Here is a 221,435-nt window from a genome sequence, read left to right as displayed (position 1 = left end):
TTGGGGACCAAATGAATCCCTGTCACTCGTAAACCACCATCGATTCGAAAAAAAAACATGGCAGTGCACTTGGCGCATTCGAGGTGACGGAGAAGAACGAATCTTCTGAAGGAGAGACCGCGAGTGACACCACGATGTGGTCGTTTCAAAAATGTGCCACTGATAGGGCCCGCAGTTAACGTGAACTTCAACGATGCTGCTGCTGTGCGATGACGAAAGTTGCCTTCTAACGCCGTTTCAACGTGACTGCGGTATTGTCGCCGAAAGGTAGAGGTAATCACATGACAGTTATTTATGGTAACAAAGCTTACGGGCCGATGTGGACGCTTCAGTTCGAATTTTTAACTGTGGCGTAGTTGTGAAAGAGACCGAAGGTAAGCAATCAACCATGGGCGCTCTAACTTCTTGGAGGAACGTGATGTATGTGTATTGCATCGCTTGCATAAACAGTTTGCGGTGAAGTGGATAATTATACCAGTGAAGTTTCGCGCCTTGTAGAGATCGCCTTCGCTCTGCGACAATGACTTTGCACCAGTTCGAAAACGTTGGCTGACGTTTAAAGTGCCTTTTACTGCAAAGTGTTAGCGTTTCAGCAGAACCTGGTAAATATTTTTAAGCCAATAATATCGCTGTACGGATGGCTTCTTTCATCATTGTACGAACAAACTGTCAGAACATAAGCTGACCTTCTACAGGCAGTGAACTGGCGTGCTCTATTGTGGGAGCATGATTCCCCTCAGTGAACAGCAGTTGCGCCAACTAGTGCATACCGAAGAAACCAGTTAATTTAGTTTGCTTCACTGTCACCAAAACATCACCATTTAGCTTTTCCAGTTGGTCGTCACCGAAGACAAAAACTTAATGACGCAATTAGATTTTGGCGTGGATGAACTACGTTACCGCTGTTGGACTGTAGCCCCTCTTTGCTGCGAGGGTAACGTTTCAATTTGTTTTCGGCGGTAAGGAATGCAAGAGATGGTCGATTTTACCCTCGCTTTCTTTCCACAATGTTTATAACGGCTAGCCCCAATCGTACAAACCGCACAACATCCTGAATAAATAGCTCATACCAACAAGAAAAAGGATATTCTTTAACTGTTAGATAAGCAGACAAAAAGTGACGGTTCCTGAAGCGGTCAATTGCGATACTTCTGTCACATTATTGAGTAAAAAATACAGCGTGCACGAGCGGGAAAAAAGATGTCTCCTTGTGCGCAAAATGACTTTTGTGATACCAACCAGCGTCCGTTCGATGCTCTTTCTCTCGCAAATGCCAATTAGTGATTGTACAACTGCCAACACCGATCCAAATGTCATAAAGGCGCTTCGCCTCTTTACATATCCACTAAGTTTTCTCAGCAACTCGAAGGAAGTGTGGGTAAGAATGCTGGAGGCGCTCGATGGCGAGTTCAATTTCCGAGAAATTTCGACCACTTCTGAGCCACGCGGCTACCAATAGCGCAGACACTTTCGAGACTGTGATATCTGAGTTGTAATCGCCACTTTTATTGGAAACGCTAATGTGCAACCCTAACGTTGCTTCGAACGATAGGACAACAGAACTGTAGCCGAAGGCGGAGGCTGGGCTGAAAGACGCTGCAGATGTCCCCAGCCTCCTCGCACAAGTTACAGGCAGTGTGGCATACGTAAGGGTTGCTGCATTAAAGAAGGGCTCGCTCATTTGTTTGCACTTGCGTTCTATTTGCGTTGAAAGGTAGTCTCAGGGAATTTCAAGAGTGAAGGATAGGTGGTTGCTGAAATGGTTCAGTAGCTATATGCTAGGACATCTTTGCGATAAACACCGGAGAGGACAGCTCCTCACAAATTGGTTTCCCAGTACTTGTGGCGCATTCAAATTGAAAAAAAAAAAATTGAAAAAAAAAAACTTATCTTTTAATAGCGAAGGTTATACACAGGCTTCAGAAACTTATCCACAAGTCAACACAACATGGTAGCAGGTTTATCCATACCCTCATCCGCATCGTATTTTATTCAGATCGACGTGAAGGTGACGGCATATTGAATGTTCGGAGCGCTAGCGAAGCTTACGGTACCTCTTTAGTGCTAGGTCAGCCAAAACTCTTCACTAGCAGTCTTTCCAAAGGAAGACTCCCGATACTATAAGCCCTCATCTTCCAAGTTCGTAGGGACAGAGTTCTCGGTGAAGTTCTTCCATCGAACGCAGTTTGTTTTTCTAGACGACACGCTGCCCGCCTATTTACTCCTCTGATGCCGTTTACCGAAGCCACGATACCGACCCCTGTGTCTAAACTAGACCGCGTAAGCGGGGTAAAAAACAAACAGAAAAAAGGAGTGACGACAGCGAATGAAAAAAAAAGAAACTCGTCACCCGTGCATAAATATCTCGTGTTGCGCCTACAAAAACCGCGAGGCATCACACGCATCTGCGCGTGAGTTCGGCAGCGCTGGAGCACGTAGTAAAACTCTGCGGTGAGTGTCAGTAATAAAATAGTGCTTCTGTGTACAACAACGACATAAAAGGCAGTTTCTTGCGGGTTCTCGCCAGCCGCCTCTCGAAAAGCGGGGTTCCACACGCAGTGAGTTTGGGCCGCACGCCGAATGCGTCCATGCTTTATACAAAGTGTTTCGCCTGAGACTTTACACAATTTTAAAGCGAGAACTCCACTACGCCGTGTTTCGCCAAGGTCATCGGGTGTTGCAGTTCGACCTTCAGCAGGAGGAGCGCCGGAGGTGTTGCTGTGACGTCAGAACGCGTGGCCCGCCGCAGCTGCAGCCGCCCCGCCGCTGCTCCCATAGAGTTAATATAACCAAGGCTGCTCTGACCGCCGCTTCGCCAGATATGGTCATGTGATTATGCAGGTGACTCGACGTTCGCTTAAGGAGGCGACGCCACTCTCGCATGCAGTTTCGCCATGGATGAGAGCGCGGCTGACAGTAGCCTCGTTTACATGAACCCGACAGCGGCGGGTCGAGTCAGGGGATCGAGCTGAGCAAGGTCAGCCCAACTCGACGACTGCGTGTTTACATGAACTCTATTTCAGCTAATTGAGACCGGTTCAACTCTAGCGACACCAGGTGTCGAGGAACGCAGCGGGAGAGGGCAGTGGCAGCCTCCAAGACTGCGGCATCCACCGCTGTCTCGGAGGCGCGGCGGCGCAAGCGAAGAGCAGGTTCGCATTTATAATCTAATCTGCCTTCCCGCTAACCTGACTCTTCGACTCGATCCGGTTAACATGCTACCTGCCGTTGGGGTCGAGCGAGTCAACCCACCTCCTGCAGCGGAGTTGACTGGACTCGCTCTCTCGACTCCCGGACCCTGCTCTGCGGTGCTTACATGAACCCAGCAACCGGTTTTCAACTCAACTCCTCAACTCAACCCTGTCATGTAAACGCCGCTAGTGTTCCTGAAACACCTGTGAGGCGTTTCAAGTGTCTAAACAGGCGTAGTCACGCGTAATGGAGCTTTCGCTCTGTCTAACTAGTTTCAGAAGAGTTAAACCACTGCTAGTTTTTTAAAAGGAGACTTTTTGAATTAGAAGAGCGCTTTTTTCGGCATAGCATTGTCAGTGGTGTAGTTCCTCAGAATGCAGCTAAGGTGTGCTAACCAGCAGGCTGGTTAACTAATAGTGAATAGGCAACTTTATAACTGTTAATGTTAAACTCCTTAATTATTGAGAGGCTTGTAGCCGCCCACCATAAGTAGTATCCACATCAGTTTTTAGAATTTCGAAAATGCGGTTACACTCGGCGCAGTGGCAAGAAAAAAAGGCTATTTCGACGAGTTACGTGCACTGGAGAGGTTGCTTTGCCTGCAAGCTTCTCAAAGAACATGTATTTTGGCGCGATGTAGCCAAAATTTGTTGGGCAACAGCGCCAAGGGTAACCGCGTTTTCGAAATTCTAAAACATATGGATATTACGTACGATGGGCTACACGCCTCTCAGTAATTAAGAAGCCTAACACTAATAGTTAGAAAGTTAGCTATTCAGTACTAGTTAACCAGCCTGTCAGTGAGCACATCATAGCTCTATTCTGGTGTACCACACCGCTGCCAATTCTATGCCGAAAAAAGTGCTCACGTAACTTTGAAAGCCTATTTAAAAAAAATTGTGTAAAGTCTTAGGCGAAACACTATAATAGTGATACGGGAACCAGGCCAAATGACGTAGTCGCTATTATTTCACAACTTTGACAACTAAAAAAACAAGGAAAAAATTTTGACGCTACTTTCCTAAACGAATGAGTCAGAATACACAACTCGTATGTACTAGGTTAACGTGGCGGGTACTGTAGCCCGCGAGCGAAAGCCGACACACACAAGGTTGCTTGGTTCCTTCGTGTGCATTGCGCGAATAAAGTAAGTTCAGAACCCTGCCGTTCGACCGGCGCTGACTATATGCGCGGAGGAAGACTTGAGATTACGGGAATAACATTGACGAGGTGGCAATAGTAGATGACAGCGGCAATCTTTGACAGGAAACTTCATCGCAGTGGCTCGAGATGATCGTCCGTGCTTTCATTGCGAGATGACGGTGAATATTAGAAAGACGAGTTAAGCCTTGAAGTTACTGGAGGTCTCCCCGGAACTCGGCAGCATAAATACAGAGCAGACGCACACAGAAGTCGAGTATAAGCCTGCGTCTGATTGTTAAATCTACGCGCGTCTTCCCAGCAGCAAAAAATGCTGGCTAAGCTCGAGTGCCTTATCGTTTACTCGTCTTAAAAGCTTCCACAGTGCACAAATGTAGCAAGCAACTTACAGTGTATTCCTCACCAAACAGGTCAAGCCAACCGGCGGCAGCAAAATTTTGAATTATTGCAGCTTGCTGGAGACTGGCAATCATAATTTCCGTAGTTCGGCAGTTTTTCACAGAGATAAAAACGTGATGATGTCCCTACTCCTGAACGTTTCATGACACCCGGAGAACTCCAGCGACCTCAGGCTTTCGTTGAGCAATGGTGGAATTGCGTACAAAAAAACATCCCTTCCACCAAGCATTGACCGACTGGCAAAAAAAGCCAGCTCGTCACTAAAACGCGTATTGTAACAATGTTTGCACTGTTTGCCTTGCATTTTCCTATAAGGCAGTGACGAATCAGTGGTGAAGACCCAGATGCCCAGAACGCTAAAGTGCGAAACGTTTGCGGCTTTTTCTTCCAGGATGCGCAGCGCGCCGAACACCTTCGAGCGTTGCGCACTGACGACGACCCGCTATACTTGCACGTATACTGCGGGCGGCCCCACTGTAAGGAGGAAAAAAATGCACTTGCGGAGATGATGGAACAAAGACTACCCGCATGAAGTCACACATAAGCGGGCGGCCCGGATGAGAAGCCAACGCGCCACACGCACTCACTCGCACGCACTCAGCACACACTCACGCACGTGGGTCAGTGTGTGTGCAGAACAAGGCCTCTGTCGGAGCACGACGTCGCACTCCTCGCGTACTAAGCTACACCCAGTACTGGTTTTTCCTGAGCACGGTGGTGGGCGCCGAGAAGCGCACGTCACCGTTCCAGTCGTCGCTCTCACTGGCGCCCTCTGAGGGCGTCTTGGCCGCCTCAACGTGTCCCAGAGGCGTCACCTTGCACGTAGGCACCGCGGGACTCACTTCTGTCCCCACGGCGCCGGAACCCGCGTAAGGCGGCGGCGGCAAGCAGTCCAAGTCCGCGTGCGCCGTGGCCGCCGCCACCACCGTCGGGGGCGGCTCGCTGCTGCTGCTCGACGGAGACGTGGGCGGCGGGGCCGGAGGCGCGGGCAGCTCCTCCGGGAACGCCTCTCGCGGAGGACCGCGCGACGACGACTGCGCGCTGCCTCCGGACTTGTCGCTGCCGCTGCGCCGGGAACGACACGCACCGCACGCGACCCCGGCCACAGCGACGACGGTGAGGAGCAGCAGCACGCCGGCTGCGACGCCGATGACCACGAGGTGCTCGTTGGTGAGCAGCGGCGCCCTTGGACCCGTCTCGACGACCCCAGGGGGCCGCTCGCCCGCCGTGCCCACACTCGTGTTGTCCGCGGGGGACAGAGTGCCGGTCGGCGCCGTCGGTGCGTGTGACGGCGTCGCCGCCCCGACGCCCGGGGAAAGAGAGCTGCCGCCCGTCTGAACTTGCACCGAAAAGCGGCTGCTACCGGGCTGCACTCCGGGCGCCGTCAGCTCGAAGTCGAAGTGGTCGTTGACGACGCCGGAGGGGGTGTCAGCTAGCGTGTCTCTCCGGTGGGCCCGGTAGAAGACTGTCTCGTTCAGCACGTCCTCGTGAGTGAAGTGCAAGACAGCTGTCTGCGAGGTGCCGTTGGAGAGTAGCAGAAGGCCGTGGACAGGCTGCCGCGTGACGCTGTACCTGCGTGAGCGTGATGTCACAGAGAGGTGTCGGCAAGTAGCTGGGTGTGGGGTGCTTGAGTACGTCGGTAGCTTTAGGAGTCGCCCGGTGTCAAAGAAATAGACAGGAAGCTGTCCTTAAATCTGACCTGCACCTGCAAACCGCCTTTACTGATTTGATATGAGCAAGACCCCAGCAAAAAAAAAAAAAAAACGGGGACACTTAAGCGCCGCTTTAAGGGTACGGCGCGATAGGGTTGTAGATGTAGCGGGCATCTGCAGCATGAAATTATACTGCTCACCAGATGCGAGACGAATACAGGCGGTGATTGAAAGCGATGCTCTCAGGACAGAAAACTGATTCATGCAGCCAAGGTGACTGCGCACGCTGGGCGCGAACACGGACGGCGTCGAGTAGCGGCTCTGTCTCGTCTTCCACTGCGTTGCCGCCGGCTATGGTGCTGCTACAGCTTTGGCGCAGAGACGCTCCGCGGCGCGTCTCAGTTATGGGGGCCGCCTCATGTCAGTGAAACTACACCAATCAATTGCGCCAAGCTGCCATGCCAACCGACCAATAGGGTTTTAACGTTTGCGCTCACGGCCAACGCACGGCCTGTGCCGACGACGCCGAAGACGCCGAATTTTCTTCATAACGGGACCCTTAAAGCTACGGCTCTATGACTTTGATAGCATAAAGCTAAACTAAGCAGTTGTTTTCACTTGCCTATTTTTCATGAATCATACTTGATGGTTTCTATGAGACGGTCACCTGGCGTTTGGTCTATTTACTTCAATTTGCTGATTTCCTTTGCCTTACAAACAAAAAGTAGTAAGAAAAAAGAACGCGAGAGACAGTAGGCTATGAGGCTGCTCCTTAACAGGCCGCATATCAATGGCTTCAGGCGAGATTTTGTGTCTGTGCTGTGAGCCCTCACGAAGAACCGAATTACAGAAGTTAGCGAAAAGTATCAACTTACCGTGGGTTTCCATTCGACCGAGCCGCCAGCTTCGATGCGTCCAAATGGTCCACAGTTATGAGTACCGAGCGGCCTGCCATTGCCTGTAGCGGTCGTTGTCTCACAAGCGCCTCAACTTTCACTTCCACTCTCCGAACGACGACTGGACTCGTACCGCAACTCACAGCGATTGCAAATGCATCTTTGGAACTGCTGAGGTCATGCTGTTCGTAGATGACGAGCCCTTGTTCAAGGTCTCCTTGCGTAAAATCGTCCACAGCCGCTCCGTCCGGAAACACCAAATTCCCGAAACGCGGCGCAGAGGTGACGTTGTAGAGCAGGTCGTCCATATCGGCGTTAGTCCATGCCCCAAACACTGCCGGAGTTAACACTGCCCTTAGGTCACCTTGTTGCAGAACGAGGTCGGTACCATTCGCCAGACGCACCTCCACCGGCTCTACGTTTAAAGTTAGAATGAACGGTTTGCTTGGGTGAACGCCATCACTGACAATAAAGTTGAATGTGAGGGGTGATTTCGGGGATCCGTTGTGGACTACGTATATCCTGCCATCGTCTATATCTTTTTGCGTAAAGTTTGTTAGCGATGTTCCGGAGTCCCCTAGGACAAGGGTTGCGGCTCCAGTCTCGTCATTTTTTACCACTCTGTAAACTATCTGGCTGGGTGCTCCGTCGTCGTCAATAGTTCTGACGACGTCGCGGGTGATAGCAGTTCTGTACCCTTTTGTTATGCGCATGACAGGAGAGGGTGTCTCTAAACTGAACGGCTTATCATTGACTGGTTCTACCGCTACTTTCAACGTGCTGTTGTGCAGTGCCATGTCGCCATGATCCCCTTCTGCCGCAGTCAGAAACAAGCCCACTCCAAAAGAATCGTCTAAAGTCTCAGAATCATCGTGCACGTAGACCACGCGGTCCAACCTGTGCGCTGATATGCATATTGGTACGCTGGCGTTTTTCTGGTCCACTTCCAGCCACCCGCGCACTGGCTGAGAGAGCAGGCAAACACGAAGCCTCGGAGGCACGTCGGGCTTGCCACGCCAGAGCGCTTCCAACGCTCCCACGTCCAGCGCTGAAGATAACGGCACCCTTCCTCCTTCGGACACCCGGAGCTGTCCGAGAACCGAAGCCAGGGAATCGTCCAAGGCAATGCGGATAGCGAACAAGATGTTCTTGACGGGAACAGCGTTGGGAGTCTCCAAATCGACCACAAAGGAGTCGTACTCAACTGGGGCGGACATGGGGGATCTGTGCTCGTACAGAACCAAGTAGTTGTCGATGTCCGCCTGCGTGAATCGGTTAAGCTGGGCCAGAGTTCCGTCACTGGGATTTTCACGCAGAAGCCGGCCCAGGCGTGGCGTGCGTACGACCACGAAAGAGACGTCGCGAGTGTGGTCTCCGGTGCGAGCAAGGAGGTGGTCGCGCGTGATGGACTGCTGGCTTCCTGGAAGTACACTGAGCGTCTTGTTGTGCTCCAGGCGGATCTTGAGGGGCCGCGCATTCACGGTGAACACGTGTGGCGAACCTTGATTGAGGCCATCCGTCACCTGGAATTTGAAGCCTCCGGCGGGTGAACCTGCGTGAAGGTGAGGCGTGTAATTTGAGGTTTCGCTCCCACAAGGTGCCACATGTAGGAACCTGCGCGTGTTAATCCTGCGCGTATTATAAGCGGCTCGTCCCTTTTAAACCACTGCCAGTATGGTGTTCTCAGACCTGATTGAAAGCTTTCAAGAGGTACTGTTTTTTCGGAGCTGTCAGCGTTGAAGGTAGAAATACAGGGTGATCAAAATTAAGCTGTACAGATTACCTAAAAGTAGGCGCAGAGAGGTAAGGGAAATCCTCCGTTGCGCATAATTTATGCGGCCAGGGGGAACAAACTAGAATGATTATTGTGGTCTTTAGGTACCTAATTAACAAACGTCATTAATGAAGTTTTTTAGTGAGTGCAGTAAGCAGGCATGTTTATATTGGGAACTAGGAGGCAGACGTATACCAACCCGATTCCATTCGGTACAAGTCTAGCTCGCCTGTGCTCCGAAATATTCGCGTCTAAATGTTCAGCTCGATCTATCTGTGAAACTGTGCATGCAAGGCGGTGATAGGATAGGATAGGATAACTTTATTCGGCTCTAGCACAAGGTTTTTTTATGTGGTCAGATGAGTCCATCCGCAACGGTCGGTTGCCCCTATTCCAGGGCTCCGCTGGATGCTGCCGTCAGCTGAGCTCGCCGTATCAAACCGATCTGGTCATCGCGGCAGTCGCTGGAGAGCAGACCCTCCCATTGCTCCACACTTGGGTTTTGTATAACTGGGACGATGTCGACTTTTTGACATGCCCATGTGATGTGATACACGATCGGCGCGAAACTCCTCCCGGTGTAAGGCGGCCTTTCGTCTTCCAACGGCGTAGAGTGACAGGTGAAGCTGATAACTGCTACCCTTTCACTTGCGGCTATCGAAATGAAAGAATCGTCCGACGCAACAGCTGCTTCACACTGGGCAGGAGTTTCGCGTCGACTGTCACGGCCTTGCATGCGCAATTACGGGGAATCAGTGGAGACTTTTGGAGAGAATATCTTGGAATAGGTGTCTAGAGGAATCCTACAAAATGGAGTGGCCTAGAAATGTGACCGGCAAACAATCACGCTAGCCGCAATGGCTAAAAAGCACATTATAATAGTTTAGTTAATTAGGTGCCTGACGAGGCTATGTTATCATCTCACTTTGTGTCACATAACTGACCACTTAAAGGTGCACTGAAGAGGAATCTGAACTTGTCTTTTTGCCGCGGGAACTCGATCTACACGTTCCGAGCTTTCTTAGAAACTGCGATTTACTGCCCTGTGTGGCCGATTTCCCCAATTAAATCGAATTAACGTCCGGCTCCCGCCTTTTTTTTTTTTTTAATTCTGCCTCGTACGGTGGGCGGAGTCGACCAACGCGTGGAGCGCCTTTCACCCAGTCCCGTGGTGGCTTGCCGCTCTGCCATCGGCGGAGTAATACGTAGTAGTCCGTAGTAGCAAATAGCCCGCGCGTATTTTTATTTCTTCGGGCTTATTTTGCGGCTATATTATTTGCGAATGAAACTATTTATTCATGGAAACCTAAAAAACAAAATAAAGCGAAAGCAAAGCCTCCACGGGACTGGGTGAAAGGCGCTCCACGCGTTGGTCGACTCCACCCACCGTACGAGGCAGAATTCAAAAAAAAAAAAAGGCGGGAGCCGGACGTTAATTCGTTTTAATTGGGGAAATCGGCCACACAGGGCAATAAGTCTCTGTTTCTAAGAATGCTAGGAACGTGTGGATCGAGTTTCCGCGGCAAAAAGACATGTTCAGAATCCTCTTCAGTGCACCTTTAACTTACGTGCAGAGGGGGATTTCACTTACCACTCGGAGCCGTGTTTTAAGAAATCTGTAAATCTTAATTTGATTATTCGGCACAGGAAGCTTTCAACGAAGGAATGCTACCCGTAGAGCAAATTTTGAGCACATCAGTTAGTCGACTACAGCAAGCTCTTCTCGTGCAGGTGCGCGCACTACAGAAACGGTGCCCGGCTCAAGGGACGGGTACCTACACCCACCGGTGTGTACGAAGACGACCGCGCCGCGGTTGAGCTGGTCCTGGGTGAACGACAGCAGCGGTGTCTTCGTGTCGTTCCTCAAGGCCACATATCCGTTGCTCGGTGTCGAGATGTGGAAGCGGAGCTGGGACGCTTCCGAGTCGTCGTCCAGCGCCGCCAGGTGCGTGGCCGAGATGGGCGCCACTGCGCCTTCCCACAGGTCCAGACCCGTGTTGTTGGCGATGTAGGGGGCCTCGTCGTTGACGGGCTGCACGGACACGTGCACTGTTCCGGGCAAGCTCTCGCGTCCCACGCCCCGGGCGACGACCGTGAACCAGTCCCTGATCGTCTCGCTGCCGTCGTGCTGGTACGTCAGCTCTCCGCCGTCCAGCTGCTCCGGAGAGAAGGCCGACGACGAGAGCCGGCCGTGCTGCGGAGGCTCCACGACCAAGAGCTGCGGCAGTAGTTCCCGCAGAGCTCCCGCGCTGATGTGCGAACCGTCGAGGGTGGCTTGCCCGCCCTCCTGAACGCTCACGTTCCCTGTCTCTAGAAGGATGACCTGAGGCACCACGCGTACAGCGAGGTCCAGGCGATCGCGGGAGGAGATGCCGTTGGACACCTCCAGGCCCACGACGTCTTCGGTGCCGTTTCCGATGTGCTGGTACCGCAAGCTGCCGGCGTTCACGTCGGCCTGTGTGAACGTGCTCGTGGCGTAGTCACCCAACAGGAGCCGCCCGGAGAGCGGTGGCTGAATGATGGTGAAAGTGATGTTCGCTGGGTCCAGTGCCTGATGCCTTACCAGGAGAGTTGATGCATTCAAGACCGCTACGTCACCTGCGTTCGTAGTGAGAATTCGGCGCTTCAGGGGGAAACCTCATTTAGTGAACTATAATGCAGCACACTTGCGCGTTGTCAATATGGCAGCGAAGATATGTGATATTGCCCTCCTTCTGCACAGCGCAGAGAGACAGGAAAGCTGAACGCTACTGTCGACATTAGTCCAATATATTTAGGGGAACCCCCAATGTGGAGAAGATTTAGATGAGGGAGTAAACACTGATTAGCATCTACCTGAGCGCAGCAAAATGAATACACATTAAAGCTTTACAGCTTTCTCGGAAGCTTAGCAGTTATATAAAAATTTGTCCTGGCCTGGGGATCGAACCCAGGTTCACCACTTGTCGGGCGCCGCTGTTCTTCCAGTAAAGTTACCAAGATGGATAGAGTGACTGCATCGCAGCTGTGCTACCAGCAAAACTAACCAGATTTGGTAAAACGACTGCAATGTTCAAGTGATGATCTCGGGCTTGGTACTAGGACGAGTTTTTTTTTTTTCCAACTGCAAAGCTCATGACCAAGTTGTATAGATTCTTTTGCCATTTTGTTGCACTCAGGTGGATTCTAATGACAATTGCACCAGAAGCAGGCAAACACATTGCTTACTGTAGGCATGTTAACCATTAAAAGCAGCAATCCCTGTAGTATTGCCACTGGTTATCTGGCGGAAAAGAAAGCGATATGCGGCCGCGAGCATCTTAAGTGTCCAGCTAAACAGTAGATACCTGAGCTATTCTGCAGTCGAAAAAGAACAGGACAGTAAAAAGAGACAATGGCAAAGTGGGACAGGCTATATAAAGGCTGCGAGGAAAGCTTCGAACACCTCTGCGTATGTCCTTGCATTAATTTTCAAAGTCTGACACTGTACACCTCCTTAAGTTGGTTGCGCAACCACCCATTACCCGCGGGGTGAAGAGCTTGGAGCCTTGGACTTGACATCAATAGCACAGAGAGCTACGCGACTTCTGCTCCAGTTGTTACAGTATACTAAATGCACGCACTCTTTTGTGTGTGCGATATGCTCTCTAGGGTATGCTTTTTTTTTATGCCTTTCTTCGGTTTTGTTCAAATTTTCTCTCCCCATGTGTAAGCATGCAACATTCACTTCAGCACAGTTAGCCTCCCCATTTTTCTTTCTTTTGCTCTTTGTTTGTTGCGTAAAAGATAGCAGCCGGCAGCAAACCCAAGAACCATTAAGATAAAAAGAACGGAACAATGGCACCAATGTAATTTCATTGGGCGCTACTTTCATTTTAAGCAAGAATACATACTTTCGTTTCCACGCCTGCCGGCAAAAAGAAAAGAAAAAAATGAATGCGAAAAGAGAAACCAAAGGAACCATATCGAAAGCTATAACCAGAGTCCTTTAATCTATAACGCTAGATTTTGACTAAAAACGGTAGCAAGAGCGAGTAAAGAAGCTAATGACATCGTTCTTTCAAGACGTTCAGCCCTCGCTAACATGCTCCAATCAACAACGTAATAACGGGGAACCTTTCGGGCTCCCGAATAGGTAGGGAAAGGCAGGGCGAAAACTTGAGGGAGCCGCTGCTCACCATGATCGACGAACAGCGTAGAGTTGCGCAGCACCTCGATGGGCTCCCAGAAGCTGTCCGGGTAAACGGTGAGTCGAAATATTCCCGGCGCCGAAGTGGTGTCCCCAAGAAAGGCTACGAAGCCGAACGAGTCCTGGTAGGCCGCAGTGGGCGCCGAGTCTTGGCCTCCGTCCACACTCTCGTACTCAACCTGCGGTTGTGAGAGTCGCACACCGTGAGTGGAAGTACAGCCACTGAAGAACGACTTCCCTCTCCACAAGTGAGCTTAATTAAACATGCCTACAAAGCTCAACGGATGAAGATCGACACTGTGCGAGGTTATAAGGGATGAAGTGAACGCGGTACTGACAATGCTAGTAGTGTGAGATAGCTACCGGCCACATCTGAACCAATATGACGTCATTCTAGCTTAGTCATTCCATTTGGGTTTCGCGCCATAGTGTGGAACACTATACTTGCCTCAGAAAAAGAAAAGACGGTGAAGCGGCGTGAGGAGCGGACGAGGGAAAAAAAAATAGAGGGGGGGGGGGGTGCGACATTTATCAGTAGTAAGAAAAAAAGTAGTAGGGTTTAAAAGCAGGTAAGGTGAGTAGACGTGCGAACGCATGCGTTTAGCCTAGTCGGCTCATGGTTTTGGTTTGCTGGATCGTCTGCACGTCTGGCAACAATATTAGACTATGGCGAAGCTCTGATCGAGGTTAAGCCGATCTGTTCTGCTCGCACCGCAGATAGGCGACAATGTGCAATGCACAGCGCGACAGTGTTGAAGTTTAACACGAGGCGTGATCGGCTGGGGCGATAGCATAGTGCCCTCGTGCAATAGCCAGCGAAGCTGATCTGTTCGCGCCACCGCGGGTTCGAAACCCAGTCGCGACAGTATTTATTTTATTTTTGCATGGGCTGTTGCTATGCTAGGTTTTGCCAAGGTCACCTTCAAGGTCAAGCTTCACAGAAACTCGATGAGCCGGTTAGACCTCGCAAAGTAGTGTTTCGCACTAAAATTCTTCACCGCCTGTGTGAATTTTCACTCTGCTATGCAAGTTAACTATTCAGATGCTTTTGTATACCTTCCGCAGCTCTTCAGGATTTGCGCACGTTATGAAAAAATGTACTGTTTCACTCGTGCTGCCAGTTCAAGCATGAGACATTTTTTGGAACGACCGCAAATAAAGTGGCTTGAAGCCGCCGAAGAACAAAGGGCGAAACGTTTATTACATACTATAGGTTGTGAAAGGCACGAAGGTGCTCGGTGTTAAAAAAGAAATCGTTTGATGATATGACCTCTCAGATATAGAGGCTTTATAGGTTAAGGAAGGTGCGGTCACAATGTCCTAGTTAGGAACAGATAAATTTTAATTACAATATGGCATGGGCGGGGATGTGGTTGGTGCACATGGAAAGAGGCAACCTGTTGTGCAGCCTTTACATTTTCCTTGCCATTCGCATTGGCCCGTCCCTTACACACTCACCATATCGGGCACGGTGCAGTTTCCTCAATGAGAGCATTTCGTGCACGTTTCCTATGTTGTAACAAGCTCGGAGAAAGTCAGAGGGACATAACATAAAAGCTTTACCAATGCCAACTAACCACTACTGTTTTATTAACGCCTTTTACTTGCAGAAGAACTTGCTTTGGGGCTAGTTGGTTCATGATTGAAGTTCAGAATGGCGCAAAAGACACACACACAGGAAAAAAGGGGATGACACAAAGAGCGCCTACTACCAACTGAGTTTATTGCGGAAACACCCTCTTTTATACGGCAAGACATATCAACCACGAACCGGAAGCAGAAAAAACACCTATTCATGGTTTGAATTCACATTTCAAAACACCATCAGCAGAAAAGAAAAAGCCACAAGAACAAAAAACAGAATCTAGAACTACACGTGACCGTCTAAGAAACCCAGCTCTTAGACGGTCACGTGTAGTTCTAGATTCTGTTTTTTGTTCTTGTGGCTTTTTCTTTTCTGCTGATGGTGTTTTGAAATGTGAATTCAAACCATGAATATGTGTTTTTTTCTGCTTCCGGTTCGTGGTTGATATGTCTTGCCGTATAAAAGAGGGTGTTTCCGCAATAAACTCGGTAGTAGGCGCTCTTTGTGTCACCCCCTTTTTTCCTGTGTGTGCGTCTTTTGCGCCATTCTGAACTTCAAGCCTTTTACTTGACTGGCAAAGTTTTACAACGGTGTATGGCGACTGGTGTCAGCACCACAAGAAGAGTGCACATCAGCGTTGTCGCGTATCGCGTCACTGCAGCTTATACAGAAAGGAGTAAAAAAGGAGAAAGCTCTCCTCCAGTGCACTCCCTTTCGTAAAAGGGAGTAGTCTAGAGGACAGTTTATTCCCTCTTTACTCCTTATAGGCGTATTCCTGTTTAAAGTGTACGAGACCACTCCCCATACAGGCGCGGTAGCTGACTTACGGCCTGAGCGTCGAGGTCGGCCTGGCTGAACTGCCGGGCCTCGGCTCCTCCGACCATGAGCAGACCACGACGAGGGTGTGAGGTGACCTTGTAGGTGATGGCACCCGCCCCGGCGCGAAGATTGGTCTCCGCGGACAGATTGGCCGAGCTCAGCGGAGCCGCGTCGCCACGCCGAACCACTACTCCCGTGTTGACGGCCACCTGTAAAGCGGCGTGCTCTCACACTCTCAAAATGACAGGGAACTGCGAACCTTGCGTAAGCGACAGATTGAACAGAGGACAAGATGTGGGTCAGCCTTTCTTTGCTGTCTGCAAAGCAGCGGCGCAACTAGTACTCAAGCATTCTTTTGGTGTACATTCAGAGGAAGTGGCTTTACAGAACGGCTGAGATTAAAAAACCGCGCTGTGGCTACGGACACAGAAGCTATATACGAATTGTTCTGCTCCGTGACCAATCAGACGAAAGCAAAAGGAGCGGGGAGCGAGGGAATAAAACACCGAGGAGTACGAGATAACAATTATTTCCAAGATTTTTCTACTGCCCCGCACGTAGTTGCTTCTCGTTTATATTTCTGCAAGCCGGGAACAGTGGACAGCAGGGCAGCCTAGCACTAGGGCTACCGTCGCTTATAGAGGAATTGTGGAAGCCGCTGGGAACGCACCCTGACAAAGGGCTTTGAGGCGCGTATCTCGAGCACACCGGACGCGTAGTACTGTCCATCCGTCACCCACAAGACAGCGCGGGCTGAGGGCGCACCACTGTGCCTGAAAAGAAAAGAAGGAAAAAGGAAGGGGTAGAGAAGAATGGATTTATTCGCTGGGAAACAGCAACGGAAACAGCAGCTCTGGTTTACGCAGCACAGTAGCAGTCAACACAACTAGAATAGTGCAAACTATGGAACGACGTTCAGACATCACAAAGAAATGTTTTTTTTTTGTCAACAACTACATATGGAAGAAGCGTATACGTTAGCAAGCTATACCTACCCTTGTAAAGAAATCTTTATGGTGCGATTTACTACGAGACGCAAAAGCAAGTATAAATTCGTGCGTTTAACCTTCTGTTGCAAAAAAAGAAAACTATGTGTGTGTGCGTGGGGGGGGGGGGGGACTTAAAGATATGCGCGATGACGTTAATGGGTTAATGCTCATATAAACGGAATTAAGCATTCTCTACTCTACATTCATAGACCGCCGGTAGTTGTTAAACAAGTGCTTGCGCAGTGGTGCAGTGGTCAAGCGATGCGCCACTACACTGCGATGGAGGCGCTGCCATCGGTGAGGAATGTGCGACCCAAGGTGCTCCACCTGGGCTACTTCTCGCGACCAACCATTAATTTTACTGTCACCTGCCCCAGTGGGCAGTTTGCTCACAATCAGGAGGGAAGGTCGTGATGACGTCATAAGGTGACGTGACCTAGGCGGCCCACCTAACCACTAGGCTGCTCCTCTGGATATTTTTCGCGAACTTTTCGCTCATGGCCAACGACACCGACGCCGGCTTTTTTGTGACATGGGGCCCCTAACGCTTTGACGTTAAAATACGAACCAATTCCGCGCAAGGCCAAAATTCTCCTCCTCGTGCTAGCGTCATGACGCCCTCACCACGTCATCCGCTATGTTCTGCACTAACTATCGTAACTTCTTTCAAATGTTTTTTTTTTCAGCTCGGAATCTCAGCATGACTGCGCCCACATTCATGCTAATTTTAGATTTTTGATAATTTTCTTTACAATTCATCTAGTGTTTTTTCCCTCAAACCACTGTTCTAACGTTCTAGAGGCCCGCGTACTGTTGGATGCCAGTGCACATTAAAAAACCCCAGGTGGTCGAAATTGCCGGAGCCCTTCACTACGGCGACCCTCATAGCCCGAGTCCTTTGGGACTTTAAACCCCCTAAAACAAACAAACATTGCCCTAACATCATAGTTTTAATGTGCTAGAAGTCTTGCATTTGCATAACAAACGAGGAACATCTACTGAGACGGCGCACCAGTAACACTAAGAAGTCAAAGGAAAACGTAGCCTTGTCAAGTGTTGGCACTACTTCATGTTTCGCTCTTCTTGTCGTAAGTCATATGCCTTTTAACCGAGGCCTGATGAAGTGCACAAAGCACTATTGAGACTAAAGAAATGAAACGTAAAATCCCCTTTTTTGAACTTGGCTTCTAGTCCAGGGACTCTAAACCAGGTATCTTTAATCTCCCTAGTTGTTTGTCAAATGTGCATATTCAGCGAGTATGCTCAACTCCTTCGTGAGCATTTCTCTCGAAACTGCATTATTCTTCGATGTTCCGTCGCATTAGAAAGCCGTCGCATTAGAGAGAGCATAAAGTAGTTAACCGGCTCGCAAACATAATGCTCACGATCCTGAGAACTGCATGCACCCCAGTTGCTCACACGGGAAGAAAATTGTAATAAAATAGTGGGTAAAATAATAAAAAGGGAGCTGCTATCCTGGTAAGCTATAAAGGCTTACCAGTACGTCTATGGCGAAATGAGGGATAACTTTTTTCGCCTTCGTGTTGTCGTGCTGGAAGGTGTGTGGCTGGCTGCTATATTGTACATAGAGTCTGGCCAACACCAATTCTTTACAGCCGAGTGCCAACGGTACACTTTCGCGTATAGTTCCTGTTACTTTTTTTATTTTTGCTTGAGGCTGTGACCAGCTTGTCTATCTTTTTTGTGCGTGTGGATCAATGTTCATGCTTTGCTGCCACTTTCCATTCCCTTTTAAATGTCCATCCCGCTCCCAGCCTTCTTCTCTTTTCCCGAAAACGAAGCAGCGAGCGATGTCTCACCGGAAGATGATCTTGCCGCTGTCCAGATCGGCCTGCGTGAAGCGGTACACCTGTACGGCCATGTTGTCGGCGTGGAAGAGCGCCCCGTTAGGGATGTCGCGGCGCGTGTACTGGATCTGCGAGGGCGGCGAGTCGGCGTCCTCGTAACGCAGGTCCTGTGACGTCAGCGGTCGCTCCGAGTCGGCCACCACCTGGAACACCCGGTCCACCACGCGCACCGGCGGGTTGTCGTTGCGCATGGTCACCGAGATCCTGCGCCAACAGAGGGCACGACATGCGCGGAGGAGTCAGCACCGTGGATTGCATTCAATCTATACCAGAGTAATGCAATGCTAGGAGTGCGCGTTGACATTGGAAAAAAAATGGGTGCCAGAAAGAAACACAGGGGATGGATGAAAAGTTGCGCGCCAAAATATCAAAACAGCCATGGCGAAAAGACAGCATTTTTGTCTAATGAGAGTCAAATCATTATGATGTGCTGCCCTCTGTCAACAGCCGTGAACTTCAGTGAAAATGGTAAATCCCAACAGAGACTACAGCGTTGCAAATCACACTGTGATTAGTTTCTTTTTTTTCTTAAGATGTTTACAGTAATCTACATCTACGTGGAATCGGAAGTAACATTGCAAGACTGTGTTGTAAATGGCGCGACAGAGAAGAGATGGCTGGCTGCGCTGAAAGGAGGACCGCTGTCCACCACGCATGTGTATCTTACCGGTTGCCCGCGAAGTGCGACGACTGCAGACAATGTGTAATGTATCCAGTGCCCATGATCTCATCGTGAAAGATCATCGAGTTAACTTGCATTAACAGTAAAACAAGTAGGAATGTCGCATGAACATGTGCATGTCACTACACGCTCTGCGTTGTCCGCGCTATTGGAGCCACGAAATTTGACTGCAGAACAAAAGTAACATAAAATATTTGCTGTTACTCCCTCGCCAGGAGTGGGAATCCTCAAAACACAGCGCCAGGAGTAGTATGAGGACTCCCAGTGGTCCATGAATGAAGATAGTGAATTATCAATTCAGCACGTATGGGCATTAAACCATTAGCGGTATCGCGTCATACCCCTAAGACAGAGCTTAAGTGTCCTTTCCAGTTCTTGTGCTCCTTCGCTGGCTCAGAGCGATGCTCCGGATCTTCGAGTGGGAATACACCATTACACAGGCCCGATATTGTAGCTTGTTCTTTGAAACGAGAAAAGAAATACTTAAGATTATTATTATGCTTTTACAGTAAAAAGCCATGAGACCATACTTCAAACTAGAGTGCGGTGTACGGTCGCAGTCACTAGTTCTCCAGCCGCTGAACATGCTTCACTTCACCACAGGGCACAAAAAAAAAAAACGAACACGTACGGACCAAAAAGAAACCCCAATGAGCTCTTGTGGTGTCTTTCTATCCACCCACATTAGTTTTCCCCGCAGTCCACGCCTCGACAGCTCTGAAACATTCCCTGGCTACCATTGCTTTCTTGCGAGCCGTGGCCTGGAAGGCATTGCAAAGATGGTATGCGACAATGTACCTATGTCGTGTCGAACAGGGTTCTCCAAGAGAAATGTAATGCTTTGATCGGCACGAGTCACTTTGTTCTCGTGGCGTGTGTTGATCAAGACCTCCGGTGTTTTGAGCACAAATCTTCCGCCACGCGTTCTCGCTTCACTCATGTTGGTCGTTAATCGAAAGCTGAGCACACGCGCGGCCTTGCAAACACGCTGAAGAAAATGCTCGCGACAGTCGTATCCTCTCGAGCTCTCGACGATGTGATGCCCGATGTGACGGTCGCGCAACTGCTCTCAGCACAAAGAAAAAGGGGCACAAGGCTGCTAGTTGATATTAAAAGACGCCAAAATACCAGGACACAGAAAAACACTAGATCAGTGGCGGTCATGTGTTCTGGCCCTTCTTGAGCGTTCTCAGTGAATGTACACCAGTACAATGCTCTAGAATATTGGAGAGCACTGTAACACCAGTGCACTCACCTCTCTGCCTCGCTGTTGGAAAGAAAAGGGGAACGCGAGCTCACCGGAAGGTGCCGTAGAGCAGGCGCTCGCCCTGCTCGTACGCCACGAAGTCGAACTCGTCCCGGCTGTTCTCGGAGTCGTCGTGGCGGTACACCAGGCGCCCGGCCTCCATCTGCTCCGAGGTGAAGTTGCGCACGGCCCGCTGTTCGACGCGCTCCCCTGCCGCGTCCAGCAGCCGCAGCTCGCCGTGGCTGGGCGCGCGCGTCACGTTGAAGCGCGCCCGGCGTCCCTGCAGCAGGGGCCGCAGCCCTCCGAGCGCCGTCTGGCCGCCCTCGGGCACCGTCAGCTCCTCGCTGACCAGCACGGCGTCCTTGGGCATGTGGCACACGCGGAACTCCTGGTCTCGCGCCTGCGCCCCGCCGTCCGTCGACACCCGGAAGCGGAACACGTCCGACACCCGGGTCAGGGCGCGCCGCTTGAGCTGGTAGCGAAGCAGGCCCTGGTCGATCTGCGAGGGCACGGTGCGCAGTCACGGAAGAGTGCATGACCGAGGCTTAGTTACTGGAGAGGGCTCTGGTCAATTTGTGACCGTTCTGTGGGGCACAAAGAGAGCGGGTGAATGAAAGAGATATCGAGAATTACTTTTCTTTTAATATCGGAGCAGGCTCTGGTAAATTTCTGACCGTCCTTCGGGCAGAAAGTGAAAAAGTGGATGACTGACTGTGGCACGGACCATTCCTCCTCACTGCGCTCCCATGAACAGCGTGCGCGCTTCTTGAGCTTTCAGCACAGTAGTGTCTAGTGAATCTGTGCGCAAGACTGTAAGTGAATGAGTGAGTAGAAGAAATGAAGCGCAAGAAATCTCAATATTTTTCTCCTGCCTTGGAAGTGAAGACGGGACAGCTGCACTACACCCCAGACACGACCTCTTTAATGCACCTTCTGCGAGAACCGTTCGGTCAACTTGACCACAGGTGACGGCTCCTCGAGGGCGCACAATCCCTGGCGCAAGCGTCCCTTATCGCTCAGACACCGCCGGGCCAGACCTTTTTGATTACGCCAGTTGTCAAACTCCGCTTAGAAACCCGGCTATTCCTCGTGGACACATCCTTCAAGTATAACAGACCGTGTCGTCGTCTATGAGCCCAGCAGCCAGCTATTGGTGGCGCCCTGCAACTATTGTTTCTCCACTACATAGTCTCTTATGTATCATTGGGCAGTTCGGTTGAATGCCACAGGTGGCGTGACAATCTGCTATAATCAAAATTTAGACCAATCAGAGCGCCAGATTTTGTTACACGGGTTTTATGGGGAACTCTGCAACTGGTCTAGCCAAATGGAGTTATCACCTGGGCAACGTTTGACTCGGGCAGCAGGTGTGCGCCGGAGTTTCCGGTTATGACATACCATGGCGCCGATTCCGTTTGCTTCGGAGAAAGTCCCTCGCAGCATTACTGATGTTGAATGAAAGGTGGCGAGGTTAAATAGACTCGAGTCTGGTGGACTACAATGCACATCGAGAAAGGGCTATGAAGAAGAGCGGACATACTTTGCGCGATACGCGCTAACAAGAGTGCTTACTCTAAGGATATCAAGTTTTCCTCAGGTCTGTCAGCTTTAAACCCTACAACAGTAGTGAAAAGGCTTTCTGGGCCATTTCATGACGAGGCTAGCGTGTTCCAATTTGCTTCCGTGAGTGCTAAGGTTCCCAGCCGGCTGGACGTGGTCTGCAGGCACTGTCTTTGTTAAGCTGATGAAAACAATAAATGAAAGAGCGCGTAATTAAGCGAAGGAGCCAGCAAGGGGATTCTTAGTTGTGCTAATACACAAATGAGTAAGAACCATGAATTGGTAGTGGCAATAGATTGGCACAGTAGTGACGGTCCCGTGTACTGTCAAGCGTTGAGGTGCATTAGCCATACAAGGAGGGAAAGATGGCCCCCTTTAAAAAAGCGATTTCTGGTGGCGGTCGCTGCCAGAAGTCACGTGCTCTGGCTTGCAATAATACCGATGATTATTATTAGTGAAGTTTTTTGTGCAGAAATCGAGTGAATCGCTATGAGACGCGCGCTTCTGTGGACGGCTACCGATTAATTTCGACCGCCTGGGGTACTTTACGAGCATCGAAATCTCAGCGCACGAGTGTTTTTCGTATCGCTTGCATCGAAAGGGTGACACCGTAGCCGGGCATCGAACCTGTGACCTATTCTTCAACAGCAGGACGCCACAGCTACCTAGTCACAGCAGAGGGAGCTTACAGCTGCTCAGGCATTGGCTTATACATGTCACCTGCTCAGCCAGTTGTGTTACTGCTCGCTGTCATCACAGCTGTATTGTCCGTGCCACACTGTAAACAAAAATATACCCAAAAGGGAGTAGAGTAAAAATGGTGGCGGCCACCCTTTTTACTCCATTTGTGAAAACATTTTTCTCCATGAGGGAATAATGGAGTAAAAATGAGGATTTACCAGCATTTACTCCAGTCTAGAAAGGGAGTTAATTGTGCCAAATACTCCACCAGTGCCGAAATGGAGTAAAAAAACACCATTTTGTGCAATCCGCCCCGCCACCTAGCGTCTCGTCTGCTTCTGGTCAGTCGTCTGATAATGGCGGTGAGTTAAGACCGCTTGGTTACCATCGTCGCTGGATCTCCGTTCACTACTGCTGCTTCACGGGCGCCTGCCGCGGTACAAGATATCGGCTTGTCGCCGTTTACCGCTACAGTACGGTATATAATTGAATTGCTCCTGTGAAGCCTCCAGTGCTCTAACCATACCTAACTTTCCTTTGTTTGTGTCGCCACCCCGTTACAGCCCCCGCTTAGGCCTACTTCTCACAGGCTTTTTTCAGTGTGATCCTCGCAATGTATACAGCAGATTATGTGTTTCATAAACATGGAACTGTGATAGAACATAGCGTCAACCCTGAGCTCTTGATTGAGCTCATGAGGCTACATTTTTCCTCAGTCATATTGAAAAGCCAAGCCGATGAAGTGAATATGGAAACAAACACTGCCATTCCAAACTACCATCAGGGGTGTTTTCAACTTTTCTGCTCTGATTTTTAGTCAAATATAGCGTGGTGCATGACCGTGAAAACTACCCAGCGACTCCTCCTCAGTTTTGAACTATTGATTATAATGTTACATCTCTTTATCTACCAACACGGCCAACCAAACGAGCTCGTACAGCAAAAGGAGACGACAAGCAGACGACTCCTGCCGCCTACGCCGCCGCTGGGCTAGCAGACGGCGAATAGAATGCGAGACGCGGAGTTACATTAGGGCAGCGCAGTTTCCCAAGTTGGATTGCCGGCTGCCCGCCGAGCTACTGTCCGTTTCCACCGCTGTCACTGTAAGAATGAGCCTGAATGAGGATACATAAACTATAAACATCACGCCATTTTTGGGCTCCATTTCTATAAGGGAGTAAAAAATTTACTCCCTTTGCACTCCTTAATAACTCCCTTATATAAAGGAGAAAATAAAGAAACACCATACACATGGAGTAAAAAAAAACCTCCTTTTGGGTGTGCGTTAGAGGACAAGCCATTTACTCCCTTTTGGGTGTTTTTTGCTAACAGTGCGTACAACACCGGTGCTCCAGAGAGCAGAGGAGGAGATTTTTTAATATATACGTTAACAGGAAAAATGCTGCTCTAAACCGCGGCCGTTTGCTCCCTTCATGCTATGTGAGAGTGGATGTTCATTTGGGCGAACCATTTCATTTTGCTAAGCTAACTAGCCGCCATGAAGGCTCAGTGGTTATGGAGCACGGATGCTAACTCGAAAGACGCGAGTTCGATCCCGGCCACGGTGGTCCCATTTCGATGGAGGCAAAATGCTAGACGCCTGCGTATTCTGCGATGTTAGCGCACATGAAAAACCTCAGGTGGTCGAAATTTTCCGCAGTCCTCCACTACGGAGTCCCTCATAGCGTGAGTAGCAGTGGGACGTTAAACACCCTTAAACCAAACCAAACATGAGTAAGCTAATTAGCTGGTGCTAGGCTTCAGGTACCACGTAAAGAATGTGAGAGATGGGAGGTTGTTTAAGTAAGATAACGTTACCAGTTGGGCTGAGTCACTCAGGACACCGCTAACTAGTTTCTCGCAGTTAGCACGTTCAGCAAAATCCTCAATCGTACAGACTGCGCCTCATGGATCATTGTGCCGCGGGATGTAATAAGGGAGCCTCGTGCGCTCTTGACATCATCATTAAAAGCTATCTAAAGGCTACCGATAACATCCACAGAATAACACAGATAACAGAGGTCACAGAAAACAGATAACATTATTGCCATCACTTCAAACTAAAGACCAAGGACCGCGCATATGCCGCTAACCTAAAAAGCTACAGTAAAACAATTGGAATGATAAATTGACAAGAGAAGGCAGAAGATATCTGGCCCTCGCTCATGCAGGTTAGGGGCAAAGAACTGCATATATGCCGTAAACCTTACGAAAGACTAAAACAACTGAAACGATAAACTGATAAGAGCAGGCAGAAGCTCTTCTCTCCTGCCGCCTAAGAATCGCATGTTTAAACTAAATTGGCGACACCCTGTGTGAGCAGTGCTTAAAAATTCAATAGAGATATTTCATAGGCGTCTCAAGTGTGCCGTCTCTTTTAGAATTCACGCCTCCAAACAAGCCAGCAGCAGTGTACATCCTCCAAATACGGGTAGCCAGGCAATGTTCTATTCATGTGACAAAAGCGCATGCGGCACTGTTGAAAGCAGAATAGGAGAGCTGCGCATCGAAGAAGGGAAATAGAAGAAATAAAAAATGAATGAAAGACTGCGCCATCCGGGGAATAACGTTCGGCCCGGTTCGTGGATATATCCTTCGTGAACTGTCCAGTCAACAGTACTTTGTGTGTGAAATTTTGTGCTCCTGACAAAATCACCCGCCATATTTTGCAACAACTAGAATTCGAAGTAAATATTCCGTTTCTTGGTCGTTGGTCTTTGAATATCAGAGACGACGAACGGCCCTGCCTACCAGATACTGCAGCCTTGACTTCACTCACGACTCAACTGCTGCGATATTGCTGCCCTACCGCAAATACCAGGAAGCAACTCTTCTCAAGCTGCCAAGCTGTTCCTTCTTTAGCAGTGCCCTTAAACGGAACTGACTGAGAATAGACGCGTTTTTTTAAGCAACCAGACGTCACAGACTACAGCGACGAATGATTCGCGTACGAACGGATCTATACAGGGTGTTTCAACTAATACTTTAAACAGTTAAAAAAATGGAAACTTTCTGAGCTAGAAGAGCGCTTTTTTTGGCGTAGATTTGTCAGCGGTGAAGTGCATCAGAATATAACTAAGACATGCTAACTAGCAGGCTGGTTAACCAATACTTAATAGTTAACTTTTCAACTACTATCGTTAGGCTCCATAATTAACGAGGCGTGTAGCCCTCCGTAAGGAATATCTATATCAGTTTTTAGAATTTCGAAAACACGGTTACCCTCAGCGCTGTGGCCCAACAAATTTCAGCTACACCGCGCCAAAATGCATGCGCTTTCGAGAAGTTTGCAGGAAACGCAACCTCTCCATGCACGGAACTCGCCGAAATAGACATAATTTGTTGGGCCACAGCGCCGTTTCCGAAATTCGAAAAACTGATATAAATATGGTGAACTAAAGTGGCTGTTTGGGTTTGTTGGTCAGTGATCATGGTTAAAGAACGCAGCGCGAAAAGACAACGACGAACGAAAAAGTGGACAGGACTGGCGCTGCAGCGCCAGTCCTGTCCACTTCTTCGTTTGTCCTTGTCTTTCCGCGCTGCAGTCGTTAACCATGATATAAATACTACCTACGATGGGCTACACGCCTCTCAATAAATAGGGAGGCGAGCAGTAATAGTAAAAAAAAGTTAACTATTCAATATTAGTTAACCAGGCGTCAGCATGTCCCTGCTGTATTCTGATGTTCTTCCCCACTGACACTGCCATGGCGAAAAACAGCGGTCTTCTAACTCGAGAAAGCCTACTTTTAAAAATTGTGCAGTCTTATGTGATACACCCTGTACACCCCTTCACGGTCTACTCTTCGACCATCCTCACCTGCAGCTGCGTGAATCGGCTTCCTGCCGACAGGGCGACGGGAGCGCCGGCGCCGTGAGGCAGCGTCGCGAGCAGGAGGCTCCCGGCTTGCGGCGGCTGCTCCAGCGTGTAGATCACGGCGTCGGCCGCCGACGGCTTGGGCCACGAGGCGTACGTGAGGTGCGCGGCGCTCACGACGCCCTCCAGGACGCCCTCCAGGGTGAGCTGCTCGTTGTGCACCGCCTGCACGCTCTCGAACGACAGCCGGAACTCGTACGGTCCTGCCCGGGCGCTGGCGCACGAGATCCAGAACTGGAAGCTGTCCGAGGCCGCTGCCGAGGCCGGGTCGTCGGGTGTCCCCACTGCCGTTGCTCCTTTCCCCGGTTCGGGCTTTGCGAGGTCCTCCTTGGACTTGTCCACGTATCGGACCTTGCCACGCAATATGTGGCGCTGGCTGAAGTGTCCCACGGGAGACCATCGTCCGGTGCTCTTGAGTCGCTCCAGGGTGCCGCGACGAGGCGGTCTCGTCACCTGCGAGGCAAAGGGGCGGTCACGAAGCGAAGGCGCGCGCAGTACAGATAAAAGCATAGAGTGAACAAGAGTGATTTCGGCCGTGGTCAAATATAACACGGGTGATACTCTTATCATATAGGGTCTGCGACTAACGCAGTTTCGGTTTCAAGTACTTCAGCGCACCTCGTGACTGGAAGAGAACTGATGCTTCAAATTAAATGATTCCTACTTGCGCACATAGCACAATAAGCAACAGCGGTGGCCGAATTGTCTCAGGCACCGGGATACGAAGCTGCATGCACTATTCTCGCAGGCGGTGGCTACTAGCCCCGCTTGGGGAAGAAGTTTTTTAGAGTGCAGCTCTTGGGCGCCCGTTCCTGCCTTCTGCTTCGCAGTCGTCGGCGTCTTCGGCCTAGCACGACATCTTGCAGGTTGCAGGTCACCCTGTCACCTGACAGGTGGCACTTATCAGCAGAGCGAAACACCACCTGCCATGGCGAGAGCGGAGGAATGGACAACCGGAAGGCGGCTCCCATGGGAAGATCCCGGAGGGTGGCTATTAGCGTAACACGCCACCTGCAGCCGTGCGCTCAAATTTCGCAAAACCGCCCCTAGTAAACGTCTGCTTTTTTATGCGAAGCATACTAGCCGTACAACCGAGCTCTTCCTTGCTGCGCCGCGCGCGGCCGCGTAGCTACCACTTGACCTACATCGGCGCACCACGTGATATGACGTCACAACAGCTGTGAAAGCTGGGGCTCAACTCGTGCGCTCGCTTGCGGACGCGCAGCCTCCACCGGCGGCCTAACTCCCGCTCCTTCCGCTAGGGGCGTTGACGTCACAACAGCTGTGAAAGCTGGGGCTCAACTCGCGCGCTCGCTTGCGGACGCGCCGCCTCCGCCGGCGGTATGCTTCGCATCCTAGGCTTAACCATAAGCTAAGCCAGGCCATTTTTTTTTTGTCCTGGATACCGCTGTCGTGACAAGGATTATTATTAGGATTATTGCCGTTATAGGAGGAATTCGCGCTGACGTCTGTATTGGCTGGACAGTGGTGTATATGAGGTGTCCTACCCCTGACTAACGCTTCATTATTTTTCATTATTTTGTTTCTTTGTCACGCATGCGCATTATTAGAGATACAGAGAGGCGATGCAAACAGCCACAGAAAGGACCTAGCCAGCAAAAACATCGTGTCGAAGCGCTCGGAATTTCATCACCCATTGCTACCTTCACATGGGATTGAGACATCCATGGTCTCTTCACCATTCCAGCTACTCCAATATAACGGCCGTGTCTTCAATGCGTAAACTTCTGAAACACTATGCATCTAGCGTTGGAAACTGCGGCGCCGCAGAATGGTTCGCTTGCATGCAGAAGCGAACGAGAAGGTGGGGCCCACCTCGTAGCGTATCTCGAGGTTCTGGTCGGGGGCGTTGGTGGCGGCCGACAGGTTGGCGGCGCTGATGGCGGCCCACCCTCCGCGGGCCACCATGAGGCCTGTGTTGTTGACCAGCGCCAGCGTCAGCTCGAAGGTGACCACCCGCAGCACCACCGTCTGCGTGTCCGAGCCTGAAGGCCCGCCGCCGTCCGACACCCCCAGTGCCACGTGCGACTCCGCCTCGCGGCCCCGGTGCACGAAGCTCACCAGGCGCCGATCGATGTCCTCCTGCGAATGGCGCAAGGACACACTTGCCGACACCTTTCGTGATTTTTATTTTTTTTTTTAGTGAAAGCTCGGCGACAAGCCCGCACGATCCTGCAAAATCACGGAGCGCAGCTTAAACGATGCTGTAGATCGTGGTACTCCTCAGGTCTGTCCGCCCGTCTCTCAAGGAACCGCCTTCTATAAAGCCAACTATATGAATGAAGGCTGTGTGTAAAGCTATGGCCATCGGAACTGCATGTACAGTCGTCAGCACGCTTAACACGAACGCTCGAGAGCGTGTCTTCTATTGACATTAGCGCCGCTGGGCATCGTCCGCTGCGTCTGAGACAATATTAGGGTGGAAGCAGGGCACGAGCTGCCTCCAACCGCCGCAAACAAACCGTGCAGCATGGTCTCCGACTCAGCGCCCAGCTTTCACGGGCTGTAATATCAGTTCAGGACGCGCAGTCGAGCGTTCGTTTTAAGCATGCTGACGACGGTACAGCTCACAGTGCTCTGTATTATCACCTCTCATCTTCATTATCTCTTTCTGTTTCTTCTCGTTCCCCTCTAACCATTAGCGTGGAGCAGCATGTGAGAAACGTGTTACTCCTGCCCACCTCTCTCCTTTCCTCACATTACAGATTTCTCGCTTGCTTTCTCGCTCTTTCCATACGTCCTTTGAAGCCGCCGCGGTGGTTTAGTGCTTATGGTGCCCGGCCGCGGTGGTCGCATTTCGATGGAGGCGAAATGGTAGAGGCCCGTGTATCGTGTGATATGAATGCACGATAAAGGACACCAGGTGGTCAATTGGCCGGAGTCCTCCACTACGACGTTCCTCATAGCCGAGGTCGCTTTCGGACGTAAAAACCCGCAAACGTACGTCCTTTGAACATTCACCACCATTCATGACACTACCACTGCGTTTACATCTTTACTGAAACTAAGGCCACGCCCACATTTCCGCCTTCGTCCGGGAGAAACGGTGGTAGAAACAGCTGTGCCCAAGCTACAGCTGTCGAAAAAAGCCTACAAGAAAAGTTTGCGCACCACGCACTACAAGATGTCCATGAGACCTTCAGTAGATAACACAAAGAAAAAAACGCGCGCCACTCCTACAATGCTGTGCACTTAAGAATGACTGAGGTTAAATGATAATAACTGGGTACAACACGATGAGCCTGGATAGTACGGAAAAAAGTTAAATAATCGCAACAATGCGTAGTGGTCTGAGCCTCCGCCTCTGATGCGGGAGGTGGGGAGTCCAATCTGCGGTGCCACTGGGTACCCAACACTGATACATTTGGTTCGGTACAAGCTCTCCCCTGGTCTGGTGTTCGGCTTATTCAGGGTAAAATGCTTGGAAAATGGGTCTCTGACCCAATCTAGTGCAAAAAAAAAAAGCTACCTTGTGCCATGGCACTCCTTGGCCAAAGCTGTCCTGACGCCATAAAAAATAATAGTCATTATCAAAAAGTACACTAAAGCCATGAGCACCTGAGGATTATACCTTGCTGACTGGAAGGATTTAATCAAGTGAAAGCTTTGATCGTACTGATTACTACGTCCAAAACAACGATACGAAATCAAAATAAAGTTCACTTGTCTATTAGTCGAATAGAGTCTCAATTAGAAGAGGCTTTACTATCAGAAGAATGTAATAATATTGTCATGTGGCTGTGACCGGAGGCACGGTAGCAGATAAAAGGCACGCAGGCCGGTGAAGAACTGAAATGATTTATCGAGCTAACTTGTGTACACAAGCAGCTGAACAAGTCGCCGACGGCGATAGCAGCAACTGTGCTTGTCGGCCGTCGACGATCACCCTAACCGCTGCTTTCAACCGCGCTCAATTCAAAGGTGATTAAGAGTCCTTTAAATAAAGCGCTGAAAGTACCTACGGCCGTATCGACCGCCGTAGAAGTAGCTGCGCGCGGATACAATCATTCAAGAGATATGTGGTCGCCTCTCGCGTCACAATGTGGTAAGGTTGCACGCCGGTAACTTCGAGCACGAAAAAGCATTACAAAGCTTCGTGGCAATATGATGATTGCCAAGATGACAATCATCACAGGCACTCACCTATGGGACAGAAACGTGGAGGGTTCAACCTAAACTGATAACAGCGCTGCGAGCTATGTAAAGGAAACTGATAGGTGTAACTTTAAAATATATGAAGAGACCAGGGTGGGTCAGGAAACAAACGCAGGTTAATGACATCCCAGTCGAAATCAAAGTAAGGAATGGGGCTCGGGCAGCGCATGTAATGCGAAGGCAAGATAATCGATAGTCGTCGAGGGTAACGGAGTGGATTCCAAGAGAGGGCAAGCGTAGGAGATGCGGAAGGGGCAGAAATTTGGGTGGGCGGATGAGATTAAGAAGTTTGCAGGGATAGGGTGTCAGCAGCTGGCATATGAAAGGTTTAATTGGAGAGAGAGGACTTTGTCCTGCATTGAATGTAGCTGGGATGATGATGGTAATGATGAAGATGGCGACGTTCAAAGATATAATTATTTTACGATGGCAGGCGGATTTAACGCATCGTTGCGTTTGCAGAAAACAGTACAAAGAAAGAACAGAGGCAAGAAAAAGAGGTAGCGCAGAAAAAAAAGAATAAACACGAACATATGGAATGTCTTATCGGAATACAAAGTAGGAGGTAAAAATGAAAATATAGAGAAAGAAAGTAGACGTGGTGTATAAAAATGTATTAGGTCGGATTACGCGCACGCTGCACATTCCTTTCCTCACGCTGACTAAACGAAACAAAAAGAGCGAGGTTTAGAAGACAGTCTTCCTAGGATTATCGAGGACCACAAAGTTTTGTGCCTCTACGTGCGCGTGAGTGTGTGCGCTTCGTCGGGCATTCGTGCCGCTTTTGTGAAAAACATACCGCCCATAAGGCTTGCTTCTGAACCATTAGGTGTTGCATGGTCAGAGTTCCAAATTTCTGCAAGGTCAATGCGGCTGTCTTCCTTATTCCTCCGAAGCTCAGTGCTTCCAGAGATGTAAGAGGGTGCTGCTGCACCGATTGGAACCAGATACCTTTGGCTGCATATTTTTGACAACTGCTGTGCGTGAGTGCTCACCTGTGTGAAGGTCCTGAGTGGCTCCCCCGGTCTTTCGGCGTGCTCCATGAACCCGTCCTTGTCCCCATCGCCGAGGCTGAGCACCGTGTAGACCAGCTGCGACGGTTGTGTGTCCTCGTCATCCGCGTGCAGTAAGTCGGGGGAGAGGACCTTGCGTGTGCCCTTGGCCAGCCGCAGCTGCTTGCCCGGGGACACCTGGGGCATGTAGGTCACGAAGGTTTAATGGCCACAAGGAGCAGCACGACCATTAAAGTTATTTCAGTGTCCCTTTAAGGCAACCGGTTCTGTAGAAGACCCGACGTTGTCGTCGTCGTCGACGTTGTGAGCGAAAAATCCCCGAAGAAGCCACCTAGGTCACGTGACCTTGTGGCATCATGTCAACCTGCCCACCGCACTGTGAGCAAACTCACAACCGTGGCAGGTGACAGTTAAATGAATGATTGGTCCCGAGAGGTTGCTCGGGGACAGCAACGTGGGCTCCACAAGCCACACCGGTGACAGAATTTGCCATCGTAGGGCAGTGGCGTATTGCGTAACAGCTGCATCACTGTTCCAGCAGTGATAAGATGACTACCAGGGTTATACGAATGTAAACTTGAGAATGACCAATCACGTCATACCCCTAAGGCGGAGCTTAAGTGGCCCCTCCATTTTTTTTCTCTAACTTAGCAAACCAGGCTTCCCGCGCGTCGGTCCTGCTTTGTAGGCGCACTACCCAGCAAACGAAGGACCAAAGCTTTCAAAACGTATGAATGACATACCAACCAGCCCCAGTCGTTGCTATTTTAAAGCTAAATTCCACTCGTAACGCATGAAGTGATACAACACTCCTGTGAAGTGAGTATACTGGAAGTGTCAGAAAAATCGCTGTCAAACGTGATGTGCGCAAAGAAATAAGGGAAAAGTTGAGTGTAAATGTTTATTTAGCTTTGTTTAAAAGTCAACAAAAGAAATGATGATCGATTTGCGTAGTTACGCCTAATGTGAATTAGGTGTGCTAGCAGTTCAGTTTTCACTTCGGTTTCGGTGTTCAGATCCAGTGTTCACGAATGGCAGTTGTTCGGATAGCGATAACGGGTTAGTGTCCATATATGCGGAATTGGCCATTCTCTACATTCATAGATCTCTGCGACTCTTCCTTCCCGTGCTGGCGCTGTGGTGCAGCGGTCAAGTTAAGATGCGCCACTGATCTTCTATGGCAGGTGCTGCCATCGGCGGGGCTTGGGTTGCGTTGCGATCCAGGTTGCTCTTCCCAAGGAGCCTCTCACGATTAATTGAGCTGCTGCCTGACAGGCCCGAGCACGTGAGCAGCCTGCCACAAAACAGGCTTTAGACAGACAGACAAACACACAACGGTTAAACGCGGGTAGTGGTCACTATAAGTGCTAGGGCACTAAGAAGGAAAGGTTACAGATTCCAGAGTCGCAAATGCGATGCTGGAACATGAAATCTGAATTTGCAATACTTAGCATTGCCAGACGTTGCTTCTGTCAGGTGGTTTTTACCACCAACTTTTCGTAGGCTGGCAGCCAGCACAGCAGCTTTGAAGCCACCACGATCAACCTGGGCTCGGAAGAACATTGCGCTTTTATGCATAGAGCTCTAACGGTTTCTTAAATTTTCTTCTTAGTCTGAAGATATTTTTTGTACAAAGAGGTGCTCAGTGCTCGGTTTCCGGTGCCCATAACGCGTTTAAACTGAAGCAATTAGGAAAAGAAACGCGGATACCAGCCATGCACGCAACAACGCAAGTCATGAACAACAGTTCCGCACTAAGCTTCGAATTGGGTTGAACTATAGCGTAGTCAGGAGTGCAGTAGCTTCAAGAAAGACCGCGCACCATCCAAAGGAAGGTTAAGGTGTTCTCCGGATCTAAAATTAACCGGATTACTGCAAAACTGATCGCCCGTTAAACCAGAAATCACCCGTAACGCATTAGGCTCGAAATCTTGGCTCTACCATTATATGGTTTCAGATCGTTCGAAGCGTTGGTAAGGCCGCGGCCACATTTCATCCCGCGGGATCTCATCAGCCACATTTTGTGCGATTACCGCCCTAATCGTCCTGAGCACGCATACGTGCGCCTCTCGAAGAGTGGGAGAGTCGTTCAGGCTGAGTAACGGACACACGGAGCAGATGAGTAACAAAGACCGTAACGCCACCCTCGTTCCTTCCCTATTATGAATCTGCCGCTATTCCTCTCGCGAGCCTTCGCGTATAGGGACAGCGCAATCAGAATAGCCACATAGCTCGCTTCGCCCGAGCGGATTAATGATTTTGTTCGCCAATGGGCCATGAAACAGGCTGCTTTTTCTTTCTTCTCCGGTCTGCTGCCGCCATATCCAGCCAGAAAGTACCAAAGAAGTGTAGGTGGAGAGAAGACGGACGAGGAAAGAGGAGAGAGAGACTGAGGCGGAGAGATAGGGAGTGGACTACGCCCAATAATTCCGAATGCACTCGGCTCGTTCCCACGAAGCTACCAAGGCCTGATTCATTGCACAACAGTAGGCATGCTCCCCCCGCCTTACCACTCCCCCGACTTCACACCCTTTCTCTAGTCGTATCTGTCCAGAAGGGATGAAAGAAAAGTAAAATGAGAGAAGGGGTAGGAAGAAAGACAGAGAGAAGGACAGAGAGCTGACTGAGCCGAATCATTCCGAATGCGTTCGGCTCGTTCCCACGAAAACTACCATGGCCCGATTCACTGCACAACAGCAGCAAGGGAAGACATCCCCACCCTTGCCTCTCCTTCTCCTCCCCCCACTTAACTCTCTCTCTTTCTTTCTAGTCCACAAAACAGCCGTTCAGGAACGCCGCCATGCGAGGAACATTACTCCGCAGTGGGCGGCGGCGCGCTCACCTTTATTAGCTCGCATCAGAAGTGAAGCGTTGAATTGTGGGCGATTCTATTTGGCGGATTAGAGAACATAAAAGCAAGACGCTCGCAAGTACATAGCGAGAGAAGAAAAACAAAAGGAAAGTTCTCCGGGCGGTGCATTACTTCTACTGCCTAGTTCTTATCCCATTAAGTGCCGCGCCTATAACAGTGTACTGGGAGCGGGAAGGAACGATCAGGGCAACGCCGCTCGCTTTACGAGCACCGATTTAGCGCCGCCTGGAATGTCTATAAAGAAGGCGCCAGTCGCACCGTAGCGTCGTAAGCGCTCGATGAGCACACGCCTCAGCGCGCAAGTGACGTGAGAAACAGGTGAATTTTGTCTTCGGTATCGTGCCAGTAGCTACGTCCTTGAAATCTAGTTAATTGCATTAAGAAGTATTGCGGTATACGAACCATAAACTGAGAGAACCCCTTTGTCCAAAGGGGGCAAGTTTTTCAGCACGGTAATGAGACCGGACGTGATGAGCTCAATGGTACAGTAGAGGAGGTTGTTCGAACTTGGCCGCGTGGGCACTGCAAAGCGTCGTCAGCGAGCGTTGCGCTCACACCAAGCTGCCTACTTGCCTCATGCGCTCAGTTTCGGTTTGTGCGGGGAAAAATATAGCGGCAGTGCTTTAGAGAACGTTTTCTTGGTTTCCAAAACTGATATCCGTGGTTTCGAACTCGCCGTTGTCAATAATCAGGACAACGTGCTAATTAAATCAATCAAATAATTTCAACTGATTAACTAGCTTATGTGTGTCATTCCTTGAAAAGATGACGACCGCCGCGGCTGACACTGCGTAAGTTCCAGAAAAACTTCCATTTCTATTTGAACTACTCTATAATCTTAAGAATTTCTGAAAGTGCTCGCTGAAACACCCGGTATAGTAGATTACTGGTAAGCACAGTCTGATAATGTGCCAAATTAACGAGATCGGTTGGCTAACGACGGGCTCATCGACTAGATTACGCAGACGTATAGGACAATCGGGTTAATGTGCGGCCTTTGCTCAGACAGCCTGATTAACCAGGTTTATTGGCCGCTTAAGAGAACGACTGGCCAACCTGCATTGCACAGGACTGATTAGAGCAGTCCACAAGGCGAGAGCCAAAGCAGCGGCTAGTCATTCATAACCCAAAAACACAGGTAACCCTCCTAGAACGGTACCGTAAATACCGCAGAGATGCAAGAACCACTTCTGACAGTGCCCGTGCGAAAACAATGAAACCTTTGTTCAGTCGCCACATTTTACTGCTAGAGCTCATCAGTGAGCTTTTGCAGCTTTAATGGCATCGTCACGATAAAAAAATTCAGGGGGCACTTTGGCTCTCTAAAGTGCTGGAAGGAGACAGCCTTTCCTGGCGCACTGTTTGACATTGACTACGAGACTGTTCGTGCTGTACTAGTGCTTTATTTGACTACACAATTTGACCACACATTACTACTAAACATTTTGACTGCCTACTTTGACTGCTTCTTTAGCACGACTATCTCTCTGCCTCGATGACTTCGCTTGTATCTCTGTTCGTAGTAATGAGGTATGTAATGTGGGCACCCACGGACGCCTTACGTCCCCTGTCGGAGCAGATGACAACTATTTTATTAGTCGTCGTGTGCTTCAAAAGGGGGCGCCAGGCATCTGTGGGTGACCTCAATACTTCGAATCCGCGCACTCTGACGTCATAGCCATTTCGACCAACCGAAAAGCGTGACACCTCTGCTGACAACGTTCTGTCGACACCGATGATGCACTAAAGGCTCTCGCCTTAATAGAGTAGCACGAGAGAACTCGCAATTGTAAGGTTTCGTAAGGGGAAACGCGATGACGTCATCGCTCCGGGATCACATGGTAACCTTCGGAGCCTTTAGAACCTTTAGAATATCGCCGCGTTTTTCTGCTAGCCGATGAGAATCATTACACGCTGTGCCCACGTGACCCATGTGCGCAGTCCATAAGCCTGAGAGAGAACCCTGTTAAATAGGAAGACGGGGGGGCCGCCAGTCGCTCTTTTCAATCAGATCTATTTTCGTCAAGTAGGCCCTCTTAAACGGGCTCCCGCGACCGCATTAATCACGCTCATGAGTCGTCAATGGCGTTGGATGGCGTGACAGCTTGCGCTGCATCGAAGCTACGGTGGCGCCACGCATCGCATGCACGCAAATACGCGTGGCCTTCTCCGACCTCGACGAGAGAGCGAGCGCGTGGATGACCCGCTGCGCGCTCGAATCCCTGAAAGGGCAAAGGTGCGCTTGCGCGTGGAGAAGTGTAACGACCGCGCCCTCTGTTGCGTGACAAGCCTCATCTCGGGAGGAGCTCCCGAGTGAATCGTCTTCCTTGTTTCCTTTTCAATGAACTCACGAAATGAAGCCCACATTGAATGTAGGCCTGCCCGGAACAACGCTCCTGAGTAGTCGTTCCGCCCGGAGAGGTCGCTTTTCAGATTGTTTTCTCTATGGGCCCGGAGACAGCAATGCAACGCATTCTATGGAATCAGCCCCACTGTGCCTTTGTCGGCCTCGGCCATGCTGCCCAAGTTTACAGGCTTTGTAAGTAAGGGACCGTAGGGCAGACTACAAGAAGAAAATGTAGGCAAAATAAAAAGCAGAAAGCAGCGAGACACGGTTCACGCATACAAACGCAGGCAGGAAGGATCACTGCATAAATAGGCTGAAAGTTTACGTTTCTCCCCTTCTGTTTCAGCTGTCGCCGTCAAGGTGTGCGTATCGCAGAATCTCAGTTCAAGATACCTCTAGCGTCCTAATAGATGACCGCAGGTGATATAGCAGGGGGCAGAGGAAAACTTCGGTATGATGTCAGAGTCGTGGGATGTACAATGATTTCTTCGCTATGAAGAGTGTTTCGTGATATTCATATACAGTCGCGGACGAAAATCTCTGGGCCACGTGTTCCTCAAACGAAGCTTATAGCGATGAAAGAACAAAATTTCGACTTTTGCCTGCACAAGTGTGGTCTCCAGCCGCCGACTAATAGGAGAGCTGTCGGCTTCGTTAGAGGAACACGTGGCCCATCGACTTTTGTCCCCGACTGTGCAGTGTATTGGTGGGCTGGGTTTTAAGTCCCAAAGCTGAGAGATACCGTAGTGGAGCGCTACAAAATTAATTTCTACCATTTTGGACTCTTTAACGTGCGCTGGCATCGTACAGCACACTGGCGATTTTGCATTTCGCCTTGACCGAATAATGTCTGCCGGTGCCGGTATCGAACCCGCGACATCAGGCTCAGCAGCTCAACGCCATAGTCTATCAGCCGCCGAGCCGGTTTCGTGCGCAATGGTGATCTAACAGCTCATAAAGGCAGAAAGCATGGTCGCTCATGCAGTGTGTCCTTATATAGAAGAATACGAAACAAAGCTAATGAGCAGGAAACACAGTGCACATCAACAAGGGTTGACCTCGCTGTAACTTGAGATGGTAAGAGATGCGAAATACGGATGAAAACCAAGGGCCCCATGATGGTGCAAAGAAAACTGAACATGGCTACTCCGAATAGCGCTGTCATGTGTTCTAGTATTAAAGCACTGTACGCGCACAATCAGAATAAAAGAAGAAGGATGGAGAGCTGGGCGAGTTTGTAATAATACATCGTGGGAGGGAACAGCGCGAACAAGACGACAGACGAAGCAAGAGGACACAAAGACGAGCGCTCGTCTTTGTGTCCTCTTGCTTCGTCTGTCGTCTTGTTCGCGCTGTTCCCTCCCACGATGTAGAATAAAAGAGGACAGAAAATTCGCACACGGAAACATATCTCGAAGTGTGTTGTACGTTGGCACGATGGTCACACAGCCAAACATGGTCACACAGTGCTGACGCATATATATGTTATTTCATGGCAAAAATTGGCAAATATTAACGCGTCAGAAAGCTTGTGTTGACCATTAATCGATTTCCAATTGCTGAACTGACTCTCTTGACTAACCATAACGTGCTTAGAGATAAAGGGGACTGTTCTTATTTCGAACCTCATTCTGGGTGCGCCTGCGCAATGGGACCATTGGAATATCTATTCTTGATTCATTTTTTTTAATATCTGAGAACCAACTCAATCGAGACCTCTCCATTAAAACTCTTTGTCTGCTTTTCTTCTTTTCCGAGGTTTCTTCAAGGGAGCTCTCGCAACCGTTTAATGAAGCAATGAGCATGAGCACTGAAAAGACGGCACTGTGCTTGACGTAAGGTAAGCGAAGCTACGTGGAGCGTTTCTCAGCCATTCCCAAACGGAAAATGAACTGCGGTGAAATTTCTGCTAAGGTCTTGAACAATACCAGTCGCTCTAAAGGAAGATGAAACGCAATGGTGCTGCTTATTGGCCGCCGCCGCCAAGCTCGCGATGAAAATGTTAAATGAGCAAGCAGTGAATACAAAATCACGAACTGGGAGCTTATTGATATGCTTCAGTGCTAGACTTTCTTTCGTGGGCAGAATGTCCGCTTAGGTACCTAACCTAAATAAGCGGTTGTTATATTTAAAAAAAAAAAACTATGGTTGCTTTTCATTCACCTGGCCTGCCTCCAGCAATTTTCTTATGGCAAAACATAACCGAAAGGCATTCGACATTAATGAAGAAGTTTTTCAGCTTTAAGTTCTTCCTAAGCCTTTCTCATCTCTCAACGAGGCATTTCTGACAGAAGAGTAAAGTTGTGCTCTAATTTATGCTTTAAAAGTAAGCGCCTACGATACCCCCTAGTGCGACGGTCCTCCTCCTGGAAAAAAAACTGTTGGGCACTATAGCACATTTATTAGGGCAATTTTTATTAACAGAACAAAAATGAAAATTGAGCAATATGTGTCACACTTTTCTCTTCGACAGAGCTGGCAACTTAGAATAAAAATGGCTTATTTCACTTATCCTCACGCCTATGTGGGAAAAAACTCGATCTTGGCTCACAGCACTACTCTGCATCCGAGACACGGGCTCTATATACGACACACAGTCCTTGTCGACAGCATTTTTTTGTGCGGTCGAACCTCCAGAGCACCGCAGACGCACTTTTTTTCGCGTTCAGGACTCCGCTGTGCCCTAGGGCTGCCCACGTAACGAGGCCATGGCGGTACCTTCTGCTTCCATTCCAGCAAGATATCACTTTTAGATCATCGCTGTGGAAGAGAGAGTAGAAGGGTGACAGGGGGTCCTCACTAGCCAAAAATAGCCCACGCGGGGTAGGGAACGCCAGCAGAGCCTCGCGAGATGACATTCTCTCCTGCCTGCGACGCTAACGATCCGGAGAAAGGTGAGGGCTTGCAAGGCTGGGGGGTGGGGGGGGGGGGGGGGGAGGGGAGAGGAAAGAGGGAAACGTGAACGAGCACGTACCTTGACCCTGGGCGCGTCGTTGACCGGAGACACGAGCACGTGCAGCACGAACCGCCTGCGCTCCTTAAGCGCGGCGGGGAGGTCGAACGTCCGCGACTTGAACTCAAGCTCGAAGACAGCCGAATCCCGGTGGTTCTCGGTTCCATCATGCGTGTAGCGAACCTTGTGGGTCGACAGGTCGGCCAGCGTGAAGACATTGTCGGGCGTACCGCGGTGCCACACCTCGATCTCCAGGGCGCCATGCTTGGGTGCGTCGATCACGTGGAACAGTACGCCGGTGTCGCTCACGCCCAAGTCGCGGTAGTCGACCAGCAGCCGGATGTGTTCGGTGGTCACCAGGTCGCTGCCGCCTTCGGCCACTCGAAGCGGAGACAGCGCCAACAGCTGGTCCAGCGACGTCGCGTACACCTTGTACGGACCCGTGAAGTTAGTCCTAACACAGTCGGCGCGCTCGCCGCCACCACCACCCCCACCGTCGGCGGCGGCGGAGGCGGCGTCGCAGAGGCACTTGAATCCGTCGGTGCCTTCCTGCACGCAGCGGGCTCCCGGCTGGCACGGGTCCTGGAGGCACGGGAACTCCCAGACACAGTCGGGTTTCAGCCCTCTCGTGACGACGGCGTCCGGGAGACCGACGGGCGCATCGTTGACGTGCGTGTGGCGTAGGCAGCCGCGAAGCGACGTCTCCGACTGCAGGCCGTGCTGTAGAACGGCGCGCGACTGAGCAGACACGTCCAGGCCGCCGAGGTACAGCGGGCCGGACAGGTCGAAGAACTGGTTGCGGCCCAGGCCTGTCCGGAGGGACTCCACGCTGCCGTCGACGCTGAGCTCAACGTGGGACGAGCCGAACTGAAGGCCGAGCCGGTGCCATCGGCCGTCGTTGACGGACGCTTCGCTGCGCAGCGTCACCACCTGCGCCAGGAGCGTCGGTATGAGTGACGGCACGTGAGATTCGCGGAGGCAGAACTCAGCGTGTATTCAATGACCGATCTGCAGCAGCATGTTCTATATGTACAGAGGAAGCGGGAGGATGGGGCAAAGATCAATCATTTCAGCAGAGCTTGTACTGCCGTTACTCTGTGGAGGCCAACCCTCCAATTCTGGCCATTCGAGCCTCTGTATGTGACCTGAGGACATTTGACGATTACGCTAATCCACTGCCGCTTCAAGGGGGCCTTTCTGTCACTCCGTGAAACCTGTATCTTATTCGCAGCTTCGCAGAATGTTGCGTAGCCGCTACGCGTCACCGCAGAGCGCAGGCCATGATGACTCCCTCTTTAACGCGGCAAGGAATGCGCCTGTCCAAATGAGCTTCGCTGTGGTTGTTTCTTGGGGCCGTCGAGCCTACGTGATACGCTATGACTTTGTCCTGAAGTCCTTACTTCCGTTTTATACTTGCCCATTTTCTTCTTCCCTTCACATTCCCCCGTACCTTCCCCCCTGTGCACGGTAGCAAACCGGTGCCGGGCACTATTAATTTTGTTCACGCTTGAAGCTCTACTTCGAGGATCCCGAAGCTTAAAGCTGATGACGACCGTTACGAGGAAGACGGTGTACAACCGATTTCGTACATTTATTGGGAACAAAACTTCCTCCCCTGTTCTGGGCTATGGAAAGATGAAAAAAAATTGAGATAAAAAGAGACAGCAGTATAAAAATTCAGTGCACACCCCATTTCCCTGGTTGAGCGACGCCACGGGGTGTCCGTCGATGACTTCGAGTGCCACGAAGTCGTCCTTGGAGGGCGGCCCGGCGCAGTAGGCGACCAGCGCGAACGGCGCCTGCGAACGCACCTCCACCGTCAGGGATCCCCCCGTGCGGGCGTTGAGTTTGGGCAGCGCCAAGTAGGCGTCCGCCTCCACCAGGCTGAAGGGCTGGTCGCGGGTGGCCGAGAACTCCTCGCTGCACTCTCCCCACACGACGCCCACCGACGACGCGGCCGCCGACTCGAACAGCTCCACCTCGTTGAACACCACGTCCGCCATGCACCTGCGAACAGGTAAAGAAAAGCACCCCTTCACGCAAACCATTCAGACGACGTCGTTGAAGTAAAAAGGTCTGCGGGTGGTAATGATTCAAGTACTTGAACACTCTGTGAGCGCAAACGTTGGATACATAAACAAAGGAGCAGACAGGAGAACCGCTGTACGTCCATACATAATCCTTTCCGTTCCTTACATATCTCTAGCCTTTACTCTGGTGCAATGTTTAAAAAAGAATCAAATTAACGCCGTCTCACACACATACCACAAAATGGCCCATCGCCATCCTTAACGGCCCATTAAAGGTTCTACAATCGGGTGATAAGAGCCTTACACGTGAGCACAAGTTCAAATTAAGTGCATACTCTTGCCATCTCGTCGAAATAGGATGCCAGCTTGCTGTGCCGCTAAAGTACGTATTCACTTGGTGCAGCATATGGTTTGCAAAGCTCTGCCAAAGTTTCGTGGTGCAAGAAAACTTTATTCTCGTGGGTTTTCTGCGCTCCTACGAAAAAATTACATGCTCACTGCCGCTTGTGATCAAGTGCGTTTCAGTAAGGGAAGTTCAGTCCAGTTTTTCGTCTTAAGATGTTTCATGAACTGTGCCCTCGAAGTGCGGAAAAAGAAAAAAAAATGCATTTCATAATTGGATGCAGGGGTCATACGCTCTCTCGATTTCGATGTAAACGTTAAGAAATCAGGGTAATGCGAAAAAACAATCTGTTCTTTACTAGGTAGAAGAGAAACGACCTCCCTAGGGCTTTTCTCGGAATACACTGGCAATACGCTGCCAAAGATGAAATATTTCATCGATAATACCTTGGCATACAAGCACCAAGCAAATGGGTCGTTTATTCAGAGGCCAGGGCCGTTAGAGGAGGAAGATATCTGCCGTATTTAAAAAAAAAAACGAAATATTCGTAATATTTTGAACGGCTAATATACACAGCGAAACGAGCAAGGTACCTTGCCTCACATTTACTGCGCATGTCTTGACCATATTATCGACCCCTAAACGTGTAGGGAGGCGACCGAAAGACTACCGCTCACCAGGGAAAAGAGCGATAATTTTTGCAAAGAAAGCGGGAAGAACGCCTCTATGGCCAGTAAATACAAACGAAGATACGATAACATTCGGCCTAGCGGTAGTTAGTTCGCGAGGAACCAGCCGTTCTGCTGAGCCACGGAGCCGATCTGCAGTTTGTGCTTTTTGCAAAACCGAAGTGCCCGTACTTGCAGAGGCCGCTCATTGCTTTACTCTGGATTTTTAAAGCGCAGGTGAAGATAAGGAACGACAGAACTGAAGACGGTTACACTCTAAGCCTAAATAAGAGCCTACATGGGAGTGAAAAGAGAGTAAAAGCTGTCCTCTAGCGCAATCCTTTCTGTGGAATTGGTATTCTGGCCAAGCCCTGGCGTAGATTTACATCCCTAAAGATGGGGGATACTTATGGTTATCAATGTAAATCCCTCTTCTAAACAAGCGAAGTTCTAGTAGTTATAAAGGTTTTAACCGAGGTATCAATATCTTGTATTTGGTAACTTCAAGACCTACGGTGCCGCGTTTAAAAGCCTCCTCCCATTGCTAAGTGCATCAGGTTACTATGCCTTGCGACGGAAATGTGCCTTTGCTGCCAAGGGTATACCATTCCTTATAGAGATCGAAATCTACCCTGACACTTGGATAGCATACCCTGCCCTTAAAAGATCGATCACAAAATGAACAAGGGAGGGGAAAACCTCAGGTTGCTAGAGCCAACGTTTCGACAAGGGGACTTGTCTTCGTCTGGGCAAAGCGTTCATCATCGGCAGGGATTAAATAGGGCCTTCGCTCCGAGGAGGAAGGCCCCGGGGGTGGGGAAGGAAAGTGGTGTGGGAGGGGATGCGTGTCAGGAAGGGGAGGGAGGTGACTCATGATTCGTTAGGCTGCAATAGTGGAACAACTTATATCCGGGGGGTGTATAATGAACAAAAGGCTTTGAAGGGGCTGCGACGGGGGAAGGGGATGAGGCGCTGGGTGAACCTGCAAAACTCAGATAAAAGGATTAGTCAGCGTGGTACAGGGAAATGAGAACAAGGAAAAAAAAAAATAGGCTGGCACTGGGAGAAAGGAAGGGGGGCATTTCCAAGGAAGGACAAGGCGGGGGGGGGGGGGGGGGGAATGGCTCGTGTTCAGAGAAAGCCAAAAAGTGGGGGCGGAGGGGGTAACAGGAGTGTCATGGTTTCCGAGAACTGGTAGCAAGGGATTAGGAGAAAAAAAAAGGTGAACAAAGGGAGAGGGTGACAAGGCCGGAAATGGGGTGGAAGATATGACGTGGGAAGGGTGCAAGGAGCGACAGTATACTTATGTGAGGTTCTAGGAAATAGTCTGACCACGTGCAAGACATTTGTTAATTTAAAATTATGCTGACCCTGTAATGTACCTGAGAGATTCCAGGTTTCCTCTGGACATGTTGATCCCTGTTGGTTGCAGTGTTTTAAATTTGTGGATTAGGAATGCTTCTCTGTATTTTCTGTCCCTAGTCGATTTGAAGCCTGACTGAAGAATGAACAATTTGAGTTCGTCGAATTTGTGATGGCGTTGATTAAAATGGGTCGACACTGCCTTCTGTTCATTCCGTGTTGTGTCAGCCCGGTGCCCGTTTAATCTGGCACTCATTGTTTGTCCGGTTTCTCCGATATATTGTTTCTGGCAGTAGGAGCACTGGAGCATGTAGATAATATTGGACGATGTGCAGTCAAAACTGGTCTTTATATCGAAACTGAAATCGCTTGCCGTACTTTTAACCGTAGTGTCCCTTTGTAAATGTTTGCATGTCTTGCATCTAGGTCGAGAGCATGAAGTTACTGTCGGTGGTGGTTTCTTACCGAGCCTAGCATGCACCAGGATGTCCCTCAGGTTTGTGTTGCGTCTGTATGTTACCCTTGGTGCGTCGGGAAATATTTTCTTGAGACGGTCGTTACCAGTTAAAATGGGGTGGTATTTCCGCAGGATATTGTTTATGTTTGGAAGCGCGTTTGAGTATTTCGTTATAAGTGCAGGAGGTCGTTGACTGTTAGCTTTTGTTCGTTTTTTAAGAACTACATCTCGTTTCAAAGTGGTTGCTCGTTGGAACGCATTATTAAGGGTTGTCTGTGGATGGTTTCTGGTGATTAGTGTGTTTTTTAGCGAGTGGAGGTGTTTCAGGTAGTCATCGTCGTCGCTACATATTCTTCTTAGTCTCGTTGCCTGTCCTACGAATATACCTTGTTTGCAGTGTCTTGGATGATGGCTAGTGAAATCTAAGTATTGTTGTCGGTCAGTAGGCTTCCTGTAAAGTGTGGTTTTCAGCTTGCTATTTTCTAAATGGACAGTAGTGTCAAGGAAATTGACTTGCGTTTTCGAGGAGTTGAAGGTGAATTTAATGCTGGAGTGGAATGAATTGAAATGTGCGACGAATGCCTTCAGGGTCTCAGCCCCATGCTCCCATATCATGAAAATATCGTCTATGTACCGCAGGTATATGAGTGGTTTTTTTAGAAATGAATTTAGAAGTTTAGATTCGCTAGAGGAAAGGGTATTCGCTAGAGGACAGCTTACTTCCCTTCTGCTCTCATACAGGTTTATTCAGGCTGTGCCACTGCCTGACGCTGCACTCTAGACGGGCACTGTACCTTTCACGGTTCGAGAATAAACTTCCACTTTTCAATCTCGCCAGTCGTATAATGCATTCGTATCTTATTTTTCAAAACATGCCGAAGCCAAAGCGCCGTGTGAAATGGGGCTCCTGTGGCGCATCTACATCTTAGAAGCCCTTGACGAGAGTTCTCTTTAGCCCCGAAGCCCCGAAGAGCTATCGGACCTCCACCCCAAGTCTAGGGGACAAGTGTTGCTACGAACTGGGGAGGTCTACTGTGAAGGCGAGCCTTCGAAATGAGCAAATGGTCAATGCACCGACCCCCGGAAGGACTGCAGGTGCCCCAGGAAGAGGTCCTGGAAATCCCCCAGGCCCCCGGCGAAGAGCCCCCACTTGACGTCCAGCTGGATGAAGCGCGGCGGCAGCTGTCCTCGGGCCTCGTGCACCCCGTCGAGCAGGAGCAGCGCCAGCGCACCCCTGCGGCGCAGGGCCAGCGTGTGCCAGGCATTGTCGTCGAGGCGCACTCCGGCGGGGCTCTCGAGCAGCGCGGGCTCGCCGGCGCCCAGCTCGAGGCGCAGCCGCAGCCGTCCGGCCGACAGCTGGAGCAGGCAGTAGTCGTCGGGGCCCGCGGCCAGCAACAGCAGTCCGTCGGGGCGAGCTGTGCGGAAGCGCAGGCTCAGGTCCGTGGTCTCGCGCGCGTCCTCCAGCTCCAGGGACACGAAGCCGTCGCCCAGGAACGACGCCTCTGCGCGAAGATGGCAACCAATCCCATTGAGTGACTCAGTCAGTCAGTCAGTCAGTCAGTCAGTCAGTCAGTCAGTCAGTCAGTCAGATAATCAATCAATTAATTAATTAATTAATTGTGATTGACTGATCAATCAATTGATTGATTGATTGATTGATTGAGCAAACGCATAATGTGCACTTCTCGATAGCAGCGGGCGTCGCTTATGGCTAGTTCTGACCTCAACGTACAGCCTAAGTTGATCAAAGCGGTCAAGAAGGCTTTAAGAGACAGTGGAGTCCTGGACAGAGGACCCAGCCCTGCTGTCCGATCCATATGCTTTTGTGATTTCTAATAAATGTTTTCAATCGACCAGTCAGCCAAACAATCAATCAATTGATTTATTGATTGATCCCAATCAGTCTCTGTCATTCTCAGTCAGTCATTGACTGACTGACTGACTAAATGGGGTCAATCAATGAATTGATTGAATGATTGATTGATTGACCGAGTGGTCGATTGAAAACATTTATTAGAAATCATAAAAGCATTTATCGGAGAGCATGTTTGGGTCCTCAGTCCAGGACTCCGCAGTCTCCTGCGGTCTTCTTGACAGCTTAGATCAACTTAAGCTGATCGCTGAGGTCAGAACTAGCCAGCAGCTACTCCCGCTGCTTTCGAGAAGTGCATATTATGTGTTTTCTTAGATTTGGCTAGCCTTCACATTCCCACGTAATATGGTCTGGAGAAGGATGGGAGCCTTCGCCCTAGGGAATGTCATCCCTATACCTAGCCGGATGCATGCGGTTATATAATATTAGAGTAAAAAGCAGTCCTAGGATTGTTTTTCGTTTAGGCCTTTGTGTGGAGGAGCATAACGCAACTAAGGTTACGATGGTGTTCTAGGCGATCAGCGGAGGACATGATGATGATGATGTCCTCAGGCATAATGACTCCCGGTCTTGAGGGTAGTGTAGGTGTCGCATGGTTGGCGTAAGCACGAGCAAGCCTATTTTCTTCCTCGTTTCCGGGTAATCATTCAAGCCGCGGCATCCAATAATTGTATACCGGGATGGAATTTAGATATGCTGCCTTCGCCAGAATTCTGAGAGCGTTCATGTTGATACCGCCGTTCATGCAGTCCCTGCAGGCTTCCTGCGAGTCAGTAACAATTGTGAGGCTTTTATTGGTCCGCCACCTGTGCACAGTCACTAGAACTCTTTAGGCTAACTCAGCTGCTGAGGGTTTCTCTGTGGTGATGGAGACGCTTACTGGCTGACGCTGCAAGTGGTCGACTACCGCTGCCTCCGACCCCTTCCTGTGATGCGGAGATGAGTCGGTGTACACTAAGTCGTTTCTGTCTCTATTCTATTGAAAAAAAGCGTTTAACCACCCTGTGTTTCCTGCGTCCTGCATCCTGCTCGGGGTGCATTCTCTTGAACAAGGGGCTCTTATGGATCGCCTTACGCACTGGGCTTGGGATGCTGCCATTGGACCGTATATCGTCTACGTCAGTTGGCATGCTGATCTTTGGCACGACCTGCCTGCCCGTGGTACTTGTTCTTAGTAGCCGCAGAGTGATTTCCGTAAATTAGACGTAATCGTTCCTCGCCACTATTGCAGTTCGCATTACAGTTTCTCAGTTTGCCTGCCGTGGCGGTGGTTCTTTTTCCTCATCATTGACCATCTTTTCATTGACTGATGTCCAATAAAAGCGGCGAGACTATAAAGGATCAATAGTCTCGAGACTATCGATCCTTGATCGGCCGCTAGCTTTCGCTCATTAATGCGCTAAGTAGGCAAGCTTAGGATGGCTCAATGGCTTAGTTACCGAGATAGGAAGCTAGGAGGTATATAACTTGCGGCTGTCGACGCCAATAGCGCGAACAAAGGCCCACAAGGTTAGGAGTGTGTCTTTGGCGCCAGCAGCGTTTCGGGGCATAATTCAATCCTGCAGGCAGCGAGTATACGGGGTAATGTGCTTGGCGCGGATTCGTTGTAGTCCGACACACACCCATAAAAGATGATGGATGGTGGGGCTCGCGCTTGTGTAGCGTGTAGAGCGAGACACTTGTGGTAAGTGTGAGGCATCATGATGGGCATCAGGCAGTCACCCTTTCTAGACAGTGTGTTTTCTTCATTTAGCAGGAATGTCGGCTGAGGCGCGCGCCCTCTGAATGAGGCCAGAGCTGCTATAGCTTTGTACAAGCTATTAAGTCGAATCAAGTGTAGGGGTACAACGGCAGCCTTGTTAGAGGTACTCGTAAAGGTTAAGGTGGACTCCACCGCCGCGTAACCAAAAGCGCGACTGAGGTGTCCACTGACCCAGAGAGCTTGTTATGAGCCTTTCCTTTCCGCTAAACCAATGGAGGGTTTAGACGGCGAATAAGACAGCACTGGGAACTAGACTATTTGCTTCGTGCAAAGCGTACCCCGGAGTCTGTGAAGTGTGCAGGGAATGGGATCCAACCGGAGACCGTAAGCAGAAGAAAAACGAGTATTTATGTGAGCCTATGTACGCCAAAACTGGCTTCTGAGACGGCCAGACGGAAATGTCAAAAGCTTGCCGGCCGGCAAGCTCAGATCTTATAATTTTTATACCATCAAAAGACCAGTTCGCGATAACTTCAAAAAATCATCGCTTTTGTGAATTTAACTCGTAGGATTACCCTGTGCTTGTGTCAGCTTCTTCGGGGACCATGACTTCGGCAGGCACTATTAACGTGAATACTCAGCTAGCTACGTCCTCAAAAAGTGTCAAAATATATGCCTAGCCTTGAAGAAAAGTCAGCAAGGCATGGATAAAAGGGCGATCTGAACCTGCCTTAGGTCACTTAAGAAAGGCATTACGAAACGTAATCCCAGGATTACCATGGCATGATTGAACTTGATGGAATTTGTATGCAAATAAAATTCCGGCCGATTCTGTCTTCTTGACTCGTACTTACTTCGGAGCTCTTTGAAAACAAATGTCCGCAGTCATGCACGCGTTTCGTTGTGACAGACAGGCTTAGTCACGCTATGTATGTTCAGAACACGAGCGAAATAAGCTTAGATCTTCTTTTCGGTCTACTGATAGTTCGTATACGCTGTAATCCTCTCACTGTTCATTTCGAAGCAAGTTCTGTGCTATAAACGTTGATTTGCTCCGTCACAGGCTGCGACTTCATTTGCAGATTAATAAAGAACCAGTGATGCCTGGAAATAGCCAGGTAGACTTTTTATATATTCAAATGCAAAGATGGCTCCGCGCATTTTGATTGCAACGAAAATAACAGTGCAAGTGCCGATGTATATACTAACCCATACATATAAGCTGCTCCAGTTACGTTTGCAGCTGGAAAACTATATGGATCCGCAGGTTGAAAGTTTCTACATAACGGCTCGCAGTGCCTGAGAATGCACTCGGCACCCAATCCGCGCGGTCGTGTGTGTGTGCTTCCATTCTTCCTGGTTTCTTTTTTCTTTATTTTTCGCCGTACTTTTTTTTCGGAGAGCGGCAACAATTTGTGGAATTTACGGCATTCTCGCGCGGCCTACCATGAAAAGGCTGTACATAGCTAGCGATCAATAAATTCTTCGGCGGCACTACGGCTTGGCGCGTACGCCGCCCATGGGAATTATTGTCAAAACGCTCTTTCACCAACCCACGCGCAGGCGACTCGCTCGCTACCCTCTGGAAAGGAGGCTTCTCTGCCTCGCCCGCCCTACGCTGAGAGAGTTTTTGCGCTGCGGCGGAATGAAGGCCGCGACATTGTCCTCTGCAGCGCAGAAACCTCGAGGGGTTACAGCTACTATAAACGCGACGTGACAGCACTGAAAAGTCGTCCGTCGCGAACTTGGGGAGACCGCTGCGGGCGCCGTTTTCAGGCTATGCGGAGCGTTAATCGAATTTCTGCAGCGAAATCGTTGCGTCGTGAAGTTATGCTCTCTTCGGCTGTGTCCCATTTCTTCTTCCCTTTTATTGCGAAAGCCATACTATTTGCACTTTCACGCCTTTGTCGTGCCACGGCGGTGACCACCATTGACCTTCATTTGACCTTGATTGCATTACATTGGATTAGATTAGACTGGATTGGATTGGTCTGGACTGGACTGGATTAGATTGGATTGGATTAGCTTGGAGTGGGTTGGATTGAATTGGATTTGATTAGATTGGAGTGGGTTGGATTGGATTGCATTGGATTGGATTGGAATGGATTTGATGGGATTGGATTGGATTGCATTGGTTTGGATTGGATTGTATAACCGATGCATCACCACAAGTCTAACCACAAGCACCACCAACAGCTACAATACCAGCTGAACCATGGCGTAGGTACGGATATTGCTTTCGCAATTACCGGGCTTAACCAAGCGAATTTTTTAAATTTCACATGGACCCACAATCCCTGCTTGCCGGGCGGCCGTTGACGCTACAACTTGTTTTCCTAATGTAAACTCATTAGGAGCTTTAAATGTACAGCGGGCATGCGCCTGTTCTCGGCCTGGCCTTTGCTATTTTAACAGAAGTCATCGCTTCGCTTTATCACATCACGCCGCATTTACTAGCTCCAAGGCTCCCTTTTTCGAGCACCACTGGCTTAACAAGAAACACTGGTACCCATGCTTTCCAAATATATTTCGTCACTCCCTGCGTCCTTACGGCCGAACACCTGCAAGCGACAACCGGGAACGAAGATGGCATTTCGCTACGATCAGGTCGTTAAAAGATAGGAAGGGAGCAATGTAGGCTACGCATAAAAATGAGAGTTTGAGATAAACTATAGCTGAAATCAACGAGGGAAAAAGGACATGGTTGGGGGATGTAATGTAACCAGCGGTGCGTTACACTCTACACAAAAAGGAGTAAAAAAAGAGCAAACTTTCCTCTAGCGAACAACCTCTTATACTCTAGTACACACCCTTTTATAAAAAGGAGTGCGCTGGATGACAGATTACTCCCTTTTCACTCCCATATAGGTGTATTCGTGGTTAAAGTGCGGGGTAGACGGAGTGGACATAAAAAAAAACATCATAAAAGAGGGTGACTGCGTGACAAGTCAGAACACGAGACGACGATCTTAGAGGAGACAGGGTGGCAGCAGATTTCACCTGACAAGTCTAGCTTGTAGATCAGTGCACGTGGTTTTGTTCTGCAGCGATTGTAGCTGCTGGTTATGGCTGGTTACTGCTAACGAGAAAGCTCGGAGAAATATTGCGCCCCATGCGGTACGCAGAAGTGGCAGGTCGCACAGAAGTCGGGTGAGAACTGTCACAGGAGTGACAGTTTGCACAGAGCAGCCAGAGCGACAGCTGCCCACAGACAGGGGGAGGATATTGGCTGCACGCCAGAACAACCCGTAGCCAACGGCCTCCTTCTTCTGTGTTCACGGGTTAAAACAACACAACACGCTTATTTTGTTCTCGCCTGCTGCTCATCGTGACATGTGCAGAGTGTACTATACTTACCGCCTTCTTGCACTTACTGTTTGTTGCGTATATTTTAAACAGGCCTCAGCTTTTTCATTACAAAGAAACAAAAACAAATTTACATCCAAGACGAAAGGTAGCTGATAGGAAAAAACAGCGTAGATTCGGTAACTATCATATAAAGATAACTGACTAAAAGCAGACTTTCAATGAAGTCGCCAGTTTGGAGCGAACTAATACGGTACGAGTTCGCTTTTTTATAATTAAAAGAACTGTATTCACTTTTTTAGGCCCAGACTGATTGGTGGATTAGAAAGTGAGATCGCGAGCAAGTTAAAGAAAAAGAACAACGGAACCATTCTTTTTTACTTTTGGAGCCCGAAAACGCAGCGATGGAAAACTGAGCCTTTCTTCCGACCGCTCAGCATCGCGATGAAGGGCCTAGATTCATTCGCGCTAATTCAAACTTCCTCACAATGACCACGCGCTCGAAAAAAAAAATAACGAGGAAGTACGCTGCGAGAGAGGAAATCGATCTGAACACAATTCAAAGCAGCGCTTACGCACGCGCACGGCGCACGTGTCTGGGGCGGGCATGCGTGCGTGCGTGCGTGCGTGCGTGCGTGCGTGCGTGCGTGTGTACGTGCGTGTGTGCGTGCGTGTGTGTGTACGGGGGAACAGGCGCTGTCCGCAGGCGCTGCGCTGCGCAACCTCGTTTCCAGCTCTCGGTACGGCTCGGCGAAAGTTTCTACCCCTTAATCCGGCGTCAGCGCCTGCGCGCGCAACGAAAGCAGCATTCATTACCCGCCAGATCAATCAGCGGCGCTCGTTTGGGTCGCAAAGCGCGAAGGGCCCCCAAACTCGCCGACGGTTGTTCAGTGTTGAGCGGGTCGGCCAGTTCTTCGTAGCTTTTTTCGTTGCTCGTCTCACGCGCTTGTATTGGGGCAGATTGGGTTGCGAACTTTATGTATGCGCTGCGAGTAGCGAAAGTTTCCGCCCCACAAGATACATCGCCTGTATGTTCACTCTGTGTCTTCGTCCTTGTCATTTGCGCTGTTTTCTATCCATGAACAACCAACTATCCCGAACTTGTCTTGTAGGAGGCGAATGTTTGCTATGAGGGCCAGAGAGTGTCGGCCGCTCATAATTTTTCAATCGTTTATTTTTAAACACTGTAGTTTCAAACAGAACAACTAGTGTGTTTAACAGCGCGTCGCGTTTAAAGCAACACTGGACACCGTGATGCCTATCACATTTTCATATCATTTTCCACCTCGCTCTTTCTGTCAATTGGCATAAAAAGCTGCACCTTTAAGTCACCTATCTAGTGCCGAATAATATCAACAGAGCAATGTCACGCAGGAAAGGGCGAGCCCTAAGTAAAACGACGCAGATTAAAAAAAAAAAGCCGTAGAAGAGAGTCCTGCAAATGTGAGAACGAGAAGATGGGCACCTACGGTTAGAAGCCGAGGATTATAATTCCGAGGGTTTTGACGTGTACCAAACGTCTTTGTTTGCCCATGAATCTTTGTGCTGCCATGCGCGGACTTTCTAATCTTGCCATGCTTGGCAAGATTAGAAAGATTAGAGGAAGAGTAGATTAGATTGGCATGGCAAGCCATGCTTGGCAAAGTATAAGCGGTTGTGTTTATACGAGCAACTTTTCTCCATTCTTTCACGGTTTATTCATCGAACACATTTTTCTTTACAAAGTACGCGTGGTTTAGGCGCAGGGTTACCGCGGACTGAAAGGCAAAGCTCCTGAAATAGCTTTTTCAATGCGCATTATATGAAGCCTGATTTAATGGCTACAACGGCGACAGAGTAAATGAGGACACGAATTCGGGCACTTAGCTTCAATCTAGAATCGGATACATTTTCTAGCGGTAAATAAAAGATGAGGGTTATGCGACGTCCTTGTCTTCCTGTTCTCGTCTGTTTGCATCTGGAAAATATCCCTGATTCTAGAAAACGAGAAATAGCTCCAACCCCGAGCACAAGTATTGCTGAAGCAGAGCTCGTTTTTTTTACTCTCTCTCCTCCAAAAACTTTTTTGCCTTATGCTTCTTTTTTTCCGATGGTCTACAGGAAGCAGGGAAGCCTAGACGAGGGAGGGGGGAGAAAATTTTGTCAGTGTGCCGTGCCTTTCCTATATTCTCCTTATAGCGTTTTTGGTGGTGAAAAACTTTAATCATCAGAAAGTGAGTTTGGGGGTCAGAACATCCCGCTACTTGGTCGGCATCCTTAGCCTGAGACACCGCACCACGAGGCCCCGTCTCGCGCCCGCTTTACCAGAGCCCTTTGGGACTCCAGTGTGGAGCAGTTGAGGAGGGCAGTCTCCCATGCCTCTCGGGTAGTGGTATGAGAAAGGGGAAGGTGAGGATTCTCAGTACGTGCCCACCGCATGTGAAAGATATCGTAGATCTCTCCACAGTGCGGGCAGCGCCCATCTATGTTGGGATCAAAGTTTTTGATCAAAGTCTTTGACTATGGCAGGATAGGGCAGCTCCAATAGAAGCCCGCGTATGATACTAAAGAGGCTGCCTTCCTCTGTCTTCTAGTTTCAGTTGACCAGTATAACATGATTAACCTCAGCTCCCACATACGCGGTCATATTATCAGGCGTTCGCTATATGCATGGTCACATAGCTGTATAAGGTTTGCGGAGCGCGATGTTTGGTATATGAAGTACGTAGTGCAGAGTGCGGAATGCGGAGTTTGGTGTATGAAGTACGTAGTGCAGAGTGCTGAATGTGGCGTTTGGTGTATGAAGTACGTAGTGCAGAGTGCGGAATGCGGTGTTTGGTGTATGAAGTACGTAGTGCAGTATGCGGAATGCGGTGTTCGGTTGCGGAGTGGGAAGTGCGGAGTGCAGAGTGCGGAATGCGGAGTGCGTAGTGCAGACTGACTGCGGTGTTAGGTGTGCGGAGTGTGAGGTGCGGAGTGCGCTATGCGGAGTACGGTGTGTGGTGAGGGTATTACCGGTCTTTACTGTTATCCAATTGAGCTGTGCTGTGCGGACGCCAAATCAGAGCTACGGAAATCTAGCGCGTAAGCACTAGGACGCATTTCTGTCATAAAAAAAAACAAAAACATGCGAGTTTAAATAGCATACGCGATGCAGGACTGTTATGCAAGTTGCTGGGAGCCCGAATTGGCGGCTTTTGTCAGCATATTTTGTTTCTTTTTATTTATGTTACTAGTGCAAGTCTTCAGAGTACGTTCAAGACTAAGACAGAGCTCCCCGCAAGAACAGTCTTGGTCAAAAGTCCTAAGGCCACAGCGTTCACCTCCAGTGAAATGAATGTCCCCAGAATGCCCCGTGCAGCGGATCATTCAAAACGCAAGTCAAGCAGAAAGCTTCTCTTCATCCAGAAAAAAAAAAACCTTCTGCTAGTATTTCAAGGTCCTTCGGTTTTTAATAGCGCCGTAATGGCTCTCTTGTGGGGCTGAAGCGACAAGTCCTTAGTCGTAAGACTTTTCACCAAGACTGTACACATAAACTGAACAGGATCATCGGCAGCATCATAGAAACGCTATATATGCTACACTGCGACGAAGCTGTGTTCGCTTCTAAGTAATCCGTGGTCCGAAAACATTAATCGATAGACGCACTGATGAGATTCCATAATTCATTAGGCAGAGCTCAATGGCTTTTAGCATTTGCCAGGCACAAGCGAGCAGAAATACTGTCAACTCTCCCCCCCTCCCTCTCTTTCCTCAGGAAAGAATGAATGCTAAAGCTGGATGATTTCTGGGAAAAATAATAGGCGAATTCCACTATTTTGTTGTTTTTTTTTCTGTTTCCAGGACCCTTCTTATACTTCTTTATTATCGCTAAATATATCCTAATATTCGTTCGACTTTGCTTCATTAAGAATGCTCGGCAGACTAAGTGGATAAGCTGTAAGCGCCATGGACGATGTATTAGTTTTTAATTATTCTCTCAAGGCCGGGCTAAGCAATTATTCTTGAATTTCGGCCAAGTCTTAACGAGCTAGAGCAGACGGGCTTAAGCCAAGAAGCCAGAGAGAAAAAGTGCGTCCACGAAAAAAAGCGAGCATAGGACAGAAAGAAAACTGTCTGGCATTGAGTTACCAGACAGCAGCGCGAGTACCATGTTGCTGCTATTCCGCGACAAATTTACTAATATTCTAGGGGCTGAATAAACCCCATAAGCCCGCTGTATTCCATCGTTAAGTTCCGTTCTGTGCGAAGCCGTTTCAAGATAAAATTTTTATTTTCAGTTGCTAATGGCTTTCTTATATTTTCTTTGCACTCCAGAAGAGAAAAACTCCTGATCTTGCCCGTACAACGACGGAAGGCGGAAAGCTTCGGAGCTTAATTTTGTAGAATGATTGATCTTCAAATCCACCCGAACCGAGCGCTCGAACGCTGTAAACGACTAAGTAATGGTGAAAAATGGGCGATTGTTCGAGGGAAGCGCACCACACGGTTTGCCCGCTTCTTGCTAAGGGTAAAATGCGGTCGAGAAGAGCACGAACCCAAGCATCAATATTCCAGCTCTGTGCTTTTTTCCTCTTTCCTTGGGACGAGCTAAATTATTACTCTAACACTCTATATTTATTTGTTTGAAAGCGTCTGTTCAGCTTTTACACACTGCTGTTCCTGTGTCCTACCCCTGTACAGTAAGGAATGCGAGGCATGGCGAACAACGTTGCAAATGCGCCGCGTTGCTGTCGTGAATGCCGTCATAGAGACAGCCAGTCAGAGGGGAGAAAAGGTTGCGGTCATAAATGGTTATGTTTAACCAGTTCAGGTAAGCCTGCGTGTGCGTATATGCGAGGCTCCTGCAGTGTCAGCGTGAGCATCCTCTGTCGTCCTCTGCTTTATCCGTTTGCAGTTTATCAATGAGTCACGTGCAACATCTACGAGCAGTTACGGACTTCGACATTATATTTCAAAGCCGTAGGTGAGTGTGGACCCAATCCGCTGACTCGGTATTGGCTTGCTGACTGATTGACCGACCGAAGTACCGACCGACTGATCGACCGCCTCATTCATTCATTCATTCATTCATTCATTCATTCATTCATTCATTCATTCATTCATTCATTCATTCATTCATTCATTCATTCATTCATTCATTCATTTAAATGTGTCTGCAAGGGCAGGCATCATTCGTGTGTCCGTAACTCCGGTTATTCGCAGCAGCTGCCTTGCGGCATTTGGACTCAGCACATGCCGTTTTTTTTTTCATTCTACAAGTTAGTGTCCGCCCTGTGTGTGATGATACCCTGTGTGTGATGATACTTCATATGCAGGCAGCGAGAAATTACTGCGCGCTATTTAGTGAACAGCAGGATGATGAAGGGTGGTTTGCATATTATCAGATATTTTATTTCACGCGAAGACGCAATTACGTCATTTGGTAGATTGCATAGAAAGGAGAAAAGGATATGCAGGAGTTGGTGGGACTAACGGCTATGTGCTGCCGTTTGCGAGCGGGTTTCGACACAGGCTAATCGTGACAACGTGCGTCTAATGATATATTTGCAGTCTTTGTCAAAAGTATACAGCCCAAGGCAACGTCCCAAGGGGTCTGCTTCTGAGTCCTGCAGCGAGGCTCCTCTTGCACGCTCAGGAACTCTAATCCCACGAAGGCGGGATGAACTTAAGTCCTCAAACCTTCCAATCTTAGGACTGTCAAATGTGCTTATTAAATAGCCCCGCTGCACGACTGGGAAGCAAACAAACCCCTTGGACTGCATATTTTCGATAACGACTGTACTTCAAGGACCCAGACGTTGCTTGCAGCGCTGGAAATGCTTGCAAAGTATCATGAAATCCGAGTCCCCGAACATACGGCTAAGAACGCTGTCTCCTTATACTGCTTTTGCCCATTGTCGACGTGTTGCCGGCATCAAGCAGCAATCAAGGCTTCACCGTTTGTGTAAGTCTGTAGTGAGTGAGGGTGTGAGTGAGAGAGAGAGTGAGTGAGTGAGTGGGGGTGTAACTGAGTGAGTGAGGGTGTAATTGAGTGAGCGAGAGAGTGAGTGAGTGAGCGAGGGTGTAATTGAGTGAGTGAGGGTGTGAGTGAGAGAGAGAGTGAGCGAGTGAGTGGGGGTGTAACTGAGTGAGTGAGGGTGTAATCGAGTGAGCGAGAGGGTGAGTGAGTGAGGGTGTAATTGAGTGAGTGAGAGAGTGAGTGAGGGTGTAATTGAGTGAGCGAGAGAGTGAGTGAGTGAGTGAGTGAGGGTGTAATTGAGTGAGCGAGAGAGTGAGTGAGTGAGCGAGGGTGTAATTGAGTGAGTGAGGGTGTGAGAGAGAGTGAGTGAGTGAGTGAGTGGGGGTGTAATTGAGTGAGTGAGTGAGAGAGTGAGTGAGTGAGTGAGGGTGTAATTGAGTAAGTGAGGGTGTAATTTGGTGAGTGAGAGGGTGAGTAGGTGAGTGAGGGTGTAATTGAGCGAGCGAGAGAGTGAGTGAGTGAGGGTGTAATTGAGTGAGCGAGGGAGTGAGTGAGTGAGGGTGTAATTGAGTGAGTGAGTGAGTGAGTGAGTGAGTAAGTGAGTGAGTGAGTGAGTGAGTGAGTGAGTGAGTGAGTGAGTGAGCGAGTGAGCGAGCGTAGCCCAAAGAGGCTAAATACCATTCGACAGAAAACGCAAACAGTGCCGTCACATACTGGTATGACTTGCACGTCAAGGAAAAGCAAAAGACGGGTGTATTGGCGGGGGGGGGGGGGGGGGGGTAGCCGCGGTTACCCCGGTACATTGGCCGCTCCGCACTACACGCATTTAGCGCCTTCTTTGGAAAGATGCGAATAAGAGCGGCGGCGCCGGAGGGTCGGCGTCGTATCCTCCTAGCTTCAGCCTTTTATTCCGCCGCCGCGTCTTCCTTATAAATAGAAGCGATCGCAGCTCCTTCCCGCAGGGACGCTATAAAGCGTAGCGTTCGGCAAATAATAAGACCAAAACGAGAAGAAACCAGAAGAGAGGCCGAAAGGGTGAGGCGCGGGGGGCAGAGATAAAAGGGCGGGCGCGAAGGACCCCGAAAAGTGTCAACAGTCAGGGGAGAGGGTGTTAGAAAGGGAAAGAGCGAGAGTTCTGAGAACTAAATCGAGGCGCCCGTGAAAGAAGCCGTCTTGTGTTCTTCCAAGCGGTGGACGCGGCTGTCCCCGTGCTTTGTGTTCCAGTTCTTTTTTTTTCTTCCTCAATTTCATTTTCTGACTGCGCGTGCGGCAAAGTATGCGAAAGAAGTGTCGCGCGCGGTGATTATCTCCGTGTCGTTCCCTCTGCTTTGTGTCTTTTTTTTACACCACTCATCTCGCGTTAGAACATTCGCCTGCGGGTCCCTCCTTTTTTCGCGGTTTCGGCTGCTGCTCTGCATTTCTTGTTTTGTTAATGATGTGATGGTTCCTGCGGGACGACTCCTTCGCGTCTTTTCGTCGTTCTTGTACTGCGCCAGTCAATATGAGTTCCCGAGGGGCGCGTTTCCCTCTCGTCACGCTGCGTGGTTTTCCGAGGTTCGGAATGGTTTTGATACTTATGCAGTGGGATCACAAAGAGACGCTGCATTAGAGGTCGCGCGAGTGAAGTTCATTCCTTCTGGCTGAGTGAAGATCCAGATATCGTTGCCGCTCCATTATTTAGCTCGGATCGGCGCAAAAAGTCTGGGAATGCCTATTTTATGGCAGAAGTACATATAACGCCAACGTTGGAAGTTTTCGGCGCCCGTAGCGTCGCAGGTTTGTACCTGAGCATAAGAGTCATGACCAACTTAAGCTTGGCTTAAAATAAAGGGCACCAATGTCTCCATAAGCGCACACTGCATATAGCCACGAAGAAGATGAGGTAAAGGAAGAAGTAATAGAGGGTGAAGCCTCCAGAGCAAATTGTATAAGAGCGCCTCTTTACTAGCTTACACTTTAGACATGCCAGCGTACGGCATTTACTGCGCAGGTGTATCATGGTAGCATGGCAGAATTATAGGCACAGTAGTCTTGGCCACTAATGAATGTCGACCTTGGCACTTCGGATCATTAAAGAGATTCCTGGTGTAGTCAAGCTCGGCATTAGCCCGATGATAAATGCAGTCTTGACGTAATTCGCTAACTCGCACAAGAAAGCCGAAGATCTTTACGAAAATCTTCCGGCACCACGTCAATGACAACAACAAAAAGCAGTGCTCTAAAAGATGTTCCAGAAAAAGCAAAAGCGAGTGCTTTGTTTAATTTAGCGCCAAGTAGTGCGTTACCGGTTCAGTGGCTGGAAGTGCAAAACTGCTACCCCGTTTCAGAATCGTCTTGACTATGTTTACTGCTTACAGCTACTGAGTGTCAATTTTATTGGATAAATTGCTTGCTTTTTGAACTGCTTCGAATTTGAGCTCCGTTTTAGAATACCTTCCCTTCCCTTCAGTATATTTTTTTTCAAATCCTTAGCGGTGAAGTGGATAGTCAAGGCACATAATGTGAACTTAAGGACTGCCAACGTTAGATAAGAGAGAAGAGATTAAGAATAAAACTACTGTCGTTTCCAGCTCATGCAATAGAACTAATGCGAGATCTGGTGAGTTGGCTTCCCCGCGCATCTACACTGGCGCAACTAAACCATTCAGTCTAGCGCTTAATCCACAGTTAAAGCATGAGTGCATGAAGTGATGCGACCCGTAATTGAAAATCTAGTAGGTCCTTTCTCTCTTACCTACTGGCAACCAATCTCCCGTTTTAAGTGTTCGTTTTAAGCACTAACTCGGTCGCATAACTTTCCTGCAATGTGTCTTCGGCAGTCGGGCTGCCGATAATCGCAACGAAGCCGTGTGGAAAACACAGCTTGCGGTTATCTATTTTTTGAGGTGGTTGGGGAGAAATGCGATATTTCACTTCTTCCCTTACCTCACGGAGCGCTTGAGGTGTCCGCCGCGAAGTGAGACAGTTACTGCGCCATATACTTCCCAAAAAACAAATTTTCATTTGCTTTTTGCTAGTCGCAAACGTTTTACACGAAGATGATGGCAGACACATGTAACAACGATTAAAACACTGAGAAGCAGGGAAATCTGCGGATCGTTGAATTTCGAGGATGAAGAAGGCCCAGAGATTACACCGCCACAGAGTATCTCAGTGATAACCGCAATTTTAACTTATTTTCAATCAGTGATGACCGCTTATCTCGTTATATACCTAGTGCCTAACCGCTGTACTCAAAAGTGGTAATGATTTACCTGAGCAATTGTGATAACAGTAAAACTAATCCAACGCGACGTCGTCGACGCACGGTACAGAATCAGGGTGCGAATGCTACTCGAAACACTGAAACCAGTAAGGCGAACCCCTAACGGTTCATTCCAGCTTCATTGTTCTTTTTTTCTCTTCTAAGGGATTTGGAAACAGAAGGAGGAGAAGACCATTGAAAGCCAGAAGGAAAAAAGGAAAAAAAAAACAATTTCGGACGTTATAACCTGGAGATAAATCCCGGCGCGATCTATGGCCCGGAAAAGACGATAAGAGGAGCGACGTGAGCCCGTCCCCCGACACCGGAACTTGCTTACATCCTACAAGCGCTCGGCGGCCAAGAAGAACCCGTTCGGTCGTCGTCCCTAAGCCTCAAAGCAGCGCCGAAAAGCTCGGCTGCTGAACCGAGTTAACGCTTTCAAAGAGCCCCGCGTAGCAACGCCTCAAATGTTCCAAATCGATATTCTCTTTTTAGAATGAAAGGAGGCAGACAAGAAGAAAAACAGGAAGGATAAAAAGAAGCGTGGGCAAGCGACGGAGGAGGGAGAAAGAAGAGAAGGTCGGGAGAGAGGCGGGTGAGGTTGAGCGGCAGACGCGGGGAACTTAGGCAAGAAAAGTATCGGGCCACGATTTCCGAAAACGCGGCACAGCGTAAGACAAAGAAAGAAACGGAAAAGAGCGCAGTGTATACACAGCGGCCACGGCCGCAACACATTCTACGCCACGCAAACAGCGAGTGAAAAGATTTTGCTTTCGCTCTTAGAAGACACCGGGGAGTTAGATCAGCTCCCGTGGGGTACAAAGGGAGGAGGTGGGTTGGGTGCGCGTGACGCGAGGAGAAGGGTGAAGCAGGGTGCGCCTACGAAGTCATGGTTGAGCCAGGGAAAGGAGGTATGGGCTGAGTCGGGCGGAGGAGGGGCGAGAGGGGTTCGAGCACGTGGTGCGTTGAACGACAAGCAGCGGTGCGTGCGACTCGCCACGCGTGCGGCACACACACACGCGAGGAGACGTTGCGAAGATTTGCGACAGCTGCGCCTGAGAGGGGCGCGCGCGCCATACTCCCGCGTCTGCTGGAAATAGACGAGCTCCGCGCCGAAGACTGCGCCGCGGGGTATAGGCGCAAGCACAAAAGCACGGGAGGCTCCCTGAGCGCCGGCGTCACGTGGAGGCGCCTCAGCGCGCGAGCAACTGTCGCTCGCGCGCCGAGAGGGGAGGGGATGGAGCAGCCGTTTCCTGCCGTGTCGCGACGAGCTGGAACCGGCTTTTTTACCTGGCAATCAGTCTACGCTGCTCCCGGGAGCAGCAGCGACGCGGCATGACTGACTTGCGCGAGAGGAGCGATTTCCGTTGTGTTCGACGCGGCGTCTTAGTAGATGTAAGAGGTGGCGGCGCGATGCAGAGACAGAATAATGAGGGTGGGTGAAGGGGGGAGTCGTTAAGGTGACGAGCAAGAAAAAGAGAAGAAGGAAGGTAATAATGGGGAACTAATCTTCGTTTCTCACTGAATGTGCGCGGCGGCTTCATCCGACAACAGGAAAGCATATTTGGGCTCATCTTAGCTGGCTCACTGAATAAAAATTCGAAAGCACCGAACGATTGGCCTGTTCACTGCTGGTCACGTTTACTGCGAGAGAAAATATTTCAGTCTGGGTCAGCGCAAGAAGAAGCACGGTATTAAACAACAGCAGCAAAAAATGCGAATTTTGTGAAGAGTAAGGATGTTTTACTGCATAACTTAGCAGCGTTAGGTGAAGCAGAACCTCATCACTAGTGTTGGTAGTTGAGCATTGATGATGTTCAATGTCCATAATGATGGATTTGATAGATATGACAGTGTTACCTACACTGTATAAACTTGTGACTAACTGTATAAAGACACGCGTGTCTAATAACACCGCGAACACGCGGAGACATACATGTATGCGGTAAAGTTCCCCTAGGCAGACGCCATATTCGAGGTTGTTTTCTTCTATCTGTTGACTTCTCTTTTGCTACGATCGTGGTCACGCACGCTATCTGGAGCTCGAAATGAGCCCCCCGTGGTCATCATCACCAACAACAATCATAATTTACGATACCCATTACATAAGGGCAGGGAAGTAGCACACAAAAATAAAACGAAAATATATGGCCAAAACGGAACCAATAGTCATGAGTTCCTAAAAACCCAGTCAGCAGCCCTTGTCCCCTCGAGTCCTTCCTTTCCATTTTTTTAACGAGATTAACGTTGTCTTGTAGAATGCAGGGTGGATTATCAGTGTTTCCTGCAGTTTTGTCAAAGATATATCCGGACCATAGACTGCAGCTAACCATTATGGGCTACATTACCCGAAGGAGTCTACGCTCGGAGTGTATGAGCGCAGTGAATGTGGAAAGAGGCATCCCCGGTCTTGCACACATACTAACTGCCTGCGTGCAGTTTCATTCTTTCTCAAACTGTCATCCCCCTCATTCGAAGCTACTTTTTCCCTCCTCTTTTTTTTTTTTTTTTCCTGAGTGAGACGCCGTCTTCCCCCCTAACTTCGTTTCCCGGCTCCTTCGTGACCTGGTCTTTGTTGGATGCCAAATATATCCCCTCGCTTCAGGCAGTTTTTTTTTTTCGCCCTTTCTGCATTTTCACCTTGCTTGCATTGCGAGTACCGCAAGAAAGCCGAACGACCAATCTTTGACACTCAGAGTTATCTCGTGAAATCTGTAACGCTTTAAGACATCGTGCTTCAGCTCGACAAAAGCAAAAGCATTTGTTGGGCGAGTTGGTGTTTTTGATGATCCATAACTACAGCGCAAACGACAGGACAGAGATGAAGAAGGGACACCACACAGCGCTGACTCACAACTAAAGTTTATTGGATGCCAGAAGGTATAAATACCTCCCTGGCGGCCAGAAAGAATGCAGTCCACACTTACATGCGTGACTGACATAATAGTGTACCAGTCATATGCCGCCAAGCAAATCACATGCGCGAGAATACAATATAAGCAGTGACAGAATACAATATAATCAGTGAGCAAGCACTTGTCAATATTCGCAATCAAGGTATCTTCTTTCTTTTTCTGACAACGCGACAGATGAAGCACTGATGCATTCTTCCGAGAGCCTACCTATTAAGTGAGCTTCAATGATCTCCCTTGCTAACGAGTCACGGTTCTTTTCTAACACTGCACTTTCCTGATAGTTTGGCGCACAGACGTAGGTGTCATCGTCATCTTCATTGCCTTTGCAGTGCCTGCAATGTTTCGCCACGTGGCCAGAGATAGCGACACGGGAGACATTATACTCATGCTCTCTGAGTCTTTCGTTTAAACATCGGCCGGTTTGGCCGATGTATCGCTTGCCACAAGACAGTGGCAGCGAATATATCACCCCTTCCTGGCAAGGCACGAACTGTTTTGCGTGCTTTATCGGGCACTTGCGCGATTCTTTAATCTCTGAATTGACATTCTTAATCAGGCTGGACAGTCGTTTGGGCGCCGAAAAGACGACATCAACGCCTGCATGTTTTCCGATTCTTTTCAGATTGTGCGACACTTTGTGAAGATATGGCAGCACAACAATCTTCCTTTTCTTCGTCTCTTTCGTACATTTACTATTTCCTTTTGATTTTAACTTTTCCAGTAGTTTTCCCTGCCACGGAAACTAATAATTCAGATGGGTAGCCTGCCTTTGCCAGGCGGTCTACTTTTTTGCTGAAGCTATGCTTCAACCTCAGTCACAAAGTTGTGAGTCAGCGCTGTGTGGTGTCCCTTCTTCATCTCTGTCCTGTCGTTTGCGCTGTAGTTATGGTGCTTCAGCTGACGGACACTATTGTAGTCGGTGAGGAAGAATCTTGTGAATGCAAATGCATCCTAAATCGAAACTTGACCCTAACGCATTCTTGCAGCGAATGAACACAATTCAAAAGATTTGATAGGTGCGTGTGATCACAAACCCCTTTTTCTAGTAATTATCCTCCCATTTCGCTGTGCTTTTAGTGCCATTGGACATTTTTGCGTGAAGACGAAGTCCAGAACGGAACTGGCAGAATCTGGCCTTTCGCGTGGTAAATTCGCAAAAACCGCATCAACAGGTTTTGCAGACAGCTATAAGCACTGTTCGGGTATCAGCAGTTTATCAGATGTCAACGGGCCAAGTGGCTGCATGAACCATGCCCATGCGTTTATCGATTACGCGCAGGTGTCATGCAAAACCAACTCGCCCAATAGTTCGTGCTTTGCAAACCCTTGCAAAGCCTTTGCAAGCCCTTCGGCTTGCATCATGAAAGATTAAAGTGACACCAAAATTTCAACCACAGTCACAAAGCTTAACGTACGCGAATTAGATGCGTAATCGACCGATGTGTCAACCATAGCCGTGTCCGCTCTACTGCTTGAAAGGTACTGCGGGGTTCAGTTAGTATGGCGGATCTGAGCAGAAAGTGATCAAGGACGTGATGTAAGAGGCGAATAAGCCTAACGACGGAAAACCTTTATAGGATTTAATGCATCTCTAGAATTAAAAATGAAGGATTAATTAGGAAAATAGACTAACAGGTCAGGAGCAGCAACGCAACGAGAAACAGTGGTCAATAGAAAGGAAGAATAGCAAATTCAATTCTACTAATCTCCTTCCACTTTTTCCCTTGGCTCATTAGAATTTTTTGCTTGCTGTCTGTAGCAGCGTGCCACTTTTAATAACTGAAAACCGGCTTGGATAAGGTTTATGGTTTATGTGGGTTTAACGTCCCAAAGCCACTCTGGCTATGACGGACGCCGTAGTGAAGGGCTCCAGAAATTTCGACCACCTGGGGTTCTTTATTGGGCACTGACATCGCACAGTAAACAAGGGCCTCCAGAATTTTTTTAATTAGTTTTTGAGGAATGGAAATGGCGCAGTATCTGTCTCACATATCTCGGCGGACACCTGATGTGGGACCTGGGATCTTGAACGTGCACTGACATCGCACAGTAAACGGGCGCCTCTTTCGTTTCGGCTCCATCGAAACGCGGCCGTCACGGTCAGGTTCGAACCCGGGTACTCCGGCTCGGTAGACGAGCGCCTTACCACTAAGCCACCGCGGCGGGTAATTTTGCCTCCACCGAAATGCGAACGCCGCGGCCGGGATCTAATCTGCATCTTTCGGGTCAGCAGCGGAGCGCCATAGCTCTTCCGACAGTGTTAATAAACGATAAGAATAGAATAAACAGGAATTAAACGCGTTCTGTTTGTGAACGTACATTTCAGCTCATCGCAAAATGTATGAGAGCAATCAGGCTTGGCAGCATACACGATATACTGCGCAGACATTTCGCGCTACAAGTTTCTCAATTGTCCTTCCCTTAATTGCTCGTGCACTTCTTTTATTCGTCCTGTCGTAACGAATCTCTCTTATAAAAAAATTCGGCGAGCGGAACTTTTCTTTCTCGCACGCAATTTTAAGCACCGTCTGAGTGCAGCTGTCACAGCCATCGTTCGCCTCACCGAAGCCGTGCAGAACGGCCAAAACACTTGAGTGGTGAACTGCGCAGCAAAGAATTAGAAAAAAAGTGTTAATCAATGAGCGAGTTTTAAATACATGTCCAGCATTTTTGGAGAAAAATTTTGAATACAGGAGAACTTTAAGATACTATTTTGGAAATATTGAATGTAATAGTCCATTCTTACAATGTGTCGCAAAACCTTTCTTTTAAATTGTTTCCATTGCCCGCATCGAGCAGTTAAGACTTCCACAGAAAACAAATGGCGAACGCTTTTAACGATAGCAAAAACGCTAATAGCGAAAAAAAAAATGCCAGCCTGCCTACGAGAGAGATATGCGGATATATTGACTGCTGTAGTGAAATCTTTCAATCTATGACAAAATTGCGTTCATAAACTGGTTCCAGTTCAAAATTGCTTTTGTCCAGAATTGCTAGGTGTGCTTGCTCGCAAGTAGAAAATCCCTTGAACTAAAGCCCACACAGACGCGAACATAGAGCTCGCGACGCCTCAAGAGCTGATCTCACTTAGTATTCATTGCACTGCATCGCTACAGCACCACGCACGAGGCTGGCGACGTTTGTACACATCACAATCCTTAGGCGTCAGAAACGGCTGGCTATATTCCCAGAGGGACAAATAAGCAGTCGCACATCCCTAGAGTTCCTGCAATGGTGATTACGTGCATCATAGTATCGTCCTACGCTCCACAACACGAGAGTATACGGGGAACACAGTCCCTTCGCTAAGGAGAGAATAGTGAGACTGAGATGCAAGCGGCATAAATGAGCGCAAATCGACTTAATCGCCAGCCACCATAAGAGCCAACGTATTTATTTGGCGGTGCGTAGTACACAACGAACAAGTCGACGATGGAAGTACGACAGACACTGCACCGAAGTTCCGGGGTGGAGCGCATAATGAGCGCGACGCGCGTGACGCCGGTGGCTCGGCAGACGACACGCTCGTTCGCCAACACTTGGCGCGAGCTGTTTAAACTGCCGCGCGACGGTGAGAAGTGTGAGATAGCTAAACAGAGGGGTAGAAAGGAGACGCAGAGGCGTCGAGAGAATAAGGGAGGAGGGGAACCCCTGTTTACGCCACGCATATGCTTGACGAGCTTTGCTCTACGGCGCGGTTGTAGAGGGCGTCGCGCGCGCTTGCAGCGCCTCTCGGCGGTGAACGGTCGCTTTGAAGAAGCGTCGATTCACGTATACGCGCTTTGAGTACTCGCAGCGCGCGTGCTTCAACGAGGCGTCGCGTGTTAGCGCATGCAACGACGCTGTCGTGACGCGGACATCAAGCGAGTGTTTACTGGAAGCAGTTTGTGTTATAGGGGAGCGCCTAGATCAGCGTGGTCGTTAGGGAAGCATGCGTACGCACGAGCTGTCGGGAAAGACGATTTTATGTGCAAACGCGAGAGCAAGCCTCATTATATTCCTGGTGGAATGACGACGTTCGTCCCCGCCTGTCTAGCTTCGCTGCTTACCTTGCGAGTAGCCTTTGTTTCGGTTAGCGCTTGTTTCGGGGTTTATAGGCTTTGGCCACAATGTTGTTGCTTCTGAAGGAATGACATATATCCACAGTGGAGGGTTGTGTGCACAAAGATCATTGGAGAAACGACGAGGAAGAACTGACCACGGTATCGTCCATGCCTGCAGACATCTCTGGGATGATCTTGCTTTCAAGCTCTTAAAGCGGTTTAACTTCCATGGTGTAAATTCAAGTAGAATGATTTCGCAAGGAGTGAGATGGGCCTTAGCGATTAGAAGGGCGGTAAAAAAATGATAACGGGTTGTGTACAAATGACTATTTGGCGGATGCTGTTCATTAGCACAGTGAACGTACTGGAGCCTCTTGCGACATCTTTCAAGTATGACTGCTCACAGCAGCGAGTAGTAGAGGATTAGCAGTGTGTCTATTGCGCCGTTAGTGCTCGGCATACTGCGTTGCGCTGCAGCCTTTGAAACTAATAGCACCCGCGAGGGAACTATGAAATTATGTTTGTGCTTGTAGCGCAGCTACTTAGACATTACTTATGGCGCGCAGTATATTTAATAGCTGCTCCCGATTCCTGCTCCCGCACGGTATCCCTGGCTTTCAAAATTTGAGCCTCCTACAAATAAAGCAAATGGACCTGAGAGATGTAGCTGGTGGCTTTATAAAGTGGAACGCTATCATTATATATATATAAAAAAAAAAAATTTAAGTCGCTTATTAGATTTATATGAGTTTTCACGGTTTAATTGCGACGTTGCGGTAGTCACAGAAAGACGCAAAATGTGTTTGCGCTTTGAATGTTGTCTTAAATAAGGTGCAGAATAAAGTATATCTCCGTAAAGGTCAATCTTTTCATTATCTAAAAATGCAATATTTAAGTTTCTAAATACAGTTTCGTTACTATGCCCAGGTAATTAAAAGGAGGTGATAAGAGAAAAAACGCCCAGTTTCTCCAGAATGCACCCCCGCTCCCCCTCCCCCCATCCCCCCCAAAAAAAATCATGGCTATCGTCATCGCTAATGGCTCGTCTCCATGAAGTGAACTCTATAGCAGACGGATTCAGCGGAAGTATAGCGGAAGAGATTCGGACTACAAGCTTTTTTCGTTTTTTTTTTAGAGCCAGCCCGGACAAAAGTTCTAAAAAGATCAGTTTAATGATGAGAGCATTTAGATTTGTCGCCAAAGTGCAGTGTTCCTCACGCTACGGCAGCAGACCAAATAACCTGGATTTTGTTTGTTTGTTTGTTTGTTTGTTTGTTTCAAGCCCAACCACTCTTAGTGACGTAAACTAGTGCCTTCTCCACAAGTTGGCATTGGCGTAAAAGTAAAATGTCGTAAACAACATAATAATTTACCAGGTGACCGTCAAAGATGCTGCGAATTAGAGATGGAATCTGCCTCTTTATGACGTAACTGAAGAATTAGGTGATTAAAACTACATTTACATACAACAGAAATTCACTCCTTTATATTATGCGGAGGGAAAGCAGCCGGCGCTGTATTTTATCCACCATGGAGAGGCGCAGGAATTCCGGGAAGATGAGGTTTGGTACATGGTTTGGATATTGTTGGGCATAAAATGTGGATTAAGCTGCAATAACACGACTCTTCTGGGGACAAAACTGAAAAAAATGTTGTGAAATTTTGCATACCAGCCTTACGTACACTTGTGTTAAACTAATTAGAGAACCGAAAAACACACTTATTAAAATAATTTCATCCGCGCGCAGACGAGAGCCTCGTGGCGCAGCTCCTGATTTCGAGGCAGAATAGACGTTTTCGGTCAGACGCTAGCCAAGGCAAATAAAAAACCAAATAAAGAAGCCTCATCTTCCCGGCATTCCCGCGGTGGAAAAAGTCCTCTTTAAGAAACTTGCATTGACGGTGGTGCCGTCTTTCCACCTAGGTAATATTGACAACTCTATGGAAATACCATTGCTCATCTGCTCCTTTGCTCTGTGCGCATGCGATTAATCTAATCCGTTTCGAAACTGCGATCTTTTATGGGATGCTGCACGACCATCTGGTCGACGCTGTCATGATATTTCTAAAAAATTGGAGAGGTGTACCTCTTCCAAATGCGGCCCATCTCTTTCACGTTAGCGCATGGATGTGTATATATTTTTAATATTACGCTTGGGGGCTTTCTGAGTGAAGCACCGGAGAAGTTCTGGCGATACATTAATGGCGACAAACAACGTAATGTGTCATTAATAGTTGATGGTTCACCTGTCACAGGGTCAAAAGATACTGCTGGTGTGTTTAATGAGTACTTCCAATCAGTGTATACCGATAAAACCTCGAGTTTTCCTTCTAAGCCAGACGGCTACATTTCTCTAATGACAGATGTTACTATCTCCCGCGAAGGTATTTTGAATCTTCTTCTGAAACTTGACGTTAAAAAGTCTAGTGGGCCTGATAACATCCCTCCAGCTTTTCTCCGCCGTTACGCAGAATGGTTATCACATTACTTATATATTATTTTCAACGCCTGTCTGTCTCAGTGCGCAGTCCCATCGGAACGGAAAACCGCACGTGTCGTACCTGTTTTTAAAGGCAGTGACCCCTCTCGTGTATCTAATTATCGCCCAATATCTTTGATCTCGACCAGTTGCAAAATGTTCGAGCATGTGATCTGCCGAGCTCTGACGGAATTTTTGGAATCGACCCATTTTTTATGTGATGAGCAGCACGGATTTAGGCGTGGTTTATCTACGGTCTCACAACTGATAACCACTTGCCATGATTTTTTTATTGCAGTTAATAACAAACAACAAATGGACGCTGTTTTTCTTGACTTCGCCAAAGCCTTTGATAAGGTTCCGCACACTAAACTCATACAAAAGCTTTACACTGCCGGAATCAATCCTAATATTATTGACCTTATTAGAGCCTACTTAGAAGACAGATTTCAATATGTCCGTGTTAACGATGAGTACTCTGATGAACTTCCGGTTTCATCTGGTGTTCCGCAAGGATCAGTTCTGGGGCCTATCTTATTTTTAGTTTACGTAAATGACATAATTAATGTGGTTGATTCCGAAGTTAGAGTTAAACTATTTGCAGATGACTGCGTTTTATATTCCTTAGTTAACTCCACACCCGACCAAATTAAGCTTAACAGTAACCTGCAGAAGATCTCAAACTGGTGTAACCAATGGGGTATGTTTCTTAACGTTAATAAATGTTCCGTACTTAGAATTTGTAAAAAGAAAACTGTTCTGATGCATCCATATTGTATACCACTTCCAGAAACCTCGTCTGTGAAATACCTTGGAGTTCAGATAACTAATTGCCTAAACTGGGATGCTCACATCGATATTACATGCGGGAAAGCTCTGAAGACTCTGTGGTGTTTGAGGCGTAAACTGTCAAAGGCCCCAAAACATGTCAAACTGGCAGCGTATAAGGCTTTGGTGCGGCCTCGTCAGGAATATGCTTGTTGTTTATGGGACCCATTTACGGCCAAGAATATCTCCAAGTTAGAAAGAGTGCAGAGGATAGCGGCCCGTTTCATTTGCAATCTATACAAACGAACAGATAGTGTATCTGCTATGATCAATTCTATTGGCCTAGAATCCCTTCAGACAAGGCGACTGAAGCAAGATTGAAATTTTTGTACCTAATATATAATAACCTGATTAGAATAAATACCCATGATTATATTACTCCTGTTTCACGAGCAAGTATGCATTATAACCATAGAAAAATGCTGCAAGAATTTCGTGCATACTCTAACACAGTTAAACAGTCATTTTTTTTTTTTCAAATCAATTGCAGAGTGGAATGAATTGCCGAAGTGTGTAGTGAACAGCCCAAATGTAGAAACGTTTGTTGATAATTTGAGAGCCTTTTCTATGTGAAACCAGGGTGTCGAACCGGCATTTTTTCGGGTTCGGTTCGGGTTCGGGTTCACGCCTTTCGGGTTCAGTTCCGGGTTCGGCTCCAGAGGGCCATTCCGTTCCGGTTCGAACCGGTTCGGACTGTCTCGAACCGGTTCAAACGGGTTCAAACGGGTTCAGGACAAAAAAAATAGAACGCAGATGACTTTCAGTCAACCTTGCTATGCGTTTGCTTTTTTCTGGCACATCGGTATACAAAATAAAAAAATGCAAAGATCTGTTTACGAGAACATAAAACTGCGCTAGTTGGTAATTGTTCATGCTTAAGCAGCGCTGTAAACAGGACAAAAGGAAGACTCGAGACGACACAGACGCTGACTAACAACTGTTTATTACATTCTCAGAAAAGTATATGAAAACGCAGGCCACAGTGAACAATAAAAAAAAAAATAGAAGAACGAAGATTAAAACTACAAAACTATACTGCGCATGCACATCATAGTCGAGTCATGACATCTTTTTCAACGAAATTCAAAGACTATATTCCATAGTAGACGGCACTCCCCTATATCCTGGGCCTCACACAGTTGCCAAGAAAGCCTAACTCCTTATCTACGAAATTGATGGATGATGAAGCAAAACGCTCATCTGCTTCCTTCCTGATCATAAAGGCCTCCACCATCTCCCTACAAATTCGATCTGGGTGATTAAACAGGAGACTTGTCTTTCTAAGTGGGGAAGGAGGGGGCATTTGTTCGAACATCACAAATGGGTGAAAAAAGTAGCGGTGTCGTACAACTTTGCTTTGCATTGCCGCGAGTGCCACGATTGCTTCCCCGAGTAGAGAAGACAAGTGTCCTGTTTAATAACCCTATTTTCATTTGTAGGGAGTTGGTCGAGGCCTTTATGATCAGGAAGGAAACAGATGCGTGTGTTGCTTCATAATCTGTCAATTTTGTAGATAAGGAGGCATGCTTTCTTGGCAATTGTGTGAGGTCCAGGAGGTAGGGGAGTGCCGTCTACTATGGAAGATAGTCGTGGAATTTCGTTGAAAAAGACATCATGACTCGACTGTAATGCGCATGCGCAGTATGGTTTTTAAGTTTTAACCTTTGTTGTTCTGTTTTTTGGGGTTGTTCCCTGTGTCCTGCGCCTTGATATACCTTTCCCAGAAAAAATAACCAGTTGTTAGTCAGCGCTCGTGTCGTCTCCCGTCTTCCTCTTGTCGTGTTTGCTGCGTTACTTAATCATGAATAAATTGTTTATTGCGAGATGTTCTCACTTATTGTTTTATTTTGTTATTTATTATTTATTATTTTATCATTTTATTTTATTGTCCGCAGCAAAGATGAATTTTCGGCAAGAATCGCAAAATGAAATGAACTCAAAATTAATGAAAATCGGCTATGTATACGCTATAAACCACCTTATGAGGTGCAAGGCGAAAAGCCGGTGGATTTCATCCGTTGCTGCGTGGGCAGTTCCTCATTTTCGTACATTTTATAAATATCAGTCACTTACCCATAACCTCCCCACAATACTAAAAAAATATGGACACACAGAGGGCTTGAACGAAAAACAATTACATTCCTATTTCGTGCAGTTGTGATCCATTCAATTTTGTTTGTTGTTTCCGCGTATGCGCTTTTCAGTTGTTTTATTTTGGTTTCAGTTCATTACTGGCTGCTTTATGTGATTGAAATCATTATTACTTGCCACAGTAACTGTTTTATTATTTCCTTATAGCTGTCTACTTATGTACTATTCATCTTCATTATGTTCTATTCATATTCATTACGCTGCTACCTTGTAATGGTCTCTTGGGCCTCGTCAAGCTTTTGTGTAGCTTTTAGCCCAAGATACCATCCAGTTGTTTTCTGGAAAATAAAGATGTATTGTATTGTATTGTATTGTATTGTATTGTATTGTATTGTATTGTAGTGTTTTGTATTGTATTGTATTGTATTGTATTGTATTGTATTGTATTTTGCATCTACAAGACCGTCCTGCTTGAGTAGTGCACTTTAACCCAGGAGGAATATGCTGCGCAAGTTCAACCTCCTGACTAGTTCCCCTTTCTTGACGTCTGCACCGTCTGGAATTTTCATGTGCGGGCGGAGAAAGAGAGTTATGCTGGCAGGAGGCCTTATGCCGAGAGCGCTGAACTAGACGCGGTCAAGTAAGGCATGAGGAGGGTCAGAGAGGTTCCAAATATTCCATGCAAAAACCATAAAAAACAGTTTTCTGTTGCGCCGCCATTGGTACGAATCCCACTCGGAGTGAGAGGTTAGAGTATATGCATACTCTTTCAGTTGTTCTTTTTACTGCGTTAGCAGTATAGCCTGCTTTCCCAAAAATAACCACGCTGTGTGTGTGTGTGTGTGTGTGTGTGTGTGTGTGTGTGTGTGTGTGTGTGTGTGTGTGTGTGTGTGTGTGTGTGTGTGTGTGTGTGTGTGTGTGTGTGTGTGTGTGTGTGTGTGTGTGTGTGCGTGTGCGTGCGTGTGTGTGTGTGAGAGAGAGAGAGAGAGAGAGGGGGTTGCGTGCGTGCAGCACCCATCCTTGATGCACACTCCGGAGGACGCATATCAGGGCATTCACTGGTAAAAATGCACCTTCAAAAACTTTCACCCATCTCCCCACCCCCATCACCCACCTGTACCCGATATGGCCGAGGCAGATTGTTATGAAGGCTCAACATATTCAGTCGCCCAAGCGTTCTACGAAAAAAAAAAGCCTACAATCATAAGCCTGTCATGTCACACACTAATAACCGGAATTATGACAGCGAGAAGTAGATATAAGTCGCCAGACAGAGATTTCAAGATCGAGCAGCGCGAGAACAGCGGATAGAACCGCGCGCTGGCGACTGGCAGCAATTTTTTCTTACAAGCAGAACTATTTCAACAAATCGGCATAACGAGATCACTTCATCGCAGTTACATTTCATCGCAGTAGCATCATTCTGGCGTAATAACTATCGCATGCCAGCGAGCCCATGTATTTCCGCATTGCCCTTTTGTGTAATCGGTATTTAATTTTTTTCTTATTAGTACATCTCCGCCGTTGCCAAAAACACGACTTTCGTTGCATATTTCCGTCGCGCACAAACAAGAGTATGCCGATTCTAAAAAAAAAAAGAAGGTGCACGAATTTATACATTCTTCTTTTGTTAATACTAGTAGTAATATCTTGGGATTAACGTGTCGAGTAGACATTGGGGCTATAAGATAGACGGTGTAGTGGCGGGCCCCAGATTGACGGTGTAGTGGCGGGCTCCAGCTGGGGATTTGCAACGTGCGATAGAACACATTGGTTTTTGTATTTTCGGAATCGGCAGGCGAGCTCCACAGCCATTGAGACATTTTTTTTCCTTTATTGCCACACAGACCCATCGTGAGGGATTTTATTTAGAACCTGCTGTCTGAGACGATGAGCGCCTACAAAAGTAAATGTTGCATTACCCACTGCGCTGGCTCAGTGGTTAGAGCACTCGGTTACTTATTCGGTGTACCCGGGTTCCAACACGGACCCGGGGGCGACGTTTCGATGGAGGCGAAGCGCAAAAGGTTCCGTGTGTTGTGCGATGTCAGTGCATGTTAATGGTTGAAATTATTGCTGAGCCCTCCCCTACTGCGCCTGTTTCTATTTCTTCTTTCATTCCCACTTTCCTCCCTCTCTTAAGGCATGGGTCAGTGTTCCATCAAGAAGTGAGACAGTTACTGCGCCATTTCCTTCCCTCAAAAACCACCATCACTACGTTGTTGGGTCCTCGCGCTAATATTTCATCTATTTGTGGGAAATGACGCAAAGAAAAGAAAGGCATTCTCAATCGGCGCTGAAATGACTATAGACATGCAGTTTTGTTGCGTGTTTTCTCCTTTCAAATGACGCCATAGTTATTAGATTACATGGTTCACCGTGCGGTATTCGCCTACTGCCAATAAATAATTTATAAAATAATTTTTTTCTCCCATGCTGTTTCGGTTTTATCAACAAAATGATGGCTGTGACGTGAGTTCAACATTAGGTCATGAGATGCACGGGAAAACTAATACAAACGCTGATACGTTGTTTAGTCTCACTATAGCACTTTAATCAGCCGGCGGCTCCAAGACCTATAATTACAACGAACGACGTATCAGCAGTTATATTGCCGCTTTATTGCACCTCACGCGACCTAATTTCTACTACACGTCATAGCCATATTTATGTTGGTGAAACCGAAACAAGGTCAAGAAGAAATTCAAATATAAATTATTTATTATGTGTTTGGTGAATACCACGGGGTGCTCCATGTACCCCAATGTCTAGCGCATCGTTTGAAAGAAGAAAGCACGCAAGCAAAAATTGGGTGTCTATAGTACTTTATTGAGTTAGAGCAGTCCTAACAATCTGATTAAAGATGTACGCAAATATGTAAAAGGGGAGAAGTAATAACTCAAGATTTCACATAAACCTGACGTACAAGTCTTTAGAATTGGCGTTAGTACATTACAGAAGCGTCAATTAGGTTCCCAGGCACCAGACTTCCTGTAAGTTTGCTGTCACATATAGTGGGTACCATTTTCGCACTTCCCAGCGCAGAGAGCTACGGATGGGTAAATCTATGCTCTAGATAATCTAATTTTGTCCGTAAAGATGAGGTATGCCGGGATGCAAAAAAGTGGGGGTGAACCGGCTCCCGAACCGGTTCGGAACGGTTCCTTTGAATCGTTCCGGTTCGGGTTCAGTTCCAAGATGGCGAAAAAAATATGGGTTCGGTTCGGTTCCGGTTCCGGGCGAAAATTCGGTTTCGGTTCCGGTTTCGGGTTCGGGTTCGGTTCCGGTTCGACACCCTGTGTGAAACCCTTGTCTTTTTGGTTTCATTTTTCGCATAATCGTTTGCTCTTGTATGAAGTTCGTGCATATCTTGTTTTTTCATTTGTATCTGTGCTCATGCCCGTGCTCATGCCTGCTTGGAGTCGAGCGACTCTGCAGTATTAAATAAATAAAAATAAATAAATAATAATAAATATTTGTAGAAAACAAAACAAAAAAACAAGTAGTACTAATCGTAGCGCTTTCTTCATCTCAATGCTGCTTCAGTCGTGAGAATATCGTACTTTATTTCAGCGACATTACTCTTTATCGCCAGACAATAAAGCAAAAAGTTAAACCTTTGTCGTTTATATCGGTATTTCCTGGTATTTCAGTAAATATACGTTGCTTCGAGTTCAATGGCACGCTGTTATCCAGTGGTTTTTCTCTTCCCATATACTTTCAGAACACGGAACAAAAAAAAACAATAACTAGAAAAGATGAACGACCGCTAGGAGGCCTTTCGGACACGCACAGCGCTGGAGTGAAAGACACGTCGTCGCTCCGACTGACCGCACTCTAATCCTTGGTGACGAGTGGCGAGTCGCGGCTACACATAACGTTCAATGTTCCTCTACAATCCGCCACAACTCTCTCGAAATCCAAACAGTCCTCTTCAGCGCACTCTGAGCAAGCAGGACTTCGGCGGCGAGCACATCCACCGAGTTTTCCCGCCATAAAGTATAGTTTTAGCCCAGCTCGGCCAAAGATGGGCAAAAGAAGACGGCGAATAAGATCCCGCGCAGAACATACTGCGGGCCACTCGAGAGGAAGGCGCCCAACTGAAGAGCGGAGTGCGTCGGCGCCGCGCGAGGGGTTTTCGAAGCGGGGCCAAGGGGTAGCAAGTGATGGCCGTTCCTATACTCAAGTGTGCTCGGGGGGACTGGAGAGAGCGCCGCGGTGAGTGTTTTTTTCTCTGCGCGTTTGCGCAGTACCTGAGGGGAACGAGAGAACGTGCGGAAGTGAGAAAGTTGCGCCGCTGACCCGCGAGTGTGTTTGTGTGCGTGTGCGCAAGTGCGCGCCTGTGGTACATCTTCCACTCTCTTCCCCCCTGAAACACGCTCTCTATCACTCTCTCCTCGCGGCAGCCCCTTCTCCATTCCCTCCGCCTTCCTCACGCCTTCACCGCTGCCCATCTCTTCTCCAGGATTCGATCGATTGATGGCAAGCACTGCAGCCCCCAATGAGAGAGGGAGATAGGCGGTGAGAGAGGGGAAGATAGCTCGTGGACCCCGGCCTCAAATCGCAGCTCCTCACTCGCCGCGGAGGCCGGGGTCCACAGGAGACGCTTCGCAGACTCTTCCGTCAGCGCTGCGTGCAGCAGGAGATGCCGGGCCCTGAGAAGAGTCGGTGATTCAGCACTTTCGACAGCTGCGTCCGGCGAGGGTGGCGCTTCTGTTCACATTAACCGACTTTTCTAACCCCACGAATCGCGAACCGACACACTTAAAAACGCTTGTGTCGCCACAGTGCCGGACACTTTTCTCCCATCGCGTACTCTTTTTCTCATTCATCTGTCTACTGTAACCTGAAGCGCAGCGTGGAAGCTTACACCATTGGAGCCACTTACACGCTGCCGGAGTGACTCTGGACGCAGCAGAGGGACCAGCGGCGCCTCTTCCACTATGTCACCCCGGAGAACGAGCTACAGGATGTCCCCGGCGTAGAAGGGGCTGAACACGAGTGGCGAGCGCGCTTTTAGGGGAGTGCAACGGAGCCGGGGTGCGAAGCTTTCTATATATCGCTACCGAGAGCCGCCGTGGCCGGAGTATATCTGCATGAAAAGTGGCCGTCGAAGACGCGGGTGACAACGATACGAAAAAGAGAGAAAAGAAATAAAGGGAAGAAAAAGAGAAGATTAGAAAAGAAAAGCACTCTGAAAGCTGCCCTCCAGGGTCGCGTGACGTGTGAGCAAACAAGCGCCGAGGGAGGCGTCCCGCGCTTCGAAGTAGTGGTCTGGTGTTTCCTTTTTTCCTGTTTCCTCCTCACGTGCGATTGGCTTGTCGCCGCCACAATCTGTACCTTTTTTCCCCGCATTTTTTTTTTTCTTTTTGTCGCTCTGAATGCGGACACAAACAACTACCGTGAACTAGGACCTATACTGTTGCGTCCGTGTTAGCTCGTAAATGTTGAAAGATGAAGTGAAATAAAGTGATCTAAAGGTACTTTTTTTTCTGATTACCTTCACAGAGCGGGCGGACGAGTCTCTTTATTACAATAAAGGTATCAGGTGGATCATCATCAGCCTCATCTTGATGTTCTTTTGGACGTAATACACGGAACAGCGATGGCGTAGAGGCCGAGCATCCGCCTCGCGTGAAAGAGGACCGGGGTTCGAATCCAAGTGCTGTGCAATTCTCCAGAGTATTAAAAAAACTCCCGGTGTAGATGGAATTGCAGAACTAGGCCTAGGGTGCGGCCTGATCTGGCTCACAAGAAGCGACAACGCACTTCCTCACCCATAGAGTTTCTTACTATTGCCTAGAGGGAAAGCTGGCACCCCGTCTATGGGAATTAGCATGGAGGTCCCTTAAGACCACTTCAGCCACCATGGGCGCTCAAAGCATCATGGGCCGGTGAGCTACCGACTACAGAACAACAACTTTTGGCCAAAAAATAATGCACAAATAAACGCTGTTCGATGATAAAGAATGCCATAACATACAATATCCTGTCTATAAATTGCAAGAAACGAGCAGAAAAGCGTGTAAATGCAAAGTCTGCCTAAAATAAGAGAGTGCTAGCTCTCCTATTGGCCAAGCATTGAACAATACAGAAACTAATATCTCGTACTTAACAGGCGCACTTTTAAAACATAAGTATGTTTAAAAAATGTAGTAGCTTAAACACTTTAAGAGGCTTTTTAATGACATTTCGGAAAGAGAATCCTTTTACTGGCGTCGGGTACAGTTGCGTTTTCGCTACTATGGCGTTTGCACGCCACGTTCCAGCCAAAGTCGTCTGCGCGCGGGGCGCGCCATTTGACGGCTATTCTCTGAAGCAGCACGTATGCGCGCACACATGGAGAGCAGCGTTTTTGGAATAAAAAACCTTAGTAGTGCCACTCTATGTTCCCGAAAAAATCCGACTGTCCCACACCAATTAGCTCACCGGCCCATGATGCTCTGAGCGTCCATGGTGGCTGAAGTGCAGCGCCGCCAGCTTTCAAGGTAATACAGTCGAACCCCGCAATTACGAAACCGCCGGAGCAGAAAAACCTTTTCGTTGTCGTGAGAATTTCGCTGTCACGAAAATAGACAAATAAGCACACCCATTACCTTGCAGAACGAACATTTAATGAAAAAGTCGCTTATTTTGCTCTGCTTGACATTGCTGTGCAGGAGCTTGACGACTCTGGCTTCGCAGCTTTATAAGCTATGCATAGCTTCGTCGTCGTCGTGGTCGCCGAGAAAAGTCCGGATAATGTCAAAAGCATCAAGCACATCACGCGAGCTTACTTGCTTAGCTTGGTTTTCGCAATCTTCGTCGTCACTCGCCTCATTTCCTTTGCGCACACTGCCGATAATAGCGTCGTCGCTGAATTCCTCATGATGCCATTCTTTGATTTCAGAATCGTAGAAAGTGAGCTGCACGGGATACTGAACTCTTCCGCAATGTCCGTCTTTCTGCCTTTTTCAGCTTCGGCGATGATTGCAGCCTTTGCCTGCAGCGTCAAAACCGTGCGCTTCTTTACAGGAGGCGGCATGTTTCCGACAGTCAAAAAAACAACAAAAAACACAGTACACAAGCAAGTCGCGGGCGAATTCGGCTTGCACAAGGCGGACGGCGAGATCGGCGAGATAGCGTGGTCGGCGCACTAGCGAAAAGAAAAAAAAAAAGGGTTCCTTGCTCTTCCCCGGTTGGCCGGCGGTGTCGTCACGTGAAACGTCACGTGAGTGCGTAGTCGCCAACAGACGGGCTAGCAAAAATCCGCTTTCAGCGGGCAAAAAAAGAAATGCTTTGCTATCATCATCATTACCGAACCAACCGAAAGTAAACAAAAATGGCTGCGCCGGTGCTTGTTGGCAGGTGAAATGAATGGGCCCGACTTGTCGGACGAGTGTGCTGCTGCAGTTTTGCCCATTCTATGTTCCCGACTGGCTGATGTGCCGAAAAAATGTTGCAGATCACTACCTCAAACTTTCGTTAATGCGGGACTGCTTTTTAAAAACCCTTCGCTGTTGAGAGGGGACAAATTCATTGAACCCTATGGGAGTTCGCCGGCGGTGCCAGAATTTTTCGTTGCCACGAGAATTTCGTTCTTGAGGGCTTTCGTTATTGAGGGGTTCAACTGTAGTAAGAAACTCTATGCCCTCCCCAGAACAGGATTAGGCCACAAGTATAGAATTGTGAATACGCTGTAAACGTAAATATGCGGTGCAAGCTGGAGTATACGGTTTGCGTGCCTTTTCAGCCGAAGTCAGAAAGAACACGGCAAGCTGAAATCTAAAAAGAAAGAAAACCGAGTTGAAGTTGCTACAGGCTGGACAAATGCGAGATGAAAGAAACTACGTTATACGTTGAGTGGTCGCATATCGGCTTACAATCAGATTATAAGATCAGAAATGCCGAACACGTTCACCATCCTTATTTTGCGCCATGAATAATTTTCGGATCTCTTTCTAGCTGCAAAAGCGCTTCGCGCAGAGTGCATGTCTTATTTCGTTAGGAAACCTTCTATCGTGGGGATTATTAGGAAAGTGCGCCTCTTACAGCGCATTTTAAATGGCGCTATAAACATAGAGATGACTCCACTCGAAGATCGGCAGGCGACGTTTTTTGACTAATTCTGGTGAAACGGTGCTCTTAATGCTGCGAGGTGTTAAACATACATTACATATCAAAGTGACGCAAAAAAAAAAGAAAGACTCCAAATTCGTTGTCTTGTTGCTGACTGCCTCATCTTTATAAAGTGAGTAAGCAATCCTCTATACGCGCTCTCTTTTATAAAAGGAAGTGTTGTGTAGGACTGTTTAATCCCTTTGTTACTCCGTTCTGTATAGAGCGTAGTGTGTAAGCTATCGCAATGGCATAATGTTGGCTTTGTTCTAAGTTAACTAAATACCACTCCAGCTTATTTTAGTAGAACAACATGTACGTTGAGGGTGTTGCTTCACACTCTTCTCTGCCGCGGCTGCGACAAGGCTGAGTGCTTTCTGCCTTGAGGCGCAGAGGTTCAATTCCTGTTTCATACAATATCATACCATACTCACACATAAATAGACATCCTAATCACTTGCAAGAGAGCCGACCGTATGCATAGTGGAACTCGGATGATTTTGCCGTTTTCTGTTCCCACTCTCGCCCTTTTGAACTTCAGTTTCGCCTTCCACCATACTTAAAATGAGGCGGAGAAACCGTACTGGAATATTTGTGGCACCATGGGACAATTACGAAGAAGTGCCCATTCTTTGTTGCAATGGCCGAGAGCCCAACCTGTGCATACCTGTATAGATGTGTCGAGACCATTCAGCGCATGTTTCGAGTATGTCCTCCCTTTTCTGCAAAAGGACAAGCACTGAGTTCGGCAATTGGCAACTATGGCAAGCACATATCGTGTGCTTCGTGTTCTAGACACTGAAGGCTTCCCAAACGCTGCTCGTTTTCTTGCCAGCGACCTTCTTGAGTTGTAAGCGTTAACTATACCCCGCACTTTGTTTCGTTTGAGCGCATGAAGTAAATTTAGAGCGGGATCTGTTAAAGGCAGTTTCCCAGTTCTGTGCTGTCGACATTGGCGCAACACGAAGGAGTGCGAGGAGGAAACTGGAGGGAGAGCGAAGCACGTATTATAATACACCACGCTGATTGGTCAGCATGCAGTGACGTCGTGCACGACATCACTGCATGCTGACCAATCAGCGTGGTGCAGTATAATACGTTTAGCAAAACGTTCAGTTGGGCGAGTTGGTAGATATTCATGATGTAAACAGCGCGAACTACAAGGGACAAGAAAAGAAGGGACACAGGACGGGCGCTGACTCGCAACTAAAAGGTTTATTCACTGAAACCTTCTTATATGAAGAAACAATCAAAGGGAAGAAACAACACAAAACATTAAAAACCATGAAACGCACATTCGTCAGGTGCTCCAGAGAAAATTCATCTCCCTATCGCAAAGGAAAACAGATGGTTTGCTGACGCAATTCAGTTGATCCCCTGCGATGTGAAAAGCCTTGACAACTTCTCGTGTCGTCTGATCACTGTGGGTGTATAGTACACGTGTTTGATTGAATAATGCAGTGCATTTTTTCTTTTTCTTTTTCATGACTTTACATTCTAGACAATGTTTGACCAAATGTGAAAGGTCATCACCAATGTTTAAGTTGTTCCTGAGGTCGTCAAAGACACTTCTTAATTCTCACTCCGGTCATTCCAAATTAGTAAAAAATAACATAATCAGTTCCTGCTTGCGAAGTGCTTTGACCAAATCCTGTCATCACACCATTCAAGATAGCTTCCAAACCCAGTTGTCTAGGGTTAAGTTTGCTGGATATCAAGACCAGATGATAGCAGGGGCGTGTTCTCGGTTAATTCAGTCATTAAAGCGTCAGGTCACTCCGCTTACGACAGACGTCCAGCCTGAAAAGAAGAAATTTGCCGTTTTGCCATATGTACACCGCGTCTCCCACGGACTAAAGAACGTAGCAAGTAGGTACAAAGTTGGCGTGTTTCTTTCAGCCTCCGTCAAGCTCAAACAGATATGCCCTGCCATTGAAAGAAAGAAAGAGGCCAAGAAGAAAAAAGAAGGATGTGGCGTTGCGCACAGGGATAAGTTTGTGGCCTGTAAAACATGTGTTGTATACAGTGTACCCCTTTCCTGTGGAGCGCGTTACATTGGTCAGACCGGGCGTTGCCTTAATAAGCGCCTACAAGAGCACAGGAACAACTTAAACATTGGTGATGACCTTTCACATTTGGTCAAACATTGTCTAGAATGTAAAGTCATGAAAAAGAAAAAGAAAAAATGCGCTGCATTATTCAATCAAACACGTGTACTATACACCCACAGTGATCAGACGACACGAGAAGTTGTCGAGGCTTTTCAAATCGCAGGGGATCAACTGAATTGCGTCAGCAAACCATCTGTTTTCCTTTGCGATAGGGAGATGAATTTTCTCGGGAGCACCTGACGAATGTGCCTTTCATGGTTTTTAATTTTTTGTGTTGTTTCTTCCCTTTGATTGTTTGTTCATATAAGAAGATTTCAGTGAATAAACCTTTTAGTTGCGAGTCAGCGCTCGTCCTGTGTCCCTTCTCTCCTTGTCCCTTGTAGTTCGCGCTGTTTACATCATGCGTATAATACGTGATTCGCTCTCTCTCCAATTACTCTGATTGGTCAGCATGCAGGGATGTCGTGCACGACGTAACTGCAGCGTGCTACGCTGAGTAGTGTGAGCAGAGTGACTTAATGAGTGACATCATACACTGACACCTCGCGGACTTCACCACAGAATACAAAAATAAACACTAAACAATGTAATATTCACATCCGAAAATATTTTTCGCTCAATCTCGCGTTACATAGGCAGTGAAACCGTTCGATGTTTTTTTTTCTGTTCTTAAGGGGGGGGGGGGGGGGGGGGTCTTTAACTGCGTAAGCAGTATGAGCGGCTTTCGGCGGAAAAGCCGGCGTGCGTCTCTGCGTGGCCGTCGAGAGAAGCCTCAGGCACCTACAGCGATGCGAGCACAAGAGCTACGCCTCAATGAGTGTCAAGAGGAAAATATGCATCAGTGGAGGCGAAGAGAGAGAAAGCGATGCCGAAAGCGAGAGCGCGTATGCGGATCACGTCAGGGGGTGCACGTCATCGGCTGATGCAACACGGCGCGCCAAGTAAGACGAAATGTGCACAGTGCGACAAACGTGAAACTATCAAATGATTATTAGCGACCAATAATTAAAACCAGTCAAAGTAAAGCGAAATTCATTGGCGCAACTTTCAGGCAGCGGGATGTGGCAAAAGGTAAACGCAGCAAATGGACGAGCACCTTCCTAAAAGCGCATTCTGTCTACGCAGTTTATTGCATGATACCATCTGACAGCCGATCAATTTTCAGAGCCAAAGCTCTACTTCGTGACCAAAGCTGTGAAAGCAGTTTCATCCCCGAAGCCTGACCTTGAATAAATAAATAAATAAATAAAGAGAAAAACGAGCACTATATATATGGTCACGCCGCAGCCGACCACACCTCGTGTTAAACATAAACTAACTCTACTATCTAGCTGATATTGTCGCCAGATGTGCCGACCAGCCAGCAAAGCAAGACATTGAGCCAAACAGGCTAAACATATGATTTCGCACGTCTACTCGCTTTACCTACGTTAAAACCCTACCAATATTTTGTGTTTTTTTTAGCTTCCTTCACTGCAAGGTCGGCGGTCAAAGCCTTTTGCGGCAACCCTCCTATATTTCCGTTTGCTATCCTCTCTTAACATGCTTTAATTGACGTTTCATGAGCATTTCGTCGTAGATTTAGAGAGCGGCAAAAAGTTTATCGCAGCATCGCTAATGGCATGCATGGCGTTTTTCGGCATCGACAATCCTCGGGACGCGTGCCGCAAGATAATTTGGGTGAAGATTGCACGCAATGGCCTCTGAAAGGAAGGAAGACTTCTCGCGAAAATAAAAGAGTGAAATGGGAGCTAGAATAGACTTTGACGAGAATAATACAGGATCCTCTTCTTTGAACCCCTGTCGTTCTTTACGACCGCTTGCGAGATTTGGCTGCCAGAAAATCGACGAAAATGCGCCATACGACGGAATTGCACTCTTCTCTCGATAACCTCAACAAGACAAAAGCAAGGTCCGCGAAAGCGCTGAAACGAACGGCCCGGCCTTGATCTTATAGACGACGGTCTTGTGAAAGCCTGGCCGGAGTTGCGTCAGCGGCAGATATACGACGCGGCTGAGAAACGATCGCTTCACTGCTGACATCTGCAGTGGACACCACTCCTTTCGCGCCCTTTCTTTAATATCTTCTTTTCGTGTTTGTTATACTCACTAAGCTCGAATAGTTCCAGTTTTTGCGGCCAAACTACTCCACAATCGCTAAGCCTAACTTCCACCCTCAAGCCTTCCTTTTCCGCTTTCGCTACTCGGGACAGCGCAATCTCTATTTCAACTTCACGCGTGTGCCACAACAGTTTACCTTGAGGGAATTTTCGTATTGAATGGCTCCTTCTTTCGAAGGGATTGTCAGCAGAATGCCCTTGGGCTATGCGGCGCCCCACCGAAAGCCGAAGATATCTGTACCGAGGGAGTGTTTCGTGGTATGTCGGAAAAATAGTGAGGAGATCGCAGAGCACTCTAAGCACAGATACGCCTATATGGGAGTAAAAGGGAGTAAGTTGTACTCTAGGGCACACCCTTTCATAACATACTCTTTTCTGTTCATAGTGTAGGGAAGCGCCAGTCTCGGACACAAACGGTACACGCGTAATATAGTCGGCCTTCCCATGAATGAAGCAGAACATTAGCCGCGGCATATATGTGCGCTACGAGATTACCTAGACGGAGAAATAAAGCGTGGCGCAGACCGAAACAATCGCCCTGCGGCATCGTCACCGTTCGATGTCCGACGAAGAGATCCCACTGGCATTTGATTTTTTCTTTATTTTTTTTTCTGGCTGCATGCACGCAAAAGCTGCGGTGAAAAACTCAAACCACAACAGGGTACGAACTGTTTCTGAGTTTCCAACCCTCCGGCAACATCGGCGGCGATGGGCGTTTTTGTTTTCAGTTGCGCACGACTCGCTCGATTTCTCCTAATATTTTTTGTCTTTTTCTTTTATTCTTTTTTTCTTGCAAATAGTTTCAGCTCTCTCGCTTGGTTTGGCATCCGTGTTCTCCCGGGCTTTCCTCCGAGAGGAAGATGGCTCGAGAGGCAGGAACAAAAAGGGGTTCGAGGTGGAAGGGGAGTTGGGGAGGGGGGGGGGGGTGGTAAGGGAAGACAGGGTCGCCCGCCGAATCTTTTTGTCGTCTCATCCGCGACAGAGCCGACCGTCTATCAGGAGCAGAGGCACGGCAAACATTACTCTTCCTTGCGGGGCCTCTCCGTTCCCTTTTGAGGAGTCCGCGTGTAAGGCTTTTAGTGTATCCACGCTGGTCGGAGTGCTCGGAGAGATTCTTCTCCTTCCACTCCCTTCCTTCCTTACCGCCCTCTCTCCCTTTCCCCGAGAAAGAATGGGGACCCCGTGTGTCACCCTTCCCGTGACCATTCATCCATTCGTTTTGTACTTCCCGTTATACCACGCCACTTACAGTTTCCCTTCTTACTCCCCTTTTTTCTTCCCAGATTTTCCCTTCCCCCCTCTTCCCGAAGAAGCAGTCTCCCCGTTTTCCTCTCCCGTTCCTCCATTTGTTACGTGCATTTGACTTCGCGTTCCACTGAGCTGGCGTCAAGAACAAGCAATGCTTCCTCCCGCGCTGTTGCTTTGTTCGGGCCTCGGCGAAATGGAAGGCGGCGCAGTGGAAAAGCGTACACGGGACAAGACGAACGTTCGCCGAAGGGAAGACGAAGGGGGACAGCTCGATAAACAGCAGTCGCCGGTTGTGTAATTTCGAGACGGAATGCCGGCTATCGGTGGCCCGCCGGGATAGCCTGGGACACGGTCCGCTTTCTACGTCCCCAAGGATGTCAAAGCGGTCTGGAAAGCGCGTTCAAAAAGGAGAAACTGCTCAGGAACTAAACCGCCGCAAAGGCATACTTTTCGTCGTGTTTTTCATCAGGATGATTGTATTTCCTTTGTTCCGCAGAATTCAACGTCCCATGTCAAGAGCGATTTCATAACCCTAAACAAAGGCAGAAACAGGGAAAGGTGCATAGTTATGTGCATTTGAATTAAAAAGCAAACAAAGAAGGCAACATGAAGTGCGCGTTATCCGCCATTGTGAGCGGGCGGGTCACCATAAATGAGAAAGGCAAATGTGAATTGAATGACATGTTGTCAAATGGCGTATGCTTTCCACAAAATCCTTCTTTGTCAAACAAACAGTAAACCGCTTCGAAATATTGAGAAACCACAGGTTCATTTTTTTTTTCTGCTGATTAGCGAGATACCGATGTAATCGCTTGCTCTAGTTTTCTATGAAAACATTCTGTACCCAAAGCGACATAGAAGGCAACCTCGCATTAAACAAGTTGGTTGCCGATAGCTAAACAGAAAGGCGTAAATAGGGAGTAAGCTGTACTCTATCGCACTCTCTTCTATAAAACGGTGTGCGCTAAAGGACAGCTTCTTCCTTTCTGAAGCCGCCGCGGTGGCTCAGCGCTTATAGTGCTCGGCTGCTGACCCAAAAGACGCGGGTTCGATCCCGGCCGCGGCGGCTAGAATTTCTTTGGAGGAGAAATTCTAGAGGCCCGTGTACTTTGCGATGTCAGTGCACGTTAAAGAACCGCAGGTGGTCGAAAGTTCCGGAGCCCTCCACTACGGCGTCTCTCATAGCCTTAGTCGCTCTGGGACGCTAAACCCCATAAACTAAACTAAACTCTTTCTTTCTGACTCCCATAAAAGCGTATTCATGTTTACAGTGTACGTGGTTATGCTGGATAACAACGGGATTGTGTCTGCAATACATTCGCCATGAACCCTGATGCAATGAATTTTCGATAACGCTAGCGGTAAACGGGGACAAAATACCCTCAGTGGAGGTGATTAGAGTACTGGGTCTTAGGATACAGGAAAACGGTAAGAACACCGAAACGATACGAAAACTCGAATCGAGTGTAAGCCAGACGTGTAGGCTACTCAAAAGAATAGCAAATAAACACGCGGGAATGAAGGAGACCAACCTCTTAAGACTAGTTCAATCATTTGTAATCAGCAGAATCACATACGTGGCACCATACCTACGGCTAGCCAAATCAGAAAAAAACAAGATTCAAATCCTAATTAGGAAAGGCGTCAAAACCGCTCTGGGCCTCCCCCCGTACACATCCACCCAGAAAATTCTGAACATGGGGATTTCGAACACACTAGACGAGCTCATTGAGGCTACCAGAGTAGCGCAACAACAACGACTCCTACGCAGCCATTCGGGGCTAAAAATACTAGAAAAGCTAGGCTTCGAACCTCGAGCGCGGCTCAAACACACGGAGAAAATCCCAACAGACATAAGGAACAAAATCAGAATCCCACCACTCCCAAGGAATATGGATCCGGTACACCATGAGGGTAGGCGAAAGGACAGAGCGAAAGCTCTGCAGAAAAATTAGCCAATAGACAGGACGTGGTTTACACGGACGCGGCGGAATATGAAGGCAGAACGGGTTTCGTAGCCCTAGCGACCAGGGAGGGCGGAGACCGAGTCTCGTGCTGCAGCACCCAACAGAGAGATGCAACAGCGGCTGAGGAGGTAGCCATTGCGCTGGCTTTAACTCAACGGAATGTCAGGGTGATTATAACAGATTCCAAATCGGCTATCCGCAACTACAACGCAGGCAGGGTATCTGTCGAAGCAGTCAAAATTCTGAATGCCGGCCCGACACCGGCAGAACTAATTAACCTTGTTTGGACTCCTGCCCACGAGGGCCTCCGGGGAAACGAGACAGCGCACGCATTGGCCCGAGGACTCACACACCGGGACCCCAATGCGGTCTCGTCGAGCAGAGAGCCCCTTCAGACGAGCGAGGAGCTGAACACGTACCAAGATATTCTTAGCCATTACAGATTAGGAAGACAGACATTACCTGGAGCATGCAAGGGCCTCAGCAAAAAGGAAGAGGTCATATGGAGAAAGTTACAGGCGGGAGTTTTTCCGAACCCACTCGCAATAAGCAGATGGCATCCGGCGATCCAAGACCCCCGGTGTAAACATTGTAATGAAATAGCAGACATGATCCACATGGTGTGGACATGCCCTAGCCACAACGAACCAGACAGGAATATAGAGTCCTGGGAGGCTTTAATGGCCAGCCAGAAAGAAGAAGAACAAAAAGAAGTCATCCGTCTGGCCCTGGACACCGCTGAATCCCAAGGGATCCCAGCCTGCTGAAAGGGGAGGAAGATGACGGCGATCAAGACTCGTCTTTTTCGCCCTCTGATTCCTTGACGGGTGCAAATAAAGTTATTTCATCAAGGCAACCACCTGGTTACTCTCTAACGGTACACAGGTGACGCAGTTGATTACTGGATAAGCAAGGGGAAGAAAAGCAAGAAATAACAAATTTCCTACACCAAGCTGCATCAACACGTACATACACGCGCGTTGACCGCAGTTCGGGGAAGTAGGTTCCCAAAAGTCAATTTATGGACTCGGAAAACTAGGCCAACGTGCCCTTATGCGTTTTATATGCAAAGCGAAGACCAGTCTCGACCATTGCTACGCCTTTTCGTCCGAAAAATAGGCCTGATTACTTGCGCCGGGCACACATCGCGACGACGCAAGGAGCTAAAAACAAATGCAAACTCGAGAGCTATTCGGGCTTTTGATCTCGCTATAAACGAATCCACAAGCAAGCAGAGTGTGAGTGTATTGTCGTCGGAAACTCAGTAGGGGGCAAGAAATGCGAAAGCACACAGGCACGAGCACACAAACATGCGATCACAAGAGACGGAGGCAGCGCTGATGACGCGCAGATCGAGGACGCCCGCATGAAGCGAACCATTCGTGCCTACAGTCATAAAACGACCGGCAGTGGCGCGCCACCCAAACCGAAGCGGAGGTGGGGAGGGGGGGGGGGGGGGGGGGAGGAAAGGGTCTGAGGTAGAGCGATATTGCCTAAAAAAGACGGCCTCATTATTGATTGAGCCATCGATTCGGTTTGAAGGCTGACCCGCACACTCGGCGCTTCTTGCCTGTCGGAGTGCATTGACGACTTTGGCGCGACTGTCGCGCGTTTTCGGCGGGAAGGAAGAAAAAAAGAATCTGGGGGAGAAAGGAGACGGGGTTAGAAGAGGATTGTGCGGGAAGAAAAATGGGGAGGGGAGGGAACTGCTTCATGACGGAGGTGGCCGCGTGAAATCGAAGATCATTCGAACGGGATGGCGGGACAAAGAAACGTCCGCTTCGACGAGCTTTTGACTTGAAATGAACTTGGCGATACGGGCCCGCGTGACCAAGCCTGAAGAAACGGTATAAGGCTGGAATCAGCGTGCGCGAGAGCTGCGCCGGGAGTTGTAACTTACGGGCGGCAGAAAATTTTACGCAATTTGGTGGTTTGATTTCATTTTAATAGCCCTGGAGCAGTTAGGCCAAAAAGCGTATAGGCTAACGTGGTTCCGGACTGCACGAGGTGGTGTTAAAAACGCGTCTTTCCAGAAATGTAACACCAGAGAAGCTGAGCTGAAAATAAAAGGAATGTAGAAATCAAGGAAGATGGGATACAAAATTTAGGTCTGCCTTACGCAAACAATGAGCTAAAAAGCACGCAAGATAATCTTTCGCTACAGTTGTGAAAAATCCAACCAGCTGTCATCATCACCCCCACAGCTTATTAGGCCATCTATTCTTTGATGCGTTCAATTCATGAGGGCTTGAATAACGCGAAAGCACGGAATCATTTGCCTGCAATAAAAAAGTATATAAAAAGTGCCTCTTCTCCTCTGCTCTTGTTATAGCTTCACGCAGTTGTCAATTGTATTTTGACACGCACCGCCTCGGCCAAACGTGACCACGCTTGCTTTGCAGACGGCGCTCCAGAAGTCCCTAAAGTCTCGGAGGAGTAAGGACGAGGGTTTAGAAGCTTCTAGAGCGTCTGAAGTAAGGGCAAAACATTTGGCTTCACCCATATACTTCGAATATGTGGAGCTTCTGATTAAGTCCTGGTAACGACTGTAAGTGCCTTGTTAAATATTTCAAAAGGAAACCATGTGTTCTAGGGACTTTAGGCCAAGCCCGTACAGGCATGCGGCTGCCTTGAACGCTATATTTTTCTGTTGTTTTTTTTCTGATGTACTCATATAGCTGTGCGTAACATACGCACTCTCGGCGCCAGATATTTGCTGGAGGATGGATGCGTGAGAAGTGCGAATTGCCGCGCCCCCTGCGTAAGCATTGTGGAATTAACGGTGGTATGGCGTGAGCCACACATATACAGTGCGGGCCGCACTGCTGATTCAGGGTGTGTCACTTTTCTTATTTTCTGCCAGCCCAGTATCCAGCAACCTTTAGTCGGCGACGCACTGCAGATGTATACCGCATACTTCTAGTAGCGCTGCAGTTAATTCATTTTCGAAAATTATACTGAAGCGGTTTGTTTTTAAAGTGGACCGAACGATGGGCGGGAGACTGTACAGCGAAATGTTCATATGCGCGATTTCCATTTGTTTTAGTTTAACTCTTCGCTGGTGCCCCTTGTCGTCAAAGTAGGACGAGTAAATCTTTGCAGTGCAGCGCACATAAGTGAAAAATTCGTAGGTGCACCTAATTACCTTGCGTGTTGGCAGTGTGATAGCATTCGAAGCTGTTGATGTTTTTAACAGATGTAACGCCACTTTCGCTCTGATGACGTCACTTCCTTCAAGCCAATGAAAAGTATCCGGTCTGGTGACGTCATTTTCCTTCAGCCAATGAGCAAATTTTACGAACAACGACACATTTTTTTTTTTTTTTACCGCTGAGGCTTTTAACGCTATCACATTAAAAATATCACACAACTCGCTGTCAAGACGGATCACGATAACAAAATAGCTAAGATAACACCAAGATAACCAAACATTCGAGATAATGCTACCATAACACCTCGATAAAGAAAGCCAAACGTGCATTTTTATTTTTTTCACGGACTCGCCCAATCAGTAGTTCTCGACATGCAGGCAATACCTTTCCCAGTGACACTTACGGCGGCGATAGCAAAACAGGGAATGGGCAAGAGCGGCTGCAGGAGACGAGAAGGCACGCGAAAGTGTAGAAATGCTATCCACGGCGGCGCAGTCACGCAAGCCGTAAATCTAAACCTGCGCGGGCACGCCGTATAACACCGTATACATCACCGTGCCTCACGCCGGTCGTGCGTATCCGCGGCCACCACTCCGCCAATGACCACCGCACGACTAACGCACACATCGCATGCAGCCGAGCACACACTCGGTCGCTAAACGACCATCGAAACGGCAGTGGATGCGTGCATAAGCACAAACATGACGCCGGGCAGTTTTGACGACTACGAAGACTGCTGCGAACGCACGGTCGTCGCCTGTATCGAGCGTGCAGACGGGCTGTCGCGGACTGGACCACTGACGCATTTTTATGGACTGCATGAGGACACTAGTACATGCACAGAAATTCTTTGCAGAGATCGCACTACGCAAACAGCCGAGTTAAAAATAATATTGCTGAAACACACACATAAAACGGCAGGCGTTTTTCGAGAACGTTGTATACCATTTTGTCTTTTCAGGGACACTTCATTCATCGTCAGTCTGAATTCTTTCCGTATTTGTTTCAAAGCTGTGTGATTTCTTCTTTGTTTAACACAAAGCATTTGGATCGAAGCGACGAGACAGCTAGTTCTACTATTTAGTGGGGAAAACGCGCTCGCGCCAGACGGGGGCTACTGCACGACGAGAAATACAAGCGGACTAACCAAGAACGTCGTCGTGGAGTCGTTATAAAGTGCAACGAAGCGAGGCCCATAAGAGGGTGTGATTGCACGGATGTGTACTGCTGATGGCAAATTCTTAATTACGCAGGCCGTGTTTCTTCTATTCTTCTTCCTGTATACACTGTATACATCATGTTTCCTTGCAGCATTCGATATCTAAAACAAATAAAGCTAGAAATAATGAAGCGCCCCGAAACATCTGGGCCGGTATAATGAATTGACGATAAAATATATTCCCAGAAGTTCCGCCTTTCTACAATGGGGAAAAGTGACAAAAATAACTTAAACGTACCCCCCTGTCCTTTCCGAGAGTTCAGTGTAATGCACCTGTGGTCTTGCACAACGCTCTCTTGGAAGTTGGGACACACGACCATATGATGTATTTCGGACGACATGATGGTGTGCCACTTGGTGTACACTACTTGGACCACATAGTGTACCGCATGGTGTACACGACTATAATGACTCATCAACTTCTGTTCCGAAGCAACAAAGGTCGAATAGGGGTTTAATTCAGCAGCATGTGCAAGCTTCAGACACGAATGGGGTAATATGCTTCGTCTATGCCGTCCCTAATATGAGACTCGCAGACATTGGCTTCTTGAGCGACCCATGATCGTTGCGTAATCTCTTCATGGACAGCCTCCTTCTTATATGGCACTTTCAAAGGAGCTTAGCAGCTGCTCAGCCTGCACTGTTTAGGTAGTTCGTAACTGCTGCTGTCTCTATTTCTTTTAGAGACATGGAACGCTCCTCTTTCGAGTGACCTTTGCTTAAAAGAAGAAAGTTAGGCTGGCTGGCTCTTAGAATGCTTGCACCTAGCTAAGGGCGTGAAATCACGCTGACAATGAAACTAACGCAGCAGTGCACGAAATAATAGTACGCCGTCGTGAGGCCATGCAAAAGCGATCCTTCAGTTTTTATCACCGAATAGTCAGTTTTTGTCATCGTAAATAAATTCCATGGCCTTACATGACGGAAGGAAACCAAGGATCAAGGATCATAAAAGTTTTTATGCGAAGCATACTACTTTAGCTACCACTTCAGCCCTTCACCGTGGTTATGCGCCTCCAAATCACGTGATACATGACGTCACACCACGTGACACGATGACGTCACGACAGTGGAGAAACGGGGGCCCACCTCGCGCCGTCGCTGTGGTTGTGCGCCTCCAAATCACGTGACACGATGATGCCACACCACGTGACACGATGACGTCACGGCAGTGGAGAAACGGGGGCCCACCTCGCGCTGTTGCTGTGGTTGTGCGCCTCCAAATCACGTGATACATGACGTCACACCACGTGACACGATGACGTCACGACAGTGGAGAAACGGGGGCCCACCTCGCGCCGTCGCTGTGGTTGTGCGCCTCCAAATTACGCGACACGATGATGCTTCGCATTCTCCAGGCGTAACCAAGTTAAGCCTTAGCCATTTTTTTCTTCTGCTTTCTTATCATTATATTTAGGCGATGAAATAATTTCACATTAATCTCCACATAATTAACGCCGCAAATGGAGAAAAAACATATCCCCTGTGATACTTGGTTTAGGTGACTGTTGGCTTCCATCATGTCTGTCAAAACAAGCACCTCTTTTCCTTCAACAAACCTGCTTTCCATCTTCTTGTTCACGGTGTGCGCTTACGCAGAAGAAACATATAAATGCTGTTTTCTTCATCGGAATAAATCAGCTGTAATTGCAGCGATGTTGTGTGCTTGCGTCCTATTTCTTGTCCTGCGTCCACTTTCTCAGGTTCTATACCTTCTGCGCATTACGAACCAACTAGCCCAGCAATTCACGCTATTGGAGACATCGGATACTGCTTGACACTTTCCAGACAGAGCTGATGTGTGAAAGGTATTTAAGCCTTTAATCAGCCTACAGACCAAGAAGCCTTAGTTCAGAAATCCTACGCAACCATGGGATCGGACAACGAGAGCTGTGAACTACAGTTGCTTTTCAAGGCCATGATCCAGCCTTAGCGAGAAAAAACAAAAAAAAAATGTGTATTGTAAGCACAACATGCGACCTTCGTCTTCATCTGTACATATCCATCATCATCGCTCAAAGCACAACATGCGATCTTCGTCTTCATCTGTACATATCCATCATCATCGATCATCTTCTTCTTCGAAGGGTTGGTCGCCATACTTGCGGGTGCCATTAAAGCTCGCTCCATCCTGCGCTCTGTCTCCTGTCTCACAAGTGGTGGAGTGTGCTCTCGATCCCTGCGTCCTCTCCGCCGCCAGACTGCAGCTACGTTCCGGTCGCCACCTGCTCGTACCATCCGCACCGATGGATACTGTCAGCGACAACACCACTCGTACTCCCGATGGGCCCCCCGTTCTTCTTCCTCTCGATTCGAACCGTCTGGAGCCAGCCATGATGAGCCAACCCGGTTCTTCCCAATCTTCTGGACACCCCACTTGGACCATCACCACACTCCAGCGCGAGCCTCCCATTTTTGCTGGTCTTCGTGGGGACGATGTCGAGGACTGGCTCGACCAATATAACCAGGTCAGTGCCTATAATCGTTGGGACTCAGCGATGAAACTTGTAAACGTGTCGTTCTACCTCACTGCCGTGGCCAAGACTTGGTTCGTCAACCACAAAGATGCCATCCCGGACTGGGCTCACTTCTCGGCACAGATACGACAAATCTTTGGCACATCTGGTGCAAGCCCCGCTGTCTACAAAAAAAAGCTAGATACGCGCGTTCAGCTACCCGGTGAGTCCTACACATCCTACATTGAAGACGTGCTTTCGCTGTGTCGACGTGTCAACAGCGCTATGTCAGAGAACGATCGGGTACGTCATCTTCTGAAAGGGCTTGGGTCATTTGCCTTCAACACGCTTGCTGCTCAGAATCCAACGTCAGTCCAAGACATCCGAACAACTTGCCATCGTCTTGACGACCTTCAGTCGCTTCGATTGAAAGACACCTGGGACACCCCAGTTTCACCCGACGTGGACTTACGCTCCCTGATTCGCTCCATTATCCGGGAGGAACTGCACGGCTCCACCTTACCGCCAGTTGATTCCCACCCGCCTCCAGCCCCGCCGTCCTCGCCTTTGCGTGATCTCATCAAAGACGAGCTCGCTTCGGTCACTCGCCCCTTGGCTGCGGAACCACCTGTACCGCGTTTTGTGCCTACCTATGCCCAGGTTGCTGCGACGCCTCCTGCTGCTGTTTACCCGTCGCATCCACAGCCCGTCCAGCAAACTCCGGTCTCTGTGTCCCCGAGCCCCGCTATGTGTCCTGTTTGGAGTCCGCCTGCACGTCGGCCGGTGTGTCACTACTGCGGAATTCGAGGGCATGTTGCCCGTGTGTGCCGTCGGCGTCAACGCGACGAGCGCGAGTGGTACCCAGACTTTCGCAACGGAGCTACGTACTCGTCGCCTGCTTACCGTCCGGCGTTTGCCTCCAGTCCTCCTCGTCGCCCATCGTACGCGGACTTCTCCCAAGACGCTCCGCACTCGTCGTACGCTTACCGCCCACCGTTTGCTGACCATACCAATTATCGTCCCCCCTATCCCTCTACCTCTCCGGACCGCTCCTCGACCGACAGGCCGTCGCGCCGCCGCTCCCCATCGCCTTTCCGCCGCTCGTCGTCGCCTCTACGTCCACCATCCTCCCAGACAACTGGCCACACGGAAAACTAAATTGTGCAGTTTCCGGAGGTAAAACTGCACCACACGCCGCCCTCTCAATTCCTCCTGCACAGCCATCGAACATGTTAACCGTTGACATTGAAGGCACTGTAGTAGAAGCTTTGATCGATACTGGCGCCGCCATTTCTGTAATTAGTTCTGATTTATGTTCTCGTCTTCGCAAGGTGCGCACCCCTTACAGTGGTCCTTCTCTCCGTGCTGCCAATGATGAATCAATGCGTCCTTCCGGATTGTGTACGGCACGAGTCACTATCGACGGCATCCTGCACTACATAGTATTTGCTGTGCTTCCCTCCTGTGCTTATCCCCTCATCCTCGGCTGGGACTTCCTCCACTCTGCGCAAGCTGTAATTACCTGCTGTCCCCCTACTCTACAGGCTTCTGAATCCGACCTTTCTGCCGTTTCTGTCCTGCCTTCTCATCATCTGGTTACCACCGCTGATCATGTACTTTACCCCGGCTGCGAAGATGTCCTCTCTGTTGCTTCTGCCCACGTCAACGCTGGGGATGTTTTCGTCACACCAAGCACCCGTCTTCTCTCAAGGGGCATCTTTCTCGTCGCGTCCCTGCTCCGCTTCACCAATGGGTCTTCACTACTGACTGCCTTCAACACTACGCCGGAACCCATTCTTCTGCGTCAAGGCACAGCCATCGCTTCTGTGGATACCACTCAACCTGTGGCCGTTCTTTCCTCTGCCCCATCAAGCTTCGCTCTTTCGACCCCTACCTCTGCCTCTGCATCTATTTCAGCTGCTATTAGCCCCGGTCTCACCCCGACTCAAAAAGATGAATTGCTTGCCGTCTTGACCAAGCATGCCGCTTCCTTCGATACCCAGGCAACAACCTTGAGCCAAACCACCGCAGCTAAGCATCGCATCTACACAGATGGTTCGGGCATCATTCGCCGTCGCCCGTATCGTGTGTCTTCTAGTGAGCGCAAGGTTATTCAAGATAACGTAGCCGACATGCTCAAGCGCCACATCATACGCCCTTCTTCGAGTCCTTGGTCTTCGCCTGTCGTGCTGGTTCAAAAGAAGGATGGCTCAGTACGCTTTTGTGTTGACTATCGCGCCCTTAACAAGATCACTAGAAAAGATGTTTATCCGCTGCCTCGGATTGATGACGCCCTCGACTGTCTCCAAGGTGCACAATTTTTCTCTAGTCTCGACCTAAGATCCGGATACTGGCAAATACCTATGCATGAGGCCGACAAGGAAAAAACTGCTTTCGCCACTCCCGACGGATTATACGAATTCAACGTTATGCCGTTCGGCCTATGCAATGCTCCGGCCACGTTCGAGCGCATGATCGACACCGTTCTCCGAGGCCTGAAGTGGAAAACGTGCCTATGCTACCTCGACGACATAGTCATTTTTTCCTCGACTTTTTCTGAACACCTTGTTCGTCTCGATGAAGTATTAAGCGCACTTTCTGAGGCCGGCCTTCAGATAAACACCAAGAAATGTTGCTTTGCTTCCACTTCTATCAAGGTACTCGGTCACGTCGTTAGCCAGAAGGGTGTACAGCCTGATCCCGATAAAGTGGCTGCAGTTTTGCATTTTCCTCGCCCATCGCGCGTCAAAGACCTGCGCAGTTTTCTGGGGCTAGCGTCATACTTCCGGCGCTTCATACGCAACTTTGCCTCTATTGCGGCCCCTTTGCATAAGCTCCTCTGCGCTGACCAGCCGTTTGTTTGGTCTGAGGCCTGTGAGGTCGCTTTTACTACCTTAAAGAAGGCTCTCACATCTGATCCGATACTAGCACATTTCGACGACAATGCTCCAACGATTTTACACACGGACGCCAGTGGACACGGCATTGGTGCAGTTCTTCTGCAGCGGCAGCACTCTTCGTGCGAGCAAGTCATCGCCTACGCCAGTCGTACACTGACTGCAGCGGAGCAGAACTACACGATAACTGAGCAAGAGTGCCTCGCTGTTGTCTGGGCCATTCAGAAATTTCGCCCTTATTTGTACGGCCGCCAGTTCACAGTTGTCACTGACCATCATGCCCTGTGCTGGTTGTCCTCGCAGAAAAACTTGTCCGGCCGCCTCGGCCGCTGGATTCTCCGTCTCCAGGAATATGACTTTACCGTCACCTATAAATCGGGCAAGAAACACCAGGACGCCGATGCGCTATCTCGTTGTCCCCTCGCCCAAACCCAACCTCCGCATCCGCAACCCGTGTCCTCCGCATCCTCAAACTGCCAAACTACCCCTTCGACGGCTATTTCAACCTTGACCGCCGCACCCATTGACTTGATGCCAGCTCCCAGTCTTGGCGATCTCGCCTCAGCGCAGCGGGCCGACCCTTACTGCCGGACTCTTATCGACCGTCTGAGCGGTGCTACGCGGCCACCGAATGCCCGCCTACGTCGCCAACTTAACTCTTTCAAGCTAGTCGACAACATCCTTCTTTGGCACAATTACAGCCCCTTCGGTGACTCATGGGTCCCTGTCGTACCCCGTTCTCTTCGCCGAGAAGTTTTGCAGGCCTTTCATGATGATCCCCCGGCTGGCCACTTAGGCTTTCAGAAAACTTATGACCGCATCAAGCGCCGTTTCTTTTGGCCTGGCCTCTCAACCGCTGTTGGAAAATATATTGCGTCTTGCATCTCTTGCCAACGTCGTAAACGGAGCACGGCTGCCCCTGCGGGCCTTCTACAGCCTCTCCCCTGTCCTTTCTCCCCTTTTGAAGTCGTTGGGATTGACCTCTACGGTCCCTTACCATTAACACCAACGGGCAACCGTTGGATCGTCACTGCCATCGACCACTTAACTAGATACGCTGAAACGGCCCCTGTTCCTTCCGGCTCTGCTTCAGAGATCTCCCACTTCTTCCTGAACGCCATCCTTCTGCGCCATGGAGCTCCTCGTGTCCTTATTAGTGACCGCGGCAAGTCCTTCCTCTCCAGCATCCTTGCCGAAGTTCTTCACGCCTCCAGAACCGTGCACAAAACCTCTTCAGCTTATCACCCTCAGACCAATGGGCTCACAGAGCGCTTTCATCGCACGCTGTCCGATATGCTAGCCACCTACATCCAGCCCGACCACACCAACTGGGACACCATGCTTCCCTTCGTTACCTTTGCATACAATAGTGCCGTGCAAAGAACCACCAACTTCTCCCCATTCTTCCTTGTGTATGGACGTCAACCTACCTTCACCCTCGAAGCGTCTTTCTTCTCCGCCCCCTCAACCTCTTCCAGACTCTCTCACGAACAGTTTACTTCTCGTCTTACCTACTGCCGTGCCATTGCCCGCCTGAATACCGACGCCTCCCAAGCCTCCCGGAAAAACACCTATGACCTCTCCCACCGTGCCATATTTTTTCACCCTGGTGATGAGGTACTGCTGTGGACTCCAGTGCGTACCCCGGGATTGTGTGAAAAATTTTTGAGCCGTTATATTGGTCCGTATACTGTACTCGAACAAACGTCCCCGGTGAACTATCGCGTTGCCCCTGTTCATCCTGTTAATGATCGTCGTTGCCGAGGTGCCGAGATTGTTCATGTTTCACGCCTCAAACCCTTTGCCCGTCGCCCTACTGAGCTCTAATCTGCGCCCGGGCCGGTCGCTTTCGTACGCGAGGGGAGAAAGTGTAAGCACAACATGCGACCTTCGTCTTCATCTGTACATATCCATCATCATCGCTCAAAGCACAACATGCGATCTTCGTCTTCATCTGTACATATCCATCATCATCGATCATCTTCTTCTTCGAAGGGTTGGTCGCCATACTTGCGGGTGCCATTAAAGCTCGCTCCATCCTGCGCTCTGTCTCCTGTCTCACAGTATTTCTAAACCCACCCCTCCCCTCCTTGAATTGCACATGTAAACTGAGATCCACGCTGCGTCTTCCCAGGACTGTATGTGTAGCCAGCACTGCAGCGACACAAGTGAATTCATCTCCAGAGCAGCGCCTATACACGCGAACACCCGTAGGAACGTAATGCTAGTCCTGCAAGGTAATGATCTCGTCGGCCGCCTTCAAAGGTGCCGTTTCGCTGCTCAGTTTCGTTTTCAAAGTGCAGCCAGGCGTCTGCGCGTCGCGCCGGGTCGGTCGTGCCATTCGCTCTCTCCCCTTCTCGAGGTGTCTTCATTTTCGAGCCAGCGGCCGTTTTCTCGCCTCCATATCTCGGAGATCGGCTGGCACACCGCATGGTCTATAGGGAAGAAACCGGTGCAAGGGGCGATAGGGAGGGGCGGGGGGGGGGGGGGGGGGGGGGGGGGGGTTCTCTTGCCATCGATAAACGCTCCTCGCCGAGATCTCCAGCTCGGTCGGCGCTGCTGCCGACCCTGCCGAAAGTGAGATGAAGTGCTGCCCCGAGCCGGCGCCGTAGAGACTGCCGCTGGTCGCGCCGCTCTGCGCTTCCTCTACTACCATCTCGATTTCTTTAACGCCTCTGCAGCGCTGCCGAGAATCGGGCGTAGTTGTGTGCAGCTTGGACGAAAGGACGGAGCTATAGGAAGGTCCAGCGTCATCTGGAGTTATGATACGCGGTTTCAACCCTTCCACGGCTCCGGCTACAAAATTAGCCTTAGTTGTGCTAAGTTCGCCTGAACGGATAGTTATTGCATTGGAACGTCACACAAGAAAAGAAGAGAAAGAGAGATGGGAAAGGGGGAAATATGGGTCGGCGATGATCCTTGTCAATAAGCTGCCGTGCTGCCTTCGTATGAACAGAAGTAACGGTGAAATTTATTTACGCGCATACAGACGCATGCAGATTGAGAAGTCGTCAAGAAAGAGAAACCGATTACTTCTTTCTTACACTATACATGTGGTTCGCTGGCGCCGTAAGCTGGTGACAAGCTTCATTCAAAGATGGTAGTGCCATTTATATTGTTGTTTTACTGTGCTCACCTCAGTAGGCGAGAACACGAAGAAATCCTCTTTTGATCTTTAGAGCGGCGCGTGCTAATTTTAGGAAGCCATACTTTCTTTGTCTCGGCTGGACTCAATAATTTACTTGTGCCACTCCTCTAATACCACCGTTTATCATTTACAATGTGTGAGCAGAGATTTGACCCATTCTTCATTACTGTCACGTTGATGGGGGCTGAATTAGAAGTTTGGGTTTAGAGGCCTAGTTACTATATGTAGTGCTGCGTCTATGGCTTATTAAGCAACGTAACTTTTCACTAGGCCAATATGGAGAATACCAATATATTACTGCAAGATTAAACGTATTAGAGCAACTTAGTACAGCCCAGAGTCCGACAGAAAGAAGAACCCTGATCTGTAATGGCGCCGCAGCTCAGACTCGACCTTTATAACCAGACCAATCTCAACAGCGCAGATGTCTACATAAACAAGAAAGTGGAGGCAGACGGAGACTTCACATAATATGCAAAGCTCAACAACTGTGGGAATAGCATTTTCTCAGCTTTTGAGTTGGTCCACACCAAGATTTGTACACACAATTTTTCTGGTTAGAGGGCTTCTCACTAATTCCTTCGTCCAGCAGACTCTCATTCACGGACTTCAGTGTTAAATTAACGAACTCCCTTTAAGATCCTACTAGTCTAACTCGATGCAAAACAGTCACTCTCCACCGGCACGTCGCTAGGGAGCTGCATGTATGCGCTTGCAGGGAATTCCGGCACTGCACACAAATACCACCGAAAGACATCTCTACTTCCACATACACGAGTCCAGTGGAAGAGAAGGAGGAGGAAAACCAAGGTGCTTAGCCCCAGCCGAACGTGGCGCAGGAGAAGCAGCACCGACTGAGAGATCCAGAGAGAGAGGGAAGGCAGATGGGAGAGAGGGGAAAAGCATCGACGCCGACTCCGCTGCCACCGCTGCCGATAGCCAATTTTTCGTAAAGGACGGCGCCGAGATTAGGCGAGTTGGCGAAGCGTGAACCTCTCGGCGTCGTTGCCCGCACTGCGAACGGCAATCTCGGCTCGGCACACCGCGTGGGACACATTTCGCCGCCGCTGCTGCGGCAGAAGCCTCCTCCGGGCTGCCTCAGCTCTGGGACGTGGTCGGGAAAGGGTGGAGGAGAGCAAGTGTGCAGTTCTCGGCAGCACCGCAGGCATCGTCGCGTTCCCAGGGGTCTGTAGGGACCTCGCGAGCAGCACGCGGAAAGCACCTAGAGGCGCTAAAAAGGCGGCTTAGGAAGAGCAGCAGGCGAGGGGGGAACTGCAGCTTACGGTTGCAGTGTACAGTACATGCACGTCGCGTGAGAGGGCTGCGGTGGGAAGCTCGTTCTTTGCCGAGCTGTCTAATGGCGCGCCGCGGTGCGTGGAATAGGCTGCTCGCGGCCATGTTTTGTGCGTCTATTGGGGATATTGCTTGCAATGCGAGCGTGCGAGTCCTGTATTTTTTTTTCCTTTCTATTTTGCTCTTTTTCTACTCTAACTAGTCAGTTTCTCAGTTCAAAGACATAATTTTAGGTGTTAGATGCCCCTCGCAGCATTTATTGCTAGCTCATAGGAGGTGTATACCGGAGCTTATTTATGGTGTCCTAGAAACAGTTTTCAAATTTGCCATCGGATCCACGTTAACGCCCCTAACTGCGGTGGCGCAGCCGGTGTTATGACGGTCTTTCTTTCTCTCTTTTTTTTTCAGCCTTCTTGGTATGCCAACGTGACTAATGTAGCGTGAAATATCCTTTCGGGCTTATTACTCGTACTGTATTGTTGCTTCTTCTTTAAATAGCAAAAAATCAATTTACTCTTGCTTCTACCACAGCTCACTGAGTACATTTTCTCAGCACCTTTCTTGTCTTTCTTGTAACAGGCCGGCTTCTAGAATTTATGGCAACGCCGGGTGTAATCAGCCTCTTTTTCAGAGGACGAATTTCCGGCACCCAAGTTTTTTTACTGTATTAAAGCTCTGAACTAGCAACGTGTCGTTAAGTTAGGGACACGGTTTCCACCTGACTCGCGCAGGAAGTTAATGAGATGCGTGTGAAAGCCAGCGCAGACTGATCGGCGCGTTATATTTATCGTTTCTTGTTTCCATCCAACGTGTGGTAAGGCGAACTCAAAGCATCATCGGACGTCAGGAACGATGTGAGATGTGCCCCGCTTCGTCCATAGAGCCCACGTTCACTGCGATAAAACTTTCCGCGATGACGACAGCAAGTTTCGGTCTTGGTTCAGGTATGTGCGAGCGAGCCGCAGCATTTCCTCGCCGGCACTAAGCACAGCTCCGCGTTGACTCCAAAAGCTGCTGCCGTTCTATTCAGGCTTCTGTTCTATTCAGGAGTCTGGGTCTGGCGGAAGCGCGATATGCTCCACTGCTCGAATGGCAGAAGAATGGGAACACTGTTCACGTCGTCCATGAACAAAACGTTCAGAAAGCAAAAAAAGGGGAGGAGGGCGGGGGGGGGGGGGGGGGGGGTGAAGCGGGTGCGTACATCCTCTTGCGAGACACGAGGTGCGCGAGCAAGGAGAAGAAATATAACTCATACGGTCCTCCTCTGACGCTCTCTGCTTATTCAGCTCCCCATCCCAGCATACACCTCGACGAAGGACTACTAGAAAGGCGAAAGCGTGAACAAACGAAGAGAGAAAACAAGAAAGAATAAAGAAGGATGTGACGGCGCATTCGGAGGCCGTGTCAGCAGGCAGTGCTTCCTCCCGGGATGAAATAGCGCCGACCACTGGCCATCTGTCTCGAGTTTTCCCGACTGTCGTCCGACTGGTCGGAGTTTCAATGAGGTGCCCGACGCTCGGACCAGGGCCGAGACGCGGGGGAGGCGGCGAAGGGAATCGGGAGCAGTCCACCGGTTTTCGGGACCAGATTCCCTTCCCTCCCTTCTGCCCGTTGCGATGAACCAGGTATCGATCCCGCGCCCATGGCGGGAGAGAGGCCATCCTGTCCACCTTTCCCGGCCAGTCCCGGCGTTCGTCGGGTATAAGCGCGCTCCTCGCGCGAATATTTGCCCCTGCACCCGGACGCCGAGCCTCTAATGCGGCCGTAATCGATTCGGCAATCGGGTTAATAATCGAATCGGCAACGGCGCCAGTCGAATCGCTAATCGAATCGGGCTCCGTGTACCCAAACCCGAGCGTGCAGGGTGTGCTTGCATTTTTTTCTTTGCTTTCTTTCTGACTTTCACGCTCACAGTGTGTGCGCAACGTTTTCGGATATATTGAGCTGTCTCCCGAGTAATGACAAATTTGCTTGGCAGTGTGCATTAATATACACTCCTAGCTTGGTGCGGCTCAGTCAATGAAAGAGAGTGGGGCTTGAAACAGCTCTGTAATGCCTCTTGTCGCCAGTTGAGATACGAAGCAAGGTGCGACGCTTAATCTTCAATACTAGCACACTGCGGAAAAAGGGGAGTGGATTAATTATTCCAGGCTTTCGTAATCACACGTTGAAGCGCTTTCTACTCCTATTTTGTCGCGAAAGTTACGGCAGTGCACCGCGGGATGCTGCTGGGAGCTTGTGATTGCCTTGTTAGCCCCAAAATGAAGCGGCTTCAAAAAAGAGGCAACGCAGACTGAAGACAAAGCCATTGCATTGGTATGGAAAAAAAGGAGAAGGAAGAAATAGCGATAATTGGAAGTGTAGGTGATCATATCATTTGAAGCCAACAGCGAGACATGCGCAACAGACGTAATAGCTTTTTTTTGGACAACAGTGCTTACTTACCCGAAATAAAGCCAGGTGCGAGTACATTTTCTGTGGTTATAATGGTGACCAGAAGTTTTTCAATAAGGTTGACTGCGAAGTTTATGCACCCGCGTTTGCGTACAATGCCAGCTTTTTTTGAAAACGCGTGGGAAATTTCGAGCAACACCTTAGTAAACCTCGCACTATGGTGAACATCCAAAAAACACGTTTATGCTGAACGTTGTGACTGTCCGTATGCCTTTCTAACGTTTCGCGTTTAGCACGAGTAAAGGCAAATCTTTTTTTTAAATTTTTTACATATTAACGCCATTGTTCGTTTTTTTTTTTTATTCTGCTGGCAGTACAGTTCGCGAAAGAGCGCACATGCACGACGTGCCTTTCTTTAAGCTTCTGATCAAAGCAACCGAAACATAGCAGACTGCGACGCCCTTTTTTGTGACGCCTGGATTTTCTTTATATACATACTTTTTGGGGTATCTGTGACAGCGTTGATGCTGCCCACAACTTCTGCGCACCTCAATACGCGCCAAGTCGAGTGGCATATGCGCAGCGGCATTTATGATTATGAGACAAAAAAAAAAAAAAACACGCTTCGCAAATATCAGATCCCCACCAGACCGGACCTCGACGCTGTTATGCACGCACTAAGCTCAGCTTTACAAGCCATTATTTGCGGACATTTCTCAGAACAGCACAGAGCGTCGAACAGGAAGATCAAGCGTGCGAGCAGGGAAATGGAAGTTGGGTCCGGGATTTGCCGAAGTGCGGCAGCGAAGGCTGCATCGGGGTTATTTGACTGAGGAAACAGAAAACAAACACGTAAGTAAAAGGAAATAAATAAAGAAAGAAAGAAAGAAAGAAAGAAGGAGAGAAAGAGAGCAAGAAAGAAAGAGAGAAAGAGAAAGAGAGGAAGAAAGAAAGGAAGAAAGAAAGAGAAAGAAAGGAAGAAAGAAAGGAAGAAAGAAAGAAAGGAAGGAAGAAAGAGAGAAAGAGAGAAAGAAAGAAAGAAGGAAAGAAAGAAAGAAAGGAAGAAAGAAAGAAAGAAAGAAAGAAAGAGAGAAGGAAAGAAAGAAAGAAAGAAAGAAAGAAAGAAAGAAAGAAAGAAAGAAAGAAAGAAAGAAAGAAAGAAAGAAAGAAAGAAAGAAAGAAAGAAAGAAAGAAAGAAAGAAAGAAAGAAAGAAAGAAAGAAAGAAAGAAAGAAAGAAAGAGGATCAACAGGACGCGGATGCTGCTCGGAGATGGAGCAGTCGTGGCAGCACTTCGCACCGGGCAGGGACGGACTCAACAAACCGCGGGCTTGGCGCAGAGTTCCGCCGCCCTGGGGGCAAGAAACGATTCGAAAGGAACTGGGAGAAGGGCGGGGGGAGGGGTAGAGAAGAGAGGTGGCTGCCTGAGAGCCCCGCGTCTAATAAGTGAGCAGCGACTCGTCCAGCTGCGCTCCGCCCGCCTCGGCTGGGCTCGGGTTCGGGATTTTAATCTTGGCCCGCGACTCGTCAGTGCACGCGTCGCGGATATAGATGGATCGGAGAGAGGGAGAGAGAAAAAAAGAAGAGGAAGCCACTAACACTCGCTCTCGCTGCGACTAGGAATTAACATAGAAGTGACTGAGAAAGTAACAGAGTTTCTCTTGGCGCGCAAAACAGTAATAAAGCCTCGAGAGCAATAAGACGATAGAAAGAGGTGAGGGTTAAAGCAGAAAGGGGTACAGCGAGAGGAAGAAGGGAGCAGTGCTAGGGGCAGCACCTCTGCTGGTTAAGTGAGAGCTGAAAAACTCCGGAGTGGGTCATGCACGTTGTGTGTACATTCGGTGTAAATTAATCCCTGACTGATCGATCAATGGATTGATTGATTGATTGATTGATTGATTGATTGATTGATTGATTGATTGATTGATTGATTAATTAACACTTTCTCATCCACGGCCGACTGAATTTCCTCATGGATCGTTAGCATATCATCAATTTGTACCCGTCTGTCTAATGTGACATCATATAGTCAAACAGAAAGAAGACTGGCAAAAGTGGATTTCTCGTTTAATATAACTTGTACGTACTGCGAAGAATATTACGGAAGCTTTCAGCGTGAATTCTGCATCAGAAAGGCTTTCAAACGAGCTCATTTTTCATGTTCAGCCAACTCATCACGAAGAACCTACTAGCACCGTTTGCTGCAAGTAACCAGCATGCAAGGCATTCTTCTCAGTATAATAGTTTTCCACGTATTCCACCTTTCAAGCTCTATATCTTTGTATGGTAGGGAGAACCCTCGTCCTCACCTTTCTACAACTTTTGATCTTAGGGAAGCCGTAAGGGCTCCACGATATGTGTGAGAAGAAAACTAATGAGTCTAATCAATTTTGGCAAAAACTCTACCGTCTTTTCTCCCGCTTTCGACGGTCTCATCCCCTGCACTATCTGCGTGAATCAATGGGTAGCAATTGATGCAAGCTATCTTTGCTGCATCTACCTCGTATTACACAGACTGCGGCTCTGAGCGAATTTCTTTTGCAATTTGAAGAGCTCTGATCAATTATCCCTGCTGCATTTCACCTCTTCCCATCCTGAAATCTTAATGCGTCGTTTCGTCTTTTCCAACACTACGCAGTCTTTGCTCGTGTGAATAAGATTAAAAAATCGCCACGCAGCAATTTTAAGGCGCTGACATTCAGTACCTCGCGGGTGAATAAAAAAAAAAAGAAGAAGAACTGGGAATCAGAGAATCCTGACGTAATTATGACAGCGAGCGGTTGCAAAGAAAATGATGGGAAGCTCCAAGACAGGATTAATTCCGCAGGCTAAATGCGCTCTTGGTCCCCCAGGTGGCAGCACTTGTGCGTCGGTCGTTACGGAAAAGTTCGTTATGAATTCAGATTGCACGGGGATTTGCGACCTGAGGCTATTGCCACTTGGCGAGTACATGTGTGTGGTGGTAATTAGTCACGCTTAAAATCGGACTTTGCACTTAAAAACGTCGGACAGAAGATGGCAGAAAAGAAGGGAAAAAAAGATGCCCAGGCTTAGCTTGGTTAAGCCAAGAATGCATTGCATATTGCGCGGTCTTTTTGCGCGAGGTATTGCTTGGCGGCACTCGATTTTCTCAGCAGCTTTTCCTCCGTAACGTATGGATGGATGGATGGATGGATGGATAGGAGCGCCCCCTTTGAAACGGGGCGGTGGCAACCGCCACCATGCTCAGACGTCTTTTTTTTTTCTTTTTTTTTTCCCGGTGGTTTGGTGACGTCACGTCACGTGGTTTGGTGGCTGCCCGGCCGCGCCCAAGGGCTGTATTGAGTAATTGCAATATGCTACGCATAAAAAGGAGTTGAAACGAAATGAAAGAAAGTGAACGCCAAGATAGCGCGAGAAAGTAAACCCTTGAGAACAGTGAAGCGCTGAACCAAAACCAAGAAATCACGGTCAGATTCACACAACGTATTTGCCCCATTCCACCAAGCAGAGAATGCAGCGTTCAGAGCACAAAGATTGTGAAAGAAGAAAGAAAGTAAGGACACTAAAATCTTGCTCATAAGTTCTCATCTCTTTGTTTGGATGTGCGGCAGTTTATTTTCCTTGCAAGGATTTATTATATTTCTGACTTTTCAGGGTATGGGCTCTGCAGAGCTCGGTACGCAATAATACAAAATCATGAAGCGACTTTCAGAGGGAGTAAAAACCTAAAGGGTGGTGGTGGGGGGGGGGAGCCCGGGAGCTGTTTTAGCTAGAACTGTTTCCGAGAGTTGTGTTATTACAAGAACGTTTCTTTAAAACGACTTGCAAGTTTGCATTTCAATGAAACTTTCGGCTAAGTATCAAAGAGCTCACTAATCATTGTTCACTAATAAGCTGATTAGCTATAAATGAAGTTCTTCTTCGACCCCCAACAAAACTGCCTCGATTTTGATCCAGTATATAATAAGTACCAATTTCTTTCAAATTCACTGTTCATGTTGCGCAGCACCCACTACATACCCCGCCTAATAAAGCCTCTAATTAAAGACTTATTGCTTGGAGAAACAAATTTAGCTTGCGAAGCTTCTTTCTCCAATATATTCACAGAGTTTGTTGAAAGTCGTTCATTAAGTGAGCCAATATCCATTATTCAAGCGCAAGAGGTTTGCCTGAACTTTGTTCTATATGGGGCTTTTGTTAAACTGGCGGAAGTCCTGGAGATCTGGAATGCTGACGATGCAAACGAGCCATCCTGATCGACCCCGAATCTGACCCGGTTGCCTGCGCATCTTTAACAAAAGCTGCGTGTTCTTTTTTTTTAATTGTGATTAATCGGATATATATTTTTTGGCATTAAGCTCCGTGCATTGCTGTTTCTTTTTACTTAGTATACAGATAAAATACATTTTTATTCCTTAGCATAGCCAGTCATAGATACTGTTAGCATATTTAGGTTCAAGGTGTTTTTTTTTCTGGATTTGCAGAGAACTTGCGCTTCAGGAATAAGTTTCAGTGAAAGGGTACAGACAAAAGATCTCATCAAACTGAGAACAAAATAATTGTCCTGCTCTGATCAAATATTTTTACTCAAGTTTTGATCCGGTAATTTTTTTTATTAACACCAGAGTCGTGATGTTCGTATGCCGTTTCTTGGTACCGGGTCGGGTCTACGTATAAGGTACTTTTCAGAACATTTCAGGTGCGCACAGCACCCCCCCCCCTTTTACAACATACACAGCCCACGCACGCACGTACGCACGCACGCACGCACGCGCGCACACACACACACACGCACACGCCCGCCCGCGCGTACACACACACACACACACACACACACACACACACACACACACACACACACACACACACACACACACACACACACACACACACACACACACACACACACACACACACACACCTGAAGACATTTCACCGCATTTTTTATTTTGTTTTGGCTGTTGACGTGTTCTGTGTTGCCGCAACTATCTGCATACTCCAGTCGGCGATCCTCAACAGCTCTCCGAATCCGCGAAGAAGCAAGACACCCGCCGCGGTCTAATGAGAACTCAGGATCAGAGTCTAAATCGCCCTTTGAAACGCTCTCTTCGGTTGCGCGTAAACAGAAAGCTTGTTCCGGACCGCTGGTTGGAATACGCCTTAAGATTTGCTGGATATTTTCGGGGTGCTGTTCCTTCCATTTGTGTTGTGGCTTCTTAGCAGTCACTTGGATAATGTAGTGAAGCACTCTTCGACGGCGCAAGAAAAGAACGCATCCGTGCACATACAGGGTGTCCCAGCTAAATGTCACCAAACTTTTAAAAAATGCGAAGTGTCCTAGTCCAGTAAAACCAACTCAGAGTTGTTCATAGTCGCGTGGCCTAGTCTTGAGTATTTCTTTCGCTCTTCAAAGTTAATTAATTAGTTAAGTTTAATTAGCTAACTTTTAATTATTCACTTCAGGAAGAAAGTGTCAATGCAAAAGTTTTAGATCACCTAAAAAAACCGCTAGTAGTGCTATTTCCGTCAAGTTACGATTTACGTAGCTTCATTTATTGGCCTTAGAAGAAAGTTGTTACGTGACCAGCTGCTCGCTCACTTCTCTGCCCCAGTGTGCACCCAAAGTCTCATCGAGGAGAGGACTTCAGAAAAAATGGATTTTATTCTTTAAGGCGCGTCTTGGGACGTTGAAGTGGCACAGTTGTCATGTGGAAGCTTTTTCTTATTGTGCGGGTTATGGTTAAAGGCCGGTAAAAAAACTACTATACGTAAGTATTACTTTGCTGCAAATGTCTCAGTAAGCTGTTTCTCAAAGCGATCTACAAATTTTCGATTGACACTTTGTTCCTCAAGTCAATAATTAAAAAGTTAGTTAATTAAGCTTCACTAATTATTCAACCTTGAAGAACGAAAAAAATACTGCAGACTAGGTCACGCGACTCTAAACAACCCTCATTTGGTTTCACACGGCTAGGACACCACGTGTTTTTTAAAAGCTTGGTTACATTTAGCTGGGACGCCCTGCGGTATCAACAAGGTTTAGGCCGAGGCTTCACGTTCTCACAGCGTCTCACCCAAAAATACATCCGCAGTGAATAAACTAAAATGCACCGTGAATGGAGTAGGGAGTCAAACCTTCGACAACGATCGCATAACTGATTCGGCACTATCAGTGCCAAGAGATTCGGAACTATCAGTAAAAGAACCTTGAACCTAGGTGTCGCTGGCTGCAATGGGAATGGCAGATTTGCCTGGTCTTAGACTAGCCCATTCCTGTTCGCTGGCAAGCCCACTGCAATATTAACAGGTCAGTCTCAGAAAGCATTCGCGTTGATGCGGTGTTCCACTGTTAGTCAATTTGCAGCCACCAAAACGCGGGGAATCGACTTCGCAGTTAGCGGCTTAGAGACAAGGCTCTCCAGCATTGTTGCTTTAAAGCTGTATGATAAGAGTTCTGCGGTTGGCCAAACTTCATTCTTTTTTTAGCTCAAAACCTACCCCAAGCATTCAGCATAACCTCAAGGTCCTCAAAATATTCGATAGCGCACGCAATTCGAATAAAACCTGCTCCCAAAAGGTCCCTCAGAGAAATGAGCGCAGCATCGCTGACGCCGAAGATGTATTTTTTTTCTCGGCACTAAGAAAAAGCAGCGCTGTTAGTCAAACACTGCCACGACTAAATGAAATTCAGCCCCGCCGCGGTGGCTCAGTGGTTACGGCGCTCGGCTGCTGACCCGAAAGACGCAGGTTCGATCCCGGCCGCGGCGGCTGAATTTCTTGAAGGCGAAATTCTAGAGGCCCGTGTGCTGTGCGATGTCAGTGCACGTTAAAGAACCCCAGGTGGTCGAAATTTCCGGAGCCCTTCACTACGGCGTCTCTCATAGCCTCAGTCGCTTTGGGACGTTAAACCCCAATCAACCAACCAACCAACCAACCAACCAAATGAAATTCAGTTCTACGAAAAAGATATAAATTTACAATAGACATGAATGGAAAAGCAATCAGGCGGTAGAGTTTCGGTCGCTACATAGTAATGAGGGCAAAAACTTAGACTAGGCAAAGCTCATTAGGGTTGCTGTAATCCCCAGGAAAGAAATAAAATACTAAGAGGGATTGAAACGTACCGATTGATCACTGCTTCCGTTTAGTGCGAAAGCACTGCTTCACGTGGTCAGATCCAACCAAGAATATTGTGACATCCCTGTCCTTGAGGTTGCAGAAATTAAGCAAAATTTGCCGCGACCGGGTTTCGAACCTACAACTTCGCGAAGAAATCAGCTTCACTGCCCACTGCACGAGAGCTCTATGCTATCGCCTCAGCCGATAACGCTTCGTGTTAAACTGCAAGACACTGCCGCGCTGTGCATGGCACATCGTCGTCTCCATCAACTTCCACCTGCGGCGAGAACAGATCAGATCAGCTTAACCTCGATCAGAGCATAACCCTAATCTAATATCGTCGTCAGACGTTCCGACGACCCAGATATGAGCTAACCAGGCTAAACGCATGCTTTATCACGTCTACTCGGTTTAACTATGTTGGAACCCTTCCACTTTTTTGGGGGGAGGTCCCTCTCATACGCTCAAAAAAATGTGCCTCCCCCAAAAAAAAATAAAAGATGTTTTTCGCCATTAGTCAGGGCCCCATACGCACACCAACACAAGCGTACACGCGCACGCATGCGCAAACAGAGGATGAACCAAGAAGCTTATATACCTGAGATGCAGAACGATCAACAAAGCGAGGTATCTGGCCGTTTCTTGCTTTCCCCGCTCCTTTCCCAGATGCTCGGAAACTTGACGTCGTGACACAAAAGAGAAGGACCTGCTATAAAACTCCTTAAATCTCGACGTTCGCGCATCGAATGAAGCAAATTTATGAAAGGGAGACACTGAACAAGAGGTTACAGAGATTGCGGGGGGGGGGGGGGGTAAGGGGGGGGGGGGGTGGAAACCAAGTTCCGCCTCGAAAAGACGGGAGAACCACGGATCACGACCAGAGGCCGCGAGACTTACGGCAATAGCGATGGCCTCCCGAGCGAAATCGCCCGCGATAAAAATGAAAGGGGGAAAAAAAAAAAGTAAGTGAAACTGAACGGCATAAAGGAAAGACGATAAGGAGACGCGGCCGAGTGGCCGCTCGTTTAATGCCGGACTCAGAAACGACGCCAGAAAACAACCGGAAGAAGCGAAGAGAGCGAGGCGGGACAGGGCGGTGAACGAAAATTGCGCCGTATAAATGCCAAGGTGCAAAGCTAGCTGCTTTCCGAGCGAAAGAAAGAGCGACGAAGCGAAGAAGAGAGAAGGAAAATGAGAGAACAAAAGTTTTTTAGGCGAAAACGAGAACGTACAAGAAGTGGAATCAAAGGAGCAGCAAACCTGGTCTTCTAAGAGTTGCGGAGCAGAGTGTATTAAAAGGAAGGAGGCAGGAGAAATGAAAGTAAGCAGAAGGAGAGATAGATAGAGGGAGAAAGACATTATGAAGAGGTGGGGAATGAAGAAAGAAGAAAAAAGAAAACTTAATTCCCGGACAGGTGTAGGTTAGACACACCGCGCCAGGTAAGGCCGTTGCTAGGTGCAAAGGAGAAGCTGGCAGCGAGCGTCGCGCGAGTCAAAGGCGAACGCCGACACGATGGAAGCGAGAAGGTTGAGCCCGAGAAGTTCTAACGAAAAAATATAAAAAAAGTACCCGGTGAAAAAGAAACCAGCAACAGCGCTGAGAGAATAAAATGAACTGGTAGAAAAGAGGGCAAGAGCGAGACTGTATTCCTTTAACACCTCCGCGTCGAATGAGCTTTCGCGCAGGAAGAAAAGGAACTGCAATGAAATAAGAACCAGCGTCTCAGGCTCCCCATTTTATTTTTTATTTTTTTTTTCACATCTTTGCCGGTGTCTCGGGAGGCGACGTAGGAGAAAACAGCGAATCACAGACTGAAGGAGCAGGTACAGAAAAGAAAAATAAGGTGGAGAAAAAGGAAGGAAAATGTTGGTCGCCCCCTTGTCTCTCAGTGACAAAAAGCAGAAGGCGAGCTAAATGGCCCGTAAAAGTCTGGCTAACGAAACTTTTCTACGTACTTTGTCGCAAGCAGGTACGGCTCAGTACATCACGTGGGGGAAGGTGTGAACGAAAATGTTGCACTGCCGTGCTGAGAAAAAGAGGCAGTAAGAATGGCACTGCTTCGTTCTTATGCGAGGAATGAAAGAGGAAAGAAGAAAAAAAAATTAAAAAACGAGGCTTCGAACTGAATAATGATTCCCCAAAGAGCAACGTTGTCACCCTTGAGGGAGAGATGCTGCTGAAGAGGAGCGAGTGCATAGGAGTACGGGAAACGTAGGAGGAGTAAGGCATCCGGGAAGATATGAGAGGACGGGGGGGGGGTAAGCATGTAGGCAAAGGTGCGCTGTGGAATAAAGGCGCGTCTGTTCTAGGGGAGCTGAAAGAACATTTTAGATTAGGATGCAACCGCGGGAATCTCAAGTCTCCTCTAGTCATTCATTCTTATGCTTTTATCTTTTTCCTTCTGTACTGCGCTCAATGATGGGAAACGAAAGTAAGTTTGGCTTTAAATAAAAGTTCATGTTTCTTTGTGTGCTCAACTTAAGTCTACATAATGTGCTGCACGCAAGTGTATCGTGAATGAAGCTGAGTCTCTTGTTCCTAAAGAGCGCCGAGGTAGATGGTGATGGATGTGGAGGACTGGGCTTAATGCGCATCGGCGCACAGTGCAATCGCTTGTTAATTCGCAGGAGGCCAGACAGAAGAAGAACAAATTAAGCGGGGTTCAAGGCAGGAACTTAAACAAACGCATAAACTGGTTCCTGTCTTCCATGAGAAGCAGTCAGGATTTCTTGCGGAAGAAGAATACACTTTTGTTTGACAGAGAAAGGCGGAACAAAGTGTACAAAGGAAATGAAGGGGAGCTAATAAGGGCAAACGTGGGAACACGACTACAGTGTGTGATTAACACATGCTTCTGCTTGCGTAGAAAGAATACTTGAAACTTGCACTGGTTGAACCAACATCGGCATTCAGGACTGCTAACATCCACGATCACATTTTGATGAGAAAGGATTTGCGGAAAGCTTACAAATAAGCTCCATTTGGCGAGTGACCTATCGAAAAAGCTCCAAAGGGTCTACTTGGTGCTGCGACGCTGAAAGTTGCCGTTGAACGCTGAGTAATTTTTCTGTTGTACTTTGCGTAATATACGAGGTTAGTTGGTAGCCCTCGCGTTGAGTAGCTATATTTCAGACGTATTCGAGAACTATTAGAAACGACCCTCACTAGCCTTCTCAAGAAGACGACCTATGAGATGGTGAATTCGGACCTGTGCCTTACCGATGCGCAGCGTTGCTGTTCTGCCACTGCAAACAAACTTATATATTCAGAATGTTCGTTCTCCTCTGTTATATGATGTATGGCAGAAAACTTTACGTGGAAAGGAACGGATATATTACAAACAAGGAACAAATAGAAAAACAGCAAAAAAAGAAGGCCAGTAACGAGCCTCTGAGCGTTTCAGGGTAGTTAAACGGCGACAGGCAAAGTTTGCAAGTGCCACGCGCCAGTGGCAGAGTCGCTTTTGCTCTTGTTAAAATTGTAGAAATTACAAAAGTACAAATGAAAAGTGTGCGAATTAAAAGTATAAAAAAACATATGCAATAACTCGGATTAAAGCTCGGGAATATCATTACGAGCTTTTTTTTTATTATTTCACTGAGCAGCTCAACACCGGCATGAAGGGTCGGGTTGATTGTTATATTTTTTCATATATTTTTTCACTCTCTTCCCTGCTAAGCTTTTCATCTACATCTGAGCAACTATGTGATCGCGATCTTCGTTTTCATTTTTTTTGGGGGGGTGGGGGGGGGGGGGGGGGGGGGGGGAAGAGGGTTAACTTCCCGAAGCGACTCAGGCTATGTGGGACGCCGTAGTGAAGGGCTCCGGAAATTTCGACCACCTGGGGATGTTTAACGTGCACTGACATCGCACAGCACACGGGCCTCTAAAATTTCGCCTCCATCGAAATTCGACCGCCGCGGCCGGGATCGAATCCGCGTCTTTTGGGCTAGCAGCCGAGAGACATGACCACTCAGCCACCGCGGCGGCCTGGTCTTCGTTTTTAGTAGCAACAACATCTTCACTGAAATATGTATAGCCAATGCTTATGCATTGGTAAGAGCAGCTAATGTTTCATGAAAGTAAAATGCTCGTTTCTTTAATGTTAAGAGGATTAATAATGTAGAAATGAATTTCGATTGAAGAAGATTACTGTTCACTAAAAAAACAACACACATCGCCGGATTATTTGGTCGGATAAAGACTGCTAGGACATGTTCCAAGGTATAGTGAAAAGCGTGCAGTAAACTCTATAAGCTGGCGTCTTGGCACCGTGGACTTCAAGAGTGATTGCAAGGCGTTTGCGAACTGCACGCGCGGCACTTTTCATATCGTAAAGCTCTTTGCGCCTGGTCTACACCGGATTAAGTTTCAGCTTACCAGCGACCTGACTACACGTTTTAGCAGCAGTCAGAATCGATGATGCACCTTTGCTGCAATATTTGCTACGGAAAACACGCGGCGAATCTCGACTCGCCTCTCCTTACGACGCAGGACTGCGCAGGTTCGATCATTTCGCGTCATAAACGTAGCATATAAAAAGGGTCAGTAGAACACACACCCCGAAGTGAAGAAGTATAAGAAGCTGCGAACTGACAGACAAGCACGGACGCTAATGCCCTGCTCGCGAAATGCACGAGCCCCCAAAGTGGCTCCGGTACCGGAGGGGAAAGAAGAAAAAGCGACAGATTTGCATACGACCGTCAGCGTAACAGCAGCAAACGCAGCAGAAAAAGAAGCGACGCGTAGAAGTTGCGAGAAAAGTACGCAATACGCACTGCACAAGGGTGCTCCGGCAGCAGCAGCCCGCGGAAGGCTCGAAACCTGCGTAACGGCGAATGGGACGATCGAAACGAGGGGGTGCGAGACCGATGGGGGTGCCAGGAAGGAAGGGAGGAGGGTAGGGGTGAGGGAAGCAACTGTGTAACGGCGAACAGCAGGCACGCGATCAAAGCCAAGAAAAATGCTGAGCCGCGGCCGAACGCGCTGCGCGCGATAAACGTCGCTTTCGTTAGCGCGCGCGCTCCCGCGCCAATACGCGAAGCTCGGTCGTGTGTGCGTGCGTGTCTGTCCGTGCGTTCTCCGAGACGTCCACGGTTTTTGCGGGCTCCATGATTGAGTGGGCAGGCGCCGGCGTCTTGGCTGGGCAATTTATAAGTGCTGCTTCTGCTTCTGCTGCTGCTCCCATAGGAGGCGGCGGTTGCGGCGGTGCGTCGATGTAGTACTGCCAGCGTCTCGACGGAAGCGCCCTATAGCTCTCGTATCGGCCAACTCCTTCTTCTTGCTGCGGTGAGAAAGTGCGAGTCCTCCGGGCGCGCGGTAATACAAGCCCCGGCGTAATGGGTGCGCGGGCATCGTGTTTCTGGTTGCCCTTAGAGCGAACTGCGGTGGCGACACCTATCGTCCCTCGCCCTCTATCTCCTCCTCACCCCTACACCCATAGGTGCCTTTCACGAAGGTGGGCACGTGTGAGGAGCTAGTGTTACGTCACAGGAGGGGAGCATATCAATCTCACGCATTCGATACCTGGTCGTGGGTGGGAAAACAAGAACTAAGAAAAAGAGAAAGGTATTGATTACGTGTGAATTCTTTTTTTATTTTTCTGAAGCAAGTTCTCGCTTTTCTTGAACTTCTTCGGGCAGTGGGATGTCAATGCGTGTCACGGTAGTACACGTGACACTTCACTTCGGCAGACAACTTTCATAGCTCATCGGATATCGGCAGCATGGTTTAGTTTTGGGCTTCTTGAAATCCTTTATTAATGATTGATAACTGATGTTCCCAACTGTTAGCCACAACAGTCAGAGATTGGCTTATAACCATTTTTTTATTAATCTGTTCTCGTTTAAGTGTGTCCCCATAGTGGGATTGTTTAGGAGTTAAATTTATTGGAAGAAGTGTCGTGTCGCGCGTTTTGGTGCTATATTTTGATGCTGATTTTCGCGTTCACGATAGAATGCAGTGCGCCAGCTAGCAGCAAATTAGGGGTCCTTCACAATGACTGCAATTGGGTTTCTCTCTGGTGCAGTAGATCAGTGCGGGGCAGAACGTCGCAAAGAGCATTGGCGTTGTCGCGGCATATTAGTTCGCCACTGCATTTGCCAAAAGTTGATGGCGCCGCAGTGACCGCACATGGCAACGCAGTACTTAACGGAAAAGACTGCTGCTCTGATGGAGGTTGTAAGGTAGGAACGTTGCTAAGAACTTAAGTTAAAATGTAGTCGTGTTGAGCAGTTCCCAATGTTTAAAAAGCTTACCGCGAAATGGCACTGCTTTTACCGCGAGATGGCACCGCGAGATGGCTTCTGTTTTGAGCGATAGCGTGCGCGGTTCACACTCTAAACAGGAAGAAGTAAAAAGGGCGTAAAAGGTAGTAAACTATCCTCTAGCGTACACCTTTTTATGCGCTATATGAAAGCTTACCCCTCGTATAGGCGTTTCCGTGTCTAGAGTGTACTGTCTGCTTTTGTGCCCTCATCGCGTACTATCACGGAGGTCTGCGATACGAAGCCCATTTGCAGAGCATTATCTTCTGCAAGGAGGTTAAATTTTTATTAAGCTGGTGCAAAAGAACCTGGTGCTCTATACATACTTACCAGGCGAATGGTTCCAAAGCATTAGCAAGCGTTTTCTGGTTGCCAACCTCTCAGATATATCTAGGTAATAACTTCAAATAATTAACCAGTCAAATTATTCACAAAATAATCAAACGAGCTACTACTCACGTCAATAACTGAAGTCTAAAACGACCGATGAACAAGCTTTCAAACAGATATATTGCCGCGAATGTTTGTAGTGTCTGTTCATTCTTCAAAGCTGCCGGCATGACGCTTTATCGCTTTGTTTGTGATGTAAGACGCGCCTAGGTTTATCTCGATTGATCGCATCCAGGCGGAGCCGATTCTATGTTGTTCCAGAATGTTCTAGTAACTTTCCAAGATTTATCTCGAGAGTTCGCTATCAGCTTTGAAACGAGCATGGCCGAGAGCGGCCGGCATTCTGTTCGACGACCGCCAAGCTCGCCTACTGCTACGCTGCCGCCGAGTCATTCAGTTCTTTGAGGGCGCAAGTCAGCCCAAATAAAAAGCTTCGTTTAGAAGCCATTCTCGCTGTTTTGCTGCTTGCCTGACTGCAGTCACCACTACGTGACAATATAATTGAGCCGGTTATACAACACTGCAGCTTTTGTCGAGAAAAACTGCGCGTTTGTATCACCTTACAAGGTTTGGCACGCTTCTTTTGTGAAGGGCAAGCAGCATCTTCTCCCTGAGATGTAACCTATGGAGGTTTGGAAAGGTGTTCGCCTGTATCTGCCGCCAAAACATGTGCCTGGTGCCTTGCCTGCTCTATACTCTTCCACGTTTCGTGGGTACGTGGTGCCAAATCGAACAATCTGCAGACGATAAACAAATCTTTTGACCGATGGGAGGCGCTGCTGACCAGCGAGAACCGTAGGTAAAGAAGATGAAGAATCTTAATGAGAATTGACAGCACAGTTGAACAAAAATAAAGAAAGAAAAACTGAGCATGGTGTCAATTGCCACCACCCCGTTTCAAAGGGGGCGCTCCTATCCATTCATCCATCCATCCATCCATCCACCTGGAGGACCAAAGGGCCCTCATCCAACAGGTCCGCAGCGTAGCTCAAGCCAGTGGATCCTTGGAATAAGGACCTCACCCATAATCTCGAACAACTACACTTCTGTTTTCTCATGTTTTTTCTCCTCCTCCTCTCGCTGAGTGGCATTCAGCTGTTTTTTCTTTGCTGCGTTCACAGGTTTCGCTACATACTCGTTGTTTCTTGCAAGAAAGCAACCTCAGCAGGAGGCGCGAAGTTGCAAAGGCTGCGCACACGTCGCGGTACCGCACTCACGGAGTGGGCACTTTATTGCCTGACAGCCGTCCCCGAGCAGGGGACTCTCCAATCAGCGCAACAGTGCGGGCTTCCAGACACGGTTTCCCGCTGTCTCCCCATCAATACTTAAACCGACAGCGTTTCTTGCTGGTGGGTGTTTTTACGGCGAAACAGCCGGCAAAGCCAGCCTGTCAACGCCTCGGAGCCGAAGCATGAATAGTTCAGTAGCTTGCAAAGACAGCAGCGGTCACAAGGAGGGCACCTGTTCTACCCGCAGTCGTCAGGGGAATTGGGTGTGGCATTGAACAGCGAATTCTGAGCAGATCTGAACAAGACAGCTGAGCTGAGCTTTTATAGCACTTGCGTTGCTTTGTCTACAGATGCTGTGTTTACACAGTGGAAAGGGAGTAAGAGCAAGGAAAGAAAAACTTATGGACGTCTTAGGCATGTTCCCAGGATAAAATAACACTTTTTGCTTGATTGGCCACAGTGCGAACGAAAGAAATCGCAAGGAAAAGGATTACTCACTGAAAAAAATTCACAGTCAGAGCTATTACCCTATGTGTTGGCAATGCGGTATCGTTAGATGAATTTGATGCCTTTAGCGGAAGTGACGTCACTTACCTTCAGCCAATGGGCGAGCTTTACGACAGACGACACATTTGTTTTCCCGGTGAGGACTTTAATGCTAACGCATTGAAAGTAAGAACAAGTGGGCGTATACACAGCGAATAATAGTTTTATGTCCAAAAGTTCACTGCTCAACAAACTCCATTAAACATAGTATACAGCTTTACGTAGTGCTGAGAAAAGCTGAGAAGACTTGGAGATTGAAACGAAAGTTCACGCAAACATACAAGGAAAAAGATGCAGGTACACATACAAGTACCTGAATACTTAATTAGCCCAAGAATTTGTACAGTATGAGCAATTTCGTGAATAAAGCGACAAGAACAAGAAGCTGCTGTTGAATGGTGCAGTTTTAAACCTAGAAATAATTCATTATGAAACCGCACTACTCTTCGTCATCCTTACACTTATAAGAGGACCAATCAGCCGTACTCGTTTCTTTGCGCACGCGCAATTAAGCGATCTATTCCTTCACCGCAATCTAGTAAACAGCCGTTAAGAGTCCAGCTTTGCGACACCAGCGGGGCAAACATTAGAGGGGGAGCACCTTTCTTTACAAAGTAAGCGAAGCCAAAACAACGAAGTGTCGAGCCGAAAAATGTCGACCTGCAGAAACAGGGGGGTGGTAGCGAGAGGGGGCGAGGGCCTTGGCCGCCACACGAAAGCCTCTAAAACGATCTGCCTGTCCAGAGAAGCCGCAATCCAGAGAGTTCTCCGAGCTCGTTAAGGGAAGGGTGCGGGGGAGGCTGCGGGAGGCCCGGAGAACCGCTCGCGCGGAGGTGAAGGAGGAGGAGGAGAAGGGTGGAGGGGAGAAGGAAAGGATGGGAAAGGGCGGGCTAGCCTGCCCAAGGTGCAGCGGAGCTTCACAACGCCGCGGCAGGGACAGAGACCCGGAGACACACGACGGGGCGAGCCTCTCTCCGTGCTGCCGCGGCGCTCCCGTTCCAAATTTAGAGTGGCCCAGAACGACGCCGACTGGTTTCCGACCGCTCGCTTCCGCTGCAGCCGCTGCCACGCAATATCGGAAGACGACGCTCTCGACTTCGGTACCTGCGCCCCTCTCAACCTCTCCATACTCTCTCCGTTTAATACATGTATTTTATCTTCTAAAAGCAGCTTTCATGCCTCGCCTACTTCCGCCCATCCATGCAGGGCGGCAGACCCTCTTAATATACTCTTTATGCGCTTCAAACTCGGAAACAATGCATTTGCATTCAGTGCTCGTGGAAGTTACGTGCCGCGATTTAAAGGTAGCCGAGAGGCTTCCTGTCACCGACGACGAACAGATCGTGGGTTCAAATCCGTGTCTCATTCGCGAGATTCTGATCCCGGGTAGCAGAGGTGGGCCAAGCCTGACATCTATGGACGTGTTGATTTCGGCGCCCGTTCGAGACTGTTAAGACCTGGTCTAAGATTCTGTAGAAAATTGAGCGTGTTAAGTTCGCCATATTTTGCGACGTCACTGTTCGCGGCCGCGAAGACCACAACCAGCCCATCGAAGTAATTCAGTCTAGTCTGACGAATCCAGCAGCGCTCCGAACTCTGCTCCGCTCCTTCCCTGACCAGTTCTTCTCGTGGCTCTGTAAGTGAATCGACTGGACCGTCGCTGCCTTCAAGTGCCACCGACATTGGCGCCATTTCCGAGTCGAACGGAGCGGCAAAGGAGCGATCACACCGGTGGCCGGAAGAAGGCAGAGCGCTCGTTTCCAGCACCGAACCTTTGGCGCGGTGTATGTTGAGTTGGGAAACAACCGGCGCCATGCAAGCGAGTGCTGTTCAGGCGCGCACAAACGCACACTCACGCGCAAGCAAACACTCTCTCTCGAGCGGTTCAAACCTCCTCTCGCTCTCAGCTACCCTCCCTCCCGTGAAGAGCTTTCAATCTCCTCGCCTTCCTTCTCGCCCAGTCAGTTTGCGACCCACGCGAGCGCGCACCCTTCCACCCGCGCACTGAGCGCGCGTGCCTGTGATGGCGGGTTTTGAAACTTGCTTTTTTTTAGACTTTATTCATTGCAACTTGCTTTTTTTTTTTCCAACATCCTCTCGCATGGGAGTTCCTGGGAACCACCCTAGATGCAGAGGAGATATTTGACTGCAGCGAATAAGTTCAATGCACCGCACGTTGCCCCCCCCCCCCCCCCGCCCCCTCCCATTTCCCTTTCCCTTGCTTCAAACAGACTTCGAAGTTGCGACTGCTTCGCGCGCATGCCAAGAATCAGAAACGTTTTTTCAGGCGCGTTATTTGTTTCTGTATTTTTCTTTGTAGGAATGTACGTGCCGTTGTTTGGGTACGGTGGGCTGAAAGCAGTGAGTGTTTGAAAAGCTATTTTGTCGCTCTGCCTCGCTACGGTTGCGTGGGAAAGGCTTATCGTCGTTGGTGTACTCAGTTTCGCCGTTGCTCTGTGGCATTTGCACAATTTTCACTGAAGCTATGCGCGATATACAAAAAAAAAAAATTAGCATGGGATAGCCTTCATGAGACAGACTCTCTGACCGAAGAGACGATTGTCAGTTGTCAACTGTCATTCGTTTTTTCTTTCTTTTTTTTTTTCTCTCCAGCCCAGAAGCTTCTAACGGAAGTGATTGAACAGTAAAACGGCGCATTTACTGTATATCCATTGAAGTCTTAATTTTCATAACGTTTCTTTTTTCTCTAGAGTATATAAGAAGAAACTGGAGGAGTAAATGGCTGCATCACACTGGAGACAACATAAGCGAAACAAATTGCTGGCATAGTTGGTACTTCGTGTTCACACTCTAAACATAAAAGAGAAAAGAATGAGTAAGTCGTCCTTTAGAAGGTAGTGTGCTAGAGAACAGCTTACCCCTTTTCACTCCCGTGTAGGTGTATTCGTGTTTAGAGAGCACATTTACATAGCGCAACAAGGAATGTGGACAACAGGGATGCACCACAAATCACTGTGTGGTGTCTTCCTGTTGTCCGTATTTGTTGTCGCGCTGCGTGAATGTAAGACAAGCAATACCCTGCGCAAGACAGTGTCAGATGCGGTGTCGACCGGTACATGTTTACCGCGTACTAGCTCCAATTCATAGCAAGTTTTCTTTCATCTCGAAAATGCCGAATAAAGGAGGTGTAATTTGCCTTGCTTTCCATTACGAATAGCAGGAGTAACGAGAAAAGCGCCACATATAAGCGGTCCTCTGTATGTGGAGCTATACACTCTAAAGCAAAAAAGTTGGCAGTGGCTTACTTCTGCTATGTCAGGATATACGTAGCGTGAGCAGTGACGTCACTCGCTCCTCGCGCATGCGCAGTATGGTCGACGGAGGGAGCACGCGAAACGGCGAGACTGTGGCCGATGTAGCTCACGCTACACAATAGAGAAAGGTGTCCTCTTGAGCACTTTCTTTTATAAAAGGGGAATGCGCAGTAGCTACAGCTTACTCACTTTTTAGTCCCATGAAGGCGTATTCGTGTTTAGAATGTGGGCGGCCCTTTTTTTCGCAGCCCTCATCTTCCCTCGCATCCGCTTCACCCGTTGGTCGCTATTAGAAGTGTCGGCGCTAATTAGGCCTTTTACGAACGGAAAACGGCAGCCCAAGGTGACGCGATTTGAATTCAGAAGTCAACATTCATCGACATGTATTAGAGGCCCGAAAGAGGTGACAATAATCGCAATGGACAACACTCTTACGTGCACGTCGAAACATAATGAAAGGAAACTATTTTCCTTCAGTCAAAACTTCCTTTCAGCAAAACAGTTCGTTTTTTTTTTTCCCATAAGCAATTATCCCTTAGACGCCTCCTCCATTTAACGACATATCCAGAAGTTCGCATTTGGAAGTGAAAATACATTTTGGTCTTTCTGAGCGCGACCCGAACGTTCCCGTTCATAGTTCTCGCACCTGTTCACGACCGAACCAATAACAAGTCGTACGCGTGACAAGCTTCCTAACTTTGTTCCATCGCGTGTCCACGTAGATGCGACGTAATCTCCGGTCGTACAGAAATGGGCAGTGCACGCCACTTTCCCGCAAGATTGATACGCGCTCCGCGCCGGGCGGACCGGTGGGAGAGAGGAATTATACTAGGCGTGTAGCCAGCCCTCTGGGCTCGGACACTCGCAAGACAAGAAAAAATAAATGCAAAACCACATAAAAAAACTAAATAAAAAAGGTGACCGACGCCATGCTTCTCGCACCTCCGGCGCACCGGCAGATTCCGCGGGCAGATTAGGATGGACAGCTCCGTGTAGCGAAACAAAAGAAACAGTGGTACGTGGAAATACTGAACGAACGACGACAGCTAGGACATGGCGGCACGGACGGAATAGAAGAAGGCAGGAATAGAAGAAGCAAGAAAGAATGAGCGAAGGAGAAAAAGAAAAAAATAAGTAAAAAGGCAGCAGACGGTCTGCCACTCAACGCTTCACTTAGCCCTAATTAAACTACGTGCTCCCTTCTGCTCGCTTATTTCATTCTCCTCTGGGTTCTCCCACCATCCTCTTTCTTGGCATTTTGTTTATTTGTTGTGTATACATTTATATATATATATACGTTCTCGCTTCTGGCACTAGCACGCTAGCAGGCTCGATAAAACGTCGCCCGAGCGTTGGGGTTGCTGCCCGCGGCGCGCCTCTTTATCGGAAGCGTTGATAGCCGGCTGTTAGGCGAACAAGCTCTTTTAGTAAGAGTGCTGCGGGCAACAGTGTCGGGAGCGGGGAATAACACAAATAAAATAAGCCGAATGGGCGTTGTAACGAGATGGCTTGCTTTCTGCGCACGCTTTATTCGGTGCACGCAGCAGAAATTCTTCTTCCTTTGCCGTTGAGCGACAGAAGAATGGAGCAGAGAAATAAACGAAGTCAACAAAAATCTGGGGCAATTAATTTCGCTTGTTCGACAGGCATGAGCCGTCAAGCCGGATGTATCCCTTTTGTGAAGCGCTTTTAAGGCGTCATCATCCCAGTTTTTGTTTTGTTTTTCGCTCTCATTTTTCGCGAAGCGGAGAACTTCAAATGTGCTGTTTAACTTACTCTCGTTTTCTCTTACACCACCATTAGTGTCCGCGGCTAAGCTAATAGCAGCCCGCGAAAAGGCATCACCTGACGTTCACAGTGTGGTGAGCGCCAGGCAAAAATGTGTGGCCTGAAGGCGCACTTACACATTTTAATACGTGTATTGATTTTGATGCGGGACATATAGTTTAGGAAAATGCAGTCCCTGCCCTGAAAAACGGCACCATGAAAAACAGCGCCACAGAGGCGACCAGCCAGAAAAGAATAAAAAAATCGCCGGCTTCTTAAAAAAAAAAAAAAATTGAAGAGGACAGTTAAGCTCGATCCGCCTTGAGGGTATGACGTCATGGCGTTAATATGGGCTAATGCTCATGTATGCGAAACTGGCGATTCTCGGCTTTACATTCACAGATCTCTGGGAGTCGCCATAACACTCCCGTCGCAGTGGCGCAGCGGTTAAGCAATGCGCCACTGCCCTGCGGTGGCAGGTGATGTCACCGGTGGGGCTTGTGCGACCCATGTTGCTCTTCCCGAGCGACCAATCATTTATTATTGCGAAAGCAATACTACTCGCACTTTCAAGCCTTCGCGTGACCCGGTGGCGGTTACGTTTGACCTTTAGCGGAGTGAATATGGACGACCAACTGGCTCCTTCAGATAGCCCGGCTGCAGTTACGCCGCGCCGCGCACCTGTGGCGCTACTGCCGCTGTGACGTCATATCAGCTGTAGATTATGGGCGACCAACTCGCTCCTTCAGATAGCCCGGCTGCAGTCACGCCGCGCCGCGCACCTGTGGCGCTACTGCCGCTGTGACGTTATACCAGCTGTAGATTATGGGCGACCAACTCGCTCCTTCAGATAGCCCGGCTGCAGTCACGCCGCGCTGCGCACCTGTGGCGCTACTGCCGCTGTGACGTCATACCAGCTGTAGATTATGTTTTCTTCCTCTCAGTCGCAACAACATCAAAAACAAAATATAGAAAAAATTAACGAAGACGCTTTGAGTCGTCGCGCAGCGGCGGCCGGTAGCCACGCGTGACCTGTAGACGCGGCGCACTGCGTTCCTTCAGTTGGAGGCGCTGCGCTTTTGCTTTCGCAACCTACCAGGCTTAACCAAATCTAAGCCCCTGCTAATTTTTTTTTACTGCCACCTGCCACGGTTGGCAGTTTTCTCACTATCCGGTGGACAGGTTGTGATGACGGTGCAAGGTCACATGACCTAGATGGCCCACCCACCTGCTGGGTTGCTCTATGGGCACCACCTGCTAGAGCGATGCTGGTGATTTTTCTTTTACAACGCCGACCCCGACAGCGCCGACCGCAGAATTTCTGGACAACAACGGGGCCTTTAACGTTATTGTATTAAAACTAGAGCGAATTGTCTGGCGTGTTATGGGACATGAGCGTACCCGTCTAGCTAAGGGAAAACATTAGGGGTGTGCGAATATTCGAAATTTTCGAATATATTTCGAATATTATATTTTTAGTATTCGAATTCGATTCGAAATCCAAGTATTCGTGTTGTTTCGAATATTCGACCCGACGCGAATATTCGTATCTAGCCGAATATTCATTGTGAGCACCGGCGTGCAAGCCCTATCGACAGATATATAACAACATGGCAGCGCCTACACGGAATGAAAATTCTTCCTTCCTCCAATGGCCATGCCGTAGCTGACTGCGCTGGTGAGCTTTTTTGTGGCTATACCTGCGAAGCTGGTATAGTCAGAGCTGTGCACGAAGGACCTCGCAATACGTGCCAGGTCAGTGCCAAGTGAGAGGGAATTTTCTGAAGCTGGTATAGTCAGAGCTGTGCACGAAGTACCTCGCAATACGTGCCAGGTCAGTGCCAAGTGAGAGGGCATTTTCTGTGGCTGGAGGAGTCGTTTCAGTTAGAAGGGAACTACTTCTGTCTGACCATGTGGTGCAGCTGGTTTTCCTTGACGACAACCTTTTACGTCATCCCAGCAACGCGCTTTTCTGCTGATGGCAAGCTAGCCTTAATCAATGCTATGTACTAGCCATCTTCGCTGATATTTCCACTCTTCTAAGAATAATGTTCGAGACTTTGATACTTTTTGTGCAGCCACACACACCTTTTGTGTTCATTTAATCATCGATAGTTGAACCGTGATGTTCTTGGGTGCCCAAATAAATGTTTTGTAGTGATTAAATGCGTCTGTCCTTGATTATTCGATATTCGATTCGATATTCGGAACTAAGTATTCGTATTCGATTCGTATTCGAAAAATTTGATATTCGCACACCCCTAGAAAACATTAACGCAAGACCTGTGATTATGTGGAGACTGCTGCTCTGGAAAAAAAGAACGCCAAGAGGAATGAAGTGAATTAGATAAAGGTGTTTATAGGAACGTGTGGACCATGAAGAAGCGAGCACGAGATAACTGTGTAATAGACACGGTAAGGGTTGCTAACGTACTAGCGAAGCTACAGAAGTCAAGGCTGCGTTGCTTTTCGAACTTAAGAAAGGCGAATGAAGACTACGTGAAAATAAAAGTATTACTAGTGAACATTGGAGAGAAAACAGCACAGGAATGACTAGAAAGGAGGCGGAGAAATGGAGAGCACTGGTGAGCGTAGGTCCTTACGAGGAGTTGTCAGTCGATACAGCTGAGGACAGAAATGAAAGACAACCGCTGGAAACAGCAACCTTACATAGATGAGCAGCATAAGCAGAATATAAGAAGAATTTATTTTTATGTTCACGCGTTATGAAGGGCTCCGGAAAAACTTACACCCTTGAGCATTTCTTTTAGAAATCAATGGAATCCCAGCATAGGGACATTTCTTCATTTTACCTCCTCTCCGACTATTCGAGGGAAGCTACAAATGTGGAACAGCAGATTTCATACAGGGAGCAATTACTCATTAACGAGACCGTCTGCCTTGTGTGTAACTATATGGCAAGTTGTGGCACCTCGGTTCTTTTTACAAGTGTGTTGGAGATATGCCTTGGGCAGTGTGAGGTATGTATACCTAGATAAATATATCTCTTTCTCCTTCTTTCATCCCTTTCGTTCCTTTCCTCCCAGCAGGACCCAGGAGTGCAGCCAAAGGAAGACACCTGGATGTCCTTCCTTTCTTCAGAGCCTTTTCCTGCGCTCGTTCTATATGCAGTTGCCGCGCAGCTCAAAATGTAGCCCGCGAACTTCCGCTGGACACCCGGACGCAATATCCCCAGCAACCATGTAGTTTTTGCACGCCGATATATTGGATTCAACAACGTAAGCGCCACGTTTCTGTATGGGACACTGGTCGTATGGTACTGATCCACATTCACCAGCGTAATCATCTCTTTAAGGGCCTTACAGAAACCGAGTAAGGTAAAGAACTGTAACTACAAAAGATTCCGTTTAACGATCCCCTAATCCCGTCGAAGCATTCTCTACTTGTTTTTCGTTGTACTCTGCAGCGGTGTTAAAATCCTTGTTTTAAGAGATGATGATGCTTTCTTTGCGCATTTAGGCTTTTTTTTTGTCCCGGCTACAATTTTTTTGTTTATTTTAACACTAGAAATTCATTTATTCGTCTGTCTTTTGTTCGCATCGCGATCGCTGTAAGACGACAATTAATGACAAACTCTAAACCGGGTACAGGGCTTCGCATATCGTCGTAACCTACAACTACACCGTCCACCTGCTGCATGAAACTACAGTCGATTACAGCTCAAGAACGAAGCGGCATGCAGATGTCCCGCAAAAGAAGCCCTGTCGATCGATTTTCATGATGCCGCCGTTAATTTGGTTAAGCCATAGTTATTCCCCTTTCATTGCCTGCCCGCTGCGATTTCACGCTAACAAGTTCAGTGGAATCGGTCAAGATTCAAGTAGGCGAATCGATCGACGCCTTTGGCGGAAGGAACTCCTTTGAGGAGCATTTGCCGCATTATACTGTAGCCCCAGATGTTCAGGTGGTGCGCGTTCCGGAGAATGTGCTGCGATCTGCAACCAGTGCTTTTCATCTGCGAAAAATGTGCGGGTGGACATATATAGAAAAGTCCGCGGTCCGCCCTAGCAGTACTAAGTTTATTTCCCATGTTTGTTATCCTTCGTGCTTCCTTGAAGCTATGAGTGAGTGCCTTGCAGGAAAACACACCGCTACCGTTCAGCGCCACTAAAGACACACGCTGCAAATTAAATGCTCTTTGCACTATAGCGGGGGCCTCACAGTGAAATATGCGCATATCAGGTACACACACCATACTTTCAACGATACGGCTGACGGGAGCAATGCGCACAGCGGGGCTAGGCGGAATGGTTGAAACATATTCAGCGCAGAAAAAGGGACGTAAGGGTTAAAAGCGGTGCTGCTCAGCCTTATACGTACCACGTCTTCATCGCTTAACATGCATCGACTGATGGGAAGTTTGGGGACAGCACAGACGATAACGCAAGTTCGCTACTATACTAACGGCACTCATCGTGTAACAGAGATTGGGCGCACCTCTAGACATCTCGCCCAAAAAAATACGTCAGATATCTGTTACCGAATTAATCCGCTGCGGGGCCTCGGTGGCTTTGGCATTCGGCTGCTCATCCCAAGCCCAAGGTCGAGGGATCGAATCTCGGCTGCAGCGGCCGCACAAAGTGCCCCCCCCCCCCCCCCCCCCCCCCCCCCTGTGTTCTACGATGCGAACGCACATTATTAATCTGCACATCTTCCCTTCGGCGCACCACGCAGTGCGCGTGCAGTTTCAGTACGCTAAACAGCACATGCCACATGCCGTGCTAATGTAAACTCAGACAATCCCACACTAAAATAAGAGTACGTCTACGAAAGCCAATTGCTACTTCTAAACCGTCGACACTGACGCATGCCCTTTCGATGCTAGAGTGAATGGTTTAATGAGGGCCAAGAGTAATGCTTTAGGCTTACCGTGCCCTCTCTTTGCATTTCCCTAGAGATTCACTACTGAAACGGCTTCCTTTTGTCGGCCAGCGCGAATTCTTTGCGGCAGAAAAGAGCTCCCTCCTCTCAAAAAGAGAAAGAATGCTAGTGCAGAGGTATTATACACGAGCTTAAAGAGCCGCACTACAACGAGGCCCATTGACGCAACCGCGTCGCCGCCTTTAATGGTTGTTTCTTCCCCACAATTCGGGGCCCACCGGAGCGGGCCGCCACTTTATCAGCGGCCCCACAGAGTGAATAACCAAGAGAAGTCAAGTAGGGGGGGTTAGAAAGAAAGTGGAGAGGGGAGGGGGGGGGGGGGTATGAGAGAAAAGCAATGGGAAAACTGTGAGGCTGGAAGCAGGCTAAACCCCCTCTCTCTTGAATGACCGACGGCGTCGGGAACGTGTGTAGGTACCTAGTTACTTCTTTCCCGCCATTCTTTTTCGTCCACAGCAGGGAGCACGAGCAGAGCTTTTCAGCGAACACCGAGTTTTTTGGGAGGCTGGGCACGTGCGGAAGAAGAGTGCAGCATCAAAGATGCCTGGGAGGCGAGGAGAGGATAATGTCGAGCGAGGTAATCCACCCTCTCCCTCGGACAGGCAACAAAGCGCACGCTCTCCCCAGTAAGAAGAGCGACGAGCGAGGCACGGGTCAGGTATCGCGGTTCTGTGTGCGCCGGATAAGCCAGCTAACTGCTTTGCATGGACGACGCTCTCTCTGCCGTGCTGGCTTGAAGAAGCTGTCATCTGCATAGTGCGTCGGGCCAGCGTCGCTGCAGCGGAGACTCCGGAGGCGGATGGAGGGAGTTCCCGCTGAGAGAACGACTCCGCTTCCTCGATGTGTACACCTCCTCTTCTCGCTTGAAGCCTTTGCTCCCGCCTCGACTGCAGGCGAAGGAGGGGGAGGATGCGGCAAACAATGCCCTCAGAGAAAGAGAGAGAGGGTAGAAAAGCGAGGGAAATTTTTGGGGTGCTCTGACTGCACATCGGCCGCCGTCGCCGCTTCTGCTGCTTTTGGCGCGTTGCTCGTCGGCGCGTAGAAGAACCGCTAGCTGACGCCGCCGCCGCCGCGCTGGCGCGGAGGAGGACTTTCTCCGCGAACGCGACAACGGTGACGCTGTGAGGATGGCAGAGAGAGGGGAGACGCACAAAAGGACAGGGGGGAACGCACGCGAGCGCGAACAACGTATGGGGCGCCCGCGCGCCCTCCGTTCTACTTCGCTGCAGCCTCCGCACCACACACCCTTCCCACGCCATTCGTACTCGCCCTCTCTCCACCACTACTACTCCTCCTTGATGATCGCGCACAGACATTACAACAAACACGTAGACACTGTTGCTGTCTGGCGCTGCCATCGGTCTCTGCCGACGACGACGCGGACGACCTCGCTCTGCTGTTGTGTGTGCAGTGACGACGACGACTACGAGGAGAGGTCGGTCGACTCCAGCGCCGACCCGCTTCCTTTCCCATTCCGTCGCAATGCGACGCGCTGCCGCTCTCCGTGGACTTCCTGTGCAAACAGCGCTGATTGTGCGGACGGCCGGGAGTGCGGCATCTTCCTCCTCCTCCTCCTCCGTCGCTTTATTTCCTCTATATGTATACTGCCCCTGCGGGCCCCATTGTTGGGCCCGCAAGGTTCGTTTGCCTCGCAGGAAACGCGCGGATGCTACGTGATTGAAAGGAGTGGCAATGAGCGCGGGATAAAAGTGGGGAGCGTGCCTTTTCGTGGGCGACGGATGAAGCGATTTCTTTCGGTAATCACTCAGGCAGGACTTGGTAATGACGCGACCTTCTCCTTCATTGATAAACGCTGCCTCGCACCTGTCTCTACTCAAATTTTAGGTGGCCCGTTAAACCTATAGTGTGCGCCGTGTCGTACACGATGCAGGCTGTACAAACGTCGGTACTTTCCGTTTATGATTGCGAAAGTATACGAAATACTCGCCGTCGTCATCAAGGATGTGACAGCTGTTATCGAGGACCGCTAAGCCTCGTGGCCTGTGGTGCTTCAATAGAAGAAGTCGCGTCTTTTGGTAAACTAATAGTAGAGATAACGTACTCGGTTTTTCCGCGAGATTTAAGTTCCGGCTGACCTCCAGCACACGGCCAAGTCAGCAACGCGCCGATACCTCGCCTATACGCTGTAACGGTTGTTCCGAAACCACTAAAACTTTAAACAATGGTCACTTATGGAAGCGACAAAATATTCGTCATGTCAGGTCAACACGATAACACAGTTTTGAGAAATTGCTTTTTTTTTTTCAGCGGCTTCAATTAGATCAGAGATTGAGTTTCCGTTACTCAATACCTTGATCCCCGAAACAAAAAGGAAAATTGTCAAAAACTGACTTTTTTAGAACACGGTTGCATAATTCAACGCTGCACAGCTATAAGCCAGTGCGTCCTACCGTCCTACCAATGTGTCCTACTGTAGTTTTTTTTTTCTTCAACAACTTAGTTGCCGTACGCTGCACCGCACACATAAAGTCGTGCTCAGATCCAACCTTGGCTACCGCGGTGTGTTTCATTTTTTTCTCTAAGGAAAAAACCACAACTGTTAATTTTGCAAAGTGAACTAGACCGCTTTCCTTAATTATTGCTGACGATATGTATAGCATTCTTTATACTAACTTACTGTCTTTATTTTGGTACATTGTTGCCTGCATGTTTGTATACCTTTTTTTCCATTGGACCCGTTACTAGCCGTTGGCTATGGGTCCGGGCAGTGTTTGCGTACATTTTTTGCAACAAAGACCAATAAATGAATGAATAAATGAATGAAAACCCCATTCCGTTGCATATCGCCCCAAACAGAGCCAGCTCTCATCTGTCAGAAATGGAGAAGACCTTCTCTGAGATCGCTCGGCGTAAAATCTAACTCTTCCGCAAACCAACAAAAAAATTAACCGGGCTGACTGTTACATCAGCAGGTCTTGCTATTAATTTTGTATGTATGCTTGAGTATGTGCGCAGTTGTATTGCTTATGACGGTTCATTTAACCATTTTAATTTTACACCCGATATATTTCTCAAAACATCTTTTTTTTTTTTTACATTAGTCCCTACATGACAGACTTCACATCTCCATTTTTATATTTTTGCAATGCAAGAGACACCGTAGTGTAGCGTCAACGATCGGGACGATCGCTCGGTGATCCCGGGTAACATGATGACGACGAAGCTGGCAGTGGCCAGCGGCCATTAAATATTCTTTTGTACATCTTTCCTCGCGCCTCAATCCTCGGCTGGCCGCCCCGTAACACTATCGACAAAATGGCAGGCGTAGAAATTTTAGTCCAAGATTTTTTTTTTGTCTGAGCTTTACAGAGATAAGACTGAAGACAAGATTTCTATACGCTCCGACTGCAGTTCCTTATTTCTTCATCTGTACTCACAAAGCACAATAGTCCATCGCACAGGACAGCCACACACACAAAAAAAGGAGAGGCTAATGAGATGTTCTTCGCCTAGCTCTTTCTTTGACAGCTGGGAGTCCGAGTGAGGCGACGTATGACATCCTCTGATGTCCTTGTGGTTGAGGAAGCGAGGTGTCAACTTACGCTTGCCCTTCTAAAGCGAACAAGCAAAATAGCCGAGTTCGGTTGAACACAAGGCAGTCAGATAAAAAAAAAAAAGCTAATGAGATGTTATTCGGGAGCTTTTTGTGTGACAGCTGCGAGATGTTATTCGGGAGCTTTTTGTGTGACAGCTGCGAGTCTGAGTTTGAGGCGTCGTATGACATCGTCTGATGTGCTTGTTGTTGAGCAGACGAGGTGTCAACTTACGCTTTCCTTTCTAAAGCGAACAAGCAAAAGAATTGAGTTCGGTAGAAGCAGCTCAAATCATGCACTTTTGTGTGAAACTTGCACAAAAAATGAGGAGGAGGAAGGGGGGGGGGGGAAGGGAGATTACGTAGTCTGTTCCGCGCTGCGTACAGACTACGCAAATCTGTGTACGTGCAACAAAACAAGAACAGCCGCAGTCGGCTGATTAATTAATTAAGACATCTTCTTTGAGCTGGCTTCAGAAGCACTCTCACCATTTATAAATCGCGAACATGCCATCAAAGAGTTGATTTGTTTTTGTTTTTTTCGTAATTCTCGTTTTTCGACGCGCTTCATTATAATTAAAGAGAAACAGGAGGAATTGCTTGTGAACAACCGAGCGCAGCTGGCACTCGTAAGCTGTTCTTACATTGTTGCCAGCGCTGCCCTTTCATTATCTGGGATAAAAACCTCGCCGTGTTGTTTTATTTTTATTTGTTTTATGTGTCCCACTCCTGTTGCAGAGCCCTGGTCCAACAAAAAAAATATCAAAAATAAGGTGGCTGGACGACGTCTGCCTCAGTACCCCGGAACAATGTACTCTCGCGATTTTTCTCTTTCACCAGGCACGTCCCATGAGAGAGAGAGAGAGAGAGAGAGATCGTTTTGAATCGGAAACGTTTTTAACACGGCTTCAGAAAAAGAAAGAAGGAATCGCATAGCTGGTCCCTCGTCATTACGCAGTAACAAACCACGCAACAGCTGCTAGCGCTGCTTCGGAAGAGCAATGCGCCTAAACTGCACTGCAGCGTTAATGGGAAGCGGCGCTCCCATCGCAGCGCAGCGCAGAAGGTACCGGGTATAGCCTTGGGTAGCGAAGCAAGCGTAGAAGAAGGTTTGGCAGCGTAGCTTGCCGTTAGAGATAAATGTCGAACCGCACCCAACGCGTCTGAGTTGTGGTGCACGGTAATTTACTGACGTCGTTTCCCGGCGGGAGAATTAATTAGCAGCTAGCGTCGGTTAGTGGAACCATGCACACACCCACCCATTCATTCGTACAACCACCTACACACACCCACGCGCATAAAGGTATTTGACGTAGCCTACGTCAAAAGTTTATAGGTGACGCGCTTTGCTTTTGAGGCATGTAGTGGAGTACTTTGGACGCCTGTCATGACAGCAAAGAAAACTCGAAAGGTGGGGATGAACGTTTTTCTGTCACCTTAAAGAAGCTAAGAGCTCGAGGCTTCTCAAGTTTCAAATTTACTAGATATATAAGATAAGTACATTCATATTAAACAAGCAAAGAAATAGGTCCCACAGTGAAACACTGCACGGGGTCTTCTTGAACTAAGCAAATTGTAAATGACAGAAACAATAACGAAGCATGTGTATAGAGTAATATTTATAATTTAATGTGTTATAGCGAATGTGATGAAGCCATAGGAAAGACAGTAAAGGAAAAGAGCAGAAAACTAAGAATAACTCGAATTGAGAGAACCTTAAACAGAGAATTTACAAGCAGAAACATTGCAAACAGTAAACAAACAGTGATATGATTGGGAATACTTGAACAAAACACAAGAATGCATATATACAAGTATCACTACAAATTCAGAAGTGCGCTATGATATTATGCTAATTTTTGAGTTAGTAGCCATTTGCAAAGTGAGCGCGGAGAATTTAATTAGGCGGCTGCGTTAAATGACTGAAAAAAAATTGACTTCAGCGCTGAAAAAAATGCAGATGAACTAAATTTAATGTCCAAAGGCATGCTATTCCATGCACTGATCAATGCGTATGTAACTGTAAAGAGGACATAATTGGTGCAGGCTTTTGCCAGGAGGAAGTTAATTCTTGATGCGAATCTTTAACATTGGTGTTAGTAAGATCTCGCCCACAGAAACGTTCATTAAATACACGATATGCGAAAACGCCTAGGTTAAATGTGACTAGGTAAGAAATGGGAAGAACATTACGTAGCCGAAAAAACACAATAATAGTGGCACCATATGGACTGAAATTAATGATGCGTATGGGCTTGGTTCTGTAAGTGTTGTAACCTTGCGATAAGCGAATGATACGCTAGACCGCAGGTTGTCATGCAGTAATTAAGATGGCTATAAATAAAAACGTAGTATAGTATTGTTAGGGTACACAAATTGAAATAATGTCGGGTCTTTAAGAGAACTATGATGCTATAAGCAGCTTTCTTCTGATGAACAGATGTATGAAGGTGAAATTTTAGTGAGAGGTCAAGTTGTATGTCTCAAAACGAACAGTTCAGCGATGCCATGATTCGTGTATTACGACGATAAGGTAGGTTGCGTGAACAGAATGAAATGAATGAGAAAAAAACTTTATTGGGTTTCCGGAAATGCGCGGGTGGTCGTCCTTAGTCAACCATGAATTGAGTTTTGTAGGATTGATTAGAGAAGCCCATTGTGTTGACACTACATGGATATGTTTTCGGATATGAAGGAAGGTGTTACTAGCCAGTGTAGTCGTGTCATCAGCATGTAACAAATATTCAGATAACGAAGCGGTGCCATAAATAACCCACTACTCGGCTCGAACGCAAGCAAACAGTATGACCTGAAGGCTTTTGACAAGGTCTATAGTACAGTTTATGGTTTTTGGGGGTTTACCTTTCCAAAGCAACTCAGGCTATGAGGGACACCGTAGGGAAGGGCTCCGGAAATTTCGATCACCTGGGGCTCTTTAACGTGCACTGACATCGCACAGTACACGGGCCTCTAGAATTTTGCCTCCATCGAAATTCGACCGTCGCCGTCGGGATCGAACCCGCGTCTTTCGGGTCAGTAGCCGAATGCCGTATACATACATACATACATACATACATACATACATACATACATACATACATACATACATACATACATACATACATACATACATACGTACGTAGATACGTACGTACAGGGTCGGTGAAAAGTTTCCAGGCCGTAGGGTCTGCTTTTGAGCCGCATGGCCAGGATGTTACATCATCACTGAAACTGAAAGTATCTCTAGAGGGTAGAAGAAGTATCGTTCTAACCTCTGAGAGCCTTGAAAGCTTTATCAGCATCATAAATGCCAGGATATAAGTATGCAAAGCAGAGCCTGTGGCCTGGGAACTTCTGACTAACCCTGTACATACGTACATACGTACGTACATACACATACATACATTAAACACTGACAGACATGCACGATTATCCTGCTGTATACTTCGCGCCCCCTTTATACGTCACTGCGCGCGCAGCAAGGGCACACCCTGGTCGACTTAACAAGTTCGATTCCGCGGCAACGCAGCCATTCTATCCTACGAGTGTGCGTCGCCGAGCTGTACACGGTGCGTCGGGAAGGCGAAGGGGGAGTCCCAAAGAACGTTCTCGCTGTCCACCGCTGCCCTTCCTTCCAACCCCCTCCCCCACGACCCGCACGATTCCAGCTGCCTTCCTTTCTCTGCGAGGCAATTTGAAGCGCGCGGCAATTTGAGGCTATCACGAACGTGATTCTGGAAGATACGCCCTTCGAAGAGTGGGTGCGCTAATACGGTTCGCTCTTCTCTACACACCCTCGTCCTCGGCTCCTTGCGACTGGAGGAGCCCGTCTGTCGCTTCCGCGCGCGCTCGCTCGCTACGAGTCGGCAAATAAGGGGGCTAGCTCTCGTGAAATGGACCGCGCGCGCACTGAGTCGCTCGCCCTCTTCTATACTTCGGCCAGCGAAATAAAAAGAAACAAAAAAAAAAAGAAGCGAAAATGAGGCGAAGCGGGAGCGAACAGTTCGGAGACGGTTCTGCTCGCTATCACATCTGTCAGCAAGCCGCTCTCCTTTAAAGTGCCTGTCCGCCGAACGCCCGTTCTTTTTTCCTTTATTTTTTTTTATTTTTAGGCTTGTCAGCTCTCTTTTTTTCTTTTTTTCTTTATGCGCTTCGTAATCTCTTAACTCCTTGCTTAAATTTGCCCCACTTACATCTCCACGTTTGCTTTGTGTCCTTGAGGAGTACACGAGGTGTTTAAGAGAAAGGCATAGTGGTTGAGAGACTGCCGTGCACTTTGCTCGTCATACGGGTGCCCGAAGTCGAATTGGAAATGAAGACGACGCAGGCACGGTTTAGTTTGACTTGCCTCGTCTCTCTTCACTTTACTCGAATGGCTGAGCACCCGGGCGTCGGATTTCGGGCTTCTGCAGAAATTCCAGTCAGCGCGGTTGAAGCGAGATCCGTCTCGAGAGTGCTGTATGCTGTACAGTCAGACAGGCGTAATGAGGGAACCATGTTCGTTCCTTTTGAACACGGCCGCGCAAACTCTTGCTTTTCTCGCGTTTGCTCTGTTAGCAGCGCGAGGTCGGTGACATCTATACCTAGTTGGAATGAGCGTGTAATAACTTCCGTGTCTTCGCTAATAGGATGCTGGTACGTTGCTATTACCTTTGAACCTAATACGCCGACCTATTGCCAAAGCTCGGTCGTTATCGTCTTTGGAGGGAAGTGGCTCACTTTTATTATTTTGTCGCACTGGATCAACTTTCGTTGATCTAAGCGCCGTCACCCTCGTAACACGCCGTACGTGGAAACTTGCGCGATCCCTCAAACGATTGAAGAAATTTTAATGTCCGCTGTGGGTTCACGAGATATCGATGGGCCCAGACCGATGACAGTCACCTCCTTTCTAACTTGGCTTCTCTGGCATCCACAAAAAGCTATTGCGCATTCACAGGAGAAGTACGATGTTCGGGTGTCTTGCTTGGATTCGCAGCTTTCCTTGCCTCGCTCCGACTGGGTTAAGGGGTTTGCAGACCAACTGCCATCCTGCACCACCCTTTCCGATTTCCGGGCTCCAGCAGAAAACAACCTGTATCTCCTGCTCGCTCTGTTAGGACCTTGTTCTTCGTTATACCGTTTCATATCGTTTCCAAACGTCCAAGCCGCGTTTCTTATCACGAAAGCGGCGTACACCTTCAGTGCTTCTCAACACAACTGAGCAGAACGCCGGTAGCTCTCGTCCGCTACACAGAAAAGCGCACTTACCAACTGAAGGTCCAGTATTGTATAGCCAGAAACATTTGTATATCTATCTACAGTACACTAAATAGCCGGGGCATTCTAGGAGGAAAAAAAAAGGTAGGGGGCAGCTCAAGAAAGTACGCACAAAAAAGAAAAAGCGGATACGCAGCAAGGTCTACCGATGCTACAAGCATTCCCTGTAAGTAATCTCACTAATTATGACTAATAACTCAAGTGCGGCGATGAATAGAAAATGAAAAAGGGAAATCGAAAGGCCCGCATTGACGCAAAAAGCAGAACACCTGCTCCAGGAAGGAGAGAACGGGGGGGAGGAGGTTTTGAGGAGGTGTTTTCTGAGAGGAACGTACACTCTAAGCAGAAAGGAGTAAAAAGGAGAGAAACTCCCTTTTATAAAAGGGAGTGCGCTACACTACAGCTTATTCCCTTTTTGCTGGCATATAGGCATACTTGTATTTAGAGTGCACACAGTGCACTGCGCTTGGACACCGCAAGGCGGGGCAGCCGATATGCGGGTGTACGCAGGGCGGTATACCGTGCCCAGCCAGCGGCAGAGCACGTTGAGGCGAAGGTCACCTACCATTGGACCAACTTCACAGCACAGGATGGTGGACCACGCCCATTTCTAGATTAAACGGTAACACGAAGTCCGCTACACGGTTGGCGCTACTGTTTTACGAGCGTCACAAAGGGAAGAAACCGGGGATTTCAGGACTGAGTCCGTAGTGTGGTTTACGTGTAAACCCTGAAGCATTAAAGAAAAATGAACGCAAACAACGAAAACGATGAAAACAAAAAGGATCTTCCACGAGGAGAACCAAAAAGAAAAACAACCTAAATACAAAGTTGACACGCCCGGCTGTTTCCACCGACCATCTGAAGCTTCCTGTCTGAAGAGGAAATCAAAGCTTTCGACGCTTTGGCCACCGTCTTCCCTCAACAACTTCGCCGCGCCACTCAGAAAAATAGGCAATACAGCCCTTGCTCGCGCTTTCTTCCAACCAAATCCAGAATCCAGAAAAGAATAAAAGAATTTATCTGTAGAGTGGCGAGTTGCATTCCTTTCCGTTCTTCCTTTCTTTCCTCTTTTATTTCTTTGTTTCTAGTGCCGTGTGCAGAACGTATGCCCTTTCTATTTTACAAAGCTATTAGCGAACGCTTAGCATACGCTACGCAGCAGTCCGAGTAAAACCGTTGTGTTTTAACAGGGGAAGCACTCGGTGATTTAAGATTAACGAAGGAGGCTGGTTTAGAGAGGCTTTACCGGCTTTTAACCACGGCTCACTTATGTCGCGGTTCAAGTAAGCGAAGCGCACGATCGAAACAGTTTACTTAGTAAAAATGGAGAGCCAGAGTGGTTACACGTACTCGCCACTAACATAAAGAAATCGAGTTATGGCGCAAAATCAAAGTAAAAAAAAAGCACTTGCGTCAGGGAACTGTTCATCTACATGTTCTCCCCTTGTTCAAACGTTCTTTTCTTTTTTTTCACTCATTAGTTATAGTAATTACAGCGACGGTCCTGTAATAATGATAACGGCGCTGATGAGCCGTATATCTTTAGGGACACCCGCCCCCACCGTGGACGGCGGTAACGAGCAGATTAAGCGGGAGATAAAGGCTATGGCGAGAGAGCGCATCGACCACCCTGTTTACCATTAAGACACGCCATGAAAAGAAAATGTGGGAGGCGATTCGCCATTACCACCACAAAAAGTGCCTAGCGGAGGCCTATATCTGGCCCGAGGTACAGGCTATAAGATGCGCCAAAGGGCGCTAAAGGTGCCAATAATAGAGCGAGGAAAGCGAGCACGTATTCTAGCCCGCCTAAGACAGTATAAAGGTCAAGCTGCGCCAGGGGTTCTTGTAATGCGAAACTGCATATACGCTGCTAGGCCCTTAATTCAGCGGAAGGACATTCAGCTGACAGCGTAGTTTCTGCAGGGCTGCCCGGCAAGACGTGTTCCTCAGCGCCACTAGCAACACGACGTCATCACCCTTATAAAAATAGTCTGTAAACTCTATTGGCTACCTAAAGATATCTCCTTTTGTTTAATCATAATCTAAATTCTTTCTATAGACAAACGTACGCTAAAATTTATGGCCGCAAATTTATAGATTGGCTACAGAGTGTCTACGGGATTTGTATTGTCTATAGAGTAGTCTAAAGGATGCGTTTCTAGAAAGTCTATAGACTTTATAGACAGACTGCTATGGACAGGCTATCGGCTGTTTAAAAAATTGGCAGTGGTTTAGCTCTGGTTAAACCTGGAGGATTGCGAAAGCAACGAAGAGAGAGAGAGAGAGGCGATGGAGAGCGCGCGGCAGCGGCGGCGGCCCCGGCACGCTAGCTATGCGCCGCTACTGCGCATGCGCAACTGGCGAGCGCGGCGACGGCACCTCTGAGGAGGCAATGCTCTGAGTCACCCGCGCAGCGACAGCGGCAGCGCGCCAGCTGTGCGCCGTGTGACGTCACTGCTCCTCGCGCATGCGTAGCATGGACTTTCGTCAGCTCCGCGAAATGGCTCGGCGACTCGTATAGTGTTGCTTTCGCAACAGAAGGAGTAAAAAGGGAGAAAGCTGTCCTCTAGTGCACTTCATTTTATAAAAGGGAGAGTGCTAGAGGGTAGCTTACTCCCTTTTCACTCCCGTATTGGCGTATTCGTGTTTAGAGTGGTAGCTGGCGCCATCTCTGGCCACCAGGACGCGGCAATGCTTTGGTGGGAGTGCATAGCCGCCCGTGCTGGGGGCGTTCGCAAACGCTTCACGCTGGTCCGAGCTGCGGACGCACCTCACAAATCAAATGGCCGGCGCGCAGACCGCCATTCAGCGCGACGCTGAGCAAAGACGTCTCAGATTTGTCGTTGTGTGTTGTCCTCCAAGGCGTACACTGCGCCCGAGGTACACTGCGCCCGAGGGTGCCGGAGCTTTACGACCGGCGCCAGCACACTGGACGTGTTTATCGATCAGTCGGCGTTTATTTCTGACGCCACGAGCAGCAAGGAGGATTTTCTGGTTGGTATATACATGTCTCACGGAACAAGACTAAGAACAAGCCGACGCACAAAATGACGAAGGTAAACAGCTGAAGGGACGTACAGATTGAGCACTGAGATAAAAGTTTAAAGGTCGAAGACGTGTACTGTGACTTCCGAAAAAAAAGGAATCGATGCGTTTAACAACCATATGGAATAATGTTAATGAGTTCTGACATGTGCATACGGGCATTCGTAATAAATTTTGTATACCCAGCTCATTTTAAAACTTGGGTGATGGCTTTCCAAAGAACGAAAGTATACAGGATCATTACGAGGGGTAATTGCTTTTTGTATAATGCTACCCTTTGCTGCATGATGCTCAGCGAGTTCGAACAGGCCTTGGTAGGAGACATTAACCGAATTGATTAGGTAAATAAGTTTGCGTCGGTTGCTTGTAACGACGCGAAACCGATTCGACAGTGCTGGGAACACTTAGTCGTCAAGTAAACGTTGTTTAAAGAATCGTGGTAAGAGGCATTTGAGCCTACCCGTACTGTCTGAAAGTAGAAACGCATTTCCTGGAGCATAAGACCACCAAAAACTCTCTAACGCTTCGGTGGTCATAAGCACTGTTGTCTCAGCAAAATGTTTTATGGTTTATGGAGGTTTAGCGTCCCAAATCGACTCAGGCTATGAGGGACGCCGTAGTGGACGGCTTTAGAAATTTCGACCGCCTGGGGTTTTTTAACGTGCACTGACATCGCACAGCACACGGGCCTCTAGAATTCGCCTCCATCGAAATGCGACCACCGCGACCGGGATCGAACCCGCGTCTTTCGGGTCAGCAGCCGAGTACTTGTTTGAGGGAGTTGCTGAGGCCGGCGCATGGGAAACTCAACGGCTACAATAAAAAGGGTTGTTGACTACCCGTTGTCTCTGCCGGCTATGCGCAAGGGTAGCGCATAGCTGCAAAGCGCTCAGAAAACATTGTGCGGTAAATGTATCATGTGTACATGTCTTGCAAGAGCATAGTCAAAGCATAAATATCGCTAATGTTCTCCACATCCGACCACAAAATGTAGGTTAGTTCGAATATTTGAAAATTTCGAATAGCGAATCGAATATCCTTCATTCGATTTCTCCAACGAATCAAATAGTGCATGTCCTAAACTATTCGAAACGAATCGAATGTGTCCTGAAGTTTTCGAAAACATTTCGAATAATTGATAAGAAGTTCGTATACGCCCCCCCCCCCCCCCCCCTTTTTTTTAGGCGACTGTTCCAAAAACAGGAACAGCACCGACGTTTTGTACCATGCTGTCACGATCGGTATAACGCTCATACATGGCCCCCGAGATTGGACGACGCGGTAGGGCTCACGCAGGTTCAGCCGCCCCTTCCCTGATGTTGATCTCGGAAACCACGTCCCGTACGTAAGTCTCGACTGTCTCATGTACTGAGATGCGGTCCTACATCATTCTCTTTTTTCATGATTAGCAAAAGGTAATTTTCCTCTGCGTATAACTTTAGAGTGATAGAGTTAGTATACTTGCGACCACTCACGGAGATCACGGTTGACTCTTGAAAAGGTATATCGATAATTCCATACGTAATGACGCCGTAAGCGCCTTCGCTGATTTGTATTCGATTTGGTTTTAGCTACGACATTTGTAAGCGATTCGGTAGCAAAGCTATATTTTTCGTATTCGATTCGGTTCGGAAAAAAGTACTTTCCGTATTTATTTCCGTGTTACTTTATTTGCCCCATATCTACAGGCCACCAAGGTGACGTCAGAAGTGATGCAGTAAGCGATGGCTGATACTAAACGGGACCAGCTTTAACAAGACGCGGGACAAGAAAAGGGGTGCAAAGAACGGCCACGGTTATAACTGATCTACTGATGTATTTTTCTGAGTACGTACTCTTGGAAGGACTTTCTGCACAAGCCCGATGGAGTGCCACTAACAAATGAGCTGTTCGTGCCGTTTCGATACTTTCTTCTCTTTTCTCGTCCAGCGTCTTGCTGCCGCTGTTTTTTTTTTAATGTGTCAGTCATGTGCCAGATGGTTCAGCTGTCTGCTTTATTCAAGGAGTAAGACATCTGTCAGCCCGGCTTCAGTATCAGAGGTAGGTGCATACCGTAGCGAAGACAAATGAATTAATTGGAAAATGAACCTCTACAAAATGCTGCCCTAACTTTCTAGCTTACTACTGCATGTTCAACGCTGATTTGTCCTTTCTTCCATGCTTACTGTGGTGGTGGTCACAATGTGGATAATTGTGGTACAAAAAAAAAAAAAGCCGCACTAAGTCCTTAAGCTCCGCCTGGAGGGTATGGCGCGAGCGCATTAATACCCATATATGAGGTAGTGGACGTTCTCTACTTAGCATTCATATATATATGGGCGCCCTCATACCACTCCTGGCAGAGTGGGGCAGTGATTAAGCAGTGCGCCATTGCCCTGCGATGGCGGGTGCTTCCTACGCCAATACAAAACTTCCTTTTGACACTCTATAGACTGTCCATAGACTTCTGTCTATAGACTGTCCATAGACTTCCGTCTATAAAGTCTATAGACTTTCTATAGATGAATCCTACAGACTAGTCTATAGAGAATACAAATCCAATAGACAGTCTATAGATAATCTGTAGATTTGTGGCCATGCACTTTTAGCAAACTTTTTCTTTAGGAAGGCAATAAAGTCTGTAAAAATCTGTAGACTGTCTATAGACCATTTTTATGAGGGCAATGGAGCTTGTGCGGCTCAAGCTGCTCTTCCCGAGCAACCTCTCGTGAACATTCATTAATTTCTCTGCCCCCCGCCACGATGGGCAGTTAGCTCAAAATAGGTGGCCCACCTAGTCTGTCGGAGCGGTTCAAACAGTCGCCGATGCTGGACAATTTTTTTAGACACGGAGGTATCAACGCTTTCGAATTAAAAAAAAATAGAAGTCAGGCTATGGCCACAACATAGATTAATACGCGAGCTACGTTACGTGGCTTACTTCGTTGAAACTCAGGTTGCTAATTAAAATTTGGTGAGATATGTGAGGCTAGATGCCCAGTGCTTACGCGTACCCACCGGTTTTGCAGTAGTCACAATGCTTTCCACAGGCCTGGCGAAGGCTTCTCTGGAACTAAATTCTCGGAAATATAGGCCGCTGACCCCACCTTCAGCAAGCCAAACACAGTTCTTATAAGAACTGTATTTAGTTTGCGAGCTCCATGGCTATACGGCGCCTTTTGCTCAAGCTGCTCTTGAACGATTAAAATCAACTTTTCATGACTGAATTTCTGTGAGGTACAAAACTTCCATCGAAATACTTCAGTGGTAAAGAGTAGGGCTCAACTGCTCAGCAAAACTTTTCACGCGATGACCCGGGTTTATTGCCTGACGGTTAGCGATCGACTGTAGAAAGCAGGTTTGCTACGCGGCTACCACGGACCTGCTAAAAGCGTCCTAGTTCTTATTTTGTTTTACTTTTGGTAATTACTGCATGGTGCGGCAACGCGTCCGTGACAGGCATGGCACGCGATCGGCGGACACCTGAGTCTGGCGTTGCTCGCAACCTGTCCGTCACTATTCTCAAGGGATTTACCTTAATTGGGGAAATACAGAGGGAAAGTTGAAAGGAGTACGACTAAGGGAGCTCAGGCGCACGTGGAGATTGCTTTGCGGTGACAGGTGTCCAGTTTCATGAGCGAGTGTGCGAATAAAGATTAAAAACCGAAAGAAATACGGAAATGAACAAAAAGACACGAAGGCGGGATAGCAAACGTGAGCGTTGCGTAATTTTTTCATTCGAAAAAAAAAAAATGCTTGACCGCTTAATCCACTGCGTGCGCTGCAAATTGCGTAATCCGGCGAGGCACCAACATTTCGCAAGCCCGGCTTGTTTCTGACATCACATTTTCGAGCCTATGTTACCTAGCTCCTTTTGTGAAGTCTGTAGGCCTGAAATGCCAAGAAATGCACGGGCAGTATTATAGCAAAAAAGTCACAGGAAACTAAGGGATGCTTCTATTATTACTTTAATTCGCAATTTCAAAAAAAGCCAGACACTTTATCGGCATTTTGTTTCGTTTTTTTTTTGTTATTATCAGTAAGCGGTAACGTGACTAAAACTGCAGCAACTGCAATCATCGTTGTTTTTGCCATTGCCGGGATTTTGCTGCATTGCAGAAAAGGTTGCAGAGAAGTTCGTAAAGCTTTCTCTGCAAGAGGGGAAGAACGCATAGGGGCGTTTTGTGATGTAAATAGGAAAGTAGACGGAAAAGGCTGTGCATAGATTCATACAGCACCAGTTTGTACAGGTATATGGCACTAGAGATCCTCTTCGCGCGTTATGCAGGTGAAAAAAAAATAAACATGAAATCGCATGCTAGTGTGCGGAACAAGCTGGCAGCAGGACCTGTTGGACGAAGGAACCGTGAGCTGCGCCAATTTTTTTCCTGTTAAAGAAAAAAAGATGCCGTCGCTTATGCCAATTCTGTACCATTCCTTATTTTAAATTCGCAGGTGCACTGGCTGGGATCTCTGTGTGTGTGTGCAGAAACCTTGCTTTCCACGCAGCAGCGTGAGAATTGCAACAGAACTCTCGCCCTTAATTGTCAAGAAAACAAAACTGTTTGAAAATACCTCACAGTCCACCTTTTTCAAACTTTATCATTTCACTCCTTTACAGAAACGTTGACACAGACGAGCAAAGAAAAACAGCTGGCAGTTATTAGATTCGGGTTATTATTAGCTTCCTCTAAAGGAAAACAGCCGGCAAAACTTTTCGCATTTTCTCCCTCTAAACTCTATACTTCCACCGCAACCCCTTGCGAACGAGATATTCATTACTGCTCCTCCAGACTTTCTGAGCGTTTCGGTATTTCCTGTTACCGTTCTCATTTTTTTTTTCCCCGTGACGTCCATGCGCACTCAACGATCACAGAGGTCCCGAATGTTCGCTGAGGTCCCCTAACGTAACCGGGCGCGGTTATCGTAATCTGAATATTGCGTCGCTAGCCATCATGATTCTCCAGTTTTCGTGCTCCCAGCTATCAGGGAGCTGTCTTGAGTAATGGATGTCTTTGGGAATGGCGCTTTGGCTGTTCGAGAGAATGCAGATAATTTTTGTTTTAATCGGCCCGAAACGGGCAAGAATGGTGGTCGGGGCATTTTGTGGATTCGGGGGGGGGGGGGGGGATTGAGAGGCTTATTCGTCACTTCCTTGGCTTCGCTGTGTCGAGAAGACCGAAGACGAAAACTGCACGAGGGTTAGACGCACGAATAGTGTTGGAACATAATGGCTAAGAGTGGCAGGAGTCACTAGTCATTCGAGGGCAGTGACACAAAGCCTGCGGTGCCATTCGCTGCATGCTGCAGATAATTACAATGGACTGCATGCCTTTTTCTGGAATTTGTGAGGCTTTTGCCAGTGTGACCACTGACATCCTCCTTTACAGCATACCTAACCGTCAGGTTTCCTTCAGATGCTTAACGGACAAATGATTTTTAACTGCCTTTGGTTTTAATCATGTATTTTTCTAGCGACGCTCAAACACACTGGGTTGCGATTCAGTATGCACCGAGCTGACACAAGCTTCATTCAAATGGCGCAGTCATCTGGAGTGCGAACGCGAAAGTTTTGACAAAAAGCTTTCAGATCACTGCTGCGACCCGCACTGGAGCAATGCGAAAGCAAAACGTCCACATACTATATCGACGTCCGTGGCTGTTCTGACGTCCATGTACTTTATCGGCGTCCGTGGCTATATTGACGTCTAAGTGTATTTTTTCGCGCTTAATTAATTAATTACACTTCATGAACCAAATTTTTCTCAAGGCAAAATTTTATCACACTCTATCACAATTACACTTTCACATATTTATCTTAAGAGAACGACGTAATCGTGCGGACAAAATTCGCAGATTTTGCGGCCACTTTTCGCAGACGTGACATAGCCGTATGACGCGTTCGCATTAATATGTCACCGAATGCACAATGTTGCAACCCGTTGATACAAATACCCACGAACTGTCTGACAGACTTCTTTGAGCCTGCAAATGAGCACGTCAATCTAGTGGAATTACGAGAAGACTAATGTGCGGAGATACGTGGTTCCGAAAGTGTCTTGTCCTAGCTGACCGCGAAATATGCTTTTGAGCACGATGAAACAAGCACGTGGTCAAAAGATAATCCAATTTCACTCCGGGGAGCACGTGTTGAAAAATTTTTGACGTCGCCATTCGATCGCTGACAAAGTGTGCGGAGACAGACTAATGCACCAAAGATAGATGGGCCACTCAGACAAAAATTTATTTTTATAACAGTCTCAAAATTTTCTGTAGAGAATGGAGGAGGAGAATTTTTAAGCTTGTTTCACTCCCAATTTGTAGAAGCCGACATTCTGATACTCAAGCACTGCATAGCAATACATAACAGGCCCGCAGTTTAAAGTACGCTTCTTCGGTTCTTAAGGACTAATCAAACAGGAAGACATCTGTGTGATGGACAGCTAGCTTAGCGTACGTTACAGCACTCTAAGCCAAGCCGAAAATATTTTTCAAAGGACGCTGTTTCCTGGTTGATTGTTTTAACCACGACCACATTAGAGCATTACTGCAACGAGCTTCATTTTGACTAGTTATTTTGCATTCGTTGCTCAGTCATTGCGAGTACTGCAAAGGGCAACAACCGTTGTCGACATTTATCATTCATTCACTACATTTAGTATTCATTCAGCATTATTCATTCATTTTCCTAGCATCTCTTATACCCATAAATTCTAGACAAGCGCATTTTTCAGCGCAAAGTTGTTTATGAACACAATTTTGGCATATCATGAGATGTGACTATAAGAATCAATATGTCCGCCGATGCCCCCTAGGCATTCTTGTAGTTTTCTACTATTTATCTTCAAAAACACATCCAATTAGTTTTCTTCGAAAGTATTGAATAGTCGTTGGAAGCGGAAGGCAAACTTTAAAAGCAAGATTTTCCTTCGCATCAGAAGATTGAACAGTTCCCATCAATATGTTCCTAACAGTATCCTACAAAACTCCATAGCTGCCTCGCAGTTAAAAGTGATGTCCAGGAAAGCTGGACCTGGCACGTACATAATTTATGTACCACGGGGAGTAACCGCCTGAATTGTAGAAACGAGGACAATTCGATGTATAAAGCTTTTAAACATTACAAGTTGCATACACGAACATTTTGCGCGTGAAAGTCGCAACAAGCGAAATGCTAATAGACTCCAATGAATTCAGCGACATCCCACAACTTTATTCGAGGCACAGGATCTTCAAAAGAAGTCTCCGGATCAAAATTCTTGTGGGCCGTTTATAAACCATTCTGAGGGCACGCACCGTCCTTGCTGCAATGCACCTCTTCTCTTAAAGAAGAGAAATGACCCGAGAACGTCGGCATAACGGCGTCAAATTCCCAGAACTGGGCGTTTAACGCACGGCGAGAAAGTGTAGAAAAACAAAACAAAAAGAGGAACACACCGAAGCGATCATGCAGCACTGTTTTCCCGAACACGCCGGAGGATTTATTTCAATTTTTTTTATTTCTTTGCGGCCTCACCAAACTTCATTAGATAGCTGCTGCTGCGCAGCTTGGTTTTCAGCTTATTCCCTCTTTTCTTCCGTTTTTTTTTATTTAACGAGCGCGCCTCTAATGTTCCGCGGACAGTCACACGGGGTCTTTGGCGAATACACACCAGACGGCGTGCATGCGACGGGGCCAGATTAATTCGGGTCTCGGGAGGCGTTTAACGAGCCCCGAGACATCGTCTGCTCATTGCACGCTGCAAGGTCTGTCGCTGACTTTGCAAAATCTTTCTTTTCTTCCCTCCCCCCTTCTCCCTCTCTTTTTTGTTAGCTTTGAACGTTCTTTTGTTTTTTTTTTTCATTATTCTTTTCCGGTAGCGGCGCTTTTTTTTTGTTATTAAACCGTAACTGCCGCTAGGTTCCCGTGCCAAGCGTTTAATCGGCGATGACGACTTCTGCACCAGGATCGCATACGAAGCGTCCGTAACCAAACGGTTTAAGCAATTCGAATTTCTTCCAGGAAAGCGCAAAAGTCGTTAGAGATCCTGCGAAGTAAGCAGTGTATTTTTAAACGTGTTTCTTTTTCTTTTTGAACGCTTACAGCTTTGAACGCTTACGCTTACAGCTTTTCTACTCTGAGCAAAGAAACACGCACACGCGCACATGAAGGAACGAGGCTTAGCGTAGATTAAAAATGAGAAGACTAGGGGCTTTCGTCAATCCATCCTGCTTTTGACGCAATCTCGTAAATAAGTAGTCGCCGCGCGCCCGAAGCAAACGCTGCGACTGAGTTCCTTTCGGAAGCAACAGAAAACATACGCTCGCAGAAGTGGCATTTTAGGTGGGCCCTGATTAAATCATGATTGCAGGGACGGCGCGCGGTGACGCGGATGTCAGCGTGTACTGCAGCGGGATGAATATACATAAGCGAGATCACTCTGCCGCGGCGTTGGCCGGCAATACGGATTCTCGAGCGACGCTCGGTCGCTTCAGAGACAACGTGATCACTTTGTTGCGGCGAAGAGGAAATGTTCCGAAAGGCTATACGCAACGCGCGAAAACAACTTCGCTGTTTCGTTTACAGACGGTCCGGCGAAGTGGAGCTACTTGTAAAATGTTGCTCAGGTTCTTACATAGCATGTTTATGTCAAAAATTTTCTGTGACCCGGAGTGGAGTGGGAGACAAGTCTTCGTGCAGAATTTATGGGCTGGATCAATCGGTATTGCGTATCTTCGGCCTCTTCTTGCAGCATTGCGCTGCTGTTTAATTATTCCTGTAAACACACTGTACGGACAAATTAGCTGTTATAGCAGTTAAAAGGTAGTAAAGCTGACCTCAATCGCATTCCCTTAAAGCGGCACTGTATGCTGCTTGCATTTAAAAGAATCCTCCCAATGATAACTAAGTCAAGTCATTATGCTTTGCAGTGGGAATATATGCTTTCGTTGCCAACAGTAAGCATTCTGTATGTATTTAGTGATCTAAATCCACTACTGGACTTAGACAGCATTCCTTCTTCATTTCTACATCTTCTCCATTTTTACTCACATATAAACTAATTCGTGTTCAGAGTGCACTGGCCCGCCTTCAACAGCGACTTTATACTTCGTGTTCTTGTGACTGAATCTAACGTGCCACCATAATTGAGTACAATTTCTTCTGACGCTTAAGCCTTTCTTCAAAATTCTAGTTAATTTCTCTCGTTCATTGAATTCAATTCGCACGCGAATACTTCCTTGGCGTACTAATTTATCAGCCCGCAACCTTTCTTTTCTTTCCCTTTCGAATATTCACTTCAGCAATTCGACAATTAAGCGGGGCACGCAAGGCGACTATGCACAGAGAACTGACGACAAGTCCTACAGTGCAAATGCACACGAGTCTTTCTAATCTTTTCAGCCCAGGATGGACAGGTTCGTGTATCAATCTGCCCTTAGTTGCTTCCAGTTAACTCACTCAAGCTATGTAAAGCGCCGGACGGATTAACTCAGTTAGCGAATTTGTCATTAAATGGGGAAATCCTGGTCCTCTGTATCATTTTTCATATCATCTAGTTTATCGCTTTTCCACTCTTTTCCCAACATTTCGGTGGAGAATAAGCGAAGCTTATTGACTGAGCCAAGATTGGCGAGGCTCTTACCATTAAGACCACACAACTTAACGCGTACTAATTGATCTGCTCAAATTCAAGTTTCGATCTATAGTAATTTTGCCGCTAAATACGGAAAATATCGTTGTCGATTTTACGCGCATGGTTCAACTGTCAGACTTAACTTCCCCTCCCTTCCAGCTTCATTCTATCTTGCTTTCGCGTGTTGGAAGGGCCAGCATTTTCGCTAATAGTTTATTTTGATTCCTATCTTTTTGCTTGCCTCTTTTATAACGACCATAAGCTGAACGTTTCCACCGTACGCCTGCTGGTGAAGGCTCGATAAGGCGAGAAAACTAGCTAGGAATTAATTGCTATATTTACTCTGAAGGTCGAAAGATAAACTTGAAGGAAATAGTGTACAGCTCAAGGATTATATACAAGCAACCAAAAGCAGGTGACAATACACATTTAACAGGCACTTACACCGAAATAAGATTTAACCGCGGTTGCAGAATGAAAGCAAAACTGAACAGTCTCATTGCAGCGACCAGCGTGCCGATGAAGCTCCCCGGCAGAGAGTCGACATCAGCTTGTTTCCGAAAACGTCCGCGCGGCGGGCGCTTGGTTGGTGAATCACGAACCGCCGCTAAAGCCGGGTAAGCCACTCGTGGAGCGCCGTCTAAGTGACGACGCTCTGACAGAGCCACAGACGAAAGTGGGGCTAGCCTTTTCCCCCCTCAGAGTTTCATCCAGCGCTGAAAACTGAAATCTTGACTTAATGCGTTCGCTGCCTATGATTTGCGGTTTCGTTATATGAGTCAGAATTAGAAACAGCGGTTTAATAAATGCCATAGAGAGTACAAAAACCGTCCGAGGAGCTTTGCACCTTCGGAAAACAAAAGTGTAGCCAGTGTTTATTGCGTAATCTACTCAAAGTTATCAAAAACATGTAGAAGTATCGAAGGAATAGTATGTTTGGATAGGTCGGCATAGTTTATATTGTCCACTGAGATGTTAGAGAGTTAGTGCGCTATTTTCCTTTCTTCGAAACTAATTTTCACTTTTTCTTTCATAGTTTACAATAAATGCGTGGCCAGAGCTTAAGACTCGAAGAAATTGGGATGTTAGGTGAGAACAGAAGACTTCCATGAAAAAATCACCGTCATCGTAACGCAGTTCATTAGAAAAGTCCTACCGTGTTTTGAAGAGGAATGCGACGAAATCGTACATATATCGTACAGTATGCAGCGCGCGATTACACTAAAACGAAATAGGCTTCCGAACTAACACGGCGAGGTTTTCCCTCCGCCGCAACTTTACGGAGTTTGTTTTTCTTTCTTTCTTTCCGCCATTTTCACTGAAAAGACTGGTATTGACAGGGCGCATTTACCGGCCGAGATTCACCTGTGCCGGCGTTCAGCACAGATTGCGAGCGTTTCATTCATTCGGTGGTATTTCCGGAAAGCTAATTAGCGTACGCCCGAAAAAACACAACCGGTACCGGTCATTAGAGGCCGAACTCGCCTATGAGTAAAGACAGCTCATGGCAGATGTCAACTCCTCGTGGCGCGGTTTAATAAAAGGCAAAAAAAAAAACTAGGGTAAAGACCGGTGTTTTTTTACCGAGGAACCTGGCAACGACTTAGCGCTGTGACTAAAATAAAAAAAAGAACAGAAAAAAAGAAGACTGCTGAACGAAGAATTGCGAAAGGATATTTGTTGGAGGAGGCACCGGGATTTCGGAGACGAACAAAGCTCTCAAGTATCAGCAACTTGCCGTTCGCGGGTTATTGAAAGGAAGCGGGAAAGAAAAAGTGAGAGGTGTGAAGAGAGCGAACCGCCGCATGCGGTCTAAGCCGGCCAAAGGGCCGGGCGTCTTAAAAGTGAAGCCCAAGATGCGACCGCGGGAAGAGAGAAGAGGGTATACGCACCTCTTGCCGAAGTCGGTGCGGGCCGGGATGATATCACGAGCACCACCACCAAAAGCGCGGCGGCGAGTCGGTACCACAGTAGCAGAGGGTCCGTCGGCGGCCGCGGCGCCGTCTTCGACCACGAAGACGACGACTCGCGGCGGCCCATGACGACGACCACGGGCCCGGGCTATCCGCTAGCAGGCGGGCCGCCGGCCTCGCTGGCCGCGCATCGCCGTCTCCGCATCGACCCTGCCTGCGCCGCCTGACGCGGCGAGGTCCTCCCTCCTTCTCTCCTGTGCCACTACCGCTGCTGCTGCTGCTGATGCTGCCACGGCTGGCTCTGGCAGCGTTGCTGCTGGCACACTCGCGCGCGCCGAGAGAGGGGACGCCGGCGCTCCTCCGCTACCGGCGCGCCGCCATCGGGCTCCTCCGACGAGGATGGAGGGGAGAGAAAGGGCCGGTTTCCGTTCCGGTTTCCATGGTTGCCAGCAGCGGGAACCCCGGGTCTGTCACTTCTGACTTAGCTGAGGCACTGTCGAAGCCCGAAACCGACACCGTGGTCATTTACCGCTGCTCCGGGGCGGAGAAGACGTAGGGAATGTTTCAGTGAGGCATAAACGGAGCCGCACGAGGGCTGATATGCTGTTAGCAGGTGCAATCGCCGAAGGCAGCAAGTAAAGGGAGCGCTAACTTCAAGATCAGATACTAGAGGGAGATAAAAAGTTTTGAGCCAGGAAAGGTGGAAAGTTTGGTCGGATGAACGCCGCTCTGGACTGCTACTCCGCATTGGAAAAGGGAAAGGAGAAGGCCAATAAAAGGGAGAGATTGAAGTGGAAGGTGATGATACAGTGACTGAAATAAGATGCCAGGACATAACCGTCTAGGGAAATTACGTCCTGGACATTTCATGTGGGACATTGTCAGTCCTTCCCATCTTCGCTCTCTTTTTTTCCCACGTGGGTCTTCGCACACGCGGTCTAGCAAACATGCCTGAAAAAGCCAGAAGGAGTGTGGCGAATATTTTTCTTTTTTTTATTTACATAATGAAGCCTCGCACGAGGTTATGACCCAGACGTAAGGTCCTGCGCTTCCTCTGAGCCAGAAATAAGATCCACAAAGAATGTTCCGAGAGTTTTCTTAGTGGTAAAGAAATATCCTAAACCAAGTAGAGCGACTGCGCGTAGTCTGGGTGCGGCAGAGCGTACTGCGGAGCGCTGCCGTGCCTCGGCTGCGGCCGATGTTCCTTTATTGGGTACGACAAAGAATAATTTTTTGTCTGACACAGTGGATACCCATAGAGTTTGCATACGGACTATACTATTAGGCATGTTAGCAATCAATCAATCAATCAATCAATCAATCAATCAATCAATCAATCAATCAATCAATCAATCAATCAATCAATCAATCAATCAATCAATCAATCAATCAATCAATCAATCAATCAATCAATTTATTCTGCACTGCAAAGACATTTTACAGATTCAGGCCTGCCGAAGCCTGATTGGGCTTGTATGGCAGCGCCTGGCCGGTAGCAGCAAGCTATTCCTCGCGTTCCTTTTCACATGTCCAACAAACGTGACCTCCGTCACTTCCGTCACATGCAGTGACGACTCTGAATACACGTCTTCTTATGCGGCCACGCATGTGCGATTCTTGTAGGACGCAAGTCAAACAACGAGTAGATGTGCACGCAAATGAAGGTTACCTGCAACACGCGTACCGTTTTCAGGAAGCATCGACCCCACTGCCATGCGCACTCTGATGCTCTTGATCCTTCTTTATTTTGGACGGAAGAGCTTCTTTGTCGATGGGCCACTGCATACCCTGCGTTGGCCACAGCTAATTGGGGAAAAGCAGGCAGCTGCAAGATCTCAGCTAATTTGTACAAATGATGCGCTTCTGCGCTACGTCAGCCGTGGCGCATCCCTGCGCCTGCACTAGGTCAAAGGGCAGCATGCGAATCGATGATGCTCGAATGCTGACACTTCTCTGAAATGCACGAAGAGCGTAGTAGCGTTTAGTATAAAACCAGGGCCACGAGGAACGGAGAGCAGTGAACGTTGAGATGCGTAAATACATCATGTATGACAAGATTACGCCCAACGCATGCGCTTTATGCACTGGCATGCATAATATGAATAGACCTAGCGCTTTGAATATACACCTGCAGGTCCTTATTACAGTCATTTTTCACATGCGTAATTTTATTCGTTTTCGTGGACCGGTGCGCGACAGTTCACTGAGGTACTACGAGAATTGTTGGCTGACAGAACTTTTCGTACACTCTTAAACTACTGTCAGTAGCGAAATAAACTGAAGTGACAGCATACCTGTATTTTTGTAATGGATATATTCTTGGAAGTGTTGCGTTCAAGATCGACACCTGTCGCTAACATGCATCGTCACTTAAGCGAGAATCAAATTTTTATTGTATTTCAACCAGTTTTAAAATAGCAAACTGGTACCGAATTCGGACGCGATAACACAAAATTCTACTCCCATTAAATTTCTTCTCATCCTTCATCATTGGATCAGGCTCCTCAACGCTCGTTATCACCGGTATCAGAGAGTCAGGGATACCGATGAAACCGAGAGAAAAGAATCGAATGAATAGGATTGTTATACTATACTGGCCCAGCTCACTCAAAGAAGCACAGCTTAAAACAGAGCGGCATGTAGTTTATTTGCATTTTTTTGTTTATTCATACTGGTATTGGTATTCCAGCGAGGGTCGTTAAAGGGAGGAATCGTCTATTAAGACATGCTCCACGCAGAAACCGACGTGTTTATTACTTACAGCGAATGCATCGCTTAGCAGACTAGAATTTGGAATCACTTTTTTAATGCTACTCAACTGAAATACAGACAGAACTATTTATTTTATTGATGAGGTTTTGTGCTGGACTATTAGCTAGTTTGAGAAACCTGCTTTCACCTGTTTCAAGCGACGCAAGAGCAGCGAAAGTCAAAGATTGGGAAACGGACCTGAGTGAAGAACATTGTAGATGATGAACATTGAGATGATGAAGGATGAAGGAATAAGGAAGGTAGAAAGATAGGAAAGGAATATAAAGAAGGTATACACCAGTTGGGAAAATGGACCAACAAGCGGACAATGTTTTAACACAGCATGTGTCATTCCTTACGAAATATAATTTAGCCAGCCTTTAGGCTGTCCACGGACTTCTGTCGATAAAGCATATAGACTCTCTATAGACCAATTCTAAAGATAAGAGTATAGTCAATACAAATTCTATAGACAGTCTATAGACAATCTATAGATTTGTGGCCATACACTTTTAGGAGACTTTTGTCTACATACAGTCTATAGACTATGAATAGACCAAAAGAAATACCTATAGGAAGGCAATAGGGTCTATAAAAACTCTATAGACCTTCTACAGACCATTTTTATAAGGGTCTTTTATAAGACCATTTTTCTGGACGCGGAAGCACAGGAAAGGTTAGAAGTTGGAATAAGCGAGATGTAACAAACATCCTGGAGCGCTGTATATACACGCAGGTGTGAAACAAGAGTAGCTGTGGAGAAGTTATGAGAGGTTCATTGCTGTCGGCATGTATTAGGTGCTAATGATGGTAAAGAATAAAAATTTTGTATTTTCATTGTTATTATTTTCCAGGATGGCGGAGTTGCGTAACCTATATTTGAAGTATTTCATCTTCTTTTAGAGCTTTAACAAGAGAACATATATATTTAGTGCGCGTGCGCGTGTATAATTTCCCGAGGTCTCCTGATAGTTTTAATTACATGACAGTGATTTCACGGTAGGATCAAAGGTGGTCCGTTACATTGATCATTTGATTCCTTTAAAAAAAATTTCTTGTGGTGATATTTTCTCTTCTTTTTGTGGTAACCTTACGCCGCCTCGACTTCGTGCTAAAGAGAGTACAGGATAAGCTTTAAAACGAGGGCACAAAAGTCGGTCTGAAATACTTTTGTACTACGCTTGAAAAAAAAAATACCAGAAGAGGTTGAGAGAAGTAATTGTCAGAAGAATTAACGAATGCTAGTATTAGATGTGCACGTTTACGAGCCCTTGAGTATCGGTGCTTTTCAAATCTCTGCCCTTGATACACATACTGATACTGGAATTTATATTTGCATTGTTTGTGTTTATATTTGCACCGTTTTTTAATCTTTTATGCCTTTTATTTGCAGTCCGTGGTAGAGAGAATGCAGGTGTCACTTTAAATTTGTTTGCTGAGTTTGTTTGCAGCAATTAATCAATTGCTGCTGTGCTTGCTGCATACACATACCAAACAATTCTGGACAAAAGCATTTGTGAATGGGAAATAATTTATGAGTGCAATTTTTTTCATATATTGTAAGATTACCCTATAACAATCAATATATCTGCAGATCTGCCGTCAACAGGCTTGCATTTTTTTTCTATTAACGTTCTTGCGATCGCCAAAAAATTCTCCACTGGTTTTCCACGTCAGTCTTAACTACTCCGTGCGAGCGATAGAAAAACTTTAAAATAATTTGTTATACACTAGAAGAACGGACCATTACCTTGGAAATTTCTATAACAGGGCCATAGAATTTTCTAATATTCAAATTTTTTTCTCGAGTGTGTCGGGCGTGGTTGTATTCAAACCAACCTCTTTGTATTGTGAGGTCTCCCTGATAGTTTCATAACTTTGGCAGCTCCCAACGTGTTAGTTATAATGCTTCAAATTTGTAAATCCTAGCAGTTACAATAAACTTGAACTTGGACATTTGTTTCCGCGTTTAACTTCAGTGCGAGCACCGCTAGAAGTCGGTTTTTTCACTGTGCACTAGTGCTTTGCAATGAAACATTAGGTAGTTTGCAAAAGTGCAATCAGCAAGTCTGGAGTGCCAGCTTTAGTCATTGACGACAGACCGATAGGGAATAAGATATACTCAGTTAATCTGATCTTGGAGCAAGGAGCTTTTAAAATTGCATATCCTTGGTTTCAGTGACCGTTGGCTTCCTTCAATACATCGTTTGCGGTGAGGGTGAGAAAAAAGGAAAAATGCACAGGCGATCATTCGAGGTGATGAGACAAATCTGCGTTAGTAGTATTCATCATCATCTTCAACGTCATCATCGGCCTGTCTACATCCATTGCAGGGCAAAGATCTTTCCCGTGTCTCTCCAATTGACCCTGTCATTTGCGAGTTCCGGCCACCGTATCCTCGCAAACTTCTTAATCTCACCCGCCCACCTAACTTTCTGCCGCCCCCTGCTACGCTTGCCTTCTCTTGGAATCCACTCCGTTACCTTTAAGGAACAGCGGTTATCTTGCCTTAGCATTACATGCACTGTCCAAGCCATTTCTTCCTCTTGATTTCGACTCGGATATCATTAACCCTCGTTGGTTCCCTCACCAAATCCGCCCGCTTCCCATCTCTTAATGTTACACCTATCATTTTTTCTTTCCATAGCTCGTTGCGTTGTACTTAAGATGAACCCCATTTGTTAGCCTCCGCTTTTCTGCCCAATAGATGAGTACCGGTAAGATACAGCAGTATTGGTACAATTATATTCAAAGCCTTCAAATCAAATACAATTCAAAGCCTTGCGACTTTGTATTTTTGTTTCGCACTCGCTTCTACCTTTATGGAGGCGTATGCAGGGTGGAGGTGGGTGGTTGGTAATGGGTGGAAGTTTCTGGTCGATGAGTATGCGGAAGGCAAAGGTGGGCGGATAGTGGGTGGAGGCCTTCTGGTAGGCGGTGTCATCCAACATCAGGCGGGCAGATGTTGAGCAAGTTAGGGCAGTAGTGCTTAAACATTAAAAAGCGTTTTCATTGCAGGTGTCAGATTTTGTAATTTCTTGCTCAGGTCAGTGGATGAAGTAACATCCGGAGAAAATAGCTTGAAGAGAAATAAATTCTTCTGATAGCGAGCTAGGCTCTCAGACTGAAGCTTTGAAGTGATGGAAACGCACAGGGGCATAGGGTGACCAACTGCGCCAGAGCTTATGAGAAATTAGAAACAGAACAAACAAAGTATGATCGCTTGGTGCTAGTGATTGCCGCGCGAGTGTGCAGAAAATGATTAAAAAAACATATGAGCAAGCATGTTACTGCTAAAGCTTTTGTTATTAGCAGTAACTTGGTAGTAACACTGCTAATACTACTACTATGTTACCATTATTAATACTGCCACTACTAAACTATTATTACTACTGCAACTACCGCTGCTGCTACCGCTACTGCGTCTACTGCTACCACTGCTTCTGCTACTAATGCTGCTGCTGCTACTGCTCTTGCTACTGCTATTATGATTACCTCTATTTCTGCCCCTACTGATGCTACTGATCTGTTATTGCTACTACTACTTCTACTGCTACCGCTGCTGCTACTTCTGCTCATACGGCAGCTCCTACTACTGCGACTGCCACTACTACTGCTACTGCACTGTTACCGCTACTACAAGAACTTCTGCTATTGGTGTTGGTACTGGTACTGCTACTTCTATTTCTACTGCTACTGCTACTGCTGCTGCTACTGCTATTTCTACTGCTTCTGTTACTTCTACTGCTACTGCTACAGCTACTTCTACTGCTACTACTACTACTACTCCTACTCCTACTCATATACTCGTACTGTTACTGCTACTACTACTGCTACTACTACTGCCACTGCTACAGCTACTGCTACTGCCACTGCTACAGCTGCTGCTACTGCCACTGCTACAGCTACTGCTATTGCCACTGCTACTGCTGCGGCAACTACTGCAACTACTGTAATTGCTACTACTGCTTCTGCTACTTCTGCTGCTATGCTATTGATACCACTCTTACTGCTCCTGCTACGCCTACCACTACTACTGCTGCCGCTACTACTGGTGTCAGACTAACACTTCTGCTGCTATTGGTGCTGCCACTGCAGGGCTACTACTGCTGCTGCCACTGGTCCTGCCACTACTACTGCGACAGCTATCACTGCTGTTGCTACTGCTATAGTGCTACTACTGCTGCTACTACTGTTAGTGCTACTACTGTTGCTACTTCCACTGCTAGTGAGGCCGTTACTGCTTCTGCTCTGTTAGTGATGATGTTGCAAACCTCCCAGAACTATACTAGTGCGGTTGTCGCTGTAAAATTTTAGACAGCTCAGCACTTTCAGTGCATCGACTGTTCTCCACGTTCACCCGTACGTAGGTCGTTCTCATGACCTATGCTCGCACGGGATACCAATCATAGGTTAGAGGGATTCGTTCAGCTAGTGTGAATCAAAAATCACCTGGCAATACTAGGTGACAATATGAACTGATTACTTAATAAAGAGCAATCTATTCGCACTTCACAATTAAAATATGCCTTCAAATCAGTACTCCTGACTTTAATTTTTTTTCTTTTTATATTTCTGTTGCGTCAAGAGCTTCTTGTTATCAATACAGCACCCTCTCGACAAACTGAAAAAGTACCCAAACACTAGGAACGACATAATATGGCAAAAAGACACCGAGCGGGGGCCAATATTGAGGCAATGTGGCAACAGGAAAGCTTGTTTATAGAGTAGGGGAATGAATGAACTCTGCACGAACCAAAAGTGGAAGCAAAAGGCGCAGATGTCGGCAAAATTTTTTATCTACACTACCTCAATGATTTCGCGAAGTGCTTTGATGGCTTCATTCACTCAGGCCATTTCCTTAAAGAGGGTAGGCATTAGGAAAACGAGAGCACGGAAAAAATAAAAGCTTTATACTCGTAAGCATTCTTCCTCTAACCCGAGTAGCAAACCGACAAAAAGTGACCAAGACAACGATTTCATGCTCGCGCTCCACACTCATAACTACACTGCCCGCCCACTGCGCGCGATCGTTTCAGAGCCTGTTTTGGAGTCATAACCGTTAGGCGTTTACTGCTGTTAATGGCACCGCTTATCGGACAAACTAATATCGATTAACGGCTCTCATGTGCAGGGAGTGCGCATTACGATCGAAGGAACCGCTTCGCAACACTGAGAGCTAAATAACCGACCCACTGCATGGTCGTCGCTGTTATCACAACGAGCCCCTGATGTGAACTGCCGCCATGGTGGTTACTGTTCCGGTTCACAAGCGTACGACCTCAAGGTATTCTTTGTGTAGGGGGAATGCATTAAAAGGTGCAAGATATTTTTTTTTTTGTCAGCGCTCTCGAACGAATAGATGGTTTATAGTTTAGGGGGTTTAACGTCTCAAAGCGACGCATTCTATGAGGGACGGCGTAGTGGGGATCTCCAGAAATTTCGACCACCTGGGATTCTTTGATGTCCACTGACATCGCACAGTACAGGGGCTTCTACATCTCTCCTCCATCGATATGCGACCGGTGCAGCCGGGATCGAGCCCGCGTTTTTCTTGTCAGCAGCTGAGCGCCGTAATCACTGAGCCTCCGCGGCGGCTAAAACTATTGAAGTTAGGAAGATGAGGCTCCACAGCACAAAACGACGAAGGGACAAGACACAAGCGCTACTAGCGTTGTGTCTTGTCCCTTCGTCGTTTTACGCTATGGAGCCTCATGAAAATCACCCACTATCCCGGACCATCACCCTTCTAAGGGATCAGGAAATAAGACATTGGTGAACAAAGGCGATGAAAGCCACACGTTTTCGAAGGGACAGCTCATGGAGTCTCCCTTCGGCTGTAGCAGAAAGATCTGTGGATTTCAGTGACGCTCGTCTGTTTTCCTCGAATCACATTTTTCGCTCGCAGTGCAAGTGAATCGAATAGGCCGCAAGAAGTTGTGGCTTCTGCTCCTGGCGTTATTTTTTCTGGAACGCATGAATCGCACCGGCATGACTGGACAGCATGCATTCGCCACCCGAAATATTTTTCGAAAGTCTTTTGACTTTTGCGTTTCCCTTACATCGTTCTTAATTTATTTGCAGCATTGACAATGCTTCCTAAGATTTGTGCACTGGGGGTGTGTTTTGTAGCGAAAACTGTTGTAGCTTTGTTCCGTACATAAACCACTGCAATCTACAGTACAAGCTACAGCGTCAGACTCAAGATTTGAATTAATTTGCGAAATAACTTGAACTTAACTGAGTGCAATTGAAGTTAATTTTATTGAATTCAGTTGCCACGTGTCCCGGTTGGCAGGTGGAAAAGTGGAGAGAGAGGAAACCTCCTCTCCATGTTTAGACGAGAGAGAGGAGGAAGAGGACAGGTGCCGGAGGGAAGAGAGAGAGGGTGAGAGGCGATGGCTGGCTAGGTCAGATTTCGCTGATTCGCGTGAGCGCGGCTAGGCTCTCTCTTAATGCTCATGATGTAGATATCGTAGCCAAATGAAGAGCTAATTGGTAAGCCAAAGCTACAACAGCTTTCGCTGATTAATGTGCTAAGCTGGTAAGCTCACCTGTGCTGTTTTTTTTCATTTTTTTTAGGACTCTTGAGAGGGAATTACGTGCCCCATACTTCTAATGCCTCGTGGGCGAATGCAGGTTTGGCAATATATAAAAATGACGTGATAAAAGCAGACAGGGCTGAAAGGTCGGTATACAACAATGATACCTGTGGCGGAAATTTCGCAGCAATCGCACATGGTATCGCTGTCAGACAAACTGTACATATATACTTAATCACTACCTATATACATTGGGTTGTTGTAAGTTTAACACTGGACACAACGCGCAATTAGCGGAGTTCTATGATGGAATTCTGCTAACACGAACTGCAACATCAGCATTGAAAAGATAATGTTTTAGACAAGCATCGAGCGTTCTTTTCGCCATGATTTAAGTTTTCGAAGGGCTCTGCGCTTATGGCTTCCCTTGGCACATTTGATTAGAGGCCGGTATATTTCAAGAGTGTCGAGGCCCTCAAGCTTGCACAAAGGGTAAAACCGAGGTTAAAACATGCGCTCAAAGATCACACCTCATGCATGAACTAGAAACGTAGCTTTTATTTGTTTTTGAGCAGTATTGTATGGAGGAAAGACTCATTTATTGCCTTTCCAAGTACGATAAGCTGCATGTGCACTTTGAAACACTTCATTCTGTAGAAATTTGTCTACAAGAATCGAATTGTGCCGCCTGAAGGAGCCGCTTCTTTTTTCAACTGCTAGGCAGCATGCATGGCGTCTCTCGCTTGATTTCGCTCTTTGACATGTCATAGCCCTCGCCCCCTCTTTAGCGGCCATAGGTAACACTCGCGGCGATGACGACTTCCAAAGCATAGCAGAGAGGCTATCAGTTTGATCAGGGAGAACGAGAGGCTGCAGCGATGATCGAGTGCTCCAAGGCGTCGAAAAGCCTAGCGCGTCTCTGCTTGGAATTTAGAGTGTTGTATTATCATTTATTCTGCTTCGTACAGTTCTGTTGCAAGAGTTCTGAAATTCGGAAGCAACAAAATGGCACCCTAACACTGCAACAAATAAAATAAAGTACGAACGAAAATCTGTCAAGGACAATAGATATCTAATTGTAGTTTCATGCCATAGAATTCTGATATCTAACCGAGCTTCCTTCTCTTGAAACGATCGCCACTTCACGAAATAAATCTATTGGCTATTTTGGTAACGAGCGAGAGAGCAGTTGCAGATAGCCTAAGGTGTGCTTGATTACTGAAGCTTACGGCAGCCTAACATGCGAAATAAACATAAAATAGAAAAACTGACTGAAGTTAGACTCGAACTAGTTAGAATAGAGTTGGAATCTAACTAGCTTGAACACTGTTTTTCTCGCCCGCGTGATCAGTGCATACGAGTGCTGCTTTATTTTCTTTACAACCACGGGGCCCCTAAGGCAGCGCAGCTAAACTGCACTGATGAATGCAGTACGTATTTTACTGGACGGATGGAGTGCAGCTGCTGTTGCCGCGGGGTTTCATGACGCTAGTCGTATTTTCCTTAATTAGACTACATCAAGGAGCAACGAACGCGTGTTTACGCAAGCACTGAAATTTCTATCTGAAATGTACATTTTTAATCAAACCAAAATTAAGAAGCAATAAACATCCCCTGAAACGAAATTCCCTGCATTTATTCTGCAACTCTGCTTCAGTAGACTCCCACCTGTGTGTGTGTGTGTGTGTGTGTGTGTGCGTGTGTGCGTGTGTGTGTGTGTGTGTGTGTGTGTGTGTGTGTGTGTGTGTGTGTGTGTGTGTGTGTGTGTGTGTGTGTGTGTTAGATGTTTCTTGTGGCCCCTGAGCTAAAGGGTCAAATTTGTCGAAAATTGATGCTTTCATAAAATAGGCTTCTAAGCTATAAAAGTAGGTTTTAGTCAAATGTTGCGAAAATTGATGTTTGGAAATAATGCTCTTCGAAGTGAAAAAAGAGCTTCAATGTAAAATTACACTGAACGGACGCTGATAAATGAACTTTCAGGTCATTTAGCCAAGTAACCGCCGGTCAGCCTCAGAAAACCACTGTGCGGCCTCCTGGTTAAACACCCAACAAACTGAAAATGTCTGCTCAGGCAATCCTGCCATCGTTGAAAGTAAGTATCGCATACTGTATATTTTCAGTGCATGAAGGCCCTGTAGATTACTCCAGGCAGAATTGCTGAAGATTCAATTGCCGACAGCGAATGTTTACAGATTAACAGCTTTTGGTACACCTATAATTCTACGTCGGGCGGGCTTCCCAGAATTCAGCATCATGATGATCAATCCGCAGAAGCGATGCTTCCAGAATAACTTCTTCAGTGTTATTCATTCGATTACCAGCCAGGAAAAAGTGTATATTTCAGATTGCGAATATTACCCTTTGAGAGGATATAGTAGTAGCGATAAAAAACAGGGACGACAGGGTAAAGAATAACACAGGGGCTAGTGTTGTCTACCGCCTGTGTTGTCTTCTTCTAACAGAAGAAGACAACACAGAAATGGGCTCGGGCAGGACATGCAATGTGAAGGCAAGATAACCGATGGTCGTTAAGTGTAACGGACAGGACTCCAAGAGAAGGCAAGCGTAGCAGAGAACGACAGGAAGTTAGGTGGGCGGACGAAGAAGTTTGCGAGAATGCGGTGGCCGCAGCCGGCGTAAGAATGGGTTAATTGGAGAGACATGGGAGAGACCTTTGCCCTGCAGTTAGCTAAGTGCGACTGAGGATGACGATAATGAATAAGTACTCCCTAGTACTCCTGGGTGACTTCAACCAAGGCAGAAAAAAACAGCGCAAATTTGTTGGCTTTCTCAATGAGAGGGTCGGCCTGGCGTCCCCCAACCAATCAGCACTTACGAGCGTCAAGAGTATCTGAGCACTTCAGTGACCACAAAGCAATGGTGGTCACAGTGCACAGCGAACCACAGCTACAATCAGAAGTGAACAACTACTGGTCTTAGGACACGGTTCAAATTCTTTATATAAACAGCATGAAATGCTACTTGATGAACCTTCAATAAATTCTTCTGTCAGTCATTCTATACGTAAATAGAACACACAAACACATGAGTACGCAAAGCGAATACGCCTAAGGGCCGTTTCACATGCATGCGATTCTCGCCTGCGACGCTGCGAATTCTGTCAGTCTGCGATTCGTGAGGGCCGTCGGTATAGCCGCAGACGGCCTGCGACCGAGTTCCGTCCGGTTGGAATTCAATCGCAGCGTCGGTGTGTTCGCTCTACTACTGACCGATTGGGAGCGCCAAGACGGCACGTGACGAGGGGTCACGTGGGAGCTGTTGCCGTGGCGTAAGCAAAACTGTTTATTCTAATCGAAACATACTAAGTATTGCCTTGCACCTAAAAACACGCTGGTCATAACACCATCAACACATTCAGTGCAGCGTTTGTGTCGCGTTTAATCGTGGGTTGCCTATGCGAACATCGAGCAACCTTGCGTGTCCCTCCGACCGAATTCGCTGGGTACGCGTTGCATGTGAAAGCACTGAGCGAAACTCGCACTGCAGCGTCACCGACTAGGCCGACTCTTTTCGTTCTAGTCGCGTGATGCGAAACGGCCCTAATGCTGAAGCATCTCTACCATGTTAGTTACATTAATCGTCTTCTTCATTTTTTTTTTCGCATGCGCCCAAGTAGCTTACTCATCCCTCTTGTCCCGCTACTTCCAAGTGGTTCCAATGGTCTCGCGACTTGCATGGGCCCCGCTACTTCCAAGTGATTTGTCGAAAGGCACGCGAAGTATCTCAGTGCTTTTGGTCGTCTTCTACGACAATCTTGGACGGCTTCTACCTTTTGTTATGGATTGTCCGTCCTCTGCGCGATCACTGCGTTTTAATATTGCCGATTGCGAAACTTGTTGCAGAGTCCATCTAACTAAAACAGGGTGAGCTCACGGGCTAGTTGGTTATTCATAATAATTTTTTCAACAGCGCATGCTACACAAGGACGCAAGACGAGGAAACACACACACGAGCGCTGACTGCAACTTTATTTGAGAAAAGGCGCCAACCTCTACATATATACCCTCAAGGAACCGCCCACTAGGGTAAAACCTAAAATCACTGCACGTGTCAAGCCGCAAGCAAGAAAAAATATTCAAGAGTTAAGCATACAATACAAGGGAGACCAAGACCGCCTTGGTCTCCCTTGTATTGGTCTCCCTTGTAAGGTACAAGGGCATTGACCACCCACGGCTAAACCGGATAAGCAGCGACGTCATGACAATCGACCGACGCCATTTGCTGGAGAGACTCTTTTGGCAGGGGTCTGCCGCTTCTTTTTTGAGTTGTATCCGATTGTAGTAGCTTGCTGGTTTTTACGAATACTTACGCTGTGCCGTAAGCTATCTGGTCCGGTTTTCCTTAGAAGTGGCCGCTCGTCATGGTTGGAATTCAGTTGGGAGTTTTGTCACTAGTAGGATTCAAGAAGTTTGAACGAAGTATATGTAACCCGATGACTCAAGGCGCAAGAGTGGACAGGACGAACGAAGAACGAACACGGACACGAAACGAACACGGACATATGCACAAGCACCATTGACGCCGCTGCGGACGCATCAAGGGTACGGAAAGATCTCGCTAGCTGTGTTTACCCAAGTCATTTCATCAGGTCAACAGAATGACAGCTGTCACGACCTCGACAACCTGACGCCCCTCTTCCCCCCAAGAAACGTGCGGCTATTCCATATGTGCCGAAAACAAGTGAATGACTCGCCCGTGTATTACGAGAGTATGACGTGAAAGTAGCCCATGTCCCTGCCAAGAAAATGCGACAACTGATGAACGTCAAAGACCAGTTACTGAAAGAGAAATTCCCAGGAGTTGTCGACGTCATTCCTTGCGCAGATTGCAACGGTGTCTACATCGCCGAAACTGGAAGTTATAAGAAGCGCTTGCAACAACATGTTCGTGATGTGCAGAATGAAAATACCCGCAATAACGGCTTGGCAGAGCACGCGGTCATGCATCACAAAATCAATTGGGAAAAGGCACGAATCACCGAGAAAGAAAAAGTGACAGCATCACGGCTTCATCTCGAGTCCCTGGTGATACAGACGACGGCTCACACGCTTAATCGTAACGAGGGCAATCTTAACCCGATTTACGCGCAATCCTTACGGCGATGACTATAGCTTTTAAAGGCGAACCCTCTTGGTGTGATTCCATTGTGAACAAGGCCCCCGTTCTGGGCGCCGAAACGCCAATTTCAATTTTCATTTTGCTGGTCGGTGTCCCTGTTTTTTGAAAGGACATGTTCTTCGTTCGTTCTTTCCACTCTTGCGCTTTGTATCATACAGTCATGCACCAACTCGCCCAAGAGTCGATTCTTCTATATGTAACCGTTGTCTCACTAAACAATCCGGGCTACTCAGCGTGAAATCACACAGCGGTCCTCTCAGGTTTCCCGACTCTCCTGAAGCATACCGAGTTTTTTTTTCTCTCGTTTTTTTTTTCAGTGTGATGACAGTACCATTTGACGTGCATATAACTCAAAGGTAGTCACAACGCTCAACCTCATAGACTAACCACACCTGTCCCGAGGCCTCAAAACATAAAGAAGACGTTTTACTCTTTAAGAAGACCTCGCATGCAAGGCAGTAGCCGACACCACCAAGAGACCAAATGAAATGTGGTCGAATGGATGACAGAATATCACTGCACGCTTGACAGCTGTTTATTCCACGAGGTGGACTTCACTTTAGTAGTCGCCGTGGAGACCATGAATGTGGTCCGTGTTGTCAGCATAAGAGATGTCCAAGCTTCCGTAGCCGCCGTAGCCCCGGAAAAGAGCCTTTTCGGCGCCAGTGAAGTAAGGACGACCAGCCAGGCCAAAGCTCATCTTCTTAGTGGGGTCGAAGTATCCGTAGCCGCTGAGGAAGACAGGGCGCTTGCGGCGCACAATGCTGCGGTAGATGGGCATGTAGACATTGTGGGGATTGCGTGTCATTCCGCCGGCGTGGGGTACGAACTCGTAGTCCTTCATATCGAACGGCTTGACGTCGCGAGGCTTGCGAGAGGCGCCGTACTTGATGTATGGCGTGTACCAGCCCGGGGCTTTGTAGCCTGGGTTCGGCTCGTACGTGGGATCGTAGCGGATACGGGCTGCGTAGCCACCGTACCTGGACGCTTTTTTGTTCTTGCCTGTGGCGAGACAAGTGTGTGGTGAAGAAACATCGGCATGCAACAAACACTGGTAATAGCTCGAGGCGCTTGATAGCATTAGTGGTAGTAGCAACAGTAGTGATAGTAATAGTAGTAGTAGTAGTAGTAGTAGGAGGAGGAGGAGGAGGAGCAGGAGTAGGCGTAGGAAGAAGTTTTCAAGTAGTAGTAACAGTAGTGGTAGTTGTAGTTGTAGTAGCAGTAGTAGTAGTAGGAGGAGGAGGAGGAATAAGAAAACGAAGGAAGGTTTTCAAGGTAGAGTAGAAAAAGAAAATTAAAGAAATTCAAAAGTTGAGCGAGAAAGCAGAGTAGGTTTTCTTTGTGGCCATAGTGTGGCGACGCTCGGGAGCGTTGCTGTTTTAGTTTAAAATTAGATGCGTAATGGAGCATATACATGGCTCTGAGGCAATAACAGCTGTCATTGTAAAACTGCCGCAAATATAATAGATGAGAAAAAATAAGGAAAATCGTTACGTTTAAGGAGGTAGGGCCATTTTATTGACAGCAAATAAGTTTTTGCGGCGTAGTATTAACACGTTTCCATCGCTCTTTTACAGTTGATAAAGCCCGCCGCGGTGGCACAGTGGTAATGGCGCTCGGCTGCTGAGCCGAAAGACGCGGGTTCGATCCCGGCCGCGGCGGCCGAATTCCGATGGAGGCGAAATTTTAGAGGCCCGTGTAGTGTGCGATGTCAGTGCACGTTAAAGAACCCCAGGTGGTCGAAATTTCCGGAGCCCTTCACTACGGCGTCTCTCATAGCCTGAGTCGCTTTGGGACGTTAAACCCCTTTAAGCCAAACCAAACCAAACCTTTACAGTTGATAAATGTTAAAACTCCTGATAAAGCTGCTCATCTAAGAGTCAGGACTGCTTTATTATCACACCGTGTTTTCTGCCCGAGAGGTCTAACCATCCGGAAAAACATAACAGCTTGATCATGAATACTCTTTTTTTTTTTGCGATAACTGTTTGAAGTGAGCAAATTTTGCGAAAGCCGATAGAGGAATCAGCATCTGTTTTAACCTCAGAGCATATATTGTTCACACATAGCACTGGTTGCGGCCTAGTGGCCATTTAAGAGGTTCGAATCTTAGAATAAGGTAGGAAGCTAGGAGAGTCCTCGAATCATCTTGGAGCTGTTGAAGGGCTGAGTACAAGATGTTGCGCTAATTTTCTGGAGGCAGAAGGTCACATCCTTTAAGTCAAGGAGTGCTCTTTCGCGCCGAAAGATGCCTATTAGGCCAACAGACGCATTTGCACCACAAGCGTATTTGCAGTGTTAGGATCTTCGGAGGCAGCGGTTCCGATCAGCTGGTTCCCTTTTCATCAACTGATATTTGTGCGGATCAAATTTCATTATATAAGATGGCCATATTTTACTTTTTCAGTTCGAGGCATTCAATCTAATACTGCACTGAAACTTCACCGTACTCCATCGCCCCTGACGAAGAGAGGCCAGAAATCCTTGAGATGATACTCACCATTTCATTACTGTTAAATCAGCTGTAGTAAGCTCGCCGACTTCTATTTTTCTGATTGTTTTGATGCTAGTAGCTACACCACTTCCTTTCCACACTTCGTGCGAAGTTTGTGCTGCGCTATAGCAGCTGGAATGTGACTGTGGCAGCCGCAGCATAAAAAGTTTCTGCTAAAAGGTGAAGAAAGGTTAACAATTTTTAGCATAGTGTAAATGAGCAAGTACATGCTGCCTCGAAGCATTTTTGGCGATATTTCACATTCATTAAGGCTTCATGCTGCCATGGAGCGAAGTGTTTAGAGGCAAGGTACCGTTGCTTAAACAGGATCCAGCAGCACATGAATCCGAACTGCGTCAGTGCAGACCAGTCTGTGCTCGGTGAATCTGAAAGCTCCATAAATCTTAGAAGTGAAAGATTGGGACTTATTTGCAGGTCTGCGTTCAGATTCGGCGAATTTGATCCCGTATAATTTGTGCCGCGTATTGTGATGGCAATCAGATGGCACACTCGGTAAAGTGTGCCCAGGAACCCATGAAGCAATCTTCTCGGCGTTTCAGAAGATATAAACAAAGAAAGTGACTTTTCTCCGACAGGCGCCAAGGGACGTTCCTGTGCGATGTCTCAGTCTTTGTCTATATCCACCGTTAAAACGAAGCCTTATCAGCGAAGGCAATAAATTTTTACTAGCCACTTAGGTTAAGATGCACCATAAAAGAAAAGCTAACTGCGAGCATTAATCCCTGTTCTGGCACAGTTTTCTGGTCCTCAGTTTACTGCTGTTCACTATAATAACACCGAGAAGCTTGCTTCATGGGGCACGGACTTGTCTTTTGTTGAGGTCCGTGCGGGGTCTCCTATGAGGTGTGAATGTTTTTGTGTCTAGTGTGCCGCACTGTCGAAGTCTCTTCGGGTTATCAACCCGGAAGAAAGACATGTGGACAGACGTGCATAGCACTTGATAAAGTTCTTTGCTTTACTCGTTCACTCGTCCATGCGAACAGCAGCGCGCCTTGGGATCGCTGGGCTCTTGCAGGGCCGGACTCAATACGAGGATCCCTCACCTGCGTAGCTGCTGCCGGCGGAGTACGCGGGAGGCATGTACGTGACGTACGTGTAGGTGACCGAAGAGGCCGGGTAGCTGCTGGCACTGGAAATGTACGAAGAATCGTCTTGGCGCTTGATCTGGTAGCGCGCGCCGCCATAGCCGTGAGCGGGAAAATAAGTGAGACCGTACCCGCCGTAGCTGTCGTCATAGCTGGCCGGTGCGCTGTAGGCAGGTGCACTGTAGCTTGGCGGAGCATATGATGGTGCACTGTAACTGGGAGGAGCGTATGATGGAGCGCTGTAACTGGGAGGAGCGTAGGACGGGGCGCTGTAACTAGGCGGGGCATAAGTAGGGGCGCTGTAGCTAGGTGCCGAGTATGAAGGCGCACTATATGCGGGAGGAGCATAGGAAGGAGCACTGTAGCTAGGCGGGGCATAGGTGGGTGCGCTGTAGCTAGGCGGGGCATAGGAAGGTGCACTGTAGCTAGGTGGGGCATAAGTAGCAGCACTATAGCTAGGGGCCGGGGCGCTGTAGCTGGGGGCAGAGTAAGATGGAGCGCTGTAGCTAGGGGCAGAGTAAGAGGGGGCGCTGTAGCTAGGGGCAGAGTATGAGGGGGCGCTGTAGCTGGGGGCAGAGTATGAGGGGGCGCTGTAGCTAGGCGCCGGTGCGCTGTAGCTAGGGGCGGAATAAGAGGGGGCACTGTAGCTGGGGGCAGAGTAAGAGGGAGCGCTGTAGCTAGGGGCCGGTGCCTTGTAGCTAGGGGCAGAGTAAGAGGGGGCGCTGTAGCTGGGGGCGGAGTAAGAGGGAGCGCTGTAGCTAGGGGCCGGTGCGCTGTAGCTAGGGGCAGAGTAAGAGGGGGCGCTGTAACTGGGGGCAGAGTAAGAGGGAGCGCTGTAGCTAGGAGCCGGTGCGCTGTAGCTAGGGGCAGAGTAAGAGGGGGCGCTGTAGCTGGGGGCGGAGTAAGAGGGAGCGCTGTAGCTAGGGGCCGGTGCGCTGTAGCTAGGAGCAGAATAAGATGGAGCGCTGTAGCTAGGGACAGAGTAAGAGGGAGCGCTGTAGCTGGGGGCAGAGTAAGAGGGAGCGCTGTAGCTAGGAGCCGGTGCGCTGTAGCTAGGGGCAGAGTAAGAGGGGGCGCTGTAACTGGGGGCAGAGTAAGAGGGAGCGCTGTAGCTAGGAGCCGGTGCGCTGTAGCTGGGGGCAGAGTAAGAGGGGGCGCTGTAACTGGGGGCAGAGTAAGAGGGAGCGCTGTAGCTAGGTGCCGGTGCGCTGTAGCTAGGGGCGGAGTATGAGGGGGCACTGTAGCTGGGGGCAGAGTATGAAGGAGCGCTGTAGCTGGGGGCAGAGTAAGAGGGAGCGCTGTAGCTAGGGGCGTAGTAAGAGGGAGCGCTGTAGCTGGGGGCTGAGTAAGAGGGAGCACTGTAGCTAGGGGCAGAGTAAGCAGGAGCACTGTAGCTAGGAGCGGAGTAGGCAGGGGCACTGTAGCTAGGGGCTGAGTAAGCAGGAGCACTGTAACTAGGGGATGAGTAAGAGTAAGAGGGAGCACTGTAGCTAGGAGCGGAGTAAGCAGGAGCACTGTAGCTAGGGGATGAGTAAGAGTAAGAGGGAGCGCTGTAGCTAGGGGCAGAGTAAGCGGGAGCACTGTAGCTAGGGGCTGAGTAAGAGTAAGAGGGAGCACTGTAGCTGGGGGCAGAGTAAGAAGGAGCGGAGTAGCTAGGAGCCGAGTAGGAAGGAGCGCTGTAGCTGGGAGCAGAGTAAGCAGGCGCGCTGTAGCTAGGAGCAGAGTAGGCAGGAGCACTGTAGCTAGGAGCGGAGTAGGCAGGGGCACTGTAGCTAGGGGCTGAGTAAGCGGGTGCACTGTAGCTAGGGGCTGAGTAAGCGGGCGCACTGTAGCTAGGAGCGGAGTAGGCAGGGGCACTGTAGCTAGGGGCTGAGTAAGCAGGAGCACTGTAGCTTGGGGCTGAGTAAGAGTAAGAGGGAGCGCTGTAGCTAGGGGCAGCGTAAGCGGGGGCACTGTAGCTAGGGGCTGAGTAAGCAGGAGCACTGTAGCTTGGGGCTGAGTAAGAGTAAGAGGGAGCGCTGTAGCTAGGGGCAGCGTAAGCGGGGGCACTGTAGCTAGGGGCAGCGTAAGCGGGGGCACTGTAGCTAGGGGCAGCGTAAGAGGGAGCACTGTAGCTAGGGGCAGCGTAAGCGGGAGCACTGTAGCTAGGGGCAGCGTAAGAAGGAGCGCTGTAGCTAGGGGCAGCGTAAGCGGGAGCACTGTAGCTAGGGGCAGCATAAGAGGGAGCGCTGTAGCTAGGGGCAGAGTAAGACGGGGCACTGTAGCTGACTGCTGCTGCACTGTAGCTGGAGGCCGAGTAGCTAGGAGCGGGTGCACTGTAACTGGGGGCAGAGTAAGCGGGAGCGCTGTACGCGGGGGCAGCGTAAGAGGGTGCAGCATATGATGGAGCTGCATAACTAGGGGCAGCGTAGCTTGGCGCCGCATAGCTAGGAGCCGCATAATCTGAAATGAACAAACAGAGTAAGTGACCAATATTGTCTACTCTCTGCTCTTCAATCTGTCTCTCGGATATTAATACTCAAAATGAGTTCAACGAAATAAACACCCTGTTTTCAGAATTGCTGATTTTAAGTCCGGTAAGAATTAAGGCAGACGGGATGCTTTGCCTGTAGGGGAGTAAACTGGGAGAAATGCAGCACAGCTGGTTTCTTTACGTCAGTCAAACGGCCGTGAAAACCCACCAGACAAACTTTATTGCTTTATTACAAGAATATTCGCGTCCTTCAAGCGTAAGTTACGCTGTAACTCAAGAGATATGAGTCGTAACACCGCCCAAAACATATTTGTCTGGTGACACAAGCCTATTTCATGACGAGCGGAAATTCCGCTTGCCTGGCTTTCACCGTACTCAGCCTTGAGGAAACGCGACGCAGCGTTGTTTGATATTCTGTGGAACTTGGACGAAATGTTCCAGGCGGTAATCGAAAATTTTCTCAATGATACACAAAAATTGCTATGCCAGGGCCTTTTTTCTGCATCAGCTTGAAAACTCAGGAAATTTAGAAGAAGTGAAGTTTCGGCTCTGAAAATTCTAGTTTCGAAAGAATTTTACCCCTCAAATTCTCTGGAAAATGGAAAATTTCCCGAATAGAACATTACTGAACTGGAACATCACTGTGCTATCGATATAGCGTCGCAAGGGTGGTGTTTCCAGAAGGTCCGCAGCTAAGAGGCGAATGTTAAAAAGGCTCCCTGGGGATTTCTTAGAGAATGCAGGCCTCCTGAGGCAGTGACAGGCATTTTTTTCGTTCTTTTCTCATGCCACACAGGCGGAACAATGGCTTACGTCATAATATGAGGCTAACACCTCCTGCTCATTAAAGCAGCCAACAACCAACCAAAATTTCAGGTGTCACCGGCGGCCGCAATTACATATCAAGGCGTGTTCCTTCCCTAATAAGAGATTCGGAGGCACTATTGAAAAGACAACGTTAATCGGGCAGACATTCTGCTAGAACAGAAAAAGAGTAACCGGTTAAAAACAGCACTTTTTAAAACAAAAACACTGTGCTTATATAAAAAAAAACGTGCCGTTATTTGCTTATATATGTTTAATAACTTTATCAGCCTCAGATTTAATATCCGGCGTAATCGAAAGAGAGCGATGTTGGGACGGTATCTTACCGAATTCAAAAGCTATTAGAGTTTGCTCTCGTTTTAATTATGCCTTTCTTACAATGGCCTGCTCCAACTCGGTTGCAGATGACGATGCATGCTGCAGCTTTTTTTTTTTGACGCTGTAATGACTGTCGTCAACAAACGTCTGCTCTATACCTCTGTAAAGGTATTCGGCTCAAGGTACTGTGAAGGAGTAAATGAGGATACGAAATGCTGTATTTCGTGGTCATCCCGATAACAGCATTTTCCTGCGATGAAAACAGTGGTCCAAGTTAGACCATTGACTGCATATCTTCGTACACGTATCAAACACAGTAAAAAGCATCCTTTGTATCAGCGGGTGAAAACCACACGGACAAGTTAGACGCGAGAGCCAACCGGCATGCGCGAGGCTACCCGCAGTTCCTGCTTCTGCGCGCTAAGCATACAAGCGGACTCCACTGCCTGAAGTGCAAGCCACACATCAGGTTACGTGGGAAGGACTGACCGGGGCTATCGAATAGGACACGGTACCGAAGCGCCAGCATTAGTCGAGTTCAGTCGCTAACGCGTACGAACGAAACACCGAGGCGAGTCGTGATTGGCGAATTCATCTAATAGATCCCAGCTGCTTCATGGGTTCTTCTAGGAACGTGAACGGGCGCAGTGTACCGACCGCTTCACGTGTGAAACATTACGGGGAGATTGGGTATCGGTTGTGCCTGGTACATATGCCGTACGACCCTCGGGCTAATCTGAGAGAGGCCTGACCTGAGGGGACAGGCTTACCGTACGAGGGTGCGGGGTAGTAGTACTTGATCGTCTTGACCAAATACGAGGAGGAGGTGTAGGCACTACCTCCGCCGTAGGATGATGCGTAGTCGCTTCGCCTCTGTGTCTCTTGGCAGGCGGTCAGCTGCTGGTAGACGTAGCGGGACTGCTGGAAGGTGTACGGCAGCACGGTCGCGTTCGCGTCCAGGACCAGCTGCGTCAGCTTGGTGGCCACGGTCTCGGGCACCTCCTTGAACAGCACGTAGTACTGGCCTTCTTCTGCAGTGAGAGGATAGCAGAAAGGCGTCAGCCTGTGCGCTGGACCTTTGTTGATTCTCATCAAGAACAACAAAGAACCAACGATGCACAACACATTGGGCCAACACTTGAGGATTAGCTTCACCGTTCCTTTGGCGGGCGTTATAAGTACGCGAACAAAGATTGGTATTGGGCGAAATCCGGAATTTTAAGCAGGTAAGTGTGCGTTGGGCAGTGCCAGTAATTTGTTGACGAAGTTGGCACGACAGAAAGATTATGCAGCATTTCGCTTCTAGCCGCTTTTTGCTCTTAGCTGCTCATTTATGGCAGCGTAGCACGAGCAGCCACCGACCAATTAACAATGCACTACTTTCTTTGAAATGCCTTCGTCGGAAAGTTCTTGAGCGGGCTAATTATATTTCAAGCTCCAAGCTCAAACCACTGGCTGATCTGCTTATCGACGCATAACATGAGTTATCCCCTACTCCAGAATGGACCATTGCCTTATCTTCTTATTTAATGATTTCGATAGAACCTACGTCACCCATCCAATGCGCCTACCGATTTCGACCAGAAGCAGACAAAAAGCTGCAGAAGTCAGCCGGACGCTGTAGATTCTATGACAGGCAATTTGCTATGTGAAACAAAAAAAAAAAAGGAAGGGACACTTAAGCTCCGCCTTAAGGTTATGACGCGACTGCGTAATGGGCTGATTCCCATATATGCATAAGATCATTGCCTGCTCTACATTCACAGATCCCTGGGAGTCCTCATAACCCTCCTGGCTCAATGTTGCAGCGGTGAAGCGATGGGCCACTGCACTGCGATAGCAAGTGCTCCCAGCGGTGAGCCTTGTGTGACTCAGGCTGCTCTTCCCGAGCGACCAATCATACATTTAACTGCCACCTGCCACGATGGGCAGTTTGCTCACTGCCCGGTGAGTAGGTTGTGATGAAGCCGCAAGGTCACGTGACCTGGGCGGTCCGCCTGCCTCCCAGGTTGCTCTCTGGGGACCACCTGCCAGAGCCACTCCCGTCATTGCTCGCTCACAACGCCGATGACGCCGACAACCCAGACAACTCCGACACCAGATTTTCTGGCGACCGGAGCCTTTAACGCTGTGGCGTTAAAAGTCAAGACGTGTACGCTAACAACAGGGAACCGTTATAGTTAGAGAGAATAAGGCGCGACCGGAGTCGCGGTCGTACCGTGCGCGGCTGAGGCGCAGGAGCATTCCTTCTTGAGGGACACCGAGGGGTACTCGGCGAACAGTTCCTTGGGGCCAAGCAGGACGGACCTGATCCGCAGGCGACCGCACAGGTGCCGGTTGCTGACTGCGGGATTAGAAGAAGAAAAAAAAAACTCTGGCTCGAACGCACGAAGATTCTATGTCAGAGCCGTGGTGTGGAACTGTCCTGCGTTCTCCCTCACTGTTGGTTTCCATTCACCACTATACGCGGCGAGTAACAGCTGATTAAATTTTTCTGCTGCTTCGCCACATGTTAATGAAAACCAAGGCCGCTGCGGCTCTGTGTTCCAGTGGTCGCGTCGCAGTGTTTCCGTGAAATACAGGCACTCTAGTTGTGTCCACACTAAGGTACCAAATAATCGTTAGCATCCATCCAACCGCAGCCATACGGCTACGAAGGAAACCTATGCAGCTTTCACGTTTGGGTGGTCGCTAATGAGTAATTGATACCTTACTACACATTTACACCGCCTGAGGGATTCCCCAAACACACACTGGACTAGTTAGACGTACCAATCATAAGCTGCTGAATCTGTTCTTGAAAGCCGGACTAAGTTCATTTGGGGAGCGGGGGGTGGCGGGGGGGGGGGGGGGGTCGTCGAGATATTACGAATGCTTATCGTAAGTAACTATTTATCACATGCTGCTGGCTATCACATTTCAAAACAAAAATTTTGCGATTATGAGGTTTTCTTCTAAAATGTGGGAAAACTCGTTGCAGCAAGAAGACAATCTCCACTCTCATGACGTCCTCAACGCGTACAATATTCGCTCAGGAAAGTGGACGAAAGTGCCATTACGGGTCTGTCTATTCGGTTCGGCTGCTTTGTGTGCGCGAAACACCTGTTTTGTCACGATGCGTTATGTGTGGGCCGTAGTTTACTTACCCGCTGCGAATGACGCCACCTGCTGGACACGGGCAACTGAAAGGAAGAGAAAATGAAAAAAAAAAAATTGTATGGCCGTTTATGTCAGCGATATAGGCACAGAAAAGACGACGCACTGAAATTGAAGGAAGGCTTAAAACGCAAGCCACTTAGCGCCTTAACAAAATACGTGCTTGTGTAACTGGACGAAACGGAAATTTTCGCACAGACACAATCATGCATACGAATTTTCGCTTACTAGTTCATGAAGTCTTCGAATGAGTCTAACAAATCTTCACCCTATTATAGTTACTTACAGAGACTTTCTCTTTAGCGATCGCTATTTCGTTTTTCCCTGTCAGGTTCACGTTTGAATAGCCATTTTTATTTTCTCTTATTTTGAGCTTTCCTGTCTTTATACATGGCCTGCTTTACACGTCTACATTTCATTTTCTCGTGCTCCCGCTCACACTCGTCCGTTGCAGGCGGAACTCCGCCTCGATAGCAAAAAAAACTCTCCTGGAACAAAAGCCAGGTGTACCTCGCTCCCATAACAATTAATAGAATCCACGTCTTCATAGGCGTACACCGTGTACAGGGGCGAATACAGCGAACAGGCTCCTCGAGTACGAAAAGGAACTGCGTTCAGTCATTCAGTTAATGATTACTCTCCAAATCTGCCTTACAAAAAGAATTTTTTTCGGTTTTTAAAAAGTTTTTTTTCATGCTGTTTACTAGCTTAAAGTCATTTTAAACTTTAGTAAAATTATAAACGAAAAATTGGTGTTTTTCTGCAAATTTGTTGTTGCTTTTTATATTGGACGATCCTGTATACTGGATAAATAGCCGCGTATGTAGGCGGATTAGCTATTTTTGTTATCTGGGTGAGCCAGGAAGATGAAAAATATGAATAGGAGGAACTACTAAAGTAAGAATATATTGTAGTGTAGCAGCCGTGCTCGCTCACTGTGGTGAACTGTAGTAGTGAAAGAAGACGACGATCCTGAGGTGTGACGCTCGCTCGCAGCCCGAACGCTTGGCCTGCACCTTTGCTGAACGTTGCAAAGCGACCTAGGTTCTGCTCAGCCACAACGCCATCCTACATTTGGTGGAGGCTGCTGTAAGTTCCCCCTCTCGTCCTCATCCTGGAGCTCCGTAGCCGTACCTTACCTTCGCCGCCAGTTATGCCTGAAGTCACCAGCCAGACAGCCCCCATCCCGTCGCCTACCATCCTGTGTTCTGGCGGGCTCCGGCAGCGAGATCCCAGCGTCTTCAGCGGTGCCGACGACCACGATGTTGATGACTGGTTGGCGACTTACGAGCGCGTCAGCGCCCACAACAAGTGGGACGATGCCACCAAGCTTGGTAACGTACTATTCTATCTCAGCGACGTTGCCAACTTGTGGTTCCGCAACCACGAGGCCGACTTGCCTACCTGGTCGTCCTTTAAGACCAGCTTCTCGGAGGTATTCGGCCGCCCAGCTGTGCGCAAACTGCGCGCCGAACAACGCCTCCGCGCTCGCGCTCAGCACGCCACTGAAACCTTCACCAGTTACTTAGAAGATGTTCTAGACCTGTGCAAGCGCATCAATCCATCCATGCCGGAGGCCGAGAAAATTAGCAACATCCTGAAGGGCATCTCCGACGACGCGTTCCAAATGTTGCTCGCCAGGAATCCGCAAACGGTGGTGGATGTCATTCAGCTTTGTCAGAGCTATGACGTCCTCAGGAAGCAGAGGCATTCTACTCGCCGTTCCGGAGTCCTCGACGAGTCCCTTCCTGCGCCGGCGGTCTGCAGTCTGGTCTCTGACTCGGCCTCCCTGCTTCCCCAGATCAAGGCCTTCATACGGGAAGAAGTGGCCCGCCAACTGTCCCTACTACCTGTGTCTGGCGACCCTGCGTCACCCATAGATCCCACCCTTCGACGCACCATCCAAGAGCAGGTCGCCGACGCTTTGCCCTCTAGCCCTCGGCCTCCGCCTGTGGCTGCCCCCCTCACCTACGCTGAGGTTGCCGCCAGACCCCGACGCCCCGAAGTCTACGTTAACCACCCATCTGTCGCACCGCTACCACCTCCGCCGGCACCTGTCCGTCGTCGCCTGCCGCCTCGCCGTGCCGTCATGAACCCATGGCGTACCTACGACAACCGCCCCATATGTTACTCCTGTGGCTTGCCGGGCCACGTCGCCCGGCTTTGTCGGCAACACCCGCCGAGTTTCCGGGACGAGGCAAGCCCATTCCACTACGACCCTGCGCCTCCCTCGCAACCAGTTCCCTCCGGCACCCCTGCGGATGGCACCCCTCCACCAAATGTAGGATGGCGTTGTGGCTGAGCAGAACCTAGGTCGCTTTGCAACGTTCAGCAAAGGTGCAGGCCAAGCGTTCGGGCTGCGAGCGAGCGTCACACCTCAGGATCGTCGTCTTCTTTCACTACTACAGTTCACCACAGTGAGCGAGCACGGCTGCTACACTACAATATGTCTATATACATGGCTTTCTACGGGAGCTTCCAAGAAGCTCCCGAAAATGAATAAGGCGCGCGCCGTCTTATTCGCAGAAGCGCGAAGGAAATGAATAATGGTTTAATTTAGTTTAAAGTTTAGTTTAGTTTAGTTTAGTTTAGTTTAGTTTAGTTTAGTTTAGTTTAGTTTAGTTTAGTTTAGTTTAGTTTAGTTTAGTTTAGTTTAGTTTAGTTTAGTTTAGTTTAGTTTAGTTTAGTTTAGTTTAGTTTAGTTTATGAGGGTTTAGTGTCCTAAAATGACTCAGACTATGAGGAACACCGTAGTGGAGGACTCCGGAAATTTCGACCCCATGGGGTTCTTTGACGTGTGCTGACATCGCACAGTAGACGGGCCTCTAGCATTTCGCCTCCATCGAAGTGCGACCGCCGCGACCGGGATTGAAAATAGATTACTTTACTGACAACTTTCGGTGTGTATACATGACAACACAGGCCGGTGCAGTAGGCATTCATTCCATGAAATAGGATAGTTGAGGCGTAGCGTAGGTTAGCCTTAGGCTTTGGCTTAGTGCACTGACATCTGAAGTGCTTTCTAGCTCTGACGTACACGGGTGAAAACAGCATCGCAGCGAGAACAGTCGCCCGCCACGCGGTGCTTACCGAAGCGGTATGAGCAGTAGTCAGGCACCTCCTGCACCGTCCGCGGGCAGAGCGGGCATGTCGCCGGCACGGCGGGGCATACCAAATCGGCGGAGGTCCGGCTGCGTCGAAATGCCACAGTGAGTTCGTTCCTGAATTGGGACGCCAGCTAAAGCTCATCGGTTGCTGCCTAGCGGTCCGCGGCTTTGGTGTCACGGGACCGCTAGAACTGGTACGCCCTTACGTCCCTTCACAAATGTCCTGTTCATGTTCATATTGGCCCAGATGCAGATGAAAAATTTCGGGCTTTACGAAGAACTCACGTACCGTATAAGTGGAGTTTGAGAACGTATTAGCCTTGGGCATTTAGTGCTCGTAGAATACAGGGCAGGCATGTAGATTAGGATTGACTTCTGGAGTACGCACGCCACTCAGAATATGCGGGGCGTTGCGGAACTCGCTTCGAAGCATCCAGTTCTTTTCATGTCGATGCCTACAAACAAGTATCAACGGAGAGACACGCGGCAGCCAACATTTTCCGCGAAAGTTCTAGTGGCTTCCATCCGGCTGAGATATAACATCGTTAAAGAAGCCAGAATAAACTTCCGGGTCGCGTTGCCTGGTCATTTGGATTGACCCACCCTACAGCTGCAATGCCTGTCAGCCATCACCCCACTCTACGTCCGCTTCAGTAGGAACATCTCTCCCTGTGACCTCCATCTGACCCTTTCCTGTGCTAACCGGGACCACATTATGCCTAGTTTCAACTATATTTTCTGCCTCCCTTTGCTACCTTTGCATTCTCTCAGAATCCACTCCAGCTACCCTAAAGGACCATCGGCTATCCTCTCATCGCATTACGTGTACGTCTCGCGACCGTTTCCTTTTCTTGATTTCAGCTAGGATGCTATTACTCGTGTTAATCTCCAGTCATGCGCTGCAGTTCCTCCCTTGAGGTAATACTGCAGCACGCGTTGCTACTGGCTTTAAAGCGCCTGTGTTCGCACTCACCTTTCTTCTTTTATGCACTGCTTCTGCCACTAAATAAATCATCATCAGCTTGACTACGCCCACTGCAGGGCAAAGGCCTCTCCCATATCTCTGCAATTAACCGTGTCCTTTGCCAGGAACGGAACAAAACACTGCATCCACGCCTCCTGCTCACTCTTATCTATGCTGTGATGCGCTCAGAATCAGCACCTTACCAGAGGCCTCATTTGACGTAACACCGTATCCTAGGAGTTAGTCGCCTTATTCAGCCCACACAGTAAGTAGTTGCATGCCCTCCCTTACATATGTCTGTACGTCTGTTCCGGGAGAGGAAGGGGACACGTGAGTAGGAATAAGTGATGCACTCGGAAGCAATGCGGCGATTGCATCAACGAGAATAATGGCTACACTGATCTCTCGCCCAATAATCCACTCATAAAAATGGCGAATATGGGGCGGTTCTTGGCGGCACTGCACGACTACACAACGCCTGCCTGCATAACGCACAGTTAAGCAGGATCAATGCTGTGATGTGGCTATAGACTGTGAAGCCAGAAACGGTTCGTACTTGTACAGATCTTTTTTGACAGTTTTTAAAGGGGGTAATCTCATGGGTGATCGTTTCGAGCGTGCTGTCACCCAGGTTTCTAGGGGTGTACCATATAAGCCCGATAAACAACCGTTACGAATTACAAGTCCTTTGCAGGGCGCCTGAAGGGGTCTTAGATACGATACATGGATGGTGAAGAGCACAGGAGACATTTATAAGAGTTGCCTCCTCGGTTATAGGTGTATTAAATGATGACATCGACAGAGGCCATATTCTGTTGACAGTATGCAAAGTTTTCTTTTTCCAGATCACAGCACTTACAGCCCTACCAATGAGGCCACCAATGCTGTGTGCTGCTGGTGTTATGTGAAGTTGCCCTAAATATTTTAAGATGGCATGAAGGAACTCTTGCACAGATGTCTGAAGTTAATCCAGTATCGGTAGGAAGTCAACTGAAATTCGATGACATTTCTGGAAAATAAAACAATGAGTTCTTAGCTTTAATTTTAATTGATATAGTTTCAGCTCCACATGTTCATAGAAAAAATATATCTCAGACCAGGAGGAGAAACTCATGAACACTGTTTGAAAGAGTAAAGCAACTCAGGAAGTTTACCGAGATTCACGCATTTTTAGCAAAGCGATTACTGGAAGCTCTTCTTTTTTGGTTAATTTTGTGACCATTCACAACAGTTTTCGCAGTCATGCGGGTTCTTTTTCTACGCAGAGAGCTTTTAACATACTCAGAAATTCCCGACAGGTACATTTTAAAACGGGAAGTTGTTTATGAACGAATTTTTTTCACATATCGCGAGATTCCACTATAAGCGTTAATATATTATCCGCAAATCTCCCCTCGGAAGGCCAGCATTTCTTTCTATCGTCAGAAACGTTCCCTACTGTTTTCTATGGCAGCTTTAACTACTCGACGCAGGCGATGGACAAACTTAAAAGAACGATTTTGCTACGCATGGGAAGAATGGACCATTACTTTCAATATTTCCATAACAGTACCTTACAATTTTCTAGGTGCCTCCTAACTAAAATTGAATTCCAAGAGTCCTTGACTTGGGCATCTCATCTGCGACCTGTTTCGGTTTCAATTGCGTAATTTCCGCGGCAAACTCTGCGTCTGTGGCGTAACAAGTCTAACACACTTGATGGTGCTCAATCCGAGCTTTCTAAACGAGAAAAGTTGGTCATACGTTCGATTATTAGGACATTTGATGAACAAGTTCATCGCTTACAATTGCAAGCTAAGAAATTCAACGCGCGCTCGAGTCCTATCCAGTTATATTTGAAGTTTCATCTCTGCGTCCTGCGGAGCACCACCACCGGCAGCGCAGTCCATTTTAGGCTTCCTGTCTTTTTTTCGGTTTTAAACCTTTTTTTTGCTCATTATGTTGGAAAACGATTTACTGCGTGAAAAAAAAATTAAAACGTAAAAATATAACTGTTAAAGCTACCTAAAAACTTTCACAGTCCCCCGGAATTGCCCTTCAGCGCCTATTAAGACACAATAAAGCCTAGAAGATTGCATAGGAAGACCTTGCTATGCAGACTTATCCGCACCTTCGGAACTTAGCCCAGTAGCAAAGTGTAAACTTGCACACGGATGAACCTCGTACCAAAGAGTATACAACAGCAACCTTCCTCATCTATTGCCTCATACCCCACCCACACCCAAACCCCGCTATGTCCCTGCCGCTCCAGGGCCGAGATGCTTAGATTAAATTGACTTCAACTCGGCAAGGAAGTAACCGCGAAGTTTTACGCTCCCCAGGGGACATCCACATGCAGGGAGCTAACGACCTTCCAGCGAGGCCTAAGCCTTCTGGCTCAACTCCCAGCCGGACCAGCTGAATTCGTCCTCTCTCTCGATCTCGGTTCGAGTCAGGCGCCAGCGGAGCCGTGCGCTAAGCCTCACTACTCACACGAGGGCGGATCCCGCGACGAACCCGGCCAGCAGCGCGGGCAGCAGGAAGAACCCGAGGATGACCGTGGGGGAACGCATGTTTGCCGCTGCTGTGAGCCCCTGTCCGGCCGCTGGCGCTTTTAGAGGCCCCGAGGCAGTGCTGACCGCGGGCGCAAAAACGGCCGCACCGGCGTAATGGGACACCGGTCCTGGCCCCCCGGCCGCCCTGATAGCGTCGCCCGCCGGGCACCGGTGCGAGTCTCGCACCAGACGAAATGGAAAGCGGCACGTGGCTGCTTCGCAAGGAACGTTGAACCCTGGCTATAGTTGGAGGCCACCGACCGGATGTCCCGACGGTCCAGGAACCTTCACGCGGGAGAAATCACTCCCCTCTTATGTGTAGTGTATAGCAATGAAATGAATCGACCGGTCCGTCTTTCACATCTTCATTCGGCTCTCGGACGAAGACGTCTTCATTCGCCAACATCGAAACACAGGTCCAATATTCTTGGAGAAAAAAAAAAAAGGAGGGACAGCGCAAGGGTCATGAAAGACCAACTCAACTGGGAACTACTTGCCTCCCGCCAAAGAAAATTAAGGCTTTAGCTGTTCGATGCAGTTTACCATAATAAAACTGGTATTAAAGCATACACCTATTCCAAAGAACCCCACTACGTATCCAGGCGCGTAGACCATTGTCTTAAAATTCGTGAATATCATGCGAGGACTGGCACTTACGCAAATTCCTTCTTTGTTAAGTCAATTGGAAAGTGGAATCGAACAGAATAGAATAGAAGCACGAGTGTGCTGTGTGAATGAAGATGTATACTTTTTCAGCGTTGTAGCCTCCTGCTGTGACGCCATCAAACGCTGCGGCGCAACGTGTGAGTAAAGAATAAAGAATAAATTGCTACGATGCACCTATTCAATACTCCTCGGACGCTGTAAACGTCCATAATTATCACCATCCTGACTACGCGTACTGCAGGGCAAAATCCTCTCCTATACCCCACCAGTAATCCTGTCCTGTGCCAGCTGCGTTCATACTATCTCACAAAACCTTCCTAATCTCATCCGCCCACCCAACTTTCTGCCGCCCCTCCTACGCTTGCCTTCTCTTGGGATCCAATCCATGACCCTTAAGGACAAGGGTTATCTTGCCTTCGCATTACATGTCCTGCCCAAGCCCATTTCTTCCTCTTGATTTCGTCTAGGATGTCATTAACCTGTGTTTGTTTCTTGTCCCACACTTCTCTCTTCCTGTCTCCAAATGTTACATTTATTATTTTCCTTTCCATAGCTCGCTGCATTGTCCTTTTCAGCTGAACCGTTTTCGTTATCCGCCACGTTTCTGCCCCGTCGGTAAGATACAGATGTTGTACGCTTTCCTCTTGAGGGATATTGGTAAATTACTATTCATGTTCGGAGAGAGCCTGCCATATGCACTCCACTCCATTCCTATTCTTCTAGTTATTTCGCTCTCGTGTTTCGGATAAGCGGGCACTGCCTGACCTAAGTAGGCGTATTCCCTTACCACTTCCAGCACCTCGGTACCAACCGTAAACTGCTGTTGCCTCCCGAGACTGTTGAAAATTATTTTGGTTTTCTGCATATCAATTTTTAGAACCATCGTTCTGCTCTCCCTGTCAAACCATTGATCATGCTTTCCATTTCATCTCCTGAGTGACTTAGCAAGGCTATGTCATCAGCGAATCGCAGATTACTCAGGTATTCTCCATTAACTCTTATCCCCAACTGTTCCCAATTTATGCCTCTGAATACCTCCTGTAAGCAGGCGGTGAATACCATTGGCGAGATTGTGTCTCCCTGCCTGACACCTTCCCTTATTCGAATTTTATTGCTGTCTTAATGAAGGAGTATAGTAGCAGTGCAGCCATTACAGATATCTTTCAGTATTTGTACACAAGGCTCTTCTACACCCTGATTACACAACGCATGCTTAACTGCTTCGGTTTCTACTGAGTCAAATGCGTTCCGGTCATCTATAAATGCTATATATGGGAATCGCTTGTATCCTGCACATTTCTCTATCAACTGAATGATAGCAGTAATATGCTCTATTGACGAGTGTTTTTTTACGAAAGCCCACCTCATCATTTGGTTGATTGAAGTCTAAGGTTGTCCTGGCTATATCAGCGATTACCTTAGTAAATACCTTATAGGCAACGGACAGTAAGCTGATCGGTTTGTAACTTTTTAAGAGCTTGACGTCTTCTTTCTTATAAATTAAGATTATGTTAGCGTTGTAATCCCTAATCCGAGTCCCTAATTTCGGTTTGGTTTGGTTTATGGGGTTTAACGACCCAAAGCGACTCAGGCTATGAGAGACGCCGTAGTGAAGGGCTCCGGAAATTTCGACCACCAGGGGTTCTCTAACGTGCACTGACATCGCACAGTACACGGGCCTCTAGAATTTCTCCTCCAAAGAAATTCAACCGCCGCGGCCGGGATCGAACCCGCGTCTTTCGGGTCAGCAGCCGAGCGCCATATCCACTGAGCCACGGCGTACATGAATGGTCACACCATTCATGGACGCGGTTGAGGTCATTTTGAAGAGCCACTTGATCAGAAATGTTAGTAACGGTACGATAAATTACACAGTCGTCGACGAATATGCGAATTTTACACGATACTTGTGGCGCCAGATCGTTAATAAATATTAAGAATAAAAGCGGGCCGAGCACAGATCCCTGCGGAACGCCGGATGTTATAGGGAGAGTGCTTGAGTTGTGATTGTTAATAGAAACAAACTGAGAACGGGTAGCTAGGAATTCTTTAATCCAGTCTAGAACATTAGGGTGAAAATTTAAAAAGGATAGTTTAAGTAATAGGCGTTGGTATGGTACCTTGTCTAAAATCTAAAATCTAAAAATAATGGATCGGTCTGTAGGTAACGGTCGAGGTTAGCATGCAGATCGAAAGTGAAGATTGCCAATTGGGTCTCGCAGGAGTGTCCCCTACGAAACCCGTGCTGAGCTGGATGAAAAAAGCTGTTAGAATCGAGGAAGTTTATGACATGGGAATAGATGACATGTTCCATGATTTTGCAAGGCACACTGGTTAAGGAGATGGGGCGATAATTCAGTGGAGAGTCCTTTAGACCTGATTTGTGGACCGGAATGACCCTCCCAACCTTCCAGTCATCCGGTAGCATTCCTGCTGAAAGCGATTGCGAATACAACAATGAAAGACATATGGCTAAAATGTGTTTGGTGTTTTGTCAGTATTTTGGAGTTGATTTCGTCCACTAAAGCAGCTGATTGAAATTTTATTCTGTCAATATGGTTAGTTATGCCTTGCACTGTGATGTCAAGGGGTGCGATTGTTGGTAATGCTACAGTAGGCGTCTGTGTTCATTAAAGGTTCTTAAAATTAAGTGTTTTTCAAATCACGTCAAATAAAGCATGTTTTTCGAAAGCGGCCCGCAGACAGCCTGACGCTCCGCTGCACGAAATTTGGACCAGTGACAGAACCTGCTAAGAACAGCAAAAAAGAAATAACCAAATGCACAGCACTCCAAAATAACAACGCACTTCGGCTTACCACAATCGAACAATCACTTCACGCACCGGGAAAAAAAATTAATAGCAGAAAAAAAATCAATATAGGTTTACCGGTTATAATATAGCTCCTAACATTCAACTCATATCCTCCTCGGTTTGTAAGACCTCAACCTTTGAGAAAAGCAACTCGGCAGACGATTTATGCGCATTATTCTCAATTTCTTCGAAAAGTAAAAATAAACTATGCACCTTTCTCGGATGTTCGGAGGTGAATAAATATTCATATTTCGACCAGAGACCACCGGCTCAACGAGACAGACGCACTACCAATTTCTTTTCTGGCCTCACAGAACTCATATATTGTTGTGAGAATACTTCGCTCTTAACTTTCATTATTTGCTATGTGGCTGCGCTAAGGTGGCTGCAAGTGGTTGTTACGGTTGTTACGGTCTACGGGTGTGAGAATAGCTGCTGTTCACCAAACCCTTCGGTTTGGTGAACTGCTCATGTTAAAAATTATTCATAACGAACCACATATGTTCTCAAGTTTTCGAATAGGTTTCAAGTAACTGGCATGAAGTTCGAATAGCGTGCGTCGTCGACTTTTTTTGGCAGCGATTTTAACAACAGGGTTCACTCTGACGCGACCCAGAATACGACCATGGTGTGCATGGGTGGTAAAGAAGGATTCAGCGCCGCCATTCGTATGGCGGCATTTTATAAGGCCATACATATGGCCTTTTATCCTTACCAGCTTGCCCGTTCAGCAGCTCTGTTACAAAACATGGCCTTCATGACTTTGCGACACAGACAGGGTTGCGCCACGTTTAGCAAGTCCGATATCGGAGGCTATGGTTCACTCTCGTCCCACTCACAAACTGACTTGCCGCTAGTTCGTTTGCTGTCGTCATTAGTAGCCCAAGATAATTTTGCTTTGCATATGTCGTAGGTTTAGTACGATAAATTCATGTTGATGTCTCCTGTTGGAGATCACATTTGCGCCTTTCAACAGCTGCAGCTTTAACTCTTACTTATTCCGCCACCGCTAGCGCTTCGCTGTTTCCCATTATTATTATTGTAATTCGCAAAAGTAGCGACCAGTTTTCAATTCGTATTCGATTCGGTTCTTTCTCTATTCGAGTGGTATTTGATACGGTAGCGAAGCTAGACTATTCGTATTCGATTCGGTTACGAAAAAGTACTATTCGCACACCCATATAATCATTCGTGTGAAATTAATTCTTTGGTAATAAACTATTGATATCTAGTTCCGTCCTCCTGGACTACTGAATGTTTAAGCATCTACACAATTCCTCGCTGATTCCCATTGTAGGAAATGCCAATGGAAATCTCAGTGCGTCGCCCTAATTGTGAAGTTGAAGCACAGTAATATGGAATGCACATTTTCAAAGTAAAACTGTATGTATTAGTTTGCTAAGGCCCTAACATTTTCATTGGTGCATGTTACTGCCGGAATAACTCCATTACTACGCGCTGCTGAGTTCGACTCTTCTCGATCTTGTTCGTAATCAACCAATGCAAGACCAGCAGTTGGCCACGTCACTCTCACTCATCTGCACCTGAATCGCAGAAAAGACAGCCCCACCGTGGAAAGCACTGCGATGCTTAAGATAACCGCGCCTCGTACGAACTCCATCGTACCGTATCAGATAAGCGTGGCAGAAAGAAAAAATAGAGCTAGCTTTCGCCTATTCTCGGCGGCCAGGATCTCTGGGACGTCACTTTGGTTCCTCGGCACCAACCGCACGTGCCAGTGGAAAAAAGCAAGAGTTGCCGAGCGTGGGCCGATTTTGGCCATCGTCGGTTTTCTTGGTAGAGCTCATCCTCTGCCGGGTTCAACGCGTGGCAGTGTTTTGGCCATTTCAAGCGCCAGTATGGGTTCCAGCCTTGTGCTTCACCGGTGCGTCTAGGCAATTCTAAGGCATTGGTCTAATATGTTCGTCATGGATGGCGTGTTATCCGGAGGTGAGGGTAAGGCTTTACTACGTTTCAGCGCTCTTAATTAAGAGAAAGTAATAAATACAATAACTCGTACAGCTGCCGTAACTAATTTCTACCGGCAATAACGTGTCACTTACTGTGCTCAACTGCTGCTGCGACAAATACGAGCCAAGAATGCAACTTTAGAGGTACCCACGCAAAGTGCAACCTAAGTGCGTAATGTTCGCTGTACATCTGACCTCGGCCCTCACCACGGGTGTGAGATTTTCATAGCCGCGCCTACGTGTTGCTACTGGCTCGGACATGTGGATGCCTACCCCGATGGACGACATCTACCATCCGCGGAAAAAAAAAAAAAACTTCCCGCCCCTTAATTTTAACCCGAGCTCCACAGACGAGATAAAAAAGATGAGGACAACGCCATGCTGAATTATAGCTCGCTCAGTTGACTTTCTTTACATGAGCTTCCGTTTTGAGTTCGAATATGTACACTTCTTATCTGCCTCGTCCTTTGAGGGTTGGATTTTGAAAGTCTACTGATTCACCGAGACTGCCGTTTTACCACAAAGCAATATACATTAAACTGGATAAGAGAGAACACTCCCGTAGGCCTCCGCGGACGACTTTTGCTCTCAGCGCACCTAGCGGAAGCGAGGAAGCGCACCATCCTTAGAGACAGCCGCCGCGCGCCGATAAAAAGTCGGATGCCACAATTTCACTTTGCCAAGACCGCAGCCTCTTCTTTTTTCTTTGTATGTGAAACAACATCTGGCCAAGGCGTGGAACGCCGAACTCGGCCGCGAAAGGGCCCGATTGTCCACTCTTGCCGTTTATGTTACTCTACGGTATTACTTCACTTCTTCCCACCCTCTCCGTCGAACGATGGACTTGACACCTTCCGTACGGAACTATTTAAGGGCTTAAGAAAACTGGCCCAGAACAGCCGCCAATCAGCTGAGTCATGCCGAAAGCATTCAGCTCAGTAGAGACTGCCACCATGTTAAATACGCCTCCAATAGCTTCAGCAATGTTCAGGTTCAGGTTCAGGTTGTCAGTTCACGTCTCTGACTCATGGCTTTCTTACGTCATGTAAAAGTGTTTTTTTTGCAATTCTCTCCTGCCTCGTCGCTCCTGGCCTGCTGAACGGAAAAAGAAAAAGTTTTGTACGTGCTCTTTTTCGCTACACCTGTTATTACGTGCCCTTATTGTGCACCCTAAGATGGCGATTATTCCCTTTAGCAAGGATGTCTTTCTCCTAGTTCAGGTTTGTTGCGGATGTGTTGCATAGTGCGTTGCTTGGTACCGTTTGGATCAGTGAATAGACCACAAGCGCAAAGGCAGTTGCCTCAAAATTTCATGAGAATAGTTCAGTTGTTTTATCAAACTAGGCACTTTGCCAAACACCGTTGACTGGTCGGTTAATGGCTTAAGTACAATCAGGCTGACTTCAAGAGCTGAAGTGTTACTCTTCAACGGGCCGTGTCTGGAGGTCACAAAAAGCATCATCACTATAATTAATAAGATAAAGGTCATTAAAAATAGAACTTTTCTTTTCCTTCTTTCAGGTGCTTTACTTTGGAGCCGGAAAAGACAAAGCTGGACATACGGTCGAGTTGCGCGCCCCGTACTGGAGATGACTGCAATGGTTATGATGCTGAGTATTTTGGGTCCTTAAGGGTAATGGAGTGTATTTCAAGAGAAGGCAAGTGGGGCAGTGCGCGGCAGAAAGTTAGATGGGCGGATGAGGTTAAGAAGTTTGCGGGGAGGCGTGGGCGCAGCTGGCACAGGACAGGGTTAATTGGAGAGACATGGGAGAGGCCTTTGTCCTGCAGTGAGCGTAGTCAGGCTGATGATGATGATAATTTTGGCGAACTATCTGAGCCGCAGTGGGTACGATAACTGGCGTGTTAGAACCACGTGGTTATGCCGTACATACTTTTTGTCGGAACTTCGTAAAAACGCAGAAAGGACATTAAAATGGCGCGGTCTCTAGATATTTGGATCCGTTAATGGCAAGGATTTTGCGTATGAAATGCTTGTTCGCCTTCTTACCAGTGATTTTAGTAATGCTTTAAAAAGGGGCTAGCAGGTTATCCATATTTATTTAGGACTGCGCGCACTTTGAGACAAGACTGGACACATTAGAAAACCACAGAAACGACACGGCGCTTCAAAGCTCAGATTAGTGATAAAAAACGTCAAAAAGCAAAACAAACAACAGACGTGACTCATTCTGTGTACGAGGGCCTCGATTCTGGCAGTTATAATGCCATGCGTAGCAAAAGCTGGCTATCGCACAGCGTCCGCTATCGCCGTTCGGTCACGTTTCACGTGGTACTCGCGGTAATACAGGACGTACTACGTCCGCCGCTGTGGACGAGTCTGGCGCTGGTGAGCGCTCTAAATGTTAGGTTACACTACACCTAAGTACCCCCGAAAGCAGAAGATTGGACAGCCGTCACCGTAGGTCAGCTGGTAGAGCACTGGACGCGAATTCTGAGGTCGTAGGTTCGGATCCCACCGGCAGAACGTGATTGTTTTTCTTCTGCTTTCTAATCAATTATCTTCAAATAATTACCGTATTAACCTCACACTGATGAACACCACAAATTAAAAAAAAAATAGAAACATCCCCTATGCTTCTTGGTTTCGGTGACAGTTGGCTTCCGTCATGGTTTTAAACAGGGAATTCTACACTTCAAGAGAGGCCAGTAACACCCACTAGCAGGCCAGGGTCACCTTCTGCCGTATGACCTCTCAACTTTTCCGTTGACTAAATTGCTTTCTCTCTCTCTCTTTCAAGGATGTCTACGTGTAGCACCCTCCACTTAAAATGTCGCTTCTACGCTAAAGCTTTAATATTGTTACTCGGTGGCAAACGCCGAAAGACATGGAAGCATGAGTTAAAGTGAAGGAATTATCCGACTTCTTAGGGCATTGCGCGAACACTCCACCCCGCGCCACTGCCCGCTTCATCGTCTCCTCTTGCGGCATTACCCCGCGGGGTGGAGAGAGATCATCACAATCACTAGGTAACGATGAAAGCGATGCTACGGCGATGGACATGAGCAGAAAAGTATAAACGAAGCTGGGTGGCTTCCCGCTGTGGAGAAGTACCAGCCGAGAGGCGAGGACGCGCCGAGCGATACGAGCGGGGGTCGTATCCGTGTCTCCTTGTGTCGTCATCGCGTAGTGGCATCGTCAAGGCGTTGTCGGGTCGTCGCCTTCTCTTCGTCATTTTGTCGTGGTCGAGTCGTCGTGTCTAGCAGTCAAGGCAGCGGACGGAGTGACGGAGGTGTACCAGGAGTACCAGGAACATTTGGTCGAAAACCTCAGCGGACGGAAAGTACCAGAACTCTTCAGCCCGAATGATTATGACGTCCAGTGCCTCCAGCAAATGTTACTAGACGGCAAGCCGAAAGACATGAGAACATGGATGAAGGTGAAATAATTGATTTGATGTCTGCAGGCCTAGCGTAAGCGCTCCGCTTCGCGCCTCTTCCCGCTCCTTCGTATTTTCCTTTGAAAGTAGCCGTCGCGGTGGCTCAGTGGTTATGGTGCTCGATTTCTGACCCGAAAGACGCGGGTTTAATCCCGACCACGGCGGTCGAATTTTGAAGAAGGCGAAATTCTAGAGGCCCGTATACTGTGCGATGTCAGTGCACGTGAAAGAACCCCAGGCGGTCGAAATTTCCGGAGCCCTTCATTACGGCGTCTCTCATAGCCTGAGTCGCTTTGGGACCGAACAAAACCTTTGACAGTATTGCATATTGGCCAAGTGACGCACAACGCGTTCTAAAATTGTTTAGCATTAACTCTGCTACGGGTTGCTTTAATCCACTAAAATACCTCTATTCAGATAATCGACGACGTCCCGTTTCGATCTTAATCTGACATCTGTCTATTTCTTCAAAGCGGAGGGAAAAGTCTACAAGATTACAAAAGCACGACTCATGTTGATGAAGCAAAAAGAAAAAAAGTAATGAAGAAGAGTTCGGCTTGACACACTGTGAAATAAAGACGTTTTTTTTTTTTTAAATAAAATTATGCTCTCATATATAGTGCTATCAAGTACAACCTCGGACGCTCCGCAATCACGAATGGTCCGAAAGGCCGCCGATTGGCCATCGAATGACGCGCTCACGCTGCGAGCTGATATGCACGCAGTGCGTTTCATTCTTTCAGCCTCGCATGTCCCCACATGCTACATAAAGCGATTACACAGAGGAGAGGATGCCGTACTGCCGCGCTCAAAAAGATTCCGGTTCCCCCTTTTGCCTAGGCGGCCTCTTTTATAAGCTCTCCACGCGAAAAAATCTTCTCGAGAGAAGCCTTAGCGAAACGTGAGAAAACGCCATCTGGTTCAGATTTACGAGCAGCGCTCTGCTGCAGCGTGCACCTGCGAATACCTGCATAGTTTAATTATATTGTTTTGAGTTTTATTCAACTGTATTGCTGTGTAATGCGGTCCACGGATATTAGAAAGTTTTTTTTTTTTTTTAATTGCACCCGCCTCTTTGCTGTTAACGGCGGTAGCGGTTAGAAGAAAAAAGTACCACCATACAAAATATCGAGCGATACATCGATGTGCTATAGCGGAAAAAGGCCTCCAGGACGCGTCAGCCGCAACGGAAGCCAATAGCTCAGTTTTTACCCGGCGGCTCGAAGCACACTTGCGTAAGTTAAAGCCTATTGGGATCGGGTGAGCGTGGTCGGGCCGGAGAAGGGACGAGGAAGGACGGGAGACGGGGTTACGAAGGTAAAACAAAGAAAACTTTATACAGGCTATTTACATGATTACAGAAGAGCAACTGAGAGGGACTCTCAGTGGATGAGGACTGCCTCGCTAGCGGGAGAGCACACTGGAGTCCTCAAAACAACACCCCGTTAAATAGCGCACAGATTCCCCAGATCCCTGTCTGGGGAAATAGTTCGAAGAATGACGCCCAATCAGACGGACAGTTGCGGCCACTGTTGATACCGCCCACGGCAGGGGCGGCGCTGGGCCGTGGTGCTCTGCCGCAGCTCGGTTGATGGGAGAGGGTAGAGGCTCAGTAATTAAACACTGCTGTCTTTCACTAAGCACACCACCACTCTGTTCGTTGACCCGAGGGTCGACTCGGCCACGGAACGCCGCCATCGTCGCCGCATCTTCGGCCTTCGGCGATCTTTGACCTTCGCCGCTGCGACCATGGTCCCACGGTCCTGGAAGGTCGCTGCCTAATCCACTTAGGCAGGAGGGGGGGGGGGGGGGGGCATCCCAAACCCAACAAGCCGGACTCGCAGGCTGTGATGATAAGTGGGGAAATTAGGTTGTTGTCGAAAAACATGGCATCTATGCACAACGATCGCTTTTCTTTTTACGTACTGGAGACTTCTTTTCTCGTTAGTAAAATTTATTAACGGCTCTTTACGGTTTTGGTCAGTAAAAATTCGTCGCAGAAGTCTTCGCATTGATTTCTAACACCTGAGGTACCTCCGTCGAAATTTCAGTACAGGGCAGTTCTCGCCTTTGATCTTTTTCGAAATGGGATTCCAACTCTTCAAGGGTGCATCAAAAAGTTTTCGGACTAGTTCTGTAAATTGCCAACAAATGACAGCGCATGAGTGCGCTCGCTAGGACGGTGACGTGAATATTTGATAAGACAGTGTGCCAAAACACTTCTGTCAGTGCTGTGGCGGTAATTTAAAAAGAAGATATGTGATAGACGATAACTTGTAACAACGAACCAACATGACACCTTGCTTTAAATTGGGCAAATCTTCCACTGAGTCGTTAAACGCGCTTCGGCAAGCCTATCCCGATGAGACAATGAGTCGTACGTAATGTTTCGAGTGGCACAGGCGCTTCAGGCGCGGAAGAGCGTCCCTTAAAGAGGAGCGATTTGGAAGACCTTCCATGGTCAGCACTCCGGAAAAAGTGGATCTTGTTTGGGAACTTGCGCTTGAGCAGGAGCAAAACAAGGAGGAAAGGAAAGCTTTATTCGAGACCAATACTAACTCCTCTTTCCAGTGCACATAAAACACATGGACGCAGAGAAAGTAGACACCTTATGTTCTTGGTGTCGTCCGTGGTGACCATGGTGATTACACTCTCTCCGCCCGTGTGTTTTATGTGCACTTGAAAGGAGTTAAAAACCACCAACTAGCCCAGCAGCCTACGCTTACCAGCGTCCATGGTGCCTACTCTGCCTCCGTCCATGTGTTTTATATGCACTGGAAAGATTAGTCAGTGTTACAAGCCACCAACTCGCCGAGCTGCCTACACTTTGATAGGGGGCGTGAGGAGAAGCTGCACTTTGGGAGTGAGGTGAGCAGAAGCCGGAGAATAAAATTACCGAAAGGCAGTACCAGCCATTCAAATAGTGACAAGAGTTGCTTTTCAGCCCTTATCCATCTTGTGTTATGCTATGAGCTCACTAGGCGCTGGTGCTCAATATTTCAGTCAGGCGTTCTGAGTGGATATATTAAAGTTGCTTGAGCGTACGAGGAAATTTAACTGAAAACTTGAGCCGCAGGCTAAAACGTTCCAACCTGTATGAGGAGACCGCGCCTCAACATAGCGTTGGTATATATTAAAACTGGATTTAAAGGCGTTGCGCACATGTTCTCCCGCTGCGTCGTTTCGGACTCAGAGGTTAGGCACCTATGATGCCATCGCATTGTTCGTTTACACGACATAGCTGCCGGTTTTTATTTTGATGAGAAAGTGCGCTTGAGTAAAGAGCAAGATATCTGTAATCAACGAGATCCTGTTTCGATGTTAAAACGAAAAAGTTATCAAATTCGAAAACAAGAGCCACATTTGCGTAAACACACAACCCGCAGTGTCTGCGGCGTTTAAGCGCATACTGCGATGAGGCATCACAAGCCAGAGTGCGCATGGGTCGGACCACCCTTCGACTTCGCTGTATCTCGCGGAGAGAGCATACTTGAGCTGACCAACGCGGAGGAAATTGGGTATTTTTATCTCCGCGTCTCTCGCGGTCCCTCCGTTTCTATCCTGTTTACCAAGCTGCCCGATAACTAAGGTTTTAGTTTCCCCAAGATACTTCCGGTGCATATATACGCGCACACAAGAACTATCATATTCGAAAAACAGGGAAGACTTTCCTGGACAGTTTTGTCGCGCTTCTTGGCGGCGGCAAGGCTGCAAATCTACTATGTTTCGTTGAATTTCTCAAGGCCATAGAAGTAAGAGTAATTACTGATTTTTAGAAATGTTTTTCTTTCTTTTGTAGCCGCATCAGTGCTCTCCGATGAATGCTAATGAGTAATTACTTCGTTAGTCCAAAGGGAAACTAAATCCACGGGTTGTTGGAGAGTCGTGCAACTGTTCAGTGCGTTGTGTTGAGTGCTTCGATGCACTGCAAATATTCGAAGCTTATTTCAATCTCTGAACGAGCTCTCATGGACGCTAGTTTATTCGTCCGCTCAGAGGTCACACCGAGCCAAGGCCAGAAAGGGGCGCAAACCGGGCTAAAATTTTTGCAAATTCAACACCTTCTGTGTCGGCAACTGCACAGTCTTATGTCAGTGCCTGACTAGGCGAGGTCACTTGAAGGTGACCATGGTGACGAACTCGTCGAAGGTCAGCTTCCCCTTGGCGTCCTTGTCCGCCACGCGGATCATCTCGTCCACGTCCTCGGTGGACAGCTTCTGGCCCAGCGTGGTCATCGCCTGGCGAATCTCGGCGCAGCTCACGAAACCGTCGCCGTTGCGGTCGAACACCCTGAACACCTGCACAAAGGGACCCGATTTGTCGAAAGTTTCGTAAACCATCGTCTCCGCCGTAACTGTAGTGTCTAGTGCATGCTGAATGGGAGCCACCCCTGGAAGGCCGAGATCGGCTTCCCGTGAGAACTACTTATATTTGCAGTTATCTACTGCTTAGAGTATTATTTGTTTATCTTGCTTTATTCCTGGAGAATAAAACATTCAGCAATCACTGATTTCTTCACTTCAAGGCCAACTTCACAAGGCATATGCAATGGTGTGCATGCGTGCGTGCGTGTGCTTGCGTGCTAGCGCCAGATGCGACAGCGGCGTCCGAAATCTGCCGGCAGAAAACACAGTTTCCGAGACGTTGGTCACGTGGTCAGCACATATTAAGGCGGAAGCCTTTAATGCCTCATCGTTGTAAGCAGGAGCTGTCGACAGAAATGTCACGCTTTTCCACTGGTCGAAATGGTGATGACGTCACAGTGCGTGAATATCAAACGGGGTCAGTTGTATTCTAATGCTCATGCAACCAATTAAAGAGATGGTATAGTGATGCTCCAAGTGAAATAAATAAAACCGGATAGGAAATTGGTCGAGTTGGGGAATGGAACCAGGGTCTCCGGAGAGCGAGACGAGCACACCAACAACTCCGCCATGCTAGATCGACGGTTTAGAAAGAACACAGGCGCGGGTAGTGAATACGGTGTCTTTGTTCGCTTCCATCTTCCTCCCTTCCCTGACGAACAAACAAGAAATTAAAAAGAAATAAATGAAAAGAAATGAAAAGAAATTAAAAAGAAAACATAATGAGAGAACATGAAAAGCAAAAGCTAAAAATAAAATAAAGAAAAAATTAAATGACACTCAAGAAAATAAAAAGAAATCAATGCAAACCAGTGTGCAAGGAAAGGCTTTCGCCTTGCAGAACTTTAGAGAGCCAAAGTGCCCCCTGAATTTTTCAGCCCAGTTTTGAGGCGACTGTACCGCAGGGAGCACCAAGGGCACTATACCAGCAGAAAGAGTCATCCTGGTGGGACCCATGTGCAGAGCATGTCGCATTCGTGGACCGACATGGAACTGAAAAAGATTGCTTGTGCACCCCGTCACAGCTCTACGAAGACCGCTAAGAAGGAAACGCTGCGGGGTGGCCCATATGCTGACTTATTTAATGACGTCGGACAGCAATGTGCTACACATCCGAGGCAGGCGCTTAGGTACCGCCTCTCTGTACGCCGCCGCAGCAGGGAAAGCCCTGCAGGCGCAACGGGGCTTTTTTGGTGCTCTCGATTCGTTCGGAGTCGTCACTGCTGCTTGGCAGCCGCACCGTGGGTACAAACTAAAAACGATCTGTTCTCTAACAATCAACGTGCATTTAAATTTATTTTACAATGAGAGCTCCACCTTGCGACACTTTGCACGGTGTTAGTCTTCATTCTACATAACACAGACCGTAATGATATCCAGAGAAGTAAACACAACATGTCGTATAGGAAACAAAAAAAAAACAACTTAGGACTACCGGGAAGCGAAAGAAAGAATGTTGTCGGAGCATACCCAACCATTCTGGACAAAAGCACTTATCAACGGGAAAGAGTTTATGAATGCAATTTTTTTCTTATGTTGTATGATACCACTATAACAACCAATATATCCGCAACTCTCCAGTCAGCAGGCTTGCATTTTTTTATATATTAGCGTTTTTAATGTCGTCAAAAGCGTTCCCGATGGCAGCCATAACTGCTCGATGCGAGAGGTGGAAACATTACAAACGAAATATTTTGGTACTGTTGTGTCCCCTTACTGCTTTTGTGTGTGTGCGCCCCCTCCTAACGACCACTCGCATTCCCCTCCTAACGACAGTTCGCATCCTCCTCCTAACGACCACTCAATCCTCCTCCTAACGACCGCTTGCCCCTCGTCGCACGCTGTCGCCGGATGCCCCCCCACGGTGCGCCCCCGCACCCTCCTCCTGTTCTGGGAAGCCACTCCCTGCCGTGGACGCTTCTCCACTCCCTCCTTTCTTCGGGCGGCCAGTTCGGCTCCTGCCTCGGTCGACGCTGGTCGCACCCTCATCGGCTTTAAATAAACGAAGTCTAAAAGTACAGTGTGCGTCTTTCGCTGCATTCAACACAGCGACCGGACACGACAGTGGCGACGAGAAAGTGGATTCGACCCGCGCTACGCAACGCTATTGACAAGCCATGGCTACGCGAGGGTTTCCCAATCAGATACCAGAGTTCAACGGCTCATCGTGGTCATCGTGGGTTGGACGCCTTCAGTTCTACTTTGAAGCTAACAACATCACAGACCCAGCCTTGAAGAGGGCCAACCTGCTGACGCTGTGCGGGGAGCAGACCTACGATACTGTCTGCGCCCTTATTCAGCCAAGCACACCAGCGGCAGTGTCTTACGACGACATCGTAAAAGCGCTGCAAAAGCACTACGACCCAAGGCTATCCGAGGTCTACAGCCGGGCTCGCTTCCAACGACGAGATCAACTGGGAGGAGAAACTGTGAGCGCCTACGTAGCCGCGCTCAAGAAGCTCGCTGCCGACTGCAATTTTGGAACGCTGTCGACAACAGCTACCGGGCAGGAGGGAGACGCAGCTTCTTCTGCTAACACCACCATGCTTCCCTTGGACGTGATGTTACGCGACAGATTTGTGTGCGGACTGAGTGACGAGTCACTGCAACAGCGCCTGTTCGCTGAGAAGGACCTCACATTCAGCAAAGCTTACGACATCGCCGTTCGAGCGGAGAGCGCCGGTCACCAGCAGAGAGGGATTCGCCGGAACACCGAGCCGGTACACCAGACAAGCAACCAGGTGCGCAAGCCTTCTGTTGTTGTAAAATCGGTCAAAAAGGCACAACGCTGCTGGCGGTGTGACGACCAACACAACCCCCAGGGATGTCGATTCCAGTCAGCCACGTGTAATTTTTGCCACAAGCGAGGGCATATCGAAAGAGCATGCATTACGAAACGGAGACTTGCCAAGATAAAGTCACCTTCCCAGCCTAATCACAGCGTCAACGCCTCAGAGAATACGCCGCTTTCTGATCTCCATGGAACAACATCAGCAACACCATCTGTGTTGTACGACCTGAACACCATGAATCTCGGCACGCGACCGAAGATTTTTACAGAAGTAAGCGTACATCACCAGCTGATTAAGTTCGAGGTGGACTCCGGCGCAGCCTGTACTCTGATCAGTGAGGACACGTTCCGAACTTCATGGCCATCTGACGCACCCGCCCTGCAACAAGACGACACGCACCTGCGAACGTGGTCAGGACAGAATCTGCCACTATTGGGCTCTGCCAACGTGCAGGTTAACTACAACGGCCAGACCCATACGCTACCTCTGCTTGTTGTGAAGGGCACAGGATCAAGCCTTCTAGGGAGAAACTGGTTTTCTCCACTAGGCGTGATGATATGCGGCATACACCAGACGCCGAGCCAGAACATGGTTGGTAAACATCAAAACGCCGATGCGCTAAGCCGTCTGCCACTAGACGCAACTGTTGACGAACCATTTCCACCAGGAGACGTTCTGATGTTCGAAGCACTGCCAGAACCTCCGCTTACAGCAGGCACAGTTGCAGCATCTACGCAGAAGTGCGCAGCTCTCCGGCTAGTTTACACAGCTGTTCAACAAGGCAACGTGCATAAACTCAAAGGGGACAACTTCGACGCTTACCGCAGGCGAGCTACAGAGTTGAGCACCCATCGCGGCTGCATCATATTTGGGTCCCGAGTTGTGATGCCGAGAGAACTACGCGCACAAGCTATGTCTCTCATCCACGCCGGACATCGGGGCATCGTTGCAATGAAAAAGTGTGCCAGAAGCTACATGTGGTGGCCTGGCATTGACAACGACATCGAAACAGTGGTGCGAGAATGCAAGCCTTGCCAGAGCAGCCGGAGCGCCCCGCCGAAAGCTCCTGTCCCAGAATGGGAAAAGCCAGACACACCATGGCACACACTGCACATTGATTTTGCAGGACCAATTGAGGGCTGCACTTTCCTTGTGGTCGTAGATGCCTACACAAAGTGGCTTGAGATAAGGCAAATGGGACAGACGACTTCGGCAGCAGTCATTGACAACCTCCGATCACTATTTGCAACGTTCGGCCTGCCGCGCAAGGTAGTGTCGGACAACGGAACACCGTTTGTGTCTGCGGAGATCCTCAAGTTTTATCGCGACAACGGGATCTCATCAGTTACATCGGCCCCCTACCACCCAGCGACAAACGGACAAGCCGAGCGCTACGTAGCCGAGCTAAAACGCGCCCTTGAAAGAGATCAGACAGGCTCGCTGCAGCGCCGCCTTGCGCGCTTTCTCTTCAAGCAGCACACGACGGTTCAGAGCACAACAGGCGAGACCCCCTCGAAAATGATGTTCGAGCGTGAAATGCGAACCCAGCTCACAGCCATCCTCCCCGAGCCAAAGGCAGAGACGTTCCGGGAAGAAAAAGCAATTCCGCGCTGCGGCACGCTTAATGAGGGGCAGCGCGTCCTCGCCCGACAGTTTCTGAAAAAGCCACGATGGGAGGAAGCTACAATTGTCAGACGCATAGGCCTGCGCTCTTGGCTCGTCAACATACATGGCACAGTAGCACGCCGACATCTCAACCAGCTGCGTAGATTTACGACGCCGTCTGAGAGCTGTCCGCCAGCGGAGAAAACACGTGCACCATCTTCCCACATAGCCTGGCACCTCTTCCAGGAAGAAGAGACTTCGCCCAGGACAGACCTAGGAGCCACAGCGAACAACAGCCAGCCTACAAGTGTTTCTCCCCCGAGCGCACAAAGCCAGCGCGCCTCCACGCGTGAGCGCCGACCACCTGCACGATACCAGGCAACTTTCTAAGGGGGAAGGAAGTGTTGTGTCCCCTTACTGCTTTTGTGTGTGTGCGCCCCCTCCTAACGACCACTCGCATTCCCCTCCTAACGACAGTTCGCATCCTCCTCCTAACGACCACTCAATCCTCCTCCTAACGACCGCTTGCCCCTCGTCGCACGCTGTCGCCGGATGCCCCCCCACGGTGCGCCCCCGCACCCTCCTCCTGTTCTGGGAAGCCACTCCCTGCCGTGGACGCTTCTCCACTCCCTCCTTTCTTCGGGCGGCCAGTTCGGCTCCTGCCTCGGTCGACGCTGGTCGCACCCTCATCGGCTTTAAATAAACGAAGTCTAAAAGTACCGTGTGCGTCTTTCGCTGCATTCAACACAGCGACCGGACACGACAGGTACATACCGTAAGAATGAATCCTTGCCTTCCGTATTTCTTTACCAGTATACCTTACACTTTTCCAATATTCAAAATTTCAATCCAAGAAAATTAGACATGTTTGCGACGCTCCGCATCGCAGACGGAGAGCACCATTAGGGCCACAACGGGCCTACGGAGGGCGGCGAACTGCGCGCGCAATGCGATTAACCGCCAAATTTCCAAAGCCAATCTGCGCCTTACCAGTACTCTTGCGTTTCCAACAGCAGGTGCCCCTGACACTTCTTTCTCGATTTCGTGGTGCACAGCCGTCCACACACCTGTCTAGATCGCTCGAACGGCGCACCGGGGAGAACACTTGCGTCATTTGTGAGTGACGTAGGGCTCTAAACCTGACCTTATCGTGCATGGACATTCCCATGTTTAATCCTTCAAGTCATTAAAAGCTCACGCAGCCGCGACTGTCACAAATGCACGACAAAGCGCGCCGTGTTCCATCGCTGTAGACAGGTATGTGGACGACTGTAAGTATCCCCGCACCGCAGTGAGCCGTAAAATGTAACAGCACTTTGAAGAAGCAGGAGAAGCAAAGAACAGCAGTATGAAGAAGCGGCGTGGCAGTCATGGTCGCCAAATGCAGCCCAGCCTAGAACTAAACCTAATCTTTAAGCCCCACCTGTTTACACTGTTTTACAGCGCATGCAGACTGTTCTTTGAAGGCAGTACGTATTCCTGTCGAGCATCAACGACAGGTGAAAGCCTTTTTTTATTTCTTAGGGTTCGAAATCGAGCCCGACCACAGTGACTTTAACGGCAAACACTCTCGCCTGCAACATAATCACACACAGTGCTGTAAGTTAGCCCTATTTCGTGATAACCGATCGCTGCCACTTTTTCCTAAGATGTCCAGCCTGATTGCCAGCCAGGTATTGGGAATGAGATAGAAAAAGGCTTCGCCCTCCCAACCTTTTTCTCAGTGTTATCTCCAATATAATAAATAAATTATCTTTTCCATCCTGCCCCTTCATTATGAAACGGCCCTGGCCGTGCGCCTGCAGCTATAGCGTTCGAATCTCTGCACGCTGGTATAATTTTTTTTCCACGTGCCTGCTTGAACTCGTCCTCGGCATCCATGGCCAGCACGTCTTTGGTCATCATGGCGATGAACTCGCTGAAGCTGATGCTCGCCTTCGGCGTGGGTCCCAGCAGCTCCTGCACATCGCCACAACACATGATACCCTGCATTCGACATAGCTTGAATATCTTATCAATACAGCACAGACGACTGCACAGATTCTTCAACGGGCGCAAGCAGCACTGCCGTAATTAAGCGCATGTGCTGCCCTTCGATCCCTTCTTTACTATTGGAGATCACGATCTTTCATCAATGCTTTAAAGGGAAGAAATGGCAATGAAACTTTACTCGCTGCTCAGCTTTCTCAACTTGCTGACCGCTTATGCCCGAAACGTGCCACCCTTTCAAACCAGGCCTTTAAGCAGATGGCTTTCGAAGCCGCTACTACGCCACAAATAGGTTCTCTCCGTTCCGGTTTGAGAGCCAAGTCTGCCTTAAAACAGGAGTTAGAAATTTGATCAGTAATCAAGATGGTACGTGCCGAAGGCCCCGTCGGGTAAAACAGAAAAACAGCATTACGTTACATATACGTTACAAAACAGCGAAAAGCGGTGCAAGCAAAATTTTGTTACGTGCCTGAAGGTCCGACTCCGTGAGCTTGTAGCCGAGGGAGCGCATCACAGCTCCCAGCTCGGAAGAGGGAATTTGACCGCTGCCTTCCGCGTCATGCACTTCGAACGCCTTCTTGAAGTCTTTCACACGGTCGTCGCTGAGGTTGCCGTTTAGCTTGCATGCCGGCGCCTGCGCATTGGGTTCGGCTACCTGAGGTTCGGCTGCCTTGGGTTCGGCTACCATGGGTTCCGCCGCCTTCGGTTCAGCTGCCTTTGTTTCGGCTGCCTCAGGTTCGGCTGCCTCGGGTTCGGCCGCCTTGGGTTCGGCTACCTCGGGTTCGGCCGCCTTGGATTCAGCCGCCTCGGCTTCAACGACGTGTTCCCCGCTAAGGTTCACGTGTAGCTTGGCGGCCAATTGTAAGGCTTCTTCATTCTCTATCTTCGGGACGCCTGTCACTCGCTCCCCGCTCAGGTTCGCGTTCAGCTTGCCCACGTCCACGGGAGCCTGCTTCTTCGATTCGGCACTGTCGACGTCAGCCGCAGCCACGTGTTCAGCACTCATAATCACGTTTGGCTTGGTTCCCACCGGAGAAGGCTCCTTGATCTCGGCCTTGGGGACGTCGGTCACCCGTTCCCCGCTCAGGTTCGCATTGAGCTTATCCGCCGGAGTCGCAGCATCGTCGGACTTGAAGTCGGATGCCAGTTCTTCGCTCAGGTTGGCGGTGAGCTTACCGGATACGGCAGCGTCCGTCTTCGGCCCGGCGTTCGTGGACTCGGAGACCTGTTCGCCGCTCAGCGTTGCGGCCGCCTTGCCTGCCAGCGCCGAGGAGTCTTTCCCGGACGCGGCGTTCAAGCAAGGGCTCCGGTCTTCTGAGGTCGACGCCATTTTCCAGCCCGCTTAAAAGGATGGCAGCAGCCGCAACGACCTACCGCTCGCAAAACGCCACCTGGCCGCTGCATTCAGGCCATGGCGCACGAGGGGACACAAAATGGTAGACAAAAGAAAGAAAAAAAATATGATGATGAGAGTGTTGCGCACCTGAATTCCACGATCTTTTTATTAGGCGCGGAAAAACGGGTGTTCAAGCGCAGTTATTTAATACTAGCATATATCTTTTCTCGGCTTGTAAACAAACCTTGCAAGCGATGACGATGAGGCCTCTCCAGGGCGGTGCTGAGGAACGAACTTGGGGAATCGTCGGCGCGGTGTTTTAAAAGATGCCAGTGCCGCCGCGACAGCGTTTGTGGGCACCAAAAGGCAGACACACCGCCCATCCTATACTCATGTACTCAAGACAAGCCATCGAACAGTCTGCAGCTGTCTACCCAATCTCTGTGGGAGACCGCGCTGCTCAGTTCGGACCCGGAGGTTCAACTTCGAGCCACAGAGCGATCCGAAGAGGTCGCCGAACGACATCGCCGGTCGGCCACCTGGCGTCCGTCCTAGAAGAGGAGCCCACCGCGGGGATGGTGGTGGAAACGTTTATTTGCTCTATTATATTTTTTTGCGGCTTCAGATGGAGTCTTCCATCTTATCATCAGGGTCGGTTCCTCTAGTCCAGGGCTCCGCTGAGGGTAGCTGCCCTGCGTGCACGCCTTACTACACCTTGCTGGACTTTCAGGATGTCGCTGGATAGCATACTCTCCCACTGTTCCGCACTCGGGTTTTCAATTATGGGTAGCTTCTCTATTTTCTGGCATGCCCATGTGGTATGGTATAATGGTTTGGTTTGGTTTATGGGGTTTAACGTCCCAAAGCGACTGAGGCTATGAGAGACGCCGTAGTGGAGGGCTCCGGAAATTTCGACCACCTGGGGTTCTTTAACGTGCACTGACATCGCACAGTACACGGGCCTCGAATTTCTCCTCCAAAGAAATTCAACCGCCGCGGCCGGGATCGAACCCGCGTCTTTCGGGACAGCAGCCGAGCGCCATAGCCACTGAGCCACCGCGGCGGCCTGGTATGGTATAATGTTGGTTTAATGTTGGTTTGTCTCCACACCACGGGCACTCGCTCTTGTACTATGTGGGGTAGATTTTACTTAGGATGTTCAGGCACCGGAATGTTCCCGTTTGTAACTGTCGCCATGCTACGGCGTCTTCTCTATTGAGTTGTTTGTGTGGGGGCGGGTATTTTGTCTGATCCCTCCAGGTGGTCGAAATTTCCGGAGCCCTCCACTACGGCGTCTCTCATAGCCTTAGTCGCTTTGGGACGTTAAACCCCATAAACCAAAACAAACCATGAATGTCTGTATAGCTTTGGGCTACCAACCTTTTAGCCCGAGGTTCTTTAAACCGGGCTCAGGTGGCCTCGGATCGGGGATTCACGAAGGATCGCATGCACTCGTTCAGTGAGCTGACCCAGGCATACAGAGCCTCTCGCCAGCTCTACCCCCCGCCCCACCCCTCCCTAGATAACAGACACGCAACACTCTGGCGCAGATTACAAACACATACTCTCCCCTCGCCCCTTATCCTAACCCACTATCATCCCTCCTTCCCCACTCCTGCTTGCGCCCTATGCCCAGAACCCTTCGCTTCTTCCCTCCACATCCTTTCCCTCTGCCCGGCGGACCCTCCCCCGCGGGACCTAGAGAACCTCAAGACCTGGGAGGACTGGGAGACCCTGCTGCGCTCGGAGGACCTGGCCGTGCAGACCATCGCCACCGGCCGTGCTGCCAGTGTTATGGACCTCAGGAACATAAACACTTGAGTGCAGTGGGGTCGTGCGGGGACCCTGGGGCGTGCCCCGAATTCCTTTGTAAATAAAGTTTTCTCTCTCTCTCTCTCTTTGGGCTACCGGCTCGGGTTCCTCAGCGGGGGATGCTCGGTTTGTTGCGTACCCTCGAGCTATCCTATCCGCCTCCTGATTTCCCGTAATGTCGGCATGTCCCGGCACCCAAACTATCGTGTGTTTGGCCAACACCACCTGGAAGACTGCTAGGTGGTGTTGGTTTGGCCTGGTTGTTTTCTGTTTTGCCACTTGAGCGGAGAATGCGGAGCGCGCTGTGGTGGCTGTGGCTGATTCTGCCGTTTACGTAGTTGCGGCATGCAGCTTGTGAGTCGGTGAGTAGGAGAACATCACCCCAATCCGCGCCTAAGACCTCTTCTTTAATAAAGTTTACCTCCTCCTCCAACGTTTGTGGGAGCTTCTTTTCTGGAGTTCATTGCCGGTTTCAAAGTGATGTGAAAAAATTACGAGGAACTTTAGCGGCTAAAGTGGTTAACGGTGAAAGTCTGAGTGCTGCATTCTGCTACGTGATTGGTCATTTTACATTCTGTTGGTGCATTAATTAACTGCCAATTAGTGGCGCTTAATCTTTGCCTTTAGGAGTGGAACGTGACAGCGTGTTGTAGCGCTGCCAGGGAGTTCAAGGAACGCCACCGACCGTTCGGCGCGATGCGTTGCCTTTTGAACGCAGCGCTTTTTGAGGAAAGGAAATGGCGCTGCAATTATCTGTCATCGAGGTGGACACCTGAACCGCACCGTACAGGAAGGGAGGAAGCGGAGTGAAAGAAGAAAGAGGGGCCGTAATGAAGAAAATGAAAATTGTATTTGAGGAAAGGAAATTACGCAGTAACTGTCTCACATATCTCAATGGACACTAGTCGAAAATGGTGTTTGAGGGAAGGAAATTGCGCAGTAACTGTCTCACATACTTCGGTGGACATCTGTCAAAATTCGCGCGCAGTGAAGTCACGACCATTTCGACCAATCTGAAACACGGACAAATTTGCTAACACGTCTTCGTACGGATTCAGTGAGCTGACCCAGGCATACAGAGCCTCTCGCCAGCTCTACCCCCCGCCCCACCCCTCCCTAGATAACAGACACGCAACACTCTGGCGCAGATTACAAACACATACTCTCCCCTCGCCCCTTACCCTAACCCACTATCATCCCTCCTTCCCCACTCCTGCTTGCGCCCTATGCCCAGAACCCTTCGCTTCTTCCCTCCACATCCTTTCCCTCTGCCCGGCGGACCCTCCCCCGCGGGACCTAGAGAACCTCAAGACCTGGGAGGACTGGGAGACCCTGCTGCACTCGGAGGACCCGGCGGCGCAGACCATCGCCACCGGCCGTGCTGCCAGTGTTATGGACCTCAGGAACATAAACACTTGAGTGCAGTGGGGTCGTGCGGGGACCCTGGGGCGTGCCCCGAATTCCTTTGTAAATAAAGTTTTCTCTCTCTCTCTCAGTGGCGGTAGCGGAACCGTAAATGTACTGTGCATATCCCTACAGTGAACAAGCACGGATAGCGGACAAGTTGTGCCCCATTTACGTATAGCGCCCACATCGCAGTGTCAGGTGCAAAGAACGCTATTTTAGCGTTGCAGGTCACATGCAATGAGCAGAAGGCGATCATGTGTTGCAAGGTAAACTTTTTGTTTTAGCGAACTTCAAATTCCCCGCTGGATTGCATGCAAGGCTGAAAAGGGTGCCTCAAGCCTGGAAAGCAGCTTTCGTCAACAGAACCCCGAACCTGGGAAAGCCACCCGAGTAACCCAAAACTACCAATAACGTTTTCCTTCTTTTTTATCTAATGTTACTAGCCTTGGATCAAACGGAAGCGCCAAGATGAGCACAGGAGACATGTCAAAACAAAAAAAAAAAAGAGTCGCCTGTTTAGCATTACTAAGCACACAATATTCTGCAAAGGCACATTTTGTCAGTCGCACAGAACCGTCATGTATACCTCAAAGCGTGATTGACTCAGGTGTCCACTTACACAGGGGGTCAGTTATGCGCATTTCCTCTCCTCAAAATCAACAGTGCCTACAACGCTGTCAGCGCCAACGCCAATAACCCAACGAACGCCGGCGTCCTATTAAGAAAAACTAGAGAATTGTTTTTTGGGAAAGGAAATGGCGCAGTATCTGTCTTACATATCTCGGTGGACACCTTTTTTTTTTTTATTCGTGAAGTCTGCCTTGAGGCATAAGTTGAGAAAAGGGGGAGTGGAATGTAGGTTACAGAAAGTTAAAAGAAGGAGTGTAGACCAGTTTCGGCGAGGTACTCGCATAGGCTGCTGGTGAAGTGATTGTCCATAGTCCACTTCACATAGTCCCCGTCACGGTTCCACCACAGGCCGACCACCCTGAGGAGCCGTTTTCTAATAGGGGCCGTCGCTGGGCAAGTCCACAACAGGTGCCGCACATCACAAATGTTCGGAGCAGCGCCGCAGTGAGGGCACCTGTCAGTTGCTGGCAGATATTTATCACCCCACCGATAACGGACAGATGGGGTCAGGGCCGCCCCTGCCCGAATCCGGCGCACTGATACCTCCTCCTGCCGAGTTAGACTGCGGGGGAGAGGGTGCGAACACGGAGGAATTAGAGCGCGTGTTCGCTGGCGCAGAGCTTGTGAATCGGAGACATGGGACAGGAACGGATCGGGGGGAAGAGGGGAAGGTGGCGGGTCGTCTGATGTGTCAATGTGAGTCATAGCATCTGCTTGAATGTTATGTGGATCGTGAGCATGACCGCGAATCCAGTGTATGCGTACAGGACATGGGTATTTTGCGCAGAGTAGGTGAATTGATTGTGTAATCTGGAATGTGCGTCGAACAGCCTTAAGCTGTTTAAGGGCGGCGAGGGAGTCTGTATAAATATGAACTGCATTGAATGTGGGAACGAGCGGAAGGGAAGCAATGGCATTGTAAATGGCTTGAAGTTCCAATGCCAGGGGGGTGCATGTATCTGCGGTGTACGTCGCACGAGAGTTGAGATGCGGATGGGAGGGACTATATACAGCAGTAACTCCCCGCTCTGCAGTATGTGATGCATCGGTGTTCAATATGCACCCTTCAGGCAGATGCGCGGCTGATACCGACGGGGAAACAGTGGGGCGATTGTCTGTGAGCTGACAATACGACCACGGAGGGAGCGTCTTTAAACGATGAAGTTGTGAAGACTGTTTGCGAGCTCTGTTTGCCACCCGCTGGTCGATGAGTTCACTGAGAGTATTAATTTGGGCGAACTCCTGAAGCACGGGTATGGGTGTCAAACGAGGCAAAAAAATTACCGACGATTACGTTACTTCCTAATGCGAAATTTGAGCGCAGCAAATAAGCTGTTTCACCTTTTCGATAGTGAGTCAACCCCAGCTGCGGAGTTGGTTTCAGGGACAACGCCGCCGATGCCGACACAAACAATATGATACCCTCGCTTCCGCAGCGCTAAGAACCAGGTGTAGCCGTGGGAAGGTGGTCACGTATTCGTCGACGTGCCGGGGCCTACGTGAAATAACCGGCGCGTCGGCACCTGAAGAGCACCCTATCCGCCACACAAGAACAGGGGGGGGGGGGGACCCTTTCCTCCTCTTTCTGCATGGCGGCGACGGTGTTCTATGCAGTCACGTTATCTTGACTCTCTAGCGGCGTCAGCGGCATCCAGCGGTATCAGTCGGTCGTTATCAGTCGGTCGCTGCTAGCGCTGGGGGGATGAAAGGGGGGCGGAGCTGGTTACGAGGCCGACGCCGACGACGACGCGAAACCCAGGAACGGACGCCAAAGAGCTGCGCTCTAAAATTAGGAGTCACTTTGGCGACTAAAGTGGTGCAAGGCGAAAGCCTTAGTACAGCATTCTGTCACGAATGTGGTTGTGAATGATGAATCAAATGCTGCCAGCGAATGACGCGTCCATTGGCTGTCTGCGTGTGTTACTGATGTGTGGTTAACATGTTAAGCTTCGCCTGTAAGAGTGGAACGCGACAGCGTCTTGCAACGCTGCCAGGGAGTCCACAGAACGCCATCGCCAGTTCGGCTGTACGCCTTTGAGGAAAGGAAATGTATCTCTCTCGCATATCTGGGTGGACACCTGCACCTCGCCGTAAGGGAAAGGGGGAAGATGGGAGTGAACGAAGACGCCGTATTAGCTAGACGCGCCTTTGTTCATTCCAAACCATTCAGCTGGCATTACGGAGTGGCTAGCGTGCTCGTATCGCACTCCGGAGACCCTGGTTCGATTCCCCAACTCGACCAATTTCGTTCTCGGTTTTATTGATTTATGCGGTCTAACTAGAAAGGTTAATTAGGCTATTTCATATTTATATTATTGCATTTCTATCCATCGTGTTCTGTCATTAACCTGTCAATTGTTGGAACTGTCTAGGATGTTCGACACAACGTATATGAAACGAGCAACGTCTTACGAGCAACGTTTTACTGAGTGGGGAGGGGTATCTGTTCTCGCTTCGGCGAGCGCGGCTTCGGCCGCTTCTTTTTGAGCAGCGTCCGCTCCGGCGGACGCAGTTGTTGCTGCGACGCGCGTCTTTTCTTTCCTTTTTCTCTTTCCTCTGATATTTTAGCTCTCCTCTATCTGCACGTGGCAGCGGTGGTGGCTTGGCTCGAGCCAGTAGCAGGCCCGTGCAATTTCCTTTTCATCCTTCTCTCAGTCACAACAACAACAACTTACTGAGTGGGTGGAGGGAGTATCTGTTCTCGCTTCGGCGAGTGCGGCTTCGGCCGCTTCTTTTTGAGCAGCGTCCGCTCCGGCGGACGCAGTTGTTGCTGCGACGCGCGTCTTTTCTTTCCTTTTTCTCTTTCCTCTGATCTTTTAACTCTCCTCTATCTGCACGTGGCAGCGGTGGTGGCTTGGCTCGAGCCAGTAGCAGGCCCGTGCAACTTCCTCTTCATCCTTCTCTCAGTCACAACAACAACAACAACAACAACTTACTGAGTGGGGAAGTGCGTGGTGGTGGAGGGAACGCGGCTTCGTACTGTTTTTTTTCAGCACCGTCTCCTTCCGCGTACGCTGTTGTCGCTGCGGCGCGCGTCTTTCTTTTCTTTTCTTCTGACCTCTTCATTCTCCTCTATATTAATTAGGCTAATTGATTAATTAAGCAATTAACTAAACTCAGTCCAACTTAGTTGCAGCATCACTATACGATCCCTTTGATTGGTTGCATGGTTACTAGGCAAAGTACAATTGGCCCAATTTGAAATTCGCGCACTGTGACGTCACGAGCATTTCGACCAATTGAAAAGCGTGACATTGGGGGCGGAGCTGGTTACGAGGCCGACGCCGACGCCGACGACGACGCGAAACCCAGGAACGAACGCCAAAGAGCTGCGCTCTAAAATGTTATTGCGCGCATAGCCTCAGGTGGTGGACACCTGAACCACGCCGTAAGGGATAAAAGAGGGACAGAAAGAAAGGAAGAGCTGCCGTAGTGGCGGGCTCCAGAATAATTTCGACCACCTGGAGATCTTTGACGTGCACTGCCATCGCCCAGCACACGGGCGCCTTTTGCGTTTCGCCGCCATCAAAACGGTGCCACCGTGGTCGGGTTCGCACCCGGGTACTAAGGCTCAGTAGCCGAGCGCTCTAACCACCGAGCCGCCGCGATGGGTGGCCTATTGCTCAAGCGCCGCATTTCCGCCAAAATGTTGTGAACGCCAACGCATGCAGAGCAATCTTCAGCACCGCCGCGTACCTCAAAACGCGATTGAGGTGTCCACTGACCCAGGGAGCCAGTTATGCGCTTTTTCATTCCTTTCGTGACACTCTCTCATTTTCTCAAAGGCTCCGCGTCCACCTTTTGATTTTGCGGAGTAGGAGGAGGCAAATATTGCTTTAGCACTAAAAAAAAATGGCTGCCAGTTTCGCACTGCTAAGCGCAAAATATTGTACGAAAGCACTGTTTCTTGCTGGTGGACACCATCGCTACGTACCTCAAAGGTCGATTTAGGTGGTCACTGATCCAAGTAGGGATTTATGTTTCCTTTCCACAAAATCAACGGAGTCTAAACACTTCGCGAGTATTGAGAAAAGGAAATGCCATAACGGTTCCATTTTCAAGTGGACGCCACCGCCCAGACCCGCCGCGGTGGCTGTGGTAAGGCGTTCGTCTACCGAGCCGGAGTACCCGGGTTCGAACCCGACCGCGGCGGCCACGTTTCGATGGAGGCGAAACGCAAGAGGCGCTCGTGTGCTGTGCGATGTCAGTGCACGTTTAAGAACCCCAGGTGGTCGAAATTATTCTGGAGCCCTCTGCTGCGGCACCTCTTTCTTCCTTTCTTCTTTCACTCCCTCCTTTATCCCTTCCCCTACGGACCGGTTGCGTATTCGCCAACTGCAGCCTGTACAGCCACAAGGCTTGAAACCACGGTGAATTGATCACGGTGACTGAAGATTGTCACAACGGCTTACCTAAAAGGGATAATTATTTCCTAAATAATGCTTAAAAGTCTATACCAACCTATTGTTACTAACCATGTAATGTTTAGTTTAAATTCAAAACTGATATTCCAGCGCTGTGAATAATGTGTGTAAAAGTATGCAGAAAAATTCAGGGGGCACTTTGACTGTCTAAAGTGGGTAGAGGCGGAAGCGTTTTCCGCACCACCTTGGCTGTTTTTGTGGCACCGGTGGCGTCACATATAATTGAGTACTAATTACTAAGTGATGACAAATCACTAATTAATAGTTAATTACTGATTAATACCTGAATACTAATTAACTGCTAATTAATGAGGCTTAAGCTTCGCCTTTAGGAGTGGAACGCGACAGCGCCTTGTAGCGCTGCCAGGGAGTCCACGGAACACCACCCGTTCAGCGCGATGCCTTGCCCTTTGAACGCAACGCTTTTTGAGGAAAGGAAATGGCGCAGTAATTCTCTGTCATCTCGGTGGACACCTGAACCGCACCGTAGAGGAAGGGAGGAAGTGGAAGTGAAAGAAGATATATATAAAGAGGAGCCGTAATGAAGAAAATGAAAATTGTATTTGAGGAAAGGAAATTACGCAGTAACTGTCTCACAAAATTCAGGGGGGCACTTTTTTGACCTAAAGTGTGGTCACTGCTGCCCCTAAGAGTGGAACGCGACAGCGTCTTGCAACGCTGCCAAGGAGTCCATAGAACGCCATCGCCCATTCGGTTCTACGCCTCGCTCGTCAGTAAATTGGTTTTTGAGGAAAGGAAATGTATCTGTCTCTCATTTGTCGGTGGACACCTAAACCTCGCGAGAAGGGAATGGAGGAGGATGAGAGTGAGTGAAGACACCGTATTCACTGGACGCGCCTTTGTTCACTCCGAACCATCGAGCAGGCATGGCGACCGGGGTTCGATTCCTGAGCTCGTCCAATTTCTTAATCGGTTTTATTTATTTATATGGCCTGACTAGTAAAGCTAATTAGGCTAATTGGGTAATTAAGCAATTAACTAAGCTCAGTCCCACTTACTTGGAGCATCACTATACGATTCCTTCAATTGGTTGCATGGTTACTAGCCAAAGTACAATTGGCCCGGTTTGAAATTCGCGCACTGTGACGTCACGACCGTTTCCACCAATTGAAAAGCGTGACATTTCCTGTCGACAACTGCTGCTTACAACGATGAGACATTAAAGGCTTCCGACTTAAAATGTTTTGAAAACCTTAAATGGCGTTATATGCCACTAAGCATCACGATTTGCGACCTAAAATAAAAGGGAAACAAATTATAAAATGAAATGAAAAGAAAACAATAAAATTACAGTACAGAGAGCGGAGTCGAACGGCCGACCTTCCATACGCAACACGTGCCTCTAATCCACTGCGCCATAGCGGCGACGTCAAGCCGTCGTTCTGAATGAATATTTATAACAAGCCTTAATGGTGGCTGCTACCTGCCGGTGGGCGGCGCTATCATCGCTGGCTCTACCGGCTGCATTTGGCGAACACGCGGACCGGTTCAGGTGTCCACCGAGATGTGTGACAGTAACTGCGCTATTTCCTCTCTCAAAAACCAGTTTTCAATTTTATTTTTCATACCTCCGTCTAACAAAATCATTGTCTACCTACCTATATACAAGCGCCACACCACAGGATCAAATTCAATATTCGTCTCTTTCAGCCTTTCTTTGTTTCATCCTCCTCCTCCTGTCGCAACTGCTGACCAGTGTGTTAGACGCTAGCAGCATGGTAGGCATGACGGGGTGGTAACTATTGGATTTTTGCTCAACAAAGCAGACCCTATGAGCCAGGAGACACACCGTAGCGGAGGGCTTCGGATACTCTGAAGACCGCAAACATTATGCCCATCTAAAGAAATGAGTGAACGGTGTAAATCTGATAAATCGTGCTGCAATAAATCGGTTTAATTTCGACTACGCATTAATCTTAGCACGCTGTCGTTTCCACAATGCGCCTGCATCGAAATGCTGCCGGTGCAGCTGAGATCGACATCAACAACACGTGATCATTACAGGAGGAGGCCTTAGCCATTGAAACATCGCAGGGTGAGGTAGTGGTGCAGTCAACTGGTATGTGTTCTCATTTACACTTAACCACCTGTTTTTCAGTCGGTGGTCATACGGGCTGACTGCTATCCTCAAGTCCCGCAATTGTTGAGAACCAACCAATCGCGATGAGCAGATTAAAGCTACGTTTTCTTTTGCGCAGAAAGCGTGCGCTGTGATTGGACTCTAAAGTTCATTTAATAAAAGTACACTCATTGCTAATGCACAGTTTTGTACGTATCGGCGCAGACTTCGTAACCAATTTATACTCAACGCTTCAGGCAGTTTTGTATGAAGCAGTACTGAAAGTCTGTTCAAAACCGAGACGAAAGGATCCTCACACTGGGCCCGTATTATGTAGATATTCTGTTCCCACTCTGTCTCTACACCTTCCTCACCTAGTCAGCCCAGAGTTTGACACAAATCTAGCAAGAGTCATTGCTTTCTAGTTACGATTGGTGTCTCTAATGACCGCTGTCAGTCATAAATCACCCCAAAAAATTAATCGCAAAAATGCCGCTGATCTTTTTGATGGGGACAGAGAAGTTGAGTCAATGTGGTGGTATCACAGGTTTTTGACGACGGTGGTTTTATCTGAACGGCGGAAGAGCTGCTTCGCCAAATAGCACGCCATGGTTAATAGGTTTTTTCTTCCGCACTAGATGGGTTCAAGGGCCCAGTTCCCCCAGCTTTTCACCCCAGAAAGTCCGAGCACCAGGCCAGGGGAACGCTTGTACTCTTTGAAAGACCAGTGTGCGACACTGGGAATCGCACCCCGCCTCTTCCGTATACGAGGCTCGTGTTCAGAACGCTATGCCGGCAGAGCAAGTTTCGTTAAGCTTCCCGAACTGGACGCAGAGCGAGGCCCGTTTTATTGGACTCCGTGGTCACTTGGATGTGACCATACTGACAAACTCATTGTAGTTGATGCGCCCGTCGCCGTCCTGGTCCGCCTCGCGTATCATCTCGTCCACTTCCTCGTGTGACAGCTTCTCGCCCATGGTGGTCATCACGTGGCGCAGCTCGGCCACGCTCACGTAGCCGTCGCCGTCGCGGTCGAACACCTTGAAGGCCTCGCGTATTTCCTCGTCGACGTCCTCCTGGCGGACATCCTCCTTGGCCATGATGGTGAGAAACTCGGGGAAGTCGATGTTCTCCCGCGACTCGGAGCCTACTATTTGCTGCAGAGAGAAAAAAATCAGGGGGCACTTTGGCTCTCTAGAGTGCTGCAAGGCGAAAGCGTTTCCTGGCGCACTTTTTGTTTTTATTTACTCTCTATTTTTCATATTTTTTTTTAATTTTTGCTCCTTTTCTTATTTTTATTGTTTTTATTTTTACTTTCATATCTTATTTTATTGCTTTTATTTTTATTTTCATATCTTATATTTATTTTGTTATATTTTTATTATTTTCTTGTTTTCATTTTTATTTTTCCTTTTCTTGACTTTATTCCTTTTATTTATTTATTTTCAAAATACTGCAGGCCAGCGTTGGCCCAAGCAGGAGGGGCATAAGAAAACACAAATTACAACACCACGTGAAAACATTTCATGTGACACACAGCAAAAATGGAACTTAAAAGATGAACATAGCAACGACAAAGAGAAATACTTATTAGAGAAATACATTATTATATTTATGAAACCCATGCATTCACTAGATGCGCCTTTATTCATGCTCGAACCTTGAGCCTTCGTGGCGGAGTGGTAGCGTCTCCGCTTCAAATGCCAAATGCTCTGGTTCGGTTCCCACCCTCGGCGCAGTTTCTTTTTAAGCAGTGACGCCGAAAGGCGGACAAATCTGTCGACACGGCTGCCGACGCGTCTGTCGACACGGCTGCCGACGCGTCTGCTAACGACAGTATGAGGCATTAAAGGTTTTCGCCTTAATACCGACAGCACTTAACGACGAGTCGCCTAGGCATTAGGGCCTTTTTGCTTCGCCAGCAGCGCAGAAACCTCTTCATGCATCTACCCTGGCAACAGCCGTTGGAAAGAAAGCGCAGTTATGAAGGTTATGAAGTCCATGAAGAAAGCAAATTAAGGAAAAGTAGCTTCCTCACTCTCGTTGTTCATCTCAACAGGGCCTCAACGTAGGGGTGAACGGAAGAACGAGAGAGTACATTCCATCTCTGGAGCGGGTGGCCTAAGCTGCTGGCTCAATGCAAAAATTGCCGTTTAGTTCACTCTTGCCTGTGAAAAAAAAAAAAAAAAAAAACAGAAATGATTTTACAGTGCAAACCTGGCTGCAGACTGCGGGATGATAGTTCGAAGAAAAATTGTCATGGTTTTAACTTGTTTAAGCCATTTATAGTGTGAACGCACAGGTTTTCGCTACAATTCGGCGAACGTCAAAATTCGGGGTTGGCCAAGGCCAATTTTCAGAAATGGTCAGGGCCAAATTTAGAGGTCACCATCGTGCTGGGCAGGGTCGAATTATCAGTTGCCGAGCCAAATTTAGAGGTCTCTACGTGTTACGCTTTTTTTAACATAACATGGCACCGCGGTTGCTAGGTATCGGTACAAGATCGGACGGACAAGATTCTTTGGTCCGTTGGGCGCGAAGGTGCAAACGTAAGACAATTGACATGCTTCTATTGTCTACATTTTACTTTTAAAAGTCGAAAGAAAATGGCACTGTTAGGGCACATAAGTTTAATGTTCCGTAAACATGCTTGCGCCGAAAATTGCAGACCACAATAAGCAAAATTTCCTGTACGCTAAGCGCCTTTCGCAGCAAAAATGAACGTTAAACGCACGACACCTACGTCATAGCTTTGCTTAGAAATGACGTGATTCCGGTCATGTAACTTTGAGCGAAGACCTTCGTGCTCCCTTGGATGTTTATTATGAGTCTTGGGGTCTATACACTTGCTCTGGCATAAGGTTTATCGAAGTTTAGCCAAAAACGAATTAGACATTTAATATGAAAGTGTCTTCAGATATAGTGGGTCGGGCTTGACTTGACGGGCACAACAGCGAATCATTGAATCACACGGCCGCAGCGGTGGCTCAGTGGTTATGGCGCTCGACTGCTGACCCGAAAGGCGCGGGTTCGATCCCGGCCGCGGCGGTCGAATTTCGATGGCGGCGAAATTCTGGAGGCCCGTGTACTGTGCGATGTCAGTGCACGTTAAAGAACCCCAGGAGGTCGAAATTTCCGGAGCCCTTCGCTACGGCGACCCTCATAGCCTGAGTCGCTCTGGGACGTTAAACCCCCATAAACCAAACCAAACTGAATCACACGAGAACTTGCGCGGTGTATGCGACGTCGAAACACACACGTAGGTCAACGAATCAAAGAGTCAAACTTTTCTACCATTACGGCGCTTATGGTTTTTCAATCGTGCGATTCTTGTTAAGGGCGCTACTCCCAATCACGTGACGAGGGGGCCAGCGCCGACTCCATTGGCGCTTACGCGGTGGTAGCTTAACTTCCCTTCAGAAAGCTATAGCTGCCGAAAATGTGGCAACTGCTACTACAGCCGACAGGAGCGCTGTACTCACCGCGACCTGAGCTTCGGTGGGGTTGTACCCCAGAGACCTCATGACGGTGCCCAAGTCCGAGGCCCTTATGGAGCCGCTGCCTTCCTTGTCATAGAGCGTGAACGCCTCGCGGAACTCGCTGATCTGCTCTTCGGTCAGCGGAGGCCTCTCCTGCTGCTGCTCCGGCTGTTTCTCGGGCGCCTTGGACGGACTCTCCGAGCCAGCTGACTTCCGACGCTGCCGTACCTCGTCCATGATGCTCGGAGGGAGGATGCTTGCGGCAGTACACTATGGCGCCGTTACTCTCGACCCCAGTGCCTGGCCGCCGCAGCAGCCGGCTCGCGTGCTATTCGTTTTCTTCTTTCTCTCCCTTAGACATTCTCGTTGTTGATCAATTTGGCCTCGTCCTACTATCTGCAAGCCGTCCTGGTCTGCTCAGTTAGTAGAGCGGCCCCTCCGCACAGACACTGGTCCTAGGTTTGAGCCTCGGACAAGGATGAACTTTTGTTGAACTACGAAGTTTCTCTGAAAGATCTATGTTAACCTTTGTAGTCGTATGGATGTGCCTGGGTGGATGCTAACAAGTAGTTACTCTCTTACATCAGATGCACTCAGCCCTATGGATTTTCACTAAACACGTTTTACTTTCTTTTTTTTTTAGTGCGATAGGATTAGAAGGACGATAAAGGCGAAAACTGTACCACGGCGACGTCGGCGTCTGTGTGAAGCCTCCACCTGTCAGCTGAGGCAGGTGGTGTTTAATGGGATTTCCCTCTCTCCATCTGGCACCTGCCAACCTTCCCCCTTTCCCTCTCTCCACATGTAGGTGAGAGAAGGGAGACGCTGGACGAAGAACGACCCAGCAAAAATGAAAGCGGCTAAGAAGAAAATGACTTAGACAACAAAAGGTCTATGTGAATAATAGGCTGCCTCCCGATGAGCTGTCTGCAGAAGAATGAAGCTTGCAGGAGCTGTTCCTTTTTGCATTGCGCGGGAGGAGCAACCTTGGTCTCACAAAGCTTATAGGCGGCAGTGTTCGAAACAGCCACATGAGGTACAGTGGCGCATCGCTTAATAACCGCCGTGAAACTACACCGACAGTGGTATGAGGACTCGCCGTTATCTAACAAATGCAAGTT

General features: G+C 48.4%; 3 protein-coding genes across 3 annotated transcripts; all 3 read right to left on the bottom strand.

The window, feature by feature from the left end:
• Window positions 1-3,988: 3,988 nt before the first annotated feature.
• LOC149343135 (chondroitin sulfate proteoglycan 4-like) lies at window positions 3,989-154,444 on the bottom strand. The gene is made up of 15 exons (XM_089545660.1): window positions 154,120-154,444; window positions 45,849-46,272; window positions 41,599-41,917; window positions 39,932-40,840; window positions 31,721-31,915; window positions 28,386-28,652; window positions 26,493-27,002; window positions 20,485-20,930; window positions 18,456-18,707; window positions 16,317-16,419; window positions 15,655-15,855; window positions 13,232-13,421; window positions 10,860-11,672; window positions 7,280-8,852; window positions 3,989-6,324 (listed from the first exon to the last, which is right to left on the bottom strand). Exons 1-15 carry the CDS (start codon window positions 154,265-154,267, stop codon window positions 5,436-5,438), a joined length of 7,239 nt encoding a protein of 2,412 aa, XP_089401786.1. The 5' UTR covers window positions 154,268-154,444; the 3' UTR covers window positions 3,989-5,435.
• A 14,687-nt stretch (window positions 154,445-169,131) lies between these two features.
• On the bottom strand, window positions 169,132-205,753 carry LOC149343134 (uncharacterized). Its single transcript, XM_089546894.1, has 9 exons — window positions 205,616-205,753; window positions 205,012-205,116; window positions 182,035-182,135; window positions 178,935-178,970; window positions 178,007-178,132; window positions 176,559-176,819; window positions 172,304-174,614; window positions 172,131-172,216; window positions 169,132-169,574 (listed from the first exon to the last, which is right to left on the bottom strand). The coding sequence occupies exons 2-9, from the start codon at window positions 205,032-205,034 to the stop codon at window positions 169,132-169,134; spliced, it is 3,387 nt and encodes a 1,128-aa protein (XP_089403020.1). The 5' UTR covers window positions 205,035-205,116; window positions 205,616-205,753.
• Window positions 205,754-217,692: 11,939 nt separating this feature from the next.
• LOC149343133 (calmodulin-like) lies at window positions 217,693-220,551 on the bottom strand. Its single transcript, XM_089542301.1, has 2 exons — window positions 220,318-220,551; window positions 217,693-217,992 (listed from the first exon to the last, which is right to left on the bottom strand). Exons 1-2 carry the CDS (start codon window positions 220,549-220,551, stop codon window positions 217,699-217,701), a joined length of 528 nt encoding a protein of 175 aa, XP_089398427.1. The 3' UTR covers window positions 217,693-217,698.
• Window positions 220,552-221,435: the final 884 nt, after the last annotated feature.

This window comes from Amblyomma mixtum, chromosome 5 (assembly GCF_055824585.1).
Source record: "Amblyomma mixtum isolate Tamu chromosome 5, ASM5582458v1, whole genome shotgun sequence".
NCBI lineage: Eukaryota > Metazoa > Arthropoda > Arachnida > Ixodida > Ixodidae > Amblyomma > Amblyomma mixtum.
Note: the sequence above shows the minus strand (reverse complement) of the source record. Positions and strands in the feature narration are given on the sequence as shown.

Excerpts from the sequence above, each read along its gene's own strand:
- LOC149343133 (XM_089542301.1), bottom strand. The coding sequence starts at position 220,551 with ATGGACGAGGTACGGCAGCGTCGGAAGTCAGCTGGCTCGGAGAGTCCG. Across the intron at positions 217,993-220,317 it reads CCACCGAAGCTCAGGTCGCG|CAAATAGTAGGCTCCGAGTC; the intron begins GTGAGTACAGCG and ends TTCTCTCTGCAG.
- LOC149343134 (XM_089546894.1), bottom strand. The coding sequence starts at position 205,034 with ATGCCGAGGACGAGTTCAAGCAG. Across the intron at positions 174,615-176,558 it reads CTACCCCGCACCCTCGTACG|ATTATGCGGCTCCTAGCTAT; the intron begins GTAAGCCTGTCC and ends TGTTCATTTCAG. Across the intron at positions 172,217-172,303 it reads TATGACGACAGCTACGGCGG|TGCCAGCAGCTACCCGGCCT; the intron begins GTACGGTCTCAC and ends GTACATTTCCAG.
- LOC149343135 (XM_089545660.1), bottom strand. The coding sequence starts at position 154,267 with ATGGGCCGCCGCGAGTCGTCGTCTTCGTGGTCGAAGACGGCGCCGCGG. Across the intron at positions 46,273-154,119 it reads CGCACCGACTTCGGCAAGAG|AGGCGTCGTTCCTGGGCGAC; the intron begins GTGCGTATACCC and ends ATCTTCGCGCAG. Across the intron at positions 6,325-7,279 it reads CGGTCGAATGGAAACCCACG|GTACAGCGTCACGCGGCAGC; the intron begins GTAAGTTGATAC and ends ACGCTCACGCAG.